The sequence below is a fragment of the Hippoglossus stenolepis genome, chromosome 18, assembly GCF_022539355.2.
Source record: "Hippoglossus stenolepis isolate QCI-W04-F060 chromosome 18, HSTE1.2, whole genome shotgun sequence".
Lineage (NCBI taxonomy): Eukaryota > Metazoa > Chordata > Actinopteri > Pleuronectiformes > Pleuronectidae > Hippoglossus > Hippoglossus stenolepis.
The window spans coordinates 13,020,597-13,307,569 of record NC_061500.1 but is presented as its reverse complement, the minus strand read 5'-3'; the positions used below and the strand labels follow the sequence as shown (position 1 = coordinate 13,307,569).

General features: G+C 41.3%; 16 protein-coding genes, 1 long non-coding RNA gene and 5 other non-coding genes across 29 annotated transcripts; 12 read left to right on the top strand and 10 right to left on the bottom strand.

Annotated features, from left to right (window-relative positions):
- Nucleotides 1-2,723: 2,723 nt before the first annotated feature.
- On the top strand, nt 2,724-20,791 carry ntrk2b (neurotrophic tyrosine kinase, receptor, type 2b). Its single transcript, XM_035184181.2, has 18 exons — nt 2,724-2,994; nt 4,598-4,672; nt 4,763-4,834; nt 4,925-4,993; nt 5,083-5,234; nt 5,422-5,558; nt 8,572-8,704; nt 9,212-9,511; nt 9,630-9,650; nt 9,784-9,792; nt 9,933-9,967; nt 11,061-11,160; nt 12,366-12,554; nt 13,268-13,398; nt 13,534-13,706; nt 14,790-15,030; nt 16,390-16,548; nt 17,253-20,791. The coding sequence occupies exons 1-18, from the start codon at nt 2,792-2,794 to the stop codon at nt 17,436-17,438; spliced, it is 2,385 nt and encodes a 794-aa protein (XP_035040072.1). The 5' UTR covers nt 2,724-2,791; the 3' UTR covers nt 17,439-20,791.
- Nucleotides 20,792-23,393: 2,602 nt separating this feature from the next.
- kcmf1 (potassium channel modulatory factor 1) lies at nt 23,394-32,874 on the bottom strand. The gene is made up of 7 exons (XM_035184188.2): nt 32,603-32,874; nt 30,674-30,841; nt 30,299-30,438; nt 27,167-27,268; nt 26,865-27,048; nt 25,929-26,223; nt 23,394-25,112 (listed from the first exon to the last, which is right to left on the bottom strand). Exons 1-7 carry the CDS (start codon nt 32,616-32,618, stop codon nt 24,848-24,850), a joined length of 1,170 nt encoding a protein of 389 aa, XP_035040079.1. The 5' UTR covers nt 32,619-32,874; the 3' UTR covers nt 23,394-24,847.
- An 834-nt stretch (nt 32,875-33,708) lies between these two features.
- itga1 (integrin, alpha 1) lies at nt 33,709-87,901 on the bottom strand. Its single transcript, XM_035184180.2, has 30 exons — nt 87,556-87,901; nt 66,642-66,762; nt 64,523-64,632; nt 60,920-61,008; nt 58,824-58,938; nt 57,174-57,301; nt 56,321-56,469; nt 55,349-55,499; nt 54,913-55,087; nt 54,170-54,243; nt 51,102-51,249; nt 49,406-49,551; nt 49,157-49,300; nt 48,783-49,034; nt 48,562-48,692; nt 47,065-47,240; nt 46,806-46,960; nt 43,681-43,791; nt 40,842-40,918; nt 40,517-40,643; nt 40,339-40,416; nt 40,152-40,228; nt 39,938-40,027; nt 39,224-39,326; nt 38,972-39,088; nt 38,760-38,858; nt 37,503-37,610; nt 36,942-37,037; nt 36,708-36,821; nt 33,709-35,938 (listed from the first exon to the last, which is right to left on the bottom strand). Exons 1-30 carry the CDS (start codon nt 87,602-87,604, stop codon nt 35,882-35,884), a joined length of 3,567 nt encoding a protein of 1,188 aa, XP_035040071.1. The 5' UTR covers nt 87,605-87,901; the 3' UTR covers nt 33,709-35,881.
- A 16,770-nt stretch (nt 87,902-104,671) lies between these two features.
- Nucleotides 104,672-111,792, top strand: LOC118125739 (Golgi phosphoprotein 3). The gene is made up of 5 exons (XM_035184660.2): nt 104,672-105,085; nt 105,525-105,656; nt 107,214-107,328; nt 108,060-108,220; nt 109,364-111,792. The coding sequence occupies exons 1-5, from the start codon at nt 104,873-104,875 to the stop codon at nt 109,625-109,627; spliced, it is 885 nt and encodes a 294-aa protein (XP_035040551.1). The 5' UTR covers nt 104,672-104,872; the 3' UTR covers nt 109,628-111,792.
- A 488-nt stretch (nt 111,793-112,280) lies between these two features.
- On the top strand, nt 112,281-112,362 carry trnas-gcu. The gene has a single exon. It is a non-coding gene; the product is annotated as a tRNA-Ser (tRNA).
- Nucleotides 112,363-113,291: 929 nt separating this feature from the next.
- On the top strand, nt 113,292-113,373 carry trnas-gcu. The gene has a single exon. It is a non-coding gene; the product is annotated as a tRNA-Ser (tRNA).
- Nucleotides 113,374-114,134: 761 nt separating this feature from the next.
- Nucleotides 114,135-114,216, top strand: trnas-gcu. Its single transcript has one exon. It is a non-coding gene; the product is annotated as a tRNA-Ser (tRNA).
- A 763-nt stretch (nt 114,217-114,979) lies between these two features.
- Nucleotides 114,980-115,061, bottom strand: trnas-gcu. The gene has a single exon. It is a non-coding gene; the product is annotated as a tRNA-Ser (tRNA).
- A 539-nt stretch (nt 115,062-115,600) lies between these two features.
- trnas-gcu lies at nt 115,601-115,682 on the bottom strand. The gene has a single exon. It is a non-coding gene; the product is annotated as a tRNA-Ser (tRNA).
- A 5,975-nt stretch (nt 115,683-121,657) lies between these two features.
- Nucleotides 121,658-130,448, top strand: pstpip2 (proline-serine-threonine phosphatase interacting protein 2). Its single transcript, XM_035185091.1, has 14 exons — nt 121,658-121,809; nt 122,834-122,934; nt 124,625-124,699; nt 125,425-125,459; nt 125,558-125,664; nt 126,143-126,205; nt 126,760-126,858; nt 127,210-127,255; nt 127,625-127,704; nt 127,782-127,880; nt 128,279-128,375; nt 128,699-128,783; nt 128,862-128,899; nt 129,676-130,448. Exons 1-14 carry the CDS (start codon nt 121,777-121,779, stop codon nt 129,729-129,731), a joined length of 1,014 nt encoding a protein of 337 aa, XP_035040982.1. The 5' UTR covers nt 121,658-121,776; the 3' UTR covers nt 129,732-130,448.
- Nucleotides 130,449-130,723: 275 nt separating this feature from the next.
- On the bottom strand, nt 130,724-141,491 carry dhx29 (DEAH (Asp-Glu-Ala-His) box polypeptide 29). Its single transcript, XM_035185089.1, has 28 exons — nt 141,167-141,491; nt 140,217-140,290; nt 139,987-140,100; nt 139,773-139,902; nt 139,540-139,679; nt 139,291-139,440; nt 138,633-138,759; nt 138,291-138,449; nt 137,630-137,798; nt 137,300-137,420; nt 136,813-137,205; nt 136,466-136,732; nt 136,201-136,344; nt 135,622-135,798; nt 135,291-135,431; nt 134,571-134,715; nt 134,358-134,478; nt 134,124-134,208; nt 133,861-133,949; nt 133,619-133,747; nt 133,443-133,518; nt 132,953-133,177; nt 132,708-132,844; nt 132,351-132,441; nt 131,938-132,237; nt 131,734-131,865; nt 131,406-131,502; nt 130,724-131,063 (listed from the first exon to the last, which is right to left on the bottom strand). The coding sequence occupies exons 1-28, from the start codon at nt 141,336-141,338 to the stop codon at nt 131,008-131,010; spliced, it is 4,161 nt and encodes a 1,386-aa protein (XP_035040980.1). The 5' UTR covers nt 141,339-141,491; the 3' UTR covers nt 130,724-131,007.
- A 240-nt stretch (nt 141,492-141,731) lies between these two features.
- On the top strand, nt 141,732-161,799 carry mtrex (Mtr4 exosome RNA helicase). The gene is made up of 27 exons (XM_035141715.2): nt 141,732-141,870; nt 142,381-142,521; nt 142,616-142,682; nt 143,207-143,269; nt 143,384-143,496; nt 146,085-146,259; nt 146,390-146,480; nt 146,573-146,697; nt 146,933-147,031; nt 147,185-147,299; nt 147,382-147,513; nt 151,118-151,197; nt 151,629-151,739; nt 152,466-152,567; nt 154,182-154,307; nt 154,770-154,920; nt 155,292-155,464; nt 155,552-155,620; nt 155,697-155,822; nt 156,646-156,756; nt 156,855-157,043; nt 157,999-158,162; nt 158,389-158,494; nt 159,056-159,112; nt 159,209-159,371; nt 160,940-161,044; nt 161,323-161,799. The coding sequence occupies exons 1-27, from the start codon at nt 141,770-141,772 to the stop codon at nt 161,373-161,375; spliced, it is 3,108 nt and encodes a 1,035-aa protein (XP_034997606.1). The 5' UTR covers nt 141,732-141,769; the 3' UTR covers nt 161,376-161,799.
- Nucleotides 143,799-145,159, top strand: LOC124855068 (tigger transposable element-derived protein 6-like). Its single transcript, XM_047344563.1, has one exon. The coding sequence runs from the start codon at nt 144,250-144,252 to the stop codon at nt 145,006-145,008; it is 759 nt and encodes a 252-aa protein (XP_047200519.1). The 5' UTR covers nt 143,799-144,249; the 3' UTR covers nt 145,009-145,159.
- On the bottom strand, nt 161,607-176,165 carry plpp1a (phospholipid phosphatase 1a). Of its 2 annotated transcripts, none has more exons than XM_035141717.2 (6): nt 175,586-176,165; nt 170,562-170,713; nt 168,078-168,358; nt 165,476-165,533; nt 163,592-163,768; nt 161,607-162,797 (listed from the first exon to the last, which is right to left on the bottom strand). In XM_035141717.2, the coding sequence occupies exons 1-6, from the start codon at nt 175,641-175,643 to the stop codon at nt 162,687-162,689; spliced, it is 837 nt and encodes a 278-aa protein (XP_034997608.1). In that variant the 5' UTR covers nt 175,644-176,165; the 3' UTR covers nt 161,607-162,686. The 2 variants fall into 2 exon arrangements, with proteins under 2 accessions (XP_034997608.1, XP_034997607.1); XM_035141716.2 differs by lacking the exon at nt 170,562-170,713 and adding an exon at nt 172,383-172,537 and having other exon boundaries at nt 175,586-176,161.
- A 731-nt stretch (nt 176,166-176,896) lies between these two features.
- csgalnact1a (chondroitin sulfate N-acetylgalactosaminyltransferase 1a) lies at nt 176,897-214,903 on the bottom strand. Of its 3 annotated transcripts, none has more exons than XM_035184522.2 (8): nt 214,721-214,903; nt 200,448-201,740; nt 196,656-196,872; nt 193,824-193,925; nt 182,987-183,165; nt 182,256-182,350; nt 181,922-182,003; nt 176,897-180,240 (listed from the first exon to the last, which is right to left on the bottom strand). In XM_035184522.2, the coding sequence occupies exons 2-8, from the start codon at nt 201,253-201,255 to the stop codon at nt 179,945-179,947; spliced, it is 1,779 nt and encodes a 592-aa protein (XP_035040413.1). In that variant the 5' UTR covers nt 201,256-201,740; nt 214,721-214,903; the 3' UTR covers nt 176,897-179,944. The 3 variants fall into 3 exon arrangements, with proteins under 3 accessions (XP_035040413.1, XP_035040414.1, XP_035040412.1); XM_035184523.2 differs by having other exon boundaries at nt 214,742-214,903; XM_035184521.2 differs by having other exon boundaries at nt 214,755-214,903.
- On the top strand, nt 189,882-190,713 carry LOC118125682. Of its 2 annotated transcripts, none has more exons than XR_004698877.2 (3): nt 189,882-189,933; nt 190,030-190,141; nt 190,231-190,713. It is a non-coding gene; the product is annotated as an uncharacterized LOC118125682 (long non-coding RNA). The 2 variants fall into 2 exon arrangements; XR_004698876.2 differs by having other exon boundaries at nt 189,901-189,933; nt 190,006-190,141.
- Nucleotides 214,904-217,992: 3,089 nt separating the features above from the next.
- Nucleotides 217,993-221,463, bottom strand: nxnl2 (nucleoredoxin like 2). Its single transcript, XM_035141404.2, has 2 exons — nt 220,839-221,463; nt 217,993-219,436 (listed from the first exon to the last, which is right to left on the bottom strand). Exons 1-2 carry the CDS (start codon nt 221,138-221,140, stop codon nt 219,268-219,270), a joined length of 471 nt encoding a protein of 156 aa, XP_034997295.1. The 5' UTR covers nt 221,141-221,463; the 3' UTR covers nt 217,993-219,267.
- A 962-nt stretch (nt 221,464-222,425) lies between these two features.
- Nucleotides 222,426-223,788, top strand: gng10 (guanine nucleotide binding protein (G protein), gamma 10). The gene is made up of 3 exons (XM_035141405.2): nt 222,426-222,666; nt 223,407-223,534; nt 223,638-223,788. Exons 1-2 carry the CDS (start codon nt 222,586-222,588, stop codon nt 223,530-223,532), a joined length of 207 nt encoding a protein of 68 aa, XP_034997296.1. The 5' UTR covers nt 222,426-222,585; the 3' UTR covers nt 223,533-223,534; nt 223,638-223,788.
- A 2,787-nt stretch (nt 223,789-226,575) lies between these two features.
- btc (betacellulin, epidermal growth factor family member) lies at nt 226,576-232,341 on the top strand. 2 transcript variants are annotated; one of them, XM_047344373.1, is made up of 5 exons: nt 226,576-226,899; nt 227,546-227,653; nt 230,330-230,447; nt 230,732-230,878; nt 231,123-232,341. In XM_047344373.1, exons 1-5 carry the CDS (start codon nt 226,860-226,862, stop codon nt 231,268-231,270), a joined length of 561 nt encoding a protein of 186 aa, XP_047200329.1. In that variant the 5' UTR covers nt 226,576-226,859; the 3' UTR covers nt 231,271-232,341. The 2 variants fall into 2 exon arrangements, with proteins under 2 accessions (XP_047200329.1, XP_035039971.2); XM_035184080.2 differs by having other exon boundaries at nt 226,580-226,899; nt 230,327-230,447.
- A 144-nt stretch (nt 232,342-232,485) lies between these two features.
- On the top strand, nt 232,486-237,509 carry rxfp3 (relaxin family peptide receptor 3). Its single transcript, XM_035184079.2, has one exon. It carries the CDS (start codon nt 235,508-235,510, stop codon nt 236,735-236,737), a length of 1,230 nt encoding a protein of 409 aa, XP_035039970.2. The 5' UTR covers nt 232,486-235,507; the 3' UTR covers nt 236,738-237,509.
- Nucleotides 237,510-239,799: 2,290 nt separating this feature from the next.
- Nucleotides 239,800-262,574, bottom strand: slc45a2 (solute carrier family 45 member 2). The gene is made up of 7 exons (XM_035184077.2): nt 261,145-262,574; nt 258,179-258,355; nt 251,379-251,746; nt 249,501-249,644; nt 245,116-245,239; nt 242,374-242,579; nt 239,800-240,089 (listed from the first exon to the last, which is right to left on the bottom strand). Exons 1-7 carry the CDS (start codon nt 261,614-261,616, stop codon nt 239,868-239,870), a joined length of 1,713 nt encoding a protein of 570 aa, XP_035039968.1. The 5' UTR covers nt 261,617-262,574; the 3' UTR covers nt 239,800-239,867.
- Nucleotides 262,575-268,692: 6,118 nt separating this feature from the next.
- amacr (alpha-methylacyl-CoA racemase) lies at nt 268,693-282,705 on the bottom strand. Of its 3 annotated transcripts, XM_035184882.2 has the most exons (7): nt 282,507-282,704; nt 282,296-282,387; nt 279,682-279,938; nt 278,583-278,726; nt 277,055-277,215; nt 271,903-272,089; nt 268,693-269,308 (listed from the first exon to the last, which is right to left on the bottom strand). In XM_035184882.2, exons 3-7 carry the CDS (start codon nt 279,926-279,928, stop codon nt 268,899-268,901), a joined length of 1,149 nt encoding a protein of 382 aa, XP_035040773.1. In that variant the 5' UTR covers nt 279,929-279,938; nt 282,296-282,387; nt 282,507-282,704; the 3' UTR covers nt 268,693-268,898. The 3 variants fall into 3 exon arrangements, with proteins under 3 accessions (XP_035040773.1, XP_035040774.1, XP_035040772.1); XM_035184883.2 differs by lacking the exon at nt 282,296-282,387 and having other exon boundaries at nt 282,507-282,705; XM_035184881.2 differs by having other exon boundaries at nt 282,296-282,704.
- Nucleotides 282,706-286,973: the final 4,268 nt, after the last annotated feature.

Genomic DNA, 286,973 nt, shown 5'->3' with positions numbered 1-286,973 from the left:
ACATGAGAGGTTGAGGACTGGGGCAGTGACAGAAAAAAAAAAAGCAGCAAAAGATCAAAACTACATGGAAATCCTTAATCCCAACCACCTGCACCGACTCTAAGTTCAACCTGTTCTACCTCCAGGCTCATTTCCTCTTTTGATATTTGTGCCAAGTTCAGTCTTGTTCTGAGATGGATCAAAAATGCTGCATATGTGGATTTCACAACCAAATGGAACTGCGACTGAATCCTGTGTGAAGTGTGATGACGACAGTTTTATAAACCCTGCCTGCAGCAGTTTACAGAAACTGGTCAAGTACGAGCACATATACAAGAATTTGCCTATTTTTTTTATTTACATGTACATTAGATAATGTTGAACAAGAGGGATTGTTTTCTGATGTCACTCGACTGATTTAAGTGTTTGCTCTGAAGTTTATGAAACCAGTTGTGGCTGCAACAGAACAACTGTTACAGTGTGATCCGCTGACGGAGAGGCAGTGGATGGTACAGGATGTAGATCAGTTGGCTGAGTCACAGCTGCATCACTCCACGCAAGGTTCAAGACAAGTCTGCCACCAGCTGGTTCAGGAGGAGGTGTATGGGAGCAGAGATGGAGGAGTTGCAGAGTTGGATGATGCAGAAGAAACGAAATGTTGGAGAGGAGGAAGATCTCTTGATGTGGCGTGAAGAAAAGTCTCAGGATTGACCTTCTCCCCTTTTACTGCACCTCAAAGTTTGGATTTTTAAAGCTAAAACATCATGTAGGCTCCAAACAGGACATTTAAAAAGTAACATTTAAAAATACTCAATGAAATGAGCTTTGAAATGATAAAGTCTTGAGATCAGACTGAGCCACCACCTCACTGACATTTCTTTTTTTTTTTTGTAAATAAGGAGCCTGAATTATGTCCACACTTGATCTATTTTAAACATCCCTCTCCCCCGTAGTGTTGTCATGCTCCTTCAGATATAGGCAAGGATCTATTGCAAAATAAAGAGCTCTCTTTCCTCTCCTCTGCTCTGATGTTACCATGGAGACAGATATAATTCAGTTCTTGATGTTTCTCATACAAAAAAAAAAGCCTGCGTACATATTTTCATCTGCAACCATAGCGACACTTGACATTGTCCGTGCTATTTGTAAAAAGCAAGTCACCATAGCGACACTAACCATGGGCTGTGTCATAGATCATGTGTCCTCGCTGAGTGTGCCTCCTCATTATGGGTGATTTTTAGGAATCCACCGGTAAACAAAATATATTTTCATTATTTTGAAACATATTATTAGGCTGATTCTTAGAACTGGGGGGGGGACTGAGGGCTTATATGACATTTCATTTGGGACATTAAAAATAAAATAATGGAAAATACATGCTTCAATCATGAAGAAATGAATGTGCACCAACCAGACGGGGGTCAGCCCTTTAATATTAAAATGTATAGGTCAGTATTTCTCAAACCTGACTATGGTGTGTCTCTCTGCACCCCCCACCCCCCCCCCCAGTCCAAAAAACACATGTTTACACATGATCACAGGAAGACGGTGGGTTGTGATGTGTGTCAAAATTAATATTTCTGTCAAAATGTTCCATGTCAGGAGGAATTAAAAAAAATCTATAGACCTACAGCTGCCAGCCCCCCCCCCCAAATCCATGCTCCTCCAGGCTATCGTGCACTGATCAGTGATTGGGAGTGAGAACCATTTGAAGCTTGCAGATATAGTATAGGTAATTATTTTTCATAGATGCACCCGTCTTGTGCGTCAACCGTACGTCACACTATAGGCCTAATGGCCAACCGTACAACAGTGTTGGTGAGGAGGAGAGGGAGGGGGAAAAGCGCTGCTTTCATCCAATACATGGCTTCAGGGCAACTACAACATCACCAGAGTTTACATCCATGTTGTTGTCGTGCCCGCCGCACGCAGGGCATTTGACTTTGATGTTGACTTTGATTTCAGCTAGCCACATGTGCAGCCTAACATGAAGGCGCATGCATGCAGGCTGCTGGTGTTTGGGGTTTTGTTGCACGACCAATATATTATAAAGGAAAATCCCAAAAACAAATTCCCATAAATACAACATGTCATAAATGCACCTCCAGGGCACCATCATCGCCACCCCATTAAAACCAGTCCCAGTGATGATGGCTCGGGGACTGAGATGCGCTCGCGTCCTCGTCGATAATCGATAGACGGATGCAGGTATAGGCTTCCTCCGTACACACACACACACGCAGCATCACCACGCATCCTTACTCCACTGTGCAGCCTCTCTTATTTTCCCCTCTCCATCACCGCACATATGAGAGGACGCTCGTCGGGGGGGGGCCTCGCCTATTGATCTATACACATCTGGAACACCTCATATTTGTTTTACAAGGTAGAGGCGAGCAGCCCGTGCCCGAGACATAGAGGAGTGAGACGGCAGCAGCGGCGGCGGCAGCGGCAGCAGCAGCACCAGGACGGACCACTTGACACCTTGCTTCACGGCATCGATATGCAGTAGTGTGATAGCAGCTCTGCGGAGACGGGAAGGCCGGTCCATGGCATCTTGATATTAAAAACCGTGGGCTCTGCTGCGCATTCCTCACCGACCGTCTTTTTCCCCTTCCTGCGGAGTGGAAAGGATTAACTTGGCCACATAACGGAGGCGAGGGAGGAAAATCTTACCCAATAATTCAGTCTGACCAGATTCTGTTTTTTTGGGGGGGTGGGGTGGTTCGTGTGTGTGCGTGCTGTGTTGTGTGTGTGTGTGTGTGTGTGTGTGTGTGTGTGTGTTGGGGGAGAGATCATTATTGGACCTGCGATGGACTCCAGCGCGGGGGAACATGGCATGGCTCGACTTGGATTGTTTTTGGTTTTGATGCTGGGGCTGATGTGGAGATTTTGCGATGCCTGCCCCGCATCCTGCACTTGCAGCATCTCAAGGATTGTTTGTATTGATTCCGTGCCGGGGATCGAGGATTTCCCCGTGCTCACGTTGGATGACATGGAAAACATCACCGAGATGTAAGTGTGCATGTATGAAAAATGGTCGCGCAGACACACACAGACAGACAGACAGACAGACAGCTCGTGAACTTATTAGGATGCAATGCGTAAAGAACCACCTTCGATCGTAGGTCGCAATAATACCTAAGGGCTGGGATTATTATACTACTAATCAAGGTAATGATGGTAATGATAACATCAGCAGCGCTCGGGTGTTATTTCACCATTAGAGATTAAAGATCAATAGATATCTATGTTCTGCGCGTAATGTCAAACAACGAACATTTGTGATTTTTTATTCGCGTAACCACTGGGTTTGTCGGATCATGTAGCCAACGTGCGCGTGTGAGTGCATGGGGGTTGCGCGTGCCACTACCGACGTCGGTGTGTGTGTGCGTAATGGTGGTGAGAGTGTGCGTCAGGCTTATTTGGATTAGTCGGTGTTTCCTTTACAAAATAGCTCCAGAGGTAGTGATGGAGTAAATGTTCCGGGCCCGTTCGCAGCCTATGGAAGGTGATAATTCTCGGTCTTTGTGAAATATGGCCTCAATGTGAAAAAAAAAAAAAAAAAAAGATCCACATTGTGGCCAGATTACACACGAGAGCACAGCGGTTGTACACAACCGGAGATACAGGCTATGTATTCCCACCACAGTCATGTAGCCTGGCCTTATCTGCGTCAGTGTGCAGGCCTGTGCACCTGGTACACCCGTGCACAGGCACACAGCTGCATGGCACCCACTGGAGATGATGGAGGGGAGACATGGGTGAGCTCTCTGAGGCAGACACCCCTCGCGATAGAGGTGTCACATCAGACTGTCATGACTTTACAGTAGCTGGACCAGAACATGATTATTCTGCATTTTGCAAACAAAAAAGTCTTATAGCAGCCAAACATCTGATATTTTCCCACTCATTTTACCTATTTTTTGTGAGATCAGTGAAGATTTTGACTTTTAAATCCAGCAGTTAACTCCATTGGGCCAGATTTGTAATACTTTAGGGAATAAGGTCAACTCCTGAAGCTGCACTGGATCTTTAGAGCCCTTAAGATACTTTAACTTATATATTATAAGACAATACATTGTTTTGTTTATGGTACAATGATAGCCAAATGGTAAGGACACCATGGGCACACATGCCAAAAGTACACAACGCTGTACTATTATTCTCTTGTTATTGTATTTATTTTTTTTAGCTAAACTTAAGGAACAACCAACTTTCTCAAAGAGGGTTGAGAGCACCGCAGCACTGCTGGGAAATACATTAAATCTGTGAAACTATCTTTATATGTCTGACTGTGTAAACACATACTGTTGTAATGATTCACATTATATTGAAAATCAAATGTGCTGCAAACTTAATTCCCACAGTGAAGCAATATGAGACAATAACGTACATATAAAATGAGATATGCCTACAAAATAAACAAATATCATGTTTTTTGGTTTCAAGTTTCAATCAAACACAATTTACTTGTTTGTTTTACACTGTTACTGTGACTGTGACTGTAAATGTTAATGCAATTTATAGTGCATAAAGATGTAGTATAGATTCAGATCGAGTTGTTGAGCTCATCATTACTGCATCTAACATATCTTTCTTTGACATTTTCCCACAGATACATTGCAAATCAAAACAGACTGTTTGACATGAATGACAACAGTTTGAGACACTACATAAACCTCAGAAACCTGTAAGTATCACACCGTTTGTTTTTCATGGAAACGCCAACAGATGAAAACCGTAGATGATGTGATAACTCTACTTTTTTCACTTCCAACAGAACAGTGATAAACACCAGACTGACATCGATATCATCAGATGCATTTTTCAACAATACAAGACTTCAATATGTGTAAGAATCATTTTTTCAAAGTCATTTTCACTGATGTACACTGGAGTTGCCATGTTTGGATTTTTAATATCTCGTTTTCTTTGCTTTTAGAAATCTCAGAGACAATAATCTGTCGACGCTCTCATGGAGAATATTTCAGAACTTTAACATAACATTACCGTAAGTATCCCGTGCACTCATCGTCTGCACATCACTCTGTTCCTCTGCGAGAGCATGAGTTTCTCACGTGCTGCGTTTTCATTTGCCAGGCTCTTCCTGTATGGAAACCCTCTGGATTGTGTTTGTGAGAACTTGTGGATCAAACTGAGGCTCCAAGAAGACATAGACGGCCAGGATCTGAAATGCATGGACGATAGAGGAGAGACGACGGCCTTCGCCAGACTCACTCCACCGGACTGTGGTAATGTGAAACCAAGTTATAATTAGCAACGTTACGTATCTGATATTGAATGTTTACAGAGAGGTGATCACCTCATGGAGACATAAAACAAAGACGGAGAGAAACCTGGAAACAGATCAAGCTGTGGAAGGTTTTATATCTGCAACAGATGTTTAATTTTTGCTGTCTTTCTGTCTGTGTCTTGCAGTGGTTCCCAAAGTGGAGCTCACCCCAAAATCTGTGACCGAGATGCAGGGGAGTAACGTGGAAGCTGTGTGCACCACCACAGGTTCCCCTCTCCCTGAGCTCCTGTGGAACCTGGACCTGCTCTCCACCCAACACGAGGTGAGTGTGTGTGGGAACACTTTCACAAGGGTTCACCACTTTGAGCACCTGATTTGTTAAGGTTTTGCTTTGTGAGTAATGCAGAAAATATACTGTCATACCTTGGTAATGAGTTCTACTTAAGTTTCAAAGCAACTTTGTGAACTACAAGGGGATAAATTGAATCATTGTCAATAAATCCTATGAAAAGACCAAATCCTAATTGAACTTACTAGCAAGTCTGTTTATCCAAACCATGATATGACTTGTAGAGCTCTGTTGGTACTGTTACACATTGCCCGTGTTGTGTAACAAGAAAGGAGGAAGGTCACAAATTTCAGCAGTTTTTTTACAAAGAAAACGAACTTAAAGTAAACATGGTAATCAGTTCTGTCAGTGATGTCTGTAATGTGTGGGTGTGCGTATAGAAATAAGAGTCTGAAACACAGACACAAGCACAACACCACAGCAGGACAACTCCAGGGTTGTCACATCCCCCGCCCCCATAGGAACAGGGTCCTATAGGTGGAGTGCAAAGGACCATCCCTCTGGTGAAGTATCTACTATAAGTATGTTTAAATCAAATGCAACAATTTTACACTACATTTAAACAACTACGCAATAAATTTAAATTGCTTACCGGGATGTTAAAGTACCGATACCTAATCCACCGTTCACCGACTCCCAATCAGCAACTTGGTACCTAGGAAGCAATTTTTAACGATTTGGGAGAAGGAAACAAGGATGGGATAAGCAACTCATGTCTTTAAGGTAATGCTCTTGACAAGGCATCAGCCATCACATTTTCAGAACCCTTAATATGATGAGTCTCCAGATGGTATGGTTGTAAAAAACAAACACCATCTCATTAAGCGTTGGTTTGGGTTCTGTAGCGAATGCAGAGAAGTTAAAGGATTGTGGTCAGTGTAAACAACTAAAGGCCTACATCCCTGACCGACGTACACCTCGAAGTGCTGCAACGCCCAAATTAATGCCAGTGCTTCTTTCTCTACAATGGAGTAATTCAACTGGTAAGAGTTAAACTTGGCGAGAAAAAAAGCTGACCGGCCTCTCAATCCCTGTTGCATCTTGCTGCAACAACACAGCACCAGCACCCAAATTGCTGGCATCCACCTTCAGCTGGACCGGCTTCTCCAACTGTGGAGCTGCAAGCACAGGAGCACAAGTTAGCAAAGCTTTCGCATCATTAAAGGCTTTCTGACACCGATCTGACCACTGGAAAAACCTGGTGTAACTTTATTTATTACAATTTAATTTAATTTTAATTCACCTTTGGAATACCTCTCCCCTGACTATCTGCCCAACCAATGCTAACTACCTTCTCTAGACCCTAGTCTTCATGCATTTCATGACAGGTGTTTTAAACACAAGACCAATGACCAGATAAAGCCCCAGCTATGCTGTTCCTCACCAGACGGACATGGACATGTACCCAAGACACAAAGTCAAATCAAGTTTATGCACAAAAATAACAAACAAAAATAACAAACCAACAGCCCCCCCCCCCGAGAGAGATACTGTTGCTTATTCCTACCAGGAAAGGTAACTCCAAAGGTAAATCCCTTTATGCCTCAGACCAGGAACAATTGTCTGTGTCTGGAATTCCTTGGCATTTGTCCAACTGAGGACCCTTCGCTGCAAAACCACTGTAGTGTTTTAACACCTGATAGCCAAACTTCCTCCTAATTAGTGCCTGATCATTAATGCAATTAGTACCACAGATGTAAGCTAAAAGTACTACATTCACACCCTAAAGTGATCACACAACCTGGACACACACACAGGCAACAACTAACACTATAACAATGTTGGTCATGGTCTTTTCATGGCGTCTGTTGATAATAATGACAAGCTTTGTCCTTTAAGTCACAAATAGGAAGATTTCAGTTGAGTGGGACTGTTGGGACTATGTAGACCTGAGGTTCCTGAAAGATGAGACTTGACTTTAGACTCAAAGGCATCAAATTTGGATCCAAGCAGAATCGTTATGACTTCTGTGTAAAAAAACTATGAACACATTATTGTTAAAATGATGAACAAATATTATGACACCTCAAAAACTCGCTTATAATTTTCAGGCTTGTGGCTTAATTTATGAAACTTGGTTGGTCAAGACCTGATACTTGACTGGAGAGCTGATTGGACGAGTGTCAGTTATCACATATCAATATGTTTAGCAAAAGCTAATATTTTTTTAAATGATAAATACTGATAATTAGTAACATCTGTGTTGACCTATTTCCTTTTTCACTGTTTATTCATCACATTTAGCTTTTGTTTTAAATTAATCTATTGATATACTTCTAGCTCTGTGGACTTTCCCATTACTTTTAGCTATAGGCCAATTATTTTCACTATTTGACTACTATTTCAACTGTATATCCAGTACTTTTAGTTAACACTAAAACCTTTTAACTAGTAATCTTAACTATTTCAACTGTTTTAGCTAATTATTTTCTTTCTTTATCCATCACATTTAGCTCATGTATGAAAAGTTGATCTATTTATGTACTTTTAGCTTATTTGGACTGTTCCATTTTTGTAAAACTAAATATTTTACTGCTACTTTTTTACCTGTATATCCAGTATTATGATTATTTTCATTGTTTATGTATTACTTTTAGCTGACTTTTTATCAGTTTACTGATTAACATACGTTTCTACTTTTTGACAACATAGTTCCAATACTAATTATTTTGACTGTTTATTCACAATTTTCCTGCAACTATTTCAACTCCATCCATCTATACATCCAATTATCCATTGATCCAGTAATCCAGTAATTAAGTACTGTTAATAAACAATTTAAAGCATTTATTATTAAGTATTCTTCATAAAGTGACCAACATAATTTATGCTATGTGTTACACTTGACTGGGGTTGGTGGGAGATGTGTACTGTTCCGTCGTGTCTGTTTGTTATTGTCTGATATTTGTCCCTGTACTAAAGATCACACCAGATCCTTATAAACAGGACACACTGCATAATGTACACGGTATTGGTGTGTCTGCAGATCGAAGCACTGGAAACAAAGAGCACCCTCACCTTGTCAGGCCTGTCTCCTGACGATAATGGCAGGGTGATCATATGCAGCGCTGAGAACATGGTCGGTCAGACGGAGGCCACCCTGCAGCTTAATATTCTCTGTAAGGCTTCTTGCTTCTCTGTCATCATTAACTGTGAATGTTAAGCAATAATAGCATTACAGCATGCATCTTTAAGAATTACATTTACTGTGTGAGTTTGTCTAATTTCCTCTCAGATGATCTTTTAAATGCTGCCTTCTAGACAGTTTTTCCAGTGGAAGCACAAGGCTCCTCAGTTTGTTCTAATTTCTGTCTCTCTGCAAATCTTATTGACTCTCAATGTTTCCTGTTCATAACTCTTCCTCCTGTGAAGCTCCTCGTGCCTCGCCGTGCTCCTCTGCCTGTTTAGTGCAACATTTCTCCTCATTCCCCTCTTTCCATGTTTTCCCGGTGTCACAGTTCAAACGTTGTGCGATCAGTCCCTCCGCTGTCGACCAAACCTTCCATCCCCAGTTGCATCTCTTCTCTAATCCCATGAATGTTGCCTTTCCTCACTGGTGTTTCATCCTGGTGTTTATGTCCTGTCATCCCGTGATTACTCTTCCTCTACTGTTGCCTCCGTGTCAGTTGCCCCCACCATCCAGCAGCTGCTGGGGCCGGAGCAGAACCACCACTGGTGCATCCCCTTCAGCGTGACGGGGAACCCCAAGCCCGAGCTTCAGTGGTACCACGAGAACGTGCCCCTCCAGGAGCAGGACTACATCCACACGCAGATCCACCTGTCCACCGACACCGAGGACCACGGCTGCCTGCAGCTGGTCAACCCCACGCACATTCACAATGGCGTGTACAGGCTGGTGGCAAAGAACAAGTACGGCCGGGACGAGAAGAAGGTCTCTGCACACTTCATCGTCCCACCTGAGCCACGTATGACTAGTCTGTGTTTTATATGGATTAATTTAGTAAGAAGTTATATTATTATTATTGAACAAGAATCGTTTGTGTCTTTGAAGTTGAGTAATAGAGATTTTTTTCCCATTTTTAGCGGAAGAGTCCGACTACTACTGTAAGTAATGATTTAGCTTTATAAAGCCTTAATAGATTAAGAATAAATATATATGAAGTTAAAATTAACTCTACCATGCTGTGTATCTTTTCCTCCTCCTGTGGCCTGTGCCTGCATCTTTTCTTCTGACCAGATACCACGGGTAAGTTTATGGACTTTTAAAAAGCTCATGTCTACTCATAGTCAGCTTTATAAAACATGTTTGGGTTAAATAGTTTTCATTTTCAAATGTTTAGACAAGAATTTTGATTATTTGATTGTTTTTTATTGCTATTTTTGCAGATTCCCCGCTCCCCCCGTTGGACGACAGTGTTGCTGTAAGTGATCAGCACCCCTTTACCATCTAAAGCAGTGGTTTCTAACCTTTTGGTGTGTGGCCCCTTAAAATGAATGTGTCAGCTGTGAGCTGTTCAATCAAAGATATCTTTCTTATTATTTTTACAAGGTCTGAAAGGGCAAAAAATGTATTATTATAAATTATTATTTTATAAATAGAGAAGAGCAACGATTAGAGGAATGTAAAAAAAATATCGGTTTTGTGTAGCAGGCATCACAGAGCTCTTTACTAGTTACACCATACTTAGCAGTTTTATTGTCCTTCGGTTCTTCAAGATTTTGGAAATATTCCTCTGAGATTCTGTTACATGGTGACACAACTGAATCAAGAAAATCAGCAAATTTGTCAGCTGCACATTCATTCGTCGTAAACCTCCTTTGGATTCAGATCGTGTGACTGGGGAGGAAGAACACTTAACGACTTGTTATGTTCATGAAACTGGTTTGAGGCGACCTTTGCTTTACAACATGCATTATGATGTTGGAGAAACCATTAGAAGATCGTAAACTGTGTCCATAAAGGGTCAGCAGCAATACTCCGACACGCTGAGACATGATTGACTGGTATCAAAGGGCCAAAAGCAAGCCAATCTTCAACTCTAGTCTTTGGTGTCCACTGCAGCCTCAGATTTCTGTCGTCAACAAATCATTTCTGTCCACAGTCCACGTTTTTTGTTTTTTCGCACTGTTCTGCGTGAACTTCAGAGACGGTTGTTCTGACGATCCCAGGAGATCAACAGTTTCATAAATGCTTAAAGCAGCGTGTCTGGCACCATGGTCACAGATAATAAGATCACATTTTTTTGATATTCGGTGTGAACAGTAGCTAAAGCTTCTCATCTATATCTGCAGGATTTTGTACATTTCGGCTGACCGAAGATTTGCTGATTGAATTATTGCACTCACAACCAAGTGTACAGGGTGTCCCTAATAAAGTGCTGTGTGAATGTATGCTTTTCCTATCATGGGCCTTATGGTGGATCCTGGTCGCTGGTTGGTAGCGACTGATCTAAAAGATGTGAGATGTCTTTTAAAGCTGTTTCAAACACTCTTGTTGTTTTACTTTCTTCCCAGGTGTATGTAGTTGTTGGAATCGCAGGAGTTGCATTGACCGGCTGTGTCCTGATGGTGATAATTCTGAAATGTGGAAGAAACTCCAAGTTTGGTATTAAAGGTGAAATATTTTTTATTTATGCCCAGAGTTAGAGTTGACACAATCTTTGTGCCCATCCATTGAATATGGATAAAGCCATCAACCAGCTAGCTTAGCCTACAGAGCCAGGCTAGCTGTTTACTACAGTTTTCACCATAGACTATATATATATAGATAAGATAAGATAAGATAAAATAAGATAAGATAACATTATTGATCCCACACTGGGGAAATTCCCTTGTTACACCAGAATACAAATATAAAAGAAGTAAACAGTATGAATAAATAACAAATATACTGAATATGTACATAATATACACATTTCACGATACAATATTTCAGTAAAGTGCAGTGGTACAGGATGATAGCACAAGGGGATACTGAGATAGACAAAAAAAAACATGTGAATAATATAATATGACGTTATTTGCTAAAGATGGACGTCAGATCTCCACTAACTCCCACTATCCAGAGATGAAGCTCAAATATTCCGGATACAAATGCTGCCATCTTGGTCTGTTGGAGCCAGTAGCTATCAGTCGATACACGTGCTCGACCAATCAGGAGTCAGTCTCAGCTGTCAATCCTGACGTTTTACTGTATTTTCATAGTATTAAAGAACAAATTACAACCAAACCTGCTAGAAAAAATATTATACTATTCATGCTAAGCTAAGCCAACAAACGTCTGATAATAGCCTAAGATGTAATGGGACAGATGTGAGAGTCTTCTAATCAGTCTTCTAATCTCGTGTAGTTTCTCCACCAGAGAAAGCATAAGCATATTTTGTGAAACTTAAATTTACAGTTATTAAACTGTTTATACACCAGTTACAATTATATATTAATAAAGATTTACTGAATCGGTATCATACTATTTAAAGTGTTAAACTTAGTGTTGACTTAAAGCTCATTGCAAGTTCCACTGTGTCAGTGTAAGAGTGACTGTAGGAATTTACTAGGAGTCCTACTTTGTGCTGAGCTCATGTTCTCATATTGATTCAGGAAGACTTCTGTCTATAATCATCTGATATGTTCTCCTTGATTACATTTCTCCAACCTTGCTCCACCTCCTCTTTATCTATGACCACCACCCTTCTCGTCTTCCCTCTCCTCCTTCTCTTTCCTCTCCAACCTCTTTTCCCTCTCCTCCTTCTCTATCCTCTCTCCCTCTCTTCCCTCTCGTCCTCCTCTTTCCTCTCTCCCTCTCTTCCCTCTCCTCCCTAGGCTCCTCCTCAGTCATCAGTAATGACGATGACTCCGCCAGCCCTCTTCATCACGTCTCCAATGGCAACAACACCCCGTCGTCCTCGGAGATGGGTCCAGACGCAGTGATCATCGGGATGACAAAGATTCCTGTCATTGAGAACCCACAGTACTTCCGCAACTCCGGCAGCATGCTGAAATCTGACACGTGTGAGTTACCGCCTCGCTCGACCAATGCCTGGTAACCCGGACCTTTTCTGATAAATCCATGCAGGGATCACTGCTGGACCCCAGATCTATTGTCAGCGTCCTGCTGCATCGTGATAGAGACTCCAGCTCTACGGGGGCAGCAGGACATACGGATAATGTTCGGAAACACAAGCTTGTTAACAAAAGGCTCAATGCAGCAGACTGAACCTGAGTGGTTTGTTCTTGTTGTTTTCTTTCATCAATTGAAAAATAATTAACCGATACATCCGATCCATTTTTGAAGATCTGCTGGTTCTTGCTTTTGTCGTCAAATATATTTTTTAGACTAAACGAGAGAGTGATTAATCAAAGAAATCAATTAATAAAATCTAGTTTGACTATAACTATATTGTTGACAATAATCATAATCTCAAGTCAAAAAACATTTTATGGTAGAACTCTCAATCTTTTGCATTTATAAGCAGTTGGCAAATATTTTATAAATACTATAATGTTGTCATTATCAGCTTTAAGGGCTTTTTAGTACAACATTTGAAGAGTGTGTGTTTAACCATATAATCCAGCCTTCACTCAACAGTGTGCTGCTTATACAGTAAATGCTGAATACAGGCACTTAAGATAGTATTTTTTCCATTTTACATAAACCAAAGTCGCCACTTTAATCAAAATGCACATGTGACCTTGAGTGTGATTTGTCATCTTGTGCATTAAAGTTGTCCAGCACATCAAGAGACACAACATCGTCCTGAAGCGGGAGCTGGGAGAGGGAGCCTTCGGGAAGGTCTTCCTCGCCGAGTGCTACAACCTGACACCAGACCAGGAGAAGCTCCACGTGGCAGTGAAGGTACACATCCGGAAAATAATCAATGCACTTGTCAGTTCAGTCAGTGAGTTCTTCTGGCTACAAGTGTGTCGCTGTAGATAGCGCTTCTCACCGCGTGTCCTGTCGTCTCTTTGTGTCTCTGCCTTTTTCGTCCAGACCCTGAAAGAGGCCAGCGAGAGCGGCCGGGCAGACTTCTACAGAGAGGCCGAGCTGCTCACCAACCTGCAGCACGAGCACATCGTCACCTTCTACGGCGTGTGTGTCGAGAGCGACCCCCTCATCATGGTGTTTGAATATATGAAACATGGTGACCTCAACAAGTTTCTCAGGTAGGAGACTTCTGCAGATACTGGCCTGTCTTTTAAAGGAATAGTTGAAGAAGATCGACACCTACTTCATATCTGTATGTTCAATATGAAGCTACAATCAGCAATATTAGCTTGTTTCTGGAAACAGAGGACACAGCCAGGACGTCACCTCTAAAGATCACTTATCAATACTTTAATTTAAATTTGTTTCAAAAATATCTAAAGAGCGCAGACCACCGCCAATGCCGAACAGTCCCCTGAAATCGCACAGTTTCACACACTCATCGATATCAGTCCCCTTAGTAATCATCAAGATCCATTAATTATTCTCTGGGAAAACAGAGAAAATGTTAAAAAAAACGATTATGTTAAAGAAAGTGAGAAAGAAATTCCTGTATCCGCCTTCTGATTCAAATCCACATCAAAATTAAATGGATTCTTCCCTGACTCATATTGCATCCTTCCAACAAGTTTCCTTGTAGTCCGTCAAGTAGTTCTTGCGTAATATTGCTTACAAACCAACAATGGTTGACAACGTCCTTTTTGCAGGTATTATTATCATTATAGCATTTTTTGGTCAATTGTGGAAGGGTAATTTTAGTAGATTGAAATTGTGCTTTCCCTATAAGGGCCCTCAGCAGAACCCATTCGTCCGCTAAGGCCCAACATTCCCCTCATGAAACCACATTTGAATTCACTAGATCCAGATTTTTATTTGGATCTGCACCAAAATTACACACACTCACAGATATACGAGCATACCTCCTCTTTCATCAAGATCCATAAATTATTCTCTAAGAAATCAATGAAAATATTGAATATCTCACAATGTTCAAGACCCATGCCACATCCTTCTACCAAGTTTGGAGGTTATTTGTCCAGTAGTTTTTGTGTAATCCTGCCCACAAATACAAACCAACCAACCAACCAACACAGTGTAACGGACGAAAACATAACCTCCTCTCTGGACCTAACTATCACAAGATTTCTTATTCATTTCTTTATCATTAATCATTGGAGTGTATTTGTGGTACTTTTCAGTTCTGCTTTATTCAAATGAAATACTACGACAGACGAGCTACTGAGAGTTTTTTGGGGTTGCAGGTCTCATGGTCCTGATGCAGTGCTGATGGCAGACGGTCAACACAATATCCTGGTGGAGCTCACCCAGTCCCAGATGCTGCACATTGCCCAACAGATTGCGGCTGGCATGGTCTACCTGGCCTCTCAGCACTTTGTCCACAGAGACTTGGCAACCAGGAACTGCCTGGTCGGAGAGAACCTGCTGGTCAAGATAGGGGACTTTGGCATGTCCAGAGACGTTTACAGCACAGACTATTACAGAGTGAGTGTTTCTCGTCATCTCGGTCTCTCACTCTCGCAGTCACACACTCATAGACATTCATATATATGCACAGAAATATGGAAATGTACCCACATACCACAGTCTCAAATATGTAATTAGAATTTTTTTTTCCAGTTCTATTCTGAAATAACTGTAGCAGCAAAAATGACAATTTAACCAGAGGTATTTTATCTTTTTAATACCATTTAAATGCAAATACTATAATTTGCATAAAATTACTGTTTCCATGGTAATAGGGGCAACAGTGCAAAAAGGCATGGGCAGTTTCTTTTTTTTTCTCCCTGGGCATGAAGTTAATGCCTCTCTACACTTCCTGAGCAGCTTCATATTAAAGCTCTGAGGGGTTATGATGTATGCTATGGTCGGCTGATGCTTGTGAGGAGATTACACTTTTTTATAATGACTTGAAAAAAATGTAAAATGTGTCATGTTGAGGAACAGATGGATGCGTTTCATCTCCTCCTTCTCTGTCTCAGATCCCAGTTTGAATCCCACAGTGCCCTCTCCTGGCCAAACTGGAATCAGAAATATATAATATAAAAAAACAACTTGCAGATGCATGTGCCTGCATCAGATACGATCAACATAAAGAGGCCCTGTCACCAGCTCCTCATATCAAATGTTTTGATCAGAAACAAAGCAAAAGCATGAACGCAGCTCACAGCATAAACACTGTCTTGTTTCGCTTTATCGCTGCTTCTATTGTGCAAATCACATAATGAATTAGATTAGTCGGGAAAACCAATATAGATGCCACAGCAACATTTGCAGTGAGTAAATCCAGGATTACATAGAAATACATTAGGCCTACTAATGTTAATATGTATTTTATAAGATGAAGACGCAATTTAAACACTGGTGAAGAGAGTTTTTAATATTCATTTGAAATTGGTTATTTTTCATTCACAAAAGCAGATTCTTAATTGTTGTTTTGGAAGCGCAACAATTAGAGATTATCTTAGAATTAATTATGCTGCGAGGAGGCTTTTCACTTTCGCAGTTTAATATTTCTTCAAGAAAAAGTTATAGAGGAAACATTACTGATCATTTTCATGCTCAAATCATTTTTATCATGACTCTATATTTGGCCAAAACCCTGATACTGGCTTAAATATTGCACATTTGATAGTTTGGTGATGGTGAATATAAGTTTGTGAAGGTGAAGTAATGAAAAGATGCAATAGATCCGACCTTCATGAGTTATAATCCCAATTATATCTAGTGATACCTAAAAATATCCCAATAAACACATTTGGAACATCATACTCTTGGGGTCTTGTGGTGATGGTTTCTAAAAAGGACGTCTCTCTCTCTCTCTCTCTCTCTCTCTCTCTGCAGGTGGGCGGACACACGATGCTGCCGATCCGCTGGATGCCCCCGGAGAGCATCATGTACCGGCGGTTCACCACGGAGAGCGACGTGTGGAGCCTCGGGGTGGTGCTGTGGGAGATCTTCACCTACGGCAAACAGCCCTGGTACCAGCTCTCCAACAATGAGGTCAGTCTCTGTCTTTCTCCGGCTCGCAGTGAGCACACAGCTCAGTCAGATTACATGTATTTACGTCAGGTTCATGTCCGACACTAACACACTGAGACGTTGCTCCTGATGGTCTCGCTATAGCAAAGGTTTGAAGCTGGAGTACATGACAGAGGAAAAAACACAGACACATATGATGAGGGAGAGTGGACAGATGAAGTCCAACACTCTGACTAATCCAATCTCCAAATTCCAATGAATCTCCACTTAACCGAACCCCACATGAGGAAAACATGCAAAGACCCCAGAAGAAGTGGGATACGAACCATGAACCTTCTTGCTGTGAGGCGACAGTGCACCACAACAGGGGTGCCTCCCTCTTTTTTCCATAAAGATTCATGAATTATTCTTTAAGAGATCAACCAGAATTTTGAAAAACGCCCTAATGACAGACCTAAAGTCGAGCAGGCAAAAAAAGACGAAAACTTAATATTGGTATGTTGTTTGTCCTGCTGATTTGGCCTACTAACAAAATCCACAGTCGGAGCTGCACTAACTTCTGATGTCGTGATTTTAATTGTAATTGTTGTCTTAGTTTTTGGTTGATATCCCTTCCCTACTCTGATGTCACATTTCATCTCAACATCGGTCATATCTATTGCATCGCTCTCATCTAGACGTCACAGACAAGCAGCAGACAGTTATTGTCCCCCTGTGTCCTGCAGGTGATCGAGTGCATCACCCAGGGCCGCGTGCTGCAGCGGCCCCGCACCTGCCCTAAAGAGGTGTACGACCTGATGCTGGGCTGCTGGCAGAGGGAGCCCTACATGAGGCTGAACATCAAGGAGATCCACAGCATGCTCCAGAGCCTCGCCAAGGCCTCGCCCGTCTACCTGGACATACTGGGCTGATGCGCCAGCGTGTCGTGTGTGTTCTCCGCGTGCATGTGGGCTTCGTGAGTGTTTTTCCGCGTGTCGGTGTGTTTGACATGAAGCGACAGGAGAGGAGAGGAGAGGAGAGGAGGGAGAGAAGTGCGTGTGTGAGGTTGTGTCTGTGTTCATCACCTGGCTGTAAATGTAACTGTAAATGCTCTCGTCCTCATCACATGAAGAAAAGCCTTAAATCTCAAGTGATTTTATTTTTGCTTTTTCTGGACTCGTCCATCTGCAGATGTTACCGAAGCATGTTTCACAAACGGAAACCAAAATGTATACAGGATCAATATCATCAACACTACATACATACATACATACATACATACATACATACATACATACATACATACATACATACATACATACATACATACATACATACATACATACATACATACATACATACATACATACCTGTGAAAGGCATAAAAGCTAAATGAAACTAATTACTGGGCTTCACAGTGTGTCTCTCCATCATGGACAGAATTAGTACTTTGCTGTGGACAGAGCTTTCTCCTCTCATTCAGCAGTGTCTGCCAAAAGATAAAAATATTCATGAACTTACAGCCAAAGCTTTTTCCTTTATATATCCCACACTCTTTTAAATATTTGTAGAATTCATAAAGTCCGTTCTCACATGGAGCTGTTGATTTAATCTGAGGTGTTTGAGCCGTCCACAGATGCTTGTTTGAATTTTAAACATATTTATGATTATACACGTGTTTAAAAACCCATATAGATTATCATAGATAGTTATTATACATAACGTACGACAGAGCATGAGGGCCATTTTGAAGAAAAACAAATTGGAGATTTTGAAAATTAAGTCATAATATTACAAGATTAAAGTTGTAATTCAATTCGAAAAAATATTTACAAAAGTAGCAAATAAGGTGCAAGGAGAATCACGAGTTTATTCATTACAACTTTACTTTGGTAATAAAGTTATAATATTATGAATTTATTATTGTAATATTTCAACTTTATTCCTGTAATATTATGACTTAATTCTCATAATATTCCAATTTTGTTCCTGTAATATTTTAACTTTAATCTTAAAAGCTTTTTTTTTAAAAACATGACCCTTATACTCCGCTGTAATAACCTGCTCAAGTCCACTGAAGGATTTCCAAATGTAAAACCAATGCTATTGTTGTGAGACACGAGGGAAAACAACACAGTTTTTTTTATTTTATCTTACAATGCTGATATCATAAGTCCTATTTTCTGTAAATATCCTATTCATATTTGACACTAAGAACACCAGCTCATCAGTATTTACAGAGTGGTGTTTTAAATGTTGTTCATTTGACGCACATGAAGCACAAAGAATGAGGACTCGGCCGTGTGGAGCCGGGTCTGATCCGGAAAACAGACGAGCGCAGGTCGTTTTTTTTACTTTTCATTCAGTAGCGATGCCATTTAGCAAATCCCTGCTGTTGGGTGTCTGTGAGTGACGTGGTCGTGTGTGCATCTCCCGACGCAGGTTCTCAAACGCTGTGTGTGATGCTGATGTTTTCGGTGTTTGACGAGAGAAGATTAACCTCTGGAGCCTCCTCCTCAGCTTCTGTCTGATGCAGGTTACATGTATGGAGGATTTCTTTTTTGTTTGCAGCATCGTGTGTGTATTGAAGTCCCAGCCTGTTTATGTGTCATTTATTTCCATTACAAGAGCAGATCTCATCTTTAGTGGGCTAAGAGAGTGCAGTAAAAGGATTCATTAAGAGGCTGATTGCCCTTAAAGTGTCCCTGGGGTGTTTTCCTCTCTCTGAGCGGTCCCAGTCAGCCGGGCTGGAGCTGATGCTGCTCCTCGCTCTGGGCAGCGCTGAAGCACATTTCTAGGCATTTTTTTTGGGGGGGGAAGACCTTAACAAACGGAAACTAGTTTTAAAATGCTTTGCTGTTATTGCTTTCTAAATTAAGTGGTTTTCCTGAGATGTCAAAAAAAAAAAGTCCTGAATTAAACTTTGCAAAAACAGCAGCAGTCACGCCCTCATAACAACCACCCTGCATTTCCATAAGGAGACATTAAGCATTAAGGCTCTATGTTATGTTAAGTGCACTTTGTAGCGTTACTTGACAAATGCACAACCTTAGTTGCACTTAGATATGGAAAAAAAAAGTCACCCCCGCTACGCCGGCTATGTCCGAACATCTTGTCCTCCATGATGGTTTCTTTATCCCACGTCTGTCCGCTCTGTATAATAACCACGTGTCCGCTGTACATAACCTGCTGTCCATTCTGTACAGTTCTGATATTTGTCTATATGAATAGTAGGATATGTTTAATAGTATAATCTGTTCTAAGCAGGTATCATGTCAAAACCGTGTGACATCTATTGAAGACAATGTGTTATGGGCCACTGGCAATACAAACTATATGTAAATAGGATTTTATTTGTGCTACATTGTATAATTTCTTTGTGCTCGTTCATAATACCGGTGAGAATACAATCCTTTTTTTGGCAACTTTTGATCTGCGGAGGACTTTCTTTGAACAATGTGTTTTTCTCTGAAGAAGAAGAAGAAGAAGAAGAAGAAGAAGAAGAAGAAGAAGAAGAAGAAGAAGAAAAGAAAAAAAAAAGAAAAATGATCTCCTCTTTCCTCTCCACTGTGATGGGGAGCTCACACAGAGGCTGTTTGAGATGCTGCCTGTATGAAAAGGGGGGACCATAGACTCTGGATCTGATTCGACATCAGGACCCCTCCTGGCCGACAGGCGTCCAAGCAGACGTGCGGCCCGCTGGCACGGAGGTCAAAGGTCGCCTCCCAGCCCGACCCCGCCGCTCGACCTCTGATTTGAACTGTAGCCTATCTTGATCCTCTTTCAGATGAATAACTGTGACTTTGCATCATGAATAGTATATTATTTTGAATGTAATCTAGAAGAGGGGTCGGGACCTTTTTTGAATGTAATCTATCTTTGCGGGGGTTATCGGGGGAGGGGCGGAGAAGGACTCATGATTTTTTTGTAAATACATGGTAAAGAAAAAAAGACGACAGTTTTCATTCCTGTGCAGATAACGACAAATTTTACTTACAGTGTGAATACAAAGAGAGAGAGAGTGAGCGTGTGTGAGCAATGTCTCTGAGGTGGTGCATGTGCACGTTTGCACATGCATCTGTATGCAAGAGTGTGTGTGTGTGTGCGTGTGTGTGCGTGTGTGTGTGTGTGTGCGTGCTCCTCTGGCAGATTTAATCCTGCTTTAATCAGCCAGTTCTATCAATCAATTCAATGCTTTGTGCATCATGTGAGTAGCTTATCCACAATTAATGGAAATGTTCCTTGTGATACTGTGCATTTAATAAAGGTGGTATGTCTTACAATACACCGTGCTCCCTCAGGACTCTTCATGTCTCCCTCATAGAGTTTACGTGCACAGTGTGGAGCGACTGTGGCTGGACATGTTTGGTAAATATATACGCCTGGTCGCCTCTCAACACTCTGAGAGTTACATCAATACCACGCTGATGTTAAATACGACAGCAACACAGATTTAGATACTTGTACTTTTATCCTACTTTTTACTTCTATGTACACAGGAAACTGCACTTGCTTGTGTTTCCTTTGACCTGCATGACTGAGAACCTTCACACATATTTCTACTGGACTACATTTCATATTGTAAGGTGAAATATTGTACTTTCTAGTCTACTATATTAACAGCTTTAGTTGGTGATTACTGAATTATAACAAATTGGCCACAATGTCTTGTTTGGATTAATTAAAGCCTTGACATTGGAACAATCCATCCATTATCTATACTGCAGGTCCTTTGAGGGTTGCTGGAGCTAATCCCAGCTGGGTGAAGCCTGGACAGGTCACCATCGAAAGATCCTGACCAAGCTGGGAGTCGAACCTGCAACCTAGTTGCTGAGAGGCGACAGAAAAATAAAAAATAAAAGAGGGATGAACAGGAGGAGCGAAATGCCCCCAGTACCTAGCTCCCTTATATTTACCATAAACACTGTTCTATGTGTTGACATTCTGAAGAAATTAACAGGAGCAGTGAAATGGTGGCAAATGAAAATGTGTTCAGAAACAGCTTTCCTAAATCCTATTAATCATGACTCCATGGTTTTACCCTACCAATACAAATGACTTTCATTAATTAGGAGTATTGGCGTCAGTATTAGTATCTGTTACTATACATAAAATACACAGATTCTCCACCTTTTTGTGAATGAACTTCAATTGGAAAAGTTTTGATTTGTCTCACGTTTTTAAAGGTTTTAAGAAACACGTCTTGTAAAAATGTCGCAATGCTGTTTTATTTTTCAACTGTTTCAGGCCCAAAAGGTCAAACAGATCTAAACGTTTAGAGGAGAATGATGTAGATATATTTGGTTTTTCTTCTTTCTATCAACCCTCAGATTTATCACGTGACATCTGAATTGGGCCAACTCATCAAACCAAATCCCAGATATAGATTTTTGTGTATTTTTTTGACCTAATTCTGACGTAGCTCGTCGCTGACGCACCAACAGATTGTCTCCTATAAAGTGGGATTGATATTTAATCTGCGTGACACGGTTGCATTTGGTCGGTGGATTCTTTAAAAACAACCAACAGCCTGACACAGGTCGTGAAGCCTTCCCATGGGCCCCATTTGTTTCTAACAATAACTACAGACGAGTGACAAGGACAGCTGTAACTACACACACACACACACACACAAGGACAAGCCAGTGGCAACAGCTAACTACTCTTCAGACAGGAGGCCTGTATTGTGCCAAGTTGTACATACACATATATATTTGTTATACTGTACAACCTACCTTGGTGTATTGCATTGTTACAGACTGGCAGGAGAGTAGCAGGGTTGATCCATCACGTGTCTAACAAGCAGTGCGTCTGCTGCAGGACGGATTATATAGATTATATAAACATATACACAGTTTTATAAGAACACCCCCTTTTTGTTTCAGTACAGTGTTAACTTACTAATGTAGTAACTAATAACTGATACATATTGTTTTTTCTTATCTGGCTATGATGATGCCAATTGTGCAATGTGTACAACAGTGTGTGTGTGTTCACATTATATTTACACGTTGTGTGTTGCTATCAGTGGTGGGATTTAACAAAGTACATTTATTCCATTAGGTATATTTTTCATGTATTTGTATTTTTCTTAAGTCGATTTATTTTCAGGTACTTTTCAATATTACTCCAACACATTAATCAGCATATATCTGCGTCCATTCATCCAATCAGAGCGGGCAGGTACCATTATTAACGTTAATACTTTAAGTATGTTTAAAAGCAGTTACCTTTACTCAAAGTTAATGTGGTAGTTTTACTTTTACTTGAGTATTTTTTTGTCCATTTATATGTACTTTTACTTAATACAACCTCTGAGTACTTCCTCCACCATTGCTTATTAAACACCATGTTTTTCCACAGAATTCACTTTATCTCCCTATTTATATTTATTCAGAAATAAGCCTTATATAAACATTGAATAATAGTTTACAGATTTCATATGCAGATATTAGTCATGTTTCATATTTTTGTTTTGTCTGGTTTTTCTTCTATGTCCATGTATTTTGTACAGCACTTTGTTACCTTGATACGTGCTGTAGAAATAGTTGTATTATTATTTATGTATTGAGATAAGATACATCAGCATTTTTCATAAAGATCTCAGTGTATTTGTGAGAAATCCACAAATCCACCAGATCTCATCTGGTTAAGTTTCAAGAAAATAGGCTCAGTGGCTTTTGCATAAACCTGCCAACACACAGAGAGCAATGGGAACAAAGTAATAAAGTATTTGATGCTGATTTGTTGTGTTTCCCTCTTCTCTGTTAAAGCACATTAAGATTTGACGTTTACGTGGCATCGTATGATGATTATGATCCTGCCAGCTACACAAACATTAATGGAATCACAACAATATCACAAAATGCAAAAGGTGCGACGACCTCTCAGTTTCATCAAAAGCTGTGCGCAGTTTATATTTATTGTATTCTAAATTTACACCTTAAAAAAAAGTCTGCCCATGTCTTAGAACCATTATGAAATTTAACGCACAAATTCAATATACATCTCTTTGTATTTTACATAGAGGGTAAAAGTATAGGCATGAAGGTGGCATGATTCATATCAAGGCTCAAAAAGAGTCAGAAAACAAACATGAATAAATAGAAAGTGCTAACCCTAGCAGAAAAAATGATTTCTCTTAAAAAACAAACAAACAAAAATAAAACTGCAGTGCGGAAAGTCTCAAGCTCCTGTTACCCAACAAAGAAATTAGTTGAAGCATCTAAAGCATTAGGCTGAATCTGACACTGGACATAAGCAGAGTGACTGTCCGAAAAACTGTGAAAGAAGAATGGATCGCTGGGCGTTTGTACTCGTCTATAAATTATAAAGTTATACTGTACCTAAACAGCTTATCACTAAATATTAACATCTAGGAACATTTTTCAGAGGCGAGATCTCTTTTCTCCTCTTCCTCGTTTTCATCTGATGCATGTTGTCGTCGCTCTGCGGCCGCCGACGTATCCAGACATTGGTCACAGAGAAAAGGCAAACGGGAGCTGAGAGACACACACAGTGCAGCGTTTCTTCAAGAATCCGATTCAATCCAAATGTTATATCCATGATATAGATATATATATATATATATATACTCATTCAAAGAAAACCTTTGAAACAACACACAGTATATAAAGAGTTAAATTTCTGCATGTCACTTTTGTAAACTACTCGATTTTCAATACTTAACCATGTTTAAAGTAACCATTTAAAAACAGTTGAAAGCTTTGGGATATTAAAAATAAAATAAGAAAAGTTTTAATGACAGGGTCATTAAAAGTCATGCACGCTGCAAATAACTGCATGCAGTAGTTATGGTAACCCATCCAAGCACTTTTTATTTATTAATAGTCATTAACACACACACACAGCAGCTTCATCAGAGGAGCCTATGCTCTCTTGACTTTTGAATGTGGAGTATTTTTTTTTACGGAGAGCCGTTTGTTTGCATGTCACAGGAAGCAAAGGTCTGCCACAGCTGCCTGTAACATTTACCTGAAAAAGAAAAGTTATGTGGATTGATTATCAACTTCATATATATATATATTTTATATATTTATATATATATTTATATATTTCTCTCCTCTCGCTTGCTCACTCAGTTGCTATTGCGCACTCGTACATTTATCCCACTTGCTCTCATTTATTCTCGTTTACAATGTAACAAAAATGGTGACAGGCCTGAAATTACAATCACCAAAAAACAAACTCAGAAAATAAAGAGGGAGAAAGAAGGGTGAGGCCAGGGGGACGGGGACGGGGGGGGGAGGACTGCTGCTGTTTTGCTGTCCATCACTGACAGTTGCAGCAGAGAGGACACAGTCTGCTTGATGCTCGGACATCAAAGAGGAGGCGGCGGAGGCTCCTTCCCCGCGAAGCTGCGCTCTCTGAGCTGGAGGTTCTCCAGCGCCACATCTAAAGGCATGATATCCACGCAGCCCATGGCCCCGAAGTCTCCGAAGTCCCGGCGCTCTTCCTCGTCAGAAGAGGAGCTCTCCTCGTGCATCAGCGTCGACAGCAGCAGCTCCTGCACGAACAGGCTGCGGTCCGCGCGCTCTCCTTCTAGAAACTGCCGCTCTGCTTCGGACATCTTAGGTTCATTCAACCTGAAGAAATCGATAATGTTCATTTTAACACATTCAAGTTGAAATGTTATTAATACAAAGAAGATAACAATCGGGTTCATTTGCAAGTTCCCCCCTGGATGTTTAGCTTTGAAGCAACGTTTTAACAATGTTTTCATCAATGGACAAGAGTTTCATGCTACGCTGCTGATATAGCAAATAGAAAATATGGCGTTCACATCACACGATTACAAATGTTCAACAGATTGCGCTACATAGGTTTTATGAGAGAGAAAATAGACACTCTCAGTATGTGAGGTACGCATACGGCAAACATTCAATAAACCTTCATTTGTTTGTAAAACACTCCACAGTGAACCTTTAAGTTGTGATTCTGTGGAAACTGAGCTTAACCTGGTGAATAGACATGAACACTGATTAGTTAAATAGTGATGAAAGTCTAAATGTTGTCAGTTAAATCTAAATGATCCAATGATCAGTGTTTACAGTTCACTTTACACAAATCTCTTCCAATATTGATAATAATAGAATGTGCAGGTTTTTCAGTCTCTAAAATAATGTTTAGCCTATTCTTCTGACTTGGAAAATATTTATATTATTATTAGTAGAACTATTATTAATGGTTAGTTTGACTTAGCAATTAATTTACAACAAACAATGTTAGAACACTAGAATTATTGTCATACATAAATTATATTAAAATTACTTTCTCAGATGTGAATGTACAAGCAGAATAACTGTGGAAACAATATTACTCATGCTGAGTTTTCTTTGACACCATATTGGCTTTTATAAACAATATATTTAATTTCAAAACCAGTGACTGGCCACACTCACCGTGCTAATAGGAACTGGGAGCTGTGGGACGAGGACGAAGGATTGTTTTCACCCACTGCGGCAGAATTGGCAGTTGCTGTGCTAGGTGGAGGGATGGTGGAGCCAGTGTTGCCCGGGTTGTTGCTGCGTCGTGTCGGGTGGCGGCCCGTCTCCACTTGCTGCCGCGCCGCCTGTGCCTGCTGCCGCTCCAACTGCAGCTGCATCTGAAGCTGCTGGAGCTGGGAGGCCGAAGGCCCTGACGAGTTTATTTGCCCCCCTGCCGCACGCCGCACACCTGACAGCTGAGACAACAACTCTGCAGGAGACACAACAAAAAACAGGCTCTGCTGTTGGCGGTTTCTAAATAAGTCATGATTTCAAAGGACAACACTGGAGATACGTGTGAGCAGATATGAGGCAGAAAGAGGAACACAGGGATTTCTTTAGATATGCTTAGATATCAGCAATTATGGTTTCGGCGAATATCTTCTTATAAAGATTAGGGAAAAGATGAGGGTTGCAGTGTTTTGCCCGAGCCTGACAAAAAACAAACCAAGCTCGACTAGAACCGGCAGGCATTCCGTTTTCTCTTTTCCATTATACTGTCATCTTCATTTTGTGTGTTATGGTTAGAATCAATTAATTTGCTTTCAGTATCACTCAAAAGCCCAACAAGAAAGGCAGGCATGTTATCACTACCTGCACAAACAAAACAAAACTGTCGAGAATTTTGTACACAAATCGACTCAAAGATGAAAATGTGAAGTTAATGATAAATCATTTGTTGTATTCACTTCTCAGACAGGGAGTGGACGGTTATCGTTCATACGAAGCAGAGTTTTGATGGAAACTTTACGAGTTTCCCAGCACAGGGTGCTAGTGGAGGATGTGACAGATCCTTCTGAACCACCTATGTGAAGAATAATATTCTGTGAAGAGTACACTGCTCGTTCTCACCTGCGATGGGGTCCATTGCCTCTCTGTTACTGGGGGTGTATGTGGAGCTCTGTGATGAGGAGGATGATAGTCCTCCTGTGGAGCCACTAGTAAAGTGCATATTTGTGCGTCGTGCTCTGGGACCACCCAGTCCTCTGCCAGGGTGGAACATCCTACGTACATGTCGAACACTGCTGGACTCATCGTACACAGGGACAGTTAAGGGTAAATGCAGTAATGCGACACAGTGTAACACATTTCAAATATATATATATATATACACAAAGACATCTGTATAACGCGTGGAGACGTAGAAAGGATATTAAATCTCTTGGCGCTCTGTGTTCGAGTGTGAGGTGAGCTGTGAAGTCATCTGTGACGTGGTTCGGGTCACCTCCTGGCAAGGCAGCACATATTGGACAGATCTGAAGAGAGAGGGAGAGAGAGAAAGGTTTGTTTCAACAAAATTAAACTATATGGACATATTGAACTAAAACTTAGGACTTGAGGACTGATAACATAATACCCAGTAAGGCAGTTAAAAAAATCACTCCTCTGATTTAATGATCAAAATTGAAGTGGCACTTTATCTGCGACAATCTTCGTCCTTTTGAAAACCTGGCTCATTAACCAAAATGCGTCTTGACTGTGAACAATTAGGTCGGAGATTCTGGTGTTTCAGACCAGTAGCTTCAATAACATGAGGAGTGGGCTGCAGAGGTCGGTAAAGCTCATATCTTTGTATCATTTAACTTTGGTGAGACTCTCTGTAATTTGACATCAGATCTATAAAATCCCATCATGTGTTGACCAAATGCAAAACAAACGCTCGCTGCAACAATTTCTCCTTCAGTCATTTAGTTGGGTGACAGGAAATTAGACAACAGCTGATCAACAATTTTAAATGTCACTTTTTTTCCAACCAAACTATTCCCCATTTCCTGCTTCTTTGATGTTTTTCTTTGTCACGTCATTGCCATTTTCTGACATTCTACAGACAAAATGACAGATCAACAAAATTAACAGTTGATGAATTGATGAAATCAAAAACAAGTCAAAAACCAAACAAAAGAAAACATGTGATAAAGCAGAACTACTGTGCTGTGAACTCAGACGTCGGTACACACTCCATCACAGACTACTTTATTCTAAAAGAACATTTCATTTCAACAAGCACGAGTAAATTAAGGCCACCAAGCAGGGGTCCAGAGGGGGACCGTTTTGCTCCTGAGTTCGTGAGACACGTATTTAAACACGTTGAAAAAAAAGCAGAAACGATGGTTTGCATTTTGTTCGCACCTGCTGCTACACACAAGACAACACGCACATCCAGGACACCAGTGTTAGAGTGACCAGAATTCATGATGCGACACCATTTATAAATAACTAAATAAATGTGATTGTCTGTGTGAAGAGCGACACACACACACACACACACACACACACACACACACACACACACACACACACACACACACACACACACACACACACACACACACACACACACACACACACACACACACACACACACACACACACACACACACACACACACACGATCCAAGAGGATACGCTGACCTAATACAACACAAAGCTAAAAGCTCATCTAAATCATTACCTTCCTGTTTACTGAGCTCGTAACATGTATCCTGTGCCAGATGTTTAATATTAATTCAAGGGCTATTTTTGGTTTGGTTGCCTGTGGTTTATGTTTTATTTATTTAAGATATTTTAGTATTTTTTTTTTTAACTCTATTTCAAATGTCAGACTGAATATTCTTTAGAATTTACTTCATTACTCTTTGAGAGGGTGTAATGATTATACTTTAATATTATCATTATACCAATGGTTTAAAATGGTTTCATGACGATGTCAATATCATTTATCGCAATAATTAAGTTCATAATTATAATAATTATAATAATTATCTCTAATAAGTTAGAGTACAGTTTCCTTGTTGGGTTTACAGCCTAAGTTCTCTGAGAATTGCTTTCATATCCAGGCAAAAGTGGTATTGTACAATGAAATATCCTTACATTACCAATGCATATATGGTAACTGTCAAGTAAAGGTATATTAGCAGTGCCAAAAGGTGCAATGGAAAATGTCCACCGGTGCAACGAATGTAAAAGGTTAGCCTAGAGCCCTGCCAAGCCTGTATCACAACACATACACACCAGCATATCAACAATCGGCACTCAATGTAACAAATCCTCAACTACCACGTACACACACAGCAACAGGTTGGGGAAACACTTCCTCTTAACTGCTGCCTTGTGTCTGTTGATGATGTAGCTCAAAAAAAGACCAAAACGAGTAGGTGATGAGTATTTTCCGTGCATCCAAACGCCTGATGTGGTTTATTCTTCTTATTTAGACCAAAACTGTTATAAACACATTAATAAGCCACACTGTTCCACTGGATGACATGTTCTTGTATTAACATGGTCACTCTAGTTTACGTTGACACCCTCACGCTGAAAGTAGTCCCTCACATCCAAAGTAAGACAGGGTATGGAAGTTGTAATGTATTGAGATGGTATAGGACATGTTAGTTACACTCATTTCAATGGGGTTTGCTGACAGACACTCTGCTGTGGCATAGGCAACAGAATCCATCAAAGACAACCCACAGAAGATGCAACTTGGTTTCATTTGGCACCGATGGACAACTGGAGCACAAATTCGGTTGTTTAATCCTGACGTGTGACAGTCCAAGCTGTGGTGTTTCCAAGATGCTGCGGTGCTGTGTCTCTTGCTGTAATTGTTAATCTCAGATGGCTGATGAATACATTAAATACGATGCAAACTGCCAATGTATGTTAACGCTAGTTGGCTACTCTTAGCTGGGCAACAGAAGCAATAACCGTATGAAGACTGAAATGAAGTCGATTAAATGACTTGAGTCAGGTGTTCTCACAGAAAAGACTTTACTTTAGTCCCTTTTTTACCCCTAATTGACACCTCGCTGAAATAAACATGTGTCACACTTTATAAGGGCATACTGCTAGTTAGCTCTACCGACAGACTACAAGGGTCTTAATTTCCCCCAGACTAACTGCTAACCCTGCACCGTCGGCTGCAGCCTCACCCTTTGCCTTGTTTTGCTATCTCTCTGACAACAAGTTATCCACAAAAGCCCTGTGCATGTTCATTCTGGCAAGTCATTTTAGCTGACTAAGGTGCAGAGCTAAACAGGAATAACAGACTGAACAGTAGAGATGCAGACGAACAGAGAGCTAAAAAAAACAAAACACACTGGCCTAATGACTTTAATATACATTATGTTAGCAGATGGCAGAGGTAAACTAGGCTGCTGGAGCTGCGCACAGCATCAAGGGCAACATTTGAAAGTACTGTGAACATTAGGGAGACAATGATGGTGACTAATACATATTATTAACATCTGTGAACGCATGTGCTGAGCCCTCCATGTGCACAGTATACTCACCACCTCTGTGGAAGTCTCTGCATGCTCTGAGGTGACATGCTCCTGTAGGGACGTCTCCGTGTAGCCCATCTTGCCACAGTAAGGACACGTGAACGACTGCGGTTGCTCTACTGAAAAAGTGTCTCCTCCATAATACAAGTCTGCAAGAAGAGAGCAAACACAAAAAACATTGGGGTTTTTTCCGTCAAGTTTAATAATTGACACCAAAAAAGTATTACAGAACAAAACTACTCCCAATAAATTACATTAATCATTATTGCAATGGCGTTGGATGAATTATCATCACGCCCCAGGCTTACTACACAGGCATGATTGGTTTGTGTATGATCAGTGAGCCACACAAGCCTCGGTCTGGGCTCTCAGCCAGGCCCTTACCATAGTCTACCCTGGTTAATATACACTGCATGGGGTGCTCTGTGGTGTGTCTCGTTGTTGTGGCTCCGCTCTCGTAGCACGACGCGCACAGGTCGTAGTCGTAGCAAATTAAACACTTGAACCGTCGTCCTCTGAAGTTCCCTTTCAAACACGCGTCACAGCTCACACCTGCAACAGAGAGGAGGAAAAAAAAAGAATTCAAATTCAAATACGAGGACCTGACAATAACGTTACAAATTCCTTATAAACGTGGATCTGTGAGACTGGCGGTCTCTATGTGCAGGCCAGTCTCACTTACATGAGCATGTGTTTTGGAGTGGCACCAACCCACAAGTGGCGGCAGTGAAGAACTCTGGCATTCCAGTGAACTTCACGAGCAACTCAGAGGCACGGCACAATAGTACGAAGCATCCGAGAGCTGTTTTCATTGCAGCGTTTGTTACTCATTTATAGCACAGTCACACATTTTCCCGTAGAACACTGGGATTCCGATTTAACTGGATGCACATGAATCCACCGGTCAACAGAAATAAAGAAAAGAGGGTCCGGACAAATGATTATTTACTATATTATCCAAATTGTATATTATTATTATTTAGTCCTCATCATAACTTATTAAATTGCTCTGACTTTTCACAAATTACTAGATTATTTTCAAACACCAGATACTAACAGTCAGTTTCTAAGATACTTTATATTTAATAGAGCTTAGATGCACAAATAGAATACAGCTAGAATATAATTATTATAATCTGCAATATTCCAACTCCTGCCTCACTGAGATTCCCTTTGAAGGGAAAACCACTATTTCATAAAGCCTGGGTGTTACTTAAGCAACTACTGAGGGAATTTCCTCAGACTCATTTGACCTCTTGCACAAAAAAAACTACTTCCAAATATTTTCAAATGAAGACAAAGGAAATATTTATGAACCAAACCCAGACCTGAACAAACACAGTAGTTTGGCAACATGCAGCTATCAGCTCTACGTGTTGGTTAAAGGCTCGGGGCCACACCGCAGGACTCAGTATCACCTGTGTGATGTATAAAACCAGTATGATCTCAACACGCATACAGGGATATACAAGGGGCAGAGGGGGTGGGGGGGGGACACTGTACCCAGGCCTCTGTGGACGATCCACTGAAACAGGTTTCACCCAACACAAGCAAAGTTGCTGAGCTTTCCTCCTCGGTCGAACTGGATCCAACCAACCGTGCTGGTGCCTTGGATTCATTTACCGGAGAGCACGACAACCCGACGGGGGACACGACCAGTCCACCTCCTGCTGAACCAACACTGTGTAGGGACACATTCACGCTGCCACCTGGTCTGCAGCTGAACACAGCGCAAGTTAACCCTCGCTGGCTAGTAGCATGCCACCCAGCTAACCTGGCTTGTGGAGAGAGAGGCCTCGGACTGTCTGCTTCTTGATGACAGTGCATTCGCTAACAACAGTGGTGCTCGTCAGCAGGGGGGGACGATTTGGCGCTAGAGCCCCAGAATCAGCGCAAATGGGAGAGAAACACGGTGCCGGCTGCGTTGGGCTACGTGACGGGGACGGGTTATCGGCGCCACTGTGGGCAACATTGACGAATCCTTGTGTTAGCATACATTAGCCTGCTAGCTAGCCCGGCTAACGTAAGGTAGCGCAGCTAAGGCTAAGCTGCTCTGTGTTGCCGTGTCTCTGGAGCATTTTTGACTTATTGTTACACTTAATACACAAATGTACACAGCGTCTAATGGCAGCTGATACGAGTATGTTGGGACGAGCTTGGAAAACAAGCCGAGGAAAAGGCGCAGCGGCAGCGACACCCTCCCCCTGACTGGAGCACTTAGCCGCAGCTAGCACAGCAGCTAAGCAAGCTAGCTAGCTAGCTGTGGGTAATGTAGCTCCAGCCCCGGCGCCGTGGAGCCGATGATCAACTCACCCTCATGTCGGGACATCCTCCAGGCAGCGAAGCAGCCCCTCCTCGGGCTCCCCAGCGCGTTCGACGGGGACACCGAGACCGTTTCTGGGACGCTCGACTGGGCAGGAATGCTTCACCCTCGTTTCTGTTTTCTCCAGCAAGATGGATCCCCCCGGCCAGCGGCTTACAGTTTGTTCTGCTTCCCCTCCCAGAGTGTCACTTATCGCCGGGTGTATCGCGGGGTGACCACCAGGCGGCGCCGTGCCTCATTCAAAGCCACACACACATCACAGGATCCGTACAGTCCGTGATAGGGGGTCCTCGACGCCCTCAGTCTTGTCTCGCAGGAGTCTGCCCCCCACCCAGCAGTGGGATAATGTGTCCAGAGAAAATCTCAAGTATCAACGTTTATATTTTATAACAATTATATGTACTAACAAACCAACACTATTTATTACCGAGTGAACTATTTAAAAGGAACACATGTAATCACACAGATAAAATGCTTCTTTAGAACATTAAATGGAAATGAGCTGATGTTCATTTAACCTCTTAAATACAATGTTTGGGATATATTTACTTTCCAGGCATCGTATACAATATTTTCTATATGAAAAGTGACATTTTGGGAGATGTGTTTCCATGGAATGTAGAAATGTTATTGTCTTTAAAAAAATCGTTTTTACTGCAAGTTAATCTGTTAATGTTTTTGAATAATGTATTAGTCATTTAGTCCATAAAATAAAAATATCTAAGAATTTACAAAATAAAAAAATAAAATTTTGGATTAACCTTTACATAAAATAAGCTTTTATATTTTTATATTTGACAAGAATCTATCTTTGATGTGCTTTTGTCTGTAAATCTGTGTTCTATGGCTGTGTGTTACTTTTTACGTTACACTACTCTGTATTTATTTCTCATTGTACTATGTCCTGTTCTTCCGACCTGCCAGGGGATGTAAGTTAACTTGTGACCTTAATGTTTAAACTGCACACATATCTTCGAGAATTACAGTTTTTGTATTTAGCTTTTATAAGCAGAATTTCAACGTTTAAGAAATGGTTTATGATGTTTTCATTGTGTTTATTATACAAACAAAAGTACAAGAAGTGATGACTGAGGACTTTGTCGTAAAAAGTCTTTATTTTTGTACATAAGATTCATTTCATTTGTGTGCTGATGAGGACGCATACAGTCTGACAAACCAGTGCATTACAATGAAGACTTCACAGCAGTGTAGAAGGCTGGGACGGTGCTCACAACTCTCACTTTGTGCCTTTCTCTCATTTTGAGTCCTCCTCAGAATTTTAACAGAGGATATAAGATCTGACAAAAATAATCCCCCACGACTTCTTTCTTCTTAAGTGGACAAAGAGAGATTCATGACTCCACCCTCGTGTATAAGCCTGACGTAGCCACGCAATCTTAAAATGACGAACAGTGACACACTCTGTACATACGATTCATTACATGTGCTTCATGTCAACAGTGGAGAGTGAGCGCAGAGGGGCATTTAAATATTCAAATGATCTGTTTCCTGTGGTCTTGCCTCAGATTTATTGTACGACAGCGAGGAAAGAGGCCGTTTCTCTGTCTCCTCGACATACAACGTGATCGTATGTGCAACTTCTGGATCAAAAACAAGAAAATCAAGACAGGAAACCTGAATAAGTAAATTTGTAAGGTACTGAGTACCGCATATGGGATGAAATGAGCCTATATATGCGAATGCTTTGTGTACATGTTGGTGCTCAAAATACATTTACTATCGAATCCTATTTACTGTATAGAAAGCTGCTGGTGAATAGTAACATGTATATTTCTATCTTGGATGAATACTACCCTCTATTTTGCAATTGAAATCAAAATAATCTCCTCTCGGAAAAGTTATAGCCTCTGCATTCAGAACACAATCATTCAACAGACTTAAAGCTAAAGTAGTGGATACGAACCCTCATCTTCATGTATATTTTCAGTACAGAATAATTATAACTTTCATTTTCTCATCAAAATAGAACAATATTTACATATTTGCATCAGCTTTGGAATTGTGAGCTACAGGCCAGATGGGTTTTCCTTTGAGTCAAATGCTCATGTCATCATTCATTCATGATATTGTAGCACCTGAGCAGGTTCATGTTCTCTGACCACCGATCACACACATGAAAACAAAGAAAGGCTTGTGGATAACATCTCTTAAATTACAAGAATTAAAGCGAACACAGTTCTGTACATTTGAAGCTTTACATTCTTGAGCACTGTGCTATATTTACAGTAAAAATCGAAGCTTTGGATTTTGAAGGGTGACCAAACTAATAACGTACATCGACATCAGAAATTGGTTGTTTTTAAAATTGTTAACTAAATCAAAAGTTAAAAAAAACAAAAGCATACAGGCTTCAGCTCAGCTTAGTAAAAGTCTTGTGTTCAGGTCAGTGTCTTTATCCAACATTTGAATTTAAGGATCAAGAATGTGCCAAGTTATATTGCGAAAAACTCAACATACATGTCAAACAAAACACGATAAAACACAAAAAACGTACAGTGTTTTTTAAAAACAAACTAAGCACACTTTAACACAGAAGTCTAAGCTATCAGACGGCCGCTCCTACACGGGAAAAGTTCACATATTGTCTCTGAAGCGCACAGACGGCCAGACGTTGTTGCTGTAATGATGCAGAAAGTGAGTGAGGTGACTTTGGATCTTCACACTGAAAAACCTGAATGCTTTCCCCCCCCCTCTGAAGCTGTAGCGCAGCTGTTGTAGCTCTGAAGGTTTTTGTAAAACACAGATATTTGGTAGTTTTCCAAAAGGTGCCTGGAAAGTGACGTCCTCCTCCTCCTCCTCCTGTCTGGTTCCTCTTCTTCAACAGCATTGACCTGAATTTACGTTGATATCTGCGAGAAAGAATCTGACCAAGAACAAATAATGTTTGCAAATACTCCTCTGAGCAATCATTTTAGATGGAGACTCAGATAGGTGGAGTTGTTCATATACACAGTTACTGCCAAAGTGTCTGTCTCTGCACCTTATTTGACTATGTGTGCAGCCCCCATTTTGTAACAGAGTGTTTAAAGCATTGAAGAAAAAGCGATTGGAAGTATTTGCAAACATTATTAAACCCCTGCGTAGGAAACAGAGAGCAGTGCTTGTGTTTCCCAGGTTGTCACTGTGTCGCAGCACTGAGGTGTTTGTGTGTCCCTGCACTTCCTCTGTCCGTCCGTCCGTCTGTCACTTTGTGCAACCTGACGGTTCTGGGAGCAGTCGCTCACAGAGCTGCTCGCTGTCCGAACCCTTCAGTCCATGATTTCCTCCTTTGTGTAGTCCCTGGATTTTCTCTTGAAGAAGCCCATCTGGAGGAGCAGAAAACTCAAGTTAGCAAACTACTCACGGCATGTTTCAAAGGAAGGGTTCGATATTTTAGCGAGTATGCTGAGTTACTGTAGAATATCGACACCACTCTCATGTGCATGCTGTAGTAAATATGAAGCTACAGCAAAGTGTAAGCTTAGATTTAAGACTGTCAACACTGGGAAAGAAATATCCTGTTTTTCAAGAAGCACAAACAAAAAGGCTACAACTTCCTCCAGAGATAAAGAAAAAGTGTGTCTGGAAACGTGGTTTCATCTGAGTTAGTCGACGTTTGCATCCCGTTTAGCTGGAGGCTACTTTCCCAAGAGTCCTATTAAATCCTTTTAGACATTTGTGTGAAATTTTGTCGTAATTTGTGCTTTAATTCTTGTGTTATGGCCAAAAAAACCATTTGTGACTTCACAGTTCATCCTGGAGACCTCAGACTTGACTTCAGAGCCAAACTGAGATATTGGATTGATGAGAACGGGACAAACTAAACACAAAGTGCCTCTGTGTCAAGTTTTACTGCCGCACTTTATCTTGTTGCTCTCCCCTTCAACTTCTGCAATGGTTCAACTGGGAGCATTAGCGCCACCTAGTGTTGCCGAACCAACACCTACTATTTGCATGACGTCAGGGGATAGAAACGTGAAATTAATTCACAAATGTTCTATTTGCCAATTTTTCCAAACTTCTGTATACATTTGTGAAACACATGGAAGCTCCCACATGTGAGCAAATGATATTTGAGGACTTGGGAAACTTTACCTTCCAAAGAGCGAAGATGACCAGTGCTAGGATCAGCAGTCCTATCAGGATGCTGATTATGATGACCCATATGGGGATTCCTCCTAAGGCCTCCTTGGAAACCTGGATCTTCACCTGAACAGGACACACATTCATGTAGTAAACGTAGACATATACTCAAACACACACACACACACACACACACACAGGCATGTAATGACAAAACCATACGATACAAAAACTTTTACGACTTACGATTCGGGTCCGGTCCCCGCTTTTCAACTCAAACAGGTTTGGGTTTTTGACCCCCAGAGTCCCATTCACCGACATGTGCAGAGCGGAAAACTCCCCCTGTAAAGACAATAAATCTCCTTTAAACGTTTCCTGTCCGTTCATCCATCACTCAGCTGTCTGTGGTGTAATAGACATTTTATATTTATGCCTCACAGAAAAATATATTTTTACAAGCACATATATTTTGAAGATTAAATATATCTCTGTGTGTTTGTGTGAGTGTATATCAGTAAAACTGCGCGACAGGGGTAATTATTGCACGATAAAATGTATAATGGTAAACATGCAAATGTATTGTGCACAGAATATACAATAATTACATCTTTCCTCGAAATATAATTTATTTGCATGTAAAATATATTTTTCTATGCTCCACATCTCAAATTGCTTGTTCAGGAAAGGGGCACAAATAGAATCTGTCACTCACTCTGTTCTACTCTCGTTCTCATTTGGCCAAGTCTGTGACAAACTAAAAAGGCAGAAAGAGGCGAGACGAGTGTAAAACAAAGACTTTGAACCCACCCTGATGAACGTAGGTTTCCACACCCGGAATGTGACGTTGACCTGACTGTTCTTTGCCTCGGGGATGGAGCAGGTGAAGGACGCACAGTGCAGCTCAGCAGAGCAGGACTGTAGAACAAACATCACACAGTAAAGACAGGAAAATAACAGGAGAGGCGTTTCAAGGTGACTGGACTGACACCAGCGTGTTTCCTAAAGACATAATGAGATCAGAGCGGGTCAAGTCTGATTATTCTGTCATGTATTTCATGTTTTGGAACTTTGAAAAAAACCCAGAGATAATGACACTGATAAACACACAGTATATTAAATATACTCAAATAAAACCACTGCAATAAACAAAGACGGCTCAGACTTTAAAAGACCTGGACTCTGCTCCAACGAGTTCCTGTGTTGGCTGAGTGATTTGCTTATAATCACAAGTTTGTTGGTTCAAATCCCAACTAAGTAATAGTGCAATCAGTTTGTATGCTATGTGTTGTTGGAAAAAAGCATTTATATTAAGATGTATAAGATGAAGCATAACTTTTAACCATCTTTGAAATATCATACAGGATGACACCCAGATAAGAGTAAAGATGTAAAAGTGTAAAGGTACCTTCAAACTTGGTTTCTGTCACTTTGGTATTTTATGAGATGGATTTATTTGGGTGTAACAAGAGACTCCGGTGTTATTATAAGCAGCTACAAGGATTTTCATTTCATTTATAAGTGTTTGTTAATGGACAGAATGAATACTTCTTCTCTTAATGTATGTTTTACATCATTACAACAGTGTTTTATATCGTGATTATAAATTTGCCTCGCTAACCTGTGTCAATAGGAGTTGCCAATAGATGCATTAATAAACATATACAATCTGCTTACAACTGCATAATAATGTGTTATAAACACATTGTTACATGTTTATTTTGTGAAAAAATAGTTTGCTTTAATTAAATGAAGGTGCATTTAAAAGTGTACATGTGGACTGGAATACTGTGGAGACGCTTTAGACTGAGAAAGATATGAGCTCAGTTTTTAATGATGTAATGAGTGCAGCTTTCTGTTTGGTACAGAGAACCAGTTACACCTGAAAACCACGTCTGACCAGGACCGGGTAAGACTGGAGGGATCAGTTGCCGTGAAAAACTCAAGTCAGAATTATTTAAACCTCCTGAAGGAAACTGAATTTCCTAAGAACTAGACTGAATTATTGATAGTGTGTCTTAAGTAAAGTTGAACAGTCTTTGTAAAATACAGCTACACATTACTCACCAGCAGGAAGACGCTGAGTGTTTCTTTGTTCGGGTTGGGCTTTATAATGTTGGGGTTGATTTTATCAGGGTTAATCCAACGATCTGCATCACATTTCACCTGCAGAGGTAAGAACATTATTAGGGTGGGTCTGTGTGTGTGTGTGTGTGTGTGTGTGTGTGTGTGTGTGTGTGTGTGTGTGTGTGTGTGTGTGTCTGTGTGTGCATGCATACCCCCAGGCTGGTGGTGACATGTGTGAGGTACAGTAAGTTGTTCTGCCGAGGAGACAGATGAGGGTACGTCACTGTCAGGTCGAGGGGCGGAGTCACCACATCACCTTCCTTCTCCATCTGAGAAGAGGTGAGACAGACATGTGACCTTGATGAATTGATACACTGCTCCACATCTGGAACCCCAAACACAGCACATCGGCGTGCAGCTGTTAACTCTGTACATCCAGAGAACACATCACATGTGATCTTTACCGTGTAGCTTATGTTGACCTCCTCTCCAATCATCCTGGTGTCATTGAACACCGCGGCAAACTGTTCACCCTCTTTTACCACGATGTGTTTATCCACAAATCGCCTGGAAGAGACACATGTTCATCACATCATATTAGATTTATCGTTTTTTAGTCAGACCTTCAGACAAAATACACACCAAATGAGTTTTTCTTAAAGAGGTTTCTGTCATTTCAGGTCACACTGACTGTCTAAGTGTTTGCTTCTCTGGTTTTAACTACTTGTTTGATGCTATAGAAACAGAGTGAAATGTCATCATTCACAGATGAGAGTAACTCGCAATTGGTCGAGCCCGTGTATCGGTGATACCTAGATACTGTGGCTCCACCCCCTCAATTATTACTCCACAGACTCTAGCTCCAAATGTGCAAGATGGCGACATTCATAAAGGGGATATTTTGGCTTCATTTCTGGATAGTGGGAGGAAGTGGAGACACGTCGTCCATCTTTATAAAAAGTCTATTATTCCGATACTCTGAACTTTAAGGGTACGTAGCTCTAATAGTTTTATTAAACCTTCTTCTAAGTCGATATGGAAAACATAGCTTTTGCCTATTTACATGTCCAGCTGTTATGGAGTAACATTACATTAACACTACCAATATGAAATAATAACTAACATTGCAGCAGTGTGCATGATGAGTGAGGAGTGAAACTACAACTACAGCCACTCACACTGAGAATAGGAGTCCAGCTTCATACTTCACAGGGATGGTGATCAGCACCACGTTGTCACTCAGGGTAGAGGCCAGCTCTTCACTGTCACTGTGGGGGAAATAAAACCAATGAAAAAAACAGTCATTTTTGCACTAAACATTTAAGTGTTATAATAATTGAAGTGAAACGTCTTCAAACAGGAAACAAAACACACTTTAGCTGAGGCTCTCACCTCGTCGCTGTCACGTTGATCTGAATCACGTCCTGAATATGTTCGGGGTTCGCCTCAAATTTCACTTTGAAATTTTCCTGCACATATTGGATCACACCGTAGGTTTGATTCTCAGTATTACAGATACATAGTAAATCTTATATTGTGCAGGTAACATGCAGACAAATGAACGTGTGCTGACACAAACCTCCACATTGCCCCCCAGGAACGGGTATCCAACAGCGCACTCCACTTTCGTATGGTTCAGATTGCATAACTGCTCCGGCTGAAGACACAAAGTAACACACGCATCAGCACAACCGCAGCCCCACTGACTGTACACACTTAAAAAATGACACAAGGACGAGAGCGCCGCGAAATCTCACCTCCACTTTCATATAGTTGATGTTGGGCGTGAAGCTGAGGGTGACTTTGGTGTTGTACGCGTTGTCTTTGCTGTTTCTGATTTTGATGTTCACTTCGAACTTGTCCGTCCTTGAACTGATCAGCATCCTGGAGAGGTACAGTGAAACCTGTCAGCACGCTCGGCTGTGATGCACATATTCCTCCACAAGGGGGCAGTCACGCATCACAGCTAATAAGGACTAACTACTGTGTTGTGACTGTGATCAAGATAAATTGAACATGATAAAGTTACCGTGAGCGATACCTTTCAATGTACATTGCTACAAAAACGCTTATCCCACTTACGTTTTTACACTGGGCTCTGCTTTGAGAGAGAGATCAGCAATGCACCTCAGATCGCTCCCACAGTCGACTAAAGGAATCTGGAAAGACAGAGACGGACATTTTATTAGGAACACTCATGTACTTACATCCAACTTTGCTGCAATCAAATATAGTGAAGTTTGTAGTGTTTCATTTGGTAGTTCGTGGTGGTGTTTCTATTATTTTGACCAGCCCATTTATATCAGTGAGGGACGGCTACAATCCCACATCCCAGTGTGATTCGAATCCTCATAAATACAATGTGTCAAAGGCAAAAACCTGATTTCTTTCCACTTTCACTTATGAGCCTTTTTAATCAATCAATCAATCAACCAATCAACCAATCAACCAATCAACCAATCAATCAATCAATCAATCAATCAATCGACCAGAATCTATTTGTAAGTTCTTTACAGAATAAAAGCAATAAAAGCAATACAAACACCCCCCCACCCCTCCACCCATCCCCATCCACACTCAGAGCAAACCAATATTAACAGGAACTGAGGACACGCTGAAATCTAATAGAAAATAATTATATTTCTGTAAAACAGTCTAAGATGCATAAATATATAGACGGATAAATAAGTAAAACAAACAAAATTCAAGTGTCTATTTCTTTTTCAGAATAAACAGGATATTTGAGAATTCAGTTTTATGTAAAGTGATGAGTTCGTCATGATTTATAACAGATTATAAAGAGTGTACATGTAGAGATTCATTAGAACTATAAAGATGTCAGATATATTAACTCATTTCAGTAATTAACCAGTGTTATCAGGTTTTAGTTAAACTGTCAGCAGCCTATTAGCAGAGATTTATTTAGAGCAGCTTTTATTCAAATCAAACAGCACATTTTCTAACTTCACAGGAATCTACCCTCAACACTGGACTGTTAATTAGCCAATAAAACATTGTAACCGCAGACAGAGCCACTTGTGTCGTGTTCATTATGTCCATGAGGACCAGGGCTGCCGATGTTGACAGTTTGAGTTTGTCTTTGTCTTTATGCGTCCTGATGAAGTTCCTGCTTTTCTGATAACATCAAGCTTTTTTACAGTGACTAACAAATCCCTGTGTGCAAACTCTACTTATCCACAAGGACGACCTTTGGGCAGCTTTCTGTACTTACACAATACAAGTTTACCCCCCCCCCCACACATCTTTGGCAGAGGTCCTGAGGGGATTAGCCAAGTGTGTTACTGGCAGATTGAATCAGACTGTATTGTGAATGAGACGGTCCGGGATTCCTCATTGATTAGACACAACCTATTGTTTCAGGCCAGTCTCGATGTATGGTGTAGAACCTTTCTCTGAATGTTTGTACTGCCTCGTTGGGACCTTCTGTCTCCATTGTGCAGTGAATAAAACTCATCAGCCACAAAATTGGACCTGAAGGGAAATTTCATTCTTCCTCGACAGTGAGACACAACAACTGGCCTCACACACGCCGCGGGCAGGATGTCGATGATTTGTTGGTTCTGTTTGTGTTTTTTAAGACTTTTCAGCGAGGGGAAGTAGTTTTAAGAGTTTTAGTTAAACTTTTGTTGTGGGGGGGGGTAACAAATGACAGTAAATCAGCATCTTAAAAAACAAGTCTTAACTCTGGAATAACAATGAAGCTATTTTCAGACATGAAATTTCACCTTTGACCAATGAGGAACACAGCAGGAGATTGTCTGAGTCAGACACATTCAAAACAACAGGAAAAGGTGGCATTTAGGTCGAGCACGCAGGACGTTAAGATTCTGCTGCGGAAGTATCACCAAAAGCTCTGGAATCGTCGTTGACATCTACGTGGACTCTTTTGCACGTGGAGGGGTTTCTATTCTACCAGTTTTCCTGCTGTATTCTCACAAAGTCTGACTCAGTTTCCAGACAGAGCAACGGACTCGGACATTTGCGTTCTCACACACGGCCCCTCCGGAAAATTTTCTGGAAAGTGTCAGGACTTCAGTGCATGTCTGAAAGCAGCTTCTAGGCTCCAGAAGCTCCTCCAGAGAAACCAGAGGAGACATGAGAATCTAAACAGGCTGCTGTTGCTGTGTGTTTGTTTGTATCCCTGAGTAAAAAAAAAGGGTGCATTCAAATGACCCTAATTTCCTTTGCTTTTCCCCCCAGAGTGTGTGAGGGTCACAGTGATATTTTTTCCCATTCTCAGTGCGCTCCCACTGGACTGTTCAACATCAACAGTGTCTACTCTCCAGAGGAAGCACGGGGGAATCGACTGCAGCACAATATCAAAAGAAAAACTACAGCTTCCTTTTGATGACTTCCCCTTTCTCTCTCACTCTGTGAGTGTGTGTGTGCGTGCATGTGTGTGTGTGTGTGTGTGTCCCCTCTCACCAACACTTCCTCGCAGCGTGACAGGTTCTGACCCCGAGGGAGTCAGGATGTGTTGCGGGCGTATAAACACATCACATATCCTCCTGTGTTTTAGACGTGACGGGAGCTGTTAGTGTTGCCACCGCTGTGTTCTTTCACCCCCTTATCTGGACACGTCACTCATTGCAACAATTATCTGGAAAACCTCGCGTTGGAGCAAATATGCATGTGGGAGTGTGGGAAGGTTACTCTGACTGGCAGTGTTGGGAAACGAGTGCAGACTGGAGGGATGGCAGTCAGCTGTTGCAGATGCTAATGTGCTGTAACAGCAGTGAGGTCGGAGCCAGGCGAGAACAGCCCACTTCTCTTGGATTATAAAGATGGAGACAGATGGAGGATGTTTGAGACGAGGTTCTAATCCTTCCTGTCATGTTACTAAAATCTTCTGCTTACTTTAATCTGGCGGTTGTAACAGGGCTCTTCTAAGTGGTCTTACTGTCTTATTGACGGATCTGGGCAGGCTCTCATCCAGGACGGGGCCCTTGTCTTCCTCAGCTAGTCCAAACTGCAAAGACACCATGAGCGGGTCACGGAAATCCAGCCGGGCCTGTTGAGGAGAAGAGACAGGTGGAGCGCAACAAGAGGGAGAGAAAAGACGAGGGAGGATGAGGAATAAATCAACGAATAAAAATCTACTTCTCATTTGAACTTTAGTGACCTGTTTGAATTCAAAATATACATCCCATAAGCCTGGCTGAAGTAGTTTGCCTTGTGATCCAGCAGAGGGCATTCTTGCTCTTGCCCTCTTGACCTATCAGTCAGTAACGTTACAATGTTTTGCTACGAAAATGCAAGACGCTAACAAACCGTAATGAAAGGAACAATCACGTCACAGCATTTGAGAAATGGCACGTGGACGTATTGTGTGTCCTATCCCGTAGACGGGGGTTGACACAAGATACATTTAAACGAACTGCGTGTCATGTTTAATTTCTTTCAAACATGAATTTTGGAAAAACTGACAGCGCTAAGAGTAAAATGTCTGGAACATTCAGGTGAGAGGTGGCACATCATGCAAGAGGCAGGACCAGACACCAGTGTCGGCCTCAATCGCCAAATATCACCCAAGAATATTCTTGTTTTTCCAAACTGACATATTCTACGTTTATGATATTTGTATTCTTCCAGTTTTGCATCCTTTGCTTGTTAGAAAATGTCATCAACACACCCCCTTGGACACTTTGAATTCTCCGGACATTGTCCTGCTGTATTCTCACACTCATATATATATAGACATTTTACGGACATTTTACCAGGGGGGCTGGCAGGAAATGTTACATACAGGCCCTCTGGAACATTTCAGGAAACTGTCTAGATTTGAGTGCATATCTGAGAGCAGAAGGTTTAGGGTTAGGGTTACAGAGAGATGGGACTGTTTTTCGTTTGCAGGCATTTGGTCATAAATCAAAGAATTTTAGCCTGGGGCGGGATCACCAAAGTCATTATGATTCATCCTCTGTGCACCATGAACGCCTGCACTGAGTTATGTCACAATCTGTCCAGCAGTTGCCGAGATGTTCCAGCGCAGACCTGAGCGGTGAGTTGACCGTCAGAGGTTTTCCATCCCCTGGAGCGATGCCGCTCACGTGGCTACAGAGAGGTCGAAATCAAACAGGGTAACCGAAACAACCTGTGAGCGTGCACCGCCTTCTTCTTTTGAAACATGAAGACGACATTTGAAAGAGCTGCTTCACATTCCAGCGAGTACTGTACACGCACTGTAAGGCATAAGTATGGCTCTTTCTGAGCCTGTGCCAAATTTTTGAGTGAACCCAAAAGGACTCAGAGAAAGAGCAGGGCAACATGAGGCTGTATTTCCAGTCACTTAAGAACAGTCTGTGCCTGTTTCCTGAAACATGTAATAGTGATCATCTTGTATATAACCTGCTTTTAATAGCTGCCACTTGCAGAGGGCTTCACTGTGGCCGACAGGCAGCTGCTGTGGTGGTTATTGATTTTTTTCCTCCATTTAGCCAGTGAATTTCATTAAGTTTCTATTCACACATGTTTGCCCACTATCTACATGCGCTGAACACAGTGCATCAATGCTTTTGCTCCAAGTGAGGAACTGAGGTTGTCTTTTATACAGACATGGACCAGGCAATGGAAGTTCTGAATGCAGCAGCTATGAGTGGATTTATTTTTAATCTGAGGTTTTCCTAACTGGTTTGGGGCAGGATGCAGTGTGGTGTGCACTTAACACAAACACACAGCACATGAAGTACGAACAACACTTTTGTTTAACGTGGATTCATTCATGATCCACGTGCTTCTGTCAAATCGGAGATCTGTTCTGGTTTGGATCTGCTCCACCAGGTGTGGTGCCGGTTGTGTCTGGTACAAGTTTTCTGACCCCTGATGGCCTGTGTGGGAAGTTTGTGCACAACTAGCAAACTAGAACAGAGCAGGTATTCATGCACACACACACACACACACACACACACACACACACACACACACACACACAACTGCAACAGCTGTTTCCACTGATTAGTTCCTCTGTCTCTCGCCTGCAGGCAGCTAATCAGAAAAATCCACTGCTGCAGTGAACGGCTGGAATGAGAGATTTCGTACACATGCTTCTAAATGTCACTGCTTAGGTTTACAGTCGGTGGTGGAGCGGTGACGTCTGAGGGTTTGAGCTGCGTTCAACCTCGGAGCCTATCGACTATCGTCTGACGACAAATTAGCCTCAGTGGGCAACTGCAAATTTTGGAGCTTCCAGTGTGAACAGCGGATATCAGGAACAAGACTCCCTCTTCCATTCGACGTCCGACTAGTTTCTTTCTTTCACACAAACAGTGATACTTCTTGTAAGTGTTTAAGGTCCAGACGAGATTTTGGCTCACTTCTATTAACAGCTATCTGCAAGTAAATAAAGCTGATGAATTTCGGTCAATGTGTTCTGCCCTCTCTTGCTCTCCACACGAGTAGTTTACCTGCGGGCAACTAAAGCCTGCTCAAAGGAGGCTTTAGCCGGCCAAACGAGAAACCACTTCTGGGCCCAAAATCTTGTCCCCCGCCGACACTTTCTGTATATTCACATGTAGAATCTGTTTCTAGAGATTAACGATCTGTGATGTGCTTGTTGGACCGCTTGTAGAAACTTCCCTTGACCTGGAAAGTCACTTTGTCACATCCTCCAGACACCTCATTCACTGTCCTTCTCTTTTTCACTTGTTCATTCTTTGCGTTCTCTCATTCTCTCCCCATCTCTCCACCCCTCCGTCCGTGCATGCCGATGATTTATCACTCGCAGCAGCACTGCTCTGCACTCGGCATGCTTTGATCAAGACAGGGTCTGTTTCATGTTATGACCAGAATCTTCCTACTCTGCATAAGACTCCTCACAGCTTTGTTCTCAAAACGTCGCTTACATCGCCAAAACAGGACAAGAATTCGACCTCTGTGAATGAACGTCACAAAAATCAAAGGAATCAAGCTGTTTTGAATACTGCGTCTTGTGGATCTGGGGCTAAAACATGTAGTTTTGGGGGTTGATTTAATTCAGATAAGAAACCATAAGTGATTCCACGTGTACGTAAAGATCAGAGTACTTGCCGACATCATGAAGGTCTCCTGGACGCACTTTCTCTCTCTGTCTTTGATGGAGAAGTTCCTGGAGATCCCACGATCGTTTTTTTTATCGTCCGGGTTACTAAACGACGCCCTGGCTTTGGCCCGCAGAGCATCCAGAGTCAGACTGTAGACGATCTCTGCACCGTACAACAGATAAGTAAACATGCAGTGATGAGAAGTGAGGAGGCAGATAAATATGTTTAGTGACAGTATTATCAACACAGGACGTTGTACGGCTCACCTGTGGCTGAGACGGAGCTATGCTTGTCGGATTTGACACTGTAGACGAAACACACCTCAGTCGAGACGCACACAGTTTTGCGTCCGCCGACCTCACACTGGTACTGAGACTGCTGCAGGTTTATTTTGGCGGGGTCAAAAGTCATGTTGGCGCGGAGTTCGGCAACATCTCTGGACCTGGAGAAATGAAACAAGCAAAGCAACTTCTAGAAAACAGTGTACAAAAGTAGACTGAGTGCATTTACAAAACTACCGCGCATCAGTACAGTGTTCAGGTGCTTGCACTTTGCTTATTTCTAGTTTTTCAGCTACTTTATGCTTCAATTTCTTTATATCTATATCCACTAATTCCAGAAATTCAATCGTCTGTCTGACTATGACTCGTACCGTCTTCTCGGCTTCACACTTAGCATGTGTGTTGTGAACGGCCCAAAGAAGTGCAGTGTCGAATTTGTTGAGATTTGGACATGCAATATCTTAAATATTGAAGTGATACTGCACTTAAATGTGTTTTTTGAGCTGTGAACTGTTGTGGACTAGAACTATTCTAGGACTGTTCTTTGATGAACTATGTCAATGCAGGTTTTAAAATCAAATCTATTACCGAATGTATACAAAAATCTACATTCATGGGTCGAACCTGGCTCGTGACGCCACCCAGTGTTTGGGCGTGTCCACGACAACGGCAACTGACTCTCCAGTTCAGGGTTCTGCGTACTGAGTTGAGCAAAGAGAAAATCCATATACATTTGTACAGAATATATTTTGTTCTTTCCTGATTAACCATCTCAAAACCCTTCAGATTTATCTCGCCAATCTTGGGAGGGGGCCTGGACATCAGGTTGGGAAACACTGTACAAAAGTAAAAGCTATATACAGCAGTAAAATTAGCTCCACCTTCTAACAACATAGGCACTAAGCCATATGCCTGTGTGTGTGTGTGTGTGTGTGTGTGTGTGTGTGTGTGTGTGTGTGTGTGTGTGTGTGTGTGTGTGTGTTTCTTGTTCAGGACAGAACAAGGAACGGATGCACACTGAGTAATAAACTTGGCCTCAACTCTCTCTCTCCAACCAACCGTTGAGCCTCGGTCCAAGAGGAACTGCTGCCAAATCCTATTTAAACTCGAAGCCACTTGGGAGATGGAGTTTTCACACAGCCCAGTTGAGCCTCTGCCAGTAGAAACTGTGGGAGAAGGTCTGCCTGGGAAGTTAAATCATGGTGTGGGCTGATGTTTCAAAACTTTTGGTGGGTGGAAGTCTGTTTAGGCCGGTCTCCAACAGTGAACCAGGGGTTTTCTAACAGAGAGATCATTAGGAAGTTGTTGGTCTCTGTCCTACAAGCCCAGTGGGACACGCACAGCTGTCTAAACTCGAAGAAGACAATGCGAAGCAGACGTGTTGGGCGATGTCCCCGGGATATGAGCACCGCTGCTGGTAGCGATTGAAGTGGAATGTGTGGTTGAGTGAATGTTTATATCTGAGGATGGGCCACATCTCACCAAAACAGCGAAGCCCCTCCTAGACCTCCTATGGTGACATCAGTGATCCCATCTCCATTTAGATCCATGACTCCATGTATGGACTGACCGAAGAATTTCACCTTTTCGCCGTCCCCACCTGCAGGGATCCGCTGAGGAGACACCACAGAACCGTTGAAAGTGTTTTAATCTACGTGAATAGTTACAAAATCTTCCAGAAGTGGCACAGAAATGGTTCTCACCTGCACAAACTTCTCCTTCAGTGACGTCTTATCTCCATGATAGATGTAGACGGCTCCTCTGTGGTCGTTCTCAAAAGGTGCACCGATCGCCACGTCGTTAAATCCGTCCAGGTTGAGATCGGACACGGCGGCGATGGCTGTGCCAAAGCGGGCGCCACACGGTTCGTTTTTATTAGTGCAGGTGGCGGTGTGGGCGGTGCAACAGGACTGATTGACAGGCTTTAAAGTGAACTCGTGCTTAAACTGGCCGTCCTGGTTAAAGAGCAAAGAAAAAACACAGGAACACGAGGAGAGACGATCAGTGGGTGCATCCTCGCGACCTCAACAAGTTTCAACCAAAGACACGAGTGAACCTCATTTTCATTCTCCTGTACCTGGCTGGCTTTGTAAACGTAGACTTGACCCTGCTCGTCTCTTTCTGAACCCATGAACATCGGCGCGCCGATCAAGAGGAGATCTGTGTACGAGTCCCCATCCACATCCAAAGTCTGTAGGACGCTGCCGAAGTAGGAACCAATCTGAACAGAGGAGTCGTTTTTTCTTATCTTATCATCTTTAAATTGTATTAATACAGATTTAAGGAAGACGATGCGAGCCCAGACGACAAACTGAAATCCTCTCACCTGTTCTCCTTTTATTATCTGCGTGATGACGATCTGTTTCTTCTCATTGAGACGATAGATAACCACCCGGCCTGTGTGGTTGTACCGCGGTGCACCCGTGATGTACAACTCTCCATCAGGGGTGGATGCAGACTGAACATCGTAGCCTGCAGAGAACGCATACACAAGCACATATTGTGTTAATGCACACACAAACAGGCGTCATCAGGGACATGTCATTTGGTTATTTGTACCTAATGATGTCATGTGGAAAACACACTTGTTTGTCTTTGTGGGATATTTTTAGAGCCTGTTTTCTTCCGCCAGTTGTTTACGTCCGACTGTGTCATTGAAGCTATAAAACTCAACTGGAGGCTGGCAGGAAATCACACGAGCCTGCGCGCACTCCCACTCACAGATCAGACAAGTGCACAACGGCTATGTATGCAAAGGCTGCAGTCGGACCATTAGGTATGAGCACATGCCAACAGCTGAGTTTACAGTACGCGAGCCTGGACCTACCAGTGCTGCTGCAATGACATGTTGATTAAATAAGTTGACATTAAGATGCTGCGGTTGCTCCACGGGCCATAAAAGGCAGCAGGACGGAGAGAGAAGAGCCTGTGCGTATTATTTATGTGACACACAGCGGGAAGCATCTGCTGTCAGAGTTTGACAAATTACATATCTCAATCCTCCGCGCAAGAGAGAGTCCAAATTTATTCTGCAGCGGAAAAATGTCAGTTAATCTGGTGAAAGGTGCTTCTGTTGCTCTGTGCATTAACACACACACACACACACACACACACACACACACACACACACACACACACACACACACACACACACACACACACACACACACACACACACACACAGGTCAGGTAGAGGTGTTGACCTTGACCTTTTACCACACAAATCTAATCACTACATCTATGCGTATGGTTATGCCAAATTTGAAACGATTTTCTCGAGGCGTTCTTTATAAAACACATTCACAAGGTTTTATGAAGTCACAGTGACCTTCGACCTTTGACCACCAAAATCGAATCAGTTCATCCTTGAGTCCAACTGAACGTTTGTACCAAATTTGAAGAAACTGTCTCAAAGCGTTCTTGAGATATTGTGTTCACAAGTGTGGGACGGACTGACAACCCAATGACATTATCAAAAGTGCTCCACACTGTGTGTTCTCTGTTTCCAGTGTCCAGTGATTTTTCCTCACTTAGTCTAAACCCTTAATGATACTTTGCATTAACATTAAATATTAATAACTAGAGACACACCCCTGACTCTGTTAGAAACCTTCTTTTAACGTCCGTCAATAATTCACAGAACAGTAGTTACATGTGTTAGTCATGTTTTCACGTCTGTGCCGGATGCTAAGTGCTGACCTTTCAATCACATGACCTGAGCTTTTTTTTTTTTTACTTGTCGCATTGTAACTTTTGAGGCAGATTATCTTAAGGTAAGTCATCGATTTTTCACTGATTTCTTTAAAGGAATGATTGTGCAAAATGAAAATAATAATAATAATATATAGTAACTATGTATAACAGATAAAAATGAGAATAAATACAGACCTGGATCATTAGATAGTGTAATATAATGTCTTCATATGTAATCAATTAACTTTGACGATTTTGTCTTCGTTAAGATTGTGTAACAGCTTCAGAATGTGTTTTCGAGGCCTTTGAGATATGATCGGTCGACTCACCGAGGTACCCGGCCAGGCCTTCATATCCGGCCTCCGTCTTTGGGTCGTAAAACTGTGTCTTCCCTGGAATGATAGTTTCTCCGGCGGTGTGCATCACCACCGTCCCGTTCCAGTCGTACGCTCCCACTGCTCCCAGTAACACACCTTCCTACAGGACACAATGGAGCATTATTCACTATTTCCTGATGTTTGATTTACCAAAAGATTGGTTCCTTAATTGGACATATACAGTATGTTACAGGATATCAATTTAGACAAAAGTAAATAAATAATAACAAATATAGCAGAATAAGAAAAATCTGACTAAAGTTACCACCTCCCAGATGTATTCCTCTGCCAATATACTCATCAAGTTGTCACCAGTGGACTACTTGTTAATTATTACCAGGAGGGACTGTCCAGATGGTCCCGTAATTTTGGTTAAAAGAAGATGGCATCCCCCATCACCTCCCTACACATGTCCTACTGGTTATGACTCTATTGACAGGATAGGATATTCTAGTGTTTAACCTCCAGATACAGAGATTTCTTTTCTTTTTGACATTTCTGTATGTGACAGCGACAGAAGAGATTGACAGGACGGGCAGGGCAGAGTTCCTGAAAGTTCCTGGGCTGGATTTGAACCCAGTGAACTGCTGTAACGCCTCAGCCTTGTGTTAAACTATTCTCACAGAGGAGAAGAGAGGACTGATAGAGAGCTTCGTCACATGGTGCAGCAACAATCCCCTGAAGCTCAACATTAGCAAAACCAACAAGCTGGTGGTGGAGTACCAGAGGAACAGGAGGCCCCCCTGTCCTGTTTGTCATCCAGAGAGAGGAAGTGAAGAAGGTGGACTATAAGTCTAATTAATTAAAAACAGGAGCTAAATGTGGATTGGAATCTATTCATTAATTAGATTGATATATACAATTACATTTTTTTTATATATTGACCATTAATGGGATTTTTTTCCTAATCAGAGTCAATGGTCTATAGATCGAGGATGAACTATTACCTTGACACATTGAGGTACATTTTGGATTTGGGATATAAAGGATATATAAAATACAGTTGACTTTAAACTTTGAAGTTGTTAAGCATTGTTGTTATTGTTCTGGTGCATGTCCACTGTACTAGTGTGTAACTTCATTGTTTGTCAGAATTTTTGTTTGGGTTTCACAGCTCAGGAGGAAAAACGTCCTAGGCGTCTAGTGATCAGAAGGTTCCTGGTTTGATCTCCATCTCCTCCAGAAAGTTTTGAAGTGTCCTTGAACTGAACCTCTGTCCTGCTCCTGATGTCATTAATATGTGAATGTATTTATGATCGACTCATACACAGTAAAGTGCTTCGAGCTGTTAACAGCATAAAATATACATATGAATGGAGTCCATTCACTGTGCTTGGCAATCAAAGCAGATTCTGCTAACTATTCTTAAACATGGATGCTTCACACACATCTTCAACCCAGCAGCATAGAAGATCAGTGAGGCTGTGATTCAGGAGTCAGAGTGGGTCGTACACTAGCCAGTAAGTCAGTAGTTCGATTCCCGGCTTCTCCAGTCCGCTTTGGGCAAGACACTCAAATTCAAAATTGCCTCTGACGGCTGTGAATGATGCGTGATAGAAGAGCTTTGTATAGTAGCGTTGTGAGAGAGCGTTAAATGTGACTATACTGAAAATGGTCAATAACCATCTGCACATGCAGTTTCCAGGCTGGCGCCAAAGATGAGAGTCAAAAGTTGAGTTTGGGAAATATGGTCACAATCTCCCCCTCCTGTTCCTGAGTTATGTCCAGAAAAGTGCTTTAGCTGAACATTATGAGGTCACAGTTAAGTTGACCTTTGACCTTTTGGACATAATGTCATCACTTCATCGCCCATTATACATTTGGGTGTCATAATGAATTCTTGAGTTATGGACAAAAGCATGTTTAGTGAGGTCACTGTGACCGATAATCAATCATTATCATGGGGGCCGGAGACAATCCCAGCCCATCTTGGGGCCAACTTAAAGAGACAAACACCCATTCAACAGTCTCCATTCAACCAAACCCCAATCTATGCGTCTTTAGATTAGATTGTGGGAGGAGGCCGGAGTACCCGGAGATAATCAACACAGACACCGGGAGAAATCCACACAGAAAGACCTGAATCAGGATTCAAACCAGGAACCTATTTGAGGTGACGGTGCTAACCACTGTACCACCATTCCGCACGACATTTACCTTACACAGAGAAAGTCAAATCAGTTTATCCTCGAGTCCAACAAAAATGTCATGTCACATCTAAAGAAACGGGACAGACATGAGAACGGACAACACAAAATCAGGATTCCCCTGGCCAGGGCTGTCCTCATAACAACATCCATCAATCACAGGAAACAGAGTTATGTGAAAGGAAGAGGAGGGGTCACACAGGACATAACACGGACGGTTAGTCAAACTGCATCAGTTGAATGAGCCCCTGCAGGCGCAGAGACGACGTATGCGTCGATCGAGGAGGTGATAAACAAGAGTCAGGAGCAGGAAGAGAGGCATAAGAGAGGCAGCCTGTTTGTCCTTAAATAGACATGGGAAATACCGAATGAATGAATTCAAGAGACAGTGTAAAGTGGGTAAAGCATGCATGTTGTTTTTAACTGGAGTGAACAAGCATCTGATTCAACCTCCCCTCACCGTCTCACTTGCTGCTCTTGCCTCGTGTTTGACTTTTTTATCTCCTCCTGTCTTTATTTGTGTCTCCCACACTCATGCAGACAAAAAACAGCAGCTGTCTGCAGCCGAGAGGACAGAGAGGAGTCTGTGTGCGAAGTCCACTGACTGAGGTGAATCACCAACGGGCTGACGATGCACCACAGATAAGACCGGCGAATTGTGTCTGGATGAGTTCATTAGTTGAGCAAACACCCATCGTGCCAGATCGTGAATAGTTCCTTTTAAAAATAAACGCCCACACTCATGTAAACTCCCCCCGTGTCCTAAAGGTATGATACACTCTTCGGTCATTTAGTCTGGTTCACTGGTTTTACATCACAAATGTGGTGATTGCGTAGTCATCTGACATACATAATAAATGTATTTAGACTTACTTTTGAAGTATGTGCACTAAATCCAGTCTGGGACATCTCCATCTCAAAGGAGGAGGTGAAATTGCTGGTGGTGGCTGAGGAAGGAAAAGTTTATTTGAACCACACAGAAAATGACATGATGAAAAGGTCTCGGTTTAACTGTCTCATTACTGATTTAGTTTTGATTAAGTGAGTATTAAAATAGTTTTCACTTTAAAGAAATAGTGCAACATCGTGGGAAATACACTTCTCCATGAGCCTTCAGCTTGATGAAAAGATTGACAGAGCCCTCTCATTCTGTACAGTAACTACGGTGCAAAAGATAAAAGCACGTTGACCCTTTAAAAATACGCGAATACAATAGCTGAATTGACAACAAGCCAACGTCAGGTATAGGTAGACACAGCCCATGTACTGTAAGTGATGATGACAATTCAACTACAATGTGAAACCAGAAATTAAATGTCAACGATGCAACAAAGACATGAACTTTGGTTCAGACCATGGTCCAAACTTTCAGGTGTGAAAACGCCAACACTTTTACAGTCCATAGATTGAATTCTGTACAAAATCAGACTTGGTTCTAAGGGGAGTTTTGTCCTGCAACTACTTCTTGGCAAACTAAAGTCGTAAGACCTTAGTGAATATGTGAATAATCGGATTTCCCAAAATGTTGAACTAATAAAAAGTTGACAGTTGTATGAGGACTAAGGTAGGTGTTTGTTTTGAATGGTTAAAACTGTTCTGTGTGTGTTTTCTGTCACCTTCCAAGGCAAAGATCTTGCTTCCCAGGGCGTCCACGATGGTCAACAACGCCACCTCATCAGACACGTTGAAGAAGTGGTCTCGTGACGGCTGACTGGAGATGGACTCGATCTCCTTGATGAACTTCTGCACTTCTTCTGCACTTTTGTTCTGACGATTGTAGTCTCCCAAAACCTGGAAACACAATAAACGTATCTTAACAACATCAGCGCCTAAAGGTTTGCCTGCGACCAGAAGATTTAAATGGCCCAACAATTTTCTCATTACACCTTCCCTTGATTTAACTTTAATGGTGTTGCTTAATACATCTGTTGCAAGGAGGAGTCACTTGTCAAAGAGATGTATTTGTCTAAATATTCAATTTTGTTAATTTACTGGCTTGTTGACAGAAACGATAAAGTGTTTTAACTTTATATCGCTATGGTTTGTACTCACAGCGATGCCAAACCTCTCGATGCCGTCATCCTCACAGTCTCCCATGACCTTGTCTAGATTAAAGGAGTCATGTGATTCCCCGTCAGTGACGATCACCATGACTTTCTTCACGCCAGGTCGTGCTCCGCGCTCTGGCATGAAGGCCTCTTTCCTGAGTGATAGAAATTTTCAAAATTTAGACGATAGACCTTCGATATACACCCAGGTGCATCATCCTCTTTGTATGAAGGCATCTGTCCCTATCCACACACACAACCACACGCTAAACCACATGTTGAAGCCTGAGTCAGAGATGCCCATGGTTTTATTACACTTGCTTGCAAGATGCAAGTTACATCTGTACTGGTTTAAGCTTATTCGTGGCCCACATGTTGTCTTATAAAACCAGTCCAACACTTTTTATAGACAAGTTAGTTGATTTGACATTACATTCGCATAATGCTGTTGGTCTCACAATAGAAGGTTACAAAGAACTGTCAAAATCAATATAGCATTGGCAGAAATTGTATCTTTTACCTCCACCAATCAGATTTGTTGGTTGTTTGGTTTGATGGAGGATGGGACACCGGCCAAGAGAGAACCCACCAAATGTTGGTGTGGATAAAAGGGCGGATCCTGGGTTGTTTTTATCACAGTCTTTAACATTGCGAGATAGGTAGTTTGACATTTTTTACTGATTTCCCAGGGATATGAGTGTGTGCAATTTGGAGCAGTTTGATTTAATTTAAGGGGACTGTTGGGTGAAGGTCTAGTTATTCCATGCGTTCTTCTTCCTTGGCAAAATCTAGAGCCTACATTATCCACAATGCAACTTGACTGAGATTTGTGTGTGTTAGGCTAGTAGCGCCTAATGACACCTTGGGCCCCTAACTTCAGTCAGAGGTTTGATGGGCTCACTCCCTTCTAAAGCCACACCCTCAGATTTCTTTACATTTTCAATGCAAATGAGCATTACAGGTAAATGTTGAGTACCTGGCGGAATCGATGCCGAGGAAGGTCATGGTCTTGAAGCCGGTCTGCTGAGGAAGTTCCTTGACAAATTCCAGCAGATCAGCAGTGTTTTCAAACTGGCTCAGGTTGACACGGTGAGTCACAGTCTCCCCGTAGGACACTATTCCCACCTTCGAAAACACACAAACAAACACGCACATTGTTTATTGTAAATTTGATCCTATTTCAAATTCATGGGTTTCTCTCTCTCTAATTCTGTCCTCTCGGCTGTCCCCTCCCAGACTGTCTGCTGAGGATGTGGTCGGGTCTGGTGGGATTTATATGACACAAGTTGCTTTATGCAGCAGGCAGAGGACTTCAGCAGCCATGGAAGATGTGACTTACAACCACTTGGCTGCACAGAGAGAAGAGTTTCCAGTGTTCCCCTCTGGAAAACTCCGCTAGCTTCAGGCCAGATCACTGAAATCATAATAAAGACTAACCGCCTATTTGCAGAACGATGTAAGACAAGTGGACAGAAATAAACTCAAGGTTTAACTGAGTAAGACAGAGGCTAAAATGACTTGAAAGACCATTAAGTCTTCAGTCCCTGAGGCCTGCATCATGAAGGACATCCCACAGTTATTCTTACTGCTGGCAACATCTGGGAAATTCAATAGCGGAGGGACTTAAGACTTTCACTAAAATATAATACGAAAAATTGAGTTGGTATTAAATAATAGATTCCTTCATTCATCCTTTATGTCAGTATAATGTTATAAAACTAATCCAATTATTCATGTATCAACGTTTGATTCCACAACACAAGGTTTAATAATGTATCCCCCATGTTTAAGACAATAGGAATTGATTTTTTTTCATTCATGGAACTGACCTGTGAGAGTTTAGGTCCGATCTGAATGTTTTCGATTAAGCGTTGCAGGAAATCGATGATGCCGGTCCAGGGGTAGATGCTGTTAGAGCCGTCCAGAACCAACACGATGTCCAGCTCCTTCCCACACTCTGGAACAAAGACATATAATACAATATATATATACAAATATATATACTTCATTAAAGGGTGACTTTGATTTTTGGTTTCTCTGTATGAAATTACAGGCATACTGAAAGGTGAGACTGGCCTTCCGTTATGCACACATAAGGTTTATATAATGTATGTTTTCCAAAGGTGGATGCTAATCTCACTAAATGATTAAAAACACATATTTAATTCCTCAGAAATAGATTTGATTATTTCCTCTTCCTGTTTACTTGTGAAATTAGTGTTTCCTCTGCCCTCAGCAGACACACTACAGCTTCAAATCAAAATTTAATAATGTAGAGCAGTGGTTTCCAACTTGGGGGGTCTGAAGTTATCTATGTATGTGTATGCGATTACATATAGTTTTCCTTACAGCGTTGCTTTGTATTCTTGTGAATTACTGGATCCTTTTAGGCCTTTTGGAAATTATTCAAGCAAAACAAGGAGACAATTCGTTGTCTTAAGAGATGACAAGCCGATTGTAGAAAATAAAAGTGAAGTTCCATTTCTCTACCAGCGATCCCATATACTTCTAATTAGGAGCCAAATATAGGCTATTTTCTTCTCATTAACCATATGTGAAACCTTTAGTTCTAATTGAGATCAAGAGGTCTTTTGCAAGAGAGGCCTATGTACAGCAGAGAGGACGGAAAAAACAAACACAGCCAGACAGAACAAATACACAGAGAGCGTCAGAGTTAATCACAGACATCACTAAATAAATTTCAAGTTTAAGATTGTCCAGTGGGATGAGACATTCAAAATCCTAATGTAATTCATTTAATTGATGAGGTTCAAAGTGTCAAGTCATCCCAAGTTCAGTATTACCCACGTGGTGAGTAGAGTCCAACAGTCCCGGAGATCTAGTCTGATGAACAGTGGTTTTAATTTGATTTTTAAAAGTCATGCAGAGAACTAATAAGACCTCAGTGACATTTCACTTGACGCAAGAAGGCAAAAACAAAATCTCACTCTCTAAAGAGTACTGCCTCTTCTCAGCCCTCAGTTCGTCACTTTACTTTAATTCAGGATAAAATCAGTTTATCATAAAACATCCCAGACTTGACATTTTAATGGGTTCTTACAACAACTATATAATCAGAATGTGTATATGCGTTTTTTCTTTTTTTTTGAAGGAATGCAAGAGAAAGTGATACTGAAAGAAAAACAGAAAGAAAGAATGGCTGTTTACTGTAATTCTTTCTGCGTTGTTTCCTTCCCGGGAAACAGAGCCCAGGCCCATAAACTGTCTCCTAACTTGGGCATACAACGCAGCAGGGAGGCTGGGCGAGCGAGGGACGGGGGTCGCAGACGAGTTTACATTAAGAAGAATGCCCTAATCTCCCACTTCATTTAAGGAGGGTGAGTTTGATGTCAGGGTCTTGGGCGGTACTACTGCCTAGAGCAGATTATAATCTCTTATCCCTATGACGGGCAATTTGTGCAGATGCCGTCACGTCCTAAGCGGATATCTGCTGTGTCTTACGCTGCCTGGTGACGTACCTTGCACGGTCGGTGCCACAGAGTTGAGGATCTGGAAGGAAGAGCTGACATTCGCACAAACTCCCGAGATGTACTGCTGCTGCCCGCACATGTAGCCATACTGAGGACCACACGCCTGTGGAGACAGAAGACACACACATACACACACACTGAGACTCATTCTGTGACTGGTTAGGTTTCCACCAGTATGAGGTCATGAGTGAGAAGCGTTGCATGGCTACTGAAGACAGAAACCCAGAGGAAAGAACTACTCAAACTGAGGATAACATGGAGACTATTAAAAACCACCAGAGATACCTCAGACTTAACTTCTCTAAATAGAAAAGGGGAACAGAGAGAGTGAGCCTGTAAGGGAGCAGAGCTTTAAAATTACAGACAATAACTGGAAAATTAATCTTTAAGCCTCATTTCCTCACATTTCCCTGCACGCTCCACAAACTCAATGCTTCCCTGACATTACAAAGGGTATTGTACAAGAACAGCCATGAATCAAGGTATTGGACAAATCAAAATGTTGACCTTATGATAGGGTTACATGAAAATTCAGGGGATTTGGACCCAACCTCTGGTTATCATGGATGTCCATATCCATGTTTTTAGATATTTCACTAAAAAACACAAAATGTGACCATCATGGAGGCCTTGGGCTACATCCTTACTACCAAGTTTTCATTTTAAAACAGAGTTTTTGAAAAGTAAGACAACAGATGTGTTTTCTTGGACTGAAAACAAGGTGGAAAGTAAGTGTTGAGTTGTGAGAAGAACCAATCAGTAAGCAACCGTGGTTGATTGTTTCCAAACGTATCAGTTTTAGTCATAGACTGTATATAAAGATGGTCAACGCATCTCCACTTCCTCTCACTATCCAGAAATTAAGCCATTGAACGCTGCCATCTTGCACATTTGGAGCAAGAGTCTGCACCATTGAGGGAGGCAGCTGCAGTTATGAGGTCCCATCGATACACGTGTTCGACCAATCGTGAGTCAGTCTCAGGTGTCAATCATGACGTTTCACTCTTGAATACTTGAACATACATCAATGCGATTTTGGGAAGCTGTCATGTCGTCCATCTTTATATACAGTCTATAGTTTCTGCCCTTCCATGCAGCCCTGGAATTTTCAAATTAAAGGCACAGCAGTGTTTCCACATCCTCAGTTTTAGACCTTCGAAAACTCCATAGCGTGGGTAGCAGCCACAGTCATAGCAACAGTAATGTGTTTTAAAGTTAAAACATAGTAATGCGGACATCGCCTTGGATGAAAAGTAAGTAGATCACCAAAAGCCATTAGCATTCCTCCACTGGGGACCATGAATGTCTGCACATAATTTAATGTCAATCCATTCGGTAAATATTTAGCTAATTCAGTCTGGACCAAAGAGATTTGTATCCCCAGATCGCCATCTTAACATAGAAAGTAAATCTACAAACTTCCAACACATACATAGCCTGTATGGCAATCAAATAATGTCAACATGTCTTGTTAGAAAAACATTTTATGCATTATTCACTCAGTCTGATGTGACTCTGGGCTGAAATCAGAATCATCATATGTTTTGTATTAACTCTGGAAGGTATATGCCTGTATAAACACAGGCATATAGTGATGAAGAGTTGCATTAACACCAACGTTGATCACATTAGGTGTTAGGGCTTCAGTTACATTGTGGCTGTGCAGAATCGGCCCCCACAGTCTAACGTTATATTTTCTTCCTCCCAATAGGTTGCAAAAATATGTATTTATTGGCCTCGTGGGCCTTGTTTCTATAATGTTGACACCGTGTTAATCTCATAATCATGTACTAATAAAGCTCTACTGAAATTTATAACCGTGAAACATTATGGGGCCTCGCCATCGCCTACATAGATTTCTGCATTTATACACTTGATTTACAGTATCCTGTTACATTCCCAGGACATGAACCCTCACTGGGGGACATGGACTGTTTCCATGCGGCCCAAAGGCCAAGAGAACGCACACTCGCTGCCCCATTTCTTGCAGAAAATATGCAAAGTTCAGTGATGCTTTTAAGTTTGCTATGGAAAATATACTGCAGAGCGCTTTCATATACTATAAAGAGCAACTTCCTCCTTACCAGAAATCCTCCGTTGGGATTGGTCACGAGTGTGGTTCCCATGGTCATGTTCTCCTTGACTTCACGTAAGTTGGGGACTGTTGTGTTTTCTAGGAGAAATATGGATGAATAAACAGAGTGAGACAAACAGGGAGCAGCACCAACAGCTGGGTGAATTCCTCTTCTCTGTTTTCCCACAGGAAGAGAGGAGCTCAGTTCTCTGTTCTTACTTTCAGTCATGTAAAAACCACTGACATGTGGGTAAATACAGTTTGTTATACTGTCCCTCATCGAGTACAATACTAAGTGTTTAGCTGATAAATCTCCCATTTGTGGCAAAGAGGACAAACAGAGGAATTGAATCATTAAGTAATCACAACATGTGGCTAAAATTAACATGTTATGTCAAACTATTGCTTCAGCCTGGGAATGCCTTGGATCTGACTGGCTTTTTTCTTTTTCCTGTGGGATCCACATATTCTCGCACTCAGTTGCCTGCTCAAATGTTGAATCGAGCTCTTTAGCAATCCCCATGGGTGCGTTTTGATGAATACCCATTTCTGAGTTCCGTTAGCAGCCAGTTATGACTTCAGTATGTGCTCTTCTTGAGACACACAAAGCAACAGAGCTGTTCGTAGTTAGCAGTCTCTCCTTCATCTCCGTTTGGGCGCAGGTTCCTGCCTTCTCCTTGTATCCTTCCTCATTATATTTGGGCTTTTGATGACTTCTCGTTGACTTCAAGAGTAAAACGATCTTTGTATTATTCTAACACACGTTTCATTTAAGCGAGTTAAATGAAACCTCTTTCTTGACTATCTCAGACTATGGGTGAGATGAGCCTTATGATGTGTCCACGCGGCACTGAGAGCAGCTTTGTGGAGCGGCAGAGGAGAATACTGTCTTTGTCCTCAGTGGACTGTGACTCCAGATAACAATCAGAACAAATCGCACTGATCATATAATCCCTCTTGGTCTGGAATGACCTCTGAGAAGTCAGAGGAGGATACAGGTCAAATGTCACTTTGTAAAGTGGCCTTTACTAAAACACACCAGTGTTTAACCAGGGAGCAGATATGAACTGTAATGTTTGTCTTTTACAGGGATGTTTCATTCATTCATTCTATTTGATAACGATGATGCCTCTCAGATACATACTGTAAACATTAAAAAAATTGTTGTCTTGTGTGTCTCTTATTTTCATAACCTCCACGACGCTCCATGTTTTCACCCCTTGTGAGTTGTTCGTTTGTGAGCAAGATTACACAAAGCAATTAAAGAGCGTACCACAAAGATCTGCAGATCTGGATCAGGGGGCAGATCCAGGAATGTGTTTCCCCTTTCTTTAACATATTCGCCTATTTCCCAGGAAATAATTGAGTTGGGTGTGACATTTTGTGCAGTTTGATTGATTTTAAAGGGGGACTGTTGGACCTTGTTGGTTGGTTGTATGTTTGGTGTTGTATGTGTTGGTTGGTTGTACGTACTGAACGGATCACTGTGAAACTTGTTGGGAGAATGGGACATGGCCCAAGGAAGAATCTATAAAAGTTTGGTGAGGATCCAGATATAATTTTGGACTTTCTTTGACATTGTGAGACACAGTTTTCTCAGAGAATAATACATTTTTCTTGATGAAAACAATCTGGCATAAGGGATTTATATGCGTGTGCAATTTGGTGCAGATCCAAATAAAAATCTGTATCCAGTTAATTTAAATGTGGTTTCGTAAGGGGATTGTTGTGCCTTGGCGGATGTATGCACTCTAATGAGTGTCAATCTAGCTTGATATTTTTATGATTGCAAAATCTGTATTTTAAGTTGGTATCTGAGAAAACATGCACTCTCACTCAGGAGCTCTAAATCGTGTAAGGCTACAGGCTGAATTTTCTGTTCTGCAGTCTTAATTCAATTTTCCAAAACCGACTATAAACAGAACAAAATAATGTTTAGCAGACGGTTTAAAATAAAAAAAAGATGTTCGACCATCTTGCCAGCATTTCAACACAATAATTATCCGTGGCATAATCACTTTTCAGTTTTAAGGGTCGGAGGGAAACGTGATTAAAAATTACAACGCAGTAACCACACAAATTTACGTTTGCTCATTATGGTTTTGGCATCTTTCCTCCTGCACTGCAATGCTGCAAACAAAGTGAGGAGACGCATTCGGTAACGTGAGACTAGGGCGTTGTAGGTGGGCACAGATTGAAATTAACCTCAGAGCTGATTGACAAACCTCTTCAACATCAACATCCTGCTCGGCTGCACTGTTTGACTCGCGCTCCCCAGGGGCTCTCAAGAAACATCACTTTCAATGTCACAAGAAGATTGGTTTCTGGATAAATGTGAGTCAGTCAATTGAAGTGCATAGTTGCTGAGTCATGTCTAGTTCCACCTAAAATTCAGGATACAACAGTGCTGTTGTCATCAGGGAAACCACTCCCAGTTGTCTGCTGAGTGCTCTGGCTCCGGCCGCCAGTCTAAATCGATTCCCGGTGGACGTTTTCCAGACTTAATCTAAGATTGGGAGATTTAGGCTTTTGTCTGTCTAACTCATGGAAAATAAAAACAAATGAAGTACACTCCACTTGTTCAATTCAATTCAACCGATCCAATTTTATTTGTATTGCGCCTTATCATAGCATACATTATCTCAAGGCACTTCATAGAGCACTGGTGAGTGGAGGAGTATCAGTTCCGGCCGTTCCTCTACATTATCATCACTTAAAGCCTATAAATTACCAGCAGAACTGTTACTCCTGTTTCTTTAATAATCCTGAGGTGTAAACAGCTGCATTAAAAAGTAACAATCCCTAAACTGAGAGTCAACATGCAGATATATTCATTCACTGTACATATTCTCTCACATAATATATTCACTGTATATATTAGTTTAATTCCATTCATATTTGTCTATATTTCTTTTATATTTGTACTTATTTCTGCTGATGTCTTTTTGCTGCTGTAATATTGCAAATTTCCCCATTGCAAGACTAATAAAGGACTTCTCATTCTTATTCACATTCTTTTTCTTATTATATTATACACAGACACAGACACACACACACACACACACACAGACACACACACACACACACACACACACACACACACACACACACACACACACACACACACACACACACACACACACACACACACACACACACATTTGCAGGCTGCTGACCGGCAGCTAAATTGTGTTTATCTGTTTAATTCAGATATAATTGGAAGGATGAAACTTTAAAACCTTGTTTATTTACCGTCTTCCTGTTCTGATGGCCCCCACTTCCTCCTCAGGAGACCCGCTCAGATACACACTTGGAAACACACGGTAGCACTACAACACAAACACCAGCCAGCGCTAGGATTCGCAGTATTTCTCCTTAGCAGCTATCCTCATTCAGACTTTGCATTGATTTCTGTTCGTTGTGAACGGCCTGACCAAACCCTTATCACTAACCTTAACCAAACCACAATTTACCTCTCACCACTAACCATAACCAGGACGTTGGAAATGACGTTTTGCTTCATTAGGACCAGGCTTTGGTCAGAGTTTATGCTGGAAAAGGTCCTTTAGAGGTAACAAAAACGAGTACACACACACACACACTGTATCCTTACTCGGCAGATCCAGTTTGACACACGTGTTGTTCCCCTTCCCCACAGGACATTTGTAGACGTCTCCTGTTCGTTTTGCTGGCTGGCCCGACAGCGGTGATCCAATCAGAACCCTGATATAAACACAAAAAGTGGTGGAGTTTGGTCAATTAGAAACTCTGTCAAAACCCACACAACAGCATCACAGTTTTATGATCATGGTAACAAGCACACTTCCAATATTATTGCAGAAATGAAGAGTTGGCAGGTTGGAAGCAGTGACTACAACAATTTAGACTTGTCTCAATTGTCCTTGAAATTAAACACAAACCACAGGTAATAAATCTGCGGCTATAATTAAATCTGTGGCTGTCATTTGTTTATTATTACCCTGACACTAGGGTAGAGAACTGAAATCCAATTAAAATAGTTCACAAACATCTCTTCATTTTCACCTCGTTACATAATATAGCATGATGAGTTGCAGATGCCTGCAGATGTGTAGGTCTGTGCTGTTCAGGTACAGTGTGTGCGCGTGACAGTCTTGTGTTACACGACCATGTCCATGCGTGAGTTTGGTAACACTGTGTCACTCTGTCAGAACTCTGATGTGAAAAAGAGTGGACATTCTGCCCTCCTTTAAACATTCAGGCTTATTAACATTCCTCAACTCTAATGGGCCCTGGTCGTATGAAGCGAGACACCAAGTGGAACAACAACACGCTCTCGGCTCGGTCGCTTGTCAGCGGCAGCAACCTTGGTGTTACATCACCTCACAACTATCTTTCTCCCTCGTAATATTGTCCCACATGCACACGCTCAGGGCTACATATCATCTCTAATTTTCCCTCCCCTCCTCCGTTTTTCAGAAAGTGTTTCATCTTTTTTTATGAATTTTTTTGCTTCTTTCATCTGTTCTCTTTCACTCCCCAAGATCTCTGATGTCCTCCCTCTGCTGTCTCACTGCTTTTGGCCCATGTTTGATTCCCGTGTTCGGCAGCTAAAGCCAGGCCCTTATCACGCAGACCCTTATACTCTATGGTGCAATCTGGAGGGTGCCGCAGAGCCGGAGTGTTCCCGATGAACCGTTGCGGAGGTTAGTCGCAGCTGGTTCAGCTGATTAGCAGCGAGCGAATCGCTGTAACTGATCTCATGTGAGCTGGATAAGATCATTACTGCAGGTACGGCCGCGTGGGAAAGAATCAGACACGGCGCTGCCACAGGTTGAAGACACGTAAAGACGGATGCAACTGAAGGAGAGATGACACACTGAGCCATTATCCACCCTCTAATGGCATTTAACAGGGTTTGAAACGTGTGTTCCCAGACGGATTCAGCAAGCAGCCACGGATGCTTGGCTTCAGTGTGTTTACAGGCTGAGTGTGTGGATAGTCTGTTGGGCAGTTTATGTTTAACAGCACTAGCTGTTACAATAAAGGCAAGGATCCTCATTACAGCAGCAGCTGGTGTGTGTGTGTGTGTGTGTGTCTTCGCTCCCCTTCATTCACTTTCCAGGTAAATTAGGGTTTTCAGCGTTTGTTAGACTGCAGAGTAGAATTAAACTGATTTGAGGACTCCTCTTGGGATAATAAAACATTCTAGGATTGGTTAAACAGCTTGGGAGGTTTTCTGATAAAGAAAATTACTTATTATGAGAAAGGAAAGGAAGATACGGCTTATTATACAACTTTATCTCCAAGTTTTCATCTAATTCTACTTCTGATTTTCATCATTTCAGAAATTGAAAAATAAAAACCATCTTTAAGAGAAAAATACTTGACAGGACTTTTTATTTTGGTCAATGTCCAATCCATTAACATGGAGGAGGTGGAATTTATGACCGACACTGCAGCCAGACAGGCTTCACTTGAGAAGAGCAGTTATGTCGTCCATCTTTATATGTATCTTTATATCGTCCACTACTCATGAATAAGAGTTGGTGCAATGAGATGAAGCTGTGGATGCTTTACAGAAGAAATGAATGAATCAGGGACATGAGAAAAATCAACATGTTCATTTTTGTGAGTTTCAACTGGCATCTGTGCTTTGAGGAGGAAAACGCTGAAAGGGTGATGAATGTTTTTTTGTCTCTGGATACCCCCCCCTCATTTCCTCAACATGTCCAACTAATGACACCACTCACCATTTTCCCTCGCTGTTCTCAAACTGCTGGACAGTGTAGCCGAACATGTCCTCCAGTGGACCGCTGAATGACAGACCGTTCTTCTGGTCCACGTTGAAGGACAACACATGCGTCAACAGCACTGTGGGGACAAGGGGAATAGAAAAGGTTATACAGATGCCAAAGGCTGTTGTTTAATAAACTTATCGAGGCACTTCTTCAATGTGAGTTTAGACTAAATAATCTGATTATATAGATGAATAAATAATCCAGTCCTGAAATAAGAGACGTGTGTATTCATTTTCTCATATAGGTATGCATTAACATTCTGAATCAATATTTACAAAATATTCAAGATGCAACATGGAAATAAAAGATTTAATTACAGAACAACTTAATAAATATTAGACATATTTATACTATAAAAAAAATATTTAGCGATACACTGTTTATAGATGAGTTGATAAATGATGAACGGTGTGAACCATATCTCTCTCACTCCCACACACACACACACACACACACACACAAAGTCACTCTGGAGGACAGTCGAGGAATTTGGAGCATTAATGTGAAGCACTCTGGTCAGAGTCCAGTCTGACCTGCAGGACAATGGTTTCCTCTCTGCTCTCTGCGCAGTCTGCGTCCGTCTGTCACCGAGCTGAGCATATCACAGAGGCTCTATATAAATCCATCCATGTCTTATTATGCCTGCGCCACAATGACACTCTTTATATCTACTGTGCCAGGGAATTCCTCCGGCGTAATTTATTCAATTCCCTGACGTGTGAGGGAGTGCAGAGGAGTAGAGGAACAGAGGGATCACAACAAAGACCTGTGCAGACACAGACCACATACATGGGGACGCAAATAAAAAAGAGCAGCTATTTGTGCTTTTGCTTTAGAGCTAATGTGTCTGACCCGACTAAAAAAGGAGAAGAAACATACGGAGTCTGGACTGGAGCCACGCTGGTGGTGGAGCAGAAGCGATACTGGTTGTTGATGCACCACTTTGGTCCAGACTGAAATATTTCAGCAGTGAATAAAGCCTATTGACTTTGGTGAACTGGTGCTAGCAAATCTTGCACTATTTGAAAATAACAATTGATGATATTTCCTTTAGCCTCAGCTCTCTGGTGATACTACTTATATATTAGCTGAAACACTACAGTCAAGAGTAATTCAAAACATAATTAATCAATTTATAACGTGTTTTACTATCATATCACAGTCTATATTCATTCATGAGGAACAGTTCGGACTCTATACTGTCAAGACTAAGCCCAAAGTTCCATAGAATCTTGAACAGCTGAATATGTGTTGAATTCTCTTGTGCAAGTTAACCTGACATGCTTGGTGGAAGAAATACAGAAGAAGCAATACCAACATCCATCTGTGCATGAATGACGACCCACTCCCTAACTCAAGGAGGCTGAGATGCATAAATTACATGGGATCAGGTCTGTTTAGTCCCTTTTCTCTGCTTCTTATAAACAGAGCAGTTATAAAAACACACTGCTGCCAGTCATCATCCAGCCGTGTTTACATGTTGATCACATAGATTTTATATAAGATTACACGTTTTAATCCCCCTCTGGTGAGCAGAGAGAGACCCAGAAGAGAAACAGTGCGAGAAGCAGACCTGCAGAGTCATACATTATAATCCCAGCCAAGAAATATTATCCCCTCTGTTCCTCCCTCGTTCATTTCTCCACTTCCTCTGTTACCCCCTCTCCATCGCTCAGAGAAGCTCCATTTCCTGTTCTTATTAACCTGATTATACACATCCCCTGAAAATCCACGGGTACGCACACACAAACACGCACGGAGACAGACACACACACACACACACATGGGCACACACAAGCTAATTTAGCTGATTTAAGATGGCTTGGGGCCAACCGCGCCTTTTCCATTTATCACCCACAGAGCTCAAGGCTCAAGTACAGTTCACAGTCACGCTGAGCTGTTAATCATGCAGGGGTGCCCTCTGTCTATTGGCACACGTCTCATGTGGATACCCATCTGATCCGGGCGTCTCCTGGTTTTTGCTCTGCTCAAATCAAAACCAGCAAATTATGTAACCAGCTTTTTTTTCTTCATGATCTGGGCCGACATCTGCCCTGGAAAACCAATAAGTGGGCTCGTCCCTTGTGGATGGAAATGGGCTCATGAGCTTCAGAGGAATTGACAAATAAAGCTGTCCATCACTGTCTGAAGGCTCCTGCTCCACCCTTTTGAGTCCCGACTGAAAAGCAGCAACTATTGGCCCATCGTGCCCATAAGAACAGCCTCACGGAGCTGCTGGCATTACTGTAGACTCCTAGACGAAGAAGGGCACTTAATGGAGTGCATACCACCGCCAAGGCCCAACACTCACCTTAAGTTCAGTCAGGCTGTCATGAATTCGTGAAAATGTCAAAAGAATGCCCTATCTTGCAATGTTAAATGGATCTGCCTGTTTGTCCGCATACGTGCCAAAATTCAAAGGGTTCCTCCTTGGCCCATGTCCCACCCTCCCATCAGGCAAATCAGTGGAGTGTTTTTTTTTGTGTAATACTGCAACAGACAAGCAAACGGGCATTGGAAACATGGAGGCAATGAGAAACGGGAATGAAAGTCAACTTTAGGGGATGTTTGTGCTCTGAAAGTCAAATGTAGAGCTCAGGGCTGCAATTCTTTTTTTTTTTAGTAGATTAATCATACAAAATGCCCATACTAAGACTATGTTTACAAATTGCTTGTTTTCTCCAACCAACACTATCTGCCCTTGTTCAATGACTCAATTCATATTCAAAGTTAGAGCCATTTATTATTATTTTTGTCATTTCACTAAGCAGTCAATCGACTTGTCACATCAGCGCTGATATAGTGTTTGTTATTGGTCCTTGGCTATGGTGTGGTCTTCCTCATAAGACACAGATACCTTTAACTTTTAACAATCCAGTTGTCAAGCCACATAGCATCTCGTGTTTCACATGTGCTAAAAGCCCGTAAATGCAAAGCGGATTTTTATGCTTTGAGTCTATTTTCTTTTGGTTTACGTGGTTAACTGCTGTCATAGTGTCCTAAAGATCTGCACTCGATGCTGCATCGGAACAGATCCTGTGCAGACACAGACCGAAGCTGATGTGGTCGCTCTCCTAATGTGCCGCTCACCTCCAGACATTGTATCAGACAGGCAAATACAACACAGTCCATGAGTGTCACTGTTGACTGAAAGAAAAATCTAATTTGTGCCCACAAGGAATTCCTCATCGTATCAAATATCACAGCCGTGACACTAAAACAGGTCTTTTCAGTTAAGCTCCACGTGGTCCTGATTGATTCTGGCAGCGTATCAGCCACACTAACCCACAATAAAACCCTTCTGCACTCTGTTGTCAAAACCAAAACCAAGTCTAACAACTCTGCAACGCATCAAGCCAAGTAGCAAGAGTCAAATACAGCCACACAGGGCAGAGAGCGGCACAGATCAGCACCTGCTGGCCTGGGAGACATCAGACCACCTATAAAACTGACCCCACGTCAGCACCTGTGGATTTCAAAGAGTTGTTCCGCCACAGTAAAAACACACACGGCTGGCATCTGCTCATCTGTAACAAATCTAACCAGCTATAATCAGCTTTAGAGCTCAACGCAAATCGGCACCTGTGAGCAACAGAGTCATTAACTAACCCTAAAACTCCAACTGCATCAGCAGCGGCAAGAAACATGTGTCAGGTGCGAAACTGAGCCAAGACAGACTGTTGGTGAGTAAACACCTGAAGCAGCTCAGAGACTGGTTAATCTCAATAAAACAGAGAAACAGAGATAATTCCTCATGTTTTTACAACGGACGGGGGTTTGACTTTTCAAAGGGCTTTGGGTGGAACCTGCATCTATTAACCTCCACTGAGGAGGTCATGTTTTCATCATTGCTTGTCGGTTAGCAAGATTACACAAAAACTACTGGACAGATTAACCGAAAACATGGTGGAAAGATGTCAAGGACGTGATATGAATGTGGTTTACAAAGGGGACTGTATGGCCGAGGCGGAGGCATGACGCGCTCTCTGAGTCCCCTTCTAGTCTTAACCATGTCCTGAGGTTTAACAACATACTACTGGCAAAGGAGAGTATCTTCATATTTTGGCATGGCAGTGGGCAGCCTAGAGCGATTCCTTTGCTCGTCTATCTTTATCTGCTTTTTTTTTCTCCACTGCATTTTTTTTGCTTCTTTCCTTCTCACTCTCCCATAACCTCTCCTCTAACTCTCTGTTTCTCAGGCCTTTCGTCTTGTTTTGCACGTCGACATTATCCACACTTTCCTGTCTAATCACTATAAGAGTGGTTATCACGAGAGCTTTCGGCTCTGCTGACTCTGACTTAATTTTCTCATTTGGCCGTCTGCTTAGACGCTGCTTTATTCTTGGCAGTCGTAGTACGTGGGTGTGCAGTGGACACCAGAGGTCATGAATGTAGGCGTGTTTGTGTCTTCATATGCAGAGAACAAAAGAGGCTGCATTTCTTTGAAGTATTTGCAATAATACATCTTTTTTCTTCATAAACAATATGGTGAAGGTAGCAGCAACCTCAAGTGGAATTCATGGTGGCTAAAATGACGAAGAATAAAAGATGGTGTTACTGTGGAGTAATCGATTCAGGTGAAAGAGCATACGCGTTTTCAACTGTGAGTGTAACTGAGACGTGGAGATGGTTGGTGATTTGTTGTGCTTCTTTTATTTTGAAATCCGTGTTATTTATACAACATAAGAAGTAAGTGGAATTTGCCTCAACAGATTCATCTTGTCCCAAACCAACGTATTAGACACATTTGACCTGAATTTTGACCTGGTAAGAAAAGTCACAGGATCATCAAAGACATTAAAGCTGTTTTCAGACGTGAACCCACAGACCCAATTTTCCAGAGTTTGCCTTTCACATATGAAAAACCCAGCAGGAGATTGTCTGGGTCAGATGCATTGGCAACAACAGGAAAATGTCCGTAACATTCAGGCGAGGGGTGGTGTCTGGTTAGAGCAGGAGACATCACGTGACGTAAAAATTCTGCTGCGGAAATCACGTGTTTTTGTTAACAACACATTGACAGCGACCTCAGCCCTTATCACCAAAAGCTCTCAAATCGTGTTGTGTTTCCAAGTTGACATCTTCGACTGTCTTCTACATATATGGCATCTTTTTCATCCTGAGATATTTATACTCTTCTAGTTTTGCGCTCGCTGCGTATCGAAACATCACCAACATGTCCACTCACTCGCTGTGTCATTTCCCTGCTGTATGCTCACATGGGCTCACTCAAGTATTTTCAAGACATGTCACTTGAGGGGCTGCCAGGAAAAGGCTGCGAAATATTCTGACTATATAAACTGACTTCAGTGGGATTCATCATCTGGGAAACATTAATAACTCCGATATTTTGGTCCAAATGACATTGCCATCTCTAGAAACATGCAGCGCAGGCTCCCTCCCTCCCCATACACAATTAAGTCTGCTTCCTCTTCTCCATCCATTCATTAATTCATCCTCCCATCCCTCCGTCCCTCAAGAACCTCATCCATCTCTCTCCTGTTTCCTCCTTCCATTCATCATGCTCATATCATCTCCTATACCACCGATCCCAACAGTCCTCCGCTCCTCCCTGCACTGCATCCTTTCATCCATTGACTGAACATGGCGGTGTCAGATTCCACTCTGTGAAACTTCCAGATGTATCCTCTGGAGCTCTGTTCTTTTTACCGCTGCAGAAAACATGCGGCCCACGCATGACATCATCCCCCCTGACGGTTGTCAAAGCTTTCGCCCCCGACACCACCACCACCACCATCACCCACCCACCCCTAAATTCTCTGTGTAGAATGCAGGGGTGGTTTGACAGCCTCCTCAACATATCCTTCCAACACACACATACACACAAAGCGCGGCATGTCTGTTAAATGTGCTGATCACAACAGTTCTGACGAACAGGGAGAGGTCCGGGATGCTGGCGGGGGTGGAGGGGGGTGGTGGGTGCAAGGGTGGGGCTTCTGGGATACATCAAATGCCTCTGGAGAGAAACACTAAAGATACACACACCCAGGGGTCAAACAATGACCTTCCTCCAGAATCAATAAGCAGCATGCAAAAATAATCATGTATGTCATGGAGGGGACAGTGAGAGAGAACACTAACACTGTGTGTAAACTCCTTATTCCTGCTAATCACCGACTCTTGCAAGGATCAACACAGGTCTATTTGAAGGGCAAAGTCAAAGAAAGCAGAGAGAAAGTTTGAAAGAAAACAGAAGAACAAATGAGAATATCATGAACTAAGAGAGGAGAGAAGGTTATCGTCACTTATCCTGAAGCAAACGGAGCAAGTTCACCTAAAGCTCCTTGGCAACGTAATAACTGTGTCTCATTTTAAACAACACACTCTACTGTTTACTAAGCAACATACGGTAGCACTGGAACACTCTAATTATAGTTTGAGAAAGACTGTCATTTATTTTGTGCTATCTTTAGCGTGTTTTTTAATAATCAAGTGACACTAAGTCTTCCAGCCAGACTCCCACTTAACCCAGAACACATTGATCTGTGCACTTATAGCACTAAAATTTTAATTAGTGCTCCAGGAATAACTGGACAGTTGAGAGCGTCCAGCCCACTGTCTGCTGTGCAAGTGGACTGATGCCTTAAATACACGGTAGAGGCCAGAGAGGGGTGTAGTTTAGTCGTAGTTTCACCAAACTGGTCGAAGCATTTCCAGACGACTGCTCTTGAAGAAATAGTTTCTTACTTTAGTTTATTTTTCTATTTCTATTTGCTTTCTTAGGGCATTTTCACATCAGAAAGTCCAAACTATGGTTTGTGTTTTTGTCACATTGTTTACATTTTGTTTGTTTTGGTTTCACATTTCACAATTTAGGAGCAGATTCAAGACTTGTGTGTGACGTATGTCGTCATCACCTACATGGGCTGTTTCAACAATACTTGACATTGATTGCTTTGTAGACAGGCGTGCATCGGACGTGTTGTCAATTTGTCTATTTTATTCGCAAACTTTTTGAATATAGTGCATAGAAAAAAAGTAGTATTTCCATTTGAATGGAGAAAATGACTGAACCGGTTTATTTTATACATTTTATTGCCACTGTTATATGATTATTGTATTAGTTTTACTACCAGCAAAATTAACATCCTTGTCTTTAGATAATTATGTCTTGAGGCAAAAAAAAAACATTATACTTAATCTTATTTGTTTAATCTTTATACAAACTGAAATGTAAAAATGAAAAGTTGTGGTCTTACAGGCAGTTACGCATTGTCAGCGTTTCTCGACTAACAACAGCCAGACGCAGCGACTTCCTGACATCTTGTCCAGCGGATAAACTGCTGTTCATTAAGAACAGGTTACAGCAAAAACCACAAACTGTTGCTTTTGCATTAGCGTTCTGCATGGATTAAATAAACCAGATGCACTGTGTTAATTGTCGGGCTTTGGAGGAGCAGCTAAGCTAAGATACGCTAACTGCCGCCCGGCTCTGAGAGCAATATCCATCTTCTCATCACGTTATTGAAAAGAAAGCAAATATTCTCATTTCCCTTTAAAGTGAATTATTTTAAAAGTAAATAGTGATTTTAAGTGTGATCCATTGAGGGTTGGCTCCCTGTTTATTATGGGCTACTGTTTCAAAGCAGCACTGACATCAGAAACACGCCCATGTTTCTTAAGCCCAGCTCAGGTCTTTGTTTAGTGTGGATCATAACAGCAGATGAAGGTAATTCTTAGTTATGGGATATTTAGTAAACATGTACATGCATCACTTACTGGAATGAGACAGAAAAACATAAAAGGCACTAATAATTATATGCTTAGCATTGCTGCACAGACAAGAGCCTGCACAGTGCTAAGGCTTTCTGTTAACATGGTAGAATTAATATAGTATATGTCTAACATGTCTGAGTTACTGTGATCAAGATAATCCATCCATCCATGCGTTCACTATCTATACTCCTAATTGTTTGAGGGTCGCTGGGTTGCTGGAGCTAATCCTGGAAGACTATCATTCACGCCTACAGTCAATTTAGAGTCTCCAATCCACATAACCCCAATCTGTATGTCTTTGGACTGTGGGAGGAAGCTGGAGTAAACCCATGCAGACACAGGGAGAACATGCAAACTCCATTACACAGGAAGGTTCAATCCCAGGACCTTCTTGCTGTGTGGTGACAGCACTAAACACTAAACCACTCTGCTGCCCATCAGGATAATTATCCACAAATTAAAAGAATTATTACAATTGGTGGACGTAGAAGTGATTTTTTTCAACAGGTGCTCACACAGTACGTAACATGTTTTCTGCTTTTGTGACACAGGAGGGTAGATTTATTTTTGCCTTGTTCAAACCTCTTATTCCTTCTCAGTTCAGCTGCATCAGCTGCCAAAGCCAATAATTCTGTGGTTTGTCTTCTTGAACATATAGTTCCCTGAGGACTTGAACATTTTACAACATTTTTATGATTTAGTCATTTCTTTTCCCTACACTGTAATCATTTGAAAAAGCAGAAAGAGATATCACTGGTGAAAACTAAGGAGTCTTCGTGTTTTCAACAACATTTTTTGGAAAGATCCTCCAGCTCTTTGTGGATTGAAGCTCAAAGAAAAATAAATAGAAGATAAGTGCAGGCACATTAGTGTGGACATGGCCTCAGCGGGGGTGAATCCCACTCCCATCATCACGCTCCCTCTCTCTGTCAAACACACAGATGTGTTCAAGGAAGGTCACGGCTCCCCATGAGGTTTGGTTCCTCTGTTGCTTTTTCAAGGCAGCTCGAGAGCAGTAAAGAAAAACACCACACGGGACACAACACTGACACATAAAGTCAGACAGGATGCTGAGACTTCGAGTCTGTGATGATGTGGTGACAGAAATAGTTTCAGATCAATTCAGTTCCTTCCCCAAATGTTAATGTCAAGTATTTCTCAGATCTCAAAGAATAACCTGAGGAAATTGAGAAGTTGTCGCATTAACTTTTCACCTGACAATCAAATGTATTTCATATTTTGTTTCTGCTACTGATGTCATGCTGCTCTTTTCACTGGACAGTAGTGTTGTTCCCTTGTGGTTAGAAACAAATTTCATGATCAGGCTATGAAGTTGCTCTGGTAAGGGGGCCGGATTATCTTTTATTAGCATGCAAATATACAACATATTTAAAACAATACTGCAGAAATATACTTTCCACCAGATTAGAGGTTTTTAGACGCAGCAGGTACCACCTCAGTTTGTTTTCACATAATTAAAATGACCTTGAACGTAAGAAAAATCTAAAATAAACCACAAAAGCCTTGTGATTTGCAGCCAAACTGAAATTTGCATGAGAGAATTCTAAGACAATGGCTGCATGAGAGTTTTCGAGAAATCCTGCTTTTGGAACAAACCCTGCAGTTCCTACTTTTGCTACAGAAGTGAACATGACATTTCTCTTCGTCTTGCAAGTAAACAGCCAAAAATAGACGACCTGATGCAACATAAACATACTTCCAGCTTACTAGAAAAGAGGGTAAAGTGTTATCGTCGTCAGCATCAACCATGAATGTCAGATCTGGTGTTACTTGCTCGCTTTGATTCTGCCGTGAAGTAAACAAACCAATCTCAGTCGGGGGGGTCTCTAGAGGTTGGTAAAAGGCTTCTACTAAAACGTGAGGGAGAGAGAAAGAGCTTCAACCATTTCTCCAGATGTTGAATGTACTGATGTGCCATCCAATTAACTGTTTACCTCCATATTCTGCCTCGTTCCGAGCTATCTGACCTGCAGAACACTGTGTCCATGAAACACTGCAACCTCCAATAAGTTCCGCTGCTTATTTTCCCATGAAACTTTTGTCTGGCAGAAGAGCGTCATGACCAGCATTGGCCGTTCGTGTTGGCCTCTTGTCTGAGAGGTTAATGTGAACATGTTGCCCCAGGCAGACGCCACAGCCCCACTGCTCCCTGTATGATGCCAGTATGATGGATAGCTGTGGCCTGCTGATGGCCTGGGAGTGAGAGAAGGGGGAGGAGGGCTCCACTGGCCTGGTGCACAGATGCAGATGCAGCATTACACAGACACACGCACGCACGCACGCACGCACGCACGCACGCACACACACACACACACACACACACACACTCGTACACACATTCTTGCATTCCTCTGGGTCTTGCCCTACCTGCAAAGTGCTGATAGCTTAGATCCTGGTTGTATATGTCTGTGTGTGTCTGTGTGCGTGTCTTTCAAGGAATTATGGGCTCCTAGTTGGCACTTTGTGATAAAACAAGGAAATAACTCTACAGGCCTAAGTCCTGTTTTATGACTATACACCCAAAACAAAAAGAATGTTTTCAATTTAATGTCAATACCAGGAAATGATTAAAGATTAAAGTTCAATGCTGGCTGTGGTATAACAACAATGAATCTGTCCTCGTCATTTCCCAGAACAGCTCCTGCATTCAATAATGATTTTCATAACATTTAGTGCAAAAAAAAAGCCGATCAGTGTGCAACGTATGTGCAGTCAGAGTTGGTTTCTGTCTGTTCACCATAACAGACATGTTTACCTGATGGTTCCCCTAACCAGCTTTTTTTATTTGTCCATAAATAACCAAACATCAACAAATAGTTATGGATAGTGAGTACATGTTGGAAAACACTTGTTTGCTTTTTTGGTTAAAGTTAGTCAAGAAAATCAATATCATGTTCATATATGTCCTTTAAATATGAAGCTATAGCTACTGGGTGGTTAGCTTAGCTTAGCATAGAGACTTAGAGCAGGTGGACACATTGTAGCTCTAAAGTTAATATGCCTCCCAACACCCCTAAAGCTAATTATACTAATTGCTAATTAATAAAGTAATTGGTCATTTTATCTAACTCTGCTATAAAGCAAACGTTGCAAATGTTGAACTTTTCTTTCTCTAAATATTCACATGGGTCATTGTGGAACTGCCCTCGCAACCTATTTTGCTTTTTAGCTCGACCATTATAAAATCATGTAAAGACGCCGTGGAGACGACAAACCGTCTTCTCTGTTTGGAAACCAGAAGCATTAGTTGTCCTTTTTCTCTTTAACCTTTGACCTCTTCACTCTTTTCCTCCCTCTCTGACACAGACCTCCCCTGCGATCTCCCTAACATCTCACCAGAACATCCTTTACCTCCACTACCCTTTGCCTGAACGTCGCCCGGCTGCTGCTGCCTCCATTTCCCTCCTCTTTGAGCCTGACGCCTTGCAACAACTGTGCAGAGCCAGAGGTCATGTGATAAGAAAATACCTCAGCGCACAACAACTATCTGTGGACAGAGGGTGACTAAAGAGACAGACAAAATGCAGAGAGAGAAACTCATAACTCATCCTCTGCTGCTGAGATAAATGTGGGGGTGTAGTTTCTATACGCCTAATATTTTACGATATCAAGCAGAACCTGTCAACTCCCCCTTTTTTATTAAGGCTTTTTCTTCAATGTGGAAATGATTATTCCAGAGGTTAATAGGGTTAAGAGGATGCTCCTGAAAATACTGAAATTCTAGCAGAGTGAAGAAAAGTGGTGACAAGTGATGAAGTGTGAAACACATGCTGATCGCTTTTATGTGTTCAACGTGTGTCTGTGTGTGGCTTGACCCCGTGTGGAGGGTAAGACCTACGTAAGCCGACACGACATGTGATGTCGCACCTTCACGGGCGTCTTGTTTATTTGAAGACCGTCTCAGACACATATCAGTTTCTTTCTTCAGCGTGCGAGTGTGTGTGTGATGTTGGCTGAAGTTTGAGGATTATTCCGCACTTATCTCGTGATCGTGCAAGTCTTTGTGTTGACTTTTGAGCTCAGAGGCCACTTATAGGAAGATTAGCTTTTCAAACACAGAAATTCCCTCGTTATTCAAACACGATTTATGGAGAGAGAACTGATTAATTGTCTTTCAATGTTGCATTCCATCTAGGTGTGGTGAAAAAATGAACCGAATTTCAAGACGTTTGGCAAAATAAAAATGCAAAGTCACGCCTTGGTTCCATCTATGAACTGCTGAGTCATTTTATACACCTAAGTCACACGCAAAGTTTCCACTATCTCTTGGCTCAACTAGCTCATTCTCTCTTTTCATCCAATCACAACCTGACACGCTCGCCTTGAGCCAATCACCTGTAAGCTGTCAAAGTTGTAAATGTTCTCTCTCCGGTCATTCAGCTGTCAGTGACCCGCCTCCACCCCTGCACCACCTCTACTCTGGTCGTCTCCCTTCAGCCATCCAACCATTCTCTGGTGCCAATAAAACCATTAAAACGATGCAACAATAAAACAGCAGCACTGTCAAACAATGTAGAAAACATGATGAGAAATTGTATTTCTGTTACTCTTGTGTATTGACTTAAGGGCCACTTTCAGTAAGACGTCAAATAAAAACTACTTTAAATATTTAAAATCTATTTTTCAAACTTTCAGCTTAAGGCTATTTCATCGCAGATTGAAAACGCACATAAAACTGGTGGATTGAAACCCTCCTTTTGTCAAATGGCCCGGTCGGAAAACATTACTTCATATTCACAACCAAATAAGACCAACACAGACAGTGTACATCTGCTGCATGTACCCACTGTAGAAGAATGAGAGGCACCACTGAGTTCTGCAGCCCACTGCTAAAACCATAAGACTCCTGGAGGTGACTTCACGTCAAACAGAGACAGTTTGGCCCAAGCGTCACCTTGGCAACCCCCGAGTTTCCTTTTTATTTCTGTCTTACTTCCTCGTCAGCAGCTCGGAGACAGAACGTAAGCAGTGATGACTCAGTCCTGTGGTGGAGCCCAACCCTGGTGTGTGTTTCTGATGGTCATCATTCATATACACACACAACAGAGACATTATTCACTTTAATGGACTCTAATAAGATTAGGCAGCTCTGTGAGGCCATAACGCTCATGGTACGGTCTTGAGTAAAGGGCAAGAGATAGAAAGTTAAAGTCAAAGTGAACTTTCTTCTTCTTGCTGTTTCTGTCTTGCTTTTATAAGCAGACATAGCGGGAAATCTAATTAAGGTCCTTTGTCTATTTTCATTTGTAGTTGCACTCTCAAACTGAGAGAAAGCAGATCCTTTTTCTTGTTTTTCTTGGTAATTTGAGAGAGTTGCTGCAGTGACACTTAAATGAGTCAAGTCAAATGCAAAAATTAAGCCTATAATAAGATCTGTAGAAATTGGGACATCCAGAGAACTAGTGGTTTATACCAATACCGCATAGCGTCTTGGTTCTCGGTTTGATTCTGACAGGGGATCTTTGTTATATTGCAAACCCATTTCCCTCTCTATATACATTTCCTGTTCATGACTGTCAAAAAAATGTCCAATAAAGACCCCCAAAAATATTTCAAACTGAATTCCTTTACACCCTGTCCACACTAATTCAGATATTTAGCAAAACAAACTTTCATTGTCTTTACTTTGTGCATGCCCACTGCTTTCTTTACCAGTTTCTCTCCATTTGGTTTGCAGTGCTAGGTCTAATTACAACTTTGCAGCCAAATTGAGCATCACTGCACCACATATTTGAACATTCATGGACGTCTGCCTCGCCCAGTATTACTTGGACCCTATCGTTCTTCTCTGCTATTTGACGGATCATTGATGTAGACTTTATAAATGGTAAATGGTCTGTATTTATATAACGCTTTTCTAGTCTTGATGACCACTCAAAGTGCTTTAAAGTACAGTTTTCCATTCAAGCATTCACACAAACATTCATACATTGCATCTAAATCCCCACCTACTGGCTCGGCATGCATTTTTGTATGCTCGTCTGGATGGAGATATTTTGTCAAACGGAAAAAATATTAATCCAAAAAATATCTGCAGGGGTGTAGGCAAGGCCTTAAAGGTTTTGCAGTTTCACGTGATCATTGTCCACTCTGCAAATTCTAGTTTCACAGCTGTCACAAGGCGCACAGACAGCGGAATAAGTAACACCACACACTTACACATCTGCAGAGGGTTCAGGCAGCATGAGTATGAAACTCAGTCATGTGGGTGGCATTTGTGGTTTCACAGCCTTGGGTCTAAATCTTCCTTTGACTAGCGCAGTTCTTCAAGGAAATATTGGCTCCTCTGTTTCATGTTTGTGCACAGAGAGCCACTTCCTGCCAGATCAGCAGGCAGGGTGTTCAGTCACCTCCATGTGCACAGCGGGTGTAAGAGCTTGTCTTCATTTGGACAAGCTGTATGTGATACGACCCCCGTTGAGCTCAGTGCCACTCAAAAAGGATTGAATCAAGTTCACCAAAACAAAATACACGCGTTCTACGTCAACCATGTACAAATCACTCTGAACATTACAAATAAACTTGGCTAAGAGACTTTTTCTTGACCTCAACTGAAAGAGAGAATATTGCTGATACTTCGAAAATATGTCGAATTTCATATTTTTCCACTGATGCTGAAAAAAACTATTTCCAACAACCGAGATATGTTGATATTAAGTTTTCACATGTTTTGTTATCTTGACTTTGTTTAGTTTTGAATTAGTATTTATAATACTAAACTTGTTGTATCGTGTTACCTGATACTTATAGGCTAAATCACAATGCACAGCTTCTCTCGTGATTCATTTCATTATGTTATTCTGACTTTACAGTGTCAAGACAGTGAAAATGCCCATTTGCGTGTCAAGGCAAAGATACAAACAATAATATTCTATAACTATTATTGTTAATTCAGCTCCACAATACATATGAGAACTGGCTGCAAATGGCAGGTCCCCTCATCTGCTCTTGTGGATTTCCTGTACGACTTTCAAAGTCAAGCCCTCGAACAGAACACATGTATCCTCACTGCAGCTGCATTACAGCTGCAACAAGACAGCTGAATCAAAACGAAGGCTGTCATGTATCGTACAAGCAGATGTGGATGACATTGTTCAAAGCTAGAGTAGATTCTTGTCTTATTTGATGTCCACGTGAATGGGAGTTCATGTTCCCTGTCAATTCTTAATTCCTTAGCACAGTAATTTCAACTTATTTGTCCTCAGAATCCAAACACAAAGAGTTGTTGAACAGCGCCAGAATATACAAGCACTTGTGGCACCATGTCTTTAAGGTATCAAGACCTGTCCCCAAAGATGAATGCTCCATCTTTCTTCCATCACATGTTACATCTTAAAGTTGTGTTGCTTCTGTTTGTAGCTGTGACTCTTAGAGGTCAGCAGAAGTAACAAGGTTCCTGTTATTGTCCAGTCTCCTTCGTGAGAGGAACTGTTTCTGGTGACTATGCCCCTTTTCTCTCTTGATGTTTCACACCATGTCCCCTGCATCGTTCAGAAACTCTTTCTTCTAAACAGGACTTCTGACTTCTGAAAACAAAAAGGAATGGTCTCCTGATTTGAACATTTGGTTTTGATGGCACCGAAACAGGGAATTCAGATAAAGACTCTGCTGATACAATCATATTGGCTATAAAATTATATGATAAAGATCTTATAGCACTTTCAAATACTCAATTCGTCTTTGTTGCTGGTTAAAGCCAACAATCAAACAGCTTCAACTTAACACAACTAAAGGGAATACAACAAAAATACTGTGCGACTAAGGTTCATTAAAACTCATACTCATAACTCAACCAAACCTTCAACAGACAAACAGGGTATTTTTTTTAGATCCAGTGTGACCCTAACCCTACAAAGATGCTCTTCACACCTTGTCAGAACGTCTTTGACAAAACATCTTCAATTTCCTTTCGTGTCAGATCATTCCAGTGATAGTCTTCTGTAAATCCTTTGGTAGGTCAAATCCTCTGGATCAATTGTTCTGCTTCTTTGGAACTTAGCTATGCATGTTGCGCTCCTGGTGCATGTCGACCTCTCCGTGCTCCTGTGAGACCTGTGGTTACAGCCATAACTCCTGCTGTGTGAAGATGCGCGGATACGTTTATGTGTCTCTTCGGAGAACCATAAGTCACACAAAACATCTAAGTTGAATTTGGAGGATGTCATGTGCTGCAGCGCGGAAGAAATACAGCCTTCCCACCAACATATAGTTGCACGAAAAACTTTAACTTGTACTGGTCCTATCCTTGTATACTATATACAAAATACGTCTTTGTACAAAATCTAAAATACAGACAGGAAATGTGAGAAGAGGGGGAGGTGTGACATGCAATGTAGGTGCTAGGCCAGAAACAAACCATTGAAGTTACGTGGTATGAATTTTAACCATTAGGCCACCAGTCACACTACATTCACTTTGAGGTGTTTCATGCATCCGTCAGTTACTGTTACAAGACAATGTACAGTAATATTGGCTCTTTGTGAGAAACACAAATACATAAAGGTTGCATTAAACCAAAAGTCAATTACTGGTGTTGAGTATGAAGTTAATTCAGTGTTGTAAACTAAATCCCATGATCTACGCAGCAGAGTTAATACATCACTCGCCCGAACAACGAGGAGGATTTGTTGCTGTTGTGAACGCGTCTGATTAACATGTGACCACAGTGATCAGTGGATGCTCTGAACCAAAGTCCCAGATTGTCTCACGATCTCAGTTTGAATCTAAACCACGAGGTAAGTGTTAAATAATATGCAGACGGCAGTGTTTGTAAGAAGTGTGAAAACCTCCACCTCTACCACATCATCCATCTGTGAAGGTTCTCAGCCATCGAGTTCCTGAAGACACCCACATGAGATATCACCCCGTACACAAACTGCTACCGCTGTCGCTTATTATTCACATTCCTTTCGACTGAGGGGGAAAAGTTCGTATTTAAGCTGTAATGACCTGTTTAAATTTAAAATATACAGTCTAGAAGCGAATCAGAACGTCCAAAGTATTTTGCTTTGTGATCCAGCAGGGAGCGCTCACTGTAGGTTTGACCTATTGTATTTCCTCTTGACCTATTGATAAAGTAAGTTAGTAAAGTTAGGTGGCCAGGGGGATGCTAGCAAGCAAAGCCGTCCTAGGCAGACAATTATGACACCAAAGCATCTGAGAAGCAGAATGTGTTGAGCTCTTCACCAGTAATAGCAAAGTAACAAACTAAGTGTTCAACCTCGTATGACTATAGTGGAGTGTGGAGGGAATATATCCAAACGAGAAACTGGAATAAATTTGAACAAATTGCATGCAAACTTAAATTCATTCAAACTCGACATTTGGAATCAGGAGAATTACGTTTTTATGCCGATGCAGAACGGCAGTTGAAGAGTGGACGGTGGAGGAGGACACATCATGGTAACAAAAGATTAACATTACTGTCACACCTTCTAAATATGTGCATGACGTCATACCTGTCTGAGACAACACTTAACACACGTTTAAACTAGAATGACACTCAGGAGAAGGTGTTCCTCCCACCAGACTCAACAGTCCACTTAAATCCAATCATGCCTCATCTAAAGTGCACACACTCGAAGATATCCGTTCCCAGAGTATGTCTGATTTTTTTCATCAAGATCCAACAATTATTTTCCGGGTAATGCCCGAAAAACGCCCTATCTCGTGACATTAAAGATAGTGATTACAAATTCCTGAATGAGCCCCTTTGTCAACAATGCTTCCTATCCTTCCATCAAGTTACGTGCAAATCTGTTTGGTAGCTCTCGGGAAATCTTTCTGACAAACAAACGAAAGCAAAACTTTCTTGGCGGATGCTAAAAATTAGCACACCACGGATGCTGACGAGGACACGTAATTAACATAATCGGAACATAATTACTTTGCTCATTACAAATTTCTGCTGATTGCTGTGACCGAATTAAAACTAGTAGAGATGGAGAGGAGGAGGAGGAGGAGGAGGAGGAGGAGGAGGAGGAGACATTTGGCTAATGACATCAGTGGCCGAGTTCCCTACTCAGTCTTGTCAGGCTCATAAATTCAATTCAGAGCTGTCTGAAGACTTATATCTCTTGACCGCACAGCTTTCAATTAATAAATCGTCTACTGTGGTTTTCTCCAGTGCAGCTTTCTGTTCACTCAGGAAAACGCAGAGACAAGACAAATTCCCCAAATGGAGATCTGAAAAAAAAAGCTATCCCTGTTGAGGAATCTAAATCAGTTCATGTCCGACCAACCTTTCACCCATTTTCTCCACAAAGCCTGAGACATTAGACACAAGTAGGAGGATCATGTAGTCTATAACCTCTGTGTCGAGGCAGATAACGAGGCAACATCTACTGTGTTAATGAACCATTGGAACTCCATAATGACCCTTTGGCTATTGAGCACATCTGACAAACAACATGTCACCGTGTGTGATCTCCGCTCTCCAGTCTCTGAGTCGAGGAGTGAGCTCAAAATAAACTTCAGCTCATTCACAAACACGACAAAGAGAAAAGGAGAGTGGCTGCCTAAAGTAGGATATTGATGATTATTTGATTAATTCAAAAATGATGTTGCTAAATGACCATTTTAGTCATTTGTCAAGCAGAAATACCAAACATTCTCCTGTTACAGCCTCTAAATTATGAGAATTCATGACCTGGTTGGGTTTTTATGTCTCACTAAACTGAATTATCTTTGGACTGTTGGTTCGACAAAACAAACAACTTAATCACATAACGTTGGGCTGTAGTAAATTCAGACTTTTATTTACGATATGTTAACATTTTAAAGCCCAAATGATTATGTAATGGATTCACTTATGACAATTATCACATAAGTCATTTTTCAAAATAAGAAACAGTTGCTAATTTCAGCTTCTCCAGTGTTGCTGCTTTCTCCGTTTATATTAGGCTTCAATACTGTTGGGTTATGGACGGATTAAGAAACAATAACAATAACAGTTAGTAGAAATCCGTCTTGATTAACTGCTTCAGTCAGATATTGACCAAAAACAAACATCTGGTTCCAGCTTGTCAAACATGAGGATTTGATGCTTTTTCCTGTTTTGTATCCACGTAAATTATGTTTCAGGGGGTTTGAACTAGAGCTTCAACCTACGAATGTTTTAATTATCTTTTAATACTTATCGCTCAATTAGTTTTTCATTTGATAAAAAGTCCCAAAATTTTGATTCATCCATCATAACTTCCTTGGGGACAAAGTGGCATCTTCAAATATCTTATTTTGTTTGACCTAAAGTCCACAACCTCAAAGATATTCATTCATAATGATAAATGACAAAGAAAAGAATTTCATTCCTAAGAAGCCCAAATTACAGAACGTTTGGCACTTTTTAACATTAATTTAACAACACGTAAGAATTGCTTCAAAATGAGAAAACTGAGTCATTGATTATCAAAGTAGTGACAAATGATTTTTCTGTCCATTGATTTATCAACCAATTAGTTCAGTTATTTCAGACTATTTGTCAAATAAATTAAAATAAATTTGAATTTTGCTGAGGAACTAAATGAGCAAGATGATTGATCGGTTGACCGTAACATGAACATAATCATAAGTTGCAGTCCTAGTCTCGAGTAAAGGTGTTCATGCTGTTCACATCCTTAGCAAGCTCGGTCACTGCGGTCCGACACGAGCAGATTGAAGCCAGATGCTGCTCTCCTCTGCGGTGCCAAACTCAAACCACCTGTAGCCCCATCTCCGTTAGGAATTTACAGAGATTAAATGCTGCCACTACAATAACCACATGTGGGCCTCTGAGGCAGGCAAAGGTAGCTCCGATAGCAAGAACCCGGGATCTCCCAGCCCGCGCATGGCCTTCCACCTCCTGTGTAACCCAGATGAGGTCATGTCTAAGAGCTCCGACTATGTTACTGGACCTAGAACCCCAAGTGGACATAAGGTATTAATAGATCAATGCAATAGTTCAGTGAAGATGTCCAGACTGGTTGTGACCCAGTGGAGGGGCACTAGTAAACCTGGTTTACTGGATGTGGTGATGTGATGGTAAGGATTTGCTTTTGTGAGCCTCTGATGATCCATATACAATCTCTCTCTCTCTCTCTCTCTCTCTCTCTCTCTCTCTCTCTCTCTCTCTCTCTCTCTCTCTCTCACACACACACACACACACACACACACACACACACACACACACACACACACACACACATACACAAACTAATCTCCATCTCTAACTCAATTTTCTAATGACCATCACAAGCCACAGCATCACATGTAAGCGGAGGGATCTGGGAATTACAGAGAGAGACAAACACCCTTTTACTCTCTTCTTCTTCTTCTTCTTCTTCTTCTTCTTCTTCTTCTCTTCCTCCAAACTCAGAGGAGTGGCTCACTCAACTTTCCCCTGGTACTTCCCCCTCATCCTCATGTTTGAACGACTTGGACATGACCTGGGAGTTAATCCACTGCTGCTGCTGCTGCTGTGGATCTGAACCATGGGATCACATCCCATCACTGGACGGACTCCCTTGTACCAACACAGAAATCCTTCACTAACCCAGAGCCTCACTTTCCAGTGTCTAAAAACTGAAATCTAATTTTATCACTAATGATTTGTGGAACATTCACGCCGCATTCATGGTTTGCAAACACAGGGACATTGTGAAATAAGCATGACAGAGCAGAAAATGCAATCCAAGTTTCGTCTCTTTTCCACTGAAGTCTTGTGTAAACACTGGCGTGGGCAACATCCAATTAAGGCGCAATGGACTGTAATGTGTTTATTATACGAGGCAGTGCCATGCTGCTGCGCGTACAGGCAATTAAGGAGGCTACTCTGTGGTTCCCCTCCACAACATGTGGCCAATGCGTATACGGAAAGTATTTAGGGGTAGTTAACGAGGACACTGTGGTGCAGGCAATGGGAGGGACACACCTAGTGCATGCTTTTAGCCGCCCGGTCGTCAATTATGCAGACCGGGATGATCTCAGCCGGTGGACGGCGAGTGCGCAAGAGATGCGCCGCTGCCGGAGGAGACCTTGACGCGGCAGAAAAACGCGCTCCCTCCGCCTGTCACTCATTATCCCATCCTATAATCATTACACGTTTAAATTCTCTCATTAGGACATTACTCACCAACGCATGCCACGGCTGTCACAGTGAGCTGATGCCTGGTCCCGAGCATCTTGACGCGCAGAAGTGGGTCCAGCAGCTTCAGTTTATTCCACAGACTTTGTTTCTCTTGTTTTCCTCCTCTTCACGGCCGATGCGCGCACAAGCAGAGAGATCAGAGCTAGACGACAAACAACACGGGTCCGCCGGGCATTTCCTGTGCTGCAGCAGCGACTGGTTAAGAAGAAGAAGTTTCACGCTGCAGAGTCTCGGGATGAGGAGCTCTGTTCCATGGCGTGTCGTCTCTGACTGTGGAGGCGAGCGGGACAGACAGAAACAGGGGAGGAGGATGAGGAGGAGGAGGAGGAAGATGGGTGGGAGAGTTGTAAGGAGTTCACTATGCGTAGGACCTCATAAACTGCCTTCCGCGGGGGCTAGGTCTGCGAGTGCATGGGAAATAACAGAGAGGAGAGGGGGACACAACTGTCAGACTCCCCGAACAGCAGAACAGTCTCAGTTCAACTTCCACAGTTCGCTCTGTGCCACTGATCCAAGGTCACTTCAACCGTCTCAGAAGCCAACACAGCGTAAACTTAGTTTCATTATACTTGCATCATAACTGCATCCTCAGGTCAGGGAGGACTTGGTGTGGAAATGACACTGTGGCAATTGTCTGGGCAGAAAAGTTTAAACTCAATTCCAGTTCAACTTTTACTTATAATGATAAAAGACAAAAATCAAAAATCAAAGACAAAATCAGTGTATTCAGTGAACATATTCAAAGATCTGCTGCAAAAAATCTAAAGGCAGAAACAACTATATATCCAACGCAAACAGCAACAATGTTGGTTTATTGCCTTTTTACCACTTTGGCACTCAACCCTCTGTGTGAATATATTGGCCAGAGCCCCACATTCATTCAGCAGCTGTGGTGCTGTGATGAAAGTTTTATGGTCACTATAGTGAAAGGAGAAGTCTGAAGTCACCACCTGTGTTATATACATGTACAATTTATTCTGTAGCTCCTGAAAGATGTTTTTCATCTGTAACACCAATATCGTAGTTTCTTTTTTAGATGTTATTTGACCCTAAAACTGTCCAAACAAGAGACTATTTTATGATTTTATTTGTGCTCTGCAGTGTGTTGTCCTACTTACAATTTTGTGGACACATTTTGTGGTAAGTGCTAAGCCCACCGACAAACATAATAAATATTGTATAAAGGTCGAGGCAAAGGTCATGTTTCACAGCATGTGAAATGCTTTTAATGTGAAGCTGCAGCATTTGAAAATGTCTGGTTTGCATTGGCAGAAACTTTTCTTTCACTATCTTTTCACCAAGAATACTGCAAATAAATATCAGTCACCAATGTGTGACCTCATTCCCTGATAGATGGTCACTTAACGGACATTTATTTAACTGAAAATCCTCAAGATTGACACTTTACAGGGAGAATATAAATAGTGTGTATTGTAAATATACAATGAGTTCATGTCTCATGTCTAAACACGTCTTTTCAATGATAAATGTATCAGAGCAGCATCTTGCAGCTGTTGTTTTTAAGACACCTTAACAACTCTGCACTGAACAGCTACAGCCAGCGTGGGCATAATAATAAGCTGCAGCTCATAAATCATAGATTCTGAATTATCCTTGTTTATTCAATCAGTGGAATCAGATACGGGGACAACTTTACATTTCATTCAATGTCCAGTCGTTCATATTCTGCTGTGAGTTAATGGCTCGGCTGCTAAAGTCACATCTTACTGTCAAACTGGGAAACTCGATTTCTTCGGGATGGAAGAAACAAAAAGTGATACATTTGTTCAGCTGCTTGTGTTTAACCCCTACTGTTCCTGTACTGGAATGAAGAGGCCTCGGATTCAGCCTCGGAGGACTTATATAGTTACAGAAAGTGCAGGTTACAAATAGTGTTAAATGTGGCTCAGAATCAAGATCGACAGCTGGGGAGAACTCACAAAAATCACATGAAGATTACCACGGGATTATTAAAGCGAGGGTGGTGCTCAGTGTTAGTTCAGGGGCTCAGAGATACACCCCTACAAGTGCAGTGTTACGCTATAATGCCAGAACTGCTTTTCCCTGTTCGACACAGTATCTTACTTTCCCAAAGCTGGGAGGTTCACTTAAAAAACAATACCCTGCAGTTCTGTCCATAATCCTGAAATAGAACCAGCCATCCTCGGATTTGTAAAAGATCTTCAGCCAATTTCACACTATTCTGTATGTTATTCTCATCATCTTGAAATATTTCAGAGTTATAAATCCTCTGGCGGCAAACTCGTGTCATATCAAACTACTGGGGAGAAAACAGCTGGCATCGCACTCGTCCTCGTAATTACACGTTGGAAACCATGTCACAAAACCATAGAAACCACAAGTATTTACCTTGGAGATTCCTACTGACACCTCAATTACCACTGGTAACCAATATCCAACCAAGTCTAACACACAGAAAAGCTCTTCAGTAGGTCCTACATTTATACAGTTATTGTTATATTGACATATTTATCTCTTATCTCTCTAGCATTTTGACTGACAATAAAAATGTTTCGACATAGAATAGTTGTCCCCTGTGACCAGTGATTATGTGACTGTTCTGGACTGTATCCATCTGCTTTTCAGATATAAAAAGTAAAAAAAAAGTACCTTGTTTGTCTCAGTTTGCGTTTATTATGTGATGGACAGGACAGTACAAATCAAAAGTTTGTTTTATTGGATAACACAATGTTAAAAGCTTGATTAGGTTAAGAGAAAGATTATAGTTCATTGGATTGTAAGTTGTTGTTCGTTGAGGTTAGTAGAACTTTGACGTCACAGCGTCAACAATGAACATTTGATTAAATTTGATTCAATCCCCCGATCGCTACTGCACAGGTTCCTGCTCCAAATCCGCAAGACAGCAGCGTTAATGTTTTGGGATATTTAGGCTTCGTTTCTGGATAGTGGCAGGAAGTGGAGATGCATCCTCCATCTTTATATACAGTCTGCAGTTAAGAGAAGTTGTTTTGAGGCACTTGCTGAAAGAACCGTTTGTGTCGTTCTTTGCGGGAGGACAGTTTCATAAGACAAGAAAAAAAATCATGGTGGACGTTAAAGACATTTTTGCCATGAAACCTCCTGAATACAACAATAAGCTCCCACAGTCCACTGGTGTATTTAACTCCTAACGCACATAATGTCTTGGGTAATCATCTGCTTTTTTGTTTCTTCAAATTTACTTTTCAGTCTCCCTTTTTATTTTGTCGCTCAATCCCTTGTAATTTTCTTACCTCAGAGCATTTATCGGTTACATTCTGTCAAACAATCATCACTAACTCCCCCGTTTGTCTCTGTGTCTTCTGTCACAGAGCAGCAGGACCACGGGTATCCTTCTCCATTTCTGTGTGTAAATATTATGGACCTCTCTATTTACAGAGAACTACAAACATGAAGATCGTTTCTTCACCTAGCATGCAGACTGAGTTGTTTTCTCTACAAGTATATCCTGTTGTAGCCTTCCTCATTGCGTAACTGCTCACTCATACTATACGAGGGGGGCTCATACGCAACCTACGCAAACACGACACGTGCACGCTCTCGGGAACTCCCTGTGAATGAGACAGCGTTACAGGGGTCCATCCTGATCCTCAGCCCCTGCAGATATCTCTGGCTGAGACTCAGGAAGACTCTGATTAGTTTCCGTGCATTTCCTCACTCTACACACCATAACCTTTCCCCACCCATCTCCCCCTTTCCTCATCCTCTCACACATCTCGGCCCACTTGTACACTTTTACCTCCTTGTAACAAGAGTGCGGTAAAAGCACTCCATGTTTTTCATTTTTTGGCCCCTGCACAGCTTCCTCCTCTTCCTCCACCCCTCCCCTGTCTTTCATCCTGCCATACTATATTCCTTTATTGTGAAAGTCTATTCTAATGTGTTTTTCTTCTCTCTCCCCCTCTCTCTCAACTGTCTGTATACATGCAGACAGGAAGAGCGCATTAGGAGCAAGATACAAGTCTCTCAGGGTCACTAATGAATCAAAGGCACCTTCATTCAATTTCACAAATGCTTCCCCCGAATAAAAATACTCTAAAAACACTTTTCTTCAATGAGCATACCTTATGTCTGATCTGCTTATTGCAACGCCGGGCTTTACTCAGGCAATGAAGACGAACTGTTTATCCCGAGCACAGTAAATCCCATTAAAGGAGGGAAATTAGCTCAGTTCGTATGACAGACAATATTTATTCACAGACTGAGTCAATCATTGGGTTATGCTAAAGCTAGGACCCCCTTCCCACAACTACAACCTCCCCCCTGCAGTAAAAGTTATTCACAGCGAGCATCTGTGGAATCTGTAATGTAAACAAGAGATAGTGGCTGTGTTTTAAATGACAGCTCACAGTAAACATTTACTATGTATGGCATTCCCTGATATAACGTTGTACGCTGATGCGGTACCTGGGAAAGGTACCTGGGAAAAGCCTCTCCCCAGACATGGGGAGAGGCCCAGATCGGGGAAAATCGTCAATGCCATATGCTCCTTAAGGGACAAATAGGACTTATATTGATAATAATAATCAATACCATAATTTTATCAATGAATCAAAGGATGTACTGTTATGAGAGAGGTTTCAGTTGTAGTGACAAATGACTGAGAATCATCACACAACAAAGTGTTTAGCTGTGTCCAGGTTTTGGTTTTGGTTTTAGGGATGCGTAAACAGGCAGCTGTTTGTTAACATTCACCATAACGGCTAAAAAAAGACGATGTCTACGTTGAGTTTACAGCTTGTTCTGCTGCCAGGAAAAGAGAATGGTCAGAGGTCAAAATTAACCAAACTCCGAGTCCATTATAAAGATATAAGAACTCTGGGTCTGTGACCAATAATCTTCTCGTTAGATTTGTCCTGTGTCGTAAATGCTCACGTTTATTAGCCATTTGTAGCTTCTAAGTCTGAGCTGAGTTAACCCTGATTTATATCTATTGAGATTATTAACAAAACCCAAACAGAGTAAGCAGCCAATTCTGCTTTCTAAGTTTGTCTCTGCAGTCGGGAACTGTGTTCGTGAGTAATACAGCGGCTTGTTGCTATATAAGGACATGTTGGCTCTGTACTGTTGTAGAGCAAGAATTAGTCTGACTGTGGCTTCTGTTTTGAATCTCTAACAAACAATGAAGTGTGTAAGAGAGACAACCTTCTCCCGGTGACACGTCATGCCCACAGAGCTCCTTTGGCGTTAGCAGCACGGGTGACTGCTTACAAGCACAACTGTGGATGAAGTTCAGGGGGAAAAAAGAAAGTCCTGTATCAGCTCGGTGGGAAATGAAGCAGATCCATCTCTACTGATTCCTCTTTGATGACAACATGTTTTGACAATGTTTTGAACTCTTGACATTAACCAGAGCAAAGGGAGTTCAAGCCTTCAGTTCTTCCCTATTTCTTGCGCCTCTGTTCTCTGCCCCTTCTTTTATTTGTTCTTATTCACTGAAAATGTGTCAATAACAAATATTTGTTCATCATCAGTAAATAGGAAATGGCTCCTCGTATAAAACACATGGAAACCAACGTGATATGTGGATCTGTCTTGGGTATTTGACTGTGCTTTGTCTGAGCACATGATGGCTCATGGTGCCCCTCAAAGCACCCACGCCTAACTTGTAAAACTTTATTTTCCAGTAAAAGGCCACAACCTTTTGGCATCTATATACTAAACAAATTGTCTGATGCATGCATGAAGGCATGTGAGAATAATCAACCCAGTATCTTCAAAGACACCCTCCGGTCTCGCCCTGGGCAGCTGAAAACATCAATCTGACACATGTGGGCAGCAATTAGACGTCTCCTCAGTCTCCTCCCTCCTGCGGCTCTGTCTATCTCGCTGCTTCATGTCTCTCAACCGAGGGCCAGTGCAGGGTCTCGACCCTTTGACTCTAACAACACTGAGTCAGAGTGTCGGTTACTGCCTGGTCACTGGTTCTCTGACTACTACTCTGAAATGTTGAGATAAAATTTGATGCCGATTTTCATGCTCTCCTTGGGATGAACCCTAAAAACCTTGCAGATTCACTGACTTTTCATGTAATGCTATCTAGCGCTTGCTAAATGTGCCACACACAAAGTGCAAAAAAACTATTGAGTTAGTTCAAACTCAGACGATATATTAGAAATGCGGCCTCTTTCGAAACTGCTCAAAACTGGTGTGTCGCTCGGGCATCAATTTTCTGTCCGAACCGAACCAAGGCCGAGATTAAACTAACCAGGCATGACCTGAACGGAACCGACATTCTATTACTCAATACTCAATCCAAGTCCAGTGTTTAACCTAATGCCCACATGCAGTGTGAAAAATCAAGTCAAGATAGCCCAGCTAACGTGACCGAACCCCAGTCCTGATGAGCTAATTGTACTATTATTAATGCTTTAACCCTTTTTATCGGTTATTTGTTTAAACATCTTTTATTGTCTCAATATGTATCATTTGTAAGCTTCTGTTTATCCGTTAACTACCTTTATCATGTCAAGTACCTTGCACTGCATTTTTGAAAAGTGCTATATAAATAAAGTTTATTATTATTATTATTAGTAGTAGTAGTAAATTAGTATTAGTTTTATTATATCATCTGACTAAAAGTTTAATTTGCCCAATATTGAATATTTATCACCAAATACCTCCAAGAACCTAATGGTATCATCATCATTTGTGTTGAGTGCTAATTCGACATGCTGCTAGCTTGGCTGTGGACTCGGTAAAACGACTAAGCAGCATTGTTGTGGAAACAGAGTTAAAAAGTTCAACGCCGTTATGTTTCTCGACTGTGACAGCCTGACAATGACTGGAATGTGATTTCCGTCGAAGTTTGTCCCCAGACCTTGGTGTAAGTGTACAGGAAATTTGGTGGGGCTTCGGTGAGTGGAATGGATTGTTTGAAGAATTCCGAGCGCCAAAACTAGACTGCGGTCGCTCCCCGCGGGCGGTTTCACGCAGTTTCCCCTTCAAGACGTTATTGCATGAAGCTTTTCATACTGTGAGAAGCAGATACTGAGCTGCTATAATGACTTGTCTGTCTCGTCCCACAAGACAGTCCTGCTTACACATACATCATTAGACATGCACACATGCACACACACATGCAAACACACATGCACAGCTGTTTCCAGAATGTGACATCATATTTCTGGCATGTCACGCAGCCATTGTGATTGGAGGATATCATATTCGGCTCAGGGTGCAGTAATTACTTGGTGTGACATCTGACATGGCAGCATTGTAGACATGGGAGGAGACATGGGCGGTTTGTAACGACTGACCTTTGAACCTTCCACTCCCTGACATTTCAAGAAGTAGTCAGTGGAGCTACAATAGATGGTTGTGGTCCACCCCCCACCTTTCTGGACTCGCCATTATTTACAAAACATCTATTTTTCTGTCAGTGCGACCACACAGACAATCCAGTATGATATTGAAATGTCATGTGACATTTACTTACTGTATTTTCATTTCCCTGTGTTTGACTTTCCTGATTATTTCTCAAACCTTTGCTTGTATTTAGCTGTTCAATCACTTTCTCCAAATCTAGCTCAATGCACTGCAACTTCAAGAGAACACATGCAAATAGACACAACACATGCAAATGGAGAAAACATTGTCATCAATTTTATAACCAATAAAGATACTCACAACTAAATGTGTTGTTAGTATTTGGTTGTGTTGCAAGTATTCGCAACACATTTTCTATTTGCACATATTTTATGAGCTCTCGGGGCCACAACATAAAGTTCCCAAGAAATTAGCTGGAAAAATACAGAACCTATAAAACAGTGTCTTACCAAAAATGCAATTTCATTGATAATGTCATAGAGCAATGGTGAGTTTATAGATTCCCTGGTTCCATTGTAATATTATACTGATTGTTTAAACTCTGTGGTAAACTATGCACCTGACTTTCATTACATTTTATTTGACCAATTCGGTCCTGTTCATCCAATCCAGAGCTTCTCTAAGTAACAGGGAACGAGCTACAGTCGGCTGTCACAGTTGGTAAAGCTGAGCACTGGCAGTGAAATATTCGTAAAACACACGCAAACACACGGTGCTTTAGGTTAAGTGCAGTAAACAGAAGCATTTTTTGCTTTCTCTGTGAGTAAAGGACAATTAACAGTTTACAAAGAATGAGACCTGAAACAATACAGCTTTAATTTTGTGCTCAATGTGTTTAAGAATTCCCAGTTCAGTTTTTGGAATAAGTTAATTTTTCACAGATTTAGTTTTGGTGCGTGAGTCTGTGGTGAATATGAATCCAGGGGAGGGTAAGTGGGTCACATCTCCTCAGGTTTAAGCTGCAGTCCACGGTGGGGATATCATATATATCGTGTGTGTGTGTGTGTGTGTGTGTGTGTGTGTGTGTGTGTGTGTGTGTGCGTGCCCTACCTCCTCTCGTGAAACCAGATGATGATTAAGATCATAAGGTCCTCATGCCCCCTCATCATGTTCACATTGACTTGACTTTCTCGACCACAGACCTCGTGTTTTGGGGTGAGCGTCGGTCGGCCTCTGACCGCAACTAGTGAACAGAACAAGAAGTCATCTGGGTAGTATTATTAGCAGGTACTGGGTATTTTCAACACTTCACTTTTATGTAAACTATGTTGTACTTGTGTGTTCAGATCTTTTACATGTTTAAGAGTATCAATGCCACAATGTTCATATACAGGGGTATTATCAGGAAAGTGTACTTCAACTGTCAAGAGTGAAAGTATTTTCTAATGCAGACAAATGGGGCATTGAATGTTGTGTTGTTATATTGTTGTATATACACAGCATTTCTTATTATTTTCAATATGCCAGTTGTGGGATTAACAGATGGTACATTTTAGTATAAAATGTCCAAATCAAAGTCCAAGACCGTATTTTTAACTGTCTTCTTTTATCCAACCAGTCGAAAACTGAAAGATGTTTAATACGATACAAAAACAAAGAAGATATACAAAAACCTAACTTGTGGAAGGCCGAAAACAGCATTTTCTTTGCCATGATTGCATGAAAAGTAACCAATCAATCAATTATTGAATTAGCTGCAGATTATTTTTCTGATGATCGACTCATTGACTAATCACTGCAACTCAAGTTGTATATAATAGTACAGAGGGATGGTTACTAATGCATTCATGTAGAAGTGACATTTTACTGTTAGTAAATCAAGCTTAAGCTAATTTAACTACATTTTGAAACTGCTTTAGTAGTTTAATCTGCAACGGTGCATAATGGACTAAATGAACATACATTTTATATGTACACGCATAATCTGAAAAATTACTTATTTTAAAACAATATGTTCATTAAGTTCAGTGTTGTAAAAAGTGCTACTCTGTATTTTCCTCTAAAATGAAGAGAAGTATAAAAGAGGATAAAATCGAAGCACTCAGAACGGTGCTTAAGTACAATATTTAGGTGAATATATATGTCATAATTTCCACCATTGGTTGTTTTGTTTTGTTTTAACTGAGTAGGGGTGCCTGAACTACTTCATCACTTCTGCTGAGCAAATAAACCAAACGTTCAGCATGATGTCTGCTGTGCTGCTGGATCATCAGCTGCTCTCAGTCTCCCTGAGCTAATCAGAGGTCTCCTCACTGGTCGACTGTCAGCCCAGTGGTTTTATCTTATAAACAGTGGGAGGTTGTATTTAATGTTCAAGTTAATGGATGACTGCGTGTTGACTTTCTCTGCGCACACTGTAAACGTGGTCACATATGTGTGTCTGTACTGATATGTGTGTGTGTGCGTGTATCACGTTTCTTACAGCTGGGTTTCAGAACCTCTGGTGGTCCCATTGTTCAAGGCTTCCTGTAGAAATCTACCGGGGGGAACAGAGGAAAGGGAGGATCACTCAAATCTGGAAGCTAAATAGAAAAAGAACCCTATAAATGTTTGGTTTAAAAAAGAAAAAGACTCTTAGCTCCTACAGTACAACATAAGGGACAGATACAGTACATACTATAAGTAAAAAAGTTCATTTGTTCACAAGTTTAAGCTAAAACTTAAAACTAACTACAAATATTGCTCAAACAACTTTTTTGATGCCACCTTTCTGCTTGTATTTTTGTTACGTTTAGCAGCTAAATCCACAGTAGCTGCTGTTTAAACTGCCTTTAACAAACTCAAATCTAATAACCGACAACATGCAACATTGACCTGCATCACCATAGACTGTTTATAAAGATGGTCTCCACTTCCTCCCACTATCCAGATATGAAGCAAAAATATTCTGAATATGAACGGCACCGTTTTGCACATTTGGAACCAGAGTCTGCACAGTAGCGGTCTGGGGATGGCGCCGCGGTATCGAGGTCACGCTGATATACGCGATCGACCAATGTGTGACCGGTGTGATTAAAACGACCAAAATGACAGAAACCATCTTTGAGAAAAATGTACTTAACTTTGACTTTTTAGTTTGGTCCATGTGCCATCTGCTAACATGGAGGAGGCAGGACTTATGACCTGTCATGTCGTCTATCTTTATATACATCTCTATGGTCACCACCTTTTAAGTTGATGTGAGCAAACTGTTGAGTATTTACATATCCAACAACTAAAAAACAATTTATTTGGAGTCATGTTTCCAGCCACCTGGTAAATATATAAATACTTTATACAAAATATTCACTCTCTTCTACCTCTGTTTTTGGTCTCTACTAACTCCTGAGAGAAAAATCTGGCTCTTTGGTTTTAGCTCCACCATATTCCCCAGCTAATGTTAACTTAACTAAATCTTTTAGAGCTTTGTTTCCTTAAACTCACACAGTGAGCGCAGCCACACTGAAAGAAAGCAGTGAAGTTGTGGACAGGTTAACAATGAGCTTAGCACTTTAAAACCCGAGGCATCTGTCAGATAGATTTCACACTTGATACAGTCTTATTATAAAAACACCAATTATAGTTGTTTTAAACAAAATGTGGCTAATTAACGTGCAATTACAATCAAGCTAATTCCAGCTTTTGATTTATCTTGAATCGTTCCAATTAAGAAACCTTTAAAAAGAAAGATTAGTGTGTGTTAACGTTCTTCTTTAAAGTGTAATGCTTTCTTATATTTGCCTGATTGTGGGACAACAGCTTATTCAGGCGAATGTACGTGATAGAAGACTTCCTACTGATCTGTGTCCTAGATATCAGCCTTTCAATACATGTATTCAAGCCCCTGCAGAGAAGTTACATTGGTCTCTGGTCAGTTGCATTATACACCATGGATGTATTGCCTCACTGCTGTGTTTATTGTTCATGTCACTGTGAATGGGTCGAAGGCAAAGCACTTCCCGTAATTGTGCCTATCGCCGGAGCAGATGTTGGAGCAGACATTATTTTCTCTGCTGTCTTTCTTTCGCCTCATTATTCTCCGCCTTTCACTTTCTTTTTGTTTTATTTTTCTAACTGCTGACTGTGTGTGTGGCATACAGACTTATTTAGCCCACCTGACCCTGGAGCCGGCGTGTCCTTGGACGCGCTGCGATCATATTCGCACTATGAATTGCACGGAGCTTCTGTTTCACCCACTGTTGCATTTCACACCAGCGCAAACCACAGAAACAAATATAATCCAGGGAGAACGTTGCAGATGTGACCCTTTATTCTCCAATTATTTCCGTGCCGGTCGGCCTCTTTGACTATCTTGTTTCTTATTATTGTAACAAGCTGCGAGAAAATTGATAGGATCTTCATTTTTCGAACCTTCCCCGCAAAATCCCAAAATTGTGATTCTGCTTTTTCTCAGCCTTTCGAGTATTCACTGGGGCTTCAGAATATCACAAGCTATTAAATATAATTATATTTTCTCAGCCATTATTCTCCAGTGAGATGCAGCATAGCAGGCAATTGAGAGATTCCATAATTCACTTAGAGCAGCGCGATGGTAAGTGACTCCCCTTGTTCGCTCTGTGGGGGTGTTGTCTTGAAAGAGTGTGTGTGCATGTGTGTATGTGAGCGTGTTCCCGTGCATTTATATAGATGGGGCACTAAGGGTCAACCCTTTGCCCACTCCAGAGACAGGAAATGGCTCCAATATGGGCCCGAGTGTGGCCTCCTTTAAAGCTCTGGGGAGTGATTTAGGCTCCTCGTCAAGAGCAGAACTGCAGGATCACTGAGCCAAATGGCACAAAGTGAAAAATACAGATGTTTCGTGCGGACCATTTGAAACCACACATCTCTGGCAGGCTTCACAGGAACCCAAAGGTGTATTAATAGTGTCAGTGGGGTAGCAGCTGATGAGCTGATACGTCAGGAAAGATTCATGTCAAGTGTAATGTTTACACGTTTAAAAGATCTAGACACCTTCTGCTTGTTTTCACCTTTTCAGGACATTTAACTGAAATCTGCTATTGTGTATTTAGTGTTTTTAATTGATTTAAACTTTACTCTTCAGTTTAATCTTCTCTTTACTTCTGTTCAGACGTTTTAACGAGGACATTTACTAATAGAATCTTTCCAGACCCAATGCTCTGATGCTCGAGCTTCTTGTCGTCTTGGACCGTGTGCAAATATGCTACCTACATGGTCAGAGTGCCGGCCCACTGTCTTGGCTGCGTTAGTAGCAGACATGGTTGTTTACACTGAGCATATTTCCGACGGCCTGTGGAATCATCTCCCCAGGGAATTTTTTTCGAGCCATGCTTAAGGAGCTTCCTTACGTCAGACAAGAAGAAAGTGTTTGTTACTTGTAGACTGTTTCTGATGTGTTATGACCTTCTCAGGAAGATTATTTAATCAGTTTGTGTGATACAAGCTGTGACTTCAAAGATTGACTATACGATGCAATAAGGGAGGAGAAGATGTATGGGTGGTAGACTGTAATTCATTTTTGATTTGATTTTAGCTTATAACTTTACTGAACAGCAATTCAGAGAGAAATATAATATGTAATAGGCAATATTCATATTTTACATTATGACCTTATGAAACAAGTTGCACTATAGACAACATTAAAGCAGTTGTAATAATCTTCACGTTGAGCAACAACATCTGTAAAACGCTACACACTGATTAATTAGTAATGTATTTAATGATAAAATAATACAAAAATCGCAGTATATGGGAATTTTTCTACATTGAGTAATTTTACTTACTAATAATACACTTAGGTCATATTTAAAATGCAAGACTTTCAATGTTTAATTTGTAAGAGAGGAACTTTAAATGAACTAGCAAAAAGTAAATATATTGTACAACTAATCTTTCTCAAGTCAAAGTGTGAAGTTACTGGCATACATTTCAGATTGTTTTATCAGTGAATTTAAATTATCATGTGAAAACTATCTAGTAACAAAAGGTTTTCAAATAAACACAGTGGACTAAAAACAACAAATACTCGACTTTGAACTGCAGTGGGTTGTTGCAGAAAATGTAAATACTTCAAAATTGTTAGTATGTCGGGTACAGTATGAGTAAATGTAATTTTGTACTGCTTATTGTAGGTGTATATACCGATTAAACAGAATTACGATAACGTTATTTTATTGTAAATAAATGTTTATAGTGAGGTTAGCTTAAGCATTTTATCCGTGTTATGTCTATAATATGCAGGTGCAAACGCTCAGTCCAAGAAATGTCTGAAAAAGGCATCGCAGGCATGTGCAGTATGGACTGTAGTTTATATACAGTATATCTACCACAACGGTAGAAACAAAGCATTGGCTTATTTTGAACTGAAATCCTTCAGGGCGCAAAGGATTATTGGGTTAACTATGTTTGCTGAGGCTCAAGTTCAAACTGAGTTCTGCTGCCGTCATTTATGCTACAGAACAAACGTACAGGAGCAGGTTTAGTTCAGGATTAAAGGTGTAAACATTGGAACACTGACCTCCTCACCAGAAGAAACATGGAGTCACAGGAGTCCAGTATGGATTTTAAAACATCTTAAAAGGTTAAGCATGCAGGTACGGAGCCCTAAAAGTGCCAAAACGATTTTTTCCCCCTTTGTGTGCTTTAGATAGATCTACTAACTAGATAGTAAGTGAGTTATAGAAAAATACATGCAACATTATTTTTTAATTAAAAAATATCTTATAATTCCAATATAATAATACTTTATAAGAAAATATTTACAAATGATATTTTTGCAAGAGAAAACTGTTAGGGAACCATTTATTTTGCTATATACACTCTATGATACTTAATACACCAAAAAACATCAATATAATTATCTCCCTTTTATTAGATTTGATTGCTGCATTGCTTTAACCTCACTGTTTCAGCAGTGACCTCATTCCCCCACAGGGAATCAACATCATCATCGCGTCTCTGATTAAATCCCCTCGTTCCTCATCTGCTGTTGCTGAATGAGATCATATTTTTACTACAAAGCTCTTTTCCTTCCTATTATCATATCTGTATTCTTAAATCCTGGGCTTATAGCTGATACAAAGCTTTATGGAACCGGTTATACAGAATTGAATCAGGAACTTGAACTCACTTTTTGAGAGGTCCTGGCCCCGGAGCGGAGACGTGCCACAAATTGTCTACTTTATTCATTACCGTTCAGGAACTCTTGCTGATAATTGTAGTCTGCCTGACGGAAACAGACACATCTCACCAGGAACCTTTAACAGCACGGTCTAATCATCAGCAGAGTTTACTTAATTTAACCCCTCATGACCTAATAATCAATCATGTTAATAATGTTTATTCCTCTGGTCTTTGTTCAAGTCTTTTCATTTCTCCCATGTTTAAACCACAGCTTGGATGTGTTGTAAAAAAACGAGGAACAACTGCACGAGTGTGGGTTGTGGTATCAGATATTTGGGGATTGGAGAATCCTAACGATAAAGGCAGTAGTCAGTACACGCTGCTCTCATGTTGTCTGTTAATGTTTCACAGCTGGTGGGGTTTGAGCCCCCGGTACCTGACACAACTGACCATACAAGGACAGCAGCGTCTCCAGAGGGATTCGTCCTCCCTGACAGACTGCACGCAGGCTCACAGCAGCTACACTGGAAAACATATTCAACAGCAGAATGATATTCAACACTGAGACACATTGTTATGATAAATCATTCTCACTGAACATACTTTGCGAGGTCGGACCCCAATTTATTCAGTGAGATTCACTTGCTCGAGGAGTTGTTTTGTGAAAAAGACAACATGACATAGTTTTTTTTAAATAATGAAATCTATAGGCTACAGCTAAACAATGTGTGACCTGTATAATAAGAATCAGGTTTAACCACACAGGATATACAAATGTTCTGTAGTAAAGAAGCACCTGCTGTTTAATGACTTCTGTAAGGTTTACAACCATTCAAGAACACATTAACCACTGGTATTAAAAGCATGATAACTTGACAATACCCATTTTTACAAGGCCCTTCCACAACCGCTGCAGGTTATTGGAAGTTTCCTTTTACTTTATTGAACATGTGTTATTGTAGCTTTTTGTAAGTTTTATCCAGCCTTTGTGAATATGACTTCACATTTAGTTTTTTTTATATTTTATGGCCTCATTAAAAGAAATGACAAAAGAAACTTTTCCCATGCTCTAGTTATTGGAGAAAGACCACAAGCAAACAATAGAAAACGTGGATGTTTTTATTTATCTGTGTAATCATGGCCGGGACTTTTGTTTCTTATGGTGAGTAGAAGGATGTTTTTAAAGATATTTGACATAATAGCAAGAAAAGCACAGATGTAACTAATAGCATTTATAACAACTGGACTCAATTAGTTCCTGCTTAATGTTAGGCCCTGGTTAATGTTATACTTGTGCTTTTCCTCTTCCTTTCCATTAGACTGACAATCCAGGCCTGAATTCATGGGTTTTGCCTGAACCTTGTCACCACTCTTTCCTCACGTCCTTCACAACTAATTTGGCCTCATATCACAAAGTAATTTGGACAAGATGGAGAGACTGGAGAGGAGAAGATGGGAGGGGAGTAGAAGGTCAAGTGGAGGACGTTTAGGAGTTTATTTGCTTCATCATCATCATCAACAATGGACGTCTGCCAATGATGAAGTGGCAATAACTGACATACAGCCAACTGCAGCCTCACATACTCCCCAGCAGGGATCCTTTTCCTATATTCTTTATGACAGTTTGGACTCGTCGTTATGATGAAGAATAAATTTGATCAGATGCCTGTCTGGCTGTATTGGATGGTGGATGGGAATCTAATAAGCAGAAGTGGATAAAAGTTCAGCACATTACTGAAACATGCCCACCACACCACAAATGACATTACAAGTATAGGGCTGTGTTATATGGTCAAAATTTATATCTAGATGAACATTTTTGTATCAGTTGATATCGATTATTATCATGACAAATGTCACGAGAAAAGTTTGTGGTTTTCACCTCTTCTTCATGAGTAGAGAATGGCAGCAAAAACACTTCACAAATCTGAGGTTGTTCAGTTATGTGCTGTGTTATATTGCTATGGATGAAAATGAAAATAATTGCTGATAGTTCCCAGCCCTAATTACAAGTCAAGAAATAACACTGATGTGATTGTATATCTGCATTACTGTGTTGGTATTTTAACAGCTATCAATTCATATATTAAATGATCTCAATCATATCATTTATACGATTAAACAGAAGATGACAACATGTCCACAACAAAGAACAATAAACATATCCAACGCATTTCCTATTCCCTCTGATTTACAAAGAACATGCAGCAGCATCACGATGCACGAACAGAGGAAGAAACAGATAAGATACACGTATGCTGCCATCTAGTGCTCATAGGCTGTACTGCATAATAATAATGTTAACTTTATATTTAATATATAATTTTTACGAATAAAAGGCTGTTATATTAATACATAGATCATATATTTTGCATTTAGGTATGATTGTATAAACCAAGGGTCAACATTGTTATATCATCAGAATTAATAGATGCATAAACTTTTGCACATGCCACAGTATTATTATTATTTTCTATATTTTAGTTTGTATGGAAATAGGCTTATTTTTATGTCTATCCGCTGCAGGGGTCAGATTTATGAGGTTTTTTTTTAAAAGAGTGGGTTGTGCGAATATACTTTCTAAAACTTTCAGTTGTACAGTTTCCGATTACCGTGAATGCCACACGGGTGATACGTTCAAAGCTCCTTTCAGAGCTCGTCCTACGTCACTGACACGGCCACCATGTTGGATCAGGAAGTGGACGGAGTCGGAGCAGGAATCCCGAGCAGGGCTTAACGTACTCTGCCGTCTTCATCCGATCGACCCCCCGCACCGTCTCCACGTCCGCGCCCCGGGTTTCATGCCGTGTTGCTCGCCTGCCGGTCCAGGTCGCCGCTTCTCCCCGCATCCGATCAATTTGCCGCAGCCGCGATGAACTCTCTCTCTCAGAGGAACTCGGGCCTCGTCCAGCGGCGGAGCGAGGCCATCCGCAGCGCCGCCGCCGACAAGGACAGGGAGTCCGGCGGGGAGGAGGAGGAGGCGCGCCGCGGGGAGGAGGAGGACGACGACGACAAGGGGGACTCGAAGGAGACCAGGCTCACACTGATGGAGGAGGTGCTGCTGCTGGGCCTCAAGGACCGAGAGGTGCGGGCTCGCTTTTTTTCCCCCCAATCTGTAATCTCGTAACTTCAGCATTAACTCACAGTGTCGCTCCGCTTAACGTCACGCTAATTTATCTAATCCCGGCGGTGGCTAACTATTCCCGGGTTTGTTTGGCGGAGGAAGGGGGGGAAGTTGGCTGGTTTGAAAATGTAACGTTAAGCTAGTTAGCCTGTGTTCGCAGGGCAGCGTGTCACTAACACACATTGTCAACACCCAGTAACGCGCGGCTGTTTATGTGTGCAGCCGAATAAAGGGGTGAAATGACCGGATTGTTGAGCTCCGTAGCTCCGGGGCAGTTTTCTTCCTGTTCGACAACTCGCCCACCGGCCTGCTAACACGTCAGCTAAAGTAAACAAGTTCCGCACCTTGGCTCATTGTATGCCGCTTCTTCTCCTCCTCCTCCTCCTCCTCCTCTCCGCAGGGCTACACGTCTTTCTGGAACGACTGTATTTCTTCCGGGCTTCGCGGGTGCATGCTGGTGGAGCTGGCTCTCAGAGGGAGGCTACAGCTGGAGGCCTGCGGCGTGAGGAGGAGAAGCCTGCTGTCCAGGAAGGTGAGGCACCGCGCCGATGTGGTCAGGTAAACAGTCAGTGCGTCCGGTGGAGGTAAAGCGACCAGGGCCGAGGACGGAGGGGGCCGAGGTGGGCTGGGTTGAGCGGGACAGACGTGGCGAGCTGGAGCGAACTTCTCCACCGACAAAGTAGTTATTCAAGAGCAAGAAGATCATGATCAGAGAATAAAGGCCTCATATTGCCGTAAGATTCTTAGATCAAAGTTGTTGTGACTCTACGAGACTATTACGATAAAGCTTTCAAGAATAAAGTCATAAAATTATGGGGGAAAGTTCTAATATTACCAGAGTAAATTCATAATGTTACGAAAAGAAGTATTACGTTTACAAGAATCAAGTCTTAATGTTTCAAGACAATAGTTGTCACAACAATTTTGTAATGTTGTGGGAAAAAAAGCTGTTAATTTACAAGAAAAAAGTCGTTTTATTACCAGAGTAAATTAATTATGTTACGAAAACAAAAAATACGCTTACAAGAATAAAGTCGTAATATTACAATTGAAAAAAGTAAATTAAAAACCATAACGTTGCAGTATTAGAAGAAAAGAGACATACATTTACAGTATTATGAGAATAAAGTTGAGATATTATGAGAAAGAAGTCTTACTATTAGGCTCAGCTTCATGTTAGAGAGGGGATATCAGAAGTCCAGCCCGTCGCCTGTGTTAGAATGAGGAAAGTGGGGCGTCTTATTCATGAATACTTATATCTTTTGTCTTATCAGCACCACATTATTATATGTATCGGCACTTTGTGCAAGAAACTGTCTATTTTGAAGACAGAACTACTTGGACGAGGAAATGTTCGATGGTGGTCGACTGCCAGGTATCATTGGTTGTATCATTGACTTTTTATAGTAAAATTACAACTTAATTCTCGTAGGATTTTGACTTTATTCTCGTTATATTACATTATTCTCAAAATCTCTGCAGTTCATATGTGAAAATCTCTATACAAATACGCATAACTACATACAATCGAGCACAAGCCCCTTAATTAATCATGCAACCAAAATAAAACATACAAATAATATAAATTATGATCAATAAACAGATTACAATGTTATCAATAAGGTTTTATTGATTTACATCAATAAATGTTCACCAGTTTACACATGTTAACAGCTGTAACAGTAAAGTGATGTATACTTGTTACATCAATAACACAGCACAGTGTTGCTGCTACATTATATATTGGCCAAGTTCTTGCATCGCTGCAGGTGTAGAGAAGAAATATGCAGGTTGCTCATTTGATCAGTGTAACCGGCCAAAAATGTCTTTATTTAATACAAGCCGCACAACACCCTGTGCTTTTGATCTTGTAAACAAAAGAAAGTATTTCTTCCGTGGAGACCGGTTGTCTGCACATTGCTAAGAAATCCCCCTTGCCAAACCTGTAGCTGAAAGGCCCACAAAAGTCTCTACCAGGTAATTTGAAGACATACTTGTTCATGCAGCATCCTGTCTAAGTGAGTGTTTGCTTAACAAGAGGCGTTGTCGACCATCGTAGTTCAAATATGTTTTACGAATGTTTACCAAGGTTATCTGCAAGTCAGACGCTCCGACGGGAGACGTGCTGCTGGACGAGGCCTTGAAGCACGTAAAAGAAACCCAGCCTCCTGAGACGGTCCAGAGCTGGATAGAGCTGCTGAGTGGTGAGATAAAAAAACGCTGCCCCGTTTGTTAACCAAAGCTTAAAATGATCAACTCACTATCACTTGTTGAGCATGTGACCTGGTTTCATTATTATGTTCACACCTCTTACATTTCAATCTGTACTGGTTGCCCAACCAGTTGACTGGTGTAAAATTTATTGGCAGCATTTTTTGGATAATCGTATCATCATTTCCGTAGTTTTTAAAGCAACAGTCTCAAATATTTGCAGGTTCGAGCTTCTTACATGTGATAATTAGTTGCTTTCTTTGTCCTATTTGACAATAAACTGAATACATTCTGTTTGTTTATTTATCTCAGAGGGACAAAACAAGACACTTGAAAATGTCCCCTTTTGCTGCATGAAATTGTAACGTGCATTTTAATGATTTTGGGACCAACCCACAAATTGAGAAAAGAAACGATACATAAATCGATAGTTGTTGGTAGACATTATCAGTATACTTTGAGTAATTGATAGATTGATTTACAATGCTTGTTGACACTAAAATATTAATTTAATATCAATCTTAGTTTATTAGAACCATCAACACCACTCATCCAAAATGTATAGTAATTAATTTGGAATCAGTAGAATAAACAACTTTTAAATTACCGGACATGACTTCTCTCTCAACACTTTTCTCCACCAAGAGACGACTCAAAACGTTTAAGTGACAAAACGACACTGACATCAAATGTCTTAAAACAGATGGTGTTGTTTTCCTTTCAGGAGAGACCTGGAATCCGCTGAAGCTGCACTACCAGCTGAGAAATGTTCGAGAGCGTCTGGCTAAGAACCTGGTCGAGAAAGGCGTCCTCACCACCGAGAAACAGAACTTCCTGCTCTTCGACATGACCACGCATCCACTCACCAACAGCACCATTAAACAGGTAAAGTGCCTCTTTGTTGTGCAGTCAGGTTGATAAAGCTTCTCAAGTCATGGAGGAAAATCCGTTTGAATAAGTATTGTTGGAGATTTTTGCCTTAATGATTGTCTGTGAACTTTGTTGTTCAGCTTTTACGAGGTTAACAATCACCCTCAGCCTAAACGTCAGCAGCTTTGAACTGAACGTGCACAATAAAAGTCCAACTGAAATTAAAGTTTTTTTTACTGCTACAGCATACATATTGTATCTGCTCTGCCAATTACCCTCCCTACCTTTTTGAAAAATTCACCACCCATGATTAGCAGCTTATATGTTTCCATTAACCAATCAAAAACCAAGCAATTCTCGGGAGCCATAACTGCAGCGTGGGCTTAAAGGAAGAACTTGTTTCCATACAGCCAATTCAATTATTTCATCACTTCCACATTCTAGTTATAACTGTCTGTGTCTTTTCTAACTTATAAACATTAACACACGTCTTTTCCTGAACCTCAGCATGCGACCAAACAAACACTCTTTAGCAAAAACTGCTGTCTTCACATTTACTTTAATTTATTTTTGAAAATACACACGTCTTCAGCTGTGTTTAACACTGCTGCTTTATTGCAATGCAAAACACAACTTTGTGATTTTTATCTCAAGAGAGGTTGAGAAACAAACTTCCTGTCTCACTGCTGTTTCTTTACACTAATGTCTCGTCTGACAAATTTGTTTGTCTTACAACACTTCGTGTGACCACTGACCGCAGCATAGAGAAGCCAAATTAAATTTTGAAGGTGGGGAAGGGTGAACCAGACAGGAATGGAAATGTGTCAGGAAAAAGTAGCTGTTGGCTGGTGTGATTGCCAGCGGTGAATGCTGTAATAAAAATGTATTAGAACCAAAAGGACATACTGTTTTCCTGCCATATTTACAATGATTGTGCCACTGTTAAAAGTTTGAACAGTATGAAATCAACTGACATGCTATTGTTTAACACAGCGGCCATTCTTTATTTCAAGTTAAGCGAACCATCTGCAGGCTGTTGTTCCATATTGAATATGGATATGAGAGCAGTATTGTTTTCTCTTTTCCTTTACGTAGTTAAAGGTATTTAAAGCTTAAACGTGATGCATAAAACACACATATTCCTGTTGTTCCCTGCAGCGCCTTGTCAAGAAGGTCCAGGAGTCTGTTTTGGAGAAGTGGGTCAACGACCCCCACCGCATGGACAAGCGGATCCTGGCTTTGATCCTCCTGGCGCACTCGTCCGATGTCCTGGAGAATGCCTTCGCCCCACTCCAAGATGACCAGTACGACCTGGGCATGAAAAGAGTCCACACTCTGCTAGAGCTGGAGCCGGAGAAAGAGAGCGCGAAGCCCAACGTCAACGAACTCATGTGGGCTGTCGTGGCCGCGTTTACTAAATGAAAACACCTGATTGGTTGGACTGAAAGATCTGGCTTTGGTCTGTGTTATTTAATTGGTTGAAGGACTTCACTTAATCAGACAGACTTCACTTTAATGAGACAATCTGTCGGGGAGCCTGTTTGTACTGTACATCTATTCCGGAGGACAATTGGGGGGGTGGGGGGAGGGGATAGTGCATATTAACCCAGTGCAATCTGATTGGTGGTGGGTCTCACCAAGTCACATTTGGTTGGCTGGAAAAGTCTCTAAATTACAAGTGACTGGCTGCTTTTTCACAGTGAGGTAAGTGATCTGTCACTTTGAGGCTGGATATACTTGTAAACACTGACTCTACGAACAGTCGGGCTTCTGTTAATGTTAGACGGCATCAAAGAACAAAGCAGACGGCAGAAGTAGTCATGGTGAATATGAAGATTATGACTGAGGCCAATTTTCCCTTCTACACAAAGGAAACTCTCCATTACAAGACCTGACCAGAATCAAACCCTGGTCTCCACACTCTTCCCCATGCTTATGCAAGGACAAAGGATAGCAAGCTATTGGCGCTCTTTGCACTCACGCAGGTCTCCTGCTTCCACCTACTCATTCCCACTTGTGTTGGGAGATCATGCTTCGGGTTAATGTTTGAACACACTACCTGAATGTTTGACTGACTCCCTTCCGTCTCCTTTCTTCCTCATTGCATTGTGGGGAGGAGAGAGAGCGAGAGGACTGACATAAACGCAAGTTCAGTTCCTGCATCATCGAGACTGAACTGGGTAATTTGGCGCTCATCGACTGACCTGAATGAAGAATTAAACCTTGAGTCAACAAATATCTTTTACCGTATTAGGTCGCTTCTCTTTAGCAAGGGTCCATTCTGTGTTCATACAGCAAGACACGTCTTCCGTTTTTATTTATGTTGCTAATCGATGCTTGGGATAGCCTGTCATTTATCAACTCTTTTGCACAGTCAATAGCCCTGTAGGTCGGATAGTATTTATAGGGATTATTCTTGAGTTGAGAAACCCACTTGTGAAGATGGGATTCTGAGTTGTGAACCTTAGCATCCATGGTAAAGAAAAAGAGAAATGTCCCTTATTTTTCTCTACAGTTATTGATCTCTATTGATGATGAATACTTTAAAATCATTCCTCTGGACTATTTTTAAGTGTGACTTGCTCTGTGAGGACGTGGGGGGGGAAACGGCTAGTGAGTAATTTTTTCAGTTAAGAAAAAAAGTTTAAAGGGTTAATTCACCCAAATTATATATAAAAATCTATATATATTTTCTTAGTTAACACTAGTGGTATCAAGCCTTGCAGATAGCTTCTGTTATATATTACGTTTTGAGACACTCGCCTCTGAGACATCTGCTTCTATTCTAATGCAATGAGGGTGAAATGGATTTCCTTCTAGATCAGCAGTAAACATAATTCAAATGCAACATTTAATGCAGGAGTTTCCCTGTGACTAATCCACAGACTTCACTGTGAATGACTTTCTAAAGAAAGATAAAAGAAATTGCCCCTATGAGAACAATGAACGCTATGTCCCGTGGTTTACACTATCAGATAACAACAGAGGTAAGTGACGAAAATGCATTCTGTAATTTGGGTGAACCCTGTCTTTAAGTTTCCCTCTTGCAATGTAATGTATTTTTCAGTTTGTACATCACCTAATGTCTACCTAAAAAGCCCATGTGGGTGTGTTGTATTGATTAATACCTGCAGGTGACGGGGCCCGGATGAATCCTAGTTTAATACTGAGCAACAGTCCTAACATGCTTTGGTGCAGGTCTGGGAAAACTCCCGTTTCCATGTAAAGTCACAATTGTAAACATCAATCTGGTTTGATTGGTGTGATACATGTATGAAGCTATATCATCTATTGTCTCATGGCATATTGCTCTGTCTGTTTCATTTTTCTAACTACGAAACACCTGTAGGTAGGAAGAACTCTTGAGATCTGTTTACTGCAAAGAGACCATGCATGCTATTGGTGGAGGGCTGGGGTACTTGTGGATGTAGCTACAGAAAAAGGCTTGTATGTAATTATTAGTCATTTTATGTGTACGATCTAAAGGAATTCAATGAAAGGGATCTTCTCTCCTATCCTCTATAGTTCTGTATGCTTTTGTATTACCACACAAAATAAAGTAAGGATCCTTTAAGTGCCTGAATTTAGCACTGGTTTGCTCTTGTCTTCTTTTATATTACTTCGTTAGACGATAAGTTAATTGAAAGGAAAAGAATCTCCAGATAGTCTGAGTTTGAGGCATTATTACACATATGCAAATATTTTGCGGTTACAGGTTATTTATTGTGAGAATTTAACCTTTTACCATAACTGTAAAATAAATCTTAGATTCTTGGATGGACAAAACAGACGGGGTGTTTTAGAATCCTGATCAATTGGATAATTGAGAAAAATGATAAGCCTAATAAGTGAAAATGAAAATAGTTGCGACTATACAATTTATATTAGTTTAGGTGGAAGAGTTTCATTTTCGTCTGACAAAACGTTATAATAATAGCTTCCCATATTTGTCATATATGATATGACTTGACATACAGATTTCCATGTACGTCAGAGAAAACAATCAGGGAACAGGAATGTTATTTGTCAATATTTTCTCAAATTGTTCGTATATGATATGGATTAGTACAAACAGGACGAGGTGGCCGAGAGGTTAAGGCGATGGACTGCTAATCCATTGTGCTCTGCACGCGTGGGTTCGAATCCCATCCTCGTCGGTGTATCTTTGTTAGTCTGCAGTATCTCCATGACGACATCAAACCCATGAAGATGTGTTTGTTTGGTTGTCCATCAATTGTATTGTAAATGTGAAGCAGTTTGGCTCAGTTCACTCTGAAAACTGGAAACACAGCCTCAGTCCCAAGGTTGGATATATGTGTTTATATATACACATATATGTTAACTATATAATAGCTAAGTTTCCATTCCAGCTTATCAAATATATACAGCTCCAAAAAGAAGGAGAATTTAAATCACACATCAGACCAGACGAATTATTCAAGTTTAAAATCTCGATATTATATATATATTATATATTGTATAATTTGCTGAGAACAAAGTGACAAACACTGGAAACCAAAATCATTAACCCATTGAGAACTGGATTCACAATTCACGCTGTCTATCTATAGTCATGACGGCCAATTTTGACGTTGTGAGGACATTTTGGCTGGACCTCTCAAATTCAAGGCACTGTTTGAGAGTTAAGACTTGGTTTTAGGTTTAGGTTAGGTTTAGGCATTTAGTTTTGATGGTAAAGGTTAGGGTAAGAGGCTAGGGAGTATCAATGAGTGTCGATCACAACTATTGAGAGACGTGCATGTGTGTCTGTGTGAGGCTGAGAGTGTGAGATTCTTAAATGGAAGATTTCCATGTACGTCAGACAAAACAATCAGGGAACAGGAATGTTATTTGTCAATATTTTTTCGCAAATTTCCTGTATATGATATGGGGGGTATGTACTCATCCATATCATATACAGTAAATTTGCTTCTTTTTGCTTTTTTTGCTTCTCCATTACAATTGTAGTCACTTTCATTTGCACCAAAGCAGATGAAATTGATTCACAATCACTTGTGCTTCCTAAATGGACAGACTGACATACCTGAAGTTTGTTTCCGTATATGATATGGCTTAGTACATACAGGACGAGGTGGCCGAGAGGTTAAGGCGATGGACTGCTAATCCATTGTGCTCTGCACGCGTGGGTTCGAATCCCATCCTCGTCGGTTTATCTTTGTTAGTCTGCAGTATCTCCATGACGACATCAAACCCATGAAGATGTGTTTGTTTGGTTGTCCATCAATTGTATTGTAAATGTGAAGCAGTTTGGCTCAGTTCACTCTGAAAACTGGAAACACAGCCTCAGTCCCAAGGTTGGATATATGTGTTTATATATACACATATATGTTAACTATATAATAGCTAAGTTTCCATTCCAGCTTATCAAATATATACAGCTCCAAAAAAGGAAGGGAGAATTTAAATCACACATCAGACCAGACGAATTATTCAAGTTTAAAATCTCGATATTATATATATATATATATTATATATTGTATAATTTGCTGAGAAAAAGTGACGAACACTGGAAACCAAAATCATTAACCCATTGAGAACTGGATTCATGATTCACGCTGTCTATCTATAGTCATGAGGGCCAATTTTGACGTTGTGAGGACATTTTGGCTGGACCTCTCAAATTCAAGGCACTGTTTGAGAGTTAAGACTTGGTTTTAGGGTTAGGTTTAGGTTAGGTTTAGGCATTTAGTTTTGATGGTAAAGGGTTAGGGTAAGAGGCTAGGGAGTATCAATGAGTGTCGATCACAACTATTGAGAGACATGCATGTGTGTCTGTGTGAGGCTGAGAGTGTGAGATTCTTAAATGGAAGATTTCCATGTACGTCAGACAAAACAATCAGGGAACAGGAATGTTATTTGTCAATATTTTTTCGCACATTTCCTGTATATGATGGCTTAGTACATACAGGACGAGGTGGCCGAGTGGTTAAGGCGATGGACTGCTAATCCATTGTGCTCTGCACGCGTGGGTTCGAATCCCATCCTCGTCGGTTTATCTTTGCTTGTTTACAGTATTTCCATGACAACACCATGAGGTTGTGTTTGTCAAATTGTCCCACAGTTCAACTAGAGTCTGATAGTGAAGCTGCTTCACTTAGTTCGCTCATGTCCTAACAAATGTAACCAAACAACAAACAAGGACTTTGGTTAGGACTTTGTTAGGACTGTCACGTGTCAGTCATGTGAAAAGACCTAGATGAGAGGAAAGTGGTGCTGTCCAGCATCTGGACATTTTATTGTTAAGGCTTCAGGTGTTGGTAATATGCATCAATACTTATTAGGTATACATACCTACCTGTGAGTGCCTTTTTATTGTTGAGAAGGGGCGTTACTGTTGGTGCTGCTCTTTTCACATGACTGTTACGTGACAGGGGCTACCCAAGTTCTAACAAAGTCCTAACCAAAGTCCTAACAGTTGTTAGGACTTTAGTCCTAAGTCCTAACAAAGTCCTAACCAAAGTCTGTTAGGACAAACAACTGTTAGGACTTTGGTTAGGACTTTGGTTACATTTGTTAGGACATCATTTAGGACTTGGTAGATAAATTGTTAGGAATTGTTTAGGCCAGTCGCTAAGCTGTAATGGAAACTTAGAAAATATACAGCTAACAAATTTTATATATGTTATAAACACATTGTGTTTCCAGTTTTCACAGTGAACTAAGTGAAGCAGCTTCACTATCAGACTTTAGTTGAACTGTGGGACAATTTGACAAACGTTGTCATGGAGATACTGTAAACAAGCAAAGATAAACCGACGAGGATGGGATTCGAACCCACGCGTGCAGAGCACAATGGATTAGCAGTCCATCGCCTTAACCACTCGGCCACCTCGTCCTGTTTGTACTAACCCATATCATATACCGGAAATTTGTATATATATATATATATATATATACCAAAAAATGAGGGGAACACTAAATCGTCACAGTACAACACCACGTCAGTTAAACTTCAGGGACATCAATCTGTCCATTAGGTTTTGAATCCAGCCCTCAATGGGTTAATGATTTTGGTTTCCAGTGTTCGTCATTTTGTTCTCAGCAAATTCTACAATGTACATCAGTAAAGATTTTAAACTTGAATAATTCGTTCATGAAAGATCTAATGTGTGATTTAGGTTTTCCCTTAATTTTTTTGAGTGTATGTTAGCTAAGAAGTAATGGAAACGCAGCTATTATATAGCTAACACTTATATGTGTATATATAAACATGTATTCATCCTTTGGACTGAGGCTGCTTCCAGTTTTCAAAGTGAACTGAGCCAAACTGCTTCACATTTCAGATGATAGTTGAACTGCTGGACAATTAAACAAACACATCTTCATGGGTTTGATGTTGTCATGGAGATACGGCAGACTAACAAAGATTAACACCGACGAGGATGGGATTCGAACCCACGCGTGCAGAGCACAATGGATTAGCAGTCCATCGCCTTAACCACTCGGCCACCTCGTCCTGTCTGACCCCACCATATCATATACGAATGATTTTATAAAATATTATTATAATGTTTTATCAGATGGAAATTCATATATTCCATTTAAACTAATATAAATTGTATAGCTGCCACTTTTTTTACTTTAACTTATTAGGTCAATTCTTTTTCTCAATTATTCCATAAATCATCAGGATTCTAAACATCCCGTCTGTTTTGTCAATCCAAGAATCTCCCACTTTCAGCCTCACACACACACACACACACACACACACACACACACACACACACACACACACACACACACACACACACACACACACACACACACACAGTAAATACTTTACATTACAGTCCCTGGTGCACTTATAATTCACATTTCACAAACATATTTATACATATAAAATGTATCATATAACGACACCTAGCTCATTGAATTTGTGAAAGGGATCTATTGGAAGAAATTGAATATAACATAATCCTAGGGATGTTTTCACTAGTGTGTTTCATCAAATTGCACAAATTGTTGTTTTCTTTACCCTAGAAATGACGCTTTATATTTAAATACTTTAAATTGACATCCTCTCTATGGAGGCTGCCATGTTTTTTACAGTAGCCAATACTGGGCAAACTGAACACCTTTTGAGATTGTATGACAACTGAAGGCTACCTGTAGTTCTCTTTAATATTTGGAAGGGGAGGGTGAGACACTTCAACACTTCAACACTAGATGTCCCTAAATTCTACACACTGAACCTTTTAGACTTGGTTTTAGGGTTAGGGGAAGTATTATGTGTAGTATTAGGGTAATAGGGTAAGTATTATGTATTATGTCAATGAGTGTCCTCACCACTATAGAGAGATGCGCGTGTGTGTATACAGTCTCATATCTACTGCACAGACCGAAGAGTGGTATCAGTTTTCTAACTCTCTGCAAGAAAGTGATTTAAAATTATTTTCATTTAACTCGCCCGAAGCAGTTTACTTCCACAATCACACATGACCCGAGGGACTGGACTGATTTTTATATATTTATTAGACACTCGTGAAACACTTCCCATAACATGGAAGACATATGCTCAAGTCACAGTGAACATAATGTGACAGCGTTAGAGAGCATGACATGCATTAGAGACCCCATATACAGTCAGATGTACAGAGGACATGTGACAATCCGCAGTGGTTAACTTCCATCCAGCAGTTCCTCCCTGGTCCAGGCTGAATGTGAGACTGTCAGTGGATTGGCAGCATTCCACACAGCTGGGCTCAGCTCCTACATGACAATAGTCAACCGAACAGCAAGCCGGTTTAGGTGTGTCCACAAGCGTATGTACATCCCACTTAAGAGCCACCATTTTGCCACCCGCGGTGATTTTGTATCCAAGAAGTTTTTCCGGATACATTTGAGTCGAGCAATATCCGATTCACGTTGACGTCCATCGACTCCATGTCTCATCTGACCTTAGTCACAGTCTTGTAGTTCCTGATCAGTATTTCCAGCAGCTTGTATCTCCAGTAGAGCTCGTCTCCAGCTTGGCGAAGCTCGTGAGCACAGTGAGCAACAACAGCGCTAAGATCTGTGGGTGGAAGACACGATGAATGAATCCATGAATCCATGAATCAATGATCAAATCGATTAAATGAAGCTTGACTAAAGCCAGTTAAAGTTCTTAGATACTCACCGTGGTCAACCATTGCCATAATGCTTCTGTCTGTGAGAGAGAAGAGTAGAAACTTGCTTTAAAGTCCCAGTTTTGTCTCTTCCTGTTTGCGCTTATGAAGCTCTGTGGTTGTGGCTTGACAAGAAGGAACAGGTTTGAACTATAGATAGGGGAGCAGGCTTAAATACTGGTTGTGACGCAAGTTTACAGCTGAGGAATCCCCTGCAGTCTCAGCCAAGCTCCTCCCAGTCGTAGCTACGCTTCTCTGTTTACCTTATAGTTATTGGAAACCTTTAATCAAAAGCATTACATAAATGATGTTGTACTGTTGTTCACTTTGTGCTTGTACTGTTTGTGCCTGACAGGTGTTTTGTACTTTTACTTTTGATCAACATAGACACGATTATGTGGGCAGATCACGTGAGAATTAAAGGTTTTATTCACACATAAAGCCGCTGAATTAGGAATTTTGTTTTAGTGATTTGATAATTGGAAGATTCATTAAATTTGTACGGAAAATAGCAACGTGGCCAGCTGTGTTGTGACACGTGGAGCAAGGTGCACACACAGAAAAGATGTGTTGCTTTTTTCCAAGCGTTTTTTCGAGGTTTAAGTTCACAGCAGCATTAGTTACTGATTGTTTGTCCCGATGGGGAGATAGTGAACCAAAGACATTCAGACACGTGGCTTGTTTTTACAGCCCAGTCATAACTTCATACAGAGAGGTCAGTGTTATACAGCAAGTTGTCATAACTATCACTGACTATTTACTAAACAACAAAGAGCCATTTCATTCATGGGACACCTCCTCTAATGTAAATTTCACACTCCAAGGCAGTGACCTATAAGTGCACCAGGGACTGTAATGTAAAGTATTTACTGTGTGTGTGTGTGTGTGTGTGTGTGTGTGTGTGGTGTGTGTGTGTCCCTCTGGAGAGGAACCAGACATGCAGTCTCAGCACCGTGCACACTACAGGCATAGTAGACATGTTGAAACCTGTTCTGCAGCTGTCTTCCTCTTCTTCTGAACAGGGAAGTTCCCTGGAAATCACGTTTTCTGCTCATGTGATTTGACCGCACGCCACCAGTGTAGCATTGCCTCATTCTGAGGAGAGAACATATGTAAGTGTTGGTCAGTCAAATGTTAGAGTATTACAATTGACAATTTAAAGTTGAGATAAGGAGAAAGGAGCAGAGGCAGAAGGATGAAAACCTGCTGGGAACACATTCATTCTTAAGTTAAAGCAAAGAACAATTACCGTAGTTTATATATATACTATATATATATAGCAGGGGTTTTAATTGACTGGTCTCGTCTCTGGGGATTGGGTCCCACTAAAGGGTCATAAGATAAATCTGTCCTTAGATTTAGTTGTGAGATAAATAAGGTGAGAAGAAAAAAGAAAAACAATGTTTATGCGACACACATTTAACTTTATCTTTGCTTGTTTGTGACATATTGGATTGAGATTCAATCATTAGTCCCTTAATCAGTTAGTTGATTGACAGAAATAAAAAGCCATCTATTTTCATAGTCTAATAATAGTTTTACTAAGCATATCCATATCCACATCTGGTTCAAGTTTTTGAGATGACTACTAATTGTTGGTCGACCAAAACAAGCAATCAGTAAAAACCCACTTTTTTCTATTGTCTTTCTTTTTGTTCTCTTTTTGAATAGGTCTAAAGATTTTTATTATTGATAATTCAGAAGAAACATAACTAGTTCATATTTGAATCTCTAGTATCAAAACTGAAACTGACTAAGGAGCCTGGAGGGGAAATCACACTGGGGCGTAACTGCATCATAAACATGTGACGTAACAAAACTCATTCACCTAAGTTATGTGCCAAAAACACGTGGAACCTGAGGTTCAATCATAGACACCATTTTGTATTTCATCAACCTAATGTAGAATATATAGTTTATGAAATCTTAGTCTGTGAGGTAATTAGTAACTGTGTAGTACAGGAATAAAAAGTCCACTATCTCCTTATTAAAAGTGGAGGAATAAGAATAAAACATGAAATAGTAATAAGTAAAGTTCAAGTCACTCTTAATACATAACTTAAAGGGGACATAGCATGCCCATTTTACCACAAGTTGATATGGTTCCTTGGGGTCTTAATGAAATGTCTGTAACATACTTTGGTCAAAATACCACAAGGATCATTTAAAACAGCACCCTTTTTACCCTGTATAAAACAGCCCTCCACAGAGTGACCTGTTTTGAGTGCCTGTTCCTTTAAATGCTAATGAGCCAGCTCCCCCCTCCCCCCTCTCCCCCCATGATTTTAAACAATATAAATTACATATTTTATATGATATAAATTATCAAATATGCATCCCATATTTTGTATTCCCATTCTGTTGTCCTGGAGTTTTAATTTTCCCAATTTTCCCAATCACATAATTAAATGTCCCCCTCTGCCCATCTACTACAAGCACACAAGCAGATAGACAGAGAGAGAAAGAGAGGGGTGGGGGGGGCTATGAAGACCATCATTTACCCCCGAACCCCGACAACGTGTAGCAGCACTAACAAAGTGGAATTTTCATAATATGTCCCCTTTAAGCAAATGTTTTTTTTTTTAGCACAGTCGTGTTCCTGTTTAATGTAAAAGGAACTTCGATACAGATAAGAGTGCAGGTAAAGGTCGTCTTTATTACCACATCCTGAATGTCGTGCAGAGAGAGAGAGAGAGAAAAGAGGGAGAGAGAGAGAGAGAGAGAGAGAGAGAGAGAGAGAGAGAGAGAGAGAGATTCATTGTAAATATACCATGAATCGTGGTATCAGTGCGACTGTATTTTGTACATTACGTCAGCAAAGTTTCTGTTGTTCTTGTTGTGGTGAAATTATCTTACCCACAACATGTCAACCACAAGGTGTGTGTGTGTCTCTGTGTGTGTCTGTGTGTGGGTAGGCTTTGTGTGTCAATTGGAGGGTACTTAAATATTTACACACTGCAGGTTTCTGACATACATTGACGACGTGGCAGAGCACCAGTTAGTCGGACATATTTTACTTCCTTGTGATATTAAAGCAATAATAATATTTGAAAAAAAGAATTGTGAAGATAGAATCAAGATCAAACCGACAGCAGTGTTTTTATGAATCCATCCATACAAATTAAAAGTAAGTTTTAATTCACCAGATGTTCGAGCTAAATGGGCATGAGTCATCAAAACTTTATTGTTAAAGGTCATTGTTGAAAAAAGAGTAAAACCATACTCAGGTTTATTGCCGAGCTCTTTTAGATTCAAGAGCAGGCATGTTCAGGGAAAGGTAAATACTTTTACTCAAACACTGTACTAAAATACAAATTTAAGGTATTGGTACTTCATCTAAATTATGTTCAGGAACCAAGCTACTTTGTTGGAAATATTCTTTTTACTCCACCACTAAAATTACAGTTTCATTATATGATGTCATTATAAACTGACCAGCAGTATATTTAATAAAGGCATCAGCAATAATTATACAATCATATACAATAATACTGTACTTGGACTACCTTTGTACTTAAAAACACTTCTCTTCTCCTGTACATAGAAACTTCATTGTTATGTGTCTTTTAATATGACTCTGTGGGAACAAATTAGTAGATGCTGTTCTTATGCTTTTTAATTTTACTAAAACTTGACTGATCAACTGTTTACAATGTGCGACCATCATCATCCACCAGAGGGCAGCCCACTCATGTTTATAGTAAATGAGCTGAGTTGATTGTGGTATTAAAATGATTGTTCGCCTGATGATTGGATCTGTTTTATTTCTATGAATCAGTTCCATCCGGAAATCATTTTCTTTAATAACTGAGTGATTGTCCAATGTATAAATGTCAGAAATGAGTGAGAAATACCCATTTTATTGCATAAAAACTCAAAACTGCTGCCAATTTATTTTTAACCCAATCCTCCTATTTATTACAACTTCATTTAATTGTTTTTTATTTTATTTATTTCAATTTTATTTAATAATTTTAACCCAATCCTCCTATTATTTTATGTCTTGCTTTTCATCTTTATTGTTTTAATAGTATTTTATTTTTATTTTTAACCCAATCCTCCTATTATTTTATGTCTTACTTTAAAAAGAATGTTCACATATTAACAGCATATTTCAACTTCTTTTAATAGTTTTTATTTTATTCATATACATATTATTATTTTATTTAGTTTAACCCAATCCTCCTGATCTTTTATATCTTCCTTTTGTATTCACATGGTTTAGTGGCAGCTGCCTCTGTGGATGGAAATGCTCTGTATAAATAAAGATTTGTTCATGAACACTTTAAATCTTCCATACAAGGCCGTAAACAAGGTGCACGTGCACGAGTGATCGTCGTCATCACCAGTGCGCATGCGTGGGTTTGACCTGCGGCGCACAGAAAAAGAAAGTCACTTTGAGTCGGAGCGGCAGAAACCACAGGACTGCTTCATTCATCCACCATGAAAAACCTGCACTTCAAAGATTTCTTCTGGGTGAGTTTCTATTCTGTGGTCTGGGGTTTATTTGTTCATTATAATGTTTAATTATAAACTTCAATTGTAATTTAATTTCACTGTTCTTCGACCATAGTTTCTCTCAAATTGTGATGTTTTGGGCCTCATCTAAAAGCTCTTAATAGGTGATTTATGCAGTGAAGGAAAACAATATGTTCAGATACATTATTCAAATTGTAAGAATACTCAGGCACAAGTAAAAGTACTGCATTGGAAAGTTTGCTGAAGTCAAAGCATTATTATAAGTACAGTTATAAAGATTATTCTATAAAGATTCATTTGTATTTAAAGCATCACAAGAAAAAAAACATAACTTTTACATATAATTATATGTCAGCCATTTGTGTTATGTTTGTATATGAATTAATGTGAAAGTAGCATATTACTGGTTTAGTTTGTTAAAATGCAGCCACCTTTATCTTTTACATATATTCAGGTACCTCAGTCTGTAACAGTGCATCGTATGTTTTGTATGTGAGATAACAATTTGCAAAGTAACTAGCTGTTTGATGGATGTAGTGGAGTAAAAAGTAAAAATATCTTCTTAAATGTTTTGCATAATAAGTAACATAGCTAAAGATACTCAAGTAAGGAACCGGAACCAGACAGAAAGTCAATAACCTACAGATTTTGCCATTCACATGGTTCGGATGATTATAGGCTGTTAGTCTGAGTTTATACCTTAATTATGGAGATGTGCCGTTCAAAACACCAATTTACAGTCACTATGAAAGATCCTAATGTCTAAGTGTTTATTTCTGTCTGTGTGTGTAGTGGTGCACTGTGTGAAGTTAGAGTAAAGCAGAGTGGGCCTCTCTAACATGGACGAACGGGGTTTCAATCAGGAAACAGTGTTCGATGTGGTTGTGTAGTAAAGATCTGCACAAACTGATAAATAAGAAAAGTGGTTATAGAGTATTAATCTAAACAAATATCCCCAACTGGTATTTTTTTTTACAACCAAAGAAGTTGAACAGACTATTTGTCGTCATCTTATTGACAGAACTCTGACCTGACCTGCACTGGAGGATATGATGTCATCATTCAGTATCTCAATGATGGAAAGAGGACGTGCAAGGAGGTGGAGGACTTCCTGAAGGCCAGGTAACGCAAAGCTCTGTATGATAAAAGATGTAAAAATCCGTCCATGGATGCTAATTCTGCTCAAGGTGGGAGTTAGGGTGCGAGCTGCATAGTTGTCATACAATGAATTATGCTGTAAGACAGATAGTCACAATATAAGTTTTAATTCAAAGCTACAGATGTGAACACAATGAGTCACATCGAAGGCCTGGTTGTAATCTCCATGGCGACATTAACAGCAGGAATATCCGATTGATTAGAGAAGTTGAACCTAGATGTCATGGGTTATTACATCGTGGAACTTTTTAGAAAAGTTACTCCATGTGGTTTTTTATGGGTCAAAATGGTTTCCTTATGTTTTCTGAAAGGTTTCAGTGGTGCAGTCTCCTGAAAACATTAATGTGAATTCTGCTCTAGTACATCCCATATTTAAAAAATCCCCAAAGCTTCCAAAACACATTTTTTACATGCACCTCATTAAAGTAAAAATCTCATATGATTTGTGCCTAACATCGTTCTTAAAATTAAATGAGAATTAAATGGGAAAAGAAATTGAAAATACGCGACTGCACCATCGTAGACAAAATGAATGAAAAGAGCTTCTAACCTGCAGTGCTGTAGCTCATATTCATAACAAATAGTATCATTAAGATATGATTTTATAATGGAGTTTTATATTTGTATCATCATTCCATCCTCTCTCCTCCATGCACAAACACACAGCGAGTGACAGAAACTGTATATAAACAGAGATATAGAACGTCCCTGAGGAGCTCCGAAACATGCAGACGCAGGAATTCAGGTCCTTAAGTGCAAACTCAGTCAAAGTAGTTATTTCCTGTTTCTCTTTTCCCTAATGCCTTTTACCAGGAAGCAGGTTGTTTTTGTGTATTTGTGTAATTGCATTTAAATCACTTTGAGAAATGATAAGGGCTAATTGTCGGTCAATCTTACATTAGGAGCTACACTTGACGTCTATTTTAACTAGTCACTAATTATATAATAATATATATATATATATATAATTGGTTTCTTACAAATTATAATGTATATAAAGACATTTCGAACGTGTTAATTAAAAAGTATTTATCATAATTTTTCTTATGAAGACATTTTGTACTATTTCAATATTCCTTTACGACATGAATCCTCTGTTTATGCAGCGGCCTTCAACTATGGGTGTCTCCAGGAGGTTGTTGAAAAATATTAACTTTTTTAAAAAAAATTATTTCTCAAAAATGCCAAATAAGTTTATTCCGCTCTATAATGCATAACCAAGAGCTTATTATGGTTAAAGATTAATATGCTAAAACAAAGTGTGTGTGGCACTCTTCACAAGGAGTGTGTGTGTGTGTGTGTGTGTGTGTGTGTGTGTGTGTGTGTGTGTGTGTGTGTGTGTGTGTGTGTGTGTGTGTGTGTGTGTGTGTGTGTGTGTGTTTTCAGGCAAATCACACTATTAATAGCGTCAACGTCATTGAGATCCTGTCTTTTTACTTATCAGTTAACAAACACATACATTTATGATGTTTGTTTCTAAAAGTAATGACCAGTGTGTCTATGTATATGCAAACTAGTAATAAAATGACATATCACATATTAGTGTAGTTTTTCATGTAAATTCATTTGCAGTTTATCAGCTGTTAGTTTCCTTCTGTACTCTGCATGTCGTATTTGCTTGCACACCAGACTCAGTGTTGAATTTATCTTCCAGGGCTTCAATTGAAGAGAAATACGCCAAAGATCTCCTTGGTTTGTCCAAGAAGGTGTGTGGACACAATGAGATGAAGTAAGCGACCTCCGTGTTCTGCTGTTAAAATGTGTTTGTACCAGATCTGCTGTTTGTACAGTGAGACAATTCAATCTGTGTTCCCCTTTAGTTTGTTTGCAGTGATGCAGTAGAACAGGTCAAAGCAAAGTTAGAGTTTGGTCACCGAGTGAAAAATCGAACTCACTCTTGTTAAAATGTGGAAATAACAACGTGCATTAGTTTGCAGATTGCATTATCAGGATTTATTAGTTTTGACAGGGTGGTGTTTCTGTATCAGTCAAGTTCCCTTTCTGTGAGTGGTCTCATGATCTTTGTTTCTGTTAAAAGGAAGTAAAGTGGGAGGTGGAAGGAAGACTTGTGGGGGAGGTCGGGTCGGCCAAAGATGAATTATTATATTATGATATTATCATTTATTTAGCTGATGAAATGATGGTTGTCTATTAGTTTTCTCTGTTGTTGGTGCACTGTGGAGTTTTTTTTGTAAGCACACTCTGGGGTGTTTCTGTGTATGAGTTGGGAGGCTTTGCTGAAATATTTATAAACCACAAGTGAGAAAAGACAGAAGTTACTGTGTTTCCTCAATAAAAAAACGGTAGTCAATGAAAAGCCAGGTCTCTGATAATGCTCTGGGGTAATGGGCACAAACACATTTTCTTCATGCATGGGGTAGTGGCTTATAATAGGTTACAGATTGTTTTATGTTTAAAATCCACATATAATTCCGATTCCTTTTGTTCTCATAGCACATTGAAAAGATCCCTGGATGTGTTCAAATTACGTGAGTAAGCGTAACATTTTTGACTCCTAATTACAGCCACTATTATTTAGTCATAGGGTATGTTTTAGTTTAAATTCTAACATTTTTCTTCCCTGCAGAGACTGAACATGTGAGTCTATCACACCTACAGCTGGCACAGAGCATGAGGGAGGAGGCCAAGAAACTGGAGGAATTCAGGGAAAAGCAAAAAGAAATGAGGAAAAAGGTCGGTGGGTATATTATCGCCTCTAAGGACGTTAAGATTTCATTGCCTGTTTGTCTGTTTTTGTCTATTAGGATTACGCAAAAAACTATTGAACCAATTTTTTAAAACTTTGTGTATAGGTGGGATTTCTTTTTCTATTTTTTTAACAATGTGAGATTTTCAACAAAAAAAATGTGAATTTCTTTAAAAAAACTTATTTGGCATATGTAGATGGATTCTAATATCTATGAACAGATGCATTCTGGTGCTAATCCTGATTTTGTGAATCGAAAAAGTATTTTTTGTTGGGGGGGGATCTTTATTCACTTACTAAACAGCAATGTGTGTGTGTTTAATGTGTCAAGTGTGCAGAACATTTCTGTTTACAACATGTATATGCAACACGGTGATAAAGTGTCTGATCAGCCCTGGTGGAGGTAAGTTAGTTCTGTGGCAATGCAGGATAAGTTGGGGTCTAAATTCAACCTTGTGATTTCAGATTGAACAACAGATCGATGCTCTGCACAAACAGAAGTCTTCACAGTTCAAGAAGACAATGGATGTAAGTCATAATGTAAAAACATAAGCTCAATGGGAAATAAATAAGCACAGGGGCACTTGTGTACCTCTGATATTGATGAGATCAGCTTATCGATCATGCAGACTACATATTGATTGACTTGCCAAACCTCCTGTTATCTATATTCAAACAGACCCAAGCTTGGATGCAAGAGAAAACCAGAAGTATTTTTTATAAACAGTGACACTGGTACATTTGTGATTCGTGTCAGATGAGTTTCAGTTGTGTCGAGACCACAGCGAAAATGAGGCTCGGTCTCTGTTCTTCCTCTTTGGTGGAGGAAGTGGGGTCGACTGCTCCGGGAAGTGAACCACGGGCCTCTCATTTCACACGTTGGCAATTACAGTCAAAAGAAGAAGTGCATGTGTTGCTCTATTCAAATGAGGGTAAAATTAGTCTGTGGCAACAACAGAACTGATGCCCGTAGATTGAAGCTGTGCAGCAGCAGAGAAAGACATGAACTTCTCATTAACATTTCATGATGATGATGATGATGCATTAAAAAATTCTCACACTAACTGCTGTGTTGTCCTCAGTCAAAGAAGACGTACGAGCAGAAGTGCCGAGATAAGGAAGAAGCTGATCAGAATGTGAACCGAAACACCAACACTAACAACACTAAGCACATGGAGAAGGTACAGTGGAGTTTTCTACAGACTTATTATAAAATGTACCGAAGAAGCAAGAAATATAAACATGGAACATCTATTCTCTCCTCGGGGGAATTCAAACCAAACTTACGGTAAAAAGGAACACACAAGAACTACCTAAAATAACAGAAACCATCTTTGAGAAAAAACACATTTGACGTCAGGCGGCGATTTCACACGCTTTGGCTTCATTTTTGGGAAGCCGTCATGTCGTCCATCTAATAATACAGTGCCATGATAAGAACCTATGAGCAGTGTTTTCTGTATTTGTTGGTTGTGATGTGTTGAACTACTGATGAAAGACTTACTGCTCACGTGTTCTTCGTCATCCTTTAGCTCAACTCAAAATCGCAGCAAGCAAAACAGAACTCAGAGGAAGCAGGTAAGTGAACAAACATTGATAATAGGCAGGGTGCATTTTGGGGGATGGGTGGACTGGCCTTTATCCAAACTGGTTGACCGTACTATTTTAGGTATCAGTTTATTGCCCAAGGACCCAGACATTCATGTTCCCTAGAGGATGAATCCTACTTATTTGGGTGATCCCTAAACTTTTTTCTCTTCTGGTGGGTTTCAGTTCATGTTTCTTTAGTGCCATCATCAGTCCTATACAATGTTAGTGATGTGTGAGGGACTCTCTCAGATTCTAACACACAAAACCAGTCTGATTTGAGTATGTCATAATAATATTAATAATGTGTTTGGGTATTTATATCATATTTATACTGTTTATTGTGTGTTTGATTGGCAGACCGGTTATACCAGCAGAATGTGACCACACTGGGGAAGGTTACAGACGAATGGATGAAGGAACATGTGAAGGCCTGTGAGGTAGGACTGTGTAAGATTCAAGATTATTTAAGTTGAAATATTTAAGCATCATAGGAGCTGAAACTTTTCCTTGACAGATGTTTGAAAAACAATCTGTGGAGCGAATCAACTTTCTGAGGAACACGGTGTGGACTCATCTAAACCAGCTCTCCCAGCAGTGTGTGACCGGTGACGAGGTAAAGCTGCCGTTATCATTAACTACATATTAGCAGTGGATCAAGTCAGCATGCATAAACTGAAAGGGGTCGCTCATAGTCACAAATCCCTAGAGAATTGTATTAAAACCCTGCAGCTCTATGTGTCATTTTAGCATCTTTTAGCTCCTTGTTTTGGGGTTGTAGGTCGGGATCGTTCTGTTTTGGTTCACTGTTACCGCTCTTATTCATTTCTACGTAAAAAAATACCAATAATAAACCCATTGTCCCACATTACCTGCCTTGCACCAAACAGAAACTTCTCTTATACTGTTATTAATATAATGAGAATGTCACTTTTATGAACTTTCTTGGACGACTTTTTAACTGCGACCTGGTCATGTTGTGTCTGTGCCTCTTCTTGTGTTACGTGCAAACAGCTGTATGAGGAAGTGAGAAAGTCGCTGGAACAGTGTGACGTCCAGGAAGATATCGAGCACTTTGTAAACCTCAGGCGGACCGGTGATAAACCACCAGGTAGGAATGCAAGAATAGTCACTGACAATGCAGCAGAGTGCACGTGAACTGAGCTTTCACACGTGCACTGCACACCCTGAATCTTCTCTAGACATGAAGTGTGTGAACGCAAATGTCCGAATCAGTTGAAACAGGCATTGCACGGAGCCAATCAGACAATCTCTGACCGTGTGCTGCATGTGTAGAAGTTCATCTCTGGACAATGTCTGCAGATCATATGAAAAAATAGCTGAGAAGAGGATGGTAGCAATTCAACACACACGTATGCACCGTTCCATCAGTGACCAGCGAGTGACCGGGATCGTTTTTTTCCTCTCCAACAGCTCCAGTTATGTATGAGAACTTCTACAGTGGTCAGAAGTCTCCCAATGGAGCTCCACCCTCTCGACTGCCTCCACCAATCACCAGGTAAACAACAGAAGGCTGCTTATTCCTCTAACTGCAACTGTCTGCTCTTATTGTGTTCCTCGTTTTGTGAATTTGCAGGAGGGGGCCCCTACCCGATCCAACCCACAACAGGGCGGGTAAGTTTCCGTTTATTTTTAATATTGTGTGTTGCTTGCTATGATAAAGTGGCTGAGGAGGCTTAGCTGCAAAAATGATGGTCAGATGGTGAACCTGCACGGCTGCAAACCACAGGCGCGGGGGGGGTCACCAGGTGTGACATGCACCACTTTCTTCTCTATAGACGCAAATAGAGAATCTCCCTTTCAGTGCATGTAGAAACTTTTATCACTCATTTCGATTGGTGTAAGTGATGTGAAAATAAGCTTGAATAAAGGATTGATTTGCGAGCGCAGACTAAACCACAGCTCCCATGAAAAAAGTGTCAGATCCAGGACATTTTTTTATCACTATTATGAGATAGATTGTTTTTTGACATTTTCACTGATCTCGAAAAAAATCTGGAATATTTAGGGAACTGATATATAAGTGTGTCAAATTTGGTGTGTGCCCACTACTGAGTGACATTCTACTTATTTACATGGTCTTTTCAGTTTCCAGATTTATTTTTTGTATATTTGTAGTTTATGGTTAGATAAAGCTGTCAGTGGCAAAGAATGATACACACTGTTATTTATCATGAATACTGGGCATTTATGGGAATTTAGTTGAAACATTTAGTTCATTTTACTATGAGAGCGTAAGTGTCACATTTATACTTCAGTCCTGCGTCAGTGTGTATAAAAAGAAAGGTCATTTCAGTGGGGTGATTGAAGCGTGAGGCTTTGTCACGAACCGAAGTGTTCTGCTTTTCATAATGAACAATGGTTTTGTTCGATCTGTGCTTTGATTCCAGATGATACGATCTACTCAACAGTGCAGGACGCAGGCTACAGTGTTGTCCAGTTCTGACACACAGATACGCTGCAGCAGTTACTGTGTGTCCCGTGCAGAGCTGGAGCTTTGTCACCGGCACGAAGTTTATCTATGTATATTTACTTCCTCCTTCGTGCTTCCCTCTGAAGATAATCTCTTACCAGGTGGAAAATGAGTGTCGTAACTGTGTATATATACACATGGTTTATTTTAGATTACCTGGTATTTTGAACACATTTCACTGTGTTATAAACAGTACAGTAAACATTATTTTATTTGAGTTTTTTTTTTTTAAATCACAACTGGCTAAAATGTTTTGTACAATGAAACCGAAGCTTATAAGATCATAAACAGTGACGTTTAACAAATTTCTGTATCAACTTCCTACTCCGATATCTATACCCAGATGTAGAGCTCTATCCTCTGTGAAGATGCATCTAATCTATGTTCTATTTTGAATTTTACATAGAGATCCACAATGAGAAACCGTGTCAGCTGAGTTGAACCTGAATACTCTTATCTCCTGTGTCTGCACTGTGCAGGATATAAAATACGAGACCGTGTTCCAGTTCCAATCTGTCACATAGACTCATTTCCATTCTAAGAAAGGTCTATGGTCTACATTGACATTGTAGACATGGACAGTCTACAATTGTTGGAAGTTTTGCACTTTGATTTAATGACTTAATGGTTGTGTTACAAACTGTGAGGACGTTTAAAACTGGAGGAATAAAGAGGAATAGAAAAACGTGAGCTGAGCTGGTGTTTTGTGTTATTTACTCAAATGTGGCAACAATTTATCTGTTTCCATGTCCTGACTCCATCTGGTGCATGATACTCTAATAAGTTACACATATTCTAGCTGCAGCTGACTCTTAATTCTGCCCCCATGGTACCGGACACCTTTTAAACTTAGCACACTGTAGAACACTGTGAGGCTCTGTCTCTTTTTGCTATTTAAAAGTTATATTACGTTCAAGGCAGTACTTTAAATCGACTGTCAGCCATGACACAATAAATGGTTCACATGACAATTAAAACAGCTTTATTCCAACTGCATTTAGCAACATCTTATCATTTTTATGCTCAAATTCCACGATTTCACATTACACACTCCTCCTCAATGTGAGTGCGAGTTCCTGGTGACTTATAGTTCATCCTTCGGACACTCACATCTGACCAGTGGGTGCTGGGTGTTAATGCGGAGCAGTAGAGTCATTATATGGACACATTTTGTCTCCGGAATGCAGAGCCTGTTGATGCTGTGTGAAAAGATCCTGGTTTGAAGGTTCCCTCTGTGAAATGGTTGATATCACATAGAATGCTCTGATTTGATCAGATCCAGAATCACCTGGATGGTCTTCTCACCTGGAATGGACGGAGACAGACTGGATCAGATAAGATTTAACAACAAAATATATATATATATATATATATATATTTTATTTTTTTTATACCTGCAGACTGCTCCCATATAATATTATGAATCACTGTACGGACTGTGTATTAACCCCCCCAATTTATGTATTTTAAAAGAAGACAAGCAATTTGTCTGGGTTTTTAATTTAAATTGTTATAAAATGATATATTAATTTGTGTCAGAATGAACTAAACTAATTAATATTCTACCGTTATTGTTAATGCGTTTCAGTGCAACCATGTAGACATTGTGCTGCTTAATGTAGAGAAAACCACTAAGTTGGGGTTTACCTTCCAGACTCATCCTCGGATTCTCCAGTTTCTTTTCAAGCAGAGAGTCCATCAGCTTCCTCAGGTGTTTGAAGATCACACCAATCCGTACGGGAGCCTGATTCAAATAAATAAGACTTTGTCACAGCAGGCAGGTTGAGTCAGAACAAGAAAAACACAGCTTTCTTTAATAACATTAATGTGGCAGTATCACAAGGTCCTGAAAGTGGATAATGTTTCTTCAAAGTCAAGTTTACAGAGACACAAGTTCTGCTGCTACAGGAGGAATGGAAGAGGAAAAGACTTTGACACCAGTGTGAACTAATCCCAGAACCATCTGACATCTGACCTGAAAGTGGATCCACCCGTCCAGCGAGATGAGCCTTTCTCTGTGCTGAATATCGATGTCACCTCCGAACAGCAGCATGGGAAACGGAGAAATCAGAGTGGTGTCTCGCAGGTAGATCTTCGTGTATTTCACCTGAGGACAAGCAGCGATTAGCACAAGTGAGACCTCGTAGATAAACAGATATCACACGCTCCTCGTCCATACCTTCTCCTGGTACAGCAGCCAGCCGTGTGTCTGCAGGTTGCGGTTGACCGATGAGGGGTGGACCTGGGCCTTGCCTTGAGGCGTCTCCACCGTGCAGGCCAGTCGATCGAGCACGTCCACGGAGGGGGTGCACAAGACCCGGGCCACGCTGTCATAGACCCCTGCTGTCAGTGCTGCGTTCAGGACTGCCATCTGCTGCTTGGACAGCGCCGCCGCCGCCTGCGACTTGGAGTGAGAAGAGGAGCGAGACGACCAGAAACCCACCTGCTCCATCATCCTCATCAGGTCGTGCTTCACATCCTGGATGGAGCACGTCGAACACAGGACGGGAGGAGGAAGAGAGCATGATTTGTGTTAAAATAAGAGATGAGAAGATGAGAGTGTGCTAGAAAACGAATGTGAGGGAGTGTTACCTCTATTGTAATGAGAGCTGTTCGATTGAGGAAGTGTTTCCTGCAATAGGACATTTCTTCTCTCCCTCCCTCAGTCTGTGAGTTCTTCCATCTAATGACAGGTTAACACAAGAACACAGGTCAGCACACAGCAGGTCGAGTCTCATCAGAGAGGTTGTCACCGAGCTTTTCTTCCTGAAGGCAACAGATTGTTGAAAGCACTACTCCTCCCTACAGCACTATGGAAACACCTGCTACAGGAAGCTTGGTTTATTAGATTAAAAGCATCTCCATCTAACCACCGCACCACCATAATACATAAATACTCTTTAAGTAAAATACACAGGCTTTAAAATTTATGTCCAGAACATCCCATACCCCAGATATGCGTTGTATATCGTCAGGTGATCAGAGTTGGCTAATGCCAGTGCAGCTTTGGCCAGGTTAGCTTCCTCCTTTCTATTCATTGGTGTGGAGAAGGGAGACTTCTCAGTGATGGCTGCTGCGATCGTTGCCTGAAACAAATCTTTCATTATTATTCATTGCAAGATATGACACTAGACCAATTCTAAAATATATAATTATGGCATTCCACAATAACAATACTCAATAACAAGACTCACTATGGGCTCCAGGCAGCCGAGGATGGCTCCGTAGATCAGCATCTTGCCGATCTTCACGTTGACGGGCAGACTCGCCAAGTGGTGTCCCAGAGGGGTGAGGAGATGATCGCTGGGGTGACACGCACCGATCTTCCTCAGCAGGTTGACGGCGTTACTGACCGACTGGGGCAGAGGAGGGTCGAGGGCCCTGCTCAGGAAGTCCTCCGGGGAGCCGTACTGACATTTCTACGAGAGGGGAGAGAGGAGAGATTAGGGGGAAACCTGGCAACAGAAAAATTCAATGAGGCAAGTAAATGTGGCCTAGAAAGCTGAGGGAGCTTCGCTGTAGTTTCTTCACGGGAAGAAATAGAGAATGATTCAAGAGGGGCTGGCCGACTGTGAAAATATGAGGGGCGTTTCCCTCACACAGGTCGACCTGTCTGTCAAGGACAGACATGGTAACATTGGAGCTTCCATAGTTGGTCTGTGCAACTGGGTGTTGTTTATATACCATGATATGAAGGCAGAGCTCCTCCAGTGGGACCCGCAGTATCTCTGGTATAGAGTAATCCATGAAGGAATTAAACCTGAGAACAAACGGAACAGATCAGACACATCCTTTATATTTAATGTAAATGATTTGTGTTCTTCATCTCTTCTCTGTAAAGTGAGTGACAAGCTCCATACCTGAATTTTGGGTAGAGTCTAAAGCAGAAGCCGTGTCGGACACGTCCTGCTCTCCCCTGCCTCTGGAGGGCGCTGGCTTTAGAAACAAATGTCTCCACCAGAGAACTCATCTGGCTGCTCTCGTGGTACCTGAGCAACACAACAGAATTATTATCTTGACAACTGGTTGCGATGACATTTTGTTGAGACAATAATTATTGATATGAATCCTCTGACTTTTACTGTTGTTCATGAGCTCTTACTTATTTTCTTTAGTCTTCCCAGTGTCGATGACAAACACAACATCAGGAATAGTCACCCCAGTCTCAGCAATGTTAGTTGACAACACAATCTTAAAAAAGAGAGGAGGGATGTTTATTATTTATGAATATATTTGTTCAGTTAATCAATGAAATCATAATTTTTTTTAATGAAATATCTTAATTGTGTTATTTATGTGAAAAGTAGAATATCATCACAAAATTTTAACTATGCTTTATTACATTGTGACACAATTTAGTAGTACCTTCCTAACTCCAGCAGGGGGCACTGTGAAGGCAGAAGCTTGGTCCTTGGATGATAGAGTCGAGTGAAGAGCAACAATCCTGTACCTTTAAGAAAGAGACAAAACTCATGGTGAGATGGACATAAAAAGTAAGTTAGATGTATTTCACCATTTCCTCTGTTTTCAAGTGTTGTGGCAGGACAAGTGTATACTGGACTATGGCACATCAGATTAGTGTGTGTGAGTGTGTGTCACCTGTTTTTGTCCCTGAACCTCTTGTCTGAAGAGAGCAGGTCGTGCAGCTGCTGGATATGAGCCAGACCCGGGAGGAACACGAGAACGGCTCCATCCAAAACTGCAAATTGTGGGGATTTGTCTGGAGGGAACACAAAAGAAAACCACACAGACTTAACACACACAACTAGAACAAACACGTATGAATCGGTGCCATCTGAAAAAGGCATGTACCTAAGTAGTCCACGAGGTCAACCAGCAAGTCCATGTTGATCTTGTTAGGGTTCATGTACTGCAGCACCTGCCGGGTCCTGCTGCTGAAGTGGTCGAGGTCAGGACCCAGGTCCCAGCCTGAGGACGAGTCTCTCACTATCACCTCCTTAAACACAGAGAAACACACCGATTAACCAAGTGGCAACACAACGTTGCAGACTGCATGAGCACCTGCATGCCCACACACCTACTGGTTTACATTGGGCAGGAAAAGATGATGTGACACAATCACAGTTTAGCAGAGACAGTTATTGGATGTCAGGACACCATTAATCAAGTCTGATCAAATCCCATGACACCCAGACCCTCCTGATATAGAAGATTAGCTAAGTCTTTTGCTTGTTGTGACGGCCTCTTAAATAAATAAATCGCACATAAATAATAGCTACAAATGTTTCCTTTACCCAAACCTTTGCTGTAATTGTTGCTTATTTTGTTGCAAATGTTTAATATTGTCAAAAGAACCTAGGGATTTGAAACCTGTGATACTTGCTCAGACTCGCTCTGAATTCTACAACACACCGGCAGCCGGTGATGGAAAGAGATATGATCATACTTTGATTACCAGCATCTTCAATCATTCAACAAACAAGATGTCAAACGATGAAAAAGAAAAACACAGACAGCCGGATTCATAAACAAACCATCTCACATATTCCTGCTGCAGAGAGCCGACATTACCTGGTGTTGTGACGTCTTGCCGCCTTTCTGTGAGATAGAGATGCTGACTTCTTCCTCGTCCTCAAGAATTTTCTGGCAGTACTCTGAGTCCTTTTCCAGGACGTACCCTGTCTGCTCCACTATATCTTCTAAATGAAACACCTGCACACAGAACACAGGAGGAGGAGTAAAGTACATCCAGCTTTCCTCTGCCAGGACCTCAGGCTCTTGGATGAAATTCAAAAAGTGCCATCTGTGATGTGACTTTGTGCTTAAACCTTCCAAAACATCTAAAACAGACAAAGGGATTAAATTAGATGTGTGTGTGTGTGAAATGAAACACGACCCTCACATCAACTGGGAAAGTTCTGCCCGGAATGTTGATCACTGGGCAGCGGTTGAAGTAGTTGGAGAACTTGTTGCAGTCGACCGTGGCACTCATGAGGATCAGCTGCAGGTCAGATCTCCTCATAACAACATCTTTCAGGATGGTGAGCAGGAAGTCGGACTGCACACTGCGCTCGTGGACCTGAGAAGACGGAGGTGTGGAGTTGAAATTAGAATTAGAACAGACTTTCCAGCAAGATCCTACGCACGACACCTTTGACTGAACAAGTGCGGCCTTTCAGGGCTTAGTGTGTGTTTAGGAGAAGAGAACAGTTCGCAAAAACTCTGAATGGTTTGCGCACCTTCTAATCAAAAAACTACAAGATCCAATAATGAAGTTAAACTGCAATCAACTACTGAAAAACTCTTCCCTGCATCCTTTCAATACATTTGAGACTCACACGAGGTCTGATTAAATTCAGCTCTTGGCGCATTCTTGTGCCATTAAACTAAAGTGAATATTAAACTGAGGGGGGAAAGGACACAGAGGTTGTCAAGACATTATTATCTGCAAATACCGTGTTTGATCAGAAAGTGTCAGTACCTCATCGACGATGATGTGAGTCAGGGAGCTGAGGTGTCGGTCGTTCTGGAGTTTCCTGAGCAGGACTCCGGTTGTGCAGTAGAGCAGACGGGTCCACTCCCCGGACTGGTTCTCCATCCGGATCTGGTACCCGCACGGCGACGACTGAAACGGGATTTCAACATGAAGCACGATCACTGCAGCAGGTGTCAGTGTATCTTCATTACTGTTTTATCTTTTCAAGTTAGGGGCACCTCACGAAGCTGCTGTAAAAATGTATTATCACCTTGGATCCCGGTCCATCCTCACATCCCAGCTCCTGACTGACTCTGCAGGCCAGGCTCATGGCAGATATCCGGCGGGGCTGAGTCACCACGATGTTGCAGGACTGCGCCTCTTTGCCCCCAGTCAGCAGCTCCTCCAGCAGGAACTGAGGGATCTGAGTACTCTTGCCGCTGCCCGTCTCACCGGCAACCACGACCACGCGGTGGCGCTGCAGAGCCTCCAGGACACGGTGTCGGTGTTGGAAGACGGGGAGCTGCTCTCGCTCTGCCTTAAAGATCAGATACACGTTACATTTTTGGCTTTATTTTAAACAAACTGTGCTATGTGGAAAAGTTTAAGTGTTTTTACCTTCAGTTTGTGGGCAAGCGAGGATTTCTTCAGCTTTATCAAGAGCTCCCTGGACGCCTCCAGTGCTCCTGCATCTTCTTTCCTCCCTCCTTTTTTCTCACTCTTGTCCTCAATATCCTCTCCTCCTTCCCTGATATCAAGAGCAGCCAGGTTCTCCCATGACTCTTCAGGCTCTTCGTCCCCCCCCTGGCCAGGCCCAACCTGGTCGAGGGATCCAGACTCCTGCTCTTGGCTCTCACTCTGTTGCTGTTTGAGTCTCGTCAGGAGCCGGGAGATAAACTGGTCTCTGGGTTTGTTGGCAGCCGTGCGGCTCTCTTCCTTTTGCTGCTGCTCGTTGTCCCGCCACTCCAACCACACGTCTCTGTAGGTGGGTGGCAGCAGCTGGTGCACGGACTGAGAGTGAAAGATCAAGAGGGGAGAGGAAGAAAAACCACTGAGCAAAATTGTGATCAGCACAGAAAAGCTTCAGTGTGGTAATATGTAGTACCTGTCCCTTAATCAGGGTGTAGAGCGCCAGTGTGGCTGCCAGATGTTGAGCCTGCATGCTGTCCTCGGTCAGGATGGTGGGACAAACCTCCAGAACATCCTCTAGCCTCTGAACACGCACCCTGGTGGATGTAAAAAAACACATCCCATCGATACAACATGTTTCTAAATTCACTTATAAGTCTTTAAAGAATCTAAAACAGCACAACAGTCGATTTCAATCTTCAGACGATGTAGCAAACTGGTTGATATTTCTGTTGTGTGAATGGATCAAATAAAGTGGCCATTCAGCGCAACATGCCTGTCTCTCACACAGAGCTACAGCACATACTTGCTTCTCCAGTATCGACCAGCAGGGACCTTGTGAAAAGACGGCGCCGGGCTCTTGGGCAGGTTTTTTCGGACCCAGTCGATGAGGAACTGTTTGGGAGACTTTCCGGTCCAGCTGCGAGCCGTGTAGTCAAAATCACGAATGTCCTTCGGCTCGTTCTTTTTCGGGACTGCAGAGGAAAATGGAACCAAATGATCAGTAGCATGTTCTGAGTTGACATCCTGAACGTCTCCTCCCTACACGACACACATAACTGACTACATCTCTCTTAGTCTTGGGCACTTTGTAAGTTTTCCATAAATATTTAGATATTTTAGACAAACTCCAATTTTAATGAATGATTCATTTAATCTATGTGAGCAGTCATCAAGCCAAGGTGACACTGGATTGAATCTACAAGTCTGATCAAATAAATCGTACATTAAAATTTGACTCATGTGTTTGAGGACAAATGTGCTTATCGTCAGTGGTGTGGATGTGACTATTATGAAAACAGAATCTATTACATGGTAGTAGGAAGTATATTATACGATACAATTACAACTTAATGCTATGGTTCACTATATTTAGTATTTATAATTTCCTGTAAAAAAAAAAAGCAGGTGATTGTGTTTTGTTAAACAAATAAATAAGTTGAACTTAGTTTTTTTGCCAGATGTACCTTTCTCTGCAGGTGGCTCCTTTTCAGGTTGTTCAAATAAACTGAAGGTGATGCCCTCTTTGTTGTCTTTGGCAGGAAGTACTTTCTTTTCCTTCTGAGGGACGTCCACAACTTTTAAAGCTGGATTGAACATGGGGTGAGACTCCAGTGGCTTCATTTCTGGAAAATACAAAACAGATTGATTCTGTGTAAGAGACAAATTAGTTAAAAGAAGAAGATTAGTAATTAACACGCACACACACACACACACACACACACACACACACACACACACACACACACACACACACACACACACACACACACACACACACACACACACACACACACACACACACACACCTTGCTGTATGATGCGTATCCTGTCCTGTGCCATCCTCTGGCCCGCCTTGTCTCCTTTGTTCTTGGCAACAGCCGCCATCTCTCTAGCATCATAGAGTTGAGCAGAGAGGATCAAATACCGGTCATTCTGCAAAGAAATAACACACACCGTTACACAGCAGCCACATTATGTCACATACATCATGACATTTAATGTTGTAATCTCAACTTCCCACCTATATATGAACACAGAAAAAAAACAGACAAAAAAAAATAAATGTAGTAACTTTCCATGAGGGCTCGTACTCCAGAGGAAATTATGGAGTATCCATTCACCAACGTGACAAACATTTCAAACTAAAAGCATGGTGAGCATCTTCAATTATGAGAAAGGCCAACTCTAGCATCATTTTAAAGATTCAAAAAATAAGAAGCTGTTTGTCAGCTTAGTTTAGCATAAAAACAAAAAATGGAGGGACACAGATACCCTGGCTCAATGTCAAAAGAATCTGCCCACCAGCACCACTAAAGCTCACTAGTTATCATGTTAAATATAACATTTTACAAAAACAAAAAAACCTCAAGTTACTCAACAAGGAGGCAAATTTCCCAAAATGTTGAATTATCATTTTAACCTTTCAAACATTTATATATATATATCAACTTTAAATTGAATTACTGGGTCAAATTTTTCCTCCAGTTCAGGGTTGCGCGAAGTCTTCTTCCCTCCTTCCTCCTCCTCCTCGTCCTCCTCCTCTTCATCGCTGCTCTGCGCTGCATACCTCAAGATCCAGTCCTTCATGCTTGCAGCTTCATCCTTCTCCGTAGCCTGGCAGACACCCACCCCAAAAACACAATTATAAACTATGATATAACAGGACAGGACACATTGTCCAGCCAGCACATGCTTGCTAATAAGTGCACGGACCTTGGTGGGCTCTTTGGGGGTGTTGTTGGGAGCTTTGGGGCTCGGAGCTGCAGGTTTCTCCTGAGCAGGAGGCTGGTACCTAGGCCTGCTCCTCTGGCTCTCTTCCTGCATCTGCTGGCTAAAACCATCCGGAAGCTCCTCTGGTAAGATGGACAATACATTTAGAAAATAATTTCAGAAAAAATTAAGTTACAATACAGCGATTATATCTAAATCTGCTGATGCTCTATTACCATCTCTGAGGTTGAGGCAGAGCCAGTCGAGAGCGGAGAGGAGATCTCCTCCGTAGAGCACGCTGCTCTTCATCGCCTCCTCGATATGTTCTCGCTTAAAGTTGAACTTCTCCAGAGCTGTGTACAGATCCTGAGAGCACAGCAAGAAAGCAACAGCTATAACAATCTATCTAAAGACAAAATAAGTATAAAATCTGTGCAGTTTTGTCTTTACCAGCAGTTTCTTGCTTGTGAGTCTGAGTGATATGGGCCCTTTGTCCCCATTCTCCTGTCTGAAGTCATTGATCAGCCTGATGATCTTCTTCTCCAGCTCAGCCTGGATAGCAACCTGTGTGAACGTGTCAAATCCCATTCATAAACCACATCTTTCAAATGTTCTTCAGTGTGAGAAGTCAATCAATATATTGACAGGTCGTCTACAGCAGGTTACAGCGGTGAGCTTACTTTCAAAATGGACTTGTCAGAGACTCCACCTGTGTCGACCTGGGCGGTGTTGGCAAGGCTGTAGGTCTTTGGAGCTGGAGGAAGGACACAGCAGAGCAGGGCGTGTTAACACTTCATGTTTGACCAGTAAATTTCACTGACACAATCAATACACGTATGTTATTACCTCCACCACGGACGTTATGTTTCCCCCCCCTGTCCATTTGTTTGTATGTTTGATTACACAAAAACAACGGAACAGATTTTCATGAAACTTGATGAAAGGATCTGGTATGGGCCTGGGAAGAGCTCATTAAGTTTTAGAGCGGATCCAGATCATGGGGCCGGTATTTTTACATATTTACCATTTGCCCAGGGAACAATTCATGGATCTGATCTTGAGGAAAAATCCATTGAGTGCCATTCTAGTTTATGTTATTCTATCTCAGATATGTTGTTGTCATGCAGTATGTCCATTCCTTCGAATAATGAATGGTTGAGAAAGGAAAACGCCTAATATACTGAATGTTTTGGTCTGGAAAGCATCTCATGTGCAGGTAAACGTCAACCACAAGCTACCAGACCTCAATGTCTGTTTACCAGCCTGACAAGAATATAGTTTTCTCATCTGATGAACAAGAAACTCACAGAAGGAAAGGGATTTTATAAAAGGGCCTGTGATCTTTGGTTAACATTAACTATAGGAAACTATAAGAGGCTCCGTGTGCAAAGTTATTGCAGTGAATGTGCACAACAGACAGTAAATACACGGACTGATCACAGCAGAAACACAAGTATGATCAAATCGCTGCACAAAGGAAGTGGCACAACGTTATTAACCCTTGTAAAATACAGAACCACCAGTATTATCAGACTGAAGCTCTGAGCTTCTCAACGCTCCAGGTAACATCACCCTTTAGGTGTCTCAAGTATTTTTACACAGTCAAAGTGCAGTTTTCAGGCATCAGCACCTTTCGACTTGTTTTCTTTGGCCGCTTTAGCCGGCTTGTTGCTGGCTGCCTGTTTCTTCGGCTCCTCCGCCACCATGTTCCCCGCCGCAGCACCGCTCCTGCCGGCTGCTGCTGCCGCTGCCGCCGCCGCCGGGGCCGCCAGAGCCGCCGATTTCTTCTTCTTTCCGCCCATTAAGTCCCCAAAACACAGCCCGCGTGTGGACGAGTAGTGTCAAGTCATAAACAGCTGACACAAGCTGCTTATTATTATGAATAAAGAGCCAAAATGAGGCTAGAGCGTTTATTCATCTCCGCGTATAGATGACGGTATGACAGGTTGGATCCACACGGCTGCCGTAGAATACCGAGTGTGTTGCATTCACTAAAATAAGAGAAAACTGTTTTGAAAACCACTATTTCGACCAAATGAAATATATTAAACTTGTTCTTTTTTGTGTAAAGTACAGTTTTATTTAAGAGACACAATTGTCCTTCGATTCTACAAAATACGCTAAATTGCTTATATGAATTGTCAAATGATTATTTGAGTGGTGCATTTGCAGGCAATCCCTGAACGCAGCACAACCTCGTGTTGAATTGTGGGAAGGCGTTCCATCAACAATCATGGCCGACGCGTTTGGAGACGGCCTGTTCAGCGTGTTTGACGATGAACAACAAACGAGTTCCAGCAAAACTCCGCCCGTCTCCGCGGCTCCAGATCCAGGGTAAAGTCTTTGTGGTTTCTGCGGTGCAAATATTGTTTAAAAACCCGCAGCTTCGAATGTACACGAGACGTTAAACGAAATATCATGTGCGCTCGTGACAGTGAAACGGTCCGCTAGCATCGTTAGCTTGGGTTAGCATATAGCATTTAAAGTGCCGGTTTGTGCTAATAAGCCCCAATTAAAAACGTGTTTTATGAGTTTTTATCACATATTTACCTTATTTCGGTGAAACTTGACAGGGAACCGCAACTACAACGTATACAGTTGACTTTTACTATTATTTTGACAATGATTTGTATTTTGAGTAGCATGTTATATGTTTAAAAATGAATTTCGGGAAGAAGTAGAAAATGTAAATACTTGAGTAAAGTAAATATACTTAGTTACTTTCCACAACTGCTTCCATGAGACTGTGAATTTGGAAGTTGTCTTACATTCGCTGTAACCTTCCTGTGCATATTTAGATTCATTTAACCGAATCTTGTCTGTCTCCTTCTTTCTCTGCTACAGGAAATCTGGAGGTAAAAATGGCACCGACAAGGATGCTGGACCCACCGGCCGGGTCAAGAGGGAGGCGGACAGTGACGGTGGCGAGGAGGTGGTGTTCGGGAAGAAGCCTCGAAACGATGCAGCCTCTGCTAATGACCTAAAGTAAGTTGAGCTACGGTTAATCCCCGTAGGCTTGTGGAGGAGAATGTGCTTTAAAGTCGTTGTGTAGGTAACCTTTTCCTTTTGTTGACTTTAGCCTTGCAGAGTTTATGCCCCAAGTGAAGGTGGAGCAAGTGGAAACTGTGGAGGGATGCTCGCATGAGGTAAAGGAGGCAAATCACACACTCTGTTCAGACCCGGTCCGAACATCCATCCTGAGAGATCCAGTCACAAGTGGTCCGCTCTAAGTTGTTTGTTTGTTCACATCAGGCATAAAAATGCGTCCAGAATGTCTCCTGTGAATTCTCAGATCTCACTCCCCTGAATATAAGTAAATAACCATGTAGGTCGTTTCTGTTTTGCAAAGACCAAATGTTATTGTTGTAACCCAATCTGAGAAACGTAAAAGTACTTTAGATTTACTCTAAAGCTCTGAAGGGTCAGAGGATATCAGCTGAGTAGGTGGTCCTTCATATGTGCTCCAGGATGCATTTTCATTCACACAGCAAAAATAATGTTACCTTGGATCTCTAGACGCATTGAGGATGTATTTGGATGTGTTCACAACTCTACTTGGCGCGAGTGATTGAATCTCTCAGGATTGAAGTTGATACCAGGTCTGAAAAAAGGCCAATGGATCTTTTTCTCTTTTGCAAAACTTGATTTACTGAACATATTTCTCCAACAGGTGGCTCTGCCTGTCAGTGATGAATATAAACCACTGAAAGCTCGAGTGGGGAAAGCAGCCAAGGTTTGTTAATATTCTACCTGTGGGATTAACTTAGTTTGTTGGTTCCAAATACAAATGTCTTTTGTTTTTATTTTTGTTTTCTTACGTAGTATTTGTTTTTTGTTGCTCTTGCAGGAGTACCCTTTTATTCTTGACCCGTTCCAGCGTGAGGCCATCCTATGTATTGACAACAATGAGTCTGTGCTTGTGTCTGCACACACCTCCGCTGGCAAGACTGTCTGTGCTGAGTGAGTATTCTCAATTAACTATACATTAACGTTTTAAGGAATATATGAGACACCTGAGTGTGTTAAACATGAATATGTTCCAGTAATGATTAACTTGCAACACTACTTTTTATACGCGAGGGTGCCGAACCTTCAAATACAGTGGAAACCGGATATAGTGATCAGCCGTTTATATGAATCAAAAAGCTTGGGACAGAATCATTCCTATACAAATGCTGTTTAAATAATCCTTTTAGAGTAATCAAGTAGTCCGCTCATAGTGTTCATTTTGGGTCTTTCCATACATGAAAACAAATAGAAACAAGGCCGGGATTCCCGCCTATTGGGAACAAGGAAGTCATTTTCTTTCAGTGAAAAATGTGATCTCATTGAAGCGTATGACAAATTGCCAAAAACGAACCAACGAGATGCAGCAAAGAAGCTTGGTGTTCCTCAGGCCACCTTGTGTAGAATACTTAAACACAGAGAAACAATCATCGCTGCTGGCAAGGGAGAGAGAAAACGACTTCGCACTGGTAGAGCACCTGTGGTGGAAGCCGCCCTCTTAAAGTGGATCGATAATGCCCGGTCATGTAATGCCCCCTTGAGTGGGGATTTGGTGAAGGAGAAGGCGGGAGAATTGGCAGTGAAATTAGGAGAGGACAATTTCAAAGTTTCAATCGGCTGGTTCGAGCGGTTTAAAAAGAGGGAGAACATCGTCTTTAAGAAATTGCATGGTGAGGCGGCTGAGGCTGACATTGTTTCACACGACGAATGGCTGGAGGACCAGTGGGTACAGTTGAGACAAGAATACGCAGATTCAAATTGGGCCAAGAGTGGAAGAAGATTCTCCTGCTTGTTGACAACTGTACAGCCCATGATGTTAAAAACACAACACTGAGAAACATCCGACTTGAGTTCCTGCCAAAGAACACAACCTCCATTCTCCAGCCCTGTGAGCAGGGGATCATCAGAACAGCCAAAGCTTACTTTAGAAAAGAGATGGCCCACAGTGTGCTGTGCCACACCGATGAGGGAAGCAGAGTTACTGCTGTAGACATAGCAGATAAAATCAGCCTCCTGGATGCTGTTCTAATGCTAAGGGATGCCTGGGCTGATGTTGAAGCCTCCACAATAAGAAATTGTTGGAGGAAAGGAGGCCTAGTCATTTCACCAGTGGAGGAACTGACAGCTATTGATTCAACTGCTGAGATAAACACCGCAGAGTTTGAGCAGTGGATTGCAACTGATGACAGTTTGTTAGAGGCTTTTATGGATGAGGACATCGTCACAGAGGAGAGAGAGCGCTTTGGTGTGGATACCGATTCTGTCGGCAGCGAGGAGAGAGAGGAGGAAGAAGATAAGACCCCTGTGCTATCCCTGGCTGAGATGAGAAATGCAATCTGCATTTTAAGGACTGGTTTGCTGCATTTGGGTTTTAACAACTTTGACCTTTTGCATTGTTTTACAAAAGAAGTGGATTTGGTTTTGGACAAATCCACGATACAGGAATCAATCAAGTTTGTGAAATGACTTATTTTCATGTGGCGCATGAGACGACTAAAGAGGGGACCTCGTCCTTTTGTTGCATTTTTTTTTGTGACAAAGTTCAGAATATTTTATGAACATATTTGTGTTAAGTCAATCAGTAAATCTGATTTAATTTGTATTGACCATATTCACAAATCACAATTTGTCTCATAGGGCTTAACCAGGTGTGACATCCTCTGCCCTCAAAGAGTGTGTAGAATTTAGTGACCTCTAGTGGTGAAGTTGCACGTTGCAGCTGAATACCCCTCACCTCACCCTCTCCTTCCAAACATGAAAGGGAACCTGCGGAAGCCTTCAGTTGTCATAAAAACCAGTCAATAACATTCAGTAAATAGTGACGCTGTTCATTACATTATTTCATACTGTTGTGATGTAATAAATGTGTATGAATATCAAAGATAGTTATCTGCATGAGAAATAACGTGACATTTAGAAAAATATGTTCTACTAAATGCTTTTAGCGATCGGCTTGACCCCAGACAGATTATAAGCGGTTTCCACTGTAATAGCTTGCTTCTACCAAGGATAGTGACTGCTGAGAAAATGTGCCAAAAAGTACTAAATTTAATTATTTTACATTAATAGATTTGCTAGCATTTCCTCTGTGTGATGTCTATGACAAATGACATACATTTTTCCACACATCATTGTTCACAGTTTTGTCATAACCTTAATTCTTCGTATGCCTCTACGCCGGCCCCAGCCAAGGAATTTTCTTCAACATTTTGCACAAACATTCACTTGAATTAAAATGTTCTAGTCAAAGGCCGGAGTTAAGGTCTCGGTGGCCTCACAAAATGTTGGTTTTTCTTCAACATTATCAGCTTGAGGGAAAGTTTGGTTCAAAAATTCACTTGGCCTCAAAGGTCAAGGTCACAGTGACCCCACATTCCTGTCATAAGTTCCTGTGAATGTGATGTAAATCAGTGACCTTATCTGAAACTGCAGTCACAAGTTTGTAGATGCATGCAACCACAGTGCTGCTGTCAGGTTTACCTCAATCTTGTCAATAAGTTTGTCAGATATATGATCTAACCTTGTTTATCTCCACCTTGTAGATATGCCATAGCTCTGGCCCTCAGAGAGAAGCAGAGAGTGATCTTCACCAGCCCCATCAAGGCTCTTTCCAACCAGAAGTACAGGGAGATGTATGAGGAGTTTCAGGACGTGGGACTGATGACTGGCGACGTCACCATCAACCCCACAGCCTCCTGCCTCGTCATGACAACAGAGGTGGGTCACAGTGATGTGTAAAAGAGAGGAGGCATCATTAGATTTGTACGATATCAGCATTATTGAAGGGTGGTCATTGGAAAGTAATGCTGAGATTTCGGTCTGACACCACAAACTTCTTTTCTCACAGATTCTGAGGAGCATGTTGTACCGAGGCTCAGAGATCATGAGGGAAGTGGGGTGGGTCGTCTTTGATGAGATCCATTACATGAGGGATGCAGGTGTGTACATACTGTAATACAAATGGGACAGACAAACTAATGACCAGCTCCCAGTGCAAAGTAAAGTGACTTTACTGGACCTTACCTTTCAGAGCGTGGCGTGGTGTGGGAGGAGACCATCATCCTTCTTCCTGACAATGTGCATTATGTCTTCTTGTCGGCCACCATCCCCAATGCCAGACAATTCGCTGAGTGGATTTGTCACCTACATACGCAGGTGAGATGCAGCAAGTAATGAAACAATGCTTACACTTCGTTAGTCTGTTCACTTGTGGAATAGCATGAACACTTTTACAGTCTACTGCCTAAGAGATGTGAGGCAAAGAAGCTGTGTGAGGTGAAAGAGACAGGCTCATGTGGGTGTTAGTTAACAGCTACTGTGGGTTTCATGTTTTTCTTTTTTCTATCCTGTTCTTACACAACCTAATGTCTTTCTGCCTCGTGTCTCCTAGCCATGCCATGTGGTGTATACAGACTATCGTCCCACTCCACTGCAACACTACATCTTTCCAGCAGGGGGTGACGGTCTCCACCTGGTGGTTGATGAGAATGTAAGTACATCCACAGGACTGCACTTACTGGAGTTGCGAGGGAGAGTTGGCCAATTAGTGATAAATGAGTCCTGTAGAAGTCTATTTCTGTCTCCTGATTTTGAATGCATTATTTGGCATTAGTCTTCTCTAAAAGCTGCATGTTTTCTTCAGGGAGACTTCAGAGAGGACAACTTCAACACAGCTATGCAGGTGCTGAGGGACGCAGGGGATTCTGGAGGCAGCGGCGGAGGCAAATGGGACCCGAGACGAAAAGGAGGCACTAGAGGTGTGTATTTGTGTCGGTTCTCAATTTTATAAACCTATAAGTGTTGTCGGTTGATTCATTTACAATTCTGCCCTTTACGTAGGTCCATCCAGTGTTTTCAAGATAGTGAAGATGATCATGGAGAGGAACTTCCAGCCCGTCATCATTTTCAGCTTCAGCAAGAAAGAGTGTGAGGCGTACGCTCTGCAGGTGGCCAAACTGGACTTTAATAGAGGTACGTGAACACGTGCTGCGATTCAGCAACATATGTGCTCTTATCTTAACGTGTGTGTGTGTGTGTGTGTGTGTGTGTGTGTGTGTGTGTGTGTGTGTGTGTGTGTGTGTGTGTGTGTGTGTGTGTGTGTGTGTGTGTGTGTGTAATTATTTCTTTTACAAACTTGTAGTCGGCCTGACCTTTGAGATCAGCAACAAGAGCAGTGATTCAGAAGCCCGAGCACCACTGACCTTGTTATCACTGAGTAAATCTCCTGCACTTCTGTTTAAGTTGGCTTATGCAACAGACCTGCAGAATTTAAATGCATAGCACAAGGTTCACGTCAGACCCCTTGAAACGGTAGATCAATGGCAGCTAATGTGTTCTTGGCATGTGACCACTTTTTCTTTTTTTTTCACTCAACTGAATGAGGTCAAATATAGTCCAGCAAATTTGACTTGCTGGAAATCCAAACTCTCTGTTTTTACAAAGCATAAATCCTGGTGGCCTAACTGTGTTAAAGATAAAACATTTTCCAGTCTTGTGCTTTCTACTTTGAGTCACAGCCTACATATTGTGCGCTTCGTAATTTCATGATATTTTCCACTCACTGGCATGTCTGTTATTCCAGTAATTAAAAATCCATGCTTATTCAGCCAGTAGTAAAAGCTCTGTCAGCTTGACATCATGAATCTCTTCTGGGCTAAATTATAGTGCTTTACTGTGAGCTGTGTTTTCTCTGCATTTTGCCATTTGTCAGCTGTAATGTAACACTGTCAGCACATTAAAACAATGAGCATATCTTTGGCTAGCTTCAGACTTGTCGAGCAGATTGTCCTTGCACGCTGCATCGCCAATACAAATACATTTTTGTGATAAATTGTTGAGGCATTTGTGTAGGGAGTTGAAATTAGGCAAGCGAAACCACTCTCCAAAATCCAAAATACTTGGCGAGCCGAGGTGAATGGAGCCTCCCCGCTGAGTGAATATGGCTTATTGAGTGTGCTCAGCTGGTCCTGCTAGTTGGTTCAGTGTACAAGTGAAGTTGCTTCATGAGGACAGGTCTCTGCTCTATGGGAGATAATCCAGCCATAGATGGAGCTTGGTTCACTTCCATCTGCTCCAGGCTTTTATTTTTTAGTGAAATACAACAAGCTTAATGCTAATGAAGTCTTACTTCCATGATACATGATAAATGTCTTATAAACCAGGTTTGTTTTAATGCTGAGCTCTTCCAACCCTGGAGGCCTCTTTTCTGTCAACACTGCCAATGTCTTTTTTTCATCAATACTGCAAAAAACAAATGGAAATATTCAGCCAAAGATAATCTCTCCTTTCCAGCAGTTTCCTGTGTTTTGAGAATCTTTCTTAGACAAAGAGGCCACCCGCGTCCAGTAATAACGTTCAGATAATTTCATTTGATTGCAGAAAATGTTGAATGTAGAAAAAATACTATATTCCCGAAACTCGAATTATTCCATTAACTTTTTATGTTTGTTTAAACAACAAAGAAGCTTTCATGTCAAAATGTGAGGGATGATGTTCTTTTTTGGCTCCAGATTGTATCACCAATTCTCTGAATGGCCCACAGTGCAAATCTAGCCATTTGCATTTTTAAATTCAGTTTCAACATGTTTTCCTTCTATTCATTTGCCATTGAAACTGTTTCAAACATGCACCCGAACAGCGGATGTTGATGTGCTGGAAACAAAAATATCGTGCCATCACCCAGGCACCACCCTTTGTCTGAAAGCTCTCGAGATTTGTCTATTGTTCTGAAGTGTCTGACCCGTTTTTTCATATGTGAAAGATGAGCTCTGGAAAATGTCCATTCCCAGTTTTCTGCATAATTTCTGGAGTTCATGTGAAAACGGCTTTAGAAACTGAACATCACAGTTTACCCAGTGGACACAGTATCTAGGCAGGTTGTTAATGAGTTCCTCTGTTTGGGAGTTTATGCTGGTTATGATCCGGGGATGGGAGCCACGTGGCTCTCCGTCCACCCCCTTTCTTCCTCCTCTACCTTTTCTATGTGTTTTCTACTTCCATCCTTATTGTCTTTGTGTTTCTCTTTCTTGAATACTAAAAAGAAGCCCCCCTCTCGGTCCCTCTCTGTTGTGAGCTGTGACACACAGTTTCTGGGCAGTGTTTGTGGAATGGCAGAGCTGTGTTGGAATCAGGGAGCGACTGGTGCTGAAACACAAACCAGCTGAATGACTGCAGAACATTACTGACGAGCAGTAAAATAATAGAAGGGACTGAGTTTTATGCAAAGACTAAAAAACATACATACCCATGTTCTGTTGTTGTGATGCTGACCTGCAGCAGCATCATATTTGCTTTTTTTTGTTGTCACGTGAGGTTGGAAAAAGTCTTCATCACATTGAGCCAGAGCCAGATATTGAGCAATTAATGGTCCTATCAATGTGATTGAGTTTGTCCTTCTGTTCTTAAATTTCGATTTTTCTCTCACTTGTCCTTGTAGTTCACTTCAAGTTATAGAGATATTTTTACTTTCCTGCTCACACACCATGTTAAAGATCTACTCAAAGATGTTCAGCCATGTTCAAGTCAGAAAACTGTAAAGGTCTATCCAAAAGCTTCAGCTAGTGTTTGTTGTAGTATTTTATGCTTTGGATCATTGCAGAAACCATCCTTGCAGTATTAAACAAAACTACTGGTCTGATTTTAATGAAGGAAGAGTGTAGTATGGGCCAAGGGAGAACCCATTCACTTTTGGAGCAGATTCAATTAAGGATTCGGGATTTTCTTTTCACTTTAATATGTAGGTTTTTTTTGAGACGTGTTAAAGTTAATACACAATCCTCAGCTCCTCCAGCAAACATGTAGAAGTGTCCTTGGACATGATGCTGAACCTTAAATTGAACTTGTTGTGTGAAGCAGTTTGAGTGGGTGCCAAGACTAGAAAAGTGCTCTAAATGCAGTCCATATAGACGTTAGAGTTTATTATAGTCTGTTATAATCCTGCTCTGTGGAATTAATGATGTAAAGTAGATGTCCTGGCTGTGATGTTTGTTCCAGAGCCATGATGTACTTATTGTGTGGCATAGCTTTATAACTAAACAGTTAAAATAAGTCCAATTGGCACTGAAGTTGTTTGGTATTCACAGTTGAGACTGACAAGTTTCTGACTAACACAAGATTTCCCAGAACGGTCTCATGAATAAAGACAGACCGGTGACTAAGTTTCCAAATGGATGACCAGCAGCAAACAATGTAACGTGATTAGCAGGACACTGGTGGCAGTGGCACACTTGTTGCATTCATCTTTAGCAGATTAGATTAATTCATTGTTGGTAGGAAAGTCTACATAATGACACAAATTAGAGAAACATTCTGATGGTTGCAACATCAGATAAAATCTCGAGTCCATCTGCCAGCTCCGGTCCTGGGTGGTTGAAGTTTTCCTGCAAACAATGTCCTAAAAAAAAAACCTCTCCCCATTTGTCCCTTGTGAACTGTCCAACACCGCGTGTGTGAGCTTGCGCATGTTGAAAGATTTGCACATGTTCAGGATGTAAGAAATGGCTTTGTTGTGATATTTGGAACATTTTCTGAACAGATATGAGCGGATGCTAATGTGATTCTTTTTTTTAAATAACAGATGATGAGAAACGTCTGGTGGAGGAAGTGTTCAACAACGCCATCGACTGTCTCTCCGACGAAGACAAGAAACTGCCTCAGGTGAGGAGACCTGGACTCTCTCACAACTAACGTGATGGATTTATAAACAATCCAGGTTGTTCTCGCTCCAGTTTTGGAAGCCAGCGCTGTCGCCTCGTAAAGCCTCAGAAAAAAGAGAACAACATCATTTTCTACCAAGAGAAGACAGTTAAACAGCCTCAATGTAAATAACTGGACACATAATGTCAACACAGGCTTTAAACGCTCTGCTCCTGTTATTCGACACTGCTGTTGAGTTATGTTATGAAACCAGCCGTGTCAAGGTAACCATGTGTAGATCGCTACGTTACAACCACACATTCCACTTCAAGGTTTCAATGCTTTTCCATTCTGTCTCTTTGTGTCTCGATGGCTATCATCTAAATACCTGGTGAACTTCCAATACAAATACTGCAAACAATAACCTACATATTCACGCCTTTGTTCCTCAGGTGGAGCATGTGCTGCCACTGTTGAAGAGGGGAATAGGTATCCATCATGGAGGCCTGCTGCCCATCCTGAAAGAAACCATAGAGATCCTTTTCTCCGAAGGTCTCATCAAGGTAAGACTGTCTCTGCATCAAGATGCTTCAAAAACATGATTTAACTAGACTGGTATTCAGTGGAGTGCATACCTCCACCATGCCCAACAGCCCACTTACATTCAGTCAAGCTGCACCAAATGGCACACACTCATCGATATCAGTTTCAAAAATATACCAGATTTTATTTCATCAAGATCCATTAATTATTCCGTGGGAATTTGGTGACACTATAATTTATTTTAATGTGCAAAGTTAAAGAAAGTGATTAAAAAGACATCCTGGTCACCAACATATTACAGGCGTGTGTTGACCCAGCACAGAACACAGAAGTGCAGTTGTAATAACACTTGAATGACTTCAAGGCTTAATCAGAAGTCAAAACACTGGACAATGATTTATACTACGACTTTTATAACTATAATAATGTAATCTACTAGAAATGTGGGCTTGCATGTTTCTGGCCTCTGCAGAGCCATTGAGAGTGAAGTCACTTTGCTTTGCCTCAATCTTTTCTTTTCTGAAAGCACAAACAGTTACCCATTGAATATCGCACTGTTTTAGACAAATTGGCTTTTTTTGAGGAATTTATTAAGCCTCTAGAAAACCCACAAAGCCTTCTGGTGAGAACCACTCGCTCAACACAAATATAAGTTTACAAGCCAACTCCACAGGACGTCATTTTCAAGCTGTGCTGACAGTGACATACTGAGGATGTTTTCTTAATGCCTTTTATTCTCTTTCCAGGCCCTGTTTGCCACAGAGACGTTTGCCATGGGCATCAACATGCCAGCTCGCACCGTGCTCTTCACCAGCGCACGCAAGTTTGATGGCAAGAATCATCGCTTTGTAAGAGCACACTGTTAATTTTACACGTTTTTCTGTGAAGCCATATTTTAAGGATATTTTCTGAGTTTTATCAAATTAGTTCTTGCTAACTACATTTTTACCTCTGTTAATGTTTAAGAGATTATGTTTTTTTAAATGATCTTTTTTCCTCACTCAGAGTGAGAAAAACCTCATGCATCGTTGTGTTTTGGTGTATTAACAATGCATTTTCAGTATATTTGAAATGTTGAAAACTACCTGTCAATTATTGGATGTCTTTGCTCCAGCACATACCTCCACCAAAGGCCCCAAAGTCTCCTTTGCACCAAATATCTTGCACACACCCATAGATCACCCATCATTCCCTGAATTTGTATCAAAGAGTCATGAATTATTCCCTTGGAAATAAGTGAAAATGTTAAACAATCTGCCCCAAAATGTAACGGTTTCCTCCCTGACCCATACCGTATCCTTCCACCAAGTTTAATGGAAATCCGTCCAGTAGTTTTGGTAGAATCATGCTTAAAGCACAAGCCAACCAACCTACAAACAGACTGGGGTGAAAACCAAACCTCCTTGGCAGAGGTAATGCTTTTTTAACACCTTAACATTAATCATACATGCAAAATCCTCATAAGAACATAATTGTTTGCTGTGCACTTGGCAAATAAAAGCAGGAACTGGAGTGAGCCAACATTTGATGCAGACCAGTCATCCATTTCTGGAGACCTGTCATGCATTTCTGTGCCTCTTTATAGGAAGCTGCAGCTTGTCTACATAGTTTGTCCCCGTTTCTGTACCTGCAATGAGTGTGGGCCTTGGTAGTAAAACTCCCCATAAACAGGGCTATCTCTTTAAAGCAGCTCCTGCTTATCTGGCTGCGAGGAGCTGTCACACACCGGTTTTCTCTGAGGCCTTTATATGGTCTTCAAGTCCTGCAGCTCGCATCGCCACATAAACAGCCACGTATTGACTATAAGAGCCCGTGGCTGTGTGAGCCGTCACTTAGAAGCACCCTTCATCATTTCACTTCATACACATGGAGTTCAAGCTCTCTCTCTCACACACACACACACACACACACACAGACACACAGACAGGCTTGACGAGAATGTGAGCTGGAAACTGCCCTCCAAAAAGTTCATCAGGAACATCTGGTGCCTCTGACGGTGCCAAAGCTCCACGCAGGCACTCGCACGCTTCAACACACAGCTCTCATTCCTGAAAACGCACTGTGTTTCAAATCAGGAGCCGGTCCCTCAGCATGCCTGAAATGACAATCAGATAGTTTCAGCACAAAATAGAATAGCATCTGTCTTTTTTGCTACGTTTTTTTTATTGCTGAAAGACCAGTAGATATATAGTTAAATCCGAGCCATGTGTGATGCAGAGAGTCGGCCTCAAAGACCTGAGGAGCCTGGGGCAGCTTGTCCCCCACGAGACCCGTCATCTAGAGTTGTACAAATACTATAAAAACATTTAGTTATTCTCTTCTATTATAAATATGTTCTCTCCATCCTCCGTTTTTTTTTTCTTCATCCTTTATCAGAACAACTATATATTCTATTGCAAAGTAAGGTATTATTCACTAACCGATTTCTTTCTTCTTAATATGTGTGTTTTCACGTGGCTCAGATCACATCAGGTGAGTACATCCAGATGTCTGGGCGTGCAGGGAGGAGAGGAATGGACGACAGGGGAATTGTTATTTTCATGGCGGATGAGAAGATGAGTCCGTCTGTGGGCAAACAGCTACTCAAGGTACTTTACCGAACACGTTCAGGTTATTTTTCCGAACGCAGCTACTAGCACACCTCTTCACTTTCTACACATTCTTCTAATACTTCAAATAGTTCAGTGTTTCCTATTAACTATCTAGAGTGTGGCAACCCACCCGCCTAGATTTTAAAGGGGTCTGTGTTAATGTAAAACTGTAAGTTGGCGCTGTCGCAGTGTCGAACTCCGAGGGTGTCTTGGAGAAAGATGTTGAACACCTGTGGTTCTGGCGTCTCATAGCTCACAATTGCAAAATACTCTTCTGAGTTCAATTTGGGGAAACGTGACTTCAGCCTGAATTTACTCAGACCTCCAACCTTCCTGGCACCGTTACCAAATATTAACATTATCAAACCTCAAAATGAACCTCAGCTGTATAGTTTTAGAATAAAAACATACATTTTTTAGGTGTGTTTCTAATTTGACTGTTTTTATTGTGCTGTGCAGGGATCGGCAGACCCATTGAACAGCGCCTTCCACCTGACCTACAACATGGTGCTGAACCTGCTGCGTGTGGAGGAGATCAACCCAGAGTACATGCTGGAGAAGTCTTTCTACCAGTTCCAACACTACAGGGCTTTGCCTGGCGTGGTGGAGAGTAAGCTTTGTTTTTCCATATGTAGCTCTGCACACTCCAGACTGGAGGAGATTTTTTGCCATTAGTAAGATTATCACCTGCACCTCAGCTATTATCATCAATAATGACTCTACATATTATTTTCTAAATTGTTTGACTTAAAAATGTCACTCAATAGTAAACATTTCTGTAATTTCTCACTTACAAAGTTGACCTCTTCAAATGTACAATCATCTTCAAAATCCAACAAAAGACATTCAATTTACCATCAGATACAACAGATCACATCAGATCTTCACATTTAAGAAGCAGGAACATAATATTTGCATTGATTGGCCCGTTATTGAGTAGCTCTTGGTTGCATTTAATGACATCTGTGGTTTTCTGTGCAGAAATAAAGAAGTTGGAGGAGCAGTACCACGGCATTGATATCCCTAATGAGGAGAGCGTGGTCACTTACTTTAAAATCCGACAGCAGCTCGCAAAACTGGGGAAAGAGATCCAAGAGTTCACCCACAAACCTAAATACTGCCTCCCCTTCCTGCAGCCTGGACGACTTGTCAAGGTCAAACCTCACACACCGAAACCAATGACAGGACCGTAATCATAGACGTGTACGTGTTTTTACTTTATCTCTGTTTTGATCCAATAGGTGAAAAATGAAGATGCTGACTTTGGATGGGGAGTTGTTGTAAACTTTTGCAAGAAGTCTAACGTGAAGGTGAGTTCTCATGGTGTCGCATGTATGTGAACCCATTAACAAAGGACTGTGACTAATATACATTTTCCCTGTTTAGACCATTTCAGACTCCGAGCCGCTGTATGTGGTGGAGGTTTTGGTTCACTGCAGCAAGGACAGTGTCAAAGAATCTGCCACCGAGACGGCAAAACCTGCTGCTGCGGGGGAGACTGGAGAGATGCAGGTGAGTGAGACAAACATATCCAAACACACATCACTCACACTATATACATACACAGGTTTGATGCCGCTGCATTTCTATCAACCCGTTTTATACCCATTTTTATTTTCCATGTAAACAAAAGTGACACATCGCCAACATTTTTGCGCTTGACTTGTGACGGGCCCGGATGGGTCAGGTATCAACGCTCTGATGGGAATTATACGTCACATAATTTCGAGATGAAACCATTACATCATGGTGGCGAGAGAAGGAGACTGCAACACTCCTCAAATTGACAAAGGAAACAAATGCTACAATTGCGTTGTCTTAATATTTCATTGAAGCAAGGTATGAGTGCCATAATAAAAATTGTTGACTTTCCCTTAAATTCTCAAAATTTCTATAGTAAAATTACTTGAATCTTGACACACAGATAGTGATGGTCGCCATGGACAAGAGTGAGATGAAATATGTCACCTTAGGAAATTGAAAAAAAATATATATATTTCATTGAAGCAAGTTATGAATGCCATAATGAAAAATTGAGCTGAATGCTTTAGTTTTCTCAAAAACTCAGCAGTAAAATCACTTGGAACTTGACACACTGACAGTGAGTGTCACCCTGAACAAGAGTGACGTGAAGTTAGAGGTTCTTGTTGCACCCTCTTTTTCTGCTTTGGTTTAATCCCACCCAACTAAAGACTAATCCAAACCCAACTGTCTTTATCTGAATGCTTTTAATATTTACATCAGGGTAATTGAAATTAACTCCTGTGAAGTTTGAGTAAAAATTTTAAGGACGCTTTGCCAATAACTACTGTGATTTGAACCTGTTCGGGTCCAGGTGGTCCCAGTGATGCTGCATCTCCTGACTTCCATCAGCTCCGTTCGTCTTTACATCCCCAAAGACCTGAGGCCCTTTGACAACAGACAGCTCATGCTCAAGTCTATTCAGGTAAAAGAAACTGCAGCCATCTTGAAACAAATATATTAAAACTGGTAGACCTTGACATCTTTATCTGAATTGGTGCCTCTACATGTTTTGCCCTTCAGGAGGTGCAGAAGCGTTTCCCGGACGGCGTTCCTCTGCTCGACCCCATTGACGACATGGGCATTAAAGACCCTGCTCTGAAGAAAGTCATTCAGAAAGTGGAGGCCTTTGAGCACCGCATGTACTCCCACATCCTGCACAGTGACCCCAACCTGGAATCTGTGTATTCTCTCTGTGAGAAGAAAGCGCTGGTGAGAAACTGCGTGTGTGTTTCAGTTTGTGTTTGTCATGTGAAACCTGTTAAATGTCAAACCCTTTTGAAAGCGGAATCATTTATCCACAGTTGGCTGTTGTTACTTTTGAATTATTAATACTTCCCTATTCATTCTTTAATCTTTTCGATTCATTTTCATCAGCTACAGTTGTTAGATTTCAAACCGTGACCTTCCTTTGTCTTTTCCTGTCAGACAGGTTGGTTTTAACGGCTTATACACTTATACGGACAAATAGAGGAAGAAAGTAAGGACCTTACATCCACAGGGCCTCAGCCTGAGTCATAGGTCAGAACAGAAAAGCCAATCAGATAATGATCAAGAAAAAAAGGCTGTAAAAAGACACCAAAATTAAAAGGAGCGATGTAAATACGTACCTTTTATATCAGGGAGACATTTCAAAATCAAAAGAAGTAAGGCTCATGACGAGACTGAACATGCAGTTATAGAAAAGTCAATACAATAAACATCAAAACATTCTTAGTCCCGTTCAAATATAATATATGACTTCATCCAAATATATTGGGATTTGTTTTTCCTTCATGATTTAACCAGTACAATGTCACTTGGCTGATATTTTGCACGAAGTGTTATTATTGCACTGTAATATAATAAACATACATCAGTGTATGGCCGCTCTTGTCGTGATCTGCTGGGAGCACTGGAAACCTTTTAGCGCTCATCTTCGTATGTGATAGATTTCTTTTGCCTCTCAGAAGTGCAGCTTACCATGAGGAATGAACCATGCTGGTGAAATCTTAGTGTTGTAATGGGTGGTAAAGGTTGAAGTGGATAATGAACAGATAAGCAGGCAGATGAACATCCATCACTATGTTTGTAATGAGCTCATACACATAATCTTTTATGAGCCCTGGAAGTCACATTAGGTGAAGGCTACATGGTATAACAGTGTGTGTGTGTGTGTGTGTTTTAGATCGCAGCAGATGTTCGCACGGCCAAGCGCGAGCTGAAGAAAGCTCGCACCGTCCTGCAGATGGACAAGCTGAAGTGCAGGAAGAGAGTTCTGCGACGCCTCGGCTTCGCCAGCCCCTCCGATGTGATCGAGATCAAAGGGCGAGTTGCATGTGAAATCAGCAGGTAGGGAACGACAACAGATTGTATCAACACAATGACACAACTGTACACAGAATGTTTCCTACATAAGTCTCATTAATGCAACTTGGTGTCACTGTTTTTTTCCTATTGTTGCCGCCCTCCCAGTTTGAGAACCATTGCTTTAAAGCCACATGCAAAGAGCCGGCAGGTTGTGACTTGGGTAATCAAAAGTCCCATCTGTTCATTCACTCTGCGTTTATCTTCCCAGTGCTGACGAGCTGCTGCTGACGGAGATGGTGTTCAACGGTCTCTTCAACGACCTGACGGTGGAGCAGGCCACCGCCCTGCTGTCCTGCTTCGTCTTCCAGGAGAACGTACGGACAGACACACACACGTACAAAACAAATACGATTCCTCTAATCCGCCGCACAAACAGATATTAAGCCTTTTCCCGAACGCTGAGATAAACAGTTGATTCTCGTTTCCACACACTCGCATTCTTGGCCTCTTCCCATGCTCTGCAACAGAAACCTGAGGTTGACGTGTGTTTGTCTTCCCGTAATGATGCCTGTTCTGTCAGTGAGCTCATCCAGCATCAAATGTTTCAAAAAACTGAACTGGCTCCGCATCAGCTCTCTGAACTCGATAAATCACGTCTCCTATTGTCCTCGTCTCAGGGAACGACGACAAGTCATGTTAGTGTGTGTGTGTGTGTGTGTACAGCTGCTGTCTGTCATTAAAGACCACCTGCTGCTGTTGGCTCAAGATACTGATACTGTGTGAGAACGCAGCAAGTTTCAGTTGTGTTTGGAGTTAAGATCTGTTTCTTTTGTCTAAACAAGTTTAAGTAGCGATGTTGTTCCGTCTAAAATCCAAAATAAAGCAAATGTTTGAAATGGCTGTTACATTATCAGTGATGTCATTTTGTCCTCCAGGCCAGCGAGATGCCAAAGCTGACTGAACAGTTAGCTGCGCCCCTGAGACAGATGCAGGTGAGACGACACAAAACCGTCCCACGTTTGTTTCTGAAGGTTTGAGTTTGGTGGAAATGTTTATACCCATGTTTTTTTTCCTCTCGCTGTGTTCAGGAGTGTGCGAAGCGGATCGCCAAGGTGTCGGCAGATGCTAAGCTGGATATAGACGAGGAGACTTACATGAACCAGTTCAAACCTCACCTGATGGATGTGATCTTCGCGTGGGCCAATGGCGCCACGTTCGCTCAAATCTGCAAGATGACGGACGTCTTTGAAGGTGGGTCACTGAAATCAACATGCAACAGAGCGCAGGGGCTTCCTCCTGGCCAATGATCAGAGGTGGAAGATAACCAAAAGTATTTATTTACTCAAGTATTCTAATTAAGTACAATTATGCAGTACTTTACTTAAATTAATCTGTTTTATGCTACTACATTTAATAAGTAATACTTCCCTTTATATGTTTTCAAATTAAGATTTACATTTTAATGTTTGACAAAATATCTATTTTGAAAAGAGAAACAAGTTTTTGTCATCAACCCCCCCACTCTTTTGGAACCACCGCACTAATACATGATAAATAACTGGATATAAAGTTAATAAAACTGGCTCCACCTCAACAAGTGAGTGCTGCTGACACAAGAAAGCATCAATATTAATCACATACGTTACAGTTACATGGGCCGTTCTGTACTTTTACTTTGAAGGATCTCACTTCTTCTTCCTCCTCTGCTGAGCTACAACAAGGCTCTTGTAGCAACAACACTTCGCCCTTTGATTTATTCACTGTCACATGTGCAGCCGCTCTGAGGCTGGAAGAGGTTCACTAATTGATTTATTACGTGTGGTCTGATCCGAACCCGGTTCCAACTCCACCATTTCCCCCATAGTTTGTGTCTGTTAACTCCCAACAATGACCTCATCCGTGAAATATTGGATATCGTTGGAGGAAATAACGCTAAGTTGGGAAACTGCAGGGAGTTTGAGATCTGCTTGTGTCTGTTGGCAAAGGACAGAGATGGAGGACCTGGAAGTTTCTGTTGGGAGTATTTTCAGATGAATCTGAATGTTAATGCCATTTGGTTGTAAACTACAGTATTTTTCAGGTCTGTAAATTCAAATTAAACCAACAATACAGATTGATTATTAATTTATGAACAGAAATTTAACGTCCAACATTTTGTTCATATTCAGTGTTCACACTATTTGGGCCCATTGCTCCAGTCACTGACGTCAACAAATGACTGATAGGAGTCAAATCGTTGCTCGATCACCAGTCGCTGTGTGAACTCTTCGTGATCCGGCACGTCCCGGCCTCCGAATAGTTTTCTAGCAGACACTAATCTAGATGAAGCTGTGACAACTACAGCCAATCAGAGCGGACCAGACATACCGGGTTTCTCCTGGTGAAAGATTGTGTAGTGTCCTCAGTCAGTAGCGACTGCAAGACTCCAGATCACAAGACAATGAGTCGTGTAGAGTGAACTTGGCATAAAGGACTGACTCTATGCACCATCAGTTCATTTGTATTAATTAGAAGTGTGTTACTTACTTATTTTCCTGATAATAAGCAATAATTAGTAATTTCCTTGAAACTTACTTTAAATCAGGGTATAATAATGAAACTACTGACGTGTAGCATTTATATCCATTAGGGCGAGAGTGTCAATAGAGGATTCTAAAGTTTTTAGAAGTGTGATGTGTTGTGTTCTGCAGAAAGGAAACTCTTTATTCAACCATCACATGAATTAATTCATGTTAAATGTCAGTTAATCTGGGCAATAGTTGTGTATTTAAATAGAGAATCCTCACAATAAACACTGTGCGTTTGTGTGTCTGGTACAGGGAGCATCATCCGCTGCATGCGTCGTCTGGAGGAGGTGCTGAGACAGATGTGCTCTGCAGCCAAGGCCATTGGCAACACTGAGCTGGAGAACAAGTTCGCTGAAGGTAAGAACAGGAAGCAATCAATGGATTCAAGGACGACGGCCAATACCTCATGGTTTTAATCAGTTTTTTGTTCAGTCTAATGATACTTGAAACCTTTTGAAAGAGACGTGTAAAGTTTGAACTGTTTTGACAGACTTTTTCCATTATTTTCTAACCTTTTAAAAATGTATGTCCTTTTTATGCAGCAGAATGCGTTTCAGGGAATTCTTTGTTAAAAAATGAAGTCTCTGTTTAGGTTGAAATTGCTCATTGATGTTTGTTGATTTGTGTCTTTGCAGGAATAACTAAGATCAAGAGGGACATAGTTTTTGCTGCCAGTCTCTACCTATAAAGACGGATTCTCTTTCAGCACATTGTGGCTGCTGGAGGACACAAGCTATTTTTGACCTTTGCTCATGATGAGCCCCTGATGGAGCTCTCGGCCTCCGTTTATAATTTTTTTTAATTTTATTCTCACATTGGGCTCAAATGTTGTTCTGCTTATTTACTAAAAGAATTGTCGTTTTGATCTTTTTTTTCCCTGTTGAGTTGCATTTTATAAAAATAGTTCCACACATCCGGATGACAAAGTAAACAAGTCATGCTTTAATTATAAGTGGTGACTCAAAACATTATACATCCAACACTTTTGTTTTCACCGGTTTTCATGTTAAGTGAAATTTCTTTCTTTGGACGTCTGTACATATTTGTAACATTTATTTTCAATAAAAGTCTGTGTGTTGACTTGTTTATACATACAGATTATACAAAAAGTACATTGTTGTTTATTCACTTGATGTCTATATCAGTTCATAGATACACAGGAAGCTGTGATAGCAGCAGCAGTCCAGCAAAGGCAACACGGGATTTGAAAACCGACCGCTGACTCTTCAGCTCTCTAACAAAGCTCAAGCTTCCTCCTCCGCTGCGTGAGGTTAGACAGCTAGAGAATCAGCGGTGGAGTGGGTCTGGAGTCAGCTGCTCCACATGGGTCTTCCCCCTCTGGTCTAGGATGAGCTTTAGCCTCCAGCTTGTTCTCGCGTTAAAACTAACTCTTATAATTAGCCCTTTGTATTAACAAGGCATTAAAGATTGTTCCGTGTCTTTGGTAGCTGGAGGTTTTCTAAAAGTGACCCTGAATCAGATCTGTGAGCAGACTGACTCCAGGTCAGGAAAGCACGAAGCAGGATTACATTCACAGGTTTCAAACCCTCTTCTCTCTCTCTCTCTCTCTCTCTCTCTCCCCCACAGCAGTGGTCAGACCCTTTACAGTTGAGTGCATGCAGGCAAGTCCTCCCACTGGCTCAGTAGATCGATGGTTCCCATCTTAACAGAACCTTTAGCCTCTAACCAACATCTTCTTCAGTCACTTTTACAAATCTACCAGGGTTGGACAAGACGGTAAAATTGTCTAAAATCATAGATGTCTTAAAATCTGAAACGGCCTGAGGTGTAGCTTTTAATTAAAAAAAAATATATATTGTTCTGGTTTGCAGTCATCTGATGGCTTACTTTAAGATAAAAAAGAGAAATCAGGTACTCCATACTGAATCCATGCAGGGTACGATGAAGAGAATTTGCGTGCGATGACAGGCTAGAGAGCAGGGATCCTGGGTGTGCGTTTGGACAGAGCAGAGGTTTCCTCCTTCACCTCTCGCTTCGCTTAGTTCGTACTCTCAAAGTGGTTTCCATTAGTCGGGGTCTCCTGCAGGTGCGTCATGTCCTCTTTATGGGATTCCACACGTGGCTTGAAGAAGTCCGACACGAAGAAGACCTGCAGGATGAGAGTGTGAGTTAGATATCTGCACCTGTGCTCTGCTAAAAAAAAAATAAGTCAAGTATAGTTAAGTAATAGTTTTGGAGAATACGCTTTTTTTTTTTGCTTTTGTATACGAGTTTGTCAAGTACAAGGCATCTTACAATTTACACTTTCTTGCTTGAATATTGCTTTCGTGCAAAAAATTTGAAGCTGCAGCTGGTTAGCTTAGCTCACTCAAGCTGCTTTCAGATACGTACTAACACTTTTCTAAAATTATCAGGAGAGGCTAAGTGTAGGAACGTAAATGTCCGAGTCAGTTGCTCCTTCCTCCAAGTAAAATGTCTGAGTGAGCCCATGTGAAAATACAGAAAATAACAGCAAGCAAGTGGATGTGTTTGTGACATTTTAACATGTGCCAGACGCAAAACTGGAAGAACACCAATATCTCAGGATGAAAGAGGTACCATTAACGTAGAAGACGCCAACAAAGATGTCAACTTGGATAGACGATGGGATTCAAGAGCTTTTGGTGATCAGAACTAAAACACGAGATGACGTCTGCAGAATTCATACGTCATGTGCTGTCTCCTGTGTGCTCTACTCAGGCACCGCCCCTCGCCTGAATGTTCCAGACAATTTCTTGTTGTGAATGCGTCTGATGTGGAAAATCTCCTGCTGCTTTCTTTATGTCGTAGGCAAACTCTTGAAAATGTCCTGAACCAATTTTGCGGAATCCGTGTCTGAGAACTGCTTTGTTGCATCGAATGACATGAGAAAAAGCCTTTTTCCCCCTGTAAAGTAACACTTACCACCAGTAGCGCCATGAGGGCCCCCTGCAGGAGTCCAGTCAGCACGTCGCTCCAGTGGTGTTTATAATCAGACACTCTGGACAATCCTGTGAACACTGTCGCAGCGATAAGGAAGAACTGGATTGTGGGTCTCAGCAGCCTCGCCCACTCAACCTGGAGTCGAGCCTGCAGATAGAGCTGAGAGGGACACGGGGCAATGATTAGAACAAGGGGCACGATTGTAGCAGCATTCCTGAAAGTGTGAGGATGACTGAGTACATCCATTTCCACACAAGAGACAAGCTCGTGATGCAGGAAAATGCCCCTGAGTTGAACAACATCCTTTTTATAGTTTGTGTCATCAGCCACTGTTCTACTTCCTTTTCTTGGTTTGAGGTGAGAAAACCATCTGCAGGCCACATTTCCCTTTGCCAAACTGACCTTCAAATCTGTTAACTACGAGTTTGTTTCTGCTACAGGATCCATAATTTAATCTGATGACTGATAACCCCACCACCCCTGGAGCAGGATGGTTTATTGCTTAAGAATCTTTGATCTGCTGAAGGTCATCCTGGTCGTAAACGAGGCAACTGTTTTGTTTGTGTTTAAAAGCAGGGACTGCCTCTTCTTTTTGTTTGAAACAAGGACAAACGGTACTTTATCCCGATGCTCTTCCTGTTATACTTCACCTCTGACGCAAGCGCCGTCATTTGATTGGCGACTGGAGAATAAAACAATGATCTGTAGGCAAATGTTACTCATACTTGAACTTCAGCTCTGCAGAGTGACAGTGTCTATTTATATCTGCTGCTGCTGCTGACTCATAAAGCTTATCAGGGCAAGTGTCCGAGCAGAACAGTGAAGTCAAATGTGTGTGAAAGTTATGATGAAGCACTGCTGCTCCGATGAATAGTCAATAGGTAATTTGGGAAGCAGGTTTATTCACTGTTATTGATGAGATTAAGATGAAGAAATCAATGTTTAAATGTCTGTCCGTTAAATACAAAGCTAAAGCCAGCCGTCTGTTAGCTTAGCACAAAGACTGGAAACAAAGGGGAACTGACACATTAACCTACAGAAACCGAAGTGTAAAAAAGAATCAGTCCTTTGTTTCACATCTTAAAGCTAACATCAGCAAACTGAATCCTGCCTTTAGCTACACATTTACTGGATATATAAAAAACAAGTTGTAGTATCTGCAGTTCACTGTATGAATCAATCAAACATTATTTGTATAGAACTTTTCATAGAGGTCAGTGCAGCTCAAAGTGCTTCACAATTGATTGATGAGACAAAAGTAAGATAAAACACAAGATAAGCCATAAGTAATCAATAAAAAGGTCAATAAAATTGGGTTAAAATAACCCTGACACTAATATTAACAGACAGATGAAATTGAATAATAACAATGTAATAAACTTAGAAATGAACTGGCTCAAAAGCCAGGCTAAGATGTGTTTGAAGCTCTCAACACTTCCAGCTGCTCTCAGGTCCTCGGGTCCAGGGATCCAGCTTGGGGCAAAAAAAGCTGCCTCCATAAAGGTTCATGTCTCAAACTTGATTAATGGTTCAGTTTATAAGAGCACGAATCGATTTTATACCGAATAACTTAAGGCTGAGCCAGGCTAGCTGTTTCCCTCTGTTTTCAGTCTCTGTGCGAAGCCAAGTTAACCAGCTCCTGGCTGTAGCTTTAAAGGTAATGGTCAGATATGAGAGAGGCATCAATCTTCCCATCTTAACGTTATGAAGGAACCCAATTAGCATAATTCCCAAAACTACTCCTTTCAGTTGGAGTTGATCAATATGCACATATGGTAAATTAACACGACAAGGCAATGATGTGGTCTAAAAAGTGTTGTGGTGAATATGAACTGATGGATATATGTTTCTGGTGTAGCTACTTACAGCCAGGAACAACATGCAGTACATGGAGAATGAGGCGTGGCCCGAGTAGAAGGACAACCTGCGAAGGAAATACAAGAGAATGAAGTTCGAAGAGATGTCTTGTATTATTGTATGGATCATTATTACACGTTATTAGTCAGACACAAAAGCCCAACAACACCACAGCCTGGTAGACCCATATTTAGGGATTATAGTGGAGTTGATGGTCACTGACAGGTAAGTGAGTGGCTGTGTGTGTTCTGCGAGCCCTCATGCCTCCATGTCTCCCTGCCCCGGTTTCTTCCTGTTTATAATAATAGTGCTGTGGTCTCATACCGTTGTCAGGACCACGTCTGCAGAAACAGCCTTGTATGAACACACACACCCCATGTAATGTAACTGTACACCGGTTTATTTGGCGTGCTATTCGACTCCGGCACTCGATGAGGGGGTCCTAGGCTTCGCGAGATAGAATAAGAAGAGATGTGTATTTCAGTGCTGCTTGTTACCGAGAGGCCGGTTTACTGAGCTGCCTGGATAAACGTGGAAGGTAAATCCCTCAAACCGGACCACAGAGACGTGGAAAAACTAAATAGCTCCTCTGGGGGTTTTTACTCTGCCAAAATAAACAACAGTCAACCTGCTGAAAACTCCCCCGTGGCTCAGTCATCTCTTACACAAATACAGTATTATTTTTTTTTAGGAAAGCTAGCACTGTAGCCCTGTCACTCAGTTGATCTATCAGTCCATCACTTCGGTTCAGAAAAATGTTAATTCAAAATCTATTTTATCTCAGATTTCAGATGATGATAAATAATTCCTACATCCAAGCTGTGTTTGTAGACTGCTGTTCTCCATCCAGCAGACAAATACGAAAAGATATGACGTTTACAATAACAATTAAGACCTCATTTTAGAAGCTGAAATCGTGGGTTCGTAATTCATTATCATCATCATCTTGAGTTAGTGATTCATCATTCAGCACACCACTGGTACCATGGTAACACAACCCAGCTGACCAATGCCATGCTAACACTGACCTCTGTGGCGTCAGATTAAAGCTCAGTCACACCCACAGAGAGCTGCACTCATTCTATATTCATGGTTTCAGTTGGCATGAATTATTTGTGTCTTGTGGATTCCTTCCTTACAAGAGAACAAACGTTTTCCCACTAAAGTCTCATCCAACTTAATGTATTTTTCTCTTTTACAGGAAAACCAATGCAGTTGTGACAGCAGGCCTCCCCTCTTCTGTGGAAGTTGAACTCGGCTGAGGAGGAATCATGTTACTGTAAGAGGATCCATAACCTGCTCTCTCCTCTGCTGCTGCATTTATTCACTCTGTTAGTGACAAGCAGAACATCTTAAAAGCCTCCGATATCTTCCTCGTCTCACCATGTTTTTCTCCTGGCCGGCTGACGTCTGTTTATGCTACGTCTAACAAGAAAAAAAGTACAGACTGCAGTGTACGTAGCGATGAGGCTGCAGGAAATGTCAACAATTGTGCACCACACCCTGGGTAATGTACAGCAGAGGAGAAACGGGTGGGTGGGCACATTTCCACTCAGCTCTCAGACTCAGAGGCTGCGGCTCGGAGAAACACTCCGACCTGTGAGAACAATGACCTGACCTTTAGGAAGAACAGAGGGGAAAAGCGTAGAAAGTTCCTCTCAGCTCTTAAAAATCCTCCTCTACACTGATACGAGGGGCACAGTTGATGTCACCGCTCAGGCCCCTGCTTCTATAATTACCACTGTTGTCTGTGGTCGTTACCAGATCAGAATGGGAAGTGGAAATCCTCTCCGCCTACTTTGCTTCCTGCTGCTCTGGACTGATAAGGAACAGCTTGGAATCGAAGCAGAAACTTCAGATTCCTGTAGTGTTACTCTGCTCTACTATCTCACTAAGAACACTCCCTTGTATCATCTACGTGCACAGATTCACTTACAGCCTCACATGAGCCTGGACATGTAAATTATGATTAAAGCATTTCAAAACTTGTGAAGCGTTTTCAGATTTCTCATCATATCTGTTGTTTAAAATTCACCCCTTTAACTGGAATACTATTATTGCTTCTCTAAAATGTGTCCTCCTGATTTCTGAACAAGGCTCTTCCTCTCAAATCATAGTGAGGTCCCATCTTTGATCCATTACAGTCAGTATTAGATTATAAGATATTTTTAACTCTACACATGATTTTAATACATTTTAGAGTCTTTACTGTTAAAAAGAAGGAATTTGTTGTTTCAGTGGCTCTGTTAGTTATACATGGAACCAAAGTGAACAGTATATAAAGGAGATAAAGCTTTATTTAGAAAATGTTTTGATTGCCTAATAAAACATTCTGATAATGTAGAAAAGTTAAGAAATACAATGTTTTTTTAAATCTTCGTGTTCAAGATAGGATCATGTTCATGTTCAAGCGAATCTTGTCACCGCTGAGCTGCTGCTCATTGAGCTCATCGCTGTTAATGGACAGAAGTACCTTAAGACGTGTATGAACATTTGTATCAACTCTGTTCGTACAGCGGTGGTAGCCGTAAAAGAACAATGGTCAGAGTTAAATTTGAAACGAATAAAACAGGGAGAGACAACAGGTGTTTTGAGATGAAATGACCCCTACCTGCCCTCGTTGACCTTGGTTGCGTCTCCGTTGCATGTGAAGTCTTCGATATAAGCCCCCAATGAACAGTTGATATGGTTCCAGTCGGGCCTGCAAACATCCAGGAAGTGTGGCCTGAGCCGGCCAATGGAATACTTGGCGATGTCGGTCAGAGACTGGCTCATGGCGGCACCAAAGAGAAAGGTGCCGATTGCTTTGTAAACAGAAGCAACGTAGCTGCCGAAAGACGACTTGGATTTGATGCGATTTAGATAAACTGAAAGGCACTCGCCAATGATCATCTGTAAGAGGGAGGGGAAGGAGGGAGGAGACGGAGTCAGACGTTTGCACAGATAAACAAACTCCAAAAAGAAAATCAAAGATGCAACTGAAAGAACTATACAACATCAGAGCCAGCAATATTCCCTAATCCCATCACCACTATCTTCACAGAAAGCTATCTCCTTTATTTAACTGCTTTTAGAGGAATAGTTGGACTTTTTTAGAAATACACAATCGTTCTTGTCGAGGATATTGATACCACTCTCACATCTCATATTGGTTAATCATAAACGACAGCTAGCAGCCGGCTAACTTAGCTTAGCACAGCTGATGAGTCTTTGTCCGAACAAAAATCACCTTCCCACCACAAATTAGTAGTTTTTATTTATTAAATAAACAAGATATAGCGTATAAATATGAGATTATGATAGTCAAATCAATCAAATATACTTTATTGTCCCATGGGGAAATTTGTCTCGGGCCAAAGTGCTACAGCAGCTGCAGAACAGTACATTGTGTAACAAACAACATAACTAGATAAATGGATTCTTTCAAAGCCTTTGGGCAGAGGCAGGCCAATTGTTTCCCTCTCTTTCACATCATTATGCTAAGCTAACCAACGCTGCTAACCAACGCTGAACCCATTACATTTTGGGGCACTTCCTTTGACATGGTGAGATAGGACGTTAGCCTTGGCGGAGGTGTATGCATTCTCTGAGCATCCTTCTAGTTAACAACATGACACCTGAGAGTGGTAGAATAATTCTTCTCTCCTAACTCTGGGCAAGAAAGCAATGTCAATGTCAAACCATTCCGTTAAATACATTGGACAACAACAAATATTATTATTATTATGTTTTGGCAGTATTTGTACCAAATGCATTCCTCTCAGATAGTAAATACTGTTGGAAATATCATGAGCAAAGGAAGAGGTCCACTTAAAATAATTAACTTGAATCCTTTAGTTGGCTGTAAATGTTTGTATTAGACCATGCCTGTTGTTAGATGTCATCGTAAAACATCTGTATATCATTTGTGTATGTGAGCTTGTACTTGAGTGTGTTCATAACGCTGTGGGATACATCAGAGGAATGACTCATGACTTCCCCTTGTTGGCATTGTTATGGTTCAGGTGCATGTGAATGCTTTTGTTTGGCAACAGTGTGAGCAGATAACAGGCCCAGGGGCCGAAGACTCGTCTGACATAAAAGCTGTTGACAGGACTTTATTGCTGCCGCTTTGCTTCCAGTATCTTTAAATGCTGAGAACTACAAACTTCTGCTGATGTGTCACTAAAGATTTAGGTTGTCGGTTTCTAATCGAGCTGCTTTACCTCAACTAAGTCCAGCTGTACATTTTATACAGTATGTTTACAATGGAGGATGGATGTCAGCGTTATTTCATTCATCCGTGGAGGTTAAAGCTACAGTATGGAAACTTTCTGTAAAACCTCACTTGTCTTTAGTGAAAGGACATCACTGCTTTTATATAGAATTGAACTGGGTCTATTTTAGACTTTTTAACTGCTACATCAGTTTTTATCCTGTTTATTCAACAGGCCGAGGTTAACACCTCACTGCTTGTGACTTGACTTTGCCTCATTAAGCATCTTCCCGTCACAGTGGCTGCAGATTTAGTTAGTAGTGGAAAATATCAAAATATGTGTTAGAGTGTTAGAGCCCGACCGATTTGGATTTTTGGGGGCTGATACCGATATTACAGAGTCAAAGACTTCTGATACCACAAATACAACTAAATATATTGAAGTTGAATTCAGAAAATTAACATTATTTTTGTTAAATAAACATAAATACAGAATTTTCTGAATTGTTTGTTCTGTATAATGAAAGTTGTCATAACAGCAGACATAAACGCAGATGAGTCTGTGACAGTCTAATATCAGCTGATTCTTACTGACCAATCGATTTTTGTCAGGCTTTTAACGGCGTGTCTCAGAGCACTTCTCCATGTCATCTTGAAAACAGTTTCTACAACATGCTATTAGGAAACTAAACTAAGGTTAATGGTAGCGATGGTTAATTCAAGCAGTTAAAACACATACATTATTACAGAATAATCAATAAACCAGCAACCATGGTTAAAGAGAAAGGAAGAAGTTAAAAGTGGATGAAGATGAGCAGCAAATATTGAAGGAGGAGTGTAAGAAGATATGATAAGTACCAAAGAGAAAACAGTTTGCAAGAACAAAACTGATGCACTTACAGTGAGTATTACGACGGGAATCATGACACCCCCTAACAACTGATAGGAGATGGTCTCCTCTTTATCGGGGTACTTGATTGAATCATCATTACAGAAAAAGCCCCGTTGGAAAGGACTGTGTTGCACAGTGAGTATTACAAACGGGAGTCCAGCTAGCAGAGAAAGCAGTGAGAGAAAAGCACAAATAAAAAAAACATGTTATAAAGATGTCACAGCGACTCAGACCCGCGCCCATGATGCAACGGGGAGTGGCTGTGCGAAGATGGAGACGGTAGCCATGCGAGAGATGCGTCCTCTGCATCGTCCGCCATCTTCTGCAAATATTAATGGTTATAAGTGGAACGAGAGAGTTGAATGCTGTTAAAGAGTGAAAGTTAAAAGAGCAAACTTTAGAGCACAAAAAAAATGACATTTCTGAGGAGGTGAATGAGACGTGAGCCCTGTAACTTTCTCTTCTAGGCTGTGATAGGTGCAGCGGACGGGTTGTTGGATTGGGGATGTGGTTGACTTCGCTCCAGCAGACCCACAGGAAGCTGAAGCTGTCAGTGCGTGAGAAGAAGCAGCCATCTCACAGACTGTGCATCCCTTACATGACTGAAACTCTACACCACATTACGCACGCTGGTCACTTTCACCCGCAGTTTTTTGAATTTCTCTTCCCTTCAGGAAAAAGATAAGACTTTACATCTTATTACATCTGACTTCCAAGCTAACGCTCTAAATTCCCACATGCTTTCCTGCAGTTTGGCAGACGGTGAGTTGTTTGAAGATTAGACAGCAGTAACATTTAAGAATATAAATAGAGCAACAGATTGAGGTTATGAATACTCGTGATACATACAGAACTTGATGGAAGAGATTAACTACTGATATCACAAAGTAATAAGAGGACACACACACACACACACGCACTGAGCAATTTCTCAGAAAACGATCACCCCGGTCCAGAAGTGCATTCCAGCTATTTTAAGGAACAGAGGGACACAGCACGCAGCCTGCATGTAATTAACAACAGCAACACAGATTTAGCCAAAGAGATAAAAATAAAATAAAAAAAATAACAAGACTTTCCTTCCTTCATATCATCCACATTCAGATTAACACATTCATTTGTGGTTCTGGTCTTTTGTGTGAGGTTGAGTTTGTGTCTGGCTGGACTGAATGTTTAGTGCTGGACTCATCACATATTCGACGATATTAGAAATAGTTTGTAAGGTAAATATAATTTGTGTTGTATTTTATCTGTAGCCTGAATATTGAATGACGTATCATATTAAGCTATGAGCTGATTGAAATAATAATTTTATGGCAGAAAGCCTCATAAACCCTGTGGTAAGTGAGATCAAACAAACCTTTGTTCTAGGACTGTTTATGATCTTGCACATGTGTGTGTGTGCCTGTGTGTTTGTATAGATGCAGCAGAATTTATTATTTGTTTCAATTGTTTTAAAGTGGACATCCTCCTTTACCTTCAGCTTAGTAGAACTAAAGTACATTTCCAGTATTTGGCTTCAATAACAGTGACAGTTAAAATGATCTGTAGTATCTCTAGTAAACAGGAAGCTAGTCATTATGAAAATGTGTTGGCTTTCAAACATACTGGTCTTGCTGGCTCTGTGAGTCCTAACACAAGGAAAAACAAGTGTAACTGATAACAATAATTTCTGCTTTCCTTGTAGGCGTGCTGGTACACCAGATCTTACCAAACACCCTGACACACCTTGGAATGCTTTATTGTCATGAGTTACACCTGTGGCTGGAAAGTCAGCTCATTTTCCATGAGACTGGTCGTGTCTACACTACGTCATGACTCCTACTTACGCAGCTAATGGGCAGGGTGAAGCCCACAGTGTAGAGAACTGTGGAGGTGATAGTGCTGCTGTGGAACGGGTACTTGATGCTGTCGTCGTTACAGAAAAAGCCCCTCTGGTAGGGGCGGATCTTACCCAGGTTAAAGGCTGCCAGAGGCAGACCTCCTGTGGACAGAGATCAGGAGGAGTTAAGGCTGGAAGAAGTCAGACATGGCAGAGAAAGTGAGGGAGCTGAGGGACAAGGGTGGAGGTCTTCTACTGTCATCTTTCGGGTGGAGGTGAAAGACCCCCAACCTTTCCAGCAACCGATCTGAGAATATGATTAGCTTCTTTATATGTTTCTTATTGCTACTAAACCCAATGAAAAAACCACAACAATGTGCTAAATCCGCCACAAGCCCACTTCTTCTAAGAAAATAAACTTATTTTTATGTAAAATATAAAACATGAATTCACATTGTGTGTTCTGTTTACATAAAAGTTTTCATTTCATATCAGCAAACACCAATATGTCTGTGAACCTCTCAGATGAGCCATTATCACCAAACCAATACATATTGGTTGGGTGCTAGAAAAATATTTTATGATTGGTCATTTATGTAGCACAGAGGGTTGTCACGTTTTTGGACGGAGCCTTGATGGAAAGTGGTGTGAAAGGAGCTGTGGACGTTACCTAACACTCCCTACAGATACAACACCATAAAGTTAATGGATCATGCTGATTCGTTTTCAGAGTGCAAAGTCCATACAGGGTAACACTGCCATCATTTCTCTGACTGTTTAGCCCAGAGTTGTTCATCCATTTGAACAGAAGTTGAGGGTCTGTTATATTATTGCACATTAACAGTCCCTGTCAAATAAAGGCAGAAAAGACTTGTCCTCACATGAGGACACACCTTTTAACCAACAAACTGTCTATGAGCGACTTCAAACTAACTCCTCTGGTATTTTTGTTCTGTCGCTTCTGCAGCTGTTCACGCCTTCAGCTGTGCCATCCAAAATTTGACAGGCAACAACAGCTGGAGATGCCAGTGAGTCGGGACAGAAACAGGCCAACGGCAGGACATGGGCAAGACCCCACTGTAACTTTCTAACAGTGTTACAATTTACTCTGCTCTCATCTGCAACCAAACAGCTTCACAACACATAATACAGAAATAAAGACAAATGTGGATATATTGTAGCATAAATACATATTTCCATGTGATATCTTATCAAGACTCAATAGCAGCCACTCCGTCCCTGCTAATGCATTTCAAAAACTCACATTTATCATGTTCATGTTCTTATTTCATTCAGTGTCAGTGTTACACGCAGCCGAGCATGACTGCTGGTAACAGCCTCAGTCTGGAGACTCCCACAGATGATTATAATTTAGTGTGTGCGTGCATGTGTCATTAGCAGAATAATCAAGTTGGCGTCTGCATCAGTCGTCTAAACAGCTCACAGAGATTGTACAGTCGCACTGCTCCTCACCAGGTCAAATCCCCTGCACCCAGAAAATGTGTTTCTCTTTTGGTTGGTGGGAAGTTGGACTTTCATAGTGCAGAGTGTCGCACGTGTTCAGTAATAGATGTCAGTTTTTTTTTTTTACCATTATCGGTTTAGTTTTGAGGCTATTATGGTGCAAAGTCAAACTTTGAGGCATTCGGTACATATGAAGAGAATGGACTTAGAGTATCTCTGTACATCTTGAAAAATATGCGCAGGGAGGGTACAAACAATATTACATTCATCCTGCAAGCAAAACATACGAGAGCTGAAGGGCACGGCCAAATATTATAACAAGATAAAGTCAATGTCGGTAAGTGTCACGATAAGTGTCACATTGTTATTTGTTTTAAGTTTGATGACTGATTCCTGCTCCTGGGTGAAGGTCGTGGTTTTAAACTAAAGAATGCAAAACATTTTTAAAATTCTGAGGTAGATCAATTATGTGTCATACCTCCTCACTGAGCTTACACATTGCACAAGCATTATATCGATATGTTGGACTTTTGTTATATTGCTATCGATAATAATTATATGGGGATAATGTTGTATTGCCCAGTCCCACTTTAGACTGTGCAAGTGGAGCCATAGCCTGATGAGTCATCGTACAAATCAATTATCCATAATCAGATTTGAAGCCTCAGAGGCCGTGTCTCAGCAGAACTGAAACATGGCCGCTCTCTGAGAGGCTGAGAGGCATTACAGGGATCTTAAACTGTAATAGCCTGACATTCACTTGTCTTACATGTTCTGAGGGGGAGTTTCATGAACCCGAATGAGGTGAGAGATGTCAGTGTTGACACGTGGGTTTAAAACATACACTGAAAGGAAGTAGTTCCTCTTATAACTCACTTTTCTCAGACATTTTGTTGTTTGTTGTTGTTGTTTTTTTGTTTGAGTTAAGGGAGTAGAAATCAGTTTATGGACAAACACAGTTAACTTGAAGTTTCAATATTTCAGTAAATTCAACATTAGTGAATGAGCTGCAAAATGTCAGACACGACATGTGCTGCAATAATAAGTGTGGTAATCCATTATTCGTCATTATTTCAAAGCAAAAATGGGAAATATTTAAATGTAATTAATTTTGGATTTTAGCCCATTTATCAGAGAAAACAAGGTATTTTCAACACGTCACTTACGACTCTGCGAACATACAATCAACATTTAACACAATTTATTGTCCAAACAACTGATCAACTCATTTAGAACATGATCTGCAGACAAATCAAAATATAGATGATTATTAGTTGCAAACTCAACTCAAATACCACTTGTACTCGGGTAGAAATCCAATGCATAGGCGTGTATATACACTTTGACTATTTGAAGCAAATAAACATTTATCAATGAGACAGTAACCATAGTAACCATATACTGTATATGCGACATGCCGACTTAGTTACAGCAGAGATGTGTTGCGTTTATTATCATATTATAATTCAAAACAGTGGCGGTCATTTGCATACAATGGAAACAAGGAACATGGGACTCTTCACTGCATTGATCAGCCTTTACTTATCAGATACAACAACATATATCGATTGATCATTGGAAGAATGAGAGGTTAAAATAGAGGGTGTTAAAGTCTCAGCAGCACAGAACCAGCCACCACACCCTTCGCGTGACGACAGGCTGTTCAATATCCACACAGGAGGTTCAGATTACATCACAGATCGGATCCTATGGGAACCAGCAGCAGCAGGAAAGATAAACACTCACCCAGGACGAGACAGGCTACGTCGAGCAGGACAAAGGGGATTCCTCTGGCCTCGAACATGTTTGCTCTTGTGTGTGTCGGAGTCGAGTCCCAGGCTTCCAGCTGCTCCTCAGTGATAAACACCGGGCTTGAGGTGGATGTGGGTGGGGGGTGAGTGAGTGGACGCTCCTCCTCGGGACGTCGCTGTTTCCGACTCAGGGAGGCAGATACAACAACCGCAGGCGCTCGGTTCAAGCCCTCGATAGGGAACGTGGACGCCCTCTTGTTGTGACAAACACACAGACCAGTCCGCCGGCGGCCAGAGAGAGGCTCATGTCAGGCGGAGAAACGCGTCTTCCGGCCGGGGGGCGGAGGACCGCAGCTCAGCCGGTGACTCCCCTGCTCCGCCATGTCATGTTATTAGAGCTGTGGAATGGAGCCGGTTGTCTCCGTCATGGAGGAGGAGACGGTCTTCGCCTGCAAGGTGACACCGGTGTGTCCTCCGGAGGATGTTCGGAGCCGGTGCCGCACGAGCCTGTTCGACGGTTGACGGAGAAGTCCGGAGGAGGCCGAAGCGGCAGGCCCGGTGCTGCCTTCACGGACAAGCGGAAATACGATATTAGCCAATGTGGTGACCTCACGCCACCGATTACATTTCACAATATTAATACAAAAACAGAAGGTGCACCGATACACATGTGAGGGAATAGTAACCAGTGAATCTTAAATAATAATCTTATAAAAATTTTGGGAGATAATATAACCATAATAAAAAAACGTTGTAAAATTGTAATTAATTAGTTGTTGGGCCAATAAATTATACACTACCCCATTTGTGACACATGATAATGTGTGTATACACACAATATGCTTTATTAACTTCAGTAATTCTGTGTATTATATACATATATATATATATATAATTATCTCGGATAGTTAAATTTACCATAGCATGTCAACTAAGCAATAATCACAACTGACTGTATTTAGCTCACTGACCCCATCTAATGTTCTGGAGGTTAAACTACACTAACAACAAAATACTCTACTACAGTTACACATACAGGTGAGTGTTGATGCATTTGTTGTTTTTACTGTTCACTCTTTTAATTAAGCAGGGTCTTAAATTAGATATTTCCCTGATTCTCTGACCGATCAAGAAAAAGTAATTAAAAGTAGCAATATAAAAACAAAGCTTATATGGAAAACTACTTTTACAAAACAATATTTGGCAATAAAATAATAAACAATATATTAGTATCATACACATTTTATATACACACATGTTTATTGTGTTATATGGTACTTAAGAAAAAAAAATGGAAAACAGTACATACAATACACAAATATTTTATTCAACTAATTTACATTAAATGAAAAGATAACATTGACATGTAAAGGTTTTTGATGTATTATTACAAGGAATGTTTCAATAAAACAAAAAAAAGTGCCTTTTTCACGTCTTTGGTCAAACACCAAAAATACATTGTTACATGATTGTTTTGATTGAAGAAGTGCTGGCAATTTAATTATGTGTGAGTATAATAAAACAAATGAAATATAAGCCACCACGAGGCAGCTGAAGATTGGCAGCAATACATGAAACATCCCATTTTCTCTTTCATTATTGCACTCTGAACTTTACTTATGACATGAGAAACAAAAACATAACAATCAAAAGTCTCATTCTGACTTGTTAAGTCGCCGTCAGCGTCATGACAGTGATCAGGATTACTGTCAGTCCGTTATTCGTCCTTTATCCATCCATTACGTGTGCACTAATTAATTATGTGACAAAAACACAACTAAGTCTATATCATGTTTTCTCTTTAAAAAAATAAACATGTGTAATAATATTAAGGGCACACACATACATCTTATACTCAGTAGGCTTTAGAGAAAAAAGTCATTTTACGGACAAATACGTAGAGATAATGCAATTTATGGCATGTTTTCCTTTAACTTTAACACCAACTCTCACCTAATTAAAAAGATGAATGGCACATACACACAATACTGCATTTTAAATGAGACAAACAGAACCGTATAAATGGTGACATACACAAGATAATAACAAACATAAATAAAAGTAACTGATCAATAATTTATAAAAAGCTTTACAAGGCCATTGCAGGCTTTGAAGAAGTCCTTCATTGTTTAACCTACATGCTATTCATTTTCATATTCAGTCCACTAGGTGGTTCTCTTTCCCTACATATAAAAACCTGTATTGACGAGACAGTGTTCAGGTTTTTTCTCTACACAAGGCACATGGTTCAGAAATGTTCCAGCTCAAAGTTCAGGCCCTGTCTTTTCTCTCTGAAAAGACTTGCTGCAGTTACACAGGAAAACACAAATGCACATAATCGGACAAAAGAGTACTGCAGTAGTTTGGATGTTAATAGAAGCTGTTGAGATATTAATGCCTGACTCACTTTTATTGAGCCCACTAGTAACGTCACATTGTCCATCCACAGCTACAACAGAGCAACAACATGATCTGGATCCTTTAAAGTTGGTTAAAAAGTCTTCACATTTTTCATTTAGGGAATAGTTGGATATTTTGGTAAATATGCTTATTCTCACTCTTCAAGAAAGTTTTACTAGACGAGTGATTCCTCTCTCATGCCTGGACACAAAATATGAAAATACAGCGGGCAGCCTTTCAACTTGCAGAGATGGAATGTAACTAAGCTTATTTACTCAAGTACTGTGTACTCTACGTAATATTAAAATAAGAACTTGTGTACATGTAGCGTACCTCAGTATTTTCATTTATGCCACTTCTACCCTCACTCCACTACATTTTAAAAGAGAAACTGCACTAAAATGAATTAACAGCTTTATGAGTAACTTTACAGATTGGACTTTTTGAATACTATACATATTTATGAATATGCTTTTAAACTTGTTTTGTTTTAGATTTAACTACAGTACAAAACCAAGTACACAGGTAGAGCTGAAATAATTAGTCAGGTAAAGAATCAGCCAAATAACAGAAAAATGAATTGCCAACTACTTACATTTTTCAATTGAACAAGCTGAAATTGTATGATTCAAGCATCACAGATTTGAGAATATGGTGCTTTTCCGTTTAATATTTGTAATAAATCATTTTGATGTTCAATCAGACGTCAATTGATTTGAGAAAATTATCAAGAGACTGATCCATGAAGAGAAATAGAAAAAATTTAGAGAAAAATAAAATTGAGCCTTTCATGAAGTCGTACATTTCTACCATCTCAAACCACTTTAGCACTAAAATTGTGCTTAAACATATTGCAAGAGAAATAATGTTTATATGACATAATATAACTGTATAACAGACGGGCCATTTTATTTGTATAATATCACCATGTTGTGATCCATTATGTTGTATCTGAAGGAGGATTTTCAACAAACACCACATCCCAGAACATTTCAAGCCCACCAACACACTGAGGCAGAAACTGGTCCATCCCAAAGAGATAACACCCAGACATGAGCAGAGCAATGTAGTACATGCAGTTGAATGTAGTGAGGAAAGCACAGACCTGTACACTGGGGACACTAAACTACCCCTTCACAAATGCATGGCACAGCACAGGAGAGCCAGCTCCTCAGGTCAGGACTCAGCAGTCCACCTACATCTGAAGTACAAGGGACATTCATTTGATGACAACAATGTCCACATTTTGTCCAGGGAAGTTTGAAAGAGGAGTGAAGGAAGCCATCTACGTCAAACCAGAGAAACCATCTCTGAACAGAGGAGGAGGTTTAAGACACTATCTACTGTGTATTACTACTGTAGTAGTAGTAGTAGTACAGTAGCCACATACAACACAGTCTTGGCTTCCATCACCAGGAAGTTTCCCCACAATTCACACCTTAGGACACATGGCTCACAGGGGGCGGGTAGGTCAACGACTCTCAACGACCCGCAAACGACTCCCAACAAAACCAACAGCAGGGTGGCTCCAGCCTATGAGGTGACCTCAACGACTCCTAACGACCCTACAAGGTAAATACCTGGGACTCCCATCACACAGTTAGAGCTGAAGAAGCCTGGTGAAACGTCTTCACGAAATGTGCTATAAATACTTTTACTTGAAATCGTCCTTAATACGCAGGTTATTTCATCGTTAGACAGGGCCAGCTAGCTGTGTCCCTCTATTTCCAGTCTTTATGCTAAGCTAAGCTAGTCACCTCTGACTCCAGCTCCATATTTTGTGTACACAGATGAGAGTGAAATCCTTGAAAAGAAAGCAAATAAGCATAATCCCTTAAAAACAGTTGAACTACTCCTTTAAAATCTTATGTAGTTCATATCAGCCGGTTTCGTCTCCTCACTTCGAACTGATTGCAGTCATTGCAGTGAGTCTGACTCAACCACTTGTGAGTCTTCATGTCTTCTTGGGGTTTGAGTTCTGCTGCTGCTTCTGTTTGCGGAGGTGCGCCTCGATCTCGTGCCTGAAGAACAGCATCCCCAGCTGGCCGTGCGAGGCCTCGTTCATGGCCTTGGACTGCATGCACATGCGGTACTGGTCCGGCGGGAGCTCATCGGCGCACTGCTTCTCGTGCCACAGGTGGAACAGGCCTCGTGACGGCGCCCGCACCACGAGGAGGTTGCTGTGGAGGTACTTCCTGTAGAGGTGGACGTCCTCACCTCCCCAGCCTTTGATGTCGATGTCAAAACCTCCTGCGAGAACAGATAGAATAGAATAGACGTGATTTCAAACTTCTTGATTCACAGCTTTCGTTAAACATGTGGTTGTGTAAAGAGATTTCAAACCTCTTTATATGCAAACACTTCTCAAAGCAATGTTTTCTCTGCACTGTGTTCACTAACTCTTAGTGGAATGCTGTTTGTGAGTCCTGATTAGAGCAAACAGAACGTGATCATAATCTCCGCACGGTGGTTGGTCGTTTTGTGAGGTGGCAGCGAGGAAACTCTCGACTGACGGCAACATATCTCGACCGGGCGTGTTTAAATCTGCTTCTTCGCATGTCTGGACCGTGATGCTCTCACTTGGTGTAACACAAGCTGGGTGTTTTGTTTTGAATTTTGTCTTTCGGCCTCCTCTCTTAACTCCTGCTCCGGGGCTAGACAGAGAGAAGACATGAACCCAGCAGATGAATGGTTCATTTGTTTGTGCGTACTCACGTTCTAAATAATGAATTCCATTGTCATTTCTGATGAGCATAAACCTGCAGGACTAAATGATGTCTTAAAGGAGAAGTTTTGTGACAATTTGTGAAACATGGTAATTTTCTTTCCCGTGGAGATTCATCTGAGACAATTGTGGTTCCTTTAGTTTAGCATAAACCCCTGAGAAAAAAAAAAGGGGAATCAGCTCGCCTGCAGACCAGCACACTTGATTGTTTCATCTGAATAGAAACAAGATTTCATAGAAGTCACTGAGTCGGAGCATGAAGTCGTCCACATATAAGCAGCTGTAAAACCACAACTTATCGTTTCTGTACGCATCAAGTCTTTCAAATTCATTTTCCGTTTTCTTTGACATCTGGAATGACACACTCTCATGTGACACTAATGATTGGGTATTTAGGCACATGAACAGTTTTATCATTTTGGGTTCAATAGCGCCGCTTTGGATAAAGTTCAAGAATTACGGTTGTGGCCTTTTGTCATCATGAATAACCTAGATGATGGTTAAAAGAAATCCGGTAGGTAACAGGTAATGCTGCACTCTGTCAAAGTTGTTACCTCCGCCAGACCACTTTATAATTGTTATTATTATTATTTGTTCATTCAGGGAGCATTAAGCTGTTTTGCAGCAATATACTCAGATTGCATTCATACCAGATATACAATATAGCACACACAATATATGATAATAACCACACAGTCAGTAATAATAAGATGATGAGAAAATCGAATAAAGCAAATAACAGTCACGTCTGGTGGGAATGGTGCAGTACGCAGCAATAAAAACAATAAAACTTTGGAGGGAAACCAAATTGGTGTAAATCTGCCGTGAGAGCCAATGTTCCTGATCTAATATATGGAGGGAGAGGACGGAGAGGCTACGAGATGAGATGCTAATATATGCTGCTACTGCTGCTCAGAGCTACTTCATGCAGAGTAATATAATAAAATCCCATCCGAGTTAGGAGAGTAATGCAATGTCAACCCATTTGGTTTTTTTTTTCCACATCCATTAAGTCATGGCACCATTAACATAGTGCATATTTCCGTCGCCATCCAGGAAGCCCATTTTTACCCTCTGTTATGCAACGCCTCTGCACAAATAATCTACGCCCAGGAGCCACTGTTTATAAATTCCTGCATTGCTAAGTAAGATGTTGTGTTGGGTACGACTGCAGTGCTCTAATTGTTGTTGTTCTCTAATATTTACCTATGTTAATGAAGTCGGAGCGGTACTGGCAGGTCATGCCGAAGCCGAAATCCCTCCAGAACCCCGTGTCTTTCTTGATCACCTGCAGGAAAAAGAACCACACGTCGTACAGAGATCAGAAACATATCAGATCCATGCACAGGGGAGGTACTTCAATAGCTTCTCTGGGTTTCTACACAGACGCAGCTGGAGAGGGGGAAATATTTCTCAACCTCCCAGGTATAAAGCACAACGTTTTTCAAGAAGTGGCTTGCAGAAAGGTTGAAAAAAGAAGAGGGAGAACATCAGATTTGATTGGTGTGTTTGTGTGTGTTTGTGTGTTTGTGTGTGTTACCAGTTGCTGCTCCACAGTTGGGATGTGTTCAGGGCTTCCATAGATCAGAGTGGGGTTGTACTGGCTGAATAGCACTGGGTAGAAAACCTTTTTACCTGCGATGTAGAGAGACAGGGCTGTCAGACAGCTGGGAAATTATTTATTACGGAATGTGTGTGTGTGCCTGTGTGAACTTATAGCTTTGTGAGGACACATTTCGGGAAAGTGAGGACATTTGGGTCAGTACTCGCTTTGTAAAAGGGCAATTACAAAGTAAACACTTGCTTTTAGGGTTAGAATTAGGTTTAAGTTTAGATTAGACCTAAAACACAGCATTCTGAATGAGTGCTACGAGGATCAGATGTGTAAATAAATAATTATAATTCAATAAAATGGGACGTTTAAAAGACCACAGGCACAGGTGAGGCAGCAGTGGGTTGACCAAAAGAGGTTTTAAACTACGGACCTCAAGGTCTTTTCTTTGTTTGTATCAGACAGAGGTGATTGGGATTAGGTATAATGTCCGAGTGGTTAGGGTTAGGCCCAGGGATCAGGGTTAGGATGGTTGGGATGGCCGGTTTGTCAAGACAATAAAATCTCAAGGAGGGTTATGGTGAAATGACCCCAACAGTTAAGCATTTAGTTGTGATGGTTAAGGTGAGGGTAATTAAAGTTGTTATGCCAATGAGTGTTTTCACAAAGATAGAAGTGTATGAATGTGTGTGTGGTTGTGTTTTCTGTGTGCGTCTCACCGGGTTGTGTGTTCAGTCGGCAGCTGTTGAGGAAGTCGGCGGTGAAGTAGATGTCCACGTCGCAGAAGAAGAGCAGCACGTTGCCTCCCTTCCAGGCCCGGGCCCCGACGTCCAGACCTCGACCCCGAGAAAACTCCTCGTCCAGCTGCAGCAGAGTGAAGTTCTTAAAGTTCACCTCCCTGCAGAAACACAGTGAGCAGCGAGAGCGGCGAGACAGACAAGCAGCAGTCAGTTTTCTTACAGCAAAAAGGAGACATGATTGATTTTAGACACATTCATTCAAAATCCAAAAATCTTATTCCAACTCTCCTGTAGTGAGACTGTTTCTGAGGCAGAAAATATAACAGTGTTATGTAGAAAGATGCAATTTCATGGAGGATTATAAAATATTTTAGAAAAGTCTTACATATTACAGATTTTTCACATCTCATTTTCAGATTCTTGATATTTTTCACCTTATATAATGTCTTTATAAAATAGTTATTGCTGTATATTAGTTATTTTATGCCGCCTCCTAAACAATATATCACTACTTTTCTATAAATTGCATTCATTTATTAGTTTATTAATTCAATCTACACAGTTTATCAAATCTCTATTGAAATTCCTTCATTGTATTAGGGGCAAGTTATTGATGGAATTGTTTTGAATTTAATTGTATTAATTATTTTTACTGTGTTGTGTTCCCTTTTTCTGTTTCATTGTGCTGGTTTTATTGTTCTTTTAATGATTTCTTTGCCTTTGCTAAAGCATTTTAAATTGCCTTCCCATTTGAAAGATGTCACATCAAATACATTTTCTGAGCTGATGTGCCCTGATTAAAAAATGTTTTGAATCAAAACATCATACATCTGCTTAATTGAACTGACACTAATGGGACGACAGAGAAAACGAGAGCGAATAATCAAAGTAAACTGGATGTGATGAACTGAGACGCATAGAGCAGAAGTACGATTTCGACTGACATGTTGGTTGAAAAGCTTCCGAAACTGAGATTCTAATTATAAAATTATTCGGCAGGTAATCTTCCATTCAGCTCTGCAGCCAAACAGGTGCCATTATCTACATTAGGTAATTCAGCATGGAGCATTAATCCTGTCGCTGGATTAACAACCAAGAAAAGTGGCTAATTTACTCCAAGGGGTTCAGATTCACTTAGTGGTGATTGGTTTGTAAGTTGTCTCTTAATTTGTTTGGGAATGTGCAACACTGAAGTACGATGCTCCATCAAATGAAACGCTGAGGGCCTTAAGCTGGCTCTTACATTTTCACCTTCTCAAACAGACAAAACACTGTTTCTTTCTTTTTTACCTTAAAATAGCAGCTTCAAAATTGGTTTGATGGTTCACTTACCATCAAACCATCACTGCCTTTCTTATTTCCATTCCTCAACGTGAATGTCTGTTCATGCTCTATCTAATTTTGCCGGTACGATCTTCTGCTCTCCAGAATCAGGTCCAGCAAGTTTAAGAGCAATGATGAACAGTAGATCAGTTAAAAAGGCTTAGAGGTCAATAAAAAACATTGAATATTTTCACTCGGATATGGAGCCCAACACAATTAATTACCAGAAATGGCTACAGAGGGCACCGTTGCTCAGTAAACGTTACATACAGTTGCTTTAATCCTTTTCATTATTTCAGTTTATTTTATGCTTTCATGGTGGATATTATTCCTAAATCAATTCATCTTCAATCAAATTACAGCAACCTAATGCCGCACGCCACACACGAGGCCGGATCATTTTTTCAGAAGATGAGAACTGGTTTCGATTTCAGGAAAATATAATCATGCTGCTGTGAGAACTGTGCCTAATGAGTGTGTAAATACATCAGAGCGGTGAAGAAGCTGAAGGTCAGCAGGGACCCACAGTCCAATTTTGCCCCGGGCTTCGCTGGCGAGTTAATCTGGCAGCGATCCTCTGTTTTCTCCCCCTTTTTCTGCCTTTAGCATTTTCCACCCGCAGATTAAAACATCATGACCTCACAAGTCGTTACTCAAAAGTTCACATCAGCACAATTATTATTTTCTGGTCTGACTGCATTTCATGTTCTCAGTCTCATCCCGGTCATGATACGCACGAGCTTTAACTGCAGCCAAAAACGAATTACATGGGACATAACAAAGCTTCCTCCTGTGCTTTTTTCAAGGATGTGGTGAGAGTTAAGAGGAACAGCTGGATCCAGATGTGCACAGCTGCAGCTTTTTCCTTAACAACGCGCACTGTTAGTGACTAATCCTTTACTCATGCGCATACACACACACACACACACACACACACACACACACACACACACACACACACACACACACACACACACACACACACACAAACACACACACACTTCAGATGGATGATACTGAGGAGAAACTGGTTCACACGTCTGAGTCCGAGGCAGAACAAACAGGATCAAACCTCCTCTCTCATTCATGTGAGGCCGTGGAACAGAACACGTCATAGACAGACGTACACAGCTTTGTTGGAGGAAACGGGGACGGCCGGAGGAAACGTGGTCAGTTTGTTTTTGCCTGAGGCAGCTTGAATCACACTCCCCATAGTTCCCTCTCACTGTGCGTTTGTGTCGGTGAATATTGTGTATCTGGGTAAATAAATGCGTATTAATGTGAAAAAAGACTTTTGTCTCACTCCCACCATTTGAGCCTCTCCCAAAATAACAAAGTCTTTTAATCCTGAGTGGCTCTAAAAGCCCAGAGCAACATAAACATGACGCCACTTATGAGCATCTTATTTGTCTGTGTGAAAAGCAGCTCCTGTCAACCAGAGCAAACAATGTCCCCACCTCCCAAAAATGTCCGATGACTTCAAATGCTGTGTGAAATGTTCAGGTCAAATGAGGACGCGTCCTTAAACATCTGACTGTATGAGTTTACATACGGTCAGTCAGAGTCCAGTCTCCTCGTCCGTCTGCAGTTTATGAATCCAAACAGAGTCAATCTGTTCCACAGTCTACACAGAGTCCCAGGAGAGGTGGACCCAGCCCACTGGCACTAAACTGTCCAGCACAGATGGCAGAGACCGCGCACAATAGCTCCGATTGTCTCACACAATGTAAACGCAACACCACGTTCCCATGTTGACTCAGTCTCAACTTTAAAGGGGCGAGGAGCTCATTTGTCATAGATGAAGACAAGATTTAAAACTCCTTAAAGAAGTGTCTCTGATATTTTTATTTGTTTTAAAGGAAAAGTTTGGCATTTTGAAGGTTATGCTTCTTTGCTTTCTGTCTGTTAGAAGTTTATTGAGAAGATTGATACCACTCTCATGTCGGTACACAAAATATAGCTTCAGCCAGCAGCTGCTTAGCTTAGTATAAAGACAGATCCCTCTGTTCCCAGTCTTTATGGTCAGCTACATGTACGGTATACAGACCATAGACTGTAAATAACGATGGACGACATGACAGCCGCCAAAATGTGACGCCAAAGTGTCTGGATCGCCACCTGGTGGTGGTCTGCAGTACAGGGCATAAGTCCTGCCTCATCTATGTTAGTGGATAGGACATTGACCAAACTAATAAGTACACGTCAAAAATGTTTTTTCTCAAAGATGGTTTCTGTCATTTTAGTTAGTCCTTATCAAACAGATTTTTGTCCAAGAGATAATTTTCCTCTTGGTTTTTATTACTTTTATTACAATTTTATGAGGTGGACCGTCATGATCGACAGCTGAGATTGTCTCGCGATTGGTCGAGCACATGTATTGGCGGGACCTTGCCACCAGACCGGCTCCATCCCCTCATCATTCTCTGGCTCCAGTTACAAGATGGCAGCGTTCGTATCCAGGATATTTTGGCTTAATTTCTGGATGGTGGGAGGAAGTGGAGAACCATCATCCATCACTATAAATAGTTTCTACAGACATCTAACTCTTGGCAAGAAAGTTGTAATGAGCATTTCAGTTATCCGAAGCATCTAAACACTGAACAACATTTACAAATACACTTGTGCATGTTTACATTTTAAATTAAATGAAGTTGGATATTGGTCATTAATCATTTATTGTGATGATATTTCCATGATTAACAATTTATTGAGGGTGTAATTGTCGAGGTTGATATATTGTTCATCCATCCCTCCAAGACGGTCTCTGATAGAGTCTCCAATTAATCTAACCTGCATGTCTTTGGGTATACTGTTAGATAGATATAGTAGATAAATGGTTTATGTGTGTTGGCCTGTGTGTGTTAAAATAATTCTTACAGACAGACAGGCTCCACTTTTGTGTGTCATGTGGGAAAGTGAGTTTGAATCTCTGTTTTCTGTATTACTTTTTATATCCTGCTCTTTTTCTTCCTTCTGTGCCAAAGGCATCAGCACCCGTATTATGGCCTGAAATAGTCAGTTTGTTTACTGCAGGCGTGATGACTGGTACCTAGTAGCGGCTAAATTATTGAATCTGTGTCAGGGTGCGAAGCTTGTAAAGAGCTGTCATGTTGTGTCTCAGCAGCACGGCTGATCCTGTTAGTTCTGCTCGGGACAGGCAGCGGAGACCTGATTTCCTTTTGCTTTCCCTGGGAATTTCTGCCTCTGTGTAACAATTTGTATGTATTAACTTGTGTGGGGTTATAGCTGGAGGACTGACTGCAGGTCATGGTGACTACTGAATGTGAAAAGTCTTGACTGTAAGCCCTTATATATGCGTGGCCAAAACCAGGCTTCTTTTTTAATCTCAGCACATTTCTCAGATACCAGAGAAGCATGCTTGGTTTTTAGCCGTGGCATCGCTCTCTGAATAGCAAAGTCAGTCCGCTCACCACTTTGGTCCAGACGGAAAATCTCAGCAACTATAAAACAGATTACCATGACATTTTGTACAAACATTAAAACCATAGATATAAAGGTGGATGACGCTTCTCCACTTCCTCCCTCTATCCAGAAATTAAGCCAAAATATCCGGGATACAAATTAACGCTTCCATCCTGTGACAAAGGGCAAGAGTTTGCCAATCAGGAGTCAATCTCAGATGTCAATCATGACATTTCTTCCCATTTAATTTCAAATATGTAATTAAAACCAAAATCAAGGGTCACAATGAGCTCTTAAACATACATCAGTGTGATGAGAACTAACCAAAATAACATCTATTTACTGACAATAAAATATTAACCGTGTCCATGTCCCATCGACTAACATGGAGGAGGCGGGATTTATGACCTATACTGTAGCGAGCCACCAGGGTGCAATCAAGACACTGGTTTCACTATCGGTGAACATTATTCCTGCTGATATTAGCTCAAAGCAATGCTGTGCTAATCACATATCCACACAGAGCTGCTCGCTATCTTGTGGCCCCATAAAATACATTTCAGCTAAAGCTGAATTCCTCATCATCGCTCTGTGTTTCTAATGCTGGTCAGTAGCTTTCTTCTACCTTGGAATTTTTCATGCTCACAATAAATTTTTAACATCAAATTTCTTCCTGTTAGTCACATGGCTGCTGTTAACTGAGGTGGGAGGCTGGTGTGTCCTCTCTGGGCTACTGTAGAAGAAGCTAACAGCGAGCTGGGGAATCAGTAGTCCCTGCATGTGATGGAGAGTCGAGCTATGGGCTTGTTATGATCACTCTCAGGCTGTGCCCTCGGGCAAGTTATTAACACTGAGCAATTTACTGAGTGGGTCCATGCTGGCGATCTGCAAAGACACATGCTTTCTCTGATATGAATACTTGGACGTCTTTCTAACTCCTCTCTGATTTGCGTCTCATTTAATCGACTCATAATCTTCTCTCCGTGACCTTCTGCTCAACATTATCTTCTTGCTTCCCCAGATCTGTCAGAGGCTCTATGGAGAGTCGTTGACCTACGTGTGAACTGAATGAAATGCCACTGCAGCACGACAGGCTCGTTTGAGAGGCTGAAACTTGGAAAGAAAGAAAGATCAGAGAGGCAGGCTCTGCCTGTCGAAATTGTTCGTCCTTCTCTTTTTATAAACATGTCCAGTTTTGTTTGAGATGATTGTTTCACGTTATTTTTCCATCCTCAGAAAATCTGCCTCTGCCTTGCTCTCCCATCTACTTTTCACACATCTCCTCTGCTGTCTTTCTGTTTTCCCCTGAGTGATCATCTCTGCTTCTGAAGCACAGTAATTATTTATACATATTGACGGGTATCTCTTTAGAACAGGTCACTCATTCTTCTTCCAGCTTTACACACAACCTCCCTCTTGCTCTCGTTTTCACTCTGTATCTCACGTTGTATAGGATCTTTGTTCTTGCATATGTTAAAGGCTCAGAAACGTACTGTACACCTCCCCAATGGATTCAGCTTGAGTTCTTGCTTTGAAGAACAGACGTGTAAGCGATGTACTTGAAATTTCCGTGGCTACTTCCATCTGCTTTAACAGATATCCCTGGTGTCTCCCCGAATGCTTGAAGACTGCAGCTCTGATTTACTGAAACATTGCCCTCATTAACTATCTCCCATCAGTAGAGTCCCAACTTTCATTCAAATTCATCAAATACAAATTCATAGTCAGTTGAGTCCCATAAACATACAAGATTTATTTCATCCAGATCCATTATTGCCAAGGAAATTAAATTAAATCTCGCAATGTTAAAGAAAGTGATTCTGGATCTGCCCCCTCTGATCCGGATCCACACCTAAATTTAGTCTTCCTCGACCCAGTACCACATCCTTCCACCAAACTAAACGGAAACATAACCTCCTTTGCAGGGATGGTAAAACCTTTTTTTTCCACCCCATTGAATCCAGGAGAGGGGTTGACAGGCCAATGCTGGAAAATTTGCCACAAGAAGTTTATAATGGCTGCTGATAGTCTTGCAAATGTGTGAGGGCTGACAGCTAGGAGTTAGAGCACCGCCCTATTAGGTGGGATTGGAGAGCTCCCCCCCTTTATAAGGACAGGTGCGGGCAATTACTGTCTCTTTGTCTGATGCCTGGTTGATGGTGGCTGCTGTGTTCGTGCAGGTAAGGGAGACTGGGAGAAAGAGAGGTTTTATTTTTCTGCCTTAAATCTAATGAGGTTTCTTATACATTCAGTTTTGTGGCTATGCCTCGACCCAGATTTCTGTGGCCCAATGTTTGAGAGAAGATTCAGGGTTCACCTCCCCGATGTTTGAGCCACAGTACAGAGTCAGCCATTGTCGCTGTGAAGTAGGGCCCCATATTGAGCAAGGTAATATTTAATAGCAACGTAAAGGGTGATTCCCCTCAAATGTATTTGGTTGCAGTTTGATGACTGACCTCGTCTCCCCATCTTTGCAGATTAAGTGCCAGACCGCTGCTGTGCCTACACCAGTGATAACTGGCCACTAGTATGAGTTGTTTTTTACTGTTGGTCCGACGTCTCATGCATCACGTTCCTGATGGACTGTTCGACCTTTAATAATTGTGTTGATTGCTTATTTTTTTTAAATATTTTATTGTGACCCTGAACTAACCTGATGGGTGGTGGTCACTTGAACAGTGTTTGTTCTTGCAGTGTAAGTTGCAGTGGTAGTGATCAGTGTGCTCATGTGGTGGTGTCTATTGGGGTTTGCGATATATTCTCCCTGTGGTAAATACACTGCCTACATAATCTCCTATTTATGTTAAATAGTGTTGTTTCTGTTGTCTCAGTATTTCAGTTATTTTAGCTTGTATGAACATTATGAAATGTTATTCGTTTTTACTTATAACCATCTGTCTTTTTTCCTCTGGTCCTTATTACAGTCCTCCTATTAAATAAAGATTTAATTTTGAACTGAATGCACGTCTCCCGCTCTTCTTGAACCCCCAAAATGTGATTGTGCCCATGCACACTGAGGTCATTGGGGTCTAGTACAATGCTGCTTTACTGACAGATTTGTCAGTCTAAACACTGTGCTGGGTCACAATGCCTTTTTATAAGAATTCAAGTGGTGCTATTAAAAAGCAGAGTGTGTGACTGCATGTGATTCCACAGCAGAAAAAGGACAAACAGCTGGAGGTGGTTCGGGAGCAGACGCAAACTAAACCAGTTTCTGGAGGTGAATTTAATTTGTAGGAAGGGCAGCGTAGAATCGGATCAGCTAATGATGCCATCACTGCTGGGAACAGATATTGACTTTTGTGATTGAGGATGTACGTGAGTGTGTGTGTGTACTTGCCTTCAGAGTGAGGAGTGTGGTTGACCCTGAACTCTTTTAGACTTGTGATTAACCTTTTGAAATACACCACCACACCCAGGGAACACTTAGTCCTGATAGTGCTACTTTAGGTGTGTTTTGCTCTGTCCCAGTCTCAACCTTCACAACATCTTGACAGAAACGGGACTGGAACTCGTGATTTTAGGATCCCAGTGTCAGTACAGCTGTTGAGACAGAATATTCCAGCTAAAATGTTCTCCAGGTCTTAAAGATAACTGTTTATACTATAAAAGGGCTGAATTTGAATCTGTTTTTCTCTACATACTTTTCCGGTTTGTGTTTAGTTTAAGCACTGAGTAAAATAAACATGTGTTGCTGCTCAGCTGAACAGATTAGTCGGTCGATAAAAAGCAATTGTGATAATTGATTCATTCTTGAACTCATTCAATAATAACATTCAATACAAATCATATGTGAGAATTGGCTTGTGCTTGGTTTTAAAACTCAATTTGGCGCAAACTGAAATATCTACAAAAAACACTAGTTTGATTGTGGTGAACATGACATTCATGGTCCCAAAAGGATGAATCCTGACTTTGGATATCCATTTAGTCAACATCATCCCCATGAGATTGACATTTTTCCTTTTATTGATACTTAAACAATTATGGTTTGTTGTGAAACTTACCAAAAAAATACGAATGTTCCCCATCTCTGCTGAACTCCTATTCTCCTCCTCTAGCACCAACTTGAGGTGTACATTCATGATTTTGACTGAAATTTCATGAACTATTGGCACAAACATTAATGGCTGCCTAAGCCTCGTCTGTGACAACTTGTTGATCAACGGAATTTTCCTTTTGCATTCAAAACTATATTTCTCAGTCTCACCTGCTAATCATCAGATATTCTGTGATGCACATATTGACACCTGGAGCCACTTTCTTGGCTGTTAATCGCTGTTATGATATATTTTATGTATTGTATCTATTAAATACCTTAAAGGTAAAATGAATCTTCTGAAATATGTGAAGACGTTGCTTTGGGCTCTAGTAGTGATGGACTTAAATTGGCAATTAAATTCAGCGATTAAATTATTCACATAAATCAATAGGTTTTATCTTCATCCTTTCACTTTCAGCCTAATAGCACATGCACATCTTCCACTGTGAGCCTGCAGGCCTGTTAGCAATTGTATCTGTGTGTCATATGTATGTATTGTGTGTGCATTTGCCCGGGGTCCCAGATTAAAGAACCACAGGTAGTTATCTTCTAATGATGACAACCATTCATTTCAACCCTGGTCCGAAAGCCACATTAAAGAAATGATGCAGAGATTCATACCCCATTCAACTGATGAATGTATTGTTAGACTGTGAGGAGAATACAAAAAGCCTCCGAGTTCAAAGCAGGGCCATAGCTCTGGGGGGAAATTACAAGGCGGTGTGCTTCAACAACCTTCTCTCCCTGACTGTACCTCGACTCACTTTTGTTCCAACAGTGCATTTCTCAGCTCTCTGTCACTCCTTTAAGAATTCTCCCACATGCAGTACAGAAACAATATTGCAGGTTGCTGGGCTGTGTATTGGCAGAAATCTGGGAATATATTGCAAATGCGATACAGGGGATGAGATAATGTAGTCTCTCGGCGAGAAGGTTCCCGGTTCGAATCGCTGTTTCATGTTCTCCCTGTGTCTGCGTAGGATTTCTCCAGGTTCTCTGGCTTCCAAAGTTTGACTCTAAATTGACTGTAGAAGTGGATGTAAGTTGGCCCTGTGATACACTCACGATCTGTCTGGTGAACTTAATTGTTTTGATGAAGTCATCTGTGACAGCGTTACTCGTCAACAAGGTTTGCTAATGCTAACATTAACGGTGTACCCTTATGCTACTTCCGATCTTACATTGATACTCTGGAGTGGAGGAGTCAAATGGCTGAAAATTGATTACCACACTGTTGTAAATTAAACACTGTCTGCTACGAATGTATGTAAACTATTAAATTGTTTTACAGAATTGATCGATCACGAAATGCATCATTGCGATATAAGTGTTTGAATATTTTCCTGTTGGCTGTTTGTGTTCTTTTCTCTACAGCCACAGGCTTTGCTTTCTTTATGCTTCATGTGACACTTCACTCGGAGACTATTTAACGCCGCCTCGTCTCTTATCTCCACCGTTTCCCCTCAGCGACAGCAACAGGAGGAGACACGGAGAGACAAAGAGGCGCAGTGTGATACTGGAGATAGTCCGACCGATTTCAAGGCCACACAAAAACCTTCAGGGCTGGGAAATCGACTAGCGTCACCATAGCAACTCCCTCGGGGAACTGTGGCTCAGTCCACACGGTGGATCTGACTCGCGATCAGCCACGTCTCCTGTGGTGTGGGCGTCCAGGTCCTGTGAGAGGGTTAGCATGAGTCACGGACGATCACGGGCCTGTTATGATTTATCTGTGTCGGCTGCGAGCCCTCAGCCCCTTGGCATGGGTGGCTCACTGTTCCATTATTCATCAGCCAGATGACTGGCTGTGGCACGGTGCCGACCCAGGAGGGGTGTGTGTTTTGTGGGTGTCGTGAGATAGAGAGCGACAGATTAGAAAACGTGAGAGAGGGGTTTCTGTTGCATGTGGGGAAACGGTGACAAAATATTTACCCGGCTGTGTTAAACAAAACAAACGTAAATATCACTCCATCTTCTGCTTTCGGCCTCTAATTCAATGATCTGATCTTGGCTGCGGTTCCAACCCACCTGGACGTGTTCTCCAGAGTGCTGCGGACTTCGCTCATCTGCTCCTTCCCAAAATACACCACTGTCAGATGGACTCGGCCGTCCTGCCGCACACACACCTCCCTGTACGTATACACAAACACAAAGAGGAAGGGACAATATGGATGAAAGCATTCTCAAAGTGAGCAGGGGACATTACAGGAAGGAAGAGCACTGGGGACAATTGAGAGGTTTTAAATGGGAGGCCTGTAGAGGTTTCAATCTTTCAAAAAAGGAACAACTTGCATAATTTATTGATTAATTAAATAACGTTTAAGTCATTTCTTTAAAAAAAAGTCAAATATTATTGTATTTTTCACTCTTGTCATAAATTAATTAAAAAGTTAACATCTTTGTATCTGGATGATTGTGATGTGCCTTTTGTCACTATTTCCTGACATTTATCAACCAAAGGAATAATTAGTCAATCAAAAAAAAAGCAAGCAACCCTGACTCTCCTCATTGTGACTCTGTTACAGCACAGGCTGTGTGTGTGTGTGTGTGTGTGTGTGTGTGTGTGTGTGTGTGTGTGTGTGTGTGTGTGTGTGTGTGTGTGTGTGTGTGTGTGTGTGTGTGTGTGTGTGTGTGTGTGTGTGTGTGTGTGTGTGTGTGTGTGTGTGTGTGTGTGTGTGTGTGTGTGTACACACACACACACACAGACCAGGTGGCAGATGCCTGCGAGTGCTTTGATGGAGACGTGTCAAATACGTCACACGCATGCTGAAGTATAATTCACCTCCTCTGCTCAGGAGACTCAGGACTCGCACACATTTGTCAGAATGTCGCCCAGAAGCACTTGAGAGAAATTATCTTGTAAAACTAGATGAACACAGGATGTTTTAAAAGATGACTGAGTACGTGCCGAGGATACTGAGCAGTCGTGAAAAATATGATTTTTACTGTCGTTAAAGATGCTGTTGTGTTGAAGGCTCTCTCTATTATTAGAAGTAAATTAATTTTTTTGGTAAGGTTATAAATGAAGCATTCCTAATTTTGTCACTCAGACCACAGAATATTAAAACATTCCTAATAATTTTATCATGTGCTGAAAATGAGTCTTTAAACTCCAGAGTCTGGCTGCAAATGTTTGCAGTTTGTTTACGCTTGTGTGAATTCACATATCATCTCTGTATCCTGCACTGGGGAGGCATTTCACAGTGAATCAAGAATGCAGTTACGAGCATAAATGTGAGTAAAGGACATTTGATACGTCCCTCACCACCATCATCCCATCAACGCCCACACGCGCACGTGCACCCCCCACACACACAGTATATCCTAGAAGACCGTTAATATGTATGAGGGTAAAGAGTTTGCTCAGCGACTTGCAGAGTCTTTTAAGCAAGTATACACTCCTTGCCATGCTTTATATCAACGTCTGCTGGTCTGCCCAGGGGGGTATTTTAATGGGCTGCAACACTGCTACTAAGCAGGATTTACCATGTAAAAACAGCTGTGATAAGCAGCCGTGGCAGCACAATAAATCACACACATTAAAGAGGATGTTTCCTCAGCTGATGGTGAAAGAGTGTGGAGCTGGAACAAGCTGCTGCTGCTGTTCGCTGATGATTTCTGAACGCATTTCAAAATATGATTTTTTTTTTTTAATGACAGCAATTAAGTGATAAACTTTCATTTGACCTTGCAGCTGCAGGGATCCATGAAAAGAAAATCAAACCTTTGTGCTTTTTCTTTTTCATGAATTCTTTATCGCATCCAGAGAGTATAGCCTGGATCTGTTTGTGATGCATCAAAAATGTATGGGGTCTGTGAAACATTTCCAGTGAGCATGTAAGCTGCTTTCAGACATGCACTGAATGTGTAGCCCGGAGGGGCTCTATGTGAAACAGCTAATAATAATAACTTTATTTGTATAGCACTTATCTGAACCAGGTTATTAAGTGCTTCACAAAAGAAATCCATGGCAAAAAGATGAATGAAATGTCTAAGTAAGTTGCTCCCATCGTTTTCTGGAACTTTTCCTGCTAGACCCCCGAGTAAAATCTACAGAAAATGTCTGAGTGATCCCATGTGAGAGCACAGAAGGAAAATGTATGCAAAATTCACCGCAAGCGTGTGGGCGAGTTGATGACGTTTTTAACACATGACCCAAAACAGAAAAAACAAAAATAATACAAATATCTCAGAATGAAAAAGAGGCGCCTTAGGCTCCACTTAGAAGATTATGACAAAGATTTCCACTTGGAAGTAAAACAAGAGTGTGTCGATATGCCTGTGGCGATGTGCTGCAGAACACAACATTGTGAACATGCCTGACTTGGGCAAACTCTTGCTGCGTTCTTTTTATGTGAGACACAATCTCAAATAAAAAAATATGCTGACCCAATTTCCTGGACATTTTCCGGAGCTCGTGTCCGAAAACGGCTATGGTGACAGATGCAGAGATGGGAGCTGTTATTCATGTTCTTGTCTGAGTCACTTAACTCTCTCTCATATTATTTGCATTGTGATTATGCCTACCAGCACAAAAATAAATTAACTGATAACACTGTGTGCAGTTTCAAAATGTTAATTACATGTTTCTGCAGAAAAGAAAAAAAGCCTCCCTCATGTTAATTTCCTTTCCTCTAATCCCCTCCACTGTCTGCCTGATCCCCAATTAAAATGTAAAACTGGAATAAAAACTGGGTTTGAATAGCAGAGTATCACATTTGTGTGCATTAGTTTTGCCGAGAACCTCCTTGAATAATTTGATTATTGTGATGCTTCTGTTTCTGTCACATTGTTTGTGTTACTGTCAAATCGGAGGAAGAGCAAAGAAATCATGATGAGAAGTGGAAGGTTCAGTCTCACCTGAAGTTCTGCATGAACTGTTTGAACTTGTCTGTGCGCCGGGACAGCGGGACGACGATGTTGATGGGGATGTTTGATGTGTCCACCCTCTCGTTTTTCACTTTCATCAGCGGTCCAAAGGGACGGAACAGGACCAAGCGTCTGAATTCATTACTCGACTCCCCTCTGAAGGTCAGCTCGTACAGCGTCCCTTTGTCCCTCTCTGTGCGAGTGATACCTGATTGATGAGACAAAGAGACATGAAGTCAGGACCTAAAAAAACCTATGAGCACATTCAATGGAACAGTTGGGGAAATTTGCTCATTTTTAACCAAAGTTATATGAAAAGATTGACACCAATCACAAATCTGTCTGTTAGATATAAAGCTACAGCAAGGAGACAATATTTTTAGCTCAGCATAAAGACTGAAGGCAGATGGTAAGAGCTAGCCTAGCTCTGTCAAAAGATGTAGCATGTTTAATGTCCATGCTACATAAGGCAGTACCATAGACTGCATATAAAGATGGATGACATGACAGCTCCCCAAAAGTGAAGCCAAAACATCTCAATCGCAACCTGATGGCTGGCTGCAGTATAGATCATAAATCCTTCCTACTCCATGTGAGCTGATTGGACATCGGCCAAACTAAATAAGTCAAAATAACGTTTCTGCCAGTTTAGGTGATTTATCGTACTGACGTATGGTTATCATATTTAGAATGTTAGCATGCTAACATTTGCTGATTACAGAAGCTCCAAAACACTTGTCCCAGATTGGGTCATAAAATATTCTAAAACTAGGATATACAAAATTTTCTCAAATAATCCTGAGGGTGACACGAATATCTGCCACAAGTTAATAGAGCAATACTGCTACCATCGCTAAAAATACCAGCACTGTGAAGCTAATTATGTTACATTTTGTCCCTTTAATCAATACAGTTATACAATACAGAACCAAGTTGTGTTTTACAAGTTTACAAACTGTGCTAAAGCTTCCTCTACTTCCATGTTTATGCTAAGCTAAGCTAATGGTCTCCAGGCTCTATACATTTATATTGAACGCTGTTGAGAGTTACATTTGCTTTCAGGGCTTATCAGTCAGAAAACCTTGAAGGCAAACTTCTCCCATGAGCATTAGCTGAACACACACTGAGAGTGGTATTGATCTTGTCTTTTAGCTCTCAGCGAGAGCTAAAAGACAAGATCTTTAATGTTAGAGCTTTAATGTTAGACTTTGGTTTCTCTGCCTGTTGTTTCTCTGCCTGTTGTTTCTCTGCCTGTTGTTCCTCTGCGCGTTTACTTTGTCTCAATGATTAGGTTTTTCAGTTTTTATTTCTCCCGGGTGTGGCTCTTGTTTAGATCCCATGAGGTTTTTCCATTTGCGTAGGTTGATATCAAATTCTGAAAATTACAATAATATCTTTCAAGGGAAAAGCCTTTTTCGCATCAGCTTCATCATTATTTCTTTGTGTGTGAGTCATCAGTTCTCTGATAGCTACTGTGTGTATAAGAACCAGGGCAAATGAGGCAACGTGAGACATTGTCCATGCTCTCTGCTGCTGGGCAAAGAGCAATAACTGTTCATACACATATGACACATACACACTGAGAGAAAGGCTATTATGGTCATCTGGACCAATATCCTTATTTCATGCAATACGTCTGCTGGTTTCTCCAGAGAGAAAGTTGTTTCTCAATTACCCAGGTATTACTAAGGTTATTACTTGCAAATTGACCTGCTGAGGTCGACGGGAAGGGAAATGGGGAATAGAAAGTAAGAAGTGAAACCAGTCTGAAAAGAAAGAGAGAGTGAGGAAGAAAACAGAAAAAAAGGAAGTGCACGGTCTTCGAGGAGATAAGGAAAAGACTAGACACACACACACACAGATAGAAGACGATCAAATACAATGACGGAGAAAGAGCGAGAACAGAAAGTAGCTGTGGGTAAAGATCTAAAGTCTGATAGCAGCTTTCCGGTTAGGTTGGCCAACTTCCTGTGATGGGCGGCCTCAATCCCCAAAGGGACGCGATAAGCTTCAATTTAGTAAATATGTTGAAGAATTTAGACTAAATGCCTTCACTTCCTGTCTCTGTCTTTCTGTCTAAACTGCTTCCCTCTGTCCCTTTCTTGAGCACAGACCTCAGTGGTTGGAGAGGTCATTTTGCATACCTCCACTGTTTGTGTGCAGTTTCAGCTCACTAGCTTGTGTGTGCAGCCTCTGACAGCCGACAGCCAACCCGACTGCCTTTCTCCTGTCTGGCTATAGTTGACAAAAAAAAAAAAGAAGCTGTGTTTTCCCCGATTTGCTTAAAATCGATGGGTAAATCCATTAAAGGGCACTCACTGCAAAATACCAGCAGGAGAGAGTCGCTATTTCATTAAAAGCTCTCTGCAATCTCCTGCTGTCTGGCTCAGGATTTGTAGAGGCTGTTTATGTGAACGCACACACAGATGCGCACAAATGTATGCACATCTATTAAGATTGCCGTCGCGTAAACACACACTTAGAACACACGAGACCACACACAGGCTCATGTAGATGTGAGAGGGTCCATGTAAGTGACCTGTGGCTCATTTCCTCTGAGCCAGGTGCACCTCCACCCACTCACACACTGAGGGATGGTGACCTTGCAAGAGGAGATCACACACACACACACACACACACACACACACACACACTATAATAGCACGTTTGAAGAGATGCTCCACAGTGAATGAGGAGCAGCTGTGTTCATTTCCTGAGCTTGTGATCAGAGCTGAGTCCAGGAGGATATCCTGGCTGCGCTCGTACACAACAACACCAACTTGTTTCTGACCTTCCAGGGATTCGTGTACCAAAAAAAAACCCTACAACAACCTCACAGTAACTGAAGGTAGAAGAAGAAACTGAGGTATAGTTATTCTGGGATAGAAAACAAAATTGTCAATAATAGAAATGGAGTACATAATATGGAAAGGTTCAGGTTTGCAAGACTGTCTCCAAGGAATTATGTTGACTTATTTGTTTTTCCCAATTACCTTGTGTTGTCAAGTGTTACGTTATTATCAGAGAGAGAGAGAGAGAGAGAGGTTATCCCGTGTGCTCTGATTGGCTGTGGCAATCAATGATTACACCCTAAATCATTCCCTGGAGTAGGTGCACAGCGGGTGGTAGAGGTGGATGGTGCATGAACAAAGCATGGGACTTTAGAATTGAGTCCATGTCTGTGTATGTTTGATTTAGGCAACAGAAGCAGGTTAAGGTTTAATAAACATGTGTTTTTCACACTTCAAGTTCAAGACCAGCCAGTGCCTCAGCATTTAATAACTCTGTTGCAGGTGCAGCTGTATCCACAAGATCTGATATTGTTGCAGAAAAAAATGTTGCCAGAAAATGTTACATTAAGGATCAACCTTTTCCCACTTACCAGGTACCAGGTAACCAGGAATTAACAATTCCTTGTTATATTAATATAAATGTTAACGCAAGATACATTATGATTCCTTTAAAATGTATTTATTGTGATTATAAATACTTTATGAATATTTCTCGTGCCCTTTTCCACTGATCAAAAAAAACATTAACATCTGGCTTTTGTCTGCAAATGGGTATGAATACAATCAACATTCACTCCCAGGTCAAATGACTCTCCAGTAGATGGCTCCGACTCATCTTCTTTAGTTTACAGATCTAGACGCTGACGCTGCACTTTCGTGCAGACTGTGTATTCCCAGCGTTGGCCCGAGTTTTCACACAAACCTGCATACACCCACTAATTTTGGTGTCAAGAGTTGTAAGCGACAAGGTTGAGATTTGAAGTGTTCTTACCTTCTATGAAGTCGGACGGTGCGTAAACTTTGCTACTTTGCGTCTTCTCTGCTGCGCCCCTGCCGTCCTGGGATGGGGGTGCGTTGAGGCTGTGCAGGGCCGTCTCCAGCACGTCCCCCAGCTCCTCCCTCTTGTCCTTCCTCACCGGCTTCTCCTCAGGGTGACGCGTCAGGCCCATCTCCAGCTGGTACACCCTCTGCAGCGTGAAACTCTCAAATGGCACCACCGCATACTCGCTGGGCAGCCTGATGCCGGCAGTCACCTCAGCCTTTGAGAGCTGGCTCCTCAGGAAGTCCTGGAGATCGGCCTGCTGGCTCTTGGCTCCTTGAGTCTCTACGAGGCCGCCTGCCTGGGACCCGACCCCAGTTTCCGGTCCCTCTGCGGGGCCTCCTCTCTTCAGGCTCTCCTGCACTCCTTTCAGCTGCTGGCTGCGCTCCTGCAAAGCCTCCTTCAGCTGTGCAATCTCTTTCTTCAAGGAGGAGATGTGGTGTCGGTGCTGCTCCTCACGCTCTTGGAGGAGCACCTGGTACGACTGGACACCCGCTGATCCTCCGCTTTGAGCAGGCCCAACTCCGGCTCCTCCTGTCCCACCGGCCCCCGCTCCCACTCCCGGTCCTGTGCCCCCCAGGCTGGGGTGATTTGATCCAGCGCGGGGTAACGCATGACTCAGCGGCGGGTCATCGGAGTGTGGGGGGCTGCAGGTCATCACGTAGAGCAGTGACAGGGAGCAGCAGAGGAGCACCAGCGCGCCCCCAACACGGGAGACCCAGGTTAAAAGTCCACGCCGCAACATAGCTGTATGTAGCATCAAACCTCACCACACACAAACCTACACACACAACCACACAGAGAATATCAAGTAACCTCACACACTCCAGCATCTATGATAAGAGTCCATTTGTGATTATGTTCCATCACCCGGCGAGGAGGCGGACTACTTATCGGTATGAGGTCATTTAATCTGAATTAGGTCATTGCCTCTCCACCGCCTGAGATTGCAACTTGTTTTGTCATTGGTAAAATAAATACATGAAGGTCACAAGCTTCTAAAAAAGCACTTTTCCCCTCTCTGCTGCAGCAATCATCTCCATGGTGTGAAAGAGGAGCGTCCCAGACGCTGTTACATCATCTATCACTCATACGTGACTCATCTGTTCACATGTGCTCAGTCAGTCCATAACGTCCTCTTCCTGTCTGCCCGCCTGCGTCTCTGATGCACTGAGAAAAAATGTTACGTTCCATGAGAAAGTGAATCCTCAGAGGTCAGCGGGGGTTTCTCCATGTTGTTGTTTCCTGAAGGAGAGAGACAGAGGGGTTTGCCGTTAGAGAGATAATCACTCTTAGCATCTTCTCCTCCACAAACTCCAATCTCTAGTGAAACAAATCCGGAACACGCCACGACTGCTTGAACATGTTAGTTTAGGATGGCAGAGAGTTCAACAGCCGACGCCAAACCAAGCATTCCTCAGGGACTGCAGCTCCTGGAAAACAATGTTGTTACTGATGTCTCTGAATATGAGGCTGTGTGCAGGGCTGTGTGTTTTAAAAAGTGTAGTGAGTTTGTGTTCAGTAGATACAGAGCAAAGAAACTAGGACATATAGTACCTGCAGTATATATATATATATATATCAGGTGGTGAATGACTGCCAGACTGCTCTCTGTTCATTTCTTTATTTCACTTCTCTAACCACAGAGTGTCCTGGGATACAATGTCTGTTTTTTTCGAGTGACCTGAAATGACATCCGCGCCAATTTAAGACCATTACATCCATCATGAAGCATGTTTATGTCTCTGCTCCAGTGATGTCCAGCAGCTGGAGGCGTTATGTTTTTTTGTTTTCTGTGCGTTCCTCTGTCCCATTTTTGTGAACATGATATCTCAAGAACGCCACGAGGATATTTCTTCACATTTGGTAGAAATGTTCAGTTGGCCACGAAGATGAACTGATTTCGAGGTCAAGGGTCAAGGTTATTATGACCTCACAAGTCAATTTTTGTATCATTATCTTAAGAACGCCTCAAGAGAGCCCGTTCAATTTTGGCTCAAATGTTCTCTTAGGATCACAGATTAATTGATTAGATTTGGGTGGTCAAAGGTCAAAGGTCATGGTCATGGTGACCTCACAAATTGTGTTTTTTAACCTTTTGAACATGAAATCTCAAGTCTGGACTCTTACATGAACTGATTAGATTTCAGTGGTCAAAGGTCACTGTGACCTCATATGAGTCCAGAAAAAAAATATCTGGACCGAAACTGCGCTGGTGGCATCCAACTGCAGTGTGGTATTTCTATATTTAACGTGGTATTTGAATCACTGATACAAAGAGGATTCCAAAATTAAGTTTCTCTCTAAGGTTATTTCATGCCCAATGAGAAAAGCACTGGGTTGTTGCAGTTTTCTGGAGGACACTGCAACCACCTTCACCTGCACCCATTGGACGGTGCTAGCTGTCAATTACACCGTATCTACGCCCCAATGCATACTGCGCTTCATCGTCCTCTTCATTTTCCTCTAAATGGGACCACAATTTACTAAAAGAAGATCCTGCTGTATCGACAAAGACATGAAACTAGAGAACTAGATGCTAAACTGTGGATGAAAATGTTATAAGTCAAGTGAGAAGTCTCATAGACTTCTACAGAGACTTACCTCTTTTTATGCAGGTTTCAGACTCTTAACTTTACAGACTCATTGTCTATTTTTATATACATGTCTACCGTCTGACTTAAAGCGTCTTTCTTCTGATATTAGTTTTTTTCTTACTAAGTACAGGTTTTCGCTCTATTTCTCTGAAAATTGTTCAAGTGAAACTATCTTCAAATAGAAAGATCACTCTGTGGTTGAGAAACTCTTTAACCATGACCGCCCCAAGGCGGCAATTTGTAATGAGTGGCCACAACTTATCTGTTTATTTTCAGGGATCACAAGCAAAAATACGGATGATATGTCATAATGTCATACACAAATATAGCCAAAAATACAAGATGGTAGATGTTGTCTTGTATCTAAAACTAGAAAAGTGTTTTCCTGGGAAGTTGTTTCGTGTTTGAGTTACACTGCGTATCTGTAAATGTATCTCTGTGTATCAGTCTTGGTCTCTTGACTCCCCACACAGTCAGCTCTTTTACAGCGCTGCCAGAAGCCGAGACTAATGAAAGGATCAGTATATGGCAGGAGTGAATACTGGACTGTGCTCCAACAGACGGCTGAATCAGGGGAGACAGGGCGTCTCTCCAACAGGACCTCCACTGACGACTCTTGGTGAGAGGATGCTGGGGGGGAGGAGCGGTTGAGTAAGTGCTAGAGGGCGAAATATGCCTGCTGCGATGGAGCATCATCCCTCATTTAGAGGAAAAACCTTGTGATGTGTCATTCTAAGTAGCCATTAACCCTCATACAAAGTATTGCACACTTTCTTTGTTTGGTTCACGAGCTGCTCTCGTTAGTTTTGAACACATGCTGGGAACCTCCTTCAAATAATTACATCGCTTCTCCTCGATGACTTTGACTTTTCCACTCTCATGACTTCCTGTAACAAACGCAGCTACACTTGAACTAATGCCAGAGAGAGTGACCACCAGCCAGTCGCTCAAATGAAAGCAAGCACTTAGCTCTGACATTGTGAAGGTCAATTTGCCTTTTCATTTTACTGGCGAGCAAATGCACCTCTTTGCGTTTCAACTACAGTAAACCTCTGATGTTTTTCAGTCACAGCAGGAGCTGAGCGACGTCCTTATCACACCAAAACTGTAATATTCCGCAACCAAATTTTTAATGACTTTGATGCAACTTTCATTCTTTTAAGATAAATACACACTTTGTAACGCAACATAAAAAAGGCATATTAACTTGCTTTCATTATCATTTAATTGAATAGTCATTTATCAGATGCCTGGAAATTTAGAAAAATATTAATTTTAATTATTTGAGCAGCCCATATTCACAAATCACTTTGTCTCTTATGCCTTAAGAAGGTACTACGTCCTCTGTCCTTAACCATCGACAAGAGTAAGGAAAAACTACTGAAACAAATTTTTTTTTGAAAATAATAAGAAAAGAAAAAAACTTGGAAACCTCAGAGGGAGCTGTGTGTGATGGATCCCTCTCCCAGGACGGACAGAAGTGCAACAGATGTTGTGCAACTACAAGCAGACAATCAGCCAGTGTGGCTCATGTGAAAGCAAAAAAGTAAATAAATAAAAGTAGAATACCACTCAGGAGAGCACAAACCTCCGCCAGGTTCCATTTGCGAAACCAAATGGCACAAACTCATAAATTTAGAAAAAGTCGTAAAATGCCCTTTCTGACTATGTTTCCTGGATCCACCCCTTGGTCCGGACCTGCAGCCAAATTGAACGGCTTCTTAAATGGCCCATGTCTCCCACAGTTTCATGGAAATCCGTTCAGTATTTTATGTGTAATCCTGCTGAAAAATGATTTGTGGATTTTGTTAAATCTTTTGTTTCCCCTGTGCTTCTTTATGCTAAGCTAAACTAACAGTCTGCTGGTTTCACTTTTCCATTTTCAGTACATGTTTATATATGAAAGTGACATTAATCTTCTCATCTTACTCTCGGCAAGAAAAAAAACAATAAATGTATTTCAAAATATGTTCATGTATTACTTTAAACATTTGATTGATTATTGCTGTTGATCTGTTTTCTGTTCGACTACTGATGTTAAACCTGACACTTAAACCATAATGATGCACAACTGTATCTGACAGCGGCTCTTTCATTCCCCTGTGACGCCGAGGAGACGCGCTGCTTTTAGAAACAACTGTCAGTCGCGTCACACAAACACAAAAGAAGTAAAGATCCTCGGTGTCGGAGCGGCGAGTCCCTGCTGTCGAGTTATGAGAGACGGATTCATCACTGCTGAGAGGAAAACTGGTCTGATGGAGATTTATGAGCAGAGACTCTCGGTCAAACCCTCTGAATGAATGTGTTGATTCGGGCCTGGTTATTTGACTTCCCCGTGGGGATAGGCATGGCTGCAACACGGCAACACTGGCTGCTCAATAATCACGCTGGATTTTATTGGTGGTGAGATGTCTGAGCAGGCGTCTCCAGTTTCCTGCTTTGTCACTGTAGCTGTGCTTATCTTTAGTGTTTTTTGAGGTGTGTCTTTTACACATTGTTCCATCTATTTATCCGTTTTCATTGTGTCTCAAAGAAGGAGGTGGGGGCCACTAATTTCTCCTCTCTGCACAAACACATAATAGCACATTGTAGAATTGGGTGTTGGTTGTTATTATATTCTTGGTTCGTGGAAGAGTTTGACCACCAAACATTCAGATTATGATTTGTGGTCATCATTCTGGATTGAAATCAGAGTGACTTGTTTTTCGATGGCTGACAGATGATGTGTCTTTAATTGATGACAAACCACATCTGCTTTTTCTCAAGTGGGCTGACACTGGATTTCTGAAGTCAACAGCGCTATGTCATCTGATAAACACAAACTGTTTTAACATGGATTCCTCAGAGTCGGTTGTCAAGGAATTGTGACCAAGACATGGGCTGATCTGAACATTGGACATTTGAGAAATAAACTTGATCTCTGAGTATGTAATTGTAATGCAATTTGTTTTGAATCTCTGGACGACACTTTCTTGTAAGGACCAGTATTCATTGTCCGTGCAGCTCTGTATTGGTCTCCACCGACTCCCAATATTTGGCTCTTTATCGACCAAACGTTTCACCAGCTATTTGCTTACTAAGATATTCTGTTGTTTGTTGCTTGGCAGGTAGTTCACAGTGGATTTTAAGAGCTAATTTGCTGAAAACAATTGCCTGCTGTTAAAAAATGGGGTATGAGAGCTGTTAATGAGGTCTGACTTTTTATGGGTTTGAAGTCCCCAACTTTCATTGCACAAAGTCATTAAATCCATTGTTAATGTTAAAAAAAAACATTGATCTATTAGTTGGTCAGTCCACAACTTTGGTCCAAACTGAAATGATCATGTCACCCTCAGGATCAACCATAAGCATATTGACTTTAACATTTAGTTCAAAGCACCACAGTGTGCGTACATTCAGCTGCAGAGATATGCTAACATGTGCTGTTGACTCTTTGTGATGTTGCAGCTGTAACCTTAACTCTTACAATTGACACAGTTGATCAGTATTATTATCATTTCACCCAAATCTGCAGCTCCCCTTGGATTTATACAATGTGATAGCTCATTGTTTTGCTTTTCAATGTTCAACTTTACTGTTTTGGTTCATTCTCATGCATTGTTTTTAGTGAAAAAAGTTATTATCCCTCTGTATATGGCCGATATTCAGCTCAGGGGTTGGTGGAGACCCAAACCAGAGCTAACAGAGAATATATACTAGACTTCCATTCATCAGGTGGATAGATGCATGGCTCCTAATGAACGCTAGCGCTGCTCTATAACTGAAGGTTGTGTAAATAAACAACCAAGATTACCATATCAACTGAATAGCAGATAGTGGGTCTGTTGTTTTCGTAACTTGTGTCTGATGTAAGATTTAAACTTCAGCCAAGAACCGGAGATTTCCAGTAAACCCAAACTGTCACTGGTTTCTCTGGGAGGAAATTACACCATTATACTGTGTAAGCTCTCATGTGGCAACTTGCCACAACAACCCTTCCCTGACTTCAACAAACACTACATTCATATTTTCAGTAGAAACAATACAGACAAAATTCAACCCAACATAAAATTGAAGAGTTCCAGTTTTCTCTCTGTATGGGACTGTGACTTCCCTCTCTAACCCGGAGCCTGGGAGAACTGATAACAGCTTCCTGCTGTTTGTTACAACCTCTAACTGTCTGTGTTCCCCTGACACAGACTCTAACAAAGATCTCATGGAACTTCATTTACCAAAAGTCTGTTTTGCATAACAGAACTAACACGTCTACATGCAATATAATTACTGTCAAGCCCTGTTTACCAGCAGAGGAACAAGGCAGAGGATACGACTTCCTCAGATGACAAAAGTGATAAATGTGTTTTCAGGCGTATCACATATTTCATTCTCTCTGCTAGAAGTGGAGACAGAGGTGCAGGGAGGAGAGTGGGGAAGGGTCAGAGACAGAGAGATGAAATAAATAATCAGCCTGTCATTAAGAAGAAAAAACAATGGAGGGGGAAGAGAGTGATTTATTTGGTGGCTCGAGATATTTCCAACGCAGAGCTCTCCAGCCTCCAAAATCACTTCCTCCCCTCCTGCTGCAGCTTCCTGCCCACAAGGCCTGTGCGCGTGTGTGTGTGTGTGTGTGTGTGTGTGTGTGTGTGTGTGTGTGTGTGTGTGTGTGTACTTCAGTCTATGTGGGAATAAGTGTGTGTGTTTGTATCTGGTCCATTAGTAGTATTGAGTGAGGAGTGTAAGAGCGGCACGAATCTGCTGTCGCAAAACAGAAAGAATCAATTTCTCCTCTGGACTAAATGCCCCATTTCTGTTTGACCCTCACACTGGTGCAGCAGAAATCACACACAAGTGACAGGTTATGTACGTTTGTACCACAGCCGACACAGGTCGACCTTTAAATGTCCATTAAATGTCTGAGGCGTTTGAGAAACGACCCCGTGACCCTCTTGTCGAAACAAACGTGGCATCTCGGTCCTGCTGTCGGACTGAAAGAGGAGGTGGTCTTTGCTCTCTGCTGGGGTTCAAGCTCCCTCTTCTAGATTAATGTATGCACTGACAACACACAGAATATACGATCAACGACGGAAGCTATTTGCTGATGCATTAATCGAGACGTGTGAGTATGTGTTTGCGGGCGCATGAGGGTGTGTGAGTGAGAGATTGCAGCAGAGAGACCACAGAGAAGATAACGTATATTGGCTTTAAAGGGTCATACTAGAGTTTTTGCAGATTTCAGCTCTCAAACTGCAAAACCTGCACTTCACATTGTGGCTGCCAAAATTCAAATGCAGGCTCGGGACGTTTAGATGATTAAAACATTTTTTTCCCCCTTTGAAACCATTGCTTTCCATTGCAGGGTATAAAAATCTATTAACGGAATCATGAAACTTGCTTGAGTTGTGTAATCCCTTGCAGTGAACATTAATTCTGCAATGAGTCTTGTCAGTGTTTCATAACGATAAATGCAGAGTTTATCCATTTAAAGGAGTGATCCAGTCATCAATGAAGGCCATAGTGCCCAAAATATCTTAAAAAAGTAAAAGAATTATTGGTGCACATTTGTTTTTACAGCTTTTCACAGCACCGATGTGTCCAAAGTACATGTTGGGGCTATGGGAGCTAATGGAGCAATGAGTGAAAACTGTAACTGATCAGCATGGACTGCTTCTGTCGTCTGCAGGTTGTTTCAAAAGAAGATTATGTGTCTTTATCGTATCATTTTAACTAACACACAAATAAACAAAACCATTTACTGCAGAAGCCACTGTTCACCATGATCACTGCTCAAGTGAATGTAACAACGGTAATTCTGCGACCGCATGGAATCATCCGTATCTGTTTGTCTGTTTGTCTGTTGGTTTATATGCTACCTGGATTACGCCAGAACTACCAAACTGATTTCCTCGGTGGAGGGATGGGGCCCGAGCCCGGGGAGAACCCATCAAATTTAGGTGCAGATGTGGATTAAGCGGAGGATCCAATAAATTATGATAAATAGATTGTTTATGTTATCAGACCACTTCCACTTGATGTGCTCTGCTACACGATGCATCTATTGCCCTTCTGTCCGTCCCATGAGGAGGATCCCTCACATCTGGCTCCCTCTGAGGTCTTTACGTTTGTTTTCTCTGCTCGTTTTTTCCTTACTCTTGGGTTATACAAATACAATTTGAATGATTGAATTATGGATTGATTGACTTCCTCTTTTCTTTAATATTCCGACAATACGAACACCACAATCAGGTGTAGGATTGATGGAGGGACGTGCTTTATATCACAGAGTAAATGAAAGAATATAAACATAGTTACTGTGAATGTAATTCATGACATGACCAGATAACTTAAGACACATCTTTGGTGCAATCAATGCAAGAATCTGATGCTGAGCTACAAATCTTAACTTAACTCTTTAACTCCTTGTATCAAGTATAAATGACTTTTAGTCCCCTGTATCTCCAAAAACACTTAATCCTCCTTTCCACCCTAAGGAAACAGTAGACCTATTTTTTTTTACAGCAGACACTTTGACTTGTCACAGCAGGAAATGCACATGTAACTATAAATTCAACAACAGTTTAATTGCATTACATATCAAATTCCAGTGAGCCTGTATTTTGCAGTCACAGGAGTCTGAAACCACAATCCCTTCTCTCCCTCCTCCCTTCACTCCCTCCTCCCTTCTCTTCCTCCTCCCTCTCTCCCTCCTCCCTCCTCCTCCTTCCTCCCTCTCTCCCTCCTTCCTTCACTCCCTCCCTCCCTGAGCGGAACGCAGCCTTCCTTACACTTTTTAAACACACCTGTGTTCTCTCTGCAATGACACGCCGACATGTCGACCCCTGAAAAGAAATGTTTAAAGTGACTCTTTGTTCGACCGTCTGTACTTGATAAACGCTCAGATAACTGTTACTCCAACTCCCCCGACGTACAACACAGGGTTATTGTTTAAAATGTGAGGTCTATTTAAAACGCACTGAGATAACCTCTCATGACACCGTCAGGGGGCATTTTCCTCACACTTGACAAAGACATTACACATCTGCACTCGCAGACTGAGAAGCAGTCAGAATGAGGAGCGGGAAGGAGGTCGATCAATTTAAACTGCTTTCAACACATTACGTCACGAGAATAATAGAGAAAAATGTATCATTCAGACTTGAGTTTAACCGCAGAGGGATTCCACAAGTCATTTAAGTGTAAAAAAGCAATATAAATGGATGTTAAAATTGTGGATTTGTCCTTTAATAAAAAGCCAAATTCTGCCTTCTCTTTAAATGTGTACTCTCTCCCCCCCCTACACATCCATTAAGTCCAACATGTTTACGGATGAGTGCATGGATGCATTAATCTTTTAAACAGTACCCCTCCTCCCTAACCCTCCCCTCCCATACACATCCACTCTCTCACTGCAAACAACCTGACGAGCCACACAACTCCTCATGTCCAAACTCCTTTCCACGTCTACGTCTGTCTATCCATGTCTCCCCGCAGTCTCGTAAGGTTAAGGTCAAGGGCGTTTAATGCATTTACGTTGGCCTCCGTGAATGTTGAGGGCTTCCTCACAGACAGATCTGTCTGAACCTGCCCCCCCGGCTGCCACGCTGTAAAAATGAGGAATGTCCTTTGGAGATGAAAACGAGGAGGAGAGGAGAGATTCATTAAGATATACGTTTTAAGAATTAGTGTGAAAAAAAGGAGGCAGTGAGAGTGCCCACAGATTACTTGAGGGGAGAGACTAAGCAGTTAGATTAGACACATAGGGTGAGGAGAAAAATAAGAGCAGGGAGTGAGCGTGAGGGAGGAGAGGAAAGAGAGCGAGAGAGAGGAAGAGAAGACTTTCTTTGATGTCTCTTGTCCCCTCAGGTGATTCTCCCTCCCATTCATTAGGGGCCGGTTTCTCCGGAACCTTCCTGTCAACATGCCATCTGGAAGGCCCCTAAAAAAAAATAAAAAACACTACCAAACACTACACCCCTCTACTTACTCTACAACCGTCCTGTTTGCCACTCACCCCTCCTCCCCCTTCTCCCTTTCTGTCCATTGGTCCTCAAAGTGTTCCATGTCTTCGACGTTAGGTTAGATAGTGTGGATGAAATTTTAATGGTCCCCATGGGGAAAGTGGGTCAGTGGCCCAGACAGATGGATGGACGGATAGATAGATTTTTTTTTTTTTTTACATCAACAGTAGATAAAAAGACTTGATCTCCCACTGCAGTTCCCTACACTCTCATGAACTGTTCCTGTGCCCCAGGTTGTTTTCAGCAAACTTGCCTTTAAAATCCACTGTACACTACCTGCCCAGCAACAAACAGCCAACTAGTTGGTGAACGAACTGGTTGATAAAGAGCCAAATATTCTTGAGAACTGGTGGAGACCAAAACATAGATACAAGGACAATGAATATTGGACTTACATTCGTCAAGTGAATCCAAATAAATGCTACTGTTTTACCATGTCAAAAACCATTGGCCAATATATAATACTATATTAACCTAAAAAACGGTGAACCCAATGAAGCAGCTGGTAGATAAAGAGACACATATTCTTGGGCATTGGTGGAGAACAAAGCATAGCTACAATATCAGGTGACAGACCACCAACACCAAGAAACATCAGTGCAAATAGATGCTATGTTGCACCATGGGAAAAAAAGACGACCATTGGCCAATATATAATATATTAGGTCCAGAAATGGTGAAAACAATGAAGCATTAAATAAATGTAGTGATATGAATATTGATGGGAACTGGTGGAGACCAAAACATTGCAATAAGGACATTGAAAATTGGCTTACATTTGTTAATTGACTCCAACTAGATGCTAATGTTGTACCATGTTGAAAAAGACTATTGGCCAATATACAGTATAGCCAGTGTCAGTCAGGTTATACATTCAATATATTAGATTTTAATCCAATCACAGATAAATCAGGATACACACTGTCCAGCAATATCTGACATATCCATGCTTATACTAAATACTCAATGTACAGAACGCACATATTGTACATATTTCATTTTATTTTATTTTATATATTTTGTAAATCTTTATAAGCTTATATTTCTATTCTTGCATGGAGCTATTGTAACAAACACAATTTCCCCCTGGGATTAATAAAGTATTTCTGATTCTGATTCTGATTCTGATAAGGGACGAGACAGAATCAGAACCAGATTGTTTGTTCATAGCCCATCTCACCATGCTTTGATAATCAAATCTAAAGAATCCCTAGTCACTCTGATTTCAATCCAGAATGAGGAGCGGGAACGACAAACCCTTGATTTGAATGTTTGGTGGTCAAAAGAAAAATCTGTGATCCACACCAAAACACTGGTTTCTTCCAAAAACCAAAACTATAATAACAACCACCACTACATTACACTACAATGTGATGTCTGCTCTGACAGGACATTCTGCCGCTAACGTCTGTATAATCATGGTGCAGTACAATAAATCTTATTCTGTACAGAAAGACACTCCCTTCACATGCCTCACAGTTCCTGAGTCTGATTTTACAAGCGGGCAATTACGAGTGTCTGATAACATACAATACAACATCTGTTCGTCTCTCTGCACATCCTCACCTTTCGCGGCTCCTGCTCTGTGAGTGTAACAGAGGTTGATTTCAATTCATCCTGCACAAATGCCCGAGCTTGTTACTTCCCTCTTCTCACCGGACAGTAAACCACCACACAGCGGTTATTTCATTACATGCGACGGTAAAGAGAGGCTTGTGGTTTTGGCTTTTGTGATGTTTACAGCAACAACTGCAGCCTGAACCCGCTCCACCTTCTGCCGTTGACACTTTAACGCCGGTTTGCGTGAGTGAAATCGACAGCCAGCCCTCGAGGCGATCTACCCTTCAGTGGCAAACCATTTGATTTAATAGAGTTCTATAAAGTGGCTTCATCCAAATGAGCAAAGCCAACTGTAACATCATCAGGGGTAATTTGTCAATACGCTGCAGGGACGTTACATCAGAGCCATTGAAATGTCACTGGGTAAATGTCCTGAAAGATTCTGTCATCTGATCCGTGAAACATGAGAATGCATGTGGAGTGTAGCACACACACGATCCCAGACTCATACGCTGCTTTCAGACATGCACTGAACTCCGCAGATCCTCTGCGTGTTCTCCAGAGGAGGGGCGTGTGTGAGCGCAGAAGTCAGAGTGAGAGGCTCCGGATTATCTGCAGACGTTCTCCGCCCGGCCTCCTTGTATAAAGTCAGCAGAAAGTTGGAAGAATCTGACTCTGGGAACCTCCAACTGTGTTGTGCATGTGTGAAAGCCTGGGTAAACTCCGGACCCAATTCAGGTCATGTCTGAAAGCGGCTATTGACGTGCACTTAACACACACCATGGACATGCACGGCCATCTTTGACTGAGCCTGGAGAAAATAATGCTCTATTAGTATTTTGGCCGCATAAATATGAGTAGCCTAATAGTTGCTAAAGTTGGACCAAATGAAATCGCGATATCGTCCAGTAATAATATATTTAGATACAAAACAAAACAAAACAATTACTTATGCCCCTTGTCATGGGACACTGTCCCAAGCCGACATTATTTTTGTTTAATTTCAAAGTTTAAACATTGTGGTTTGCAATCGGCTCAAGATGCAAAACCGTATCGCTTTACAGGGAACTATAGCCTCCCTACACTAATGTGTTACCTTACGCTAGCATGGAGTTGGGGGGAGGGGTGCCTTTTTTCAGGTCAGAGCAATGGCCCCTCAAAACGTCTGTGAACGCCCCTGACACACACACACACAGTATAGATCACATATACGGAGCATCTTAAAGAGGGCAACTCTATCTTCCAGGCACCAGAAGCACATATATGTCCTCACGTATCACATCATTCTATCTCCAGTTTATCAGCCGCAGAGGGACGAAGGCTCAGTCGTTTACCCTGAGATTATTACAGTGCGCTGTAGTGTACACACTCTCCAAAGGCTGCCTTGCTAAACAACCTGAAATCCCACATAATCTCCACTTTCATTGTTCCAATATGAGAAAAACAAGTCGGCCCACTCGCAGGCCAAATATTTCAGGGTGCTGGGTGCCTGTTAGTGAGGGCACTAAACAGGATTAGAGCTGTTTCCCTGATAGAGATCTGCTCTCTCTCTCTCTCCCTCTCTCTCTCCCTCTCTCTCTCAGTATGCTGTGTGTACTGGCTGTGCATGTGAGTGAGGTGTGCAAAGTGAAGCCGCCACTTTCACTGAGTACATGTCATTTTATTATGTGGAACCACTTCTAAAGGCTGTGGGTGGATTTTTTTCCCCCTCTAATTCCTCCATATCATTTGCTTTCAGGTGACTCACGTGTTGACAAGGCGGCTGCTCTTAACAATATCATCTCATCTATATTATAGACGACTTGCCACCAATCCATTGATTAGTTTGAAAACAATCAATTTAGGTGTTTGCTTTTATGGTCAGTGTGTATGGGAAGAATTCAATTTAAGTTAATTCCAATTGATAGTTAATTAATTCATGACGCCTCATTAAAAGTAGATAAATATCACTTATAATTAGGTTAAAGTTTTAATTGAGTGACAACTTACAACAAGCACCCTGTTAAGATATTAGAATTTGTTATTAGAATTCATATTTGATGGTTGTATTGGCATAGCTACATCTGTCATATACCTCCAGTGTGATCCCTCTCACCCGGTCAGCTCACCTCTCTCCAGCGGGCCTTGCTTCAGTCCATCCCGGGTGGAGGTTTAGTTCTTGTCCCGGCGCTGCGGTCCCGGTCCCCGGTCCCGTCCTGCAGCCCTCCGCCGGTCCACAGCTCACAGAGCGCGGGGAGCAGCGTGAGCGTGTGTACCACCGAGCACCGTGAAGCTGACCGGAGACCGGCCGAGCACCTCCGGAACATGAGCGGGGGCTGCCTTCAAAATAAAAGTCATCAGTAGTTGTAGCTTAGTAATAAACTCAAACTGTGTGAATTTATTGTTTATTATTTACGTGATGGTTAAATATTATATGTGGAGGTGTTTCCAACATGAGGGCAGTGGATATAGGCCATTTACAGACCTAACATTCTGTCCAGTACAACATTATAACCTTAATGCTGAAACTATTAATTCATTGATTTTAATTAAATCAATTTATTTGAATCATCAATTTAGATAAAACCTGCAGTGTCAAATAAATAAATAAAACCATACGAAATATAAAAGTAGGTCTCACGGCTGAACAGTAGTATTCACATTTTCAGAAATTGTATTGACTTATTTGGGCTTTGGGAGGTGCAGCGCTGCACGCTGTATTTAACCTGGCTTAAAACTGTGAAGGAATCTTTCTTGGTTCATGGCTGACCTGGAAAACATCGTCAAAAATGAACCTGATAAATGAAGTTAGTTGTCCTTCCCCAAGACCCAAATAGCAACCGCTTAAAGGGATAGTTCACCCAAAAATGTGTAATTATGCAGTTTTGAGTAAAATTCAAATGTCTGGGTTTACGGACACTTGGATGAAACCACAGGAGCAGGATGAAGGCATTTTATGGTTTTTCCTAGTTTTTCCTTTTTTTAAGTTTGACGCATCGGTCACCATTTACTTCAATTGTTTTGGATTTGGCTGCAACGCTGTTTACCCCTGAAACTCCAAAAGTGTTTTGTGGACTCAAACCCTTCGCCCACCGACGCCCATCGGGATAGTGGTGAAGAGATAATGAGTGCGTTTTCCTTTTTCTGTGAACTATCCCTTTAATATGTAATAGATCATTATTCTTCATTTATATCCTAGCCGTGATTGTGGATCATGATTGTTGATCTTGATCGTTGTGGCAGATGATCGTGGATAATGATTAAAACTAGATTGCTTAGATGTAGAATATGCCTTTGAAGCCGTCCATCAAATGAGCTGCAGCGTTTTATTTTGAAGGTTTTGAGCGGAAACTCTGTCATTACCATGTTGAGCTTGACTGGCGCTCCCTCCGTGCAGGTCCGCCGGTCCACCCAGCTCTGCACCTCCCTCCCCGCCTGCCCTCACATAAAGACGGCCTTGTTAGTTGCTTCAAGACACCGTTAAAGCAGCAGGAAACACTGCTGCCTTTCATTGGTGCAGCCGGACAGAAGTCCTGACTGACTCCCAATGTGAAGTCCACATAAAGATCCGTCTTCATTTCCACTCATCTGAGGCCCCGTGGCTCTCAATCAGGCAGGAGGCAAATATCAAGTGGAGCTGAGGAGACATCACATGTAATGTCTGTGTGATGAAGCCAGGGAGAACTGTTTCAGTCACACAAGTGAAAGAAGCAGCAACAGTCCAGAATGTTGAAAGTTAAAGTTAAAAGATAAACAATAAATGCATCATCATAAATATGATGCCGGGAGTATTCACTCTGCAGAATGGCCTATTCAACAGCAATATGATAATAATTATCATAATTTAAATTTCAGTTTAAATCAATCCTGAAACCAACTGGGAGCCACAGCAAAAATAATACAATAGGTGTGATCGATGTGATCAGATCTCTTAGTTGTAGTTAATAGCCTATAGCTGCTGAATTTTGTAGCTTGAATCTTTGCTCAATATAGGCTGTATATCATATTATTGAGTTTCAATTTTTGATGCATTAATGTGTTCGGAACTTTGATGTAACTACTGGACATAAGATGTCTCTCAACTTCAAAATAAAGGTTTCAGGTTTTAACATCACACGTGTTGAAGTTGCACATTAAGTTAAGTTGCACATTAGACCATATCGGCCCCCAGTCGAGTCTTAAGGCCCCCAAATTAACTTGGTTAAGCAGTTTTTTGAGACCATATCACTGTTGCCCTTGGCCTTTGACCTATCAGGGGAAGCCCTCCAAAGTAATGATTCCACCAAGGCTGGTGAAAATGTGCTGTTAAGTTGTTTTGCATGCACATGCACATGCACATGCACGCACACACACACACACAGGTGTGTCTCCATAAGACTTCAGAGGACATTACATTTACTTATTGTAATTTCCTGGAGACTTACTCCAACTTTAATCATAGTTACAACTTGCCTAACCTTAACCTTAACCTTAACCTTAACCTCAACCTCAACCTAAACCTTAACCTAACAGAGTCAAGAAATCCAGACTGAAAGTGACTTTCAGGTAATTTATTCAGTGTTTGTGGTTGTTTTCCATCTCTTCCAGCTACAAACCTTTTGTGTGTCTTTGCAGCCGTTTGCATCCTCTTGTAGTTTTGTTTTTTCCTTTGTGTGGCTGGTTCTGTCTCTCTACAGTCATGGTTTGGATCATTTTGCCGCAATATAGTCATTTTTGTGGTTACATTGTCTCTGTTGTTGTTTTGTGTCTCTGCATTTGTCTGTATAGTTGCTTTCGCTCTCTGTAGTTGTCATGAGCCTCTTTGACTCATGGCCGAGATGCAGCCAATCCAAAAGAAAGTTCAGGTTGTCATGTTTGTTATTGTTCACGTTATTTGAATCCAAACATTTTGCTTCTCTTTGCAGCTGCTGTGTGGTTCTTCTTTGCCTCCTTGTCGTCATCCTTATGTTGTTTCACATCTATCTGTGGTCATTTGATTGACTTTCCAACAGGAAATGATAACAGCCACTTCATGCTGAGGCTCTGATCCCTCGGGGGCCTCTGGGCCTGTGCCACATTGGCCCGCTCACTAATCCATGCATGGATTTTACAGTAAAGTGGGCCAATAAAAATAGTGTAGTATTAGTATCACAGTGCACATACATCATGCTGCAGAAACTCAAACTGTTTAATAACAGTAGCCTGGAGCAGAGTGGGGGATTTAAATTGGGTGAGAAACCACATCATCATGAGCCTCTAGAATAAATGATCAAACGTCAAATCGATCAAACTGCTGGTGATGTGTTTGCTGACGTGTAATAACACTATGTAGACATCAGGTGTAGTGTGTGAGAGACGTAGGGTAAACTGATCTCAATGCAGGTAAAATCAAGAGAAGTTGACACTTTATTGATTTCAAATATGAATGCATAGTGACCCCGTGTGGTAGAAAATGAAACAGCAACCTTCATAAATCTGAAAAGAGGCACACCAGAGGGAATATGTTGTTCACTGCTGTGGATCAGCGAAGTTTGCTTTCTACTGGATGATAGATGTCTACTTTGAAGTGCAGTTGTTGTGTCTCTAAGACGCCAATTTTGTTTTGTTCTTCATTTTCCGTCTCTTTCACCTTCAGGAGTTGTCACATAACTCTGCGAGATGTGAAGCCCTTTCTCTGCACAGCCCTCGGAGACATGCCTCTGATGAAGCAAGACGTAAATGAACGAAGCCTCGGGGCTCGACCTGGTGTTCTTCTGAAAAACCTGCAGCTTCCAATAAAACAAAGCGGAACGAGCTGGAGACGTCGGCCTGAGCTGGATCATTATAATGTCGTCACACATGTTGGATGTTGTTTTTATGTACAAAGTGATAACAGCAGTGTCAGCCTGCACAAGAGAGAAAGGCAATTAGGACCAAGGACGTGGATGTGCCAGCACGTTGGAAACAATGTCCTGTGGGCTTTTTCTGCATTTTAACGAGGCAAAGGGGAATTACTCCGCTTGTAAAGTGTGGGATGTACACAACGACCACATTGTTAGATGCAGACAATACAAATGAATCGGTACGAAAAGATTCACAGAATATATATGTATATTTTAACAATTAACATTCTTAGCAACTCATAAAAAAACAGGATATAAAAAATATACAGGCAGCTCAATGTAGAACTACAAGTCAAACTTTTGGAAACATACAAAGGCAAGCTCTCTGAAGAGAAGGTGTCTATTCACTGCAGGTGGGATTCAGCTGTATGTTCAATTAGTGCAATAGCTTTTAAAGAACATAAGTTCAATATCCTTTTTAACGAACTGCAAAAGTACTGTAGCTGGCTTCTATTATTAACAATAAAGAACAGATTTCCTAAAGACCCACGACAGAAAAGCCTGAGATTTCTCTTAAATGCATAGGATGTTTGGTTAAAAAGAAACAGAAAGATCTAATCATGACTTGTGAGGAGTTCAATCTTTCCTTTTGAAGGATTGTACAGTGCTTAAGAGTTTAAGTGTCCAATATTTAACCAGAAAAAGCAAAAAAGAGAGAGAAATCTAAATTAAACTGATTTTTGCTTCTGGATCATTCCTATCCCTTTTGCCCCTGACACAGGAAGTCTTCACTTTGGTTTCGCTCAGGTCTCGCTGCGGTTGCTTAACGTGAAGTCGTTCCCTAACCCTTAAAGTTCTGAAAGACCTCTGCAGCGTCCAGCCAGGACCCGAAGCAGGCCAGGCCTCGGTCCCTGATCTGTTTCCGGCCCTTTTCCGTGATCACGTCACCGTTCTCCTTCACGATCACCAGTTTGGGCACCGCCGTGATCGTGTAGCGCTGCTTCAACTCACTGAGAGAAAACAGAGACAGAGACAAAGGTTTATTTTTAAAAGATACACATGGAAGAACTCTACTGCTCTGCTTCTTTTAAGATACATATATGCTTGAAGGTGATGGAACAAAAAGTTTAATTGTATTTACTCAGTACTTAAAGTACTGTATTTGTAGTACTTATGTACAAATCTGAGGTATATAGAGAATAACATTGGCTTCACTTTGACCTGCTATAGGATTAAAATACCGCTTGCTTCCCAAAGAAAGATCATCAACAATTAGCTAATTAATTGTTGATTAATGAGGAATTAATCATCAACTCTTTTTAATGCTGATTCATGGATTCATTCACTTTTAGAACTGTAAACATTTCAGCTTCTTCTTAAATATTAGGATTTACTGCCTCTCTTTGTCAAATATGATTTTCATCTGATTACCTTAAGTTTTGGACTGTTGGTCAGACAAAACAAGACTTCTGAAGAATTCTAATTATACTCAGGAACTCTGACTCTGAGATTTCCTGTTAAGTAATTGAGAAAATAATCAGCAGATTAATCCATAATAAGATGAATCAGTTGAAGACTGATCTGAGACCATGATACTTGATGTCATGACACTGACAAGGGGCAATGTTGCCTTCATAACGAGTGTTTTTAATACTTTAAGCACATTTAACGTGTGCACTTCTATGACACTTTGAATTGTGGTATTTCTGTTTTTACTTTAAAAAGGTGAAAAGTTCCGTCCACCAGAGATACTTGATCTATTGATTGACTGATTTACACGTATGACAATAAGCAGTACAATATCGATATCGATAATTAACACGATAAATGTTACATTATTATTTCTTTTAAGGTTTCAAGACTTTTTTTTCTCCTGAGGGAAAGTTTCTCAATGGGCAGAGAATAACAAGACAGCAAAACATTTTACAATTCAGAGGTACATCAATTAGACTGTGTGTTATACGATACAATGTGCTTACACGATACATAAGCATAATAATTTGTTATTGCTATGATGACAATTATATTGTGATTATCATTAATATCGTTTTATTTCCTAACTCTACTTGAAAGACAAAATTTTTTTATATTGCCATTGATTGGAATTGGGAAATTATATTGTGATGATTATTGCTTAGTTTTAATTCAAAGACAAGAATATATAACATCAAATAAAGCATGAGATGATCATTGAATAGATCAGACTATAAATCAGCTTTAGATGAAGTTTGTGTCCTCGGATAAACCTAATCCCTGACAGGGTGACCCTCACGAGCATTTCACATAATCTGGAGCACAGCCTAATTCTCAGTATAGACACTCAGTGGTAAATCCTAATAAGATAGAGTGAGAGAGAGTCCTGTTTGTGGGAGGTTTAAAGTTAAACTCATTGCCTTTCATTGCAATACTGACTGTTTGTACTCGTCCGTCCAGGGCAGAGCCAGCCAGTCCCCGTGCATGTCGTGATAATATTCCACCATGTCATCGCTGGACTTGTCGGAGGAGACGAACACGATCTCAAACTGTGCCGGAGGTTCGCCCTCCTCCACCAGCTCCGTGTAGAAGTCGCACAGGACGGGGGTGAAGTCCCGACAGGGCGGACACCACCCGGCAGAGAAGTAGATCCCCACCACTTTGTTCCTCAGCGCCTCCTCCGGGTCCACGAAGTCCCCGTCCTTGTTGAGGAGGGTCCTCCCGGTGAACACCTCCACCATGTCTGCCCCCGCCTCAGGTCACACTCCTCACAGCAAGACTCCCAACTTTAGTTTAACTCATTCTGGTCAACACCTCCGCCTTGTTTGCCGGTAGAAGAAGAAGAAGAAGAGGAGGAGGAGGAGGAGGAAGTGCTGCTTCTCTGAAGAAGTCTGACCCACTTTCCTTAAACCTTCACCTCTCTGTGAAATCCACTTACATCCGATCCCCGTAATCACCTGTGGACCAATGAGGACGCGAGAAAACACTGTTGTGGTCCGTCGAGCACGTGGTTGTCAGGGAGGAGACACACGTTCAACATCACAACACTTCCGGGTTGGACTTCCGGGTTGTGCGACGTGATTCCAGAGGGGGACGCGCGGTGAGTTACGTTTTCTCTCGTGAGTCAGAGACAAAAACATGTGTGTGTCTGAACCTCAGTGTGATGGAAAAAACACACAATGTGACAACGTAACACAACAGCGTGTCAACAAACACAGTTTCCCTGAGAACAAACGTTTTGCGACGTTTTGCCGACGCTGAACTTTCAAGTAGCACACTGGCGCATGCGCAGTTTGGTTTTCTATAGTTTCAATAACCATAACTTCATAATAATGTCTTATGATCATAGACTGTATATAAGAGAGCTTAAAATACATCCATGTTGACAACACAGCAAACATTTCAGGCTGTGTAATATGTGTAAAATATACCCATAACACATATACTGATGTACAAAAACAATATTCATGAAGAAAGCAAAACAAAAGGAACATGAATAAACACAATAAATAAAAAAAACATACAAAACACATGAATCAAAAATAATTGAAATTTAAGCACAACACTTCATACAATAGCATATAAAGAAGTTATCAAGTCACTGTTATCAATAAAAACAATGTGAAGTTCAAAAATAAAAACTGATGCGTCATTTCTCAAGGTGTTAAATATCTGCATGTGATGAAAAGTATGCAGACTAGTTAAGAATGAAGTATGATGAATGTATAGGCCTACATTTCTTCCATAACGTAAACCCACACACACTGAGCTGCACATTTTCATGTGACATATATTTGGTGCCGGAGGACAGAGTGTATTTAGAAGTATGCATTGCTATGAAAAAAAAAAAAGAAGCTCACTAATAAAATTACATCAAATGTCTACAAAACAGATGTATCTGAATTCTTGTTATGGGGTCTTAAATATTTGAAAGCAGTTTACAGTTTTATTTCACTTCATTTAGAAAGGCCATTTCAAAGTGTGTGTGTGAAGTGCACGAGGAAGCCAGTGTGCTTCCTTGTCTCTGTCGAAGTGAAGGACTGAGGTCATTTGGAAGGAAACCCAGCCGCTCTATTCTCGTCCAGCTTTCTCTGCCCATTATTTGAGTCAACTGCTGCGTTGAAAGACTGAAGGGACTTTTTTTATAACAAGGAATTCTTCTTTCCAAAAACAATTTCTCAACAACATGACCTCTAATTCCAATTTATCCAACATGCGACGGCTGGTGGAACAACTGAAGCTTGAGGCCAGTGTGGAACGAATCAAGGTAAAGAAAAGAGACATTTAACTGAGAATGGAAAAAGATGATTGAAGATTTAAAGAGCGTTACAGTTTAGGGTTAAATAACCTACTTTTCACCATTTCTTATACTGTATTCTTTAAATATGACCAATGGAAATAAGATGTCACAAATTACAGTAGGATGTTTTGTATGTTATACAAAATATAGATTTTGTATGAGCATGGTCATTTCTTTCAGTTAGTGGACCACCTATCAGATTTGGGTTGTCGTGTTGTGGAAAATCTTCCTCAAGTATCAAACTTTCTTTGTCTTTTTACGTCGTAGTTCATTATGGAGACCCCTCATTATTAGTGAGATGCTAATAAACTGTAAGGAGTTTCTCACTAATACATCATCATGTCTTCAAGTATTAAGTTTCTCATTTTCTAACAAACATTGCATTTATACATTAGTAAAAGTAAAACTTACAGTAATCCATCAAGATGACAGTTGAAGGGACTTTGGTCCAGATGATGTGCAGCTCTTTTCTAGAAGGTAAGTGATAAAATCGTGAATTGAAGAGCTGAAAATATAAAGAAAGTTTGTTGCAGGGGCATTTTCTGCAACGCGCCAACCCAAAAGTAATTATTATCACTGGCTGTTAACTGATCGATAAAGTGTGAGTGAATGACTTATTAATAAATACATCAATTAATGCATGTAAAACCTTTAAAAAAAGGGTGACTCATCGGAAAGTGATACCATAAAACCAAACATGTTCCCAGGTGTCCCAGGCGGCTGCAGAGCTGCAGCAGTACTGTCTGCAGAACGCGGGCAAAGACGCCCTGCTGGTCGGAGTCCCCACAGGCAGCAACCCCTTCAGAGAGCCACGCTCCTGTGCTGTCGTGTGAAGGTCAGAGACCACGGAAGTTTACTGCCTTTATTTGTGAGTAAACACCTATGGTCTGTTGCTGACTTTAAAATAAAGAGTCAAACGTTTTGCATTTTTTTTGCAGAGGAAGAAGAAGTGGAAACGTCTGTGGCATCTCACCCACTGAAGATCATGTTTTGTTTTTTAGGCCATTTTTCGACTATATTTTAATGTTTTTGAAGAGAAAACACATGATTTTTTTGATTATTTTCAAATAAATGTCTTGTTTTACCACATCACTGTACTGTCATTCCATTTCTTAACATATAGCAGTGCATTATGTACTTCATAGTCTCTATTGTAACACCTTTTGAAGGCTGTATTAGTTGGATCGCTGCTTTACACAGTGGACAGAGGAGCCAAAGAGCGATTAAGCGGATGTTTATAGGCAGGCTCTAAATTACACCCTGGAATCTCTCTGTGTCGGAGCTTCCTGACGTCCAGTCTAAGTTAGGAGCTCGGCTAGAGAGAGGAAACAGAGTTTCCTGTCTCGAACTGCAAAGACACTCTGAACAGAGTTACGTCCCACTCAGTCTCTCAACCTTACAGCTTTTTGGACATGTTTATACTCTTATGCTTAAGTCCAAGGCTCTACAATAAGAATTATCATGGTGTAGAAATTGCATATATATATATCTTGTTGGCAATTATGCTTTAGTGTTTATAGTTATTTAAGTCAGTGCCTGATTATTTTATTTATTTGCGTGTACTATGTAATGCAGATCTTGATTTATAGACATGTGAAGATGAAGAAAGTCTTAGATTCTGTCTAAATCAGCCTAAAAGACGTCTAGCCAGTCACGGGGAGGCTCTCTACTTTGTCACTTCCTTTTCTTCTCAGAACATGATCTCTGGACGAGTCTCAATAGTTTTCCCACTTTAGTGCCTCCTTGCCTACAAACCCTTTAAAAAAAATACAGCACACCAAGGACATGGGATGTTCCTCCTTTTGGAAGCAGAAATGTGATCTAAAATTGAACGTTTGCAGAAAGAAGAACATAATTTGCTATGTCAAATGTATCTTTAATGTTATTATAGCATAGAATAAAACTTAAAAACAAATATTAAAACTTTTACTTAAGCTGTGCTTTGGTTTAAATATTTAAGATACAGTAATGTTTTTATGATTTAACATATTCTCGATAGTATGTATCTTTAAATTTGAATTTAGAATGTCAACAGTTTATCTGAAGATACTGAAAACCTAAGATAAGCATAGTACATTTATTAGAAGTATTTTTCTTTTAAATGGTTTTAAATAGTGCTCACAACAATACAAAAATGTTAAAGATTTTTGTGGAACCTTAGGTACAGTGTCTGAAGTATTATACTGAATATCATAGTGTTTTTTTCTAGCCTATAGGGAGAAACTATCACAGCCAAACAGTATATGCACCTACAATGATCACATAGTTTACAGGAAATTACAGGAGATTAAGTGATATAATCTTTAATGTTTTTCTCAGTTTATCTTTATATGTTGACTCAAAATGCCTTCAGGATTGGACAAATTCTAAAATTGTTTCAACTTACTTTTTTCTTCTTCCTCTTAAACCTCCTGCTATGGTGGTGGACCAGCGGGGCTTTGATTTCAGATGTGGCTTGAAGATAATGAATTGAAATCCTGGGCAGCTCACGAGGGGTTAATCTAGTTAGTTTTCAAACCTCTCTGTGCAGTTTTCTCTTTTACAATAATCAAACAGATTCGTGCACAGCTTGAGGTTTTTGGCACATGGCACATGTTTTCCATGTTCTCTCTGATGTTTTCCATCCTTTTGCCAAAGGGGTCAACCGTTTCTCATATGCAGATTTAATCATCATAGGAAAAGCACGCGAGAGGCATGGAGAGACTGATTTGATTGGAATCTTAGCTTCACTTCTGATGGCTGGTCATACATAGATATTGTAAAAATCAAAGTGAATGTATGACATCATAAAAACAAGCTAGAAGCACAATGTTAGGTGTCAGGATATGTTGAAAGTCTTTATTTGTTTCATAGGAGGAGCGAGGTGACTTGTGCCATCTGCTGGTCATGTTTACAGACTCAAAATATCACCATTCAATATTCCAAATTCAAATATCTTTCTTCATTAAAAGTAACTGAAAACCAAAATGGAAATACTCAACTACTTAATGGAGTCCTGCATTTAATATTTTACTTAGTTAAAAATATATGTCTTATCAGCCCAATACACTTAAATGATCAAAATTATGATTTGACTTGTTCAGTTTGGGGGGAAGCATGTAACTGCTCTACTATTCATTGTTATGTTGCAAGACAATTATCACTGATGAATTAATGTGTAAGAAACAATGCTGTAACATTGCATTACATGTTTTGTCTGTAAAGATTTGATTCAGTTAGTCAAATTTAATCAAATTTCAGTTGTATAGCCCATATTCACAATTCACAATTGGCCTCATAGGGCTTAATAAGTTGCAACATCCTCTGCACTTAACCCTCGACAAGAATGAGGAAAAACTACCAAAGAAAACCCCTGCCAGTTAATTGTACAGAAAAACATCTCCCTCCCTCTGGAATGTGTTGAAGTGGAGGTACAAGGTTTAAGGAAATGAAACTACTCAGGAAAAGCAAAGAACATTAGTCGCTGCCACTGAACCGTTCCCTTTAAACGTTCCTCCAGCTGAGTCATACTCTGCAGGGGTCGGTCTGGATCGAGTCCAGATGTTACAGTGGTGTTACTCATCCTCTGATTCTGTCCCTCCTCCTACATTCATCTGCTCTCTGTTGGTCCAGGAAACCTTCAGAGCTCATGAAAACCTTCCATGGAAATTAGAAATGTATTTGTAAAGTGCTTTGCTGCTGAACAGGTTGTTGGCGGTGACTGCTCCGCCTGTCACTCCATTCTTAAAAACAAGGAAAGTCTCAGGTGTACAGGTGCAGCTGCTCTCTGACAAGGAAATAACCTGTGTGGCTTGAATGGAGCTGGTGTTCTCCTTTAAAGGTGTGGGCGGGGAGCGGAGAGCAGAGTTGGGTTTCAGTGCCACCCCCCTTTTTTCTATTCTCACACTCACCCTGTATTTGCAGTCCAGTCCCAGTCCATGCAGGGAGCCACTTTGAGCTGCGTGTGCGCTTTGATTATAGCCTCAGACTTTTCAGACCATGAGTTAAACGCCATCAATGAAGGAGCACGACACGACACGTCACTGGGGAACTTTCACAGCGTGTCCACACCTTTTTCAAAGGTCATTGACCTCTGAGAAAGCACTGATCCAGTTTGACTTCCACTCGCCAATGACACTGAACTTTCAGTTTTGGGATAAGCACTTTTATCCTGTGAGGAGATGGCCAAGGCGTATAGACTCTATCTGGGAATAATAACAGGTACGTTTTGCGTTGTTTCACCCTCTCACTTGAATCTGTGCTCACTTGTAAACAGAGGGATGTGTTTATAACATAGTAATTATTATCTATAATCATATTAGAGTTTTGCAGCCTCAGAGAGACACAGAGTTTACATATGATTACGTATAATACGTTTTCTAACATCTTCCTAGTGGCAGTTACACATCTGGGGACATATATATATATATAGTTAGGATGTCAGTGTATAGGTTAATTCTGTATTGTTTATATAGTTGGTGCACTTATTCAATAGCCTCATGCTTTCTGAATAACGCACCCCTGTCAGGTTTGAAGACATTTCTCTACCTGCTGAGCTTTATTTGTATAGTAGTGTGATGCGATATTTATATATGCTAATCATTGTCAAAACTGGTGTCCCTTATGTAAAATGACACACGACATGAGGCAGACGTGGGCGTGAATGAGCGAATTCACCGCTTTCTCTCTAACAAGGCCAGCTGGCATCCTGACTCAATAATAACTCAGATTAGGATTTTAAAAATGTTTATCTCTTATGTGATGCTGTACATTTAACAAATTGGTTTTAATATTTGAGCATTTTGTATCATCTGTTTGTGTGTGTGTGTGTGTGTGATGTGTTTTCTGTTTGTGTTTCTTCCCGCAGCTCTGGCCATATGCAAATACTGCATCGCAGAGGGGAACGCCACCGGGGAGTCCACCAATCGAACTATAGACAACTGTCATCACCATGGCAACAGAGACAATTGCACAGGTAGATATGGACAGGAGGTGAGGGTTAGGGACATGAACATGCAAACACAAATTTACATAAGTACATCTCACAGGAAAGGAAGAAATCGGGAAAAACACAGAGATAGAGGCATTTAATTGTGGAGACTGTCCAGACACCTGGACTGGGTTGCACCAGCTATTCATAAATCCATAATTAAGTTTAAACTTAAAGTCTTTCAAAAAGTCTGACTAGTGAGCTTTTAAATATAGTATTTAGCATATGACGCATGCGTTGCTACCTCATCAAGACCAATAAACTTTGTAAACAAGAAGTCATTGTGGCGTTGTAGAAATCCCAATAATTACAGTTTCAGAAGTACAAAAGATATTTCATAATTTTTGCAGGTTTAGGTGAGATAAATGTTTTGTATGTCTGCATGTAGAAATAGGCCACGTGTTTCACAGTAAGTTCATGCAGTTAAAATGATTGGAAAATGTCTGAACGGACATTTTTTATTCATGAAATTTAATTTGAAATCTTTAAAGTAATTATTATTAAACAGCATTTATCAAGCTTCAGGTCAGACACTCCAACTGCCCCATACAGGGTCACTGCAGGACGCCATTGTTGTGGATTTTCCCCGTTGGTTCAGTTGAATATACACCTGTAACTCCTGGCTGTTACTGACATTATTCAGTAATAATCCCCAGATAATAAATCATCCTCATGGTGCAGGGCATTTTAATTCAGCAACGTGTAAAACATCCCTTGATAAAACGAAGCTAGGACCTCCAAGCGTGCACGCTGTCAGTCAACTCGAAATGGCAAACGTACAAACTATAATACATTAGTGGATCTTCCACTTTCTCAATCAACAAACCAATAAAACAAAATAGAAAGACACAACACATAGCCATAGCCAATGTTATAGTGCCTAGCAAGAAATTTGCTAAAAAATACAATTGCTACTGCATTAGTGTTAGTTGAACTACTGGTTAAAACTCTGTCTAATTGCAGCTTTCAATTACCTTTAAACATTATGCACCTAGTGCCAAATCAGATATAAGGTTCAACTGTCTCAGTCATATATACAACACGATTGTTGAGGTTAAAGTTCTTAACAAATTTTCAAATTAGAAATATGTTTTACTAAAAAGAAAAATCTTCATCAAAATTCACTTTTTTTTATGAATTGCTAAACTTTTTGGGACCTACAAAGTTTATAACACGATTGATAACATTCTAATTTGCTAAACAAACAGCTTTGACTAGCGGCTTTAGCTTAACTTAGCTTAGCATAGCATAAAGACTGAAAATGGGGGGAAACATAATTTCATCTCTCTAAAACCACAAAATGTTGCTTTTACGTTTCATTCTTTTTTAAATATTCAACAGACACGATTGGTATTTATCCTCTCATCTAAACCAACTCTTGTTAAGAAAGCAAATAAACACACATGTGTTTCCCGAGTTATTCCTTTAAACTTTGTAACTGGATATTTATCTTTTCATCGCTGAGGTCATGGCAGCAGGCCGCATCTCATGTTGCAGTGAACAACCGAAGCGCTCTCATTGATGTCACCTCAACAGCGGTGTTGTTTTACAAGAGCGCTTTCAAATATAATCTCAGGGGAATGACTTGTAAAGATAGCGGCGGCTTGTGGTTAGTGGTGGCCATAAGGTCAACGTTATGGCCGACCAGCAGCTGCAGGGTGTGTTTCACTGTGTGTTTGTTAGCTGGCTATAGATGTGAAATGGAGATTAAATCATCATGTGCTTCATGTAGTGAGGAATCACATTAATTGATAAGTGAGACCCGATGACACCAGGCGTTTGCTGGCACTGACAGGCCGGCTTCCTCCATGGATCGTATTGCACACAGTCTATTTATATCATGGCATGCCAGGAGGCGAGGGCGTAAGTCAAAGAAGCAAGCTGACAAAACGTGACAACTAAAACAAGTTTAGGATGTTAGCTTGTTGCTTTATTAACCAAGGTCAATTGAGAAGATTGACACATGACACTCACACCTATGGTCAAGCGATGATGCCCTCTAGCGACTACACTTGCTTTTTTCCATTTGGGTTGCAGTTGTGATGCTATTACACTTGTTGTTATTATTGTTGTTTCTATTAAACTGAGCCTATACCTAACCAAACCTTGCTGGCTATATTAGAGCCAGTGGTGCTGGGTGATTGCCTTAGCTTAGCATAAAGACTGCATGCAGGGGGAAACAGCTAGCCTAGATCTGTCCAAAGGTACTAGAATTCACCTACCAGCACCACGGTTGCTATTTTATGAGGATTTATGTTTTATGAGGATTTATGTTGTGGGATTATTTGGAGCTGAGATCATTTGTACTTGTAGTCGTCCAACTGTTTCCCCGTTTTTAGGCCTGTAGCTGTCGATCCTGCTGCCAGCTGCAGGCTTACAACGAACAAATAGATACTGCAGGAGAGTGATATTGATCCTCTCACGCTTGGCAAGACACCATGGGGATTTCCTAAGTACTGACTTGGTTGGACGCCCAAAGTACTGATGGATTCATTTTTTATGTCCGTATGCTGCAGTGGATGTATTTACTGTCTTTCACTTCAAAAACTGCCCAAGAGTTCCCAAACATACAACTAGCAAATGTGAACTTAAACTGGAACACAAATGCTATACTTATGTGGAACAGAAATTTTGAAAATGATTATTCATTTTCTCCAGAAGACCCAAGAGATAGAGAGCCATGGAGCGGCCACTTCTCAACATGTCCTGAAGAACTGGTGCACTACTGTATCCACGGGGAGTGTCGTTACATTCAAAAACAGAAGGCACCGTCTTGCAGGTGAGAAACGTCTACTGCTGAAAGATGGAGAAAATTACAATTTACAGCTGTAGTGAGGTAAATGTACATTGTTATAAAGTAGAGTAAAGAGAAACCTGGCAACAACTATTGAGTAAGATGATCTTAATACAGAATGGATGAAAGAGAAACTGCTTGAGTGACGCTGCTTTCATTGTTTACGTTCTTGCAATATAATGGGTTGTGAATAGGTACATCCCTCTATATTTGGAGAAGCAGACAAACAGCAGGCTATGAAAGTAATCTTTAGTTTTGTCTCGCCCCAGGTGTCACCAGGGTTACATTGGCTCCAGGTGTGGATATTTGGACCTGGACTGGCGGAAAGGAGAGAAACAACAAATCATAATTGCATGCGTCATTGGCGGGCTCGTGCTGCTCATTCTTCTCATAGTGTTCATCTGCATCTGTTCACAGTAAGCCTTTCTGTGTGTGTGTGTGTGTGTGTGTGTGTGTGTGTGTGTGTGTGTGTGTGTGTGATGTCTTTGTGTATGTTCAGGAATAATATGACATTTCGGAATTACATTTATACATGAACAACCATCAGGTGTTATTCCTGATATGTGGAACTATTCCTTTAAAACAGAGGTTTCTGTTATTTCAGCTGCATGTACGATAAGTACGTGGCACCTGTGTTTGATATATGTGTTTCTCTGACAGTCGTAGCAGCAGATTGTGCCGATGGAGGGGCAGACGGAGGGAAGAACCGAGGAACGGGTCAGAGAAGCTCAGCATGATGGATACTAGAGCGACACACACGATCCCAACAGCAGACTCAACAGAGCCACCTGAAACGAACACTGTATGAGGAGTTTGCATGAGTCTGTGTGTCTTGGAACTGTTTAGATATGAGAGGATTTGTCCTTCATGTGGCAGCTGCTGCCTTTTGTCTCACACTAACGGCAGCTTGGTGTCTCTGAGCTGGACAGGACGGAGGCCCGCTCAGACGGAGGGACATTTGTGGATATAATATGTCTCTGGCTGTGTTCAATCAAGCTGGAGCACATGGAGTTTGCCCCCCTTCTCTTAAATTGCGCCCTGTCTTGGTAACTTGAGGACAAGATGACTCCCTGGATTTATGATAAACAACGAGTTGGGGATGAGTGTCGGGATGGTCGTGCGCTGGCAGGGACACTTTTTTCCAATACAGGCACTTGTAGCCTGCCAACGCCGCCTGCACGGCTCTTAATCAAGTGTTGCTATACTGGAAAGAAGTTGTGACAGGAGCTGACAGCAAGTCACAATTGATGAGGTTATTGGTCTGTGTGGGAGACACCGAGACTGAGAGGAAAGTGACTTGAGTCCATGTTCTCTTTGGGGAAATATGTCAAGTTTATAAATCATTGAATGTAGAGAGATACAAGTGCCAGCAGCTACAGCATGTACTGTAGGTTTGTGTGACATTATTTCTACTTTGTTTACTGCTGCTTTTTTAGCTTAGGTGTCATTTCACAAATGCAAAGAAAAAATCGCATTGATCACTTATTCCTCTGTGCAAAGCAATGTCTCCTTGGCAACTCACGCAGAATATTGTTACTGGTCAATACAAGCAATGCAAGAGGAGCCTCACGTATTAGTAAAGGCTGCAGGTCTGGACGGCCGAGGAGGACGAGGACAAGGAGAACTTGTGCTGGAGTCTTTTTTGATCTGTGTATTTGGAGCCGGCCAGCCTCCGAGCTGCAGAGGCAGAACAGCTCAGCCTGTGTGCGGCGGCTCGGCCAAAGTGAAAGTGCTCCACTGTACGAGACACTTTCCAAACTGCCAGTGACGTGTGTCTGTGTGTGCATTAATTCTGCATCTAAATGTAGAATGAGGACGTTTAAGAGAGAGTCGGTGAAGTCTGCTCCTGCTCTTTCCGTTAATAAATATGTCTATTGTGTATTTGCTGTCCGTTTAAATGATTGAAAAGAATTGAACAGAAAATGTCACTAAATTCATGTGCCTTATATTTGCAGTATTACTACGCAAACAAAGTGGCAAGGAAATGATTGCACTCCCTTTCAGGTGATTGTACTTTGGTTACGGTTTTTTATTGTGTTGTTGCTATGGTGCTGTGTATAACCAGCTGGAGACTGCAGCAAGAGCCAAGAAATTCCTGCCTTAAGAGTGTGAACATAGAGTATCGGCAATTATCTCATCCCTGCTCATTGATACTCACACTGTTGCCAATGTATTCTTTTAAACGTGTGTGTGTGTGTGTGTGTGTGTGTGTGTGTGTGTGTGTGTGTGTGTGTGTGTGTGTGTGCGTGAGGAACTGAACTAGCCAGTGTGTGAAGATATAAATGAATGAGATGGATACACACAGCATGTATAACTATTATTTAATGTATTTAAATCAGCTTTACTGTGTTATATATTATGAGACTGTTCATAACTTTTGGGGTTTTTTACTCGTTATCTACATTTGAATTTGAAACTATCAGACAGGTGCATGCACACAAAGTAGAAACAAAACAGAAAGTGATCGTATAAGTTTCACAAGTGCTAATGCACTTTTATTTTTACCTTTGGATGGAGCCATCCTGGCCATTTCACCCTGCTTCAAGTCTTTATACTAAGATAAGCCCGGCTGACGGCCTGCACAGACATGAGAGCTCTGTTGATCCTCTTATCTAACTCTTGGCAGGCAAATAAGAGTCTTTCCAAAAACTATTCATCTCAGTTACTGGCTCCTGCTCGTTCTCTCTGTTCTTCACCAACTGTGTCTCCCTGCAAGCTGTTACTTCATTTTTCAGGGTTTGAGTAATGAACACATTTGAAATCCCTTTTGAATCTATATCATCAATCAATACATTGATGTATTTGATGTGTAATTCATCATTATTTACCATTAACAAGTTTTAAGCTTCTAACCACACATTACAAATTGTTTTGGTCGGGTTCTGGTGGAAGTTAATGCGTTTCGCTGTGCGTCAGCTGTAATTCATTTAGCAGAGGCAGGGACCTGACTGATGTGCTTTTGGCTTCTGTTGCCGTGCACTGCTTTTGAAAAATTTAACTTTTTTCATATTCTATGCCAGGGCGAAAATGAAGTTAACTTTGAGAAGTATTCATCAAAATGAATGAATCAAAATGCCAGCGTTGCAACCGACACTGCAAAGAAGTGATGCAGCATGTTTCCCAGAGCTACTGGTATTTTTAGAACCAAACTGAACTTCAGACGGTTACACTAATCGAAAAGGTTTACGTACAACAATCTTTTCTCTTCTCTTTGTCTGCAACCAAGCTTTGAGGATCTTTGACCTAATTCCAGGTGACCTGTGTGTGGCTGCCATCACACCAGTGACAGCTGTGGAATGCTGGAGTTTCTATATGAGGGGTGTGTCAATGCGGGACTTGGAAATATGAGGCTGATAAGACAGACAGATACTGTGGATGTTTGATTTGGAGCAGAGGCGCAGTATAAAACCTCTTTCATAATTCTGCCGTGTTATTTTGTGACTGTAAGCTCCAGTGGACCTGTTGTGGATATCAGACCTTGGATGACACACACTGATTCACACTGACTGCTAATGACTCCATCTGTTCTCCTGTGGTATGTCTGCGAGCGGCTGGCTGCAGCAGCTGAGTACCGAACAGACTGACAGAGAGAGACACTGCACCTCACAGATCAGCAGGAGCGAGGGGAGTTGTTCAGCCAGGTCATGTGTTGTGTATCCTCCCCTGTCCCATGTGTTTGTGTTCAGTTTTTGTAGTCTGTATGACCGCCACTGGAGGTCAGCAAAACACTACAGCCCTCACAGATATTTCAAGTCACCAAATGATGAAATCTAAGAAAGGTACATTTGTTCAGGTAATTTACTAAAGTGCAATTTTTACGGTACTTCATAAAAAATTCCATTTCAAGCATCTTTATTCTTCTACTTTACATTTCAGAGTTTCAGAGGGATGTATATAGCTATGTTTTCATTTTTCAGTCATCGTTATCAAGTTGGGATGGTCGGATCATAAGGGATCATATACTAAGAAATAAAGAAAATAAATAAGATATACTGCTCTAAATTTATTTGACTTTATTGCAAATTAGTTTTGCTGATTCATTTCAATTCCTCATAATGAGCATATTAAACTATGTGACAGATCATTAGTCACATCTTAACCAGATGTAACATTAAAATGTTTATGCTTCTGTAATAATAAGACAAAAGCCTAAACACCAGTACGAGTCAAGGACACTTTGATACTTTTATACTTACATTTTACTCACATTAATAGCATGAATGTTGAATGCAGGACTTTGGTATTGACAGATAAATGGATAGATGGATGGATGGATTGAATACTAATAATTTTATATATAGAGAGAAAGGTATAGTGCCTTGCTTGTTATATATTATACTATATATTAGTTGTGCATTATGGATATTTGGCTCATTGTGATATATTTATCCTTTACGCTTGCCATACCTCACTGTGAATGTTATTTACCCTCCTCAGCTTGTCCCTCCTCTCCTCCTCTTTGTCTCTGCTCACCACCTCATTCTTCCTCAACCCGTTTTTAAATTATTTCCTCTCATCCTCACCTCCGCGCACCCTCTTTTTGGTTTTCATCTGTGCCATCCTGCCAGGTGAACACTAATGGATCGGTATGGCTTATTCACTGCTGACCCTCGGCCAATTGAAAGTGGGATAAATGGGAAGCCAAATTAAAAGTCATGGACCCACCTCCCTCTCCTCCTCCTCCTCCTCTTCTTTAACCACATGTCCTCTAATCAGAGCCCGGCTCCAGATCGCTCCTGGGCGCTGCGTCAAGACGCTTTCTTCACGGTTGAAGTGCTGAGACGCGCGCAGAAAAGCTCACAGCAACACGGAGACCAGATGAGCAGCTCTGATGCCCGCACAGCGACATCTTAATTTTTTTTTTTTCATTGATTCACAGAAAGTTTGGCACCATTTTTAACGTGATTATAGACATTCTTTTTTTTATTAAAATAGAGGCTTGCGCAAGTGCGTAAAATCCAAAGATGGTTCTAGTTTTACAGGAGGTGAAGCTTTTGGATCTACAGTCATGACTTTACTGAATATCACCTGGGGATCAAGTTAAAATGTCTGGGGAATTTATCGGAGGTCTGTACGAAGACTCAGCGGGAATAGGGATTAACTTCAGCTTCGTTTTTAACGCGACCAACCGCTCCGCCTCCGCTGACAGTTTCCACCTGTCAGACTTTGGAAAAACGGACTTTGTGGGAGATGGCGCCGCGGTTGTCAGGATTATCATCTCAGTCATTTACTCTCTGGTGTGCGCGCTCGGTCTGGTCGGGAACCTGCTGGTCCTGTACCTGATGAAGTCCAAACGCGTGTGGAAGAAATCCTCCATCAACCTTTTCGTGACAAGTTTGGCGGTGACCGATTTCCAGTTCGTGCTGACTCTGCCGTTCTGGGCGGTGGAGAACGCGCTGGACTTCACTTGGCTCTTCGGCAAAGCCATGTGCAAGATAGTCTCCTATGTGACAGCCATGAACATGTACGCCAGCGTGTTTTTCCTCACAGCCATGAGCGTGGCCCGGTACTGGTCGCTGGCCTCCGCGCTGAAGGGCAGGCGGCGGCGGACGCACTGCTGCTCGGCGCGCTGCATCACGGTCCTCATCTGGTTCGCCGCTGTCTCCGCCGCGCTGCCGCACGCGGTCTTCTCCACAACCGTCAGCGTCTCCAACGAGGACCTGTGCCTCGTTAAATTCCCCGAAACCAACGGGAGCGCACAGTTCTGGCTCGGGCTCTATCACTCTCAGAAAGTGCTGCTGGGCTTCGTGGTGCCTCTGGGCATCATCTCCGCCTGCTACCTGCTCCTCTTGCGCTTCATCACCTCCAAAAACATCAACTCCTCCAGCGCCAAACGACGCGCCAAGGTCACCAAGTCCGTCACCATAGTGGTGCTGTCCTTCTTCCTCTGCTGGCTGCCCAACCAGGCGCTCACAGCCTGGGGCATCCTTATCAAACTCAACGTGGTCCACTTCAGCTACGAGTACTACACCACGCAGGTGTACGTCTTCCCCGTGTCCGTGTGCCTGGCGCACTCCAACAGCTGCCTGAACCCCATCCTGTACTGCCTGATGAGGCGGGAGTTCAGGAAAGCGCTGAAAAAACTCTTCTGGCAGATGACTTCGCCGACCCTCACCACCATCAGGCCGATCACAGCCACGACAAAGCCAGAGACGGACGGACAGGGACACGTCCTGGTCCCCCTCAGCGCGCCCGGGGAGGCCCCTCTTGTGTTTTATCCTCCGGGAGCAGTGATGCACAATGACAGGAGAGATCTGCCACAAAACAGCACTTAGTCTAAAGTGCCACGGACTGTGTACTTTAATGCTCTGTGAGTTTTATTACATGTTTTAATGTTAATGGACAATCTCTCGCAGTTGGCAGAGGGGCTGCAGTGTGCGTCCAAGTTGGATGTGCGTAATTGGCGAGAAGAGCGCAAACAGAAACTGGCCTGTAAACCACCCATCATCTCAGTTAATCACATTGGCTCCTGCTTGTCTGTCACTTTGCCCACTTCGCATCTGTGGTTTTGCTCTCAGCTCCTCTTTAAAATAAAAGAGGGGAGGGCATTTTCTCTTGTGCCATATTCGTCTAAAATGTCAAATGCGCAAAGTAAAGTGCATTGACAACATCGTGGCCAGTATTCATTCATGAAATCGTTCTGACGTCACATGAATCCATATCCTCATGTTTAAGTCAACGAGTTTCACACCGTACCGATAATTGATCTAGACAACGTTAATGAATGCATACAGTAAATTCTGAATGTGGCATGAGCCTATGGTGTCAAAAGCAAAAAAATCGCCTGCACGCCAAACACTCCAGAAAGGTGATTTATACCATTACAGCAGTTACATCACACTATATTAACTAAAGTAATGTACATTAGTGGTTATAATAACATTCTCTTAAACTAATTTGTATAAACACAAGGAGAGAAGCTCCTCATTGTGTTATAAATTCACTTTATTTAATGATTCTTGTCTCAGGGAGTTTGATTGTATATTGAGTTAATAGCTCAGAGTTTGCTGTCTTAAATATTGTAATTAAATTGATCTGTGGCCCATATTGATGTAGCTGGTACCTGGGATGCATATCTTGGCTGAGTAAGAGAACTTTGAAGTCAAACCACAGTATAAGTATTCGATAAGTTGCCCTTTTGAGAGCATTTGTGTTTTTATTAAATCGTGATCAAGCATCTGAAAACCTGTTTATGTTGTGCACACATACGAGAGAGGCCTCGTTAAAAATCAGCCACCCAGATGCACATCTGTAACATAATTGTGCAGAACTCCCTTGGAATTAATTCAGTGAATATAACTTCTAAATGAATTTTGGGCTATGTTAAACAGCCCATTAACTTCTAATTAGTTTGCTTCCTCATCTCTATCCTATGAAAAAAAGAAAAGGGAGGAACTTGCCATTAAAAAGACCTTAATCTCACAATCCTTTATTTATATTTATATTTGCCATTTAAGCAAAACAAAAAGTGCAAGTGCATACACTTTTAAATGTCAAGTTGAGAATAACTTCAGAAGGTGGGTCGGTCGACTTAATATAAATTACATTTTCACATCTCAACCCAGCACAACATTTATTTAATTTCTCTTAGTGCCTGCAGGAATTCAAACCAGTAACTATCCATTAAAACACATACGGAACCTTGAATTGTTTTGGTTTAATGGTGAAATCAGGAACATCTAAGTGATTTCATAATGTGTATTTGACTTTTTGCAGTCAAGCAGCAACTTTTACCATGTGAGTCAAAGCTGGGTATTAAATCTCTGATCCTTAATTCATGTGTCAACAAGTGACTTTTAATAAGAAATGTACTCAACACCATACTCATTTCCAAAAATCACCCCAGAGGTGGCAAATCACCACAACAATAACACAATATTGGAGAAGGTCCTTTAAGAGTCTCAGCACTGACCAATAGTTTAACCACCAGATAACAGAAAGTTCAGGACTTAATCAAATGCCGTGGTTCAATTCTGTCTTCAAACATTAAGAATCTAATGAAATTAGAAACAGAACCCGTACATGCATATCTGACGAAGATAGGAGTCTCACAAACCCATTTTAATATTCCACACCTTAAGATCAACACAGCTTTAGTTTTATTTAATTTTTTTAATTAAGCTAAACGCGTAGGGGCTAATTGCATGCACATTCCACAGTCTTATCTGATTTAAAATGAATAAAAGCACCTCACACACACACACACACACACACACACACACACACACACACACACACACACACACAAACACAAACACAAAGCATTTAATCTGTTATTGGAGGAAAAATTACTCAAAATCATAATTAGAAATGGGTGTTCCTCAGGATAAAAGCTAATATCTCTATTGATCTCCAGGGTGCTTTGAAATGCATTTTCAAACAATTATAGATATTATGTGGATTTACATAAGAAAATCACATTTGAATGGGCCCGATTCACAGCGATGAACAACTGAAGCCTGGTTAATGTGGATGGAAATATTTGTGGTGTCGTCAGACACAGCAACTGACTTCTGTAGATGTCAGTGTGTTAAAAGAGGGGAAAAAAGGCTTTGAAAAGTGAGGGAGCTACTGATCTCGCTCCCTCTGCCTGGAAGCAGAAGCGAAGATATAATGAGGAGGTAGCAGAGATCATGAGCATTTGAAAACTTTCAGCAGAGAAAAACAGCCTTTTAGTTCCAAGCTCTGCACATGCTGTACATCATTCTGCTCAGTGAAGCTCAAACATCAAACTGAAGTAACAGAATGTAGGTTTTGAATCTATAATAAATAATGTTTGGCCTTGCCACTGGTGACAAACCCTGCAGCTGTTTTCAGACATGAACTCCAGAAAATGTCCCGAAAAGCAGGAGGTCATCAGGGTCAGACACGTTAACGACAACAGGAAATTGTCAGGGACATTCAGACGAGGGGTGGCACCTGGGTAGAGGATGTGGTGGCAGGCAAATGCACATCTATTTCCCTCAATCACATGTTTTTGTTTGCAGGACGTTGACAGCAGCGTTGGCCCTTATCGCCAAATGTTCCCAAATCCCGTCCTCTCATCTTCCTCGGCCCCCTTCATGTTCACGTCTGTTAAGTGTTAGAAACATCATCACACCCACTCGTTCGCTGGGGATTTTCCAGACATATTCCTTCTGTATTCTCACTGAAGCTCACTTCATTTTCTGGAACTTTTCCCGCCAGCCCCCAAGTAAAAGGTACGGAGCAACTGACTCGAATATTTGGGTTCTCACATAAAGCCCCTCTGGAAAATTTCAGGAGAATATCAGGAGCTCAGCGCATGACGGTTAAAATCCAATTGAAGGAATCGATAAAAACATCAAAGGCATTTTTATAGATATAATAAAGAATCTTTATTTATTAAAACAAATACCATTTAAAATACATTTTACATGAGCAGAATCATTCCACATATCTGATGAAGAAGGCGATGAAGATGCAGCCTAACAGAGACACGGACGAGGCCGAGAGGACCACCACTATTACGCTTCCTGCCAGGTTGACCAAGGCGCCGAGCCCCGCGCCCACGATAATCTGAGCCAGCTGGACCATGCAGGTGAGCGCCGCGCAGTCCACACCGGTGCCTCGTTGAGTTTCTTTGATTCCCTGCATCGCCAACTGCTCCTGGAAGGGGAGAGGATTGGAGAACAGGCGGAGGGGGGAGAAGAGCGATATCTGATGTTATCAATTCCTCCATTGCCAGAGATGTCCATGGCAGAAAGCAATCAGTACTTGGGTAAATGGATTCAGTGGCACCTTTGGGCGATTAAACGTTGAATGTCTTCACCAGCTCACTTGATTTAGCTTAACGAGGAATTGAGTGAGTACACGAGGACACATCACAACTGCTATTGAAAACAAGGCTTTCTTCTGCAGCTATGGATTTTTCAACAGCAACCTAATTGAACTTTTTTAGTATGATCTTGATATATGGATTATTCATTTTGCTGCAGTATTATGAGCAGCTGTAAGTTGCCAATTATTCCATAATGTTCTGAATGGGAGTAATTTAGTATAAAATGGCAAATGAATGAGTTCCAGTTATCATCCAGCAAAATGAAGTTGTCTTTTTTTCAGAGGCCTTAGGAATAATTGAAAAACCCATTTTCTTCCAGATCCGCACTCTCCAGATATTAAAACACACTTGGTTAAATGCCAGAGACTTGGCAGGGAGATTTAAATATGAGCTACACAAATTATGTTGGGAACCACGTCTCCTGCAAACCTCTGCTGCCCAAATATTTGCAGTCAAGAGTAGCCTCCAGTATGGTGCTACCAGTGTGTCAAGTACACTGGGAATAAACTGGTCTATAGCTTTTCTGACCAAAACTGAAATCTGGATGTATATATTGACGGGTATATTGAGCTCAGCGTGCGAATGGACAAAAACTATTTTTAAAAGTGTACTGCTATATAGTAAAATATGTATATGTTGCATAGTAATGTTTCAGAGATCTTTATGTTGACATGTTACCACCCCTTTTGTTCTGATATTATTAGAGTACCTCATAATATTTTATAATCAATATTAAATTGAAGCATTACATGATAAAAAAAAGTTTGCATGTGAAATCTTTGTCTACTGTGTCTTACTCACTTACTCTCTTTTAAATATAAAAATGTTGACTTGTTTATTCTATAAGATTTTTTTCTTCATTCATTGTACCTACATATTTGAGTAGTACAACGACGTTTACATGGTAACACCGTTCATTATATCGACATTATGTCATTTGATGGCTGTAATATAAAACCTGTTTTCCTGGACAACATCATTATCACTGGTTGAATTGTCTTAGTGTAATAAAGTAAATTGAGTTATAGGGGCTCTTAACTCTTTTTACTCATGAAGGTAATTATAGCCGTCTCAATGAGTTACTCTTCAGTCAGGGGAAATAATTATGAATAAATGACTTTTGTTGCTCTGGAGGGAGTTTTCCAGAGTAATCTCCGCTTTGGTTTGAGACTCAAAGCCCGGAAGGGTCTCATGACAGACAGCCTCCAGTTGCATTGTGGGAAACCTATGGGAAACCTGAACCCTAAAAGTACAAGGAGTGTTTGCACATTCAAATGAAAAGCATCGGAATGGATATGCATATCCTGCACGCCTGCTGTATATATCCCAATCAGGCAATGGTAACTTTTGTGTGTTATAAAAATGCCCTTTCACTTTTTATACCATATGATAACAAATGCTTGGTTAATCCAAGAATTTGTGTCTCTAATGATATTTGCTCCCATATGATCACAAGTTATTTTTCAATCCTAGTTTGAAGCCACCTCTATATAGGATGTAAATGCTTTGATAATTATGAAAATAATTATTTGATTTTTTAAATAGTTGTAAATGAATCTACAAATCATTGCACTTCTAGTAGACATTGTTCTATGGCTCCCTTTGCTTGTATTTGCTGTATTGTTATGTGAAGCAACACCTTCGACTGCAGGCTGACCCTTAGTAAACACCCTTTAGAAATAAACTGACTGACAGTCATGCGTGAAAAGTCAAAGGTTCCCTGCTGAGCTTTTGACCCCTTGCGGCACCTTGCAGCGTTCTTTGATGTTTTTTTTACGAGTGGATCCTTGGTTTGTTGTTTGTTGGATGCATGTTGACTTTACAAGCGAATGTACAGTCATGAGGAGTTTTGGTGGGTAACAGTGAATGTAAATATAACATTGTTTGTTTTTAAGAAATCGCCACAGGGCACTGTCACAGTGAAGAAGGCTTAGTCGAAACACCTATGCATTTTTCCTCTATGCTAAAATTTGTCATTGAAAACCAGGGATCGTCCTAACTAATCTGAGAGTTGCACACATCCCAGCTCTCTTTGTTATGTCTTTGGTTGAGCACATGTTTTCTTCTGATCCTTTGCATCTAAATCTTGAAAAAAAAAACCCATCTCTTTACCTGCTCTTCACGCTGATACTCTGATATGAGGTTGAATGGGATGGTGTAGAGCGTACTGGACATGACACCGAACACGGTGCACAGGATGAGCGTGGCAATGATGTTGGGGAAGAGGCCGATCAGGCTGGTGCCCATACCGAACACTAAGTAGCCCAGGAAGTATAATCCTTTCAGGCCGATGTATGGGAGAAGGAAACGCTGCACATCTGAAAACACACAAACACAGAGGAGGTCACTTTTACTTTCACTTGATGGACTTTCTGCACACTGCGAAAAGGATGTGGCCACGTGTGTCCCAGACCACCTCTGAATGTGATCTAAAGCCTCTTTTCCACTGGCCTAAGTGACATCTGGCTTTTTCCTGCAATGGGATATGGATGGATACAATCAACATTCGCTCCCAGGTCAAATGACTCTGCGGTGAACACAGTTTTCTATCTGCTCTGGCTCTGATCGACAGTGATAGAAACAAGACACCCTGGAGAGTTCACTAACTCGTCTTTATTTTGGCAGTCTAGACGCTGCACCTTCTCTGGCACAACGTTACGACACATATTGAACTTCCGGGCATTGGCGCGTAAATAGCCATGAACGTTTGTGTTCTTATTTTTATTTGCATCTCCGGCACAACGTGCAACAGCGATTATTTTCTTGTACCATGCAAGATGCAACTCTGGCAAGAGCTTTTCAGCTCCTGGCAAGTTTATGACATCGAACATGATTCATCAGTAAAAAAATAAACAAATAGGGGCAAACTCCTGTAGCGGAAATGGGAAAAGCGTCAATTGCCTTTTTTTTGTGAGTTTAGTGCATATGTCCACTTATTTTGGTTTTAAAGAGGTATGAGTGATAAAATCTCAAATACGTCCTCAAGGCATCTTGGGTGTGTTCACAACTTAGAGCTGTGATCAGATCACTCAGGACCGATGTGATATGTCTCTTGGATGACCTGGATGACTGTGATTGTTAATAACACCAAATACAAAATGCATTAATTCAGGATATTAGATTTGGTCTTTTTTTAGCACTGCACCTCTCTGAGATGTTGCCAAAGTGTTAAAGTCCCTGCAGCATGAAAGCTGACAGGACGTGTAATTGACTGTCTTGAGTAGCAACAAAAACGTCAGCATCCAGACTATAAATAGAGCCAGATTCCCCAGTCAGGTGCAGCATCAATGCCTTCATTATTTGTCCAAACTTTTCACAATATAGCAGACCTTCTGTTTGGATTTCAATCAATACAAGTCAGCCCTCCTCTGGGAAAACGTGTTTTATTCAAGCAAGGCCTGCTAATGGCTGGCTAATGGCTGGCTGACGCCTGTACGCCCAATGCAAGAAGAGAGGTGAGTGGTCGTTGCACACAGCGATCTAGTTTCCGTACACAAGCTCATCGGGCTGTCCTTCACAGGAGCAGATGATGTCACTGCAGGATGTGGTGATTTTAATTAAGAGTGGCTTTAATGATTAATGTGGAAACAACCACCCGCACATTCTCCTGCCACTCACCCACACAAAGGCGAGAACAATCAAGTGAGTCCCTTTGAATGATTTGGTTTTCTGTATGAATTGGTCATGAACACAATGTGATTGCGCGGATGTCGGGCCCTTGTTTTTGTCTTCTTCAAACAATCACATCGCCGGTGGAGAAAGTAAGAGAACCCAAGGACAGCTTGAATCTAATTTTGATCAGTGACTTCAAACAAACGCTTCTCCGTAGCTGATCAGACCCGGATGGTGTTCAGAGGGAATATTGAGCCATTCGTCTTCCTGACAGAACAGCTGGAGGTTCTGCAGGATCTGACTCCACATGAATGATTTTCTTTGTGTTAAGTCAGTAGATTTGCATCTACTGAGCATCAGGTGCTGGACAACCACCCTGAAATTTTGCTGTAAAGCCATTTTCAGACATGAACCTTTTCCAGGGGTGTCTTTCATATATGAAGAACGCAGCAGGAGGTTCTGCTGGCTCAGATGCATTCACAACAAAGGGAAAATGTCCACAGCATTCAGGTGGAGGGGGGGGGGGCATCTGGGTAGAGCATGCAGGAGGTGGGACATCACATATGTATGGACTCCGTATGGATCTTATCACCAAAAGCTCTTGATTCTCGTTGTCTTTCGAAGTTGACATGTTTGTCAGCCTCTTTTACACGTATGACACATCTTTTTCATCCTGAGATGTTTTATAGTTATTTTTTTGGTTTTTGTTTTTGTTTTTGCCTCCATCGCGTGCTAGACTATTTACCAGGTGGGCTGGCAGAAAAAGCAGCCCTAAATCAGGATGCTCTTTTCACCATACCCCCCCGCTCTTTTTTTACACCATCCATAGTGTTTTCTCTTCCCAACCATTTAACCCTTAGTTTCAGTCCACAAAACATGTTCCCATCAGTGTTGTAGAGTGTAGCTTCCTCTTTAATGTCCAACCATGCGACCACATTAACAGTCTGCGTGGCCTAGAACAAACTGGTTAGAGATGCTCACCAGCTCATCTGATTCCTTTTTAAGTCTTTAGTTGTTTTCCTGGCTTTTACCCCACATTTGCATATTCTTTTCCAACCTTCAGTATGCATGCTGGAATCACATATTCAATAATAACACACTTATGCATGTCATGGGTTAAATTAGTGATATTGCATTTGTACATTTTAGAGAATTAGATAAAGAGCAAGTCATATTTTGAGGCACATTTCCATATAAATAGAGGTAGTTCCACATCCGTTCACTTGTTGCACATGTACTTACAGGAGTAGAGAGCAGACGACACAGCGTTTATACACAGTCCCCAGCAGCCCACTTCCACTCCTCTCTCATATGTGGTGTAGGCTGTCGAGTTGTGCTCTGCATAAGGGTTTCCCTTGTATACAATCTGCAAAAAAGAGGAAAGAAGAAAGTGTACATTTCCAGGGGAGAAACAGTAAAAAGTCTGCTAATTACATTCAGTGTCATTACTTTCAAATACTGGTACTGGTACAGAGGAAGTAAACAAGAGTATGCAGCACATTGGATTAACAAGTGGATATTTTAGAGGAGAGGAGAAATTAGTGTTGAGTTTTATTAGTTGTTGAAAACAGAGCTGGGTCGCAGCAGAGTTAAATTACTGTGTAATGTAAAATGCATGTTGCTGTTTATGCGGTGCAATAACAAATAAGAACACACAAGAGCATATACAATATATATATATATATATATATATATAAAACCATATACTATAACAAACATAACACTACTAACACTACAACAAATCAAAAAACACAACGGTTAATAGAAACAGACAACAACAAATCAAAAAGATTTGTGATTTGTTGTGTATTCTTATTTACTGTTGTGTTTTTTGTATTGTTGTGCTTTCTGATTTGCAAAACACAACAGCAAATAAGGAAACACAATGGCAAAACAAAAGAAACATAACGGAAAATATTAACAATGAGAAACCACAATAAATAAAAAAAAATACATTACTGCAGTGTAACAGAGAAAAAGAAGGATTGAAGGGTGAAGAAGGTTTCTTCCACTCTACAGGGATTTCCTTTTTGTCTTGAGGCAAAGAAGGAGACATTTTTTTAAATCTGACCCCAGTGGCCATGTACCTCTAACACTGCAGCAGCTTGTAATGTCGGAGAACAAAACAAAATGTACCTTTGTCAAGTGTACAAAGCTGAACGTTTTCTACTGTGCACGTAGGTGGAAACCAAGTTATTATTTATTCTCATAAATATACAGAGCGCTGTCGCCTCACAGGGAGCTGACCAGTTCTATTGTTTGAGAAGTTTGTATGTTCTCCATGTGTTTGCATGGGTTTACTCTGGCTTCCTCCCACAACCTGCTAAGCTGCATGTTGTGGGAGGAAGCCAGAGCATCCATTAGTTGGAGACTCCCAGTCGCCGTAGCTGTGAATGTTTGTTGTCCAACATGTTTAATGTACAATGTCCAAGTTTTACCCTTTTAGTGTTGAATCCTTTCACTGAACCTATATCAAATACCAGAAATACAGTATTTGCTGGTACCTGATTCTTATAGGGACATAAACTGAAAGTTATATTATAAAGTACTACAGCTGCTTTAAAGCCAGGTAATCATAAAAGCTGACATCTAACCACTGAGCTTCTCATATAAATATTGTCCGTCCTCTTGATATATGCTTCTTTCTTTTTTTTAACCAATTGGAGGCACATTCCCTTTAACTCAACACGGGAGCCACCTGCTACACGTTTCTTATCCACGATAACAACGTCTGCAATTTCAGATTTTGAGCCGGTGCATTAGGTCTTGGTGAAGCGTGGCATTGGGTGTTGCGTCACGGCGCGAAGTGCATCCTTTGATCAGCATTCACACTGTGACACCCTGCAGCATTTGTCATTTTTTTTACGTCAACAGAGGATTACACATAATAAAAGGCAGCCCCCCCCCCACCACCACCACCACCACCACCACCACCCTGTCCCACCTATCTTCCTCCACAGAAACAGGGATTAATGGAGCATGTCACTTACATTTCATCTTATTTCACTGCGTCACTTTGCCTCATGAGTCATGTTAAGGGACGACAAATAATGATTAATCTCATATAGTTCGGCTGACAAATAATTTGTTTATTGGATGAAATATGAATTCTAGTGGAAAATTCCTCAAGGTAAATTCCTCAAATTGCTTATTTTCCCCAAAAGATTTCACAATAACATGAAGCAAATAAAATAATTTAACCTGCACATTTGAGTAGATGGAAACACTCCAGATTCAGCTCTTCTCCTCGGGCTGCTTCTGTGCTCATATTTCTCCTCTGCTCCTGGGTTTTTTGGTGCAACAAGTCTGTCACAATTCCCCAACCAGTAGAATGACAGGTTGTTGACAAATTAAATTGTCCATCCCTCACCTCCTACGCATGTCAGCAGTTGTATGATTGTAAGACGCAGAATTTAACGGCACAACAGCTGTTAGCAAACACAAGAAGGTCAGCAACGCATGTATTTGATTATTCAAGTTGCGTTCTACACTGGTAGCCGAGGCTAATGTCGCCTTCTTTCCTCCAGAAGGGGGTCATGTGATAGGATGTTGTGAAGGAAAACACCCAATCAGCAAGTGGTTGTGAGCGTCCAGGTCTTCTTTCCCAAACATCTCCAGAATAAAACTCTAAACGGGAACAGCTGCATTTCCAAACTTCTCGTACTACGTATCTGAAGCAGAGTTAAAGGGTTTTCGAATGAAAAAGTAGTACTGTGGATGTAGCCTGAGACTCCAGCTTCTACAGCACCATTGAGCACACTGGCTACGTCACTGTCTGGTTATGGGGGGTTGCCGCCTCGCTGACCGTAAAAAAAACCCCAGAAAGTTGTAAGAAAGAGCTGAGCTCCCAATCAGCCGACCAGCTCTTCATCTATCAGCTGTGTCGTCTGAGCGGGGCACACAGAATCATCAAGGACTGGAGCAAACCAGCACTCAGCCTGTTCATCAGACAGAGACGGAGTCACCCAACCGCAGCATCTCATTTAGAAACAACAGGATGATGAAGAGCCTCTATACCTGCAGGCCTTCAGGCTCCGGATTAGCCACATCTAACACCTCAGTGTAAGCAGCTTATCTCACTGATGTCTTGGTTAATGCACCTGCATGCTATGAAGGACTCAGATGAGACCATGTGCAATCCCGCTTTATAGAGAATCCTTTTTGTGCCTCATTATGTATCTCTTACTTCTTTGAGATAACGCCTCTTTCTATTATAACGATCCATTTATTTGGTGAGGTTATGGACAGCTGTTCAAAACACCCCAAGGTTATTGTGGTACAGGTGTTCTTGACATATTATGCTAATGAAAAAATACATTTGAATTTGAACAACAAAAGAAACAGAGTACTGAATATGCAAATTGAAATGTAAAATTCAGATGCCTTGTGAAATTTGAAAGACCGTAACTGATGATCACGTTCATGATTAATCAATGAGTTGTTTTATCTATCAAGCGTTAGGAAGTTTAAACTTTCTGTCAAGTGCTCAGCCTGTGTGTGTGTGTGTGTGTGTGTGTGTGTGTGTGTGTGTGTGTGTGTGTGTGTGTGTGTGTGTGTGTGTGTGTGTGTGTGTGTCAGGCTGTGCGTGGTCGCCTGTCCCCCAAAACGTCTCTATACTTCCAATCAACCCACCCAAATATAGACCAATCCAACCTTCACCTCATCGCCAATGTCGTTCAAACTCGTGGTTAAACGCTTCTGCGAGGCTTCAAACGTGTTTTCTGTCTCCTTACATGAATTTAGCGTGTTCAGGATTCCTTCAGCCAGCGTACAGCACCACCAACACATGGCCACATCCACATGAACACATTTTTGTTTTTAATGGCATTTTAAAACCAAAATCATCACGTGTTTTAGCTTCATACCAGCAATAATCCGGGGCCTGTGCACGTGCATGCTAATGAGGCAGATTGTCTGATAAAATCCAATCGGGAAGCGAATGTGGGCGAATGTGGGCGACTGCATCATCGTTTCCAACTTTAGAGTTTTCAGACTAAAACAGGGCCAGCAGGGATTCCAAACATCTCTGTTTCAGGCGTTTGGAAAAGAGGATGCAGCCTCTTCTTCAGCTCTGCCATCCAGAAGCAGCACCATCGCTCTGCCTCACCCTTCCCTGCAACACTCTGCACCGAGTGGACCCTGAACTCTGGAGCACGGCCTCCTGGAATCACTTTAGTTCGGTGCCTTTTGGGAGTTTGCTAAGTTCACATATTTACCTTGTTTACACCTTTTCAGCTGTTGTTAAATCATTGTGTTTTTCCTGCCCTTCTCTCCGCTGCCTCTCATTGAGTCCATCCCTTTTGTAAAACCTGAACATGAGTCTAGCAACATTTTTCTTTCAGCTCTCTAATGTGGAGGAATCACACTCTGGAGGCTGGAACAAGCAGAATGCCTTTTGATTAACTGATTATAAAAACTCAAATCTGAACCAGAAATGACAGCGACACTAGTGACGGCAATTCACTTCAAGTGTCTTGGAGTGAGTGGAAAAATGAGCAGTGATTAGGAGCTTCACACAGAACACAAACAGGCAGAAGCAGCCATTTGTCTTGGTCACAAATGGCTTCGGTCCTTTTTATTAAATGTGTGCATGACCCTATGCAGGCACACACACACGAAATCCGTACCTGTCCCATGAAATCGGTGAAGAAGAGCATGTTGCAGAGGAAGGCCGTCCATCCCAGTAGGTGACTGACACACAGGCAGCGATAGTGGCTTGGCATGTTGATGATGGCTTTCATCAGCGACCTGAATGTCATCCTCTTCTGCGCCTGCGGGTAGACACGCAAACGTCAAACACATCACTGCCAACAGCAACAACACTGACAGGATTATTTAGACAGATATGGATATTTGGATAAATCAGCCCTATCTCCCAGCCCCTACTACTCTACTGGTATTTACACGGCAAGCGGCGCTTAATCACACATCTGACGACAGCTAAAAAAAGACATCACAAAAGACCCTCAAGATCTTAAAGCAAATGAATGAGCGACGATCTCAGATGACTCACATTGAGGATGTCGCTCAAGGGTTCGGAAACAGTATAATAAAGGATTAAGAGGCGAACTTAAAATGCCGACAATAAATCTCTTTGAAACAATCAATCATAAATCACCCAGAAAATATTTTGGATTTGTGTAGCACTAAATAGAAGGACAAGGACTATCTAAGATAAACGATGAACTGTCAGAGATGATTAATCAAAGTCTTAACATCCAGGCGAGGCGGCAAAACCGTGTTTAAAGACGGAGATACAAACTCCTCTGGTAAACTCTTCTCTTTATATTGTTTATTGAAGCTCAGCCGGAAGGGATCATTGATTGATGATTGAGTTTACAGAATAAAAAAATGTAATTCATCAGTACTCGCTGACTAACTCCATGCATAATGCAGGAATTTGTCTCACTGGGTTACACCCACATTACGACATGAAAGATTCAGCAGGTTGTTTGAGGAGTTTCGTCTGCAGGGAAAAGCCTCATTAACCACTTGAACTTGAAAAACCCCTAATATTCACATTTCCACCTGTGAGCAGCTTCAAACTTGAGAATATTTTTAGTGGTGGAGATAGCGGGATGGCTCCTATGGCCTTGGCCTTATTTCCAGATGTTCAGGATCCCTGGAGGATGGACCCTAATGGTTTTGGTGATTCATTGGTTTGACATTTTGGTGTTTTTTGTGTTAAATGTCTTGACAAATGAAGCAAGGTCAATCAGGACTGCCGGGTGTTTGTGGCAATCCAATCAGATTCCGCCCTGATCTCAATTAGCCAATCACGCTGTTGCTGCCCAACTTGAAATCTGTTCTCTCTCTCTCTCACTGTAATGGTCTAAAGGGGTCTGTATTTACCTTCACAGGACTGTTGTGTCTGTATTTACTTTCACAAACACATTCATACATTGCAGGCACAGCCGTCAGGGACAGTTATCTTGCCCAAGGGCACTTCGGCATGCAGAAGAAAACCCCACTCCACCTCCTGAGCCACCACCGCCAGCTGTCATTTCAGTGATTCGCTGTGACCCACCTCCTCCCCAACCACCTCCTGTCTCCATATCTAGTGTCCACGCATCTCGCTCAGCTCCTCAACGTTCTCTAGGTCCCATCAACCATCGCCAGTGTCTGGAGCCCAGTAGGTTTTCGTTCACATTGCAGCCAGACCCCCATTCAACCTTGACATCTCGAGGGGGTCTCAACGCCAAACAAACTCTCATTCACCTTCTCTCATTTTTCAATTGAAGTCTCTCCTGTCTGAAGTATTGGATGGATTGCAATGAAAATTTACACAGACATTTGTGTTCCCCTCGGGTTGACTCCCTATCATCACTGTGTCAGGACTTCACACTGCTACACTGCACGTCCATTCTCTGTCCTTTCCCTCTACATGCAATGCATTTCTATGACCAGGATGAGCAGTAGTTTAGAAAATTGATTGATGAGTTAGAATTAATGAAGAATTAAAATATTTTCATCCAGAGTACATGTTCACCCTGCACATCGCATACCTCTTTGTTTGGCTGCTTGGCACTGGAGGTGACAGAGTTGGCCTCGCCCAGAGCAGAGAACGACCTCGGCCTAAGGTCCGGGACCGACGCTGGGACGACGGTGGAGACGAGCTCTTTAGACATTGTTCCGTAACCATTGCTGTGGGATCCCAGCGTGCGCAGGGCACTGGGAGGTGACGAGTCAGTGGAAGATGGGTCCTTGCCCAGAGCCTGCTCTGGAATACTGAAGAGGTGCACAGTGAGGAAGATGCTCCAGGTCAGCGCTGCGAAGAAGAAGATGACTTGGTACTCGGAGCCCAGCAGCTGCCCCATCACGGAATGACCCCAGTCCATGGCGCCCACCAGATAACCAAAGGCCCCGCCCAGGCCTGGAACGCACAGAGGCAGAGGTTAAAGCCCCATGCAGATAGAAAATTGCAATTATTACAAAGAGAAAACACGCCCTCCGATCCTGTTACATCCTTTATCTTCCAGGATACAGTATTTAATAGAAACAGAGGAGAGTGTGCTCCTTCAGGTCAATTGAATGGGACACAGCCTCGAGGCTACATGGTGTGTGATGGCATGTTTAGTAGAATCACAATTCTGTTGTGGTGGTACCTGTCTTGTTGTTGGGGTAGCATAAGGAAAGGATCTCCCCAGTGTGTGTGTGTGTTTGTGTGTGTTTGGCAAGTACTATTGTATAATCATACACCTACTGTCGATAAACTAGATTAACAGATTGTTTTGGCCACTTCGAGGGAACAGGAATATGTAGCTAAAACAATACAAGTTGATATAGTGAAGTTGCTTTTTGGATTTGCTGCTATCAATCATCAGGCTTCTTCTTCTTCAAAGTTTTCTTCCTCAAAGTTTATTTTGCAGTTTTTGTAGTGTTCTCTTTGTGTAGTTGAGGCTGACTTCGTGCAACGTCCTTCGCAACCGTCACATCAGTTAAAAAACAATAACTTCTACAGGTGCTTGTGCGTTCAAGCACTTCATTTGTTTTCGAGGCAGGATGACGTGAATATTGAGCTGTGGGTTCTGTCACAAGTAGTTTTCTAAACCTCCTAATTACTGTTGCAACATTCTCCATTGCTGAGTGATGCTCTCATAAACTCTCCCATCTTTTCTCAAGGTACTTCTCTTGAATGTGAGCTTGAATAATTGTTTGTCTCTGTATGTGTGCCCTGTGATACGCTGGTGACCTGTTCGGGGTGTACACAGCTTCTTGGCCAGTTCCAGCTGGGATTGACTCCAGCTCCCCCACAACCCTTGATGAATAAGCAGCATAGATAATGGATGGATGGACACGTTTATTACTTGTTCAGGCAGTTCCCTACAGTTTGTTTTTATAACCCTGTTCATTCAGTAATTCCTGGTTTGAAATTAATAAATGTTGCTTATACTTTTGGGCCTTTGCGTCTTCACTGTTGTTGTTAATTAACCACACAATCAAATATCACACAGTTAAACTAAAATGCTACAAAATTGAATGAACATTTCAGTGATATTGTGTGTACTCAGTTTTGTTGTGAACTGCAATTCAGAATTTCTCCGCCAACTCAGATCTGTATTAAATGAGGAATTACCCATTATTATTTTGGATCAGAGTGTGTTATTTGTTGACTTTATCACTGCACTGAGGTGCATCTTAATGCAATATCCAGACAGTGGATGTGGCCCATCAGGAATTTGGATTGTCACTGATATTAAAGCTCCCTGACATACTTCAGAGAGAAAAGAAGTCTCTGCTCTCTCCTGCTGTGATTAACAACACCGTCTCCTCTCCTGAATATAAAAGGAAAAAGAAATGGCGAGTCCTGATAACTTCAGGAAAGATGAGAAACTGACAGCCTGTGCAGTGAGAAATTCACGGAGGGACGCTGAGCAACGAGCCTTGATTTTCATGTCAAAAATCTGTTCGTAGTTTGAGGAGATGAAAAGAACACCCTCATTCAGTACCAAAGGAAGGCATGAATTATTCTGATGATCTGAACCAAATTGTACAAACTCATAGATCCAAATAATAAATAAATAGGAAAAAAAACTAAAACGAAATCCAGGAAAATTATGAAGAAATTAAAGAATATTGTTAAAGAAAACAAGGAGAAATGTTGACACTGAGGAGAAGGGTTAGGGGTTAGGGTGAGGGGTTAGGGGAAAGGGGAAATTGAGTCAAAATGTTGAGGATATTGAAGAGAAATATTGATGGAATTGAGAAAAAAAAGTTTAGGAATTAAGGAGCATGTTGAAGAAATTGAGGAGCAAGGTTTAAGAAATTGAGGGAAGAGGTGGAAAAATCGGGGGAGAATGCGGCAGAAATTTTGAAACAATCTGAAGAAAATGTTAAAAAAAACGTGGGTGAAAACTTGACCTTTGGGGGTGAAAATGTATTTGATTGATAAGACTGATGAACTGGTTCAGCGATTCATCAAACTGGTGTCCCCTGAGCAGACACAGGCCTCTACAGTCAGTCACCTCAAATAGAGGCTATTTTTCTACATTTCAGCGAGTGGCAGGCGAAGTAATAACCACCTCAGAAGTCCCGCTTCACTTGCCTCCGCATAACCTCCGTTTCTGTGCGGCGTCACACACTCCATTGATTCAAGATCCGTCTCCACTGTCTTTCTGTGTCATTGATGTCATCTTGAGCACAAAACTTTCAGCCCCTACGATAGCTCTGACGTTTTTTTATATTGCAGCGCAACAGAGCAAAACAGAGACATCGCTGTGACTCACTGTGAGGGACTGAAGAGGAGAGAGGAGGAGATTTAAAATCTGATCCGGGCGCAGCTGAATTTAAATAGGCCGTCAAAACTTTAGCAGATTCACATAACAGCAGCAAAAACTGTTTCCTGTAAAACCTAATGAAGCTCACAGTTTTCACCCAGGAGCGACCCAAGTGGCTCATATACATTAATGGGAAGAATAACAAAACTTCCAAAGTTCTGGCTTTACAATCACACAGAGTTCACACTAGCACATCCGTGAGCCTATGATCAGGCTAAATGTGCTTATGGATAATAGGAGTGATGTGGTCTCAATGTGAATGTAGCCAGGTATAACTCTGGCCTTGTTTACCATGTGCAGAGATGTTCAATCCAACTGAACTGACAATACGGAATCACCATTATGGCTACATCCACACAATCTCTGTCCAGACAAGCTTTTTAGCTCCATATCAGTAATGATCTCTGTCAATTCAAACACACCTGAAAACCCATGTTACCATTCACTGGTCATTCAGGTTGTCCGCTCTGCATTTGGTTGCTTAGTTGCAGAGGCACGGAATGTAATGGAGAGAGGTATAAGAGCAGGGAGTTCTTGATGAGATGGAGCTGGAAGAAAGATGTAGCAACACTTTGCATTCAGCATCGGTAGTTGAGTTGTGAAAGATAACACCCGATCTGGAAGCCAGCTGTTTCTGCTCGTCCATACTAAATGCAGCCACAGAGTTTTCCAACAATAGCCCAACCGCAGCAGCATTTCCAAAAGTTCTGTAGCAGTGAGGACGCCAGGCGAATTTGAAAGTCAGCCTTATTCACTTTTGTAGCATATGAGTTAACTGCTTTGCAAGGCAATGCAGGACTGGCCAGCAATGCATACACAAATTTGAACTTGAGTGGGTTAGTCTGAACCTGCTGTGGATACATAGAGGAGATCATTATTTTATTTTCTAGTGTCCTTCTTTCCTAATCTCCCGCCTACGACAATTCAGATACAGATAAATACATCAGGTAAATTGGTTGAGAAAGTACAGGTTCATCATAAACATCTGGAGAGAGCAGGCTTTACACCAGCTTGTGAATGTTAATACGCCGACTGCAAACGAGAAAGAAGTAGAGGAGATGACATTGTGCAATCTGTTTACTTTCTGAGAGTCTTCGCAGTCTGTCAGGAGCTTTGAGCGGCATCTCACTAATCACTGTCGACAGTCAACTCTGAAACACAGTACGTTTCTTCCGCCACAACAATGAAATCTACCGCATCTGCTGTTTGTTTTCCACTGTATTCGAGAGAGTGATCTTTCAGTAAGAGAGCAGGATGATTTCACAGTCAGATTTTTGTAATGTCTTCGCTCAAAACCCTGCGCTCGCACTCAAACTGTATGTGTTTACATTTGCTTTGTCCTGCTCTCAAACCGAGAGACCACGCTCTTGAATAAATAAAATAAAATATAGGGTGAAAAAAAAAAAAATACCAGGCTGATATTAACATTATAAACAGTCCTTGTAGAGGCCATTTGTTCTGAACTCAAAAGTTTTAACATGAGGCTGAACGTACTAGTGAACTTAACCAAGTCAGAATTTCCGGCAAATATCACAGCAGTTCACTATGGTGATTTATTTACTTACTAATGCGTTTTAGAGGTTGAAGTCATTATGTTTCGCAGTGATTTGGTCATAAACCAAAGTATTGGACAAATTCAAATTGTGGCCAGATGAAACAATTGATACTGTCACAAATATGTCAACCTCAGGGTGTCACTAGATGAAAGGTAACAGGATCAAAGTCTTTCAGATTGTGGTTCTGATTTATGAAAATCCATCCGATAGATTTTAAAATATTTCAGTTTGAACCAAAATGGGGGGGGCCGACTGATGATGCCATCCAGAGAAATATTCAAGGTGTGTGCAAATTGGTGTAGATCCAAATAAAAACCCAGATGTAGTTAATTTGAAAGTGGTTTCTCCGTCCGTTCCATCTGTTGTGTCCAGTTTAACGTGTATCTGTAGAAAGTCACTGACCAATGACGCTGTTGTCAGAGCCTGTGAAACTCCAAGTATTGCTAATAGTGTTTCACAACCGGAATTTACTCCCAGGGTTCAGAGTGCATAATTAGCCTTATGAAAAAAACAGTACATGAATCACTGAGCAACACACCACGGTTTCTTGCTCCTGCCTCCTCAGACCTCACATGCCAGCAGTGGCAGGGAGTCATGTGCCTGGCCTCTGTCTCTCTCTCAGCCCAGACCCATGACTGCAGCACATGACTAGCTCAGGGCTGGATTACAGCCTGCTCACACCACCCAGTGCCTGCTGATAGCTGAGCCAGTGCACACACCAAAAACACCAACACCAAGCAATGTACGAAATAAATGTTTTCTTAATTCTGTACGGTTTCTCCTCATTTGAAACATGCAGTATTTCACTGTCATGCAAGCAAGCAATGGAAATATTATCATACTATCAGATTTTGTTAGTTCATGAGGAAACATTTAAGCCGTTTTCAGACTTGACCTGCGGGTAAAGGCCGGAGAATTGGGTCCGGAGTTTAACCGCAGTTTGCCTTTCACACATGCAACAGCAACAAATCCTCCGCATTATTCAGGTGAGAGGTGGAGCAGCCGGGTGCAGCAGGCAGAGGCAGAAGGTGACGTATTAACTCCGCTGCAGAGGTCACGTGATCAAGTTTACACCTCAAGCTCTCTTGACATCTTCATCGGTGTCTTCTACGTGTGTGTCACCGCTTTTTGACCTGGAGATATTTCTTTTTTTCATTTTTGCATCTGTCGCCCTCTTATAGCTCTGTTTTGGATCTTTACACGCTCCTCAGGGAAATATTGGTTTCTCTAGTGGGAGGGTCGATGATGCAAGGAAAATACATAAGTGAGGCAATTAGAAGAACTGGTATGTACTCCGGTTTCACCAGCGTGTCTCGTCTGCCACTAGGTAAAGGTCCAGTTGTGTACAATGACATATTAAAGCTATTGTTTCTGGAAGCAGTTAGATGTGGGACCACCATTAAACCAAAGCACGAGATAACTATGACATGAGCGCATACCTCCATGAGGCCCAACAGTCTCCTTCAATTCAATCAAGCTGCACCAAATTGAACGCACTCATAGATATCAGATCCCCAAATGTGCCTGAATTTTGTCGTCAACATCCATGAAATATTACCTGTGAAAATGTCAAAAGACGCATCTCACAATGTGAAAGAAAGTGAAAAAACCAGAGGTGAAAACCCTGATGGAGGTCAAAGTGATTTCAAAAAAGGAGGGAAGCTGAACCTGGGTAATAATTATCTGTGTGAGTGAGTCCTCTCACATATACTCTTTATCCTTTTAACATACATAGATATTTAACAGCAGATTTAAGTCAATTCACATTATTCAGGAACAGGATTAATGCTTCATATATTTATTTGGTAGTCTTTAAACTACGATAATCATTCATTCTGTAAAACGGGCTGGTGATTATTTGCAAAGTTTTATTTTGAATTCAACGTGTGTGCTTTTTTTTAGCTTATGGAATAATTTTGGCTAGAATATGCTGTTAAGAATTGTTTTTAAGTTGTATTTAAATATCTGGAAATCATCTTGCGGGCCCTCACTCTGTGTCTAGTGACCTCCCAGGGGGTCTCATCATCAGTGCTCTCATCTAACTTGTGTAAAGAAAGTAACAAAAGCCCAAACTAAAGGGCCCTTTGTCCTCTCATTGACTCTTGTAAGTAGAAAGACATGCAGCCAACACACAGACACCAACACAGTTTCTGGAAATCTTCACAGTGTGTGCTACCTCCGCCCACGTGCATGTAATCAGTCCCACCACAAGAAGATCCAGCTGAACTCTGAGAACGGCTGCCATATGCTGCTCTTGAGTTTAATGACACTCTCTCATCTACAAGCTGCCCCCAGGGCAGTATTACCACTGAAACACCCACCAAGCAAATAATGAATGCTGATTAATTCAAGGATAATCGTCAAGATGCACAGCGGAAACAACCACGGAGGAAATGTCGATGGCAGAAATAATCATAAATAAACCAACGCAATGAGTGGCGGAGTGGGAGCAGCAGCTCTGTTACTACAGACCTGTTAGGAGCGCGTGGTAGTGCAGACCTCGCTCCTTGTCCTGATGCGAGCACACGTCAAACAGATAGGCCTTGATGGGCCCGTCGATGAAGTCGGCAGCGAAGTCAAACAGCACGACGCCGAACATCACCACCACGATGGCCCATACCCTCCTCTGCTCCCTGTCAATCACTAGAGCTGCAAAACAGAACAAAGCAGAGGATTTAGATTATAATAACAAGATAAGCTCAGCATCAATATATTCATTTTACAGAGGTGTCAAAAGTTTTCAGGTGCTGTGGAATGAATAATCCACAGCACCGGGAACAGGAGTCCCAGTGGAAACGCACAGAGACAGACGATACGAACAGCCCTCAACACAAAGAAACCAATTATTTGTGACAGGTGACAAAAGTAGAAGCCTGACTGAGTGTGATGTCCAGTCGAGTTCTCTGTTCTCTTTAACAGAACTGGAGATCGCTCCAAAAATATAATCACCTGCAAGGCACATGTAAATTAAAACGGATTTGTCATTTTCTATATCTATACTTCTATATCTATACTTCTATATTGAAGTATAGAAGAGTGTGATTAGTTTGCATGGGTTTTCTTCAAATACCCAAGCTTAGGTTAATTGGAGAGTCTAAATATCCTGTAGGTGTGAATGTGAGTGTGAATGGTTGTTTGTCTTTATGCCTCCATCCTGTGATACACTGGTGACTTGTCCTGGGTGTAACCTCTCGCCCAATGTCAGCTGGAATTGGATCCAACCACCAAGGGGATGGATGGTTGGTTGGTTAGTTAGTTAGTTAGTTGGTTGGTTGGTTGGTTGGTTGGTTGGTTAGTTGGTTGGTTGGTTGGTTAGTTAGTTGGTGGGTCGGTCGGGAGCTCAGGCAGGCGTTGGTTTGTTTGATGGATGGATGGTTTGTTGGTTGGTTGGTTGGGAGCTCAGGCAGGCGTTGGTTGGTTGTTTGGATGGACGGTTGGTTGGTTAGTTAGTTGGTTGGTGGGTGGGTCGGTTGGTTGGGAGCTCAGGAAGGCGTTGGTTGTTTGGATGGATGGATGGATGAAGTAGGTTTCAAGTCATGAAAAGTCACAGTGAGTTACATCAGCACCTCCTGACACTCTTTCACTTGGAATCTGACCTATTTCTAGCCTTTAAACAAAAGGAAATATACAATTTAAAGTCCTCAGAGCAATTCATGTGCAACAAGAAGCCGTTCTTCTTTTTCTCTCAGATTAGATGGAGGGGCAGCTACAATAATGCAAACATTATGCCACACATGATTCCTGCAGCATTTACGACAACCCCCCAGAAACCCAGAGAATGTAATCAGCTTATCAAGCGTACGTCAGGAGGAGGGAAATACTTTATCGTCCATATGATGATGATGATAGAGACAAGTCTTTTTAATAGAAACTAAAACCAGCACAGAACATTTCAAAGTGACTTTTAAACAAGGAGGTTTATCTTAAGATCAAAGCTTTTAATTAAGAGTTCTGCATTTGACTAAAAACAGGGGCGGATCTGATTGGCCCCTTAAGTGTCTCTCTCCTGTCAGTAGTTAAGAAGAAAATGTCACTTTCTAACTGTTTTAAATACACAAGGAACAATTTTTTTAATATAATTCATGATGTGGGGAGTCGCTCAAAACTATATAGTCAACAGTAAGCAAGGAATGACTTAAACGTGCACCTTACTGAAGCAGGAGTGGTGTGTGGATGTTGGACATAATTGGCTGCTCTGCGTAAATCTTGGCCTCTTAATTGCCCCCCATTCAGAAAAATCCTATATCCGCCAGACTCAAAATAATTTGTTGTAGCCCTCAAATCACAACTAGTCTACTTTGCACATTTCATTCCTACTTTTCATGTGTAGCAGGCTGTTAAAACTACTTTTCAGATGGTTTAGAATCATGTCCAGTAATTTTCTCTCATCCTCTTATCCTTTAATTAAAAGATACGATCAGGATATCACTGATGATGTGTTTTCAAGCCCCATGATCCCAAGTTGACACTGTCGACTGTGAAAATCAAAAGTTGGCGAAACATGTCAATGTGCACTTAACTCCTCGATGATCCGGCGGAGCTGCTCAGCGGGAAACAAAACGGCACCACAGCGACTCTGCAGTGAATCCACTCACTTATCTTCTTTTCCAAAAATTCAGGACTCACATTTTTTCTTCTCGTGATGTCGCCCGGGGGCCCGGCACATTCCCATGTATCGGTTTGGGTGTTTTAAACGTTATCAGCCACTACTTCAAAGCGGAGGCACAATGAGATTTCCCCGGTCATACCTCACCATCTATCTGCGCTGTAGCGGACTCACAACCACATATTTTAACTTCAGTCACAAGTTAACTGTTCTAGCCTGCCAGAACATCACGGCCTCACATTTAACAAGTTGAATCTTTCTTTAATTTCCCTGATGGTGTGTCTGGTTTTTCCCACAGAGAGAGGACAGACGCTGGTACAGTTCGGCGTCTTAAAAAGTCAGGGGCGAGAAGACGAAGCTCGAGGGCACAAACATAAAAGTTATAATCATTGTATCAGTGAGGGAAAAAAATCCAATAGGATCACAAGCCTTAATGGTATACAATGGCAGAAACAAGCCGATGTTATGCGAGGGTATCCTGACAGAAACATCAAGATAACAAATGCTGCATTTGTTGAGTTTTATGAGACAGGTAACAATTCTTTTTTTGCATATTTCCAAACAAGAGCAGAATTGAGACCAAAGTGCTGTCAAATTTCCACAGCGTCTTCTACAATGTGACTGTTTCTCCGAGATGAAAAGAAATGATTCATTATTGTCTCTTATTTTCCTTCAATCAAAGCAACAGCCGGCTCCAAAACAGGAACACATTTTCTCATATGACAGGACAAAAAATGTACGGCACCTCCCCCCTTTTTGTCCCCCACTGTCTGGCTCTTGAAGTCATTCATTTCCCCCAAACACTCCCACCCAATCCCAACCGATCCCTCACCTGAGACGACAGCATCTCCATTGAGGAACAGGGTGAGTCCCATGAGCATGAGGATGCCCAGGACCACGATGTAAGGCCTTCGCCGGCCCCATGACGAGCGGCAGTAGTCGCTGGCCGAGCCGATGATGGGCTGTAGCAAGAAGCCCAGGATGGGGCTGAGCAGCCACACCAGACTGTACAGGCTGCGGGGAAGCCCCACGCTCAGAAGCACCGGCGTGACAAAGGCCGCCTCCACGGCGTAGCAAAATTCCCTTCCAAACATGACCATGCCGTGAAGGATGAGGCGGCCCCGAGAGCGCCTGGGGGGCTCCACGACCCCAAAAACGGCGCTCTCGCCACTGTCCATGTAGTCCTGTTTGAAGCCAGTGCGGTCTGTCGAGTACTGGTCCAAGGAAGAGGTGATGTGTTTGCCAGGCTCCGGCACCTGGCAGGCCTGTGGCAGCACAGACTGGTCATCTGAGAGAAGCGTCATGGATGAGAGAGGGGAAAGAGGGGTGCAAGGAGAGAGGGAGGAGGAGAGGAAGAATAAAAAAAAGGAGAAAAGAGGAGATTTGGGTGAAATAAAGGGACAGTGTTGTGGTGTCTCTCTGAATCAGCCAGGTGATGAATAAAAACAGGCCAAATGCCCAGATCCTCGCACTGGTGCTGAGCTGAGGCTAATCCTCCTCTCTACTGCATAGCTGAGCAATGAGCCCACACGGCTTTACTTTACATGTGAAGGTCTGCACTCAGCTCTGAGCGGAGCAAAGTTGAACTTAATGAAGAGGAGAAGGAGAGGGGAGGAGAGAGGGAAGTGGGTGTATTTTACAGATTCTTGGAGGTCTCTTGTCTTGGAAGCACGATAGTAAAGGCCAGGGGCGGCTCTCGGGTGTGTGTCACATGTGTTTGTTGTATAAGAGTTATTGATGCTGCAAACAGTAATGATTAGACAGTGGTAGTCATTTGTTTTATTGACTATAGATGCTGCTCTTTTAGACAGGAGGCCATTTCCAGTTTGTTTTATTACTTTAATTGGAACTTTAAAGGGCACAATTTTTAACAATTTTTACATTATGTAATGTTTAAAATTATCATTATTTGTCTAATACTGTTCATTTCTGCCGCGCCTCTTTTCATCATCTTCCTGAAATGCTCCATTTTCACTCACCCAAAAAAGACCAGTCTCCTCTGATTGGTCAAATGACCCACTCTTTTGGGATTGGTCAGCAGCTCAGAGCATGTGTGGCAAACGTCATGCCACTAACCCCGAGGCTTCCCGATCAGTCGTACACACTGACACCACCATAGCCACGGGAACAATGGTGCCGGCTCTGCGGTGACATGTAACTTGGCTCAATGATTTGGCTCCATATGCCTCTCCAGTGCGTCTCATTTTTAAGGTTCAGTGAGTAAAATCTAGTGACATCTAGTGGTGAAACTTCACGTTGCAGCTGAATACCCCTCACCTCACCTCACCCTCTCCTTCCAAACATGAAAGAGAACCTGTGGTACCCTCAGTTGTCATAAAAAACTCTAAAGGGGTTTAGTTTGTCCAGTTTGGACGACTGTGAAAAGCATGTCAGCCTCAAGAGAGGACCCGCTCCTGAAATAAAGTACTTATATATAAAGGGCCCATTCCAGGGTAAAGAGAAGAACAGTTCGTACAATTTAGATGAAAACATCACTAGGATTATTCTTAATTCGATTTCTGCCAATAGATCCCTTTCACCTAAACCCTACACACTGAACCTTTAATGTACACAAAGAATCTCATTTTTGAGTGAGTGGTAATGGTAATGGTGTGTGCACGCATGTGTGGTCGCATGAGATTGCTCTTTCTCATGTGGTCTCATAGATCCTCAGAAGTGTCAACAGAGAAAAGAGATGAGGAGTTTTTACTACGTGTGCCATGGGATCATCATGTGCTCGTTTGAACTGTAGAGAAGTGAGATGATGCCGGGGAAATACCTCTGTGGACACAAACCTACCGAACAATGAACACTGAAGAAATTCTAAACCCATAAAAAAATAAAATGCCAGTTGAATGTTTATCGGGAAATTTAATATTACATATTTACAATGTTAGTAAAAATGTAAATTAAATACGGAATTGACTTTAAAGAGAATTGCTTCACATTATAATGAACTGATCTTCATCAAAACTTGGCATACATGAGTCGCAGGCCTGCGTCCCGCCCCTGCAATGCAAGGAGCTCTTTGCCCCTGAAGCCACTTGTCCCGATCTGCGAAATTCTTCCCCAAACAATGAATTCACAAGGGCTCTTTTGTGGTGTGTTACAGCAGCACTTTAAGCTAATCAAGTGATAATGCATGTGATCCCTGTGGAGGGATGCTGCTCCGAAACAGAAAGGTGGGAGCAGTCAGCAGGGAGGAGCAGCAGGAGGCCAAAGGGAAAAAAGATCTGTTTTGTTCCTTTAATGCTAAGGTTGGGTACGGAGGAAAAATAGGAGAATGGCTACTCATGTGAAAAATAGCTCAGTGCCTACGCTCTGACCCTCACATGCTCACCGCTCCAGTTTCTGATCCCCCTTCTATCACCATTGCTGAACTTGTGAGAAGTGGCACAGTAACTGGAGTGAGGGATCCTGCTTTTATCAGACCATCATCAATTTGTTTGTCGATTTACAGAAAATTAATCGACAACCATTTTGACAAACGTTTCAGTCATTCTTTAAGAAACAAATATTGGTTACTTTTTACCTCATCTAGACAAATTCCAGTGAACTCTGTTAAGTAAGTATTTAGTAAGTAAGTATTGAATCTTGCATATCTTTGTGACGATCTTATGATTTGGGGGTTCAGGGAAATTATAATGAACACTTTTAGCAATTTTTTCAAAGACCAAATAAGGATTGGTCAAATCAGAAAAACAATAGATTTGAATTTTGATAGAAATAAACATGTTGTAAAAAAAAAGATCCCAATCTTGCTCCTTATTTAAAATTATTCTCACTGCAATATATGTGCTAAAAGTTGAGTCTGACAATAAGTCTGTTGCTAGAGTGCTTTGGATGCTAATAAGAAGTTGCTAGCCACCAAAATGAATTCCTTTAATCAAATTCAGATTCAGTTGGGGCGAAGAGTGCTACTGCTGCCTGGCCCAATATCCGCTGGGATCGGCTCCAGCTCCCCCCGGTGACCCTCAAAGGATAATCAGTATAGATAACAGATTGATGGATGGATGGTTGGCTGGGTGGCTGGCTGGCTATATATATATATATACACACAACATACATGGTGAAAACTTCCAAGCTTAAAGGGATAGTTCAAAAATGAAAATTCATGTACGATACGATATCTGCAGTTACTGCTTAGTGGTGAGTAGTAATGAGTGGATTTTCATTTTTTGGGGTGAACAATCCCTATAAGTTCTTCAAGTAATTACCATGTCTGCTCCATATTCTCCATGAAAACCAACTGCATACTGGAGATTAAAACACAATTCAACTCACATATACATTTAAGGATTTGAAGCCGCCACTAATCTCCCGCTATGCCCTGTGCTTGGCCTGGCAAGGTGAGAGTCAGATGTCCTGAATCACACAGCGGACATTCCTCACATACTTGCGTGCCTTAAGGTCTCACACACACCACAACAGAGTGTGTAGTACAGTCATGAACAAAGCTGACAGCTGATGGCAAAAAACAGCCTGGCGGTAAAGCGGTGGGAGCGATTATGCCGGCGTCATCAGCGACACATGACGCTCGGCTGCACGCTCTGAGGCCATTGTGGAACACACGATTTGTGTCCATGCTGGGAAGAAAATTGCAGAACAATTTGTGACCACGTCCAAAACACTTAACACAAAGAACAGCAAATTGGAGAGATATGACAACCGATTTCGATTTTTGATATTTTCAACTAGCACCAGGAGATGGTTAACTTAGCTCTGCATGGATCTGCCCATAAGTACACAAAGCGGCATTCCATTGGCTACAGCTAAGGAAAATTTCAAGCATATCTTCAGCAGCTCAAATTGAAACCAGGCCATTATTTTGTGTCGTTTGATTTTGAATTCAAGTAACTTAGTGTTACCTCACATAAATATTTCCCATTAAACCTCAAATCGTTGCTTTCACATTTCACTTTTGGACGGAGCCAGACACAAAGTTTTGAATCTTATCTTTTGATGTCGATGTTCTCATCTATAGCTCCTGGCTAAAGAGGGAAAGGTTAGATCCGCAATATTACATAAAAGACATTTTGTCTCTCAGCTCAGCTGGTATCTCTGATGAATAATGATCTACCAATTGTATAGACAGTGGAATGTCAAGTAGAAAAATAAAATGCATATCACTGCTTCTCAGAGCTTAAAGTTTCATGTGTAAATTGCTTTTTCCAGTCAATCATCCAAAAACCCTTTTAATACCTTATATGTGATAAAAACATATCTGAGAAGCTGGAAACCGCCAATATTTGGCAAATAACTTAAAATGAACTGATCATTGAAAAGGGTAATTTTCTTTAAATTGAATCCTTCCAGTCAAAGCCTTAAGAGTATCAGCACTGGAAATGTTTTATATTATTCGACATATTTACTGAGCCTCAATTATCCACACAGTACCTTGGGGTGAGAGATGATGATTGGTTTGCAAAAGTAACTCCACAGGAATCCTAATTGCACGACAATTTATTATTCATCTGATGATCAACCTATTCATATGTCTTTAATCAAGACAGCACACAGCAGGATGAAATCCAGCAGAGTCAAACGTTGCAGAGGGGAGGAGGAGAGACAGTTTTATCATCCAAAGTTTCCCCTCACCCAAGAAACCTTGGCCAAGCTACATCTTGTTAGAAACCACAAGAGACAAGGCATAAAACGTTTTTTTCCTCTGTGTGTGTGTGTGTGTGTGTGTACGATCTTGCTTTTTAAAGTTTTGCACACAAATTAAATCCAAGTGCTCCTTTTTCATTCATATCTGTTATGTCAAAGCCAGCCAATGAAAAAACACCCATTTTCTGCTCATTTCAGGGGTCAGCTTGAGTTTACTGATAACACACAGCTTGAAACAAATTGGCTCATGACAATATGCACAGTGGAATTAACCTATAATCTGCATTGTATCCTATTACCTAAAACCCACAGGGCTCACTGCTCAGCCACAAAGTCAGTTAAAAGTCATCCCGACACTCGGCGTCTGTCATGTTGTTTCAGTGTGCAGCTGCTGCCTGTTTCTGTGTTGGCCATAATGGAATTGTTTTTCTGTGCTCACTTCGTTAAATCTTAATGCCGCTACTGGCTTGAATTTAAATGTAGCTTCTGTGGCGATGGCTAAGTTAGTGTTTCTTTCATAAGCCGTCTCCACTTCCTATCACTATCCAGATATGAAGGGGAAAACATCCAGAATACGAACACTGAGGTTGTGCAGCAGTGATCACGGTGTGGAGCTGCGCAATCAGGGCCTCAACGATACACTCGACCGATCATCCTCAGCAGCCAGCCACCAGGTGGCGATCAAGACATTTTGGTTTTACTTTGACATTAAGTCTATGGTTTGAATAATCACAGCGCCGTTGTTGAGTGTGTGTCGCCCCTTTACTTTGACTTTGAACACACTTTTTTTTTTAAATACACCCTGCACATAATTTATGTTCTTTAATTGTCAGAAGAATTCCTGATCCACTGGTCCTCAGTCATTTAATCATTCAAATCTTTGGCAGCACCAACTGGGCTGTATTAAATTACTAATGGAGACCCCCCACAGTGATGTCACTCACTGGTTTATGCAAAGCCATGTTGAAGGCTCGAGTTTGGCATTTTGTCCAGATGGAACGAAGTTTTTAAAAACCAGAAGGAACCATCTTCGGAGCCTGACTGGGAGCTTGAGGACACTGGATGGAACAAGCTGTCAATCACACAGTATCCATGCCCCAACGCATACCAAGCTTCATCCTCTATTTGACTCTTAAAGGGACCATAATTCGCGATATTAACATCATGCTGTATTGAAGAAGATGTGAAACTAGACACGATAAACAAACTCTATAAGAAAATGTTTACTGATGTTATGTATCAAGTGAAAAGTAGAGTCATTTTCTTATGGAATAGACTTATAGAAACTCATCCGTCCCCCCCTGCTGCTCACTCGAGAGAATACAGGTTTCAAGCACTTCCACATTGGTTTCACTTTCCAAACCCAGAGTCTACATCCATTTTTACACATGGCACTGACTGATTCAATTACAAGTATTAACATCAATGAAATGTTGGAACCGTTCATCCAGGTGACTTCAAACTTGGTGGATTTGTAAATGGAGACATCAGGAAATGTCGTATAGGTTTTGTGGATGAGGAGTTTTCTAGAGAAATCTAGGGAACAAGAGCTACACAGACACATGGAGATTTCTGGAATTATTAGACGGATTAGTATTTCATACTTTAATTATTATTTGAGAGGCAGTGCGAGCAGAGAAAGCTGATCTTAACATTTCTGCCAGAGCAGCTCAAGACTCTTTGGCTTGGACTTCACTTGTATAAATGTCTAAAGTTTTTGATGATTGACTTAAATCACAGCCAAGCTAAAAAAACATAACCCTTAGGTCACCTGTTGGTTTTACTTTATCTTTTCTTTTTAATTCATTCTTTAATCATACTCTATAACTAGTCTTCATCCTCTGTTCTTTTAGTGGCATTCAATTTAAACTCTGCCGAACTGTGTTATCTTATTTCCCAGTGTAAAATTACAACACCGTAGAAAAACTTTATTTTTCCAATCACTACCTGCACTTCACTTGTTAATGTATATTAATCCCTGTGTAGAATGAAAGGTGACTTCAAATTAATATTTTAAAACGTATTTCATTTAATCCTCCCTTTGTCTTTATACATAAAGCAGAACCATTTGTGTTTGTAGTTGAGGCAAATGAAGAGAATAAAAGACTGGGAGCTTTGTTGGGTGTGTCTCTTGCTCTCTTTGATCACTCTGTGTTGATGCTGCTAAATTCATGATTAAGATGCTCTTATTTACATATTCATGTCCTGTTTGTGTGAAACTTGTTTTGCAGCTACTAAAGACGACCTGTTATGCAGTAGGTTGACTCACTGTCAACCTACTGCGCTGCGGATAAAATTATTTATTCTGTTGTCACAACATCAGCAGAAAGAGGCAAACATAAACAGAGGGAAAGGACAGAAGCTGAGCTGTGACCTGGGCTCATAGACTGTACATGAAGATAGACGACCTGACGGATCCCTAAAAGTGAAACCAAAGTGATCTGGATGCTGGCTGCAGTACAGGTCATAAATAATGGCTCCTCCATGTCAACAGATGGGACGTGGACCAAACTAAAAAGTCAAAGTACCCTTCAAAAAAGCTTTCTCTGTACAGTGGGAGGAAGTAGAGACATGACGTCCATCTTTATTTACAGTCTATGGCCGGGCTGGAATAAAAACAAGTGAACATAGAGAAAGTTTTAAGTTTAAAGGCTCTGCAGGGTTCATAAAGATTTAATAAGATCTTGTTAAAAGTATATCAAATGCGGCTTATTACCTGGTTCATGATCATATCGACCACTGTATGAAAGAATGATGGAAAACCAGTAAAGATATGGGCAGAAATTATGATTTATTTATTTTTTTAGTACTTTACTCAGAAGACGGCAGTTGCACTAAAGGATAGAAAAGGCAGCAGTGAAAATGGTATGAAGTATTTATGAACATAGCATAGTATGAACAACTGACTCCTTCAAATCAATTATTTGTATAAGTTACAAGATTATTCAGGTCTGGGTTTGACTTGTTCTTGTTCCTCTACAGCTTTGCCTTAGCAGCATTACACTCGACAACGCCAGCTGCGAACATCTGCTTTATCTCTGCTGATGTAAAGCCGTACTGCTCCAAGACCTCGACCGTGTGTTCCCCGATCACAGGGTCGGAGGTGAGGCAAGGCACCGCCGGAGTCCGAGAGAGCACGGGGGCTGGGCGGGGGCTTTCCTCCCCGTCGGAGTCCTTCATGAAAGAGGCTCTTTCCTGGTTATGTGGGTGTGAGCTCACCTGGTCGAAAGACAACACAGGTGTCACACAGGCGTCCGTCCCATCAAAAATCCTGGACCAGTCCGCCTGGGTCTTTGAGGCAAAACGCTCTGTGAATATCTGTCGCAGCTCTGGCCAATCGCTGAAGCTCATCTGAGCGGGCAACTCTGCAGGGTCCAACTCTAAACCTGTGAAAAAGAAATGGAAAACCACGAATCAATAGCAATAAAGGATGTAAAATGAAAAAATGTCTAAGGTCTCAGAGAAGTGGGCACCAGCTGTTCCATCCTGATAGCCTGTCAAATTTGGAGTTCACAAGGTCTTTCAGTTTGAATTTTATTTTTTTCATTTGCGTCAGCGATGTCAAGTTATTCAAAATTCTTCACACAAAGAGCAAAGTATTCACTTAACATTTTTTAGACTGTATATTTGCTACACTCTAAAGTAGGAATGTCGGTGGGAAGGAACATCATGTAGGAGAGAACGTGAAAACGTACAGAGGACAGGACCAAGACAGTATATCTGTATCTATCTTACAGATGTACAGTTTGAGTATTTATACATTCGTTTTGTATTACATTACTGAAATTACTTTAGAAAAACCTTTTGCTGCAATTAATTTCAGTAACGTAGGCTGTTAAAGTAAGAGCTGCCGTTCATTTTGTTGTACTGAGAAACTGAAAAGGTAAAAGATTGGAGATATATATTGTAGCGTTATTTTTCGGTCAGTGTATTCGGACAGAGTTTTCTTTTCTTGTCGGGAAGGAAACCTCAGTGTGCAAAGATGTGCAGTATTTAATTTATGTTTGTATTTTGGATGTGACATTATCTGTTGTAATGAGCAGTGTGTTGGTCAGTGTTTTGAAAAAGTGAACTCATTAAAGAGGAATTAGGTTAAAAAAAACTGCACAAGCTTCCTATGAGGGAATCACAGCAAGACTCCGGAACATGAAATGATTTGTTTGGGCTGAAGAGAGCCAGCAGTGTGAAACCCCTTCTGCAGGTGAAGACTAATATAGCCTTTGCTGCCCCAAGCGTATAGAGGTTGAGGGGCACAAGAACCTGAGATACCTGCCGAGGATGCCGAGCGGTTCCCAACAATGCAAACGCTGTAACCGTCCTACCACCCTCGAGAGGAGAGACTTGCAACATCCCATTCTAAGTAGCTCTGTAGCAAAGCATTGCTGCTCAATAATACATGTTTATCACTGTTAACATTTGCCATAACTTTGTGTATTCACGTCGCTCCTCGCCTAATGGGCACAATTTCCAGTTAAGTCTTTCACTGAAATATTATTGACATCCTGCAGGTGTCTTCCCTGTTTTTAGAGCTTAACAATGCGGGATCACAGCATGAGACTGGAAACAGTGTAATATGATCAAACCTCTGCCACAGATAGGGAGAGGTCGAAGTAGACCTGAATATCTACAGATAACGTACAGCAGCATATTTTTAGCTACTTCATTGATTTTGTTGCTATTGACACTTACTCAGGTCGTCCTTCAATCCCCTGGTAGTAGAATGAAGAGAAATAACTGTGTTATCCAATTTATTGAATGTCATTTTTCCAAAAGGGCCCAAAAGTTCAGACACCTGTGATAGAACAGAAGCTATAACCAGAAGTCACACAGAGGACTTGGATCAGTGCTGGAAGAATCTGCCACAATGTGATAGTTACTGTGGACGAGGTGTTTTGCGATAGAATCAACAGTACGCAAGAACCAGCACACGTCCACATCATTAGGGTGAACAACACCTTCTCCAGAGCCTTCATGCCGTATGCACATCACAGTATCGTATTGCTGCTGCTTATGGCATAAATGTCACGTTTCGAACAGTGACCGGTTGCCTAGGAACTGCTTTTTGTTTCAGACGTCAAACTTTAACGATTCTTTCGCGGCCAGGCGATGGGGGTTGAAGCATGCGTTTCTTCTCATGCTGTGCCCCCGCTGTGCCCTAGTCGTTTCCCCTGGGGTTTTCTTATTGTCACTGACATGGCACAGCACAGTGTAATACAAGCCACCTCTGTAATAGGTCCAGTTCAGACCTGGCATTTACATCCGTCCTGACAGATCTGATCACAAATGGGCAGCTCTGAGTATGTGAGCTCACACCTGGTATTAGAATGTGTCTCCACATGTGACAGCTTACCTCCCTGCTCTATATGCAAATAACCATGTGCACCTTTTCTGTTCACAAAGAGCAAATTATGTTGTTTTTAACCAGTAATTGCTATGACAGATGTGTTCTTTGTCAACATGTGTGTGTCTGTGTGAAAGGCGAGGAAAGAGCGACGGAGACAGCTAAGTGATGAGCGGCCACAGATAGAACATTTTACCCTTTTTGATGACGCAAATCAAAATCAATATGTGGCGGTCAGTGTTAATATTGTGGTTGTGGCCACAAATAAATCAATGTATGTGAAACACTGAGAAGAGTAAAAATACTTTGGGTTCACTGAGACTGTAGCAGGACAGAGGACGTCAGCTGAGTAGGTGGTCCGTCAATTGTGGACCAGGACACATTTCAAATCAATCCTTAACCCTTGAGTACGGCGAGGAAAAAATACCAAAACAAACCTGCAGAGAGAGCCCCATGTGAAGGATCCCTCTCCCAGGACAGACAGCAGTGGAATAGAGGCCGTATTTAACAGAGCACTTCAACAAAATAACAATATTTACAACGATAATGAGAAAAGACTGCGTCTAACAGCATGTGCGTCAGGAACAGGATCACACAAGTATATTTCAGAACTTCACTCTATACTTGTATAATACACACCTTGAAGTAGCTGTCTGTAGAACTGTGGTTCTATGGCACCCACGGCCATGAATTTTCCATCTGACGTCAGGTACGTATCATAGAACGGCGCTCCACTGTCCAACATGTTCTCCCCTCTAGAACGGTCCCACATACCAATACGACGAGATTTCCATACAAATGAACCCACATAGGCAGCTCCTTCCACCTGTGTGCAGAGAGAGAGAGGAGAAGGAGAGAACAAGGTCAGTGCAGATTTAGATTATATTAAATTATATCATAATATATTAAATTATACTTTCTATGCAGGATTACTGAAGTTATATGTAGATTATAAAGGACAGTTAAGTGAATATAAAGCGCCCTGTTTTACGCTAAAAAGAGCTGTTCATTTTGTTATTTATGTATTACCTCCAACAGTCAGCTTAAATTCAATCAAGCTGCACCACGTTGCACAAACTCATAGATATCAGAGGACCATAATTATGCCTATAATGATTTTTTTTTCATCAAGATCCATTAATTATCCGCCGGGAAATCAGTGAAAATGTCAAAAAACAACAACGCAGATAAAACCCTAATCTCCTTGGTGGAGGTGATTATACCATCCTATATGACATAATACAAAAAACTTAAGCTTATATAGATTCAAAAATATTTTGGGGTCATATGGTAGGAATGACATAAGAAGGTCAGAAAATGATGTCATATCATAATGCATCCATTTTGGAAACAATACGATTAGAGACACAATCTACAGCTTATTCAGATGAACCTGTCAATTGTCCTTATATGGTCAAAATTGGTTGGTTTGGTGGTTTATCGCCAGGATGACACAAAAACTGCTAAACAGGTTACCACAAAATTTTGTGGAGTAATGGCACACGAGCCAAGAACGAACCATTACTCTTTTTTCTCACTTTCTTTTCCATTGCAAGATTTGCAGGGCATTTTTCAGCATTTTCACCAATTTCTCAGAGAATAATTCATGGCTGTTGATGGAAAAAAGAATCTGACACATATAGGCGACTGAATAGATAAGGGTGTGAAAAGTGCTGCAGCTTGATTGAATCTAAGGTCACTGTTGGGCCTTGGCAGAATTATATGCACTCTATTCATTAATTCCTTCATTCATACATACATACATACATACATGCATACGAGTAAATTCAATAAAAATGCAAACAACCTCCCGTGTTCTATAACATACGCACAGTTTTTCTTTTTCACAGTGTAGCAGAACTTGATATGCTTGAGTGGATACCAGCAGCAGATCAATCAAGCAAAAGATGTGTGAGTAGAAAATATACACAGACGGTGAAATGTCACGCTGCTGCAATAACAATAAGCTGTGGCACCGGTTCAATACTTAAGAAAGCTTGTGAAAACAATGCATTTCAGGAACTATTCATTCTCCTGACATCGGCTGCGTTCTCCACCCGCCGCCTTTACTCGTCAATGTCTTTGAGTCTTCATAAGTTCACAAACTGTTTCTGCTGCAGCTGCTAAACAAATGAAAACACCTTGATCAGACCAAGGTTAATCAAGTGCAAATTCAAATGATGCTCTTGCTTTGTTTTCCCCGGTGGGACAGTGAAAAAAGAACAAAAAGAACTGTCCCTGAAAGAGCCAAGATGTCGTTCTATACACCACATGAGTGAGGCTGCAGGACTATTTTCAATTGTGCTGCTGCTGAATGCAGCCAATTCAATCCTTCTAGCCTGTGAAGTGCGTGCGACTTCACAAAGAACTGCAGACCGATCAACAAAAGGTGGGGGGGGTTTACAAATTGGAAGAAGTAGCACACACTGGACTTTATAATGGCTCAATTACTTTGTACTTGGATTGCTGCTCCGTGACTCATCAGGGACAAAGCACGGAGGAACAAACAGCTCTGACACTGGTCAGCACTTAAAAAACTATACTCAAGACTGATGCTTGAAACTTTTTTATTTTCAGTGAATAACAAGCAAGCCTCCTACTTGGACAGAAAAAAGGCAATAACCGAGTAGCTTACCTTTGCTCTTAATTATCAGAATGTGGCTTATAGCAATTAACATGGTCAAAGGTACATCCAATATTCTCTCTCTTTTCAATCTAAAAAAAAGTATTCCACCAACTCCTTAGTGAAATATCTGGTTCTTTAGCTGCTAAATGCTCCACAGTAACTGTGCCTATCTGCTGGTTGGTAATGGGAAGGTGTACAGTGACTTTTTAGAGCTGTTTCTTTATTTTTGCTGAAATCCCCTACACACTAGCCACTTTGCATATAAATGGCCTAAAAGGTGTGAGTTTAGGTTTAGATATGAGTGGCAGTCTTGTTTTAAACTTGTAAACTTGTTCAGTGTGTAAACAACCTTGTGTTCTGCCAATGCAGTGCATGCTGGGATTGTTTCCAGCTCTCTCAACCCTCTACAGGAGGAAGGATTGCTGAGTGGACTGTGTTAATATAATTAATAACGTGCTTTCTTTAAGGGCTCAGGTGGTGCTGTCAGAACTTTGGAGCACATCATGTTAAAAACGTGTGCTCAGCCCTGAAGCGTCACGTTTGATAGTTTTGAGACAGATGGTGCAGTAACTACGATTGCATCTGACTATGAAAGTGAAATGTTGACCGACAACATATCGGTTTTCCACCAAAGTAACTGGTGTTGCAGTATAATGTCTATTTGTAGCAACTCCATTGTTTTTATGCCTTTTTATAGTTGTGTTAAGGGACTCACAACACTTGGTTAAGGTTTGGGAAAGAGGTTTAAGCTATTATGAGGTTTAATAGAGAAAAACTTCACAGTGACTTCAGATGCAACATGTTTATCTATTTATTTATCTATTTTACATCATTTAAAGGAAACCATGATCTTTCCCTACAGGACCCCGTTCTCTTTAATGACACTCCTGCACTCTATACACGCACCATCTAGCCCAAAGACTTCCTGGTGACTCTGCTGAGGTTCATTCAAAAAACTGTAATCAGTTTTGTTTTCCTCCAAAACATATTTTCTATAGAAATGTAATTTTTAACCGACAGTGAATATATGTGAATCATATATCATCCTGGACTGTGATGTTATGATGTCAATTTCAAATTTTCTGAGTTTTACAAACCCAGCCCTCATTATCTCATAAATTAATTAAAAACAATGTGTTAAAGATGATGTTTGAATTCATTTTCTGAAAATATGTGCGCTCTTGATGAACTAATTGTTGTTTGCATATAGTAAACTCTCACTCTCACTGGGCTGAGGCTTGTTGTAAAGTTATTTTACCAGGAGGTGAGGGAATACTGGTGATAATAAATAATAAATAACCTAGAATGGTCCTCAGTAGAGCGTGTACCTCCTCCAAAGAACATTCCAATTAAATTCAAGCAAGCTGCAGTAAAATGAACACTCAAAGATATTAGTTCTCTAAATATGCCTGATTTTTTCCCATCAAGATCGATGGATGAATCCCTGGGAAATTGGTGAACATGTCAGCTGACAAAGAAACCAGGGGTGAAAACATAACCTCTTTGGCGGAGGAAATAAACAGTATCTTAATTTACTTTTATGTCTGACAATGTCTGCAAAAAGTGAACATTATAAATTCTATAAAGGTTCAAATTCAAGGCAACGCTGTTGTATTGAAATGCAACAGTTTGTACATGATTAAGTGGCTAAAAAGTGACTCCAGGAACAGAGATCTGAAGCCACATGCTGTATTTACATTGTCGACTGTTTCACTCAGACCCCGTGGGAGAGTCTAATGAGTCAGATAAAAGACCTGATGCAGATGTGGATGGTCAAATGCATAAAATTGTATCTGGGCACCTACGCAGACGGGCAGCATCAATCGACACTCCCTAATTTATCTCTGGTAGACTTTAACACGCGGTTTATGCCTTGCCACCTATTTCAGATCATGCTGTGAAAATCGAAATCATTATACAAATGACAAGAACTGGCTCAGATCTGAGGGAACAAGGTGAAGAGTCAAAAGGCTCCAGAGACAACAAACTTGGAGATCTAGCGTTTATCTGATCATTAGAGGCAACACTGCCCACGCTCAATTATGAATCTTTATATTTAACAAAGTAATGAAGGCTTTACAAATTAAAAGTAAGAAGTAAAGAAACAAAAAATAGATAATAAGTTGTCGGTACAGTGTGTTCTACCTATAATTTAAAGGGGGGGGGGCAGTAAAACAGAAACTGAATTCTGCATAAATACTGTATTCAAAACAAAACAAATGTTCACATGCGTTTTATACAATTATATAAAGTACATCCACGTGTACGTTTTAAAAATGTATTTTGTATACTGCTATATATAAACTAGAGTGGTTTCCGTCCCTCCAGTGTTCCAGGACATAATGTATTCACGATGTGATGTCACTGTGACCTTTGACCACCCAAATCTAACCAGATAATCCTAGTGTTTCCCATTAATCATCTAGACTGTGGTGTATGATGTTTTTACCGTCCATGCAGACAGTCAAACCTCGTAGTTTCAGCACAAAACATAATGCCCCTGGCCACACGGCTGTCGCTGGTGCAGAGGCAGACAAAAAGGAATAATTGAGAGTTTTTCCGATGAGTAACTTCCCAGCTTCTTTTCAGCCAGTGGAGGTCAGACAGCAGAATTCACGCACATTTCAAATAACTTCCCCAAGGGCTGTTTAAATCATCCAACTAAAATTGAATCACAGTCTCAAAGTCTGCGGCAGTGTAGTGCACCATCACCTCAAAAGATACTACACTGCAATAGAGAACAAACATTGTTTGGGTAATTACATTTCTGAATTGTAAAATCTTGCCATAAAGTTATTTGTGTTGTTTGATGAATCTTCCACCTGGTTTACACGTAATCCTCTCACTGGTACCTGTAGCAGTACAGCCTCATTAATGCAGCACCTTGCCTACAGTCTGTTTGCAGGAGGGCTGCTGTCAGTTTGAATGTGGCCTGACCCCAGCCCACAGCGGCGCCCGCCTGCTTTTTATGCAAAGCGTCTCCACTGTAATTTTCTTCAGGTTGTTTTTTGTTGACACTATTAGAAAAAATACTGTTGCATATTTAGGAAAGTTAAAAGAAGACAACATTTCGATCCGTGTTTCGATCAAAACAACACGTTCTGTGGAGATGTTGGTGACTCAGTGCCACAGCACACGTTTACTACAATCTGACAATATGTTTACCATGCTTGCATCGATGATCTGTCCCTTCCCAGACTTTGTCCTCTCCAGCAGCGCCAGGACTATCCCCAGGGCACAGGTCAGACCGCCGCCTGCAAAGTCTGCTAACAGATTCAGTGGAGCGTAGGGCTTCTCCCCGCTGCGACCCAGCAGGGATAAAAGGCCTGTTGGGGAAATGATAAGAGAAGAGCTTAACACAAAATGGAATGACAGCCTTGCAGGTGGAGGAAGTAATTGAATTGTGGCCAGACCAATAAAAAGGAGAATCAGTTAGTCTTAGTGCCTGATTGAAACAGGGAGAGGGGCAAATAAAAACTGGAAAAAAACAAAAACAAGGCAAGGTTATCAGCCCCTGAGAACAGGAATGTTTTTATTGTGTACAAGGCAGCGCAGCTCTAACAGGACACAAGTGTAAATAGCACCGTCTAAGATTTGATATTTATCAACCACATAAGTAAAGTGCCGTCTACTTAACTTGAACTTTCTCTACTTTCTTCTACTCTGGGAGTGAAAGAGGTAAATTAACTGTGGCAGGTGTCTCCAAAAATCTTGCGGCCCCTCTACTTTAAACCTCTTTTACACTAAAATGAGCAGGTATGCATGGGAAACAAAGCGAATAACTCGTTTTCAGTTGTCAGGGGAGAGAAGTTTGCCTTTCGGATTATTTCCCCCAGTGAGTCATGTTCAATGTGACGAATGCACCACATTCCTTCAAAAGAACTCATTCCGCATTCCCATATGTTTATTTATAGTTATTGACTACAGGGATACCCGCTCTGAATATTACCATTGTTGTATCCAATAACTGATCTTAAAATGTCACAAGCTTGTTTTCAATGTATAAGCAGAATGAAGGTAATTTTTTAAGCAAATCTTCATATTGGGGTTGCCTCGTGAATCAACAACTACGGGAAACATTTATAATGGGGCAAACAGAAAGGCACTTTATCGGTATATATAAGGAAAGTATAAAAATGGAAAACGAACCCTCATTAAAACCTGCAGTTTTGTCGTCGTGAGGGATTGTGTCGGAAAAACACAGCTTCAACGTGTCATGCATTTAATGAAAATTTCACTCATTTTTTAGCTTTAAGTTAAATACAAATGTTAAGTGGTAAACCCAAAACGACTCATGACGTGATTCAAACGAGTTTAACTACATTAAGTAGATTTGAATTTGACAATATCAGCCTGTGTGAACTTTCCAAAAGTCAGGTTGTTTCCAAAAAGTCAGGGTTAATGCAGAAGTGATGAGACAGGTACATGGGGAAATCGAACCATGTGAAAGAAAAGGTTGAAATCCTGCAGAAAGTCAGTAGAGAGTTCATTACAGAAACTCAGTGTTGACATTTGAGCAGGAATTCAGTCTTTTCTTTCACACGTTTCCAAGGGTCATTAAAAACAAAGATCACACAGTGACAGTGAGTCGCACACTGTTTGTATCTGTATGAATACCTGATGCTGTTCCGTGAATCTGCAATCTAATGTGATATCTGTGAGTATTGAGTCTCCACACGTGTTTCATTATTACCTGACATGGCGAGGTAGTTGATGTCATGCCCAGCTGCAGTGGCATAGGAGCCACTCTGTCCATATCCTGTCAGCCGAGCGTAGATCAGACGAGGGTTTTCCTTCAGCAGCTCCTGTGGCCCGAGGCCCAGCTTCTCCATCACACCTAGGCCGTTACAAGGAAGATGTCAAAATATAAACAAAATCTCTATGATAAAGATCTGCATCTGGGTATATGCTGGCTCTCGCTCAGTTTAAACCAGGTCGTCATAGCCTCGCTCTAGATCTTGGATTCATACGATTTACTTTCTTCTAAAGTCTGTGAGATGTGACAGAATATGCATCATCATTAAATATGACATTATCTTCTCCGGTGGATTCATTTGGAGGACTATTTGAGCATGAAATAAGCAACAATTAAAGAAAAGGCCAAAAAATAACTATAAATCTATGTAGCAAGGTTTTTCTCTGCACTCCCCTATTCAGTGTCTGTATCTGCAAAGCCCCCAGGCTAGGAAAATATCAAGTAAAATATAATTTAAACTAAGCGACGTGCAGTCAGCAAGGCGATCTTCTATCTTTTGGTTCTTGCCATCTCTGGACTCGACCAGCTCATTTTCTCTTCTCATCTAATCACAACCTGACATCTTGAGCCAATCATCTGTCAGCTGTCATAGTTTCAAATGTTCTCTCTCCACTTTCTGTCATTCAGCTGTCAGCTCAGTACGGCAATCACTGAGAGACCCCCCCAACCCCTGCACCATGCCGAGACGTCCCCTTTCAACCATCCAATCAGAAGCCCTTCATGAGTCTCCTTGGAAAGCAATGCACATAATTCATAGGCCTGCTTCCAAGGTGTTCTACTTCCCTCTGGGGTCTTAGTCTATTCCTCTGTTCACAATCCATTTGATTTCAATCTAATTAACTCATTATTATTTGTTCCTCTACGAGTCTCTCCGGATTTAACTTGTATATAGTAATTAAAGCTAATTCCACCTCGAGCAGCTACAAAATGTTAAACATCAGTAATAACAAACAATGTGATGTATATGATCATACTTCTGTAGTTTGACCTATAAAAGGACTTTGCTTTAGGGTCACGTAAGCGCCAGGGGTCTGACCTTTACGATAGGGCTCCAGGACCACATCAGACTGGACGCAGAGCTTCCTCAGCAGGTCTACGCCCTTCGGGGTCTTCAGGTCAATGGCCACAGATAGCTTCCCCCTCGCCTGTGTGTCCAGTGCCATGGCGACCTTGGTCCGGTCCACGCGGATCACCTTGGCCCCGAAGTCGGCCAGGATCATGCCACAGAACGGTGCTGGAGCCAGGCCCGCCAGCTCGATTACTCTCACGCCAGCCAGCGCCATGGTGAACGGACTACAGGGTCGAATATTAGAAACACCTCTTAGTACAATGTAACACCATGCAACAGCACAGTTAGGAATTTCACAAGTAAATACTATTATTAATGGGAGGTTTTCACAGCAAATTTTTTTTTTTACAAATAGCTGAAACGAACAATTATCCCTATGACAGCAGCCCTCTATTCTGCCCTCAGCCTCGAGCTGCTCTGTGTATGTTACTTGATAATTGCCTCTGTGTGAGCTTGTTAGACCGAAACGCTCCTATTGTAGATATATTTGTACATTTTGAAAAAAGTTTCTTTCATTTTCCCTTGCACCATTTCCTCTTGGCCATTATATTTATAAAGTCAGGTGTAGTGAATGTCTTTTCATGTGTTTTTCCAGGCGACCCAGCGATTTTTGAAGCACTACACACTGTTGTCATCTGGCCTCGGTTCACCTGACACAACACTTGTGTAGCATCACCAACATATCACCAGTGTTACGTGAGTAATATAGACAGAATGATAACATGGGTATATAACATGTGCATTTACAAAGTAAGAATACTTGACACCAAGACCAGATATGAACAAATAAATATGTAATATGTAAAAACAGTGAAGGCTGAATACTTAAATACTAAAATATTGCCCAGTTGTGTGTGTTTTGATACAGCTTGTTGACTTGCACAGGGTTCATGCACTATTTATTCAAGCGCCCTCAAGCCTGAGGGAAAAGTTATTTCCAACTCTGGTGTTGTGAGTCCAGTGAGTCCTGTATCTGCATCTTCAGGATTCCCAGGCACCACTGGGTGTTAAGCTCCTGCAGGCTGGACAGTTCGGACCCAGTGATGTGCTCTGTGTGCTGCGCACCACCCTCCCCAGGGCCTTGGGAGCCCATGCAGAGTTCCCATAAAAAAGACTGAATCAACGAAAGTTAAACATTTGCTGATTCCAGCTCTTGAAATGAGAGGATTGCTGTGCTAATAGACATTTCTTTGTTAGTTAGTTAGTATTTAGTGAGAGTGTAGTTTATTTACAAGCTGAGGGTGGCGCCTGGGTACAGCATGCAGGGACAGGACATGACGCACACATTCTCCTGCGGATAATATCTAATTCATTTTTGTTTACAGCACATCAACACTGGTGCAGGCCGTTATCACCAACAGCTCACGAATCGAATTGTCTTTCCACGCTGACATATTAGTCTGCATTTGTGTATGTCACCAACACGTCCACTCGCTAACTGTGTATTTTCCAAATTTTTTTCCTGCTGTATTCTCACATGGGCTCACTCGCACATTGCCCTGAACTTTATCTTGGGAGCCTGGCAGGAAAGGTTCAGGAAAACGTCTGGAGCAAATGACTTGGACATTTTCATCCTCACATGAGATCGGACTTCAGTGCTTGCCAGATAGAAGACGCAGAAGAACTGTGGCAGGTTGGGGAAACCTACCACCTAAAGTACACTGACAATCTGAAGTGTGCAGAGGAGAAATGCTGCCGATTTGGTCACACCAAATACTGATTTACTGCACTACAAGCTAAAGTATTTCTTTTTTAAAGCACCCTCACTTTTCTCTTTGCAATTTGCACACTGCTGTAGAAAAAAAAAGCAAACACAGAGAAGTGAGATGTGATGGTTTTCTATCTATTCACCTGCAGCTGCAGGGACCTTAAACCTGAGTAAAGTACAAGTTAGCTATCTCACTTTATTAAGTCCAAAGTGACAGACTTTAAGAAGTGCTACAGAGGTTTGTTTAGAACCCTGTTTGTTAAAATAGTCTTTAAAGTATTTTAAAAGACTAAAGCACTTAAATGCAAACTGCTCTCCTGCAGATGTTTCTAACAATAACAATGTAATATTGTTATTTGAATTGCCAAAATAAATTTTGACAGGAAACCAATGTTGCATGTTAGAGCATTATTGTTATGGGCAAGGAAACAAGCCTTTTATAAACATATAGCAGTGAGTCAAAGTGAAGCCTCTGACCACAGTTCAGTCTGACCTGTGTTGATAAGTAGAGGACAAGACTCCTTTGCTGCAGGTGGACTGTTTGTTTGTTTATATGTTATTAGACTATGTAAACATATAGCAGGGAGTCAAAGTGAAGCCTCTGACCACAGTTCAGTCGTATCTCTGTTTGTAGAGGAGAGGACTCCTCTGCTGCAGGTTGACTGTTTGTTTGTTTATATGTTATTAGACTATATAAACATATAGCAGGGAGTCAAAGTGAAGCCTCTGACCACAGTTCAGTCTTATCCCTGTTTGTAGAGGAGAGGACAAGACTCCTCTGCTGCAGGTTGACTGTTTGTTTATAAGTTATTAGACTATATAAACATATAGCAGGGAGTCAAAGTGAAGCCTCTGCCCACAGTTGAGTCTTACCTGTGTTTATAAATGGAGGACCGAACTCCTCCGCTGCAGGTTTACAGCACGTAGTGTTTCTGTGAGTCTGCTGAAGGTGGAGTGATCTGGATCTGACACAGTCCCGGCGGAGGAGCACAAGGTAGCGACACAACCACCACACACATACATCTGATGATGACACACGTTTCAAACAGCTACTATCGATCAATCCGCAGTTCGAGGCACTCACTTCCTCTACAAAACAAATGGTGGAGCCACAGACTCCCAGTGACTTCTGGTTTCATTCGGGCTCCTCTGTTCCCCCCAGTTGTCCTCAGCTCTCGTGCTTCTGGCTATAAACAGCTGGAGGTTGAACCGGAGACTCCGTGGTGTCGATACCCAGAGCTGACCCCGCCGAGCCGGGAGCTCTTCCGTCTGCGCCGGTGAGGAAAAAAAGCGCACCCTGTTCCTGCGCGACTGCCGTGACGTCAGCGCGATGGTGGAGAGGTTTCTGGGAAATTGAGTCTTTTATGATTTCACTTCACTCCAATTAAGAAAAGAAACATATTTGACTATAACTACATTTAATGACCCTAATAACGATTTCGATACATAATTGATGTAATGAAATAAAATTGTAATATTAGATCAAATTAGTCTGGATTTATTGAATATATCATCGACAAGATTGTATTAGATTTGATTAACTTCCAAGAGCTCAAACCACACAGCACATATCTTGAAAATGAAAGTATAGACCATAAGCAATACATGTACATAAATATAATATATTATAAACATATGATACATTATAAATCATATATAAATATATAATGATGCTGTCATGTTGGAGCGGTTGGAACAAGCTGCCACCAGAATTTTCCTTGGGATAAATAAAGTCTTATCTTATCTTATCTTATCTTATCTTATCTCGTCCCTTTCCCCTACAATATGTCATTATATTTTTTATCATATAACTTGATAACACATGATAAATGTGCCAATGTCTGAAGTGCATGGGATAATTAAAAATCACTTTGAAACCAGTCAAAATCCCTTCACTCTAGACTGATGTAGTGGCCATCGGCTTTGTTCAGACCTGGTATAAACATCTGTCTGAGGTGATTTGATCGAAGGCGGATGGCTGTAAATACAGATGTGAATGCACCAGGAAGCATTAAAGAAGCATTTAAGATCATGTGATGACATTATTGTGTCCTGGGCAGCATTGGACATTGAAGGATCGCCAATACTCATCTGACGTCCTCTGACCTGCAACAGTTTCATTATGAACACAAAGTATTTTTACACTTTGCACTGTTTTCACACATTTTGATTTATTGTGTCCTCGACCACAACATCAACGCTGACCAGCACATAATGATCTTCCATTTGTTTATTGCTTTTTACTTTTCTTTCATCAAAGTATAAGCCACACACAGTGCATTGTTTCGCCCAGCATCTCCTTGCCCCCTCTCTCTCTCTCTTCACACAAGCTCATCTGTCAGTGGACCCATATGTCTTTGTCAGACTGGCTAAAAACAGCATCATTTGGTCTTTGTGAGCAGAAATGGCATACGTGTTTATTTTTCACACAGAGCAGGAGAGGGATTTCAGTTACAAGTGTTCACAAAGATGCATGTGGAGACACATTCTCATGCCAGGTGGGAACTTATGAGCTGTGCATACATTGATTACAAATTTTGAATGGGTACATAGAGTGCATTTAAAAAGACAGCGATGCCCCTCAGCCCTTTGTCTGTTTTATCTGATGGATCAGAAAAGTTAGAAAACGATGTCAAATAAATAAGTAAATAGGTAAAACAAATAAATGAATTTTCACAGGAGAAGAAAAAATGACCTTGGCAAAGAAAAAACAATCACTGGCCTATCAGTGATTTTGTATATTCACGAAGTAACATTTTAAACAATTGAAGTGATGAGGAGTGCGAATAACTGTAATTATTCTGTACCCTGGCATATCCACACAAGCAGGGTATTGTGTGTGTGTGTGTGTGTGTGTGTGTGTGTGTGTGTGTGTGTGTGTGTGTGTGTGTGTGTGTGTGTGTGTGTGTGTGTGTGTGCGTGCGTGCGTGTGTGTGTGTGTGTGACACTCACCAGTGCATGGATGGTATTCATAAAACTTGGTGGTATAATTATCACTTGGCAACGTATCTCTAAGTGAGTTTTAAAGCTGATGGGTCAAAGATCAAAGTCGACAATAATGTGATCTGAAAAAATACATTTTCCAAGATATCTACTTAAATAATAGATTCAGAGAGATAAACCAAAAAGTTATACTGATCAGGAAATGAGTGCCCATCATTCGATATCCCTCCAGTTATCTCTGCATCCCACAGGACTATAGACACGACCTAAGGATAGGTCGCATAACGACCTCACCATGGCATTACTGCAATATTAAAAAGTTTTTATTGCTTGATTGGGGTATATTCAGCAGACGCCGGGTATTTCTCCCCCCCTGATGTTTTTCATTTCATTCCAATCCTTTAGGTGCATCAGAGGAGATAAGAGAAATGAGCTTTATAGGAGCTGTGGCCTTTTAAAATCCTGTTCCTGCTAAAGAAATGGATTTACCCCTGTGATTCCTTTGGCTGGATCAGAGAAAATTACATTTATTTGTTTTCAATAGAGCCCCTGCTGCGCAATTAAACACGATAAAATCCCTGCTCACCGTATTGTTTCAAAGAATATCATGAAATATATAGATTTTTACACATCTTGATCCCAATTTTCCAGATTCATTACTGTTCTGTAATATAGTGACTCAGCAGAACGTGTTTTTAAAGAGAGAATAAATGCAAGGCGGCACTTTTGCCATTCATTAATCCACTGCTCGGTCTCATGTCTTACTTCTTATATCTGTGTTACACGATTGTGACTAATTACTCAGTTTAATTAAAGGTTATCTTTTCATGCCAGAGTCAACAGCTCCTGGATTTTGACTCTCAAAGCTAACTGATAAGGGCCACATTAAAGCGCCTATCACATCAGATTACATATATGCTCTTGGATTCATTTCCTTATTTTATTTTATTTATTTTACAAATATGCTTTCCATTATGGAGACGGAGCAGGGGCAAACAAAACACATCAGACATGCACAGCAAAAGAGAATTAACATAAATCAATTTATTTGATCTGTGAACATGTTCTTGTATTGAATCATGGGAATTAGCTACAAATTCTCGTTGTGACTTTGATTTAGTCTTAATCCTGCTTTTTATTGGTTTCTCTGGTGGGGATATTGATCAGGCTGCACTTGTCGCTGCCGTCAACAGAAGAAAAAAACAAGCCTCCCGGAGATTGATAACAGCTGCGCTTATTCCGTTGTTACCAAACACCTAAAATGAATGAAATGTCAACTTTTACGTAACCCAGATCGATGCCGGCGTGGGCGAGCTAGATGATGTCAGATTTACATGGATCACTTCAAAAATGCCAACTTACATTGAAGATCGATTTTAATGATGTGTGCCTGCTGAGCATGTTTTTCTCACAGCACTTTCACAAAGAAAGTAGGGGGAAGAAAAGAAATTAAAGAAAAAGTATAGGCCTCTCTGGGAATAAGGGGAAATTCCGTCCTCACATTCAGCGACTACTTAGCAGATGATGGCAGCTCGCAGCAGAGTTATCTCTAATGAGTCACCGGATTTATCGAGTCTACTGTGGCAGCCATCTGTGGCATGAAAACTAAGCTTAAAATGAGAAAAAAGGGACTCAATTAAACGACTGCTCCTCTATAGACACCACTGCAACACATTTAAAACTGAACCAGATATCGTGTGGTTGACAGGAGAAATCTCTGTGATGTGCACAGTCAAGTTGTTGTTTTTTCTTCTTCATCATTCTGACGAGTGCAGTACCCATTCATTCTAAACCTGCCTGTTTGTAACGCTCTGCTCTCTTTTCCTGTGTTAAGGCTCCGGAGCTGCTTCAGAATTATTCCTTGTCATTAGTGAGTCCTCCTCAAACAGTTCAACAATACAGGGTCTTTTTATTGTCTATGGTGCGGTGTGACGTTAGAAAACTTTGTGTTCATCCTACCTGGTTTATCTGCAGTGAATATTTTACATTCAATGTTCATGAAATGAAATTAATTTTGCTTTATTACTGTTCACGTGTGGGGTTTGTACATAAGTTTGAATGATTTGCTGAACTGGTGTTATTTTTTCATACATAGCATGTGGGCGATTTTAGAGGTCTGTCAAGCAACCGATACAATCTTCAAAACCAAGTTTACAACTTTTCAAAATAAAAGCTCTGTAATGCAGCTTGATATAAAGCAATGCAGCAAAAAAAAAAACGAAAATTGTGCTTTCACTTCAAAAACGAATTGTCAAACAGGAAGTGATTCAATGAATGTTGTTGCCATGATGGCGATGAGCACCTACTGTGGGTCAGTCAGTCTTTGTCTCAGTCTGATATGTTGAAATAAAATGATCAAATTATCAAAGTGATCTGGCAGCGATTTTGACCCTTGCTTTGACCCAGTTGTCGACCACTGCTGAGCTTTATCTGAGGTCATAGATGAAGACATGTTCAACTCCGTCCACAGACTGACTGAAGCCCCGCCTCCATAGACTGCTGGTTGCCTGTTTTACAATGTTTATTAATAATGAGCACATCGCGTGACCAGATTACACCAAATTCGACCCTGCACTTCCCTGGGCCACTTAGAATATACACACCAAGT

Coding starts and splice junctions, on each gene's coding strand:
- ntrk2b (XM_035184181.2), top strand. CDS start 2,792: ATGGACTCCAGCGCGGGGGAACATGGCATGGCTCGACTTGGATTGTTT. Junction 8,705..9,211: donor CCTGCAGCTTAATATTCTCT/GTAAGGCTTCTT, acceptor CCTCCGTGTCAG/TTGCCCCCACCATCCAGCAG. Junction 9,512..9,629: donor CATCGTCCCACCTGAGCCAC/GTATGACTAGTC, acceptor TCCCATTTTTAG/CGGAAGAGTCCGACTACTAC.
- kcmf1 (XM_035184188.2), bottom strand. Junction 30,439..30,673: donor ATTAACCAGGGTAGACTATG/GTAAGGGCCTGG, acceptor CTCTTCTTGCAG/ACTTGTATTATGGAGGAGAC. Junction 25,113..25,928: donor TCCCAGTTCCTATTAGCACG/GTGAGTGTGGCC, acceptor CGATTTCTTCAG/GTTGAATGAACCTAAGATGT.
- itga1 (XM_035184180.2), bottom strand. CDS start 87,604: ATGCTCGGGACCAGGCATCAGCTCACTGTGACAGCCGTGGCATGCGTT. Junction 49,301..49,405: donor AGATAATAAAAGGAGAACAG/GTGAGAGGATTT, acceptor TCCTCTGTTCAG/ATTGGTTCCTACTTCGGCAG. Junction 43,792..46,805: donor AGGAGACCTTCATGATGTCG/GCAAGTACTCTG, acceptor TCTCCTCAACAG/GCCCGGCTGGATTTCCGTGA.
- LOC118125739 (XM_035184660.2), top strand. CDS start 104,873: ATGAACTCTCTCTCTCAGAGGAACTCGGGCCTCGTCCAGCGGCGGAGC. Junction 105,086..105,524: donor TGGGCCTCAAGGACCGAGAG/GTGCGGGCTCGC, acceptor TCCTCTCCGCAG/GGCTACACGTCTTTCTGGAA. Junction 107,329..108,059: donor CTGGATAGAGCTGCTGAGTG/GTGAGATAAAAA, acceptor TTTTCCTTTCAG/GAGAGACCTGGAATCCGCTG.
- pstpip2 (XM_035185091.1), top strand. CDS start 121,777: ATGAAAAACCTGCACTTCAAAGATTTCTTCTGG. Junction 127,705..127,781: donor AACATGTGAAGGCCTGTGAG/GTAGGACTGTGT, acceptor TTTCCTTGACAG/ATGTTTGAAAAACAATCTGT. Junction 128,900..129,675: donor TCCAACCCACAACAGGGCGG/GTAAGTTTCCGT, acceptor CTTTGATTCCAG/ATGATACGATCTACTCAACA.
- dhx29 (XM_035185089.1), bottom strand. CDS start 141,338: ATGGGCGGAAAGAAGAAGAAATCGGCGGCTCTGGCGGCCCCGGCGGCG. Junction 133,519..133,618: donor AGACTCTACCCAAAATTCAG/GTATGGAGCTTG, acceptor GTTTGTTCTCAG/GTTTAATTCCTTCATGGATT. Junction 131,866..131,937: donor GGCTGCTGTACCAGGAGAAG/GTATGGACGAGG, acceptor GCTTGTCCTCAG/GTGAAATACACGAAGATCTA.
- mtrex (XM_035141715.2), top strand. CDS start 141,770: ATGGCCGACGCGTTTGGAGACGGCCTGTTCAGCGTGTTTGACGATGAA. Junction 147,514..151,117: donor CAAACTGGACTTTAATAGAG/GTACGTGAACAC, acceptor TTTAAATAACAG/ATGATGAGAAACGTCTGGTG. Junction 154,308..154,769: donor TGGGCAAACAGCTACTCAAG/GTACTTTACCGA, acceptor TGTGCTGTGCAG/GGATCGGCAGACCCATTGAA.
- LOC124855068 (XM_047344563.1), top strand. CDS start 144,250: ATGGCTGGAGGACCAGTGGGTACAGTTGAGACAAGAATACGCAGATTC.
- plpp1a (XM_035141716.2), bottom strand. CDS start 175,643: ATGTTCGAGGCCAGAGGAATCCCCTTTGTCCTGCTCGACGTAGCCTGT. Junction 163,769..165,475: donor ACTGCATGTTGTTCCTGGCT/GTAAGTAGCTAC, acceptor TGTCCCTCTCAG/CTCTATCTGCAGGCTCGACT. Junction 162,798..163,591: donor CCCTCATGGCGCTACTGGTG/GTAAGTGTTACT, acceptor CTCATCCTGCAG/GTCTTCTTCGTGTCGGACTT.
- csgalnact1a (XM_035184522.2), bottom strand. CDS start 201,255: ATGCTACATACAGCTATGTTGCGGCGTGGACTTTTAACCTGGGTCTCC. Junction 182,351..182,986: donor CCGACTGAACACACAACCCG/GTGAGACGCACA, acceptor TCTACATCGCAG/GTAAAAAGGTTTTCTACCCA. Junction 180,241..181,921: donor CTCCGACTTCATTAACATAG/GTAAATATTAGA, acceptor CTGTTCTCGCAG/GAGGTTTTGACATCGACATC.
- nxnl2 (XM_035141404.2), bottom strand. CDS start 221,140: ATGGTGGAGGTGTTCACCGGGAGGACCCTCCTCAACAAGGACGGGGAC. Junction 219,437..220,838: donor TGGACGGACGAGTACAAACA/GTCAGTATTGCA, acceptor GTTTTCTCTCAG/TGAGTTGAAGCAGCGCTACA.
- gng10 (XM_035141405.2), top strand. CDS start 222,586: ATGACCTCTAATTCCAATTTATCCAACATGCGACGGCTGGTGGAACAA. Junction 222,667..223,406: donor CCAGTGTGGAACGAATCAAG/GTAAAGAAAAGA, acceptor ACATGTTCCCAG/GTGTCCCAGGCGGCTGCAGA.
- btc (XM_035184080.2), top strand. CDS start 226,860: ATGGCCAAGGCGTATAGACTCTATCTGGGAATAATAACAG. Junction 226,900..227,545: donor CTATCTGGGAATAATAACAG/GTACGTTTTGCG, acceptor TTCTTCCCGCAG/CTCTGGCCATATGCAAATAC. Junction 230,448..230,731: donor CAGAAGGCACCGTCTTGCAG/GTGAGAAACGTC, acceptor GTCTCGCCCCAG/GTGTCACCAGGGTTACATTG.
- rxfp3 (XM_035184079.2), top strand. CDS start 235,508: ATGTCTGGGGAATTTATCGGAGGTCTGTACGAAGACTCAGCGGGAATA.
- slc45a2 (XM_035184077.2), bottom strand. CDS start 261,616: ATGACGCTTCTCTCAGATGACCAGTCTGTGCTGCCACAGGCCTGCCAG. Junction 245,240..249,500: donor TCACCGATTTCATGGGACAG/GTACGGATTTCG, acceptor TCTTTTTTGCAG/ATTGTATACAAGGGAAACCC. Junction 242,580..245,115: donor GTCGTCTGCTCTCTACTCCT/GTAAGTACATGT, acceptor GTGTGTTTTCAG/ATGTGCAGCGTTTCCTTCTC.
- amacr (XM_035184883.2), bottom strand. CDS start 279,928: ATGGCGCTGGCTGGCGTGAGAGTAATCGAGCTGGCGGGCCTGGCTCCA. Junction 277,216..278,582: donor CAACTACCTCGCCATGTCAG/GTAATAATGAAA, acceptor TTTCCCCAACAG/GCCTTTTATCCCTGCTGGGT. Junction 272,090..277,054: donor AGATCATCGATGCAAGCATG/GTAAACATATTG, acceptor CTCTGCACACAG/GTGGAAGGAGCTGCCTATGT.